Source organism: Schistocerca americana, chromosome X (genome assembly GCF_021461395.2).
Source record: "Schistocerca americana isolate TAMUIC-IGC-003095 chromosome X, iqSchAmer2.1, whole genome shotgun sequence".
Classification (NCBI taxonomy): domain Eukaryota; kingdom Metazoa; phylum Arthropoda; class Insecta; order Orthoptera; family Acrididae; genus Schistocerca; species Schistocerca americana.
The window spans coordinates 432,752,827-433,041,184 of NC_060130.1; the positions used below are offsets into that span (position 1 = coordinate 432,752,827).

The 288,358-nt window shown below is 41.5% G+C and overlaps 2 protein-coding genes and 2 pseudogenes across 3 annotated transcripts; 2 read left to right on the top strand and 2 right to left on the bottom strand.

Annotated features, from left to right (window-relative positions):
* The first annotated feature begins 6,664 nt into the window (after nucleotides 1-6,664).
* Nucleotides 6,665-7,248, top strand: LOC124554732 (annotated as a pseudogene).
* A 42,737-nt stretch (nucleotides 7,249-49,985) lies between these two features.
* Nucleotides 49,986-129,781, top strand: LOC124556662. 2 transcript variants are annotated; one of them, XM_047130632.1, is made up of 8 exons: nucleotides 49,986-50,193; nucleotides 69,565-69,666; nucleotides 74,448-74,555; nucleotides 99,378-99,535; nucleotides 104,576-104,737; nucleotides 104,886-105,104; nucleotides 115,389-115,516; nucleotides 129,263-129,781. In XM_047130632.1, exons 1-8 carry the CDS (start codon nucleotides 50,038-50,040, stop codon nucleotides 129,481-129,483), a joined length of 1,254 nt encoding a protein of 417 aa, XP_046986588.1. In that variant the 5' UTR covers nucleotides 49,986-50,037; the 3' UTR covers nucleotides 129,484-129,781. The 2 variants fall into 2 exon arrangements, with proteins under 2 accessions (XP_046986588.1, XP_046986589.1); XM_047130633.1 differs by lacking the exon at nucleotides 115,389-115,516 and having other exon boundaries at nucleotides 104,886-105,001.
* A 7,125-nt stretch (nucleotides 129,782-136,906) lies between these two features.
* On the bottom strand, nucleotides 136,907-235,793 carry LOC124555486 (inositol-pentakisphosphate 2-kinase-like). Its single transcript, XM_047129409.1, has 9 exons — nucleotides 235,745-235,793; nucleotides 186,209-186,308; nucleotides 163,476-163,662; nucleotides 158,963-159,162; nucleotides 153,679-153,737; nucleotides 148,062-148,134; nucleotides 141,087-141,184; nucleotides 140,467-140,886; nucleotides 136,907-137,337 (listed from the first exon to the last, which is right to left on the bottom strand). The coding sequence occupies exons 2-9, from the start codon at nucleotides 186,287-186,289 to the stop codon at nucleotides 137,178-137,180; spliced, it is 1,278 nt and encodes a 425-aa protein (XP_046985365.1). The 5' UTR covers nucleotides 186,290-186,308; nucleotides 235,745-235,793; the 3' UTR covers nucleotides 136,907-137,177.
* LOC124557059 lies at nucleotides 165,646-165,763 on the bottom strand (annotated as a pseudogene).
* Nucleotides 235,794-288,358: the final 52,565 nt, after the last annotated feature.

The window sequence follows — 288,358 nt, forward strand, 5'->3', positions numbered from 1 at the left end:
ATGCTTTTGTGACTCTCTTGACACTAGTCACTGCTTACCTGACACTGCTAGCTAGGATCGAGATGGTCCCTCTCGATAACGGATGTCCCTTTTGTAAGCGCGTCTTCAGCGTTTAAGACTTTGAAAAAGTGAACTATGTCGTCCTCGTCGTAATTTACCGATACAGCCAGGAAAAAACCCACATGTCCAACGTCTAAGTATCAACACTCAACTGTTAAACATAGTACAAGCCTCAGAGGCTACTGATAAGCACAAATGAAGAGAACTATTTAAAGCACGAACAATCTCTCCTTTTTTCCACCAACCACGTGATGTGTCCAGTCGCACATTACGCCATTCCCTACTTGTTCTGCAGGTGCTGTTGGCTGAGCGAGGTGGCGCAGTAGTGAAGACACTATGTTTGCATTCTCTAAAAGTAACCTTTAAATCCACCCCCGGGTCCTTTTTAATTTATCTGTAGTTTTCCTAAACCGGTTAAGGCGAATGTAGAGATGATTCCTTTGAAAAGGGCTCTGCCGATTTCTTTCCCAGCCGTGTACAACCTGCCACATTGAGTTCGACTCCAATGAAGACTTTGAATTACGTTTTACTGTACCTAAAGGACACAAGCAGTAAAGTAAATTTAAAACTCGCACCCTTGCCATTGGCATTGGTGGAATTCAGACTTGAGATTTCCAATTTATAAGACAGGTATACACTGAGGAGCCAAAAGAAACTAGTACACGTGCCTAATATCGTGTAGGGCCCCCGCGGGCACGCATAAGTGTCGCAACACGATGTGGCATCAGGGGTCCCACGTCACTCCAACTGCACTCTCCCCCCACCATTAGAGAGCCTCCACCAGCTTGAACAGTCCCCTGCTGTCATGCAGGGTCCATGGATCAATGTTGTCTCCATACCTGTACACGTCCACCCGCTCGATCCAATATGAAACGAGACTCGTCCGACCAGGCGACATGTTTCCAGCCATGAATAGTCCAATGTCGGTGTTGACGAGCCCAGACGAGGCGTAAAGCTTTGTGTCGTGCAGTTACCAAGGGTACAGGAGTGGGCCTTCAGCTGAGAAAGCCCATATCGTTGATGTTTCGTTGAATGGTTCGCACGCTGACTCTTGTTCTCGGCCCAGCAATGAAATCTGCAGCAATTTTCGGAAAGGTTGCACTTCTGTCACTTTGAACGATCCTCTTCCGTCGTAGTTGGTCCCGTTCTTGCAGGATCTTTTTCCGGCCGCAGAGTTATTGGAGATTTGATGTCTTACCCTATCTCTGATATTCACGGTACACTCGTGAAATGGTCGTACGGGAAAATCACCACTTCACGGTTACCTCGCAGATGCTGTGTCCCATCACTCGTACGCTGACTGTAAGACCACGCTCAAACTCACTTAAATCTTGATAACCTGCGTTGCCAACCGCAGCGCCTTACACCGCCCGTTTACATATCTCTGTATTTGAATACGCATGCCTGTACCAGTTCCTGTGGCGCTTCCGTTTAGGTCCTTGAGGTTTTATTGAATTTCAGAAATTCCTTTTCTCTTGTGGAAACTTTTATTTAAATTCATTCTTTTCACCAACACACCGTGTATAATGGTGTTACAAGTAAACTGAGCTCACTATAAATTATTAATATGTGATCTGGTGTCTGTTCGTTCTTTAGAGTGTAACTGGAAAAGTAATACTAGTCTCTGCTTCAGCACATCCACTCATGAACAGTTGTTTTAGATGTCTATGCGTTAGTACGTATCCCTGTACCACCTCTTTATCCTTGACCACTACTACGAGTATGGAAGCATGGACTCCACGGGACACAGAAAGTGTTCCCGTTCTATGGCCGCACAATTACTGCCCACATCTCGCGGGGATTGGTCAAAGTTGTGTCAAACCCGTGCACGTCTCTTTGAATGGCGTCCCACACAAGCTCAAAAGGGTTCAGCTCAGATGAGTAAAGCGGCAATTTGGAGCAACTGTATGGCGTACTGTCTTTCTGCAAGTTGTGTCAGTAGTAGAGGTGACCAGTTCACACAGTCAGACAGCTAAAAATAGGTAACACATTAATAATTACATTTACACTACGTGCAATTATAATTTAGTTATACAGAGCTCTGAGTGCTGTAGGTTCTTCAGTTGTGCTGAGTTGTATACAGAGAGAATAAAGTTATTCATTGTAACAAGTAGTCTTGAATGCTGATAAACTAAAATGAGTCACTAAATATTAATAATGTTCAGTAGCATCATTATACGTTGATGTAATGTCGTTACTGCAGTCATCCATACTAATTCTGATAGGCCCATAGATGCACAGGATCTGGGGCATAGCTCTGAGTGCGGCTCCTTAAAAGGATGAGCCGGCCAGTCAGAGTCGCAGCAGTGAGGTCATGTCAACTTAGCGCTCTCTGGTAGCGTGTATGTGACTCCTCCCATCGGAGACCAAGAGCGATGGAAGAGTGCACTCTCCCAGTGGTATGTAGGCGTGAGGTTCAAAACTGCCATCTCCCATGTAACGTGAGCGGTACGTGACATCCCGGGTGCGGTCCACATAGATGCCGTCAATTCCGCATTCCTCCGTACCCCCACTCCCCCCCCCCCCCTGCAAATACTGCGAACCTTCAGCTCATAGTGAGGGTGTGAGAGATGAGGAGGGGGAGGAGTGTGCTATGGTGCTGCTCGTGGGGTCGGCTGTGGCTTGATGGCAGATGGCTCTAAGCAGCCCACGTCCCGACATAGTCTTGCGAACCACTAGGAACATCTGCCAAGAGACCAGATGCAGGACGTCCATTTAGTGGCACAAGTGGGTGCAGTAATGGAGCTGTTGAGGACGCTGAAGGCTGTACAGGTGCAACAGGTTCGATGTCCGCGACTGCTGTTGCTGTGAACGGCGATGGGCGCATTGATTGTGGAGACGGCAGTGGCTGCGAAAGCAACAGTGGCTGCGGAGGAGGGCAGGGGTCGATCTCCATGACAGAGTCATGGGAAGACCCATGCGCCATCAAAAGCTGCTAAGGGCAGCAAGCTCGGTTGCAAGCAGCATGTCCCAGAACCAAGAACCAAGAAAGGATCACTATAATCGTGGAAGTTACTAATGGTGCCCCCGGTGGGTGCCTCATGTGGTCTAATAAGATTTGGCCAACGCCTGAATGACGATGCCAAAATACCAGTTGTGAGGCTTGTTATAGATACGATAGAAAACTTTGACCTTCGTGCGGAACTAGGCTACGAAGTGTCGAGGGTGAAAGAGTTGAAGCAGAGAGCAGTGGCGAAGACTGTGTAAAAGTTCTGCTCACGAAGCGTCGTGAGCAAGCATAGAGCGATAGATCCTTAGAAACAGCAAGAAAGCGTTTTCCCTCGAATACGAAACAAGAAGTCTGAACATCTGAGCCCTGAAAGTGCCAAAAAATGTTTGGCTTCACTGTTCTGCTTGATGAGAGAACAGTACCATTTGGGTATGTTGAAGTCCCCTCTGTCTGCAAAATTGTTGAAGTTCCGACACGAAAATTGCGGACGATTATCGAAAGTAATTGTGTATCGCAAACCTTTTAACTAGAAGACAGAAGAGAGTGCTTTGATAATGCTAGCGCTAGTAGTTGAGAGCACTAGAACGACAAAAGTATATTTGCTGTATCCATCGATAATAATGAGTCATCTTGTATTCCAGAAAGGAGCAGCAAAATCAGTAAGGATGTGTTGCCAAGGATCGTCATGTTGAGGCCAATCGAAAAATTCTTGGCGCTGCACTGCCTGGTTATCTTCGCATGCGCAGCCGTGGGCAGTCATATCTTCTACCTGTTTACGTAGCCTGAGCCCTGTACAGTCTTCGACATAAAACCTGGTCACCGGCCGGCCGCCTCAGCGACTAGGTCCGAGATATTCACTTACGGCCACCAGGTCACCAATAAAACCGACCGTCCCTCAGAATTCATGCGGAAGTGCATGAAGGAAGTGTTGACTCCTTCTCGAGCTGTTAAGTGCTGTACAAGGTCGTGATCTAGTAGCCGTGCCCCCTCAGCAGAGGTATCCTCCACCGTCAGTGCCACATTTGAGGCGGTGTGCAGGTCCCAGCTTTCCTCTTCAGCCACGTCCGTTTAATCCACCAACTACTATGGGTTCTTCTGCTGGGCCAGACATAATGCCAAAACCTCACCAGCCATCTTATTCACCAATGCGAGAGAAACCTATGACACAGCAATCAACATCCAATCGATCATATGAAAACAGACCATCTGCACCGCAACCTAAAACAAACAGACTTTCCCCACACAATAGGCAAGAAAAAGAAGAAACTTGCTGATTAGATTCTTCCGCAGAAAGTTAGAAATGGTGTCCGTGGATCTCAAGCCTATATGGATCTGTTGGCTTTTGAACGTAAACTGGATTGGGCAATAATAAGAAAGAAATTAGACGTCGAGGAAGCGTTGAAGAAACCTATGAAGCAGAAACGAAAACTTAGGATCTTCATATGGAATACCTTCTGCTCGCCAAGAATCTATCCGACCTAACTAACCTAAGGACATCACACACATCCATGCCCGAGGCAGGATTCGAACCTGCGACCGTAGCAGCAGCGCGGTTCCGAACTGAAGCGCCTAGAACCGCTCGGCCACAGCAACCGGCAACCCCTTGCGATCTGACTATGTAAGCGTCGACTAGATGTGCTTTGAATTCGAAGAAAATGTATCGTTGGCATAAATTAATAAGCGATGGTACTGATCCCCCCCCCCCCCCCACTTGTACACTAAACAGCTTAGAACACTCTTGCAGGCCGGCCGAGGTGGCCGAGCGGTTCTAGGCGCTACAGTCTGGAACTGCGCGACCGCTGCAGTCGCAGGTTCGAATCGTGCCTCGGGCATGGGTGTGTGTGATGTCCTTAGGTTAGTTAGGTTTAAATAGTTCTAAGTTGTAGGGGACTGATGACCTCAGATGTTAAGTCCCATAGTACTCAGAGCCATTTAAACCACTTTTGCAGAAGCAACGAAAAAAGCATGCCAAATAGGAAGCAAAATCCAAAAGACTGGCGCAGTTTTACAGATACTCGAAATTTAGCGCTAACTTCAATGCGAGCTGCTTTTAATAATTTCCACAACGAAACTGTGTCTCGAAATCTGGCAGAACACCCAAGGAGATTCTGGTCGTATGTAAAGTTGACCAGGGGCAAGACGCAATCAATACCTTCAGTGCGCGATGGCAATGGTTATGTCACTGATGACAGTGGCACTAAAGCAGCGCTACTAAACACGGTTTTCCGAAACTCGTTCACAAGGACGAAGTAAATATTACAGAATTTTAATCTAGAACTACTGATAACATGAGTAACTTGGAAGTAGATACTCTGGGTGTAGTGAAGCAGCTTACATCACTTAAGATTACTTCCAGATTGCTTACCAGTCAGGTTCCTTTCCGAGTATTCTGATACAATAGCTCCATACCTAACAATGATATACGACCCCTCACTCATCGAAAGACCTGTACTTAAAGACAGGAAGACTCGAAGAAAACGATTTATTGACAAACAGTCAGCCCGGATTCAGAAAAAATCGTTCTTGTGAAACACAACTAGCTCTCTATTCTCGCGAAGTAGTGAGATGTCAAATTGATTCCGTATTTTTAGATTTCCAGAAGGCTTTCGACACCGTTCTTCACAAGCTGCTTCTAATCAAACTGCGTGCTTGTGGCGTATCGTCTGAATTGTGCGACTGGATTCGTGAGTTCCTGTCACGTAGGTCACAGTTCGTAGTAATAAACGGAGAGTCATCGAGTAAAACAGAAGTAATATATAGTTTTCACCAAGAAAGTGTTATAGGCCCTCTGCTGTTCCTGATTCACATAAATGACATTGGAGACAATCTGAGTAACCCTCTTACATTGTTCGCAGATGATGCTTTCATTTACCATCTTGTAAGGTCATCAGATGATCAAAACCAGTTGTAAAATGATTTGGATAAGATATCACTATGGTGAAAAAAGTGGCAAATGACTCTAAATAATGAAACGTGTGAAGTTATCTACATGAGTACTAAAAGAAATCCGCTAAATTTCAGTTACACGAGAAATCACACAAATCTAAATTCCGTAAATTCAACAAAATGCTTAGGGATTACAATTACGAATAACAGAAATTGGAACGATTACACAGATAATGTTGTTGGTAAAGCAAACCAAAGACAGCGATTCATTGGTAGAACACTTAGAAAATGCAACAGGTCTACTAAAGAGACTGCTTACACCACGCTTGTCCGCCCTCTTCTGGAGTATTGCTGTGCGGTGTGGGATTCGCATCAGATGGGACTGACGAAGGACATCGAAAAAGTTCAAAGGAGGACAGCTCGTTTTGTATTATCACGAAATGGGGGAGAGAGTGCAAGGTCATGATGCGTGAATTAGGGTGGCAATCATTAAAACAAAGGCGTTTCGTTGCGGCAGTATCTTCTCGTGAAATTTCAATCAACAACTTTCTTCCCCGAATGCGAAAATATTCTGTTGGCTCGCACCTGTTTAGCGAGAAATGATCACGATCAGAACTCGCACAGAGAAATTTAAGTGCTCGTTTTTCCCGCACACTGTAAAGAGTGGAACCTTAAAGAAATAGCTTTAAGATGGTTCGATAAACCCTCTACCACTCACTTAATTGTGAATTGCAGAGTAATCACGTAAATGTAGATGTGGATATAGATTACCATCCACTGCAGTTGAAATTCAATCCTAGACTTGCGAGACTTCTTGGTGTGTACACGCAGACCCGAGGGAGGACTCGAACCTCCGGCGGGAGGGGCCGCGCAATCCGTGACATGGAGCCTTTAACCGCGCGGCCACTCAGCGTGGTGACCTTTAATGATCAGTGTTCTCTGGCGGTACATAAAAACACGCAAACTACAAGATGCACATGGAAGGGAATACATTAACTGTGACAAGTAGTTGTCACAAATATTTGAGTGTCATAAAATGAAATTTGTAGAAATTCCTGAGCGTCTGAATCCTTTACTCCACTCTCCTGACCCAGTTGTAATCAATCACTCTATCACTGTGGAAGGCGCAGTACAGAAACCGGCCGCCTCAGCAATTCATCAGCAAGTGGATACTTTCACAGATAAGAGATATAAAGACAATGAGCGATGTCGTGGGTAATCCATAAGAAGAAAGGAGAGCAAAATATTTCTACCAGCATTGGACACAAGAAGCAGTCTGTCGTTATTTCTATACACAAGTACAGCAGAAACGAGGAGGGCTTGAACAAGCATTGCATATTCGTTATGATTAGTCAGAATTGTCATGCTCACAAAGGAATAGTACGTATAAATTTGACACGGTTTGTGATTCTGAATGCTTCGCTGTTTTGCTCATTTTCTTTCAGTGTGTTCTAAACAGTGCATTTGGGAAGCTGCTTGTTTGTAATTCTGATAAAGACTTATTACAGAAACTTTGTTGTGGTGCCTTGGTAAACCATCAACAAAGTTATACTGCACCTGACTGGTTTTAATAAGTAATATACATTTTAGAATGTTATACAATACTGAGCAGATTTGGTTGTTTACAATTTTGCTGTATTTATCTCTCCTGCTGTAAACAGTAATTGATTATTGGAATATATTGCATTCCACTCCTCTGAAATCTTCAGTCCAATAAGATTGAACAATTGTTCTTGTAAAATAGTTTCCTCAGCGTATAGTGTATGTGGTTTTACAGTAATTGAAGACTTAATTACAATATATCCCTTAAAAGGTTTATTCACTGTACTTGCTCGAAGTGCAATATTGCTGTAATTCAATTCAAGTATATCTTATGTGTCTACTATCAGTAAATAAAATGAGTCATGGAGATAAATAAACTCAGTGGGTATAGTTATAAATTTATCTTTTGAAGATTGAGAAATTACTCTAGTCAAAGGCAACAGAGACATTTATTTGCAGTTCTTCTGTCACAGCAGATGCTACACTGATATCTGGTATCAGACTCTCCTTATATACTGATGAGCCAAAACATTATGACCACCTACTTAATAGCTTGCTTGTCCGCCTTTTGAATGAAATACATCACTGATTTTGCATATCAGGTATTCAACAGTTTGTTGGTTGGTTTGTGGAGGTATGTGACATTAGATGTCTACTCACTGGACATGCAATTCGCATAAATAACGGGCCGCTGATGTGCGTACGAGGTAACGGCTTTGCCGCAGTGGATACACCGGTTCCCGTCAGATCACCGAAAATAAGCGCTGTCGGGCGTGGCCGGCACTTGGATGGGTCACCATCCGGGCCTCCATGCGCTGTTGATATTTTTCGGGGTGCACTCAGCTTCGTGATTCGAATTGAGGAGCTACTCGACCGAATAGTAGCGGCTCCAGTCAAAGAAAACCATCATAACGACCGGGAGAGTGGTGTGCTGACCACACGCCTCTCCTATCCGCATCCTCAGCTGAGGATGACATGACGGGCTGATGTTATCGACGGGCCACTTGTGGCCTGAAGACGGAGTGCTTTTGATGCGCGTACGCGGCGATGGCACCCAATGACGACCCAGTTGGGTCCCATAAGATTTACATCAGATGAATTTGGTCACCGAGACATCAGCGTGAGTTCACTATAATGCTCATCAAACCACTGTAGCACGGTTCTGGCCCTGAAACATTACATTGCTGAAAGATGACATCGCCGTCAGGGAAGATATCAAGCATGAAGGGATGCAGGTGGTTTGCAGCAGTCAGCATGTCTTCGATTACTACCACAAGTCCCATGCAAGTGCAGGAGAATGTCTCGCATAGCAAAATACTGCTCCCACCAGCCTGCGTCCGTGGCGTGCTGCACGTATCGAGCCGCCGTTCACCTTGATCATGTCGATTGTGGAGACGACCGTCGACCTGCTGTAGAAAAAATGTGATTCCCCAGCAGAACCGACATGTATCCATTGATCGACGGTCGAATCCCGGTGGTTCCATGCCCGCTGCAATCATATTTGACGATGTCGTTGGGTCAACATGTGAACACGTAAGGGGTGGCCTGCTGCGGAGCTCGAATTTCGACGATGTATGTCTAATGGTGTGCTCCGAAGCATTTGTGCATGCACCAGTATTGTGCTCTTTCGACAGAGATACCACAGATCACCATCTATCCTACTTTACAGAGCATACAAGCCTTCGAACCGCAAGCTCTGCGAGGAGTCATGGACGTCCAACCATTTAGCGCCTAGAGGTCGTTTCACGACAGTAGCACGCGAACATTCGACCAGGTTTCCCATTTTCGAGATACTCGTTCACAGGTTCCACGTAATAATAATTTGCGCTTTGTCAAAGTCGCTTATCTCAATTGATTTCCCCATTTGCAGCCCATGTCTTCGCTAAGGTGGTCTCCCGTTCGTGTCTGCTCCGCTTACACAATCACGTTACGCGTCACGTGCCCGGAACGCCACCAGGCGGCAAACAACGTCGCGGTGGGCAGTCGTCGTAAGGTTTTGGCTGATCAGTGTATGAGATAATAATGTATGGAAAATGTTCTGCATTACCCCAAGAACAAATAGTAGTAGTGGAACGTCCTCTGCCAAGAAACAGATGAGTAGTATATCTTCCTAGAGCTGCTTTTCTAATCCTCTATAAATATAAAGATATAATTCAGTAGACTGATACGAACTAAGATAAGTAGCATATAAAATAATAGTATTTTTGCTGCTGAGGTACCGTATAAAAATGGTAAACGCCGCGAAATGTAGACACAAAGTCGTGTGTTCGAGTTCCCACATTCACCTATTTTTAAACCGTATTTCGGCTGTCTGCTAAAATTATCATTTGCAGTTTCTAACCCACCAGCAGTAACAAAAACTTCCAGCAACAGTTGCACAAAGCAGCTCGTGGCTGCGTACAGATAAGAACAGTTCACGTTCGGGAGTTTCTTCGCGCTAAAGCGGCCACCGGCTACCGGCTACGGGCCAAAAGCCCCCCGCCCCTTCACATCAAGCGCCGCCGATTAGGTGACCGCATCACGGCGCTATGAGTGTATTTGTTAACTGCCATTTTTTGTTTGAAGTTCTAGTAGTTATGTTTCAGTACGTATATCAGTGACAAAGAAACATCAGCTGTGTGACGATGTCGAGGTGACAATAGAAGTAATGTCTGCCTTAGGAAAATTTTACATAACTAATCCATATTTTCAATACAGTCACGAACTACAACCACATATAAAAAATTTAAAAACAGCAGAAATACTGGGTCGACATGACAGACATGTTTCCGCCATGGATGCATTGTGGCATAGTAGGGTAATTGAGAGGATTCTTTTTTTTTCACGTAACTGTCAACAACATCGCTATACTTGGAGAAATACATGATACACACTGTGCTATCTTACAATACATTTATTCACTACTGGTTTCGATCATGGACCATCTTCACAGTGGAAAAATATCTATGTTGTTGTCCCTGAGAAATTGTGCTGAGCACTTATTGCTCTTACATGATTTAAACATTGTTTTCTGCTTGGTTAAGCCTGTGTTTCGGCGTTTAAGTATCAATTTTCTTTTGTTTTCAAGCCAACGATGGCGTATACCTTCCTGGTTAAACAGCATTTATGCCATGTGAAGTTGTTACAATAGATATTTGTTCACTGTGAAGGTGGTCCATGATCTAAGCTGGTAGAGATTAGATGTGTTCTTGGAGAGCACAATGTGTATCATGTATTTCTCCAGGTGGTGAAAGAGGACTATTCCTTAAGGACGCTATATAAGAAATTGGCCTTCATGTCATGAATAGGCCTCTCAATCCTCCTAATTTCTAAAATCGCGCATGTGCGGCAACAAATATAAAGGTCACTCTCGCAAATTCGGAAGTCAGATACCACATTGCAAACTGGAAGGTGTGTGATGGAATTACAACAAGTGAGCATAACCACATTTCCAGAATGCGATTTTCACCGTGCAGCGGAGTGTGCGCTGATATGAAACTTTCCTGGCAGATTAAAACTGTGTGCCGGACCGAGACTTGGAAGGTAGGAGACGAGGTACTGGCGGAAGTAAAGCTGTGAGGACGGGGCGTGAGTCGTGCTTGGGTAGCTCAGTTGGTAGAGCACTTGCCCGCGAAAGGTAAAGGTCCCGAGAGTCTCGATCCGGCACACAGTTTTAATCTGCCAGGAAAGTTTCATAATCACATTTACTTCAAAGTTATAGATTCAGATAATGACTTAGAAGCTAACGTCCTATACGAGCGACTATACAATCTACGCAAAGCGAATTGGGAAATTTTAAAGCCAGAATTAAAGATACAACTACTGCAAGGAAGCGGGTTTGATGTTGACCCCAAAGTCAACCAATTGGTGCAAGAGTAGCAGATGGCGCAAGAGAAGGCGAGTCCAATATTTGTTAGGAAGCCAGAAGACTTTAAAATCACTTGGAGCCTCACCCTATAACCTTTAAAGCGCTAACAAGATAGGCGAGAAGAGACTACCAGAGACCCTTAGGGAAAACAGAACGGCAAAGAAGGTTGACCTTCACTGGAACAGTCAAACAACATTATAGAAAACTACTACACCTAACAAGAGTAGAAAAATGGGAGGCGTACGTTAAGGACGAAATGGTAACAATGTTTGGGGATTTACATACAAACTTACAACGAACAGGTTTCGATCACCTACTGTATTATCAACCCTGAGACTATCCGATGGCGGTATGACAACAGATTGGGAGACATCAGTGTAGTACCAGCTCAGAACTGTGATACTGGACGATACGACGATGGAAGACACACAGTACGATCAGTAACTCCCTTCTGAATTACTAGAACAGCATGTGAATAATAGTGTTGTGATTCCATCTGCCCAAGAGGAACTGAGGCTGGCATTACCGAAGTTAAACGAGAAGAAAGAACCAAGGCCTGACAGAGTTATAGCAGAAGTGTTGCATCAGTTAGAGGACTGAATTATACCATACATAAGTGTTACTAAAGAAATGGCTTTTGCAGGAACGGTTGTCCAGAATATGAAAAATCTCTAAATCATTATAACAAAAACAGGGAAAGACAAAGTCTCGAGAGATCCGAAACCTTACAGGCAGACTTGTTTGTTAAATGCTGTAGACAAAGTGCAGGAGAAGCTTCTGAGGGACCACAGACAGGTAGTAGGCATGAGCCCCCTGCAGCCCATGCAGTATGGTTTCAGAAAAGGGAAATCCACTGCGGATGTGACGAATTAAGCAGTGGACTTTGTGAACACCTTAGACGACATGCACGATGAATGAATGATATAGCTGGGGCGTTTGATAATTTATGATGGCCTGCACTGTTTAAAAGACCGAAACAGATGGACTGTCGCAGATGTCTCCAGCTCTGTTTGTGGTCTAGAGTTCTGGGATGTTGACACAGAGCCATTACTGAACCAACTTCAGAGTAATACAAAGCACTAGAAGCTGCATCACCTACGCAGACGATCCGCTAATTATAATATCTGCCAACTCAAAGGACTAAATTAGAAAAAAAAGTAGGGTGGTTCTTGAAAGATCTAGCGCGTAGAAAACTAACGACAGCAACACAAAAAACAGTTTGTGTTATTAAAAGGGACATTATCAACAACGAGAAACCCCACAATTAGAATAAACGATCAGCCAGTGAAAAATGTGAATAGAAAGGAAGTATATAGGTACCTTAGTATAAACTTCTTGGGTAAAATATTCCGAAATTAAAATAGTCTCCCATTCGGATCTCCCGACGGGGACTACTCAGGAGGATGTCGTCATCAGGAAAAACAACACTGGCATTCTACGGATTGGAGCGTTAATTTTAGATCCCTTAACCGGGCAGGTAGGTTATAATTATATATATATATATATATATATATATATATATATATATATATATATAATAGTATACGAAATGGATCGGTTGAAGTTGGATATAGTGGGAACTACTGAAATTCGGTGGAAGAAGGAACATGACTTCTGGTCAGGTGAATACAGGGTTATAAATACAAAATCGAATAGGGGTAACACGGGATTAAGATTAACAATGTATAAGAAAACAGGAATGCGGGTAAGCGTCTATGAACAGGATAATGACTGCATTATTCTAGCCAAGATAGACACAAAGTCCACACCCACCACAGTGGTACAAGCTTATAAGCCAACTAGGTCAGCAGATGATGAAGAAACTGTATGATGTATGATGAGATAAAAGAAATTATTCAGATAGTTGAGGGAGATGAAAATTTAATAGTGATGGGGGGACTGGAATTCAATAGTAGGAAAAGGAAGAGAAGGGAAAATAGTAAGTGAATATGGACTGGGGTAAAAGAATAAAAGAGGAAGCCGCCTGGTAGAGTTTTGCACAGAGTATAATTTAATCATAGCTAACACTTGGTTTAAGAATCATACAAAAAAGATTGTATACGTGGAAGAGACCTGGAGACACTGGAAGGTTTCAGAATGATTATGTAATGGTAAGACAGATTTAGAAACGAGATTTTAAACTGTGAGACATTTCCAGGGTCAAATGTGGACTCTGACCACAAGTTATTTTTATGAACTGTAGATTGAAACTGAAGAAACTGGAAAAAAAGTAGGAAATTAAGAAGATGGAACCTGGGTAAGTTGAAAGACCCCAGAGGTTGCTGAGAATTTCAGAGAGAGCATTAGGCAACGGTTTAATGGAACAGGGGAAAGGAATAAATTAGAACGCGAATGGGTAGTTTTAAGAGATGAAATAGTGAAGACAGCAGAGCAGCAAACAGGTAAAAAGACAAGGCCTAGTAAAAATCCTTGGGTAACACAAGAGATATTGAATTTAACTGATGAAAGGAGAAAATATAAAAATGCAGAAAGTGAAGCAGGAGAAAGGGAATACAAACGTTTGATAAATGAGATTGATAGGAGGTGTAAAACGGCTAAGCAGGAATAGTTGGAGGACAAATGACAGGATTTAGAAGCATATTTCACTACGGGAAAGGTAGATATCACAGAAAAGAAAATTCAAGAGACCCTTGGAGAAAAGAGAAACAGCTGTATGAATATCAAGAGCTCAGATGGAAAATCAATCCTAAACAAAGAAGGGAAAGCTGAAAGGTGGAAAAAGTAGATAGATGGTATTTACAAGGGAGACGTTCTTGAAGGCAATATTATAGAAAGGGAGGTGGACGTAGATGAAGATGAGATGGGAGATATACTATGAGAAAAATTTGACAGAGGTGTGAAACATGTGATTCGAAACAAGACCCCGCGAGTAGACGATATACCGTCAGAACTACCGATAGCCTTAGGAGAGCCAGCCATGACAAATGATGTGCAAGATATATGAGGTGGGCTAAATACCCTCAGATTTCAAGACGAATGTAATAATTCCAATTCCAAAGAAAGCAGTTGCTGACAGGTGTGAAAATTACCGAATTATCAGTGTAATAAGTCATGGTTGCAAAATAATGACACGAATTCTTTACAGAGGAATGACAAATCTGGTAGAAGCCGACCTCGGCGAAGATCCGGAGAAATGTAGGAACACGCGAGGCAATATTGACCCTACGACTCGTCTTGGAAGTTAGATTAAGGGAAGGCAAACCTACTTTTATGGGGAATTAGATTAGAAAACGAGACCCTTAAAGTAGTAGATAAGTTTTGCTATTCGGGCAGCGAGATAACAGTGATGGTCGAAGTAGAGAGGATATAAAACGTAGACTGGCAATGGCAAGAAAAGCACTGCTGAAGAAGAAAAATTTATTAACATCGAATACAGATTTAGTTGTTAGGAAGTCTTTTTCTGAAAGTATTTGTCTGGATTGTAGCCACATATGGAAGTGAAACATGGATGATAAACAGTTTAGACAAGAAGAGTGTAGAAGCTTTTGAAATGTGATGCTTCAGAAGAATGTTGAAGATTGGATGGATAGGTGACGTAACTAATGGGGAGATACTGAATAGCATTGGGGAGACAAGAAATTTGTGGCACAATAGGTGATCGGTTGATAGGACACTTTTGAGACATCAAATAATCACCAATTTAGTATTGGAGGGAAATGTGGGGGGGGGGGGGGGGGGGGAGGGGGGAGGTAAAAATCATAGAGGGAGAGCAAGAGGTGAATACAGTACGCAGATTCAGAAGGATGTAGATTGTAGTAGTTATTCGGAGATGAAGAGGCTCGCACAGGATGGAATAGCATGGACAGCTACATCAAAGCAGTCTTCTGACTTAAGACTACAACAACAACAACAACAGCAGCATAAACATCGACGAAAGCAAAACTTTCATGCACATGTAGAAATCGTCTGCATTAGGCACTAAAATCCTGAACAAAATAGCAACAATTGGCTGAAGAAGTTTTCAGCTGCCAACAATTGCGATAAGAACGCACCACAACGCAATCGGAGCCGTAAGAATGAGTGATGTTCAATATTGGTTCAAAAGGGGCGAGTATGGCATGGTAAACGAGACACTGGACACAAGAGCCACATCGAATAAGGAAATAAAGGTATGCATTGATAGAGAATGGCAAGAACTCTGGGACAGTTCAGAAACAGGGAGGACAACTTACCGGATCCCCCCGAACATAAAAGGAAGCTCAAGAATGTTATTCTCTCTCTTATGGAGCTATACACTGCCTGTAAAGGAAAGATCAAGGATGTCATACTCCCTTCCATGCAAGGGAGTTATTCAATACCTGTCGGGACATGGTACATAGCCTATCTGCTTACTGAAAATACGACAACGCACCACAGACATTTGCTAACTTTTAGCAATTGGCACCACAGAGCACATCGTCTGGGAATGTGCCATTAGACAAGATGTTACAGACCAGAACAGGAACGTCCCTGGTAATACAACAGATTATAATACAATAAGGAACCAGGAACTGCAGCATAAGCTGAACTCGCTGACAGTTAAAAGCTCAGTTGATGAACTGCAAGCCTAAAAGGCTGAGGGACAACCAAGAAGAGGCAGTACATCATGACAACGAGACACACTACAGCAGAACATCGACTTACAACAACCTTTCGCAAGCGGTGAGAAGATGAGCCTCGGGGAGGACCAAGAAGAATTTCCTGAGACCCTGACAGCTCTCTCTCAAACTGTACACGTTGTGTGGCACAGTAGCTCAGATACTGTGAATCCTGAGTTGTACCTCAGCGGTCCTACGGCTCACTATGCAGACAAATGAGGAAACTAGCTTGGTTCTGATACCTAGTACCGTAATGTAGTGTAGTGCTGTGTGATGTAGTGTTGTATAGTAATATAGTCCATAATTATAATCCAGCAGTCCAGCATAGTGTGGCAGACCAGTAGCATGTGCCTTTTGGATTTCGCATGAACATATCTGAGCGCCAGATGGCCAAATGGATTATTAGACTTTTTTGTTCGTTTTTTGTTTAAAAAAATAGTTTTTTTTTCTTTTTGTGTAACTATTACATGTAGATTTATTTTACTTGAATACAGGGTGCTACAAAAAGGTACGGCCAAACTTTCAGGAAACATTCCTCACACACAAAGAAAGAAAATATGTTACGTGTCCGGAAACGCTTACTTTCCATGTTAGAGCTCATTTTATTACTTCTCTTCAAATCACATTAATCATGGAATGGAAACACATAGCAACAGAACGTACCAGCGTGACTTCAAACACTTTGTTACAGGAAATGTTCAAAATGTCCTCCGTTAGCGAGAATACATGCATCCACCCTCCGTCGCATGGAATCCCTGATGCGGTGATGCAGCCCTGGAGAATGGCGTATTGTATCACAGCCGTCCACAATACGAGCACGAAGAGTCTCTACATTTGGTACCGGGGTTGCGTAGACAAGAGCTTTCAAATGCCCCCATAAATGAAAGTCAAGAGGGTTGAGGTCAGGAGAGCGTGGAGGTCATGGAATTGGTCCGCCTCTACCAATCCATCGTCGCCGAATCTGTTGTTGAGAAGCGTACGAACACGTCGACTGAAATGTGCAGTAGCTCCATCGTGCATGAACCACATTTTGTGTCGTACTTGTAAAGGCACATATTCTAGCAGCACAGGTAGAGTATCCCGTATGAAATCGTGATAACGTGCTCCATTGAACGTAGGTGGAAGAAGATGGGGCCCCATCAAGACATCACCAACAATGCCTGCCCAAACGTTCACAGAAAATCTGTGTTGATGACGTGATTGCACAATTGCGTGCCGATTCTTGTTAGCCCACACATGTTGATTGTGAAAATTTACAATTTGATCACGTTGGAATGAAGCCTCATCCGTAAAGAGAACATTTGCACTGAAATGAGGATTGACACATTGTTGGATGAACCATTCGCAGAAGTGTACCCGTGGAGGCCAATCAGCTGCTGATAGTGCCTGCACACGCTGTACGTGGTACGGGAACTGGTTCTCCCGTAGCACTCTCCATACAGTGACGTGGTCAACGTTACCTTGTACAGCAGCAACTTCTCTGACGCTGACATTAGGGTTATCGTCAACTGCACGAAGAATTGCCTCGTCCATTGCAGGTGTCCTCGTCGTTCTAGGTCTTCCCCAGTTGCGAGCCATAGGCTGGAATGTTCCGTGCTCCCTAAGACGCCGATCAATTGCTTCGAACGTCTTCCTGTCGGGACACCTTCGTTCTCGAAATCTGTCTCGATACAAACGTACCGCGCCACGGCTATTGCCCCGTGCTAATCCATGCATCAAATGGGCGTCTGCCAACTCCGCGTTTGTAAACATTGCACTGACTGCAAAACCACGTTCGTGATGAACACTAACCTGTTGATGCTACGCACTGATGTGCTTGATGCTAGTACTGTAGAGCAATGAGTCGCATGTCAACACAGGCACCGAAGTCAACATTACCTTCCTTCAATTGGGCCAACTGGCGGTGAATCGAGGAAGTACAGTACATACTGACGAAACTAAAATGAGCTCTAACATGGAAATTAAGCGTTTCCGGACACATGTCTACATAACATCTTTTCTTTATTTGTGTGTGAGGAATGTTTCCTGAAAGTTTAGCCGTACCTTTTTGTAACACCCTGTATAATAATGCTTAATTGTATTAACACATTTGAAGTTATATTAAAATATTATGTGCTATATTCATGCCAGTCCATGTGCAAAATTTGGTCTGTTATTGTATCTAGGTAACAATATAAAAGAAAATGGCAAATAAATACATAATGCCCTTGAAACTGGCGAACGTCGCCTAGGTGTAAAACAGAATGGAAAGCGAAAAAATGTCTTCTGTGTGGGGTGTATGTTTTCGGGCAAAACACGCCAGAAAAGGAGTTTTTTGCTTCGAGAAAGGTCGTGTTGGGATAAATGATTTTGAACTTATAGGAAATCTCGATAACCGGCAGATGTAATGAACTGCGACTATATAATCGTCGCGTAACATTTTCATTTCTTAGGCAAGGTTCAAAAGTCTGGTTTTGCGATACTGCATGCTCTAATTCAAAACAACCAAAACTAATGGGGTAAATATTAGTGCATATTTGTTTGAACGTCATCAGTTCGTTCATTGAGCATTCCACGCAGTTGTGTCGTTAGACTTTGCGTAAAACATATTAAGCCACCGGGTAAAGACACTTTAGCGATGGGAAAACGATTATATGTTTCCGTTGCCGTCCTTACGCGGGGTGTATGTTCGTGGCAGTAAATCGTTCTTCTGCCTGTTGCAAATGTGGATTCTGTAAACCTTCGCAATAACGTTTCGCGTAAAGAACGTCCACACGCCTCTAAATTGCTTCGAGGTCTTCCTTTCGTCCGCTTGTCTGGTCAGAAAGTCCATCGCGTTATGTTTACAAGGTAATGGACATCACAACTTACCAAAGACAGATATGCCGATGGTATTGTTCTGGATGAATGTGGGTGGCGACAGAACCACAGCACATGGGCTGCAGTAAATGAGTGTGGCTCGTAACTGTAGCATTGTACGACGCCACACAGTTCTAAAATTAGAGCATAGCTGCGTCAGAAATTGTGTAGCTGGCTGTGGTGGGGGATCACTACCTGTAATATACAACGGATGTCTACCTGCATTCCAAAGTGCAGGTATAGATCCGTGTGTGCAGGTAGGTTCTGACCTGACGGCTGAATATAGACACCCGTGACGCCATACACAGCACAGCGGTGGTCCCGAACAACATTGGCTCAGATTTGAACGTGGGCTGTCAGCCTGAGTGGACGCACATTGGGGCGGCGGCAATGGCAGCTGGAGGCCGTCAGTTGGGTGCAGTGGCTTTCTCTAGCACGACTTGCTGTGCCGAGGGGGTCACTATGCTTTAAATAATGACGCAAGTGCGTACCTTTCCTATTCCTATCCTACTACATAGGACAATGACAAGTGTTTGACAACGATACATGCTGAACTATTGAGCTATACAGTTTTGTAAAGTTAGAACAAGTGCTCTATTTCTGACATTCAGGGGACTTCGCACCATTTAAGCTTAAACTCACTGTACAAAAAATGGTTCAAATGGCTCTGAGCAGTATGGGACTAAACATGTGAGGTCATCAGTCCCCTAGAACTTAGAACTACTTAAACCTAACTAACCTAAGGACATCACACACATCCATGCCGGAGGTAGGATTCGAACCTGCAACCGTAGCGGTTGCGCGGTTCCAGACTGAAGCGCCTAGAACAGCTCAGCCACAACGGCCGGCTCACTGGACAAGAAATTAGTCATCCCATTGTGCATGCACAGATGATTAGTTAAGGCGTAACGCCTTTACAGATGCTGCAGCAATAGCTGACTGGCAGAATGTAATGTCGTCTGATGAGTAACATTTTTGGCCTGTATTCAAATGATGCATGTCATCAAATGTGCCAAAGGTGAAATGAAGGATTTCACCCTGAATGTGTACAAGGTCAGGTTCAAGCTGGAGGTGAGTCTGTGATGTTTTGGGGGTGTGTTTCTTATCATGAATTGGGCCCTCTCACTGAGGCGACCACTAACATGAGCCAGCATGTTTATTCAAACATTCTGAATGATCAAGTGTTGTCTTTCAGTCAACATCTGTATGATGAGTATGCTATTCGTACACCTATTTCTCAAAGCGATAACAGCGGAGTTCATTGGGCTGGAAGAATATGTACCGGTTTTCTGAACACTCCCCCATCGTCTTACATCTCTATTGGCTTGCAAAATAACCTGATTTGAGCCCCGCAGAAAATCTTTGGGGCATTGGAACAACAAGTAAAACACAACCACAGGTGTTTCGTTTTATTGACGTAAAATAGCGTCAATGGTGACATTTTTATTTGATTTACGCTTACATCGGAAAGTATCGTACATTTTTCAGGAACTACTGTGGATGATATTGGCCAAATAACACATCAGTTTTGGTGTGGCTTGGCAAGACAGCCAAGCCACTATGAGGAAGCCGAAAGGTGCGCGTTTAAGCTCACGCAGGCTGGCGTGAGGTCTGGAACAGGACACGGAAATGAGAATAGCCAAAAACGTACGTAGCTGCTGGAATACTTAACTTTAATCCATAATTGGTGAACATCGCTCTTGACGGTACATGTTTTACAGCCTTGCTAGGTTGTAGCAAATGACGTAGCTGAAGGCTATGGTAACTATCGTCTCGACAAATGAGACCGTAATTTGTGAGTGAACCATCTCTAGCAAAGTCGGCTGTACAACTGGGGCGAGTGCTAGGAAGTCTCTCTAGACCTGCCGTGTGGCGGCGCTCGGTCTGCAATCACTGATAGTGGCGACACGCGGGTCCGACGTATACTAACGGACCGCGGCCGATTTAAAGGCTACCACCTAGCAAGTGTGGTGTCTGGCGGTGACTCCACAAGTTTACAGCAGTATTTATTTCTTGACGTGAAGTACGACAAAGTATAGCATCTCTAGTGTTTGTTTGCGTTCTCCTGATTAAATGTGTGTCTGTGTGTGTGACGTGATTGCTTGTTCGTCAAGATTCCCTAGTGTTCTTCATCCTTAAGAGACATATAATGCTAGTACTCCACTTCCCTGTTAACCATTTGTGCACGGATAGATTGCTATGTTTTTTAACTTTTTGTTGTCATGAGAACTAACAACCATCCTCTTGCAACTGAGATGGTGCAGAGAATTAGGACGTGGGATTAAAATTTGGAAAGGATGTGATGTAAATTCCATCCAGCATCAAAAAATGGTTCAAATGGCTTTGAGCACTATGGGACTCAACTGCTGAGATCATTAGCCCCCTAGAACTTAGAACTAGTTAAACCTAACTAACCTAAGGACATCACACACATCCATGCCCGAGGCAGGATTCGAACCTGCGACGGAGCGGTCTCGCGGTTCGAGACTGCAGCGCCAGAACTGCGCGGCCACTTCGGCCGGCCATCCAGCATCCTCTTCTTGCTTTCCCGTTCCTCATAATCATTTGAATTTATCCTGTGATATGTCATACGAACTAGGTGCCGGAAGGAGTTTAAACTATGGCCAGTCTTCTGTGTGCTCTTATCATCTTGAAAATTCGGATGAGATGACTGAGGCCTTATCTGAAGAGTCACGAATATCGAACACCTGGCAGTGATTCACCCACACGTGTCTCAAATCTATTCGTTTAAAACACACGTGTTTCGTCTATGCAACGTGCGTAATATAGAGCCCATTAAGAGATGATTTTATGTCGTATTCATCATAGGAATTATCCGTTTTTTACTATTATAGTTTCAGGCTTTTATAAGAGAACTCAGGCAGTACTGAACAAAACAAAAAAAAAAAAAAATGGTATTCCACCTACAGTCCAATGGAAAGACGTTGGTGTCCAAATCTATTAGCTCATTTCTAAAATTGTGTGCCCATCACACAATACATTATGTGTTGGAAGTTGGCAACACCATAAAATTTACTATGGAATTCCCTAATGTTGTCCGAGCTAGTCGTAATAAACCGATCAGTTAGAACAGAGGCCTGATTTATTTTTATAAGTCTCCTATTACATCGTTCATTCCTTCTGCAGTGTATTTACGTTTCTTGCAGAACTTTTGATGCGGGCCGTCTAAAGTGAAGGTAGCTTTCTTGTTGATGGTTCAAAGTGGTTCAAATGACTCTGAGCACTAAGGGAGTTAATATCTGAGGTCATCAGTCCCCTAGACTTGGAACTACTTACACCTAATTTACCTAAGAACATCACATACATCCATGCCCGGGGCAGGATTCAAACGGTTCTTGTTGATGGACTACTGTTGTATAATATGTTGTAATTTAGCGGTACCCTCGTTCCTTCTATGTCATTGTTTCTTTGCCAGTCGCGCTTAAAAGTATGCAATACTACAGTTTAACATAAGTAGAAGATATTAAGAGAGTGAAATATAATTTTATCTAGTCATTGCGAAATTTGCCGACAGGAAAACGAGAAGCACTGAAGAATAATGCAAGCTTATTTGTTTTGTTTATATACACCACCAAGTTAAAGAACCACAACCAAGTAGGTTTTATGTGCAACGCGTATAACCATGTAAGTATCAATTATCGTTGTTTGATCTGACAGTAAAATATTATCGTTATAATTCAGGTACTTCGGAATATAGTAAAGATTTATTTGCCGCTGAGACACCAGGGGAGGGATTGACTTTTTGGTGTAGGATTGGGTGCCAGGCATAACACAGTTGCTCCATCAATCTTGGTGGACCCTTGATTATAGACAGTGGGCGAAATGCGTCTGTAGCAGAATGGCAAAGGCTCTAGTCTTGTAAGCTAAACGTCGTGTGTTGAGTACTGACAAAAGGGTATTATTTTAATATTGTCAAAATGATTGTTGTCTTTATTTTTATTCGTTTTATTTGTTATTAAATTTAATTCTTTTCGCAAAATTTAATTTCTGACCCACGAACGCCTCATTACAGTCAGCGTTGTTTGTTGTGTTCTTCAGTCCTGAGACTGGTTTGATACAGCTCTCCATGCTACTCTATCCTGTGCAAGCTTCTTCATCTCCCAGTACCTACTGCAACCTACATCCTTCTGAATCTGCTAAGCGTATTCATCTCTTGGTCTCCCTCTATGATTTTTACCCTCCACCCTGCCCTCCAGTACTAAATTGGTGATCCTTTGATGCCTCCGAACATGTCCTACCAACCGATCCCTTCTTCTAGTCAAGTTGTGCCACAAACTCCTCTTTTCCCCAATTCTATTCAATACCTCCTCATTAGTTATGTGATCTACCCATCTAATCTTCAGGATTCTTTTGTAGCACCACATTTCAAAAGCTTCTATTCTCTTCTTGTCTAAACTATTTATCGTCCATGTTTCACTTCCATACATGGCTACACTCCATACAAATACTTTCAGAAACGACTTCCTGACACTTAAATCAATACTCGATATTAACAAATTTCTCTTCTTCAGAAACACTTTCCTTTCCATTGCCAGTCTGAATTTTATATCCTCTCTACTTCGACCATCATCAGTAATTTTGCTCCCCAAATAGTAAAACTCCTTTACTACTTTAAGTGTCTCATTTCCTAATCTAATTCCCTCAGCATCACCTGATTTAATTTGACTACATTCCATTATCCTCGTTTTGCTTTCGTTGATGTTCATCTTATATCCTCCTTTCAAGACACTGTCCATTCTGTTCAACTGCTCTTCCAAGTCCTTTGCTGTCTCTGACAGAATTATAATGTCATCGGCGAACCTCAAAGTTTTTATTTCTTTTCCTTGGATTTTAATACCTACTCCGAACTTTTCTTTTGTTTCCTTTACTGCTTGCTCAATATACGGATTGAATAGCATCGGGGAGAGGCTACAACCCTGTCTCACTCCCTTCCCAACCACTGCTTCCCTTTCATGTCCCTCAACTCGTGTAACTGCCATCTGATTTCTGTACAAATTGTAAATAGCATTTTGCTCCCTGTATTTTACCCCTGTCACCTTCAGAATTTGAAAGAGAGTATTCCAGTCAACATTGTCAAAAGCTTTCTCTAAGTCTACAAATGCTAGAAACATAGATTTGCCTTTCCTTAATCTTTCTTCTAAGATAAGTTGTAGGGTCAGTATTGCCTCACGTGTTCCAACATTTCTACAGAATCCAAACTGATCTTCCCCGAGGTTGGCTTCTACTAGTTTTTCCATTCGTCTGTAAAGAATTCGTGTTACTATTTTGCAGCTGTGACTTATTAAACTGATAGTTCGCTAATTTTCACATCTGTCAACACCTGCTTTCTTTGGGATTGGAATCATTATATTCTTCTTGAAGTCTGAGGGAATTTCGCTTGTCTCATACATCTTGCTCACCAGATGGTAGAGTTTTGTCAGGACTGGCTCTCCCAAGGCTGTCAGTAGTTCTAATGGAATGTTGTCTACTCCCGGGGCCTTGTTTCGACTTAAGTCTTTCAGTGCTCTGTCAAACTCTTCACGCGGTATCATATCTCCTATTTCATCTTCATCTACATCCTCTTCCATTTCCAAAATATTGTCCTCAAGAACATCGTCCCTGTATAGACCTTCTATATACTCCTTCCACCTTTCTGCTTTCCCTTCTTTGTTTAGAACTTATTAACATTATTTTGCACAAATTTTAATGAAGTGAAATTGTATTAAAAATGTGACTGAAATAAAGTAATGTTTATCTTTTTTCATGGTGCGAAAATAATTTGTATGTTAAATGTTTCTATAATGATAGCCATTCAATAAAATGTACATATCGTTTTGGGGGCAATGCATAGCAAATATACAGTATGTAAAACTTTAACTGAGTCTGTTCACCTTAAGTCCTTTTGCTAGATGTCGGAAATTTTCAATTTAATTTCAGAACCAGCATCAGAATTTTTATAGTTCCATAACATACAGAGTTAAATCACAAGTTTTAATATACAGGGGATTCGTCAATACCGCAAATAGAATTTATGTGTACTACAAAAACAATAATTACAACTTTATAATTTGCAGAGACTGTGTCTAGCCTAACAACAGTATTACTGTTAAAAGGGAGAATAATTATTACAGTCATTTATTAGACATAAAACTTCTAAGCTTAATAAACAAAACATTTCAGCCACTTGCTTTCTGGCTCAAACTGTCATACTATCATTATGAAATTCTTCTACGGAGTAATAACATTTCTGTACTAAAAATTGTCATAGTTTTTGCTTTAGTTGCCCAATCTCCATGCTGAGGATTTGTTTCATTTTTAGAATGTTGTAAATTTTCATGCCCCTGTATTTTGGGATTTGTGCAAAGAGCTTTAATCTATGAGTGGGAAACATGAAATTGTCCTTGGTCGTAATACTGTATTGATGTTTGAAGTTATTGTCTATGAATAGCTTGGGATTACCGTATACAAAAAAAAAATCAGTTCATAAATGTACAAAAATTGAGCACTTAATATTTTTAAATTTCTTAACAATGGGCGAAAGGATACTTTCTGTTTTGCATTAGACATATTTCTAATAAGTGATTTTTGTAATTTTAAGATTCTATTCATTTTGCTTGTGCCTCCCCAAAAAATAATGCCATTCCTTATAACTGATTCAAAGTAGCTGTGGTAAACTACTCTTCTTGTCTCCATGCTAGTCGAATATGACAGAATCTTCATTGAAAATGTCAGGCTATTTAATTTACTTGTTAAATACTTTATGAGTGAAGACCAGGATAGATTTTGGTCCAAATGCATGCCTAAAAATTTAACACAGTCCGCTTCTTTCAGTTCTTAGGTTCTATAACTAATGTGGAATTCTTTTACCTTAGAGTTTTTAGTTTTAAACTGCAGCAAAAGTGTTTCCAAAATATTCAATTTTAGCCCATTTAGTTGAAACCATTTTTCCAAACTGTGTAAAAGTTCAAACTTCCTGGTAGATTAAAACTGTGCACTGGACCGATGCTCAAACTCGGGACCTTTGCCTTTCGCAGGCAAGTGCTCTACCATCTGACCTACCCAAGCACAACTCATGCCCCCTCCTCACGGCTTTAATTCTGCCAGTACCTCGTCTCCTACCTTCCAAACTTCACAGAAGCTCTCCTGCGAACCTTGCAGAAGTAGCACTCCTGTAAGAAAGGATATTGTGGAGACATGGCTTAGCCACAACCTGGGGGATGATTCTAGAATGAAATTTTAACTCTACAGCGGAGTGTGCGCTGATAAGAAACTTCCTGGCAGATTAAAACTGTGTACCGGACTGAGACCCGAACTCGGGACCTTTGCCTTTCGCGGGCAAGTACAGAGACTGGAATCTCATCTTGGACTTGCCACTCCACCTCTTCTAATTTAGAGCAGAATAGTCTTAAGTTTTCAACGGTAAAATGTCTTTTGCTGTAAGTTTTGCTAGTTCTTTGTTAATTTCAATTAGTCATTTCTAAACAAAGCGGAATGGTCTGAAAGTCCTAAATCTACACATAGCTTCCTTGCATCATTGAATTTATGATTTGTTAGAATATTATCGATACAGGTTTCTGTATGGTCACTTTTTCTTGTGAATTCCATGAAGTTTGCCTGGAACCAAAATTTTTGGATTAGGTCCATAAACTGAATTGAGTCACTGGTTTCATTTCAGAGATTTATATTGAGATCAGTGGCTATTAAAACTCTTTTTTTGTCATTTATGACTTTCTGTAAAAGACCCATTAACTTTGGTAAAAATAATTTTGTTACTGTTACACCTTTATTTGTTCTACAGAAACTTGAGGCTACACTGAAATTGTTTAGCTTATTTAAAAATGTGACACAATCTTTTGTAAGCCAATGTTGATTTAAACAAATAATTTTAATACTTTTGCAGCCTGAGAGTAAAATCTGGAGCTCATTTGTTTTATTCACTCTACCATAAGACAGGTTGTACCTAGTCCATTTATGTACAAGTGCATTAAGAAAGTGCTGGTATTTCTGTCTAAAGTCTCAAAATTAGCAGTCTTTGTAAGATTTCTACACCGACTCTTTTCTTATTTATCCTATAGTGTATATGTACAGTTAAACATATAGTTGTACTTAACATCGTGGTTTCCTCCTCCTCATGCCTGATATCAAAAAATGTTTCAGGTGGGACGGAGGCACTATTTTTCGCCTGCCTGTTTCACTACACTTTTCACTTGCAGCTGTTTCCTCTTTTTCTGTTGGTGGGGATGTTTATCTGCTGGTTCTGGTCCAGATGGCACTGTTGATACTGTTGATGTTCCTATGGTTTGGGACACTTCACTGCACTTTGTATGCTTATGATTTGTACTATGTGAAACTATTTGGATTGACTGGGGTAAAGAAATGACCACTGAGCTATATGTGCCGTGAGCATTCATCAAGATTTCTACAATTTGTTTTACAAACAAAACATTTTTCCCTTCCCATTAACGTGCAAACCATGTCTGGTATAGAATTCTTGGTCCATATTCCTAGTGTCAAGAACGAATGTGTTTTGGAAGGCTTGGCAGATTTTATAATACTGCCTGGTGGCTTTCTCAATCTCTTTGTTCACACAGCAGAAACTTGGGAGGTTGAAACTGTGTGGTATCCTTATTAATATAAATTAGTGCCACATATAAACATGAACATCTCTATAAGTAGCTTCCATGTGACATTTCTACCACAGAAGATGATAGTATACGTACTCCTTTTCCTCTCTCCACATACCCCCCCGGGCAAGGCCTACGAAAACTTTTACAGACAGTAAATAGAATGTTTCATGTGCTATATTTCATCTACAGACTGGTAACTTGTAAAAATTTTAGTAATACTACAGATCAATAAAAGTACTGTAAATATGATGACACAAGCAAAGACTTCAAACAAAAAATAATAATAAAAGGAATAAAAAGTTAGAGAAAAAAATAATAAATTCCATATGAGGAAGGATTTGAAATGAAATAAATATTAATTATATGTAAACCAAATAATACAGATAAAATTGAAGACCATAGTCATTTTGATTACGATAATTAAAAAAAATAGCACGCCACTGGAATTGAAACCAGAACTTACTGTTTAACTATCCTAGAGTTTTGGTCCTTTTAGAAGTGAAACTTCTTTGGGAATGTCTAAAATTTCAAGAACGTAGCATTCCGCGTTTGGCGACATCGAGATGAATGCACATTGGAAGCGTGTATTCGTCATCGCCATACTGGCATACCACCCGGTGTGATGGTATGGGGTGCCATTGTTTACACGTCTTGGTCACCTCTTGTTCGCATTGATGGCACTTTGAACAGTGGATGTTACATTTCAGACGTGTTACGACCCGTGGGTCTACCCTTCATTCGATCCATGCGAAACCCTACATTTCACCAGGATAATGCACGACCGCATGTTGCAGGTCCTGTATGGGCCTTGCTCGATACAGAAAATGTTCGACTGCTGGCCTGGCCAGCACATTCTCCAGATCTCTCACCAACTGAAAACGTCTGGTCAACTACTCTCGATGAACTGTGGTTCCAAGCTCTGTTTGACTCAATGCCCAGGCATATCAAGGCTCTTATTATGGCCAGAGGTGGTTGTTCTGGGTACTGATTTCTCAGGATCTATGCACCCAAATTGCGTGGAAGTGTAATCACATGTCAGTTCTAGTATAATATATTTGCCCAATGAATACCCGTCTATCATCTGCATTTCTTCTTGGTATAGCAATTTTAATGGCCAGTAGTGCATTAATGCAAGATATCTCTCTCATTGCTCGTTATTATTATATGTGTTGTCATTTATTATGATTTGTCCCACAGTGCAGTGGACCCCTGATGATGCAATGGAACATCAGCAGCACACAGTTGACCTACCTGATATATGGGATTAGGAGACACAGCCATTTGAGTTTAAGGTGTCTCCACCACAGTAGCAGCAGCAGTGCCCTGACAATATATTGCAGCAGAACATACAAGAACCCAGTAATGTACAATCTAAATGTGAGTGTGAATAAAGGTGTGGTTGTGGGCATGTCCTTAAGTAATGAATGCAACATAGTGGTAGTATTTGCTAATCCCTAGTTCTGTGTCACAAAAGTGGTGCTTTTGTATAGGTAAAAAATGATGGTTGCTATGCCTTCAGCAGTCTAGATTCAGCTAGTTTTCATGGTCCATCAACCACACCCTTTTTAGCAATGATTAAAAAAAAAAGTAACAACCTTGTGCTCCCACCAGACAAACTTATCAGCGCTAATGATGCCTATATTTTTATGTTTAAACATCTGCCACCATAGCTGAGATATGATAAGTGTAATTGCAACATCTGTATCCAAGCAAACACCATACCATGTACTGCTCCATGTGTATTGGAGAGTACTGTGCCACCTCATGCTACACACCAGTGCTGCCATGTTGCAGTCCTTACTGCATCCACTACACACCTAATGGTGACAGATGAGCCGGCCGAGCCAAGGTGGCCAGACTATTGCTGTGGTACTGAGGTTGTCAGTACCACAGTGCTTGGCCAGGTGACTTTGTAAACATTCACCTTGGATGCCTGGAACAAAGGGCCTCCGTTCTAGTCCCTCACACAAGTAACTCGAGAGACGAGTCTTAAAACACACACTCTAAGAATTTGATGTAACTTGTCTCATAGTCGTTGGGGGTATTTCCAGGAATGAGATGTTATTAACATTCCATTACCCTGACTATTTTTCCCTTGCAAGACCTGCACAGGTGGATTAAATACTAAAACCTGTCGTTCTCTGGTATTAGACTGATCACTGGTGGACTGGTGGTCATGTGTCACAGTGTGTATACTGTCTCATATTTGCATGTATGGAAAGACTATGTCTACACTTTGTTTAAAGAATGTGCAGTGTACAGTACTTGATGCACAAGGTTAGATATTACAACAGGTGCTACCCCCTTGTGCCTTTTCCTCAGCTGTAATAGGATTTCACATCTCCTCAAAATGCTTCCCTGTACTCATGTTGTTGCCACATGGTACTTCTCATATAGGACAAATGGTATTTTTACAATGACATTGTATTTTGTAGTGACAAACCTGGACATCAAACCCACTTGCCCAGGTCCCAATACTTTGCAACATCACCATCAGAAAGACACATGTAGATCATTGTAAATATGAGCACTTTTATGGTTTTTGAAGGATAGCTAATAATAAAACAAATACGCAGCTACAAAAACTTTATGAATTTTTGCACATACATTTACATACAGAAAACAACTCTTATTTTATGTATTTAATGACATCCAGATTAATTTTTAACTTATAATTTTCATCTACATCCAAATTATATAATTCTTTCTCCAGCTAGTAATTTGACAAATACCAAGAGAGAGTGTGTGTGTGTGTGTGTGTGTGTGTGTGTGTGTGTGTGTGTGTGTGTGTGTGTATATATATATATATATTTTCTTTTTTCAGGACCTTCTTGCAATTCTTCTGGGTAAGAGCATTCACGAATTTTAATTTCTCCTCTTATTTCCTGCAATACTCTACTATTAAAACATTCCACATCTTCCTGGATGTATGTTGGCAGCTCATCTGCCTCAAATTCTTATGGAAGATCTGCATAAAATTTTAAGTTTACAACTTTTGCAAAGGAATGTAATTATTCCATTGGTATTTAACTCTGGAAAATGGCTCTAGTGTTGCAAGATGCATACCATCCTGTCTCCCAAATTTCAATACACTGTAACCATCCTTTTTAAGCTGGTTCAAATGGGAGTTGATGTTTATAAAAAAATTGTGTATCCTTTGGTATTGTAAACATCCATTTGTCGATTGATTTCTTGAGCAGTCTAACATATGAACACTTTCCATCAGCATCACAGTAAATGCTAATATTTTGCATACCCCACTCATTCCCAAATTTTTCCATACAGTATGTTTGCAGTAATATATGAGCCTTGCCTGCACAGCTCCAGCAGCATTTTTTTTTTCTTCGATAACAGTTTTTTTTTAATTCAAGCTTTCCCAATTCTAGTTTTCTTTCTCTTATACACAGCACATCATTTATACTTAGGCATGGCTTAAGTCAGTTTGATACATTTTTCTTTTTCTTAAGGCTTGTGGAGTAACATTCTTTATGGGAATCAATCCTAATACACCAACATCTATTTTTGACAGTATTGTGAAGAACAATATCCTAGATTGAGAAAAATGTTTCTCCAGGATTAATATAACACTTATGTATAGGGCTTATATGGACTCTATACTAACAACATCCAGAGAGTTTACAGGCAGATAATTAACCGTGCAGTATTCACGTGGACTGACAGTCCACACAGATGAACTATTTTCTTTTCTTTTAATCTCATTGGACCTAAGAATCAAATGCCACATGTACTTTTCTACAGTCAGCAGTACTACATTACTCCTTCATTTCATTTGGACTGGAGCAGTGGTGGTTGAAAGATCAACAATTGTGAACTCACGGTCCCATGCAAGCAACAGTTTTCTGTATAATTTGCGATGCTGGCTTTAGGGGTAAAAGGGAAACCATTACTGATACATTACTGTTAATTCTCAAACGGTTTCTTATTATTATAGTGTTACCTTCCATTAATTATATTGGAATGTTAGGATCATGTTAGTTAACTATTTTATTTATATATTTTTTGCAGAAAGAAAGAATTAGAAAGTTGCTTGCAGAGGTGTTGGCAGAGAGTGATAATGAATGTGACTATGATGATGAATGTGAAGAAACTATAGATGAGGTAGAAGAGTGACCTGAAAATTCTGATACAGAACAAGAGATATCTAATGTTGAAGATGCTATTGACAATATCACAGGTTATGAAATGAAACAAACATGTTGCAACTTTTCTTGGGCTCTTTCACTACCTATTTTTCACGTGGCACATCTGCAAAGGGGGTTGGTAGTGAACAGTTGCATCTGCACCCCTAATACTGGGTCATATTGGCTAGCCTTTGAACAGCAGTGAATTGAATACACAATTGTCTATACCACAGGCTTGCGCAAAATGAGGTACACTATACAAGTTCAGATTGAAACATTTATTTAAAAAAAAAAAAAACACTTCTAACTTTGTGGCCATGCATATTAAAGTACACAAATAAATCCGATCTGGATAAGTAATAATCGGTGCAATTCGTACACATGGTTTATTGTCTCGCACCTACACACTTTCACGTTGTTCCTTCACAGTTTATTCATGTACACTGGTAGCCATGCTTATACTCACGATACTTTGCTGCTCTGAACTTACCACCACAATGAACAATGGACCAATGACATTTCTTTTTTCCTTGGCTCATATCCCCAGTCCTGAGTAGGGTCACGTGACACTACATTAATCAAAATAATTCCTAAACATGGCCACAATTCGTTTACAATTTTTATAAGATTAAATACTTAAACCTAAATACATTGTATAATTTTACACACATTTATCACCACATAATTTTTTAATTCGTGGCAATGAAAAAAAAAAAAAACCATGCAATGGAACTACATCGCTCATCAAAACACAAAACAAGTATTTTCGTGTCCATTTTGCATTACACTACTTTCACTTTGTATTTAATACATAATTTTATTCTTAAGCACGGAAATTGAAATCAGAACTAATTTATGACATGCTATCAGATTACATAATTAGAAATAACTCCATGTTTTGGCACAGTTTCACCCCCCTCCCTTCATTTAATGACATCTTTGCATGAAATATGAGACATACATATACTTGTCTGGCACTACAAAGATCGAAACTGAATGGTGTCTTCATAATAAAATAATGACATACTTTGCAGTTGTTCTAAACATTTTTATAACTTAATTGTATTATGAAACGTTTTGATTGAACTACACCAGCCCAACATATTATTTCTACTGCTGTGCTTTAAATTTAAATTACGAACTACTTGGAAGAACTCCATATTATCCCCCGTTACCTTACATACCCCTATTTCATGGAGACTTTACCTTAGTAATGGCAACATGAAGTAGCACCAAACACAGCCAACCCATATTACTTTATATGTATCAAAACATTTTAATCATAACTATAATAGCACCAAAACATGTAGAACAGTGTTATAGTGGTGAATTAATCAGTGTGAATACTGTCATCAGAAAACATACGAACATTATCCGACAATGTATCCAACTTAAATATACTATTAGATAGTCTCAAATTGAGTCTGATTGGGATGGCAAAATGCAGAGAAATTTATATTATATAAATGCCCATGTTAGTCTATATATTGGTTGCATACTTAACTGCACATTAACACTTTAACTTTTTACACAGTTGTTTCTGTAATTGCATGGGGTGGTTGCAACCAAATCCTTGTGTTCACAGCTTTATGCATTAGAATGCAGGCTTTCCAGACTTGTCAGCCAGCAGTACTGTGCTTCCTCTCGTCAGCCAAGCCATCCTATCAAAATTTAATCAAATCCTCATAAATCTTGCCTAGACATGCACACCCACATTTCCCAGGAGTCAGTCTCTCCAAACCCTCCCAGAAACATCCTGTGTTCACTGATCAGCTCTTATTGAGGTTTATACAAATGACGAACATGCACACAAATCGAACACAAACATGGCATAATTAAATATATTCTATTTCAACCCTCAAATGTTCCCAAATCAGGAGCTCTGACATATTTGTACCCACCACACCAAGAGAATTTATTCCCAGATGCATATTCTTATATTTTTAAGCACCCATACAGCTATATCACTGTACATAAATGAACTCCAAATTTTTTCATGAATTTGTATATCATTTTTCACATAATATTTGGCAATATCTTGAAATCCATTCTTTTCTGCCATTTCGATGGACAATTAGATTCAATCATAAATGGCAAATAAACTTACCAAGGTCATAAAACTTTTACGTGCATCCACTTAGCCATGAGTGTTATTTCCATTACTTCCCTCATTAACATCTTATAATAAGCAAGTTAATTATTTCCCATATGCCTCTACAGTTTGCATATTTAGTAAGTGCCCTACATGACTATCCCAGCAACAATCCAACCCCCGTGCACCAGTATCAACTCCAGGTGCCACAGATACATTAGAAATTTTTTATAAAATCTCAACTATTTTCAAACAAACTATTTGCAGATTCCTCCCTGCTTTTATATTCTCCACACTTATTTCCAACAATGCTTCTATAATCCCACACCAGTTGTGCAAATTCATTGGACAACAGATTCATTTAATGCAAATACATACAGTATAATGAAGTTTGTTGACCTCCAAACAATAGCATTGCAACACAAACAGAAACACAAATAATCCTCCAATTATACATACACAAATACATAGCCCCCAATAATTTTTATAGCTGCCTATAATAGCCATTACATCCTAAAATTTCTTAACTAGACACAATAGTGTACATGGAAATCTCTCACATCCTTACCCTCAGTTACATTTCTCAGTCCAAATGGCTTTTTGGACACTGGATGTAACAAGCTATGAGCATTAGGGTGTGGACAACCAGTTATCTTGAAGGGCCCATAGTATAATTCAAATAACTTTTTGATTTCGCCATCAATGTCACTCGATTTTTTTTCTTGTTCCTCACCAGCACCTTATCTCCCTCCTTGAACTTGGTTGTCTTATACCTTTCTCCATGCCTCCTCTGTCTCTCATGTCCTTTCTTTAACATTTGCTGTCTGGCCAGCTGCATCTTCTCTTGACTTGTCAAGCCTTGAGATGGAGGAAAATATGTGTTCTGCTATTAGATTGTCTGGCTTGATATCTTTCATGAGCTCATAGGGTGAGAATCTTGTCGCACAACTCTTCACTGTGTTGATATGACCCTCGAACACAGTTATATATTCTGCCCACATGGTATGCTTTTTACTACAGTATGTCCTACATAGCCTACCCAGCTCCCTCATATACCTTGCAGCCGGATTTTCCGCAGGGTGATACACTGAAATCCTTATATGCTTTATCCCAGATCTTTGCATCAACTTCCCCCACCTCATCAGTTAAGAAAACGAAGGTTTCAATTTTATCTTCAGGGCAACCTACAGCAACATTCTCCATATTACATATTTCCATAACTGCATTGAACTCATTATCACTACCACAGTCATCACCTGCACACATAAGCACAGTAACACTATCAGTAGGTAATTTACCAGCATTTTCCACATTGTCAAATACACCACTCATATTAACCTTTACATCACACTGTATAATCCTCTCTCACCTTTACCATAATTCTCCATACTATTTCTGATAGACATCTCTACCCATTCATCACATCCATTACTACTGTGAACATTGCCCCTTAATTCCATATCCACTTCTGTTTCCCCTTTTGATGAAACTACTTCCGTCTCTGAATTTTGCTGCACACAAGGCAATATTGTCCTCTTCTGCTTGTAATATCTCTTCCCTCTTAATCATGTCATCAATGTTAAACTCACACTGTTCATTGCTGATATTAGCCTTGTTCCATTTTTTCCTGTCGTACCTTTTATCTCTTTTTCTGTAATTGTTAAAACCTCCCCACAGATTTTCATTTCCTAAGACAGCATCCATATGACATATTCAAATTTCCCTATTTTCCTTGCTGACTTTATTATTCATCCCATCATCTCCTTGTCTGGCCTTGTTCACAAAATTACCAGCCCCCCTGCGGACCTTATGTGAGGCATCAATTAGTTTTTTGATTGCCTACCCTGTCCTTTTGTATCAGGCATTCCCCCTATTCTCAAACCTTCTCTATCACTCCTCCTCTGCTCAAAGTTCTCTCTCCCCCCTCCCCCCCCCCCCCCCCCAAATTTCTGTTATATCTATGTGACCTGCTTCTCCAATCTCTATCCTGATTATTATGATCACTTCTATCCTCTCTCCATCTGTTCTGATTATTACTGTACTCATAATTAATACCGTTTCTCCTTTCATGATACCTTCCACTCTCCCTGTTCCATGTATTTAGGTCTGTAACATAATGCCTTATCCATATTATCCACAAAATTAAGAAATTCTTCCACTGAATCTGTTGCACAGTGAATCAAATCCCATTGCAAATGCTCTGGTAATCTTCTCTTTAGTGTTGATATTTCTGTTAATACACCCAGTGGCCCATCCAGATGATTTAATTTATTCAGTTCTCTATCGCAGAACTCTCTTATACTTTCCTTTCCACTCTTGTAACTAGGTCCATTCAAAAACTCGTTTTGCAATCTTAATTGTTTTGCCTGCCCCCAGTATTTGTTCAAGAACAGGTTTTCAAAGGTTTTAAAATCACAAAATTTATTATCATTTTGGTTTGCCAATGTTTGAGCTCCCCCTTCCAACTGCCTCTTAACATATTTAATTTTTGCCTGCTCACTCATCCTTGTCACAAAGTTATCCTTACACGCAGCTAAAAAGTCAACTGTATGGTATTTATTCTCTCCACTAAAAGGTTTTGATTGAAATCCATGCCCCATAGGATATCCCAACAACAGATTTCCATTCCCTGCTGCTACAGTATTAACTGTTTCCCTCAAGACATTTATTTCCCCTTCCATTTCCTTATTGTCATTAATCCCCTTGTGGCAGTCCAGCACTCCTATCTTAATAGATTCAATGTCTGCCTCTGTTTGTTTCTGAAATAATGTGCATTTCTCTTCCTGTGCCTGAATCTACCCCACAAGATTACTTTGCACAGTGTCCACCTTGGCTACTAGTCCTTTTTCAACCTCATCAACTCTCTCAATAATTTCCTCAACAATTTTAACTGTTTTTTGACTTTATCTGTAATTTGAGTGAATTTGAGATCTAGCTGATCAAATTTTTCACTCACTGTCTTTATTTTACCACTAAGCCTCAATTCCACATCCCCTATTTTTGAATCCATTTCTCCAACTATTTCAGATGTTTTATTCCCTATTTTTGAATCTATTTCTCCTAATTTACTAGTAAGTTTTACAAAAAATGCACTCAGGTCACTTCCTGGTATCCAGCCTATTTATTTTGGCATGCTAGGGCTACTATAGTTACTCCTAACATCCACAGATTCGCCTTCACTTTGAGATTCATGCACCTCATTGGCCATGGCTAATGAAAGAGCACAGTTTTGCAATATAGCTGCTGGCTGTACTCATCTTTTATATCCTCATGTGACGCTAAGTCTGCAGTCAGCGGCGGCAGCACAGGTACACAATGAATTGCAGTCGGCGCCATGGATGTACAGCAAACTCGATCAGGAGTGAGAAAATGTGGCGTGGCCCCTGGCAGCATGTAGATGTGTTGGTTGGTGGCATGGATGATGGCATTGATCCTTGGCAGCACGTGAATACAGCTTTGTTGACTGCTTTACCCACAGCAATGCATGGACACGGCACGGACGATGGTTTTACCCGCGGCAACACGTGGACGCGGCACGGAAGATTGCGTGTGATTGGTGCCTGTGGTAGTGCATGGTCAACAGGCTGTGTAAATGACTGCATCACAATCATGGTGGCCTTATATTGGCATAACCAAGGGGCAGCACGTAATTTGTCCAGCACAAACACGCCGCTACTGCTTATGCACTGATTTAGCTCAGAGCCCCCACACTGACTGTTCAAAAACGTAAACATCAGACGGACACACGATTCCCAAATACACTCCTGGAAATGGAAAAAAGAACACATTGACACCGGTGTGTCAGACCCACCATACTTGCTCCGGACACTGCGAGAGGGCTGTACAAGCAATGATCACACGCACGGCACAGCGGACACACCAGGAACCGCGGTGTTGGCCGTCGAATGGCGCTAGCTGCGCAGCATTAGTGCACCGCTGACGTCAGTGTCAGCCAGTTTGCCGTGGCATACGGAGCTCCATCGCAATCTTTAACACTCGTAGCATGCCGCGACAGCGTGGACGTGAACCGTATGTGCAGTTGACGGACTTTGAGCGAGGGCGTATAGTGGGCATGCGGGAGGCCGGGTGGACGTACCGCCGAATTGCTCAACACGTGGGGCGTGAGGTCTCCACAGTACATCGATGTTGTCGCCAGTGGTCGGCGGAAGGTGCACGTGCCCGTCGACCTGGGACCGGACCGCAGCGACGCACTGATGCACGCCAAGACCGTAGGATCCTACGCAGTGCCGTAGGGGACCGCACCGCCACTTCCCAGCAAATTAGGGACACTGTTGCTCCTGGGGTATCGGCGAGGACCATTCGCAACCGTCTCCATGAAGCTGGGCTACGGTCCCGCACACCGTTAGGCCGTGTTCTGCTCACGCCCCAACATCGTGCAGCCCGCCTCCAGTGGTGTCGCGACAGGCGTGAATGGAGGGACAAATGGAGACGTGTCGTCTTCAGCGATGAGAGTCGCTTCTGCCTTGGTGCCAAGGATGGTCGTATGCGTGTTTGGCGCCGTGCAGGTGAGCACCACAATCAGGACTGCATACGACCGAGACACACAGGGCCAACACCCGGCATCATGGTGTGGGGAGCGATCTCCTACACTGGCCGTACACCACTGGTGATCGTCAAGGGGGCACTGAATAGTGCACGGTACATCCAAACCGTCATCGAACTCATCGTTCTACCATTCCTAGACCGGCAAGGGAACTTGTTGTTCCAACAGGACAATGCACGTCCGCATGTATCCCGTGCCACCCAACGTGCTCTAGAAGGTGTAAGTCAACTACCCTGGCCAGCAAGATCTCCGGATCTGTCCCCCATTGAGCATGTTTGGGACTGGATGAAGCGTCGTCTCATGCGGTCTGCACGTCCAGCACGAACGCTGGTCCAACTGAGGCGCCAGGTGGAAATGGCATGGCAAGCCATTCCACAGGACTACATCCAGCATCTCTACGATCGTCCCCATGGGAGAATAGCAGCCTGCATTGCTGCGAAAGGTGAATATACACTGTATTAGTGCCGACATTGTGCATGCTCTGTTGCCTGTGTCTATGTGCCTGTGGTTCTGTCAGTGTGATCATGTGATGTATCTGACCCCAGGAATGTGTCAATAAAGTTTCCCCTTCCTGGGACAATGAATTCACGGTGTTCTTATTTCAATTTCCAGGAGTGTATTATGGAATAGAGAAGAAAGTCCTATCCCAGATGAGCCCTCAATTGCAACTGTACTTGGGCTCGTTCACTACCTATTTTTCACGTGGCTCATCTGCAAAGGGAGTTGGTAGTGAATGGATACATTTGTGCCCCTAATACTGAGTCATATTGGCTAGCCTTTGAACAGCAGTGAATTGAATACACAATTGTCTGTATCACAACCTTGCACAAAATGATTTAAACAATACAAGTACAGATTGAAACATTTATTTAAAAAAAAAAAAAAAACCCACTTCTAACTTTGTGGCCATGCATTTTAAAGTTCACAAATAAATCCGATCTGCATAAATAATAATCGGTGCAATTTGTACACATGGTTTATTGTCTTGCACCTACACACTTTCATGTTGTTCCTTCAGCTTATTCACGCACACTGGCATCCATGCTTATACTCGCGGTACTTTGCTGCTCCGAACTTACCACCACAACAGATAACGAACCAAAGACCTGTTTTTTTTCCCCGCTCATATCCCCAGTCCTGAGCAGGGTCACGTGAAACTACATTAATCAAAATAATTCCTAAACATGGCCACAATTTGTTTACAATTTTTATAAGATTTAAATACTAAACCTAAATACATTATATAATTTTACACACATTTATCACCACATAATTTTTTAATTCCTTGCAATAAAAAAAACTATGCAATGAAACTACAACACTCATCAAAACACAATACAAGTATTTTCATGCCATTTTGCATTACACTGCTTTCACTCTGCATTTAATACATAATTTTATTCTTTAGCATGGAAAATTAAAATCAGAAGTAATTTATGACGTGCTATCAGATTACATAATTGGAAATCACTCCATGTTTTGGCACAGTTTCATGCCTCTCCCTTCATTTAATGACATCTTTCCATGAAATATGAGACATACAAATACTTGTCTGCCACTACAAAGATCAAAACTGAACGGTATCTTCTTAATAAAATAAGAACTTACTTTGCAGTTGTTCTAAATATCTTTATAACTTAATTCTACTATGAAACCTTTTGATTGAAGTACACCAGCCCAACATATTATTTCTACTGCTGTAATTTAAATTTAAATTGTGAACTACTTGGAAGAGCTTCATATTATCCTTCGTTACCTTGCAATGTACATTCAAGAAATGCTAGAACCAGCTCCAAAAATACAATAATCCATCTTCTATCCCAAAATGCAAAGCCTACCGCAAAAGGTCTGCAAACACCAACTGAAATTTGGAGGCTCTTTTTTACTGTTAATATTATCAGCGCAATAGAAGAAAACATGAACCTGTTTATTGAGTCCCAGAGAAGTAAATTTTCCAGACACTGTGACTGTAACACTATGACTCCAAGTGAAATTCAAGCTCTAATAGGTTTACTGTATTTGGCTGGAATGTTGAATGCTAACCATCTAAAGGCAGGCAATCTATGAAAGACTGATGGTACAGTGGTAGAAATTTTTAGGCCCACAGTGTCCCTGTGTAGATTTCACTTCCTTCTAAGATATCTGTGATTTGATGACAAGTTCACAAGGGAAGAAAGACTGAAATATGACAAGTTAGCTCCAACAAGAAACTTTTTGACATGTTTTTCCAGAATTGCAAAACAGCATACTCCGTTTGAATACCTCACAAATGATGGAAGTTTGTGGCATTTGGAGGCAATTGTAATTTTAGACAGGATATACCCAGCAAGACAGACAAGTATAGATTAAAAAATATTTGTTCTTTCTAATACCAGGATGTATTATACTATTGATTTGGAAGTGTATGACTGAACACAACCAGAGGGGCCATATTATGTAAATAACATATTATGTAAATAACACTCCAGCTACCGTAGGTCAGAGACTGTGTAGCTCCATCAAAAGAACTGGCAGGAACATCACAGTGGATAATTGGTTTACCAGTCTTCAGTTGGCTGAAGCAATAAAAATGGCTTTCAGCTAACTTTGTTAGGAAACATGCGATAAAACAAAAAGGAATTGCCACTTGAATTCACAAAGCCAAGTAAATGTCACATGGGTGCAAATATGTTTGCCTTTAGAGGATCTAACAATCTTGTATCATATGTTCCTAAGAAAGACAAAAATGTTGTACTGGTATCCAGTCTACACCATGATGAGTTTATGAAGAGACAGGCAAAGCAGAAATGATAGTCATGTATAACAAGACAAAAGGAGCTGTAGACATGTGTGACAAGATGTGTGCTGCCTACAGTTGTACAAGACGTACTCACTGATGGTCTATGGTCATATTTTATTCATTAATGAATGTTGGAGGTATCAATTCCTTAGTGATTCATGCTGTTAAAAACCCAGAGATCTGCTCTCCATGAAGAGATTTTCTGTACCAGTTGTCTTATGAGCTTGTTGCAGAACATGTGTGAGTCTGAGCTGCCATGAGTAGCATACTGCCTAATATTCCTTCAAGGATTTGTGAAATTTTCAAAGGCCCTGTCAACATCCTAACAAATAGAGAGGACATTGTTCATACTGTGACAGGAGAAATAACAAAAATGGTTCAAATGGCTCTGAGCACTATGGTACTTAACAGCTGTGGTCATCAGTCCCCTAGAACTTAGAACTACTTAAACCTAACTAACCTAAGGACATCACACACACCCATGCCCGCGGCAGGATTCGAACCTGCGACCGTAGCAGTCACACGGTTCCGGACTGCGCGCCTAGAACCGCGAGACCACCGCGGCCGGCCGAGAAATAACACCCCTACCACGTACAGCTGCTGTGACTGTAGTAAATATCTCTATTTGGAACATGTGAATATTATTTGTTCAGAATGTTTAAAAAAAAGAAGACTGTGACTGAACTGTATAATAATAAATGATAACACATATAACAATAATGAGCAGAGAGAGAGAGAGAGAGAGAGAGAGAGAGAGAGAGAGAGAGAGAGAGAGAGAGAGAGAGAGTGTGTGTGTGTGTGTGTGTTAGGCTAAAGGCATTTTCTCATAAATCGGACATGCATAAACATAACTAAGAGGATACGTATCCAGTCCGTTTACATTAAGGATTTAAATTACACTGGTTTATTTACATAATGATGCTAGGTCAACTGGGCAGTTTGTTTGCATAAAGAGAACAATGGGACCATTGACCCTAAATGCACTCAGCCCTTCTGCTGCTGTTTCTCTCATGTCCATTGTCTGGGCATTGTTACAAGGAGATACCCCTTTTATATATTGGTGTGAGTGGTTTGATGTTTACACAGGAGTATGATGCACATAACCAGGTTGACACAAATGAATGCAATACATTTTTTATTTTCAGTGAGCAAGGTGTTGCAGCAGTTAAGACCCCAGCCTCGAACTGGGGAGGACGTTGGTTCAAAACCTGATCTTGCCACCCAGATTTAGACTTTTCTCACTTTCCCTGAATTGCTATAGGACATGGTCAACTTCCATTCTCATCCTTCCTCAGTGCAAGCAGGAACACAGTTTCTAATGACTTTGTTGTCAATCGGTCAAAAGATAATGCTCATCACATACACATCATTTTATGACACACCTTTCTTATCTCTTGTACTAAATGGAAAACATTAGAGGAAACTCAACTGGTTTTGCTGGGCATATGTTTAGTGAACCCTGGGTTCTTGACTAGTATCTGGTAAGCACAGTGAGTTCTCTGTACCCATAATCTTTGCACAAGCATAATAACATGGAGGTGGACTGTTGTATGCTGCAGGGAGTGGTGATTTTGGCTTATTGCCTGGATTGTGAGGATGTTAGAAACATTTCTAGGATAGTGCCTCAACCTCAAGATGTGCTGTGTGCATTGGATGGCTGGTGAGGTGAAACAGTTATTAGTGGGCAATCTCTGGGGTACCAGCTGCACTTCACTTGTATAAGGCTTGCTCTGGAGTCTGGGGCTCTGGTTAGTCAATTAGTAATTTAATGAAACAGCACTCCCAGAGTCTCCCCACCTACATGGACCTTGCTGAAGTGAGGTGGCTGACATGCCTCAGCAGTACAGATAGCCCTACGCTAGGTGCAACCTTAATGGAAGGGTATCAATGGAGAGCCCAGACTAACTCGTGATTGTAGCATTAGCCAGCATGGCCTTGCTGTGTAGGTACTGTGAACTGTGGAAAGCAGGGGGAACTACAGCTGTTACTTTCCCAAGGGCATACATATCTGCTGTATGATTTAATAATGATTGGGTGAAGATTCCAGAGGTGAAACACTCCCCCATTTGGATCTCCAGGTGGGGACTGGAGGATGTTGTGTCATATTCACAACAAAATTGGCATATTACAGATCAGTGGATTGGAATGTTAGAGTCATTAATTGGGTAGGTAGATTAGGAAATTTTAAAAAGGCTAGTGAGTAGGTAGAAGTTAGAAATAGTGGAAAATAGTGATGTGCAGTTGAAGGAAGAAAAGGATTTCTGGTCAGGTGAGTACAGGGTTATCAGTACAAAATGTAAGGTAATGCAGGAGTAGGCCTGATAATGAATAAGAAAATAGGATTGTGGGTAGACTACTATGAGCAGCATAGTGAATGAATTATCAGAACCGAGATAGACATAAAGACAACATTCACCACAATAGTAAAGTTTTATAAGCCAACTAGCTCTACAGATGGGGTAGAGACTGAAAGAATTTACGATGAGATAAAAAAAAAATTGTTCAGATAGTTAAGGGAGACAAAAATTTAATTGTGCTGGGTGACTGGAACTTGGTAGTAGGAAAAGAAAAAGAAGGAAAAATAGCAGAAGGACATGGACTGGATGTATGAAATGAAAGAGAGAGCCAGGTGGTAGTATTTTGCATAGAGCATAAATTATTCATTGCCAGCAGTTGGTTTAAAAATCATGAAAGAAGTTTGTATATATTGAAGAGATCTGCAGACACCAGAAAGTTTCATGTAGACTATATAATGGTAAGACAGTGATTTTGAAACCACATTTTTAAGTACAAAATATTTTCAGTGGCAAATGTGGACTATGACCGTAATTAATTTCTTACAAACTGCTGATTAAAACCAAAAAAATTTCATAAAGATAGGAAATTAAGGAGATGGGACCTGGATAAGTTGAAAGCACTAGAGACTGTTAAGAGTTTCAAGAGGAATGTTAGACAAATGACTGAATTGGAAGACAAAAATACAATAAGAAGATGCTCAAAGTAATGGACAGAAGTAGAAAATATAAAAATATAGGAAATCAAATAGTAAAAAGTACATACAGATGTCTAAAAAATCTGATTGACAGCAACTGCAAAATGACAAAGCAGGTGTGGTTGGAGGACAAACACGAGGCCGAACAGTCATGTATGACCATGGGAAATGTGGGCCACTAGAAATATGGGCCCCACAATGAACTTGTACCGTCACACTAGTCAGCCTGTCTACCATACTTTGCAAATGCTCAGCTCCATGCAGGGTCCATAGTAAATCAATATGTAACTGAAAAAGTATCCATTAAAGGTCTTAATTTTGTTATGTGCTATTGAGAGCTTGCATGCATTTAAACGTGCAGTCAAGAATTATTAAACTCATCTGAAACACTTACTTTCTCCCTATTGCAGACAGCTACTGGCACTTTTAAGACATACAGTGCCACGTGCTGTGAAGTATGTACCACAGCCTATCGTCCTCATGGGCCATGATGGAAAAGCTAGATGCTACCTACAGGAAAATTAAAGAAACGTTTGTAGAAAGAGAAGCAGCTGTATGAACATAAAGAACTTGGATGACAAGCCAGTACTAAGCAAAGAAGGGAAGTCAGAAGATGGAAGAAATATATAGATGGGTTATACAAGAGAAATGAATATTAAGATGATATTTTAGAAACAGAAAAGATAGCAGAGGAAGATGAGAGGTATACTTTGAGAGGAATCTAACAGAACAGTAAAAGAACAAAACTGAAACAAGGTGTAGGTGAGGTTCCCTCAGAATTATTGGGATCCTTCAGAAGTCAGACATGATAAAACTATGCCATCTTGTGTAAAAGATATATGTGACAGGCAAAACACTTGCAGACTTCAAGAAAAATGTAATAATACCTATTCCAAAGAAGGCAGGTGATGATGGGTGTGAATACTACCAAACCACCTGTTTCATAAGTCATGGTAGCAAAATACGACATGAATTATTTTTGGGAGAATGGAAAAACTGATAGAAGCCAACCTCAGTAAAGATCAGTTAAGCTTCCAGAGAAATGAAGGAACATGCAAGACAATATTCAACCTACAACTTATTTCAGAAGGTAGCCAGAGAAAAGGCAAGACTTCATTTATAGCATTTGTACATGTAGATAAGATTTTTGAGAATGCTGAATGAAGTACACTCTTTGACATGCTGAAGGTAGCAAAGAAAAATTTGGAGACAGTATTAAAATTCAGGGAGAAGAGTAAACTTTGAGGTTAAGATATGATGTAGTAATCCTGGCAAAGATGGCAAAGGGCTTGAAAGAGCATATGAGTGGAATGGATAGGGCCTTCAGAAGTGGTTATTAGATGATCATCAATAAAAGGCTGTCCACAATGAAGTCATTTGCTCATCTTATCAAAGGTAATTTCTTGCTCTGGGGATAACCTGGTCTGGAGCAGAGAATGCACTAAAAGTTTCCAAGAATGGAAGATGGAGGAACTCGAGACAACAAAGCAGATTACATACAGTGAAACAAAATAGATCTACAAAGCTATATAAATTCCAACATTCATTGCTTCATACCTTATCTGCTTTGGCTCTTAAAACACCAATCCAAAAAGCAGATGCCTCAGCACAAACTCAGCTAAATAGTGCCAGCATGAACACCTGTATTTCTAAGTATAGTTGCCAAAGGGCATTTACTCCAAAATCAGCAACTACTCCCAGATGTCACCCCAGTGGAAAGAAGGGGGAAAGAGAAGAAGGGTCCCATAGTGCAGAGGATTCTGGAGGTACTAAAACTTCTAACACAGGGAGTACCATTGTGCTTGTTTCTACAAGAGATACATTTTAAGGATTCTGATGTCTGTTCTAAATGGACATAGCCTCCACGGAAAGGACAATACCTTACTGGGGAGAGTGGAATAGCCACTCACTTCCAACTTACAGGTAGGCTGCCATTGTGTATGGGAACTATAGGGTGACAATATGTTTTTTCAATATGCCCCACTCATCACACAGTAGATCAGGAGGCTTTCAGCAATTTTACCACACAGCTCCCGTGACCATTCTTCATATGTGGAGGTTTTAATGCACAGAATGTGATATGGAGCAGCTCTACTATTTGTTCCTGGGTAAATCCGTAGAGAACTAAATACTGACAGAAGACCTAAGTATTCTGAACATAGGGCAGTACTCACCCTTCAGTTCTATTATGGAGTCATTCCCCATGATCAATATTGCTACCCTCACACACTTGGCTCAGTGAGAAGTGATTAACATTCTGCACTCCAGTGACTACTTCCCATTCTCCATACATAAGGGAGACAGAGAAGTACTTGGAAGGAAGCTGCCTAAAGATGTGGTCACCAACGTGAACTTGATGCCTGCTGTATCTGTACACCAAGCCAGCATCTAGAAATCACTAGATCATAATACACACATGTTCCAGCATACCACTGAGGCATCCATCCCACAGTCTTTAGGTCAATATGATGCTAGCCTGTCCTCTAGTGGATGACTTATCCATTGGCTGGGTGCAAGCACTACCTTGGTGTCCCCAACTGATGTTGAAGTTATATTGACTGTCTGTACCATCCAGGGCCATACTTAGAATCTAGAGCCCCCTATAGCAGAGTCAATGAAAGAAGATCCCTGGCAGCTGGCAGCACTGTTTCCAGCTTTCAACTATGAAATGCAAATGGCTGTAGGTGAAAACAATAAATAGTCTTCTACAGATTTGAGACAACAATGAGACAATGCCATAGAGACATAAAAAACTGCATTATGAGATTGGTTCAGGTAGACATGCAAAGCAGATATGCCAAACCCACTATGACTGTAAGGGATCTTCTCTTGCTGACTCTAGTAAAAGACTGAAACCATGGTGCAGACTCTACCAGATGAAATTTTGTGATTACTAACTCACAAAAATTAAAGTGATATTTTTACTTTCCTGTAACATTTTTGTGATTCATCTATAATGACAGGTACAGCCACCACAGCAGTTCTGTATATAGCAGTCCAGTGACAGGTACAGTCATCAAAACGGAGTAATGGGGATGTTGAAAAATTTTTGAAATTCTTTGCAATTGATAGCAGTATAATTATCATGCAAAATGTATTGTTTTATGCATAACACACTTGTTCATCTGACTTTTGAATTTCCCTCTGAAACACTCACTGTGATTGCATTACATTGCTATGACATAATGAGTCGATAAGATTAGCTTTCCAACTGGTGTGGCAAATATTCAAATTTTCTGTGCAGAGCAGAGTAGAAACCTTCCTTGTCTTCTTAAGAGGCCCAGAATTCTTGTATTATTTCCTACATTCAAAAAAGAATGCACTGTAACTGTAATTTTTAACTTTCATTTTTTTTTTTGTAAAATTTTAGAAAATAAACGTGGTTTTAGTGTAACATATATAGCCAACTAACCAGTTGTGCATACTGTCCCTGATGGTTTATTCAACACCAACTGGCTGCTCTATTGCATTATCCTCTGAGAATGGCATTTTTTAGATAGAGTAGAGGAGCACAGGATCAGCAAACTGCTCTCCCAGCCATTGTCGGCTTCCTAGACCTTGGATTGCTACTTGTCACTTGCGCAGCTCCTCAATTGGCATCTAAAGGCTGAGGTCACTCCGTTCCAGTCCTCTCACTGACGAAAAATCCCTGACGATACTAAATATTGAATCTGAGTCATCCACATAACAGACAAGCAGACCAGTTAGCTGTGGAGACAGACTTGTAGTATGGATGGTTAAGGGAAGGGGATTCCTTTGGTTGTTGAATGATCTTACCTGACGTCCCAAGAAATTTGCAGTATTCACTGCTGGCATGTGTGTGATTCTGAAGAATTGGAGCAGATGTGGCATAATTAAGAAAGGAAATTTTCCATCTACGCTGATTCCCTCAGTGTTCTAAAAGTGCTATACTGAATATACCCAACAGAAAGAAAGATCAAAAGCATATATGATGCCCCACTTTTACTGCAACAAAAGGATTAATACGTATCTGACCTATTACCTCTCAGATGTTAGGTCCCATAGTGCTCAGAGCTATTTTGAACCTATTACCTAAGAGACGAAATTACCTCGTCAGTGTGCACTAATGCTTCATATTGGAGGACACAATCCTCTCCTCTCCCCACCTATCACTTCTTTGTGCCTAACATCTCCCCCCCAACATTGTGGTGCTTGTGGCATATGGCTTACATGTTGGGGGTTTTAGCATGTAGTAAAGTAGCTGATTCATCCTTTGAAAGCCCAGCGACCTGTTAACCACATGCATCTGCCTTAGTTTCTCAATACATTTCCCATTGAACTCTGTATTCAGTTTTTAGCAATTTGTTATGAGGTAATATAATGCATATTTTAAATGTGTGTGTGTGTGTGTGTGTGTGTGTGTGTGTGTGTGTGTGTGTGTGTGTGTGTGTGTGTGTGTGTGTCCACATGTAAGAAGCTGCAGATATATATTTTTTCTAATACAGATGTTATAACTGTTAAATAATTTTAACACATCCATTGGATTTTATTAGGGCACTCAAGACCTCAAGTTCATGCTGCCAGACCATCCTATCATCATCATCATTATCATCTTTATTAGCAGAAATGAGCTGTAAGCAGGGTGCAGATACTTCAGTTGGTAAAAGCAGTGTCTGCAAAAGTTGTAAGGTAGCGCTTTCTAATCAGTAAATAACATAGATAAACAAAATGTTTAGAAGATTCACCAAACATTCTCTCTACTGAAATGTAAGATAAGTGTTGTTGTACTGGTACCTTCAAAATCCATCCCAGTGCTTCCCCACTTATTCATGTTGAAGCAGAAGCTCAATGATTATAATTTGAAGTAGTGTAGGTTCATCTCTTTGTGGATCTCTGCACAGACAGCACGTTTCTGCATGAAGAAAATAAAAGAAAGAGATATATAGGTGGCCCCAACTGAGACTGTAAACACTACCAGTCATTTGCAGAAAACTGATGAAATTATCTGCTGGAGCTCATCATTATTCTAGATCCACAGTATGTTCCAAGAAGAATATAAAATATTTTAAATGAAATCTTGCTGTATGCTAAATGTAAGAGGTGTTACAGGGAAAAACAGTAAGCAAAAGGTTCTAGTATAGAATACTTCTAGTAAGAACCAGATAAAAAAATTATGGAAGACTCCATGCAAATATAGTTACAGTAGATTTAAAGTTGCTGGAACATTAAACCTTCAAAAGTGATACATCTGATTATTCAGAAACAATTCATAATTTTCAAACTCTCCAAACTGACTTCAATAATTATCAATTTTCTTCACAGTAGTACATGTAGAACTTCTGAATTCATTTTAAAATTTTGTTGTTATATCAGCAATTTCCTTAAATTAAGCAGTCAATTTGTCTGTCATGTTTGGATTAAAAAATATGAACACATATTGTGGCACATTGATTGCCATTGAGCATAATTACCATGAACCGTAAGTGTTTCTGTAACATATGAATTAATCAGTGTATTAATCTCGCTGCAGAGCTAAGCTGAGACTCCAGCACACTGCAAGCTTATGATGCTTGTAAGACATTCAGTAAGACAACAGAACCAACTTATTTGTTGTTGATAACTTTGCACTACAGATGTATAGACAAATAGCTTTGGTTGCATCTAGCAAGAAAGGCATTTTCTTTTAGTTACAAAACCAGTGTGTGTTATGTGTAGTGTTGAAATTGCTAGAGTGAAAGTGCCTTCAGCACTAAAATTATTCAAGACAATTATTAGTTATCAGAAAATTTCTAACCATCAACCTTATTCATGTACATGGATATTCTATAGGTTATTGTCAATGTGGAAGATAAGAGCTATTCTAGTCTGATAGTGACAATGTTTATACATGTATTTTCTGTCAGTATAACAAGGAAGGTGCATGAGTGCTATTCACAGATTAATATATTAGTAGAGTCCTAATGTTGTTCCATCTTTATCTCCAGGGACATAATTTCTGTACAGTATCAGTTGCTCTTTCCCTTAATTTCAACAGCACCTGTATGTTTATCTAATCTCCTGTTGAAGATAATAGAGATTTATGTCTCCTGTTTCTTGCAGTAGTTAATCTTCAGTTACACAGACTGTCTGTAAGACAGAGTTTACTGCATTTACCCAAATATGTACACATTTCTTATACTTTCACTGGTTATAACCCTTGTTTTAAAGTGTTTTAGTTCAGAACCACACTCTCCAGTTTTTGGAATTTATCAACATCCAGGGACATTGTATCACTTTAAAGTCATTGTTTTCTACATATTGCTCTCTTTCAGGAAAGTAAGTATTAAGTTTTCCATAATATTCATCTTATAATATTTGTCCATAAAAAATCTAAACATCCTGCTATACTATTTTGCTGTTTATTATTTGTCCTGTGAACCAAGAAACTTAAAATGCAGAAAATAATTCAGTATTATGCTATTCAATAATTAGTACATCATGTTTGAAATAATTTATATATTGCTAAGCTAATTAACAATTATGGTTTCATATTCACCTTAAGCTACAAATTATCCTTGTCAAGAATATATGTGGCCTATGGACAACCTATATATGTGGCCTATGTGCTTCTGCTGCGTGTACATTCTGTTACATTACATTGCTAATTGTAGAAAAAATTGATATATTATTAGGAGCAGTTTATAGCTAGTAAAGTTCAGCAACATTCTCAGTGAAGTTCAGCTTAAAATGCAGAAAATAATTCAGTATTATGCTATTCAATAATTAGTACATCATGTTTGAAATAATTTATATATTGCTAAGCTAATTAACAATTATGGTTTCATATTCACCTTAAGCTACAAATTATCCTTGTCAAGAATATATGTGGCCTATGGACAACCAGGGAGTGAAGTAATGTCAGTTAACTTGTTTTATTGTGCTTCTGCTGCGTGTACATTCTGTTACATTACATTGCTAATTGTAGAAAAAATTGATATATTATTAGGAGCAGTTTATAGCTAGTAAAGTTCAGCAACATTCTCAGTGAAGTTCAGCAACATTCTACTTACTAAGTTCTCCTCTGGGTGACTAGTTTCAGGTGCGTTTAAAACTGTTGTTGCAGTATTTCTTACACAAAAATTGTGTTTTGATTTATTTTTCAACTTATGTTACAATGTTGCTATCATATATCTCCCAAATGTGACTCAAAAAGTTATAGATTTCGTATCAATTCTTCTTTAATAATGGCTCTATGACAAATTCTACTATACCTTTTCAAAGGAGATGATTTCTGAATCATATTAATGAATGAAGTATCTAATTTTCTTAATTTTTCCTAATAAATAGATGTGCAGAGTTCCTTGGAAATTATTGTTGAAAGAGAATAAATCTGTTGAGTATTAAAACAGTGATTTCTTGTACTACATTTGTTGTGTGTCTTATTATTAATTTCTTTTATTACAACGAATTATGTTTCATAGTGCTTCACAAACATTTATAGGTAGTGCATTGTTTTCCTCAGTTATACTTTTGTTGCATGTTACGATGTCCTAGAACATTAACATTTTATTGGGACATTAAAATTGTTTCCCACTATAATGTTCAAGAAGAGAAAAATATTGTAACATTGTCTGATGTGGTAAAAAAATTACACTTAATTACAGAAGAAGTTAGAGTAGCAAATGTGATATTTGTTCCTTGATTTAACGTTTCGAATTCTGTATGCAGGTGTCCATTTTGGGCTAAGTTAGTCATCAGGAATTCACTGCTGTCATTGTCTCCTAATATTAACTGTGTTCTAATATTCATTTTTTCTGTTAGTGCTATGCTGTTGTTATGCTAGTTATATGATGGCCCCCAGTAACCAAATCTTGAACAGATATAGAAAATGTATCAGACATGTTACAGGTTGATTATTTATCCATTAGAGCTGCTCAAGCGAATTTAGAAGCTATCAAACTTTCTCAAATTCCAACTTTTTGAATACTACTAGTCTTTTGACAGATTCATGACTAAATGTCATCACTGCCTTCTTTCTATTCCCACGAGTAATGTCACATTTATGAAATGCACGGGCCTCAGCTATGCCATTTCATTGCCCACATCTCAGCATGAATCTACAACACACCAAAGTTTTATTTCTCAAGAATTAGTGTGATCTGTTTATGCTCTTCAATGGCTTAGATAACTCACTTGTATTATCCAAGTTATTCATGTGCAGTAGTCCATAATTTCATTCCTACATTAATTTTTCATCACTGTTTCACTTAGTTTCTGTATATTACATAGTGTGAGTTGTGTTTTGATTAGTGTGGCTAAATCCTATGTTAAATGGAGAAAATGTATATAAAATATTAAGTGACAGATGCTTACATTTATTAAAATTGCAAAGCCCAGGAGGAATATTGTCAATGATTTCAAACTCTGGCTGTGTATAAAAAAATCTATCAGAACCATGTGATTAGGATTGTGGAGAAATTATGTACACTAGGCCAAGTGAAAATGTGAAAGCAAATGCCATTATGCATTGTCAAAATCAAAGGATGTACTAAAAGCATGTCAATGAGGTATAATGGAGCAGAATGTACAGACTATAGAAAATGGTGTATCTTAATAATTATGGAACAGTGTTGTAAATTAGAACATACCTTTGCTGTGCAGTGGAAGTTCAATATATTTTCTAATTTGATTTAAAATTATTGCATTCACTTTTAATGGACTACAGTATTTTCCTGAAATGACAACAATTTCTACTGAAAAGTAAGGTTTTTCCAAATGTGAAAAAATGGTCCAAGGTACAACATAGCTATGAACCTAGGAATAACTAATGATATTTAAAAGTATTCCAGTCAGGAAAATCTTCTCAGTACTGTATTTAATGGTGTATGTGTTTCATCATTATTCCACTGCATACTAAAATCAGTCAGTGAAATCCAATTGAGTAGAAGTATTATTAAAAACCAGTTACAAGTTAAATATATTTTGAAATAGAAGCTCTTGAAAACCAACAAAAATAGCCATTTTCAAGAGAGGTAAAATTGTTAAGACATTAAAGAAACTCATTTCATTTGCATATATCACAAGTTCCATGGTAGTAGACCTTCCTTTTCAATATACAAGATGATGCCTGGGTGATGAAGTATGGTTTAACCACCCACATGTTATATAAGTAGTTTCAAAAATATGTGGAATTTTAGTCACCAAAAATTTATGTAACCAAAGAGTTAATAAGTACTTCCAAATAACTTTAAAATATTATAAAGCACTTAAATATGTAACACTCAAAATGTTTACAAACACAACCTCATGTATCACAACAAAACAAGCAGAAAATAAAAAAATCCCAGATAGTTCTAGTGTGCATTCCTTTATGTAATTCTAAAATTGGTTACTGTATTGAAACACCAACCAAGAAACTTCATGTGTTCCTAGGAATACTATCCTCAAGGTACAACACCCTCCCTTACACCAATAGTTTTATAATTGGTTGGGCATTACAGCAAGGAAAAGAAAAAGTATCAAACACATTATTCAATAATTTTATTAATGTCCACAAAAATACAATAGTTCCGCTATTGACATCACAGTTCATAAACTCCTTCAGGTTACTGAATAGATGGGCAACTAAACTGTCATAAATATTTGTTTCAATATATTTTCAGGAAGTTCTTGTACCACCAAGTGGGAGCATATTGAACAGTGTATGGCCAATTAGTTCATAGTGGTTAACTGAGTATGATAGTCTGTGACATGATACATAAATATGTCTCTTGTGGCAGTCCTTTATTCTAAATGCATCTTTTTTCTATGTTTTACTTAAGATGGTTGAACAATGGACTTATCATAATATTATAGCATACTGCAGTCTTTCAGTCATTATTATAGTGAAGTAAAATCGTGTCATCTCAATGTAATACTCCCTGGGTCCTTATTTATTTATTTTATTTATCCATCCATTGACAATAAATATTGTATGGATGTTGTCAAGGGTACATGTAAGCCATTTCAAAGAAATGGGACACAAACAATATATACGTAAAAAAGTACGAAACAAAATAATACAATGAAGTTAATAACAATACAATGAAATTAATATAGCCTATATACAGCCCTGCTTGTTATTTTAAATGCATAGTCTGTTTTTCATAAGGCTTTAGTTTTGTCCTCCCTAAATGGCAAGTCCTTATATACACAACACTGCTTAAGTATATATTTACATCACACAACAGCTGTCCTTTAAGTATGTTAATGTAATGAATGATTAGATAATGAATGATTAGGTACAGATAGAGTATTTTTTTATTTTGCCTTTATAAATATCACCAGAAAAAATTTATTGACCTACATAGTCATTTACAGAATAAAAACATTGTTCTACTAGAAATTTTTTAAATTCTGTTTTAAATTTGTTATCATCTTCTAACTGCCTGATGTTGACTGGGAGTGCATTGTACAGTTTTGCACCGATATGGCTCACATGCCTTTGTGTATTCATTCTTTTTGTTCGCTGAGTATGGAGTGCTGCTCTGTTACGGGTATTGTAGTTATGAAAGTCGGCATTTGTCTGAAAATATGCAATGTTGGTCGTGACATACAATGGTATAGTAAGTATTCTAAGCTTTTTGAATATGGGTTTGCAGTGTGTCTGTGGATGGCTGTGAGTTATTATTCGGATGGCCCTTTTCTGCAACAAAAAAATTTGTTTTAGGCGCCCTGTTGTGGAACCCCAAAATATTATTCCGTATGTGGCAAGAGACTGAAAATAGCCAAAGTATGCCATTCTGGCACCCTCTGAGGTACAAACATTTGCAATAATTCAGGGGGCAAAACAGGCTGAATTAAGTTTCTGTGCAAGTTTTATTACGTGGTCATTAAAATTTAAGTTTTCATCCACATGAATCCCCAGCAATTTTGTGAATGTCACTCTGTCTAAGGCTTTGTCATCCCACACCAGATCGAGATTTACATTTTGACATCTTATGTGCGAGAACAGGTCTTTAATCATTAAGAGAGGCAAAAATACCCCAACCCTGATCCCAATTTGTTCTAACATAGATCTTTCTTTAATAACATAGAAAATTTATCAGTATTTACAGTCCTCTACAGTAGCTTTCAATACTTTTATGCCATTGTCTCTTGCCTTATGAAATTTATGTTTATCCAGAAGTGGCATATGTTCTACATTGTCAAAAACCTTGCTTAGGACACAAGAAACGACCTGAGAAAAGGCCTTGTCTTGAAAAATCTTAGTGATATATGTAACTACAGAGTCTAAGGCATCTATAATTGACAAGAATTTCAGTATAATGTAAGAGTCAGGGATGGATGGCCACTACAATGGGTGGTGGAAGTGTGTTGTTATTGTCAGGAGTCAGTAGTTCAGGACCCAGGGCAAGGTAGCTATGGTGGGTGATGGAAGCATGTTGTTAGTATCAGGAGCCAAAAGTTCACTACCCATGGCAGGGTAGTGTTGAAGTAATTGTTGGAAGCTTGGTAGCTGTCAGCCATATCAATATGAAAACAATATTGATTAAAATAAATTTTATTAGTGAACACACTAAAACAATGTTCTGCAGTGGCAATGCCCTCTAGAGCACCTGACAAAGGCAGCAGGTGTGGAGATGAAGTACGTAGGCTGCCTACCATCTCCAGCACTTGATATGAGTTATATGTTGTGGCCTGGGCTGCAGGTGTGCTGACTGGACACAACTTCACAGCTCAGCGAGGATGAACTGGTCGGCATGGAGTCCCACTACAGACATTGCAGAAGAAGACAGCTCACAGCAGTATTGCCCACCCTTGAAAGTGGAGGTGGACAGTGACAGTATGTCCACAATGGGTGATTGGGCAATTGTACCACCCTGGTCTCAAGCAGTGACCCTCCAGGGTAGCTGGCAGTGACTGGAAGTAGACCCAGAGGTTGCCCAATGGCAGGAAGACACTAAGTCCACAATATTTGTCTCAGAGGCAGTCTACAGTTAGTGGAGACCAAGTCTCATGGTGGCACCTTGTAGATTCATGTAGACCCATAGACCAGCACTGACCTTTCCTCAAAGCTTAAAGCTGCCAGACTGCATGCATATATCTAAATGTGAGGGTATTTATATGGGCTTTGTGTATATTTCTTTTCCCTAGGCACAGATTCTCATCACATAGTCCCAATAACTTGGCCATGAAGCAATGAGGTCATCATGCTGCAGTGACTCTGTCTTCCTGCTGTGCCATTGTCATTATGATGCTGGTCCCTTACTTGGCCCATGATGTGGTATTTACCTGTGCTGTAGCAGAAGTTTTTGCTGTATCAGCAGACACTACCTGAGTAAGCAGTGTTTGATTGGCTCTGGTCTGGCCCACTTGCATGGTCTGTTGTATTAGCTGTGGCATCATCATTATTTTATTCAGCAGCACCAAAAAATAGTAGTGGCACTACTCACCTCCCCTCTTTGGTAGATCCAGCCTCTGGATCTTAGCTAATGGTAATTCTACAAGGACTCAACATACATCCTACAAATTGATATTTGGGCAGTACCTTCAGCTTTTCCCTTATAGTAGTCAGCTTAAACCATAAGGTTCAATGGCTACATACTTAACCTAAATGACACTAGCCCACTGGTTTTTCTCCTTTTTTACAGGTGCCATTAAGTCCATTGAATGACCATTTACAAACTAGCAAAGTAATCTTACAAGATTGTTTACTCTGGGCTCACCCCTTAATAACCTGTGTAAGAATAAAGAGATTCACTCAGTAAATTCCTTATGCCTATTAAATAGTGTATACACCTTATTGGCTGCAGGTAATCCAGTCCCTTTCGTAGAACTATAAGTTCACTGAACTTCCCACTGTTTCCCACCCATGAACATTACTCAGTTGACCTATCTTGCAACAAATTTAAAATAAATAACATAAACTGTGGATACTTTGGGAAAGGTTTTAGTATTTTCCTGGATTTCTGAAAAGCTTTAGCATGTTAAATGACTAAATGAAAGTTAGTTTGATGGATGTAACCTTCTGATTTTTGAATATGAAACACATTCTGCTCTGTAACCATTCCTTGCCAAGCGAGCCCCCTTAGATTTTGTCCCAATTTTACTCAATGGGTTGGGGTAATGTTTGGGCAAGTAATTTTTCAGGCCAAAACCAGTTAATAAAAAGAACTGTTCTAATATTAGACAGCCAACTCTTTATTTTGACCAGAATTGGCTACACCACAATGTCATAAAAGTAATAGAAAAGTAAAACTTCTGAAAAAAATTATAGATTAAACATATTAAAGAATTTGATAAATTAACAAGTAACTGCAAACAGATACAAAGTCATGAAAAATTGCAAATGGCCAGAAACCAGAAAAAAGGCATCTGATAAAATTCAGTCCAGCACATATAGTCCCAACTCCTTAACATAAAAAATATCTCGATGACCAACTTGCTCCGATGGGCTGATGTTTTCTGAAGCATATTCTACAAGAGCCTCTTGCTCGGGCCACTTCCACTTGTTCCCACATTTTTCCATGTCAGAAACCACATGACACTTTGGTGCTCTTTTTGTGACTTGTCATGGATACAGTTCACCTTCATATATGACAAGTAAATGCATTCCCTCACACACATTCTCCATTTAGTTCCCATGAGACATAACCAAGTGGGTTGGTGGAGACTAGTCAGTGTCTTCAGATCCATCTTCTTCATCCTAAACATCCATGGTTCACTGTCATCTGATTTTGCATAAGGTACAGAAGACAAGCTTGCATCATTGTTGCTGTCTGTGTCCTCTTTGTTTACTGTTGTCTTTGCCAGATGACAAGATCTCTGTGCAGTTTCAGGTCTTTCTTTTGAAGTGGATGGTTCATTCATCGTGGCAACAAGAATGTCCTCTGCAGAAATGCTCTTTCCTGTGGGAATATGTAAATTTTTATGTCTCACTGTTTGATGCTTCTGAGTTGCTTCATTTCTCTTCTGTACAAGTTGATCTATGAAGGTGTCACTGATGGCTGTGGTGAGGTTTGTTTCCTGGGCCATTATGAATGATGGAAGCCTTTCCAGCAAAATTTGGTGATTCATGGTGTAGATGCCAGTCTTGTGGAAGCCTGCTGCAAGTTATCTCCTCTTGAGGTCATGCATTCCCACAACTTCTTGAGCAAGATGGGGAATTGGTTCTTTGGTGTAGAGCTGCACCATTTGCCCACTGCCATCTATTTCCAGTTTTCTGCTACTGTACTTTCAAAGGTCGAAAGTATGCAACATCAAGCAACTGCAGAAGGTGGGTTACATTCAGCGGCAATGTAATTATTTTTATGTTGTACTCTTCACACAGCTGGAGCACTTCAAGATTGGTATGCGATCTCAGGTTTTTACCTATAATAAGCTTAACACCATCTCGTCATCTCAAGATACACTACTGACTATTAAAATTGCTACACCAAGAAGAAATGCAGATGATAAACAGGTATTCATTGGACAAATATATTATGCTAGAACTGACATGTGATTACATTTTCATGGAATTTGGGTGCATAGATCCTGAGAAATCAGTACCCAGAACAACCACCTCTGGCCATAATAACGGCCTTGATATGCCTGGGCATTGAGTCAAACAGAGCTTGGATGGCGTGTACAGATACAGCTGCCCATGCAGCTTCAACACGATGCTACAGTTCATCAAGAGTGAGACTGGCATATTGTAATGAGCCTGTTGCTCAGCCACCATTGACCAGACATTTTCAATTGGTGAGAGATCTGGAGAATGTGCTGCCAGGGCAGCAGTCGAACATTTTCTGTATCCAGAAAGGCCTGTACAGGACCTGCAACTTGCGGTCGTGCATTATCCTGCTGCAATGTAGGGTTTCACAGGGAGTGAATGTAGGGTAGAGCCATTGGTCATAACACATCTGAAATGTAATGTCCACTGTTCAAAGTGCCGTCAATTCGAACAAGAGGTGACCGAGACGTGTAACCAATGGCACCCCATACCATCATGCCAGGTGATATGCCAGAATGGCAATGACGAATACACGCTTCCAATGTGTGTTCACCCCGATGCTGCTGCAAACATCATCAAACTGTTCGTGCAGATGGTTGTTGTCTTGCAAACGTCCCCATCTGTTGACTCAGGGATCGAGACATGGCTGCACGATCTGTTACAGCCATGCCGATAAGATGCCTGTCATCTCGACTGCTAGTGATACGAGGCCATTGGGATCCAGCATGGCATTCCGTATTACCCTCCTGAACCCACCGATTCCATATTCCGCTAACAGTCATTGGCTCTCAACCAACGCGAGCAGCAATGTCGTGATACAATAAACTGCAATCGCGATAGGCTACAATCCAACCTTTATCAAAGTCAGAAATGTAATGGTACGCATTTCTCCTCCTTACACGAGGCATCACAACAATGTTTCACCAGGCAACGCCAGTCAACTGCTGTTTGTGTATGAGAAATCGGTTGGAAACTTTCCTCATGTCAGCACGTTGTAGGTGTCACCACCAGCGCCAACCTTGTGTGAATGCTGTGAAAAGCTAATCATTTGCATATCACAGCATCTTCTTCCTGTTGGTTAAATTTCACATCTGTAGCACATCATCTTCGTGCTGTAGCAATTTTAATGGTCAGTAGTGTAGGTAGGACCATATGGATTTGCTTTGAGGACTGGTTTATACCAATCCTCAAAGCACTCTCTGTGAAACCACCCACTCCTGGTTCTATTATACCTAGCTCCTGGTGCCCAGTTTTTCATCCATGTGTCCCAATGGTTTGTTAGCTTTGTAATTTATGTAAAGGGGGATGAGTGTTGCCACTGCATCACCACACACCCAAGGTACAGGCTTTTAACAAGTTCTGTATTTGTTCAGGATAGTTTGTTGCTTTTTAATAATTATTTTTCAACACTTCAGACCATCAACTAAATTGGTTATGTCATAATTCCACACATTCTCAGGTGGAACACCTTCCATTTCCATCTCCAAATTGTTGAAGAATGCATTCATGATTTCTTCATTGCTGCTCTTGTATATGTGATATTTATCACTGCCTTGTGTGTCGCAACAGCATTGTGCCTTTGCATTAATTGTCTTGCACAGTCTATTCCAGGGAAGTTGTTTTTAAATATTGCTTTCTTCCTGCCAAATCTCTCAAGGTATGCCTTTACTGTACATTGGAGGTTGAATGTCCGCATGTGGGATCCAAAAATTTGTAAAGGTTTTTAAATATGCAATGCCTGCCCACTGTTCCCCCGTGCCTTTCTTTAACCTTTAGTAGAAGTGTATTTTTTGGGATTCCATACTTTTGAGATGCCTTCTTGTACATCAGGGTTTTCATTTTAATTGCATTAACAGCCTTTTTGAGCCTCTCCTCAGTATAATTTCTATATCTCCTTGACTTCAGAGCCCATTTATATTTCTGTACCATAGTTTGACAGTTCCTAAAACAAAAGAGATAGTAAAAATTAGTTACAATATCTGTGGGGTGACTTTGGGAGAGTCCCAAAGCTGTCCTATAAAAATCTTATTATTGACAAAAGCAGCCAAGCCAGTTATTAATTATAGGTCCTTTTATTCGACATTCACAGAAATGTTAGCTAAAACATTTATGATTTGTTACATTTTCCTGTCTGTCATGGTCCAAATGTAGTTCTCCTTTCATATGTGAAAGTGTTTATCACACTTATCACTCTTTAACACTGGCACGAATATAAAAATGGCTGCTGCCTAGCACAGGTGGTATGTCGAAATTGTCTCTTAACAGAGTTTCTTAACACATCATCTTTTCACATTAAATGGTCCTGTTCAGTTGATCCCTTATGTTTGGCACTTCTTTTCATCTATCTGGCAGTTTCTTTGCTTGCTGCTTAGGTATATCCCTTGGTGCTTTGCTATGCAATGAATGTTTCCCTTATGTTTTTCACAAAATACATAAACCACATATGGTACTACCACATGTTATACTTTGACTGGTAGTTTGACTTATTTCCCTCCCTGTAATGCTAATCACAGACTGAGTCCTTCTTGCAGTGTTATGTTTCCTTGCAGTTTGTGGTACTATTTCACATGAATTTAACCTTAGAGGCTTTGTCTGCAGTGTAATTGGTTTGTCCTTCATAATAAGTGAATCTTGTTGATAGTTATCCCTTGTGAGAGTTTGTTCCTAGCTGGAACAATGTTCCTCCCCAGTTCCTCTGCTGAAGATCAGTTTTAGCATGATGACAAATCAGAAAATCAAACCCCAAAATTGTTTAGCAGCCTTCACCCATATGAAGCACAACTTCTACATTCATCTGGAACCATTCCACCCCAACCTGAAATTGCAGTCATGCTGACCCAAGCAAATCTACATCATTACTATATCATGTAATCTATAATGTTGAGGATTCAACTGCCTCTCACCCTACAGATCTAGACTTGGCACTGACATGGGTGTCCCTGCTTCCAATAAATATCTTTGCTTACCTCCAGTTACAATGTCCACAAAGCAACTGTCTGCATCTCCATATTTTCCCACAAAATTGAAATTTATTGAGAATGAGTTTTTCTGTTGTTGCCATATGAGTCTCCCCTAGCTCTGTAGCTACCCTAATGATGGCATCCAGATCCTATGGGGTTCTTGCCCATACTTGGCTATGCATAACAGGTGGTGGCCCCCTTAGGAAGGTATTCAGTGTCCTACACTCCACACCTCAGAGAATAATTTTGTGCAATTCATCATTCTTTGTTAGGTCATGTGATTCACCATTCTCTGTTAGCTCATAAGTATTCATTTTAATTTTTATGCTTCTATCGACAAAGCTCTCTGCCATCTCATTCTGCTTCTATGACTCCCCACTCAGTTGATCCCAAAAGAATCTTGTGATATTCTGTTTCTTGCAGCACTGTTTGAGACCTACCCTTAGCTATTCAAATGTAAACATGTCTCTCAGCCCTTCATGATACCTAATAAATGCTTGGCTTCCCCTGTCTGGCACAACTTAGTTATTGTAATAATTGCTCATCCATAAAGAACCCCAGCCTTGGAGCTGCCACTAAGTCATCTATAAATGACAACCGATACTCCATTAGTTTACCTGAAAAGGGTGTAACCAAACGTTTGCTGGTTGAATGTAATGAAGGAAGGGTCAAACTAGATGAAGCCGTATCATCACGCATAGCAATTAGCTTAAACTCCATTAGTTTACCTGAAGGGGTGTAACCAAACTTGTGCTGTTTGAATCTAATGAAGGAAGGGTCAAATTAGATGAAGCCCTATTTTCCCTCATAGCAACTAGCTTCCTATACATTTCTAAATTGTTTGTTTTAAAATGCACTACATGATTTATTAATTATTTAATCATCTCCCATTTAGAAACATCCTGCATGTCAGATTCTGACATTGTGGAACCCCTGTCCATCAAATCACACCAAATAAAAATCAAACACAATAACCTGACACAACTGAAACAATGAAACACACAGAATTAACAATACAAGATGGCCAAGTGATACAGTTATTCTGAACTCTACTCCTAATCATGGGCTACCTTGATGCCATACACCGCTTAACAAAATGACCATAACAACGGAACATGTGGCATTTAACCAGTGCTGACTCAGTACATGGTATGCTATGGCATAATAGATTGCACTGTGTGTATCTCACTAGCTGCAAACAATGTTCTCTAGTGTTCCCCTACAATTGGGACAAGTCAGTCAGTTTCTCCAGCTTTACAAACTCTTCTTTTAAGTTCCAACAACACCCTTGCTTCATATCTATCTCCCTTGCACATGACCCAGCAGAAGAAATCAATTAATCCACTCAACCCACTGTGCTTCTCATTGTATTTAACTGTGACTGGTGACATGGGCCCAGACCCAGCTCCAAGCATCTGTATTGGCAGTGGTTGTTGCTTCTGTGTCCACTTCTGTCACAATTTATAATGGCTGGGTTTGATGGCCAATATGATGGGTGGTGGTACTGTGTTGTTAGTGTTAGGAGCCAATAGTTCTCCACCCTGGATGGGGTAGAAGTGTAGCATTGGAAGGAAGCTTGATAGCTGTCATTTGCATCAACCTGAAAATGTCACTGATTTAACATACATTTTATCCTCTGTGGTAGCAACACCCTTGAGGATGTCTTCTGAAGATAGCAGGTGTGGAGGCACTGAGATAAGCAGACTGCCTCCAGTCTCCAGCACCCAGCAGCGTCACTTGCCCAGTGGAACATTGATGACAGTGATTCAGTGGGAATCCTGACACAAGGTGCATGTGGTAGAATTGGCCGTGGGTGCATGGACTGAATGTAGCTTCACAACTGAGGACAGGATGCACTGGTAGGCATGGAATACCACCATGAACCCCACAGCAGAAGACAGCTCTCAGCAGCAATGTCTGCCCTTGCAAATGGAGGCAGACAGCAACAGTATGCTTGCACAGGTGATAGTGGTTGGCTAGCTGCACCAGCCTGGCCTTGCACGGCAGCCCTCCAATGCAGCAGGCCTGGAGGTGGCCCACCAGCTGGAAGGCACTTAATCCACAACATTGGACACAAAGCCAGCAGTAAACTTAAAATTAATGGAGGACAGGTATTTTGGTGCCAGCTTGTTGAGTCATATCAACTTGTAGATTGGTGTATACCTGTCCTTGGTAATTGCAGATCACAGACAGCATGCATCTTCTTAAAGTGAGAGGTTTTATACAGGTTTGATGCCTACTTATTTTGCCAAAGCATCAATTCCTGTGGAGTAGTCCCAACAGAGCCTGTGACTTGGGCATGGAGTAATCAAGTCACCAAACCACAGTGGCTCTGTCTTTCTGCTGTGTCGTTGTTACTATGTTGCTAGTCCCTCACCTGGTGTGTGGTGTCATTGCCCATCACCATAGCATCAAGTCTTGTTGTATCAGCAGACAGTTGCTGATGTACATGTATTTGATCAGTTCTGGTCTGGTCCACTCCCATGGTCTGTTACATAAGCCATGGCAGCATTTTTTATTTTATCCAGCAGCAACAACAAATTGTAGTGGTGTTATAATCATTAGGTAATTTATGTGTATGTGTTTTCTGTTCTTTTGGACATGTTCAAAAGAACAGACACCATCTTTGATTCTGCAGCCTTTTTATGACAGTTAATCAAATGAATGATGACATTAGCTGCTAGTGGGCACTGAATTAAATCAACGGGGAAAGTAGAAAATTTGTGCTGAACTTGAACTCGACCTGATTTTTCTGTTTCTCATGAATGGCCGTCTTGACCACCTCAGCTGTCCGGGGTCCCCGACTGATCCAAATTCCCAACTTATCGACACACTTCTAATGTAGTACCTCAACCAATTACCTTCATTACTCGCAGTGATCGCTGATTCTTGTAGAAATTTGGGCTTTTTTGTGCAGCGGCATTGAAAGGATTATCGGCTATCTCACCCTTGTTATATGTTCTGTTCTTTCGGACATGTCCAAAGGGACAGACACTACACATATATAAATGTATACATGACTTGATGCCTATTAGATCTCTTCAGTGTGAATGTGCTCTTTCTGCTGAATTCTTGTGAGAATTCAGCAAATGCCAGCAAGCAATAAGTATGAAGGACAGGGGACACTACATCAGTAATAAGCGATAAGATGAGAATTTGTGTCAGACAGGAGACATGTCCATATAGGTGACGGAGTCAAAGCAACCATTCACAAGAAGTGGAAAATCCAGATTCAAGAACTGCTCTGGTACCAAATTTCACTTTCAACCAGTAAAATTATTTCAGTACCTAATTGCAGATGAGTCAGAAATTATTTCATTTCCTTCATTTCATCATGTATATGTACGGCTTCAGGATGATGAATGGTGTCCAAAAGTCAGATACCACATGTATATACTTTATTTTATGATTTTGTGCTAATAGATAATTTTGCTCACTTGAGCATTTTCAAGCTAACTCTGCCACAGTGAAAAACTGTAGTGTCAGTGGCAAAGAATTGCATAAGGGTTACATTTTATCATTTTACATACAAAGTTCATATCTGTGAAAGCTGTGGTGCCCATTATCACCATGTTCATAAGTAAACTTTATTAGGGTACAATTAGATGAAGTTTTCTCTGTACTAATGTGTGGAAGATATGATGGGAAAGTCAGGAAAAAATATGCATTTAGCATTTAACCACTCACATCTAGTAGATGAGAAGGTTAAAACGAACTTTTCATGTAACAAATTATTGCTGGTTTATTTGGGAACAACCTTAAATGTCAACATATGGAAGACATAGCTCGTTTGAACTTTTAACCACATTGTCCAGTAAGAGTAAGTGACATGTAGTTAAAGAGTATGCACTAACATAAATCACAAGAAAATTCATCATGCCATTCATAGCCCGTGCACTCTTCATGCCATCTTTGGGAGCAATTATCACACCTAATACAGTCTTCCATGATAGGCTCCTTCTAGACTTCACCACACCCTGGGCAATTCAAAATTTAAAAATTCCCTCCTTGGGTTTGGATCTGATTGTTCCTGAAAATGATGGAGCAGTTAAGTCCACATTAGCTCAAGACATTCTACATGGTAGGTACCTGTATTTTGTCTCAGCTTGGTCTTGCCTGGTTTAGCTTGTTTATTTAACAATGCATTTTTATACAGAGATCCAGACAAAATCTTGGATTTTTTTGGGGGGGTTGATCATATTTTAGTAGTGGATAAGTACTGGATAAGCCTACACCTGCTGGTACATCAGCTCTCTGAATTTCATTTCTGTCACAATCTTGGTTTTTTTCTGGTGACTGCTCAGACAAATTATTTGTCACTGAGGAGCAGCATTTATCCCTAGGCTTCTGATGAACTGCCTTTGTCTCCTTCAGTTGTTGGAAATTTGGCTGTCTAAGTGATTTCTGATAGAGCAAAGTCTTCTGCTGCAAAGACATCTGGATTGAATGGGAATACTCCCATTGTCTCGAAGGGTTTTGCAGCTTCTTGAATTGTGGCTACTCTAGAATGTGCAGCTTGAAACAGAACACTCACATCTGTCTACCTAATGGGTCATCCTGGATTAGTAAACATTAGAAATGAAGATGGGGGGGGGGGGCGGTTTAAGTGTATGTGTGTGGTTTTTCCTGCTACCTTACAAAGTACTCTTGACCAAAGTGCTTTACAGTTCAAAAAACTATATCAAATAGTAGTCATTGCTTAGTTCTGCTGTTTGTCATACCATGGTTTGATCCTCACAGAATGGTGATTCCTTTGGCAAGTAATTGTATTTTCTAGAGCATACATAGATAGTGCTTATTGCTTATGATATACAACTTAAAGATTACATTATTTAGAACAAAAACTTATATTTACCTGCTACAAATGATAAATCTGATGACGCTCTTCAAGATTAAATGTGATGGCATTGCTATGGAACCAATAACTGAATGTAGTTTTTTGTTGTTGGTGGTCAGTGTTGCCAATGTAGAGAACATGTTGCTGCGTACTCTTACCAGACACATATTCTTACCTGAACTTACCCTATGTGAGTCCAGTTTTTCACTGAGGTGGAGGTTCTGCAGAAACCACTTATGATGCATTGTTGATCTGAATACGAACACCTAGGAAAACTCCCCAGTAACACATTCTGGCCTAATATGATATCATACCATGATATTTTAATGTTCTGCTTACCTCCTCTTCCCATCTCCATCATTAACAACAAAAATACATAGATTCCACAAGGTTTAATTGTGTGAAACCCAGCTTGCTATATTCATTATTGAGACCAGGAAGATTGAAGATAGCTTATTTTTGGTTGATACCACATTTATTTATTTCCAGAAATTTTAGGATTCAGTTCCACACTGCTTTGATCAAACGAAATATATGTTTATGTAATATTAAAACAGGTGAAATTGGACCAAAGAGTTCCTAGCATGCATTCACGCATTATAAAAGGTCAAAATAGCATCCTGTGAACTTCAAGGAAATGTGGTGGTCTTGTTTATGATCTTGAATGATTTAAATGCCAATGTAAAGATATTATGGAGTGCTTGAAAACATGACTATAATCAGACTTTGGTGCAAAGGCTAAACAATCAGTCAGTGCAGTCAGTCATAAATTTCAAGTATTTGGGAGTACCTCTCTAGTGCACATTAAGATGGAATGGTCACATGAATCTAGCTTCGAGAGGGAAGATGTCAGATTGAAATTTATCAGAAAGGTTGTAAGGATGTGTAATTTATTTGCAAGGAATTTATATGAAAAACCATTGTTTGATCTAGTTTATGGTGTTATTTATCAGTCTGAGACCATTGCCAAGCTCAATAAATAGGGGAGATTTAGAAAATTCAAAGACAAATTGATCAATACATCATCAGTTTGTTTTATCAATGTGAAAGTGCTACAGAAACAATTAGCAAGCTCTGTTACAGGGCACTTTAAGAAGTGTGCTGTGTTTCACAAAAATACTTGCTCTAAGAATTCTAAGTATGATTGGACATATAGCTCCTTTAAACATATGTCACACATAATTAACAAAAGGGCAAAATAAGATAAATTCAGTTTTATGCAGAGGGCCATTGACAATCATTCTTCTGGTCTACTTATTATAAGTGAAACAGAAGTGGGAAAATTTATTCTGTTATGTAATGTACTCTCCAACACACACCTTATGGTGGCTTGTGGACAACAAATGCAAGTATAGAAGTAGAATGTGCATTGTCATTAATTTCTTCTAATTCTTGTGCATATTAGCAAACCTTGTCTTTTCTCTAGTTGCGAGACATTTTGAATTAATTGTAATTTAAATAAACTTTTTATGAAATACAGGGTGGTCCATTGATGGTGGCTGGACCAAATATCTCTTGAAATAAGCATCAAACAAAAAAACTACAAAGAACGAAACTTGACTAGCTTGAAGGGGGAAACCAGAGGGCACTATGGTTGGCCCGCTAGATGGCACTGCCGTAGGTCAAACAGATACCAACCACGTTTTTTTTTAAATAGGAAACCCCATTTTTTATTACATATTGATGTAGTACGTAAAGAAATATGAATTTTTTAGTTAGACCACTTTTTTCGCTTTGTTATAGATGGCGCTATAATAGTCACAAACATATGGTTCACAATTTTAGATGAACAGTTTGTAACAGGTAGGTTTTTTTAAATTAAAATACAGAATTTAGGTATGTTTGAACATTTTATTTTGGTTGTTCCCATGTGATACATGTACCTTTGTGAACTTATCATTTCTGAGAATGCATGCTGTTACAGCGTGAATACCTGTAAATATCACATTAATACAATAAATGCTCAAAATGATGTCCGTCAATCTCAGTGCATTTGGCAATACATGTAACGACATTCCTCTCAACAGCAAGTAGTTTGCCTTCCGTAATGTTCGCACATGCATTGACAATGTGCTGACGCATGTTGTCAGCCGTTGTCAGTGGATCATGATAGCAAATATCCTTCAACTTTCCCCACAGAAAGAAATACGGGGATGTCAGATCCAGTGAACGTTTGGGCCATCCACCTGTCCACCTGTCATGAAATATGCTATTCAATACTGCTTCAACTGCAAATGAGCTATGTGCAGGACATCCATCATGTTGGAAGTACATCGCCATTCTGTCATGCTGTGAAACATCTTGTAGTAACATTGGTAGAACATTACGTAGGCAATCAGCATACATTGCACCATTTAGATTGCCATTGATAAAATGAGGGCCAATTATCCATCCTCCCATAATGCCACACCATACATTAACCCACCAAGATCGCTGATGTTCCACATGTCACAGCTATCATGGATTTTCCGTTGCCCAATAGCGCATATTATGCCGGTTTACATTACCGCTGTTGGTGAATGATGCTTCGTAGCTAAATAGAACAAGTGCAAAAAATCTGTCATCGTCCCATAATTTCTCTTGTGCCCAGTGGCAGAACTGTACATGATGTTCAAAGTCATCACCATGCAATTACTGGTGGATAGAAATATGGTACGGGTGCAATCGATGTTGATGTAGCATTCTCAACACCGACGATTTTGAGATTCCCAATTCTCACGCAGTTTGTCTGCTACTGAAGTGCGGATTAGCTGTGACAGCAGCTAAAGCACCTACTTGGGCATCATCATTTGTCGCAGGTCGTGGTTGATGTTTCACATGTGGCTGAACACTTCCTGTTTCCTTAAATAATGTAACTATCCGGTGAACGGTCCGGACACTTGGATGATGTCGTCCAGGATACCGAGGAGCTTATATAGCACATGCCCGTTGGGCATTTTGATCACAGTAGCCATACATCAACACGATATCAACCTTTTCCGCAATTGTTAAATGGTCCATTTTAACATGGGTAATGTATCATGAAGCAAATACTGTCCACACTGGTGGAATGATATGTGATACCACATACTTATACGTTTGTGATTATTACAGCGCCATCTATCACAAAGCGAAAAAGGTGGTCCAAGAAAAAAATTCATATTTCTTTACATACTACATGAATGTGTAATAAAAAATGGAGGCTCCTACTTAAAAAAACACAGTTGGTATCCGTTCGACCTATGGCAGCGCCATCTAGCGGGCCAACCATAGTGCCCTCTGGTTTCCTCCTTCTAGCTAGACGAGTTTCGTTCTTGGTAGTTTTTTTGTTTGATGCTTATTTCGTGAGATATTTGGCCCAGTCACTATCAATGGACCACCCTGTATATTTGATATTCAGTTGTTCAATTTTATTTTTATAGTGCTGCTTCTCAAATAATTTGTTACTTCCTCAGTTCTTACACATCCTGTGGAAATCAGATGCTGGATATGGTGTTAAATCCAGGGTATCAGCAGAAAGCATGGATTGTATGCAGACATTATCACAACATCCTAAGGTATACATCTGTTTTGCAAAATACCTTTATTGTAACATGTTGATTAGATTGATCGAGAAAAACTGCACCTTATTAACAAAATGTATAAAATCAGTGGTACTATCAATAGACAGGTGAGTTGTGTTACTGTCAACAACTACATGCTCCTATTCCTGAGCTTTCAGAACTAGTGTTCCAATTTTTGAAACCTTAACAAAGAAAAAGAGGGGGATGAACATTTAAAAATTTGGTGGGTATAGCATTTAATTATGGTTAAGAAACACACAAGTCATAGAATGGAGTGTTGAACAAATGAAACAATAAATGAACAGGGAGAAGAACCCATGGTTTGTGAATCTAAAGAAGTGTGCAGAAAGTTATTAATCTTCGCAGCAAATCTAAATAGAATAAGTCTAAAAATAATTCCAATTTATCATCTGTGTCGTAAATCCTAACCATAACCTGAGTGTCCTACCCCATGAACCATGGACCTTGCCATTGGTGGGGAGGCTTGCGTGCCTCAGCGATACAGATAGCCGTACCGTAGGTGCAACCACAACATAGGGGTATCTGTTGAGAGACCAGACAAACGTGTGGTTCCTGAAGAGGGGCAGCAGCCTTTTCAGTAGTTGCAGGGGCAACAGTCTGGATGATTGACTGATCTGGCCTTGCAACACTAACCAAAACAGCCTTGCTGTGCTGGTACTGCGAACGGCTGAAAGCAAGGGGAAACTACAGCCGTAATTTTTCCCAAGGGCATGCAGCTTTCCTGTATGGTTAAATGATGATGGCGTCCTCTTGGGTAAAATATTCCGGAGGTAAAATAGTCCCCCATTCGGATCTCCGGGTGGGGACTACTCAAGAAGACGTCGTTATCAGGAGAAAGAAAACTGGCGTTCTACAGATCGGAGCGTGGAATGTCATATCCCTTAATCGGGCAGGTAGGTTAGAAAATTTAAAAAGGGAAATGGATAAGTTGAAGTTAGATATAGTGGGAATTAGTGAAGTTCGGTGGCAGGAGGAACAAGACTTTTGGTCAGGTGAATACAGGGTTATAAATACAAAATCAAATAGGGGTAATGCAAGAGTAGGTTTAATAATGAATAAAAAAAAATAGGAGTGCAGGTAAGCTACTACAAACAGCGTAGTGAACGCGTTATTGTGGCCAAGATAGACACGAAGCCCATGCCTACTACAGTAGTACAAGTTTATATGCCAACTAGCTCTGCAGATGATGAAGAAATTGATGAAATGTAGGATGAGATAAAAGAAATTATTCAGGTAGTGAAGGGAGACGAAAATTTAATAGTCATGGGTGACTGGAATTTAAGAGTAGGAAAAGGGAGAGAAGGAAACATAGTGGGTGAATATGGATTGGGGGAGAGAAATGAAAGAGGAAGCCATCTGGTAGAATTTTGCACAGAGCATAACTTAATCATAGCTAACACTTGGTTCAAGAATCATAAAAGAAGGTTGTATACATGGAAGAATCCTGGAGATACTAGAAGGTATCAGATAGATTATATAATGGTAAGACAGAGATTTAGGAACCAGGTTTTAAATTGTAAGACATTTCCAGGGGTAGATGTGGACTCTGACCACAATCTATTGGTTATGAACTGTAGATTAAAACTGAAGAAACTGCAAAAAGGTGAGAATTTAAGGAGATGGGACCTGGATAAACTCACTAAACCAGAGGTTGTACAGAGTTTCAGGGAGAGCATAAGGGAACAATTGACAGGAATGGGGGAAAGAAATACAGTAGAAGAATGAGTAGCTCTAAGGGATGAAGTAGTGAAGGCAGCAGAGGATCAAGTAGGTAGAAAGACGAGGGCTAGTAGAAATCCTTGGGTAACAGAAGAAATATTGAATTTAATTGATGAAAGGAGAAGATATAAAAACACAGTAAATGAAGCAGGCAAAAGGGAATACAAACGTCTCAAAAATGAGATTGACAGGAAGTCCAAAATGGCTAATCAGGGATGGCTAGAGGACAAATGTAAGGATGTAGAGGCTTATCTCACTAGGGATAAGATAGATACTGCCTACAGGAAAATTAAAGAGACCTTTGGAGAAAATAGAGCTACTTGTATGAATATCAAAATCTCAGATGGAAACCCAGTTCTTAGCAAAGAAGGGAAAGCAGAAAGGTGGAAGGAGTATATAGAGGGTCTATACAAGGGCGATGTACAATATTATAGAAATGGAAGAGGATGTAGATGAAGATGAAATGGGCAATACAATACTGCGTGAAGAGTTTGACAGAGCACTGAAAGACCTGAGTTGAAACAAGGCCCCGGGAGTAGACAACATTCCATTGGAACTACTGACGGCCTTGGGAGAGCCAGTCGTGACAAAACTCTACCATCTGGTGAGCAAGATGTATGAGACAGGCAAAATACCCTCAGACTTCAAGAAGAATATAATAATTCCAATCCCAAAGAAAGCAAGTGTTGACAGATGTGAAAATCAGCAAACTATCAGTTTAATAAGTCACAGCTGCAAAATACTAACGCGAATTCTTTACAGATGAATGGAAAAACTGGTAGAAGCCGACCTCGGCAAAGATTAGTTTGGATTCCACAGAAATGTTGGAACACGTGAGGCAATACTGACCCTACGACTTATCTTAGAAGAAAGATCAAGAAAAGGCAAACCTACGTTTCTAGCATTTGTAGACTTAGAGAAAGCTTTTGACAATGTTGATTGGAATACTCTCTTTCACATTCTAAAGGTGGCAGGGGTAAAATACAGGGAGCGAAAGGCTATTTACAATTCATACAGAAACCAGATGGCAGTTGTGAGAATCGAGGGGCATGAAGGGGAAGCAGCGGTTGGGAAGGGAGTGAGACAGGATTGTAGCCTGTCCCCAATGTTATTCAATCTATATATTGAGCAAGCAGTAAAGGAAACATAAGAAAAATTCAGAGTAGGTATTAAAGTCTGTGGAGAAGAAATAAAAACGTTGAGGTTTGCCGATGACACTGTAATTCTGTCAGAGACAGCAAAGGACTTGGAAGAGCAGTTGCATGGAATGGACAGTGTCTTGAAAGGAGGATATAAGATGAACATCAACAAAAGCAAAACGAGGATAATGGAATGTAGTCGAATTAAGTTGGGTGATGCTGAGGGAATTAGATTAGGAAATGAGACACTTAAAGTAGTAAAGGAGTTTTGCTATTTGGGGAGCAAAATAACTGATGATGGTCGAAGTAGAGAGGATATAAAATGTAGACTGGCAATGGTAAGGAAAGCGTTTCTGAAGAAGAGAAATTTGTTAACATCGAGTATAGATTTAAGTGTCAGGAAGTTGTTTCTGAAACTATTTGTATGGAGTGTATGGAAGTGAAACATGGTCGATAAATAGTTTGGACAGGAAGAGAATAGAAGCTTTTGAAATGTGGTGCTACAGAAGAATGCTGAAGATTAGATGGGTAGATCACATGACTAATGAGGAGGTATTGAATAGAATCAGGGAGAAGAGGAGATTGTGGCACAACTTGACGAGAAAGAGGGACTGGTTGGTAGGACATGTTCTGAGGCATCAAGGGATCACAAATTTAGCATTGGAGGGCACCGTGGAGGGTAAAAATTGTAGAGGGAGACCAAGATATGAATACACTAAGCAGATTCAGAAGGATGTAGGTTGCAGTAAGTACTGGGAGATGAAGAAGCTTGCACAGGGTAGAGTAGCATGGAGAGCTGCATCAAACCAGTCTCAGGACTGAAGACAACAACAACAACAACAACCTGAGTGTTCCTCATGCTTACAGTCTCTCACTTAAACTTATTACATTAAGACCCCAAACTATTTATTTCTTGAGTGATGTATTCATTAGATATAAAAAGTTTAAATTAGTTGATAATTACCACAAACTTATTAGTATTTGTGTTCTAATTACAGTGAAATTTCATTTAGACAGTCTCCCAGATATCTATTATTAGCTGTGCATTGTTTTCTCACCTACTCACATTCATTATTATTATTTGCATTGTTGCAAGATATGATAATCATGTGAACATGAACATTTATGTTGAAATGATTAGAGTATGGAAGGGAAAAATTACTGAGCCTTGTGAGCCAGAGATTAGGTTATAATCTCAATGGCTAAAACTTCAGTAACTGTTTCCTGGTGACAATCTGTGGGCTTCATTAAGCTAGGTTTTTCTGATAGTGAAGTCTATATTGCCATAACATCATATCTCACTAAGGAGATTTTTATGATCAACCACATAAAAAGCTTTCAGCAAATCAATTACTGTTATTAGTCATTTAGTGCCCACTAGATTTGAATTATTCTTAAACTTCCAGGCACTGGTATCTATTTTGAATTATTATTTCAAAATCAGTTTTGTGACTAAGATTATATCTGGTTCATATTAATAGATACCAGCTCTTTGTTGAAACTGAAGATTAATTGGACAAATCTGTAGTAGGTTTGTAGCTATTCATACCATTTGTCACACTTTCTTTGTTCACTGTAATTACTTTCAAGCCTCTTAGGGCAAGAAAGAAGTGTCTGTCTGTAAGTCTGTAATATTTGTGGAAATGTTCTCATGATTGCAAGGAAATTTGTGTACTGAAATTTGTGATTTGTGTATTAGTAAATTATACATCACTTGAATCCTTAAAGTTCAGAACATTACCTTTTTTGGGGAAGCTGATATGAATGGTTATTGCTTTTCAATAAATAATTAGTAGCGTTAGCAACATTAATAGTATCAACAACATTAATTATACATAGTTTATTTGTCCAATGATCATTTTATAATAATTTCAGTAACCAAATCTGTTTTTGTAGGCAATTGATGCTGTGTATTTTAATTTGGCAAATGAAGAAGGGTGGCACCTGATTACTGGAACTGCCCATCGACCGCATGGTGTAGTTAATGGCTTCCTTTATGTGAAGGTATGTCTTACGGATTTAATGTGAAATATGACACAACTGTCATTTCAGAGGATGTTCTGATTTTAAAAATGAATATTTTTTTCTTACTCAGTTAACTGGACAACACTCACTTGTAAATCAATTGCCAGATTCAGTTGAGAACTTTCATGTGTATTTATGATAGAAGGCTTCTTGTGCTGCACAACTAATCTGAAGATGGCTGTAGATAGCAACTGAAACCAGTGACAGAAAAATAAAAACAAGTGATCGCCATCTAGTTAAACAAATAAGAAAAAATAATTCTGAACCTCTCTTTTACATTTTTATGGGACTTCAAAAGAATGAGTAAATGAGTAAATTGAAGAAAAATATATAAACACATGGTCCAGTCACATTAATGAGACCACTACTTATGTTCAACATCAATGTGAAATAACCATTCACAGATGACAGGTGGTGGCACAAGCAGTGGAGGGTATGTAAAGTGTGTCAGGTAGACATGGAAAACAGTGCAGGCATTTTAATGAAGCGGAGAAATTTATCTGATATCCAAAAGGGCATGATCATTGGCTTTCAGGCCAAGGATGGAAGCATTTCTGAAGCAGCTACATTTGTAAACCTTTTGCATGCCACTGTGGTTAAAGTATCCTATGTGTGGCAAAATGACACTATCCAAGATTGGCAGCAAGGCAACTATGTTACACCCCAGGCCATAGATGACAGGGGTGAACAACAGCTGCGTAGATGTGTACAGGTGAATAGACATGCAGCTGTTGAGCAACAGATTACATAGATGAACCAAGGTGCTACCAACAGCATCTCCTCAAAGACTGATCAGTGAACCTTGCTGTATATGAGCCTCTGCGGCAGGTGTGTGGTTGATGCACCCTTGCCAAATGCTGTTCATTGGACAAGAAGACTGGAATTTGCTTGCCAATACTGCAACTGGATGTTCACTGAGTGATGACAGGTGACCTTTACAGATGAACCACTTTTTATGCTCCATCAGACAGATGGCCATTGGCATGTACAGCATGAAACAATTGAAAGCAGATGGTTCCATGCTGGAGGAGCAGTGTTATGGTCTGGGTAATGTTTTTGTGACATTCCCTGGGTGATCTCATTCTGCTAGAAGACATAATGGATCAACACAAGTATGCATCTATTCCTGAGGACCATGTCTACCCCTACATGCAGTTTGTTTTTCCTTGGCACGATGGCATTACCATCAGGGCAGTTCAATGTGTCATAAAGATAGCAGTGTATGAGCATGGTTTGTGAAGCCCCAGGATGAGTTTACTGTCCTCCTCTGGCCACCAAACTCCAGAGAGTTAAACCCAGTTGAAAGTCTCAACCAGTCTGTTCTCACAATGAATTCTCAACTGAAAAATGTAGTGCAGCTGGCCATGGCACCTGAGTCAGCATGGCTCAGGAGGAGCAGAAAAGTCCATAACTTGCAAACTAATAGATGGAGTTGTCTCATTTTTGGTGAAAGTGTAGCTTAAAATCCAACTTAAAGATATCACTGTAGGTGTTCGAAATGGTCACCATTAACATCCACACACAAACGACGTCGCCAAACTGCAGCACGAACTACTGACTGCAACGTGTTCAGTTGTATATTTGCACATGAATGTACAATGGATTCTCGAAGTTCATCCAATGTGCATGGCTTTTGTCGATAAACGACATCCTTTAGTGTTCCTCACAGGTAAAAGTCCAGAGGAGTTAGGTCTGGGGAACGTGGTGGATACTCCACAGCACCTCTATGGCCTATCCTTCTTCCTGGTAGATTTTCGTCGAGATACGCCATAACGTGATTTTGATAGTGGGCTGGGGCACCATCTTGTTGAAAGTAAACTCTTCCATCTCCATACAAGTCTCGGATGGCTGGTAAAATGGAAGTCTGAAGCTTCTGAAGGTACACCTCATCGGTAGCTGTGCCGTCAAAGAAGAATGGCCCAATCAAGCCCCGGTGAGACAACACACATCACACGTTTACTCCTGGAAAATTCATGGCTTTGTCTACGTGGACGTTCGGATCTTTGGTGGTCCATTAGATGCAATTTTGGCGATTTAATGTACCACTGAGTTTGAACTGTACCTCCTCAGACCACACAATCATCTCTGCAAACTCTTCATCGTTGTGCACCATGTTAGTAAACCACTCGCAGTACTCCATTCTATGATCTGGGTCATCCTCGTTCATTGCATGTAGCAATCATGGGATGTAGCGCTTCCACTTTGCTGTCTTCAAAATTCGCCGAGCACTTGATCAACTCACTCCAGTTTCACTGGCACACTGTCTCACAGACTTCTGTGGTGAGCGAGTGAACTGTTGTAACACACGATGGGAGTTAGCTGGACTTGTTACTGTTACAGGTCGTCCAGATCATTGTTTGTGTACATCTTTAACACAGCCTTTGACTTCAAATTTCTCTCGAATGCGGTGCATGTCGGTGGCTTTGTTTGATACTCATTTCACCATTGCCATTGAACCTCATTAATGTTTTTGTACTTAAAATACCACTTCAAAACTGACTTCCTTTCATCAAATGTAAGCCTTGCGCCAACCATGTTTACTCAAGTAACTAAGTGCAACTAAGAACAAAACACTATCTGGCGACTGTCATCTGACAAAACAAAACAACACAACACAATGCTTGTGTGGCGATTGCCAAAACTACAAACTATTACACTACCAAAGATGAAACAACTTCGTCAATTAGTTTGCCAGTTATGGACTTTTAAACAGTGTGTGTGTGTGTGTGTGTGTGTGTGTGTGTGTGTGTGTGTGTGTGTGTGTGTGTGTGTGTGTGTGTGGGTGGGTGGGTGGGTGGGTGGGTTTGTGCATGAGTGTGTATGTCTGCACATGTGTGGTGAATGCCTGCATGTGTGCAGTTCAAACAGTTTTGATGAAAATGATGGGTTGAGGATTGTCTGAATCTACATGCAAATGGACCAGCAGTTTATTAAGTACTAGCATACCCGCAACTTAGCATGGGCATTTTAATTCAATGATTTTTTTATATGGAGTGCAATGTGTTAAGCTCAGATTTTAAGAATAGGATAGTGTAGATTTCATAATCTGTCCATTTATCATTTTTTCTAATGTAGGCATAACAGTGCTGCCCCTTGGCTAGATCCCCAATTTTTCTTTTCCATGTTAAATGTAGGCATTTATGTATTAAAAATGCACAAAAATACAGGAAATATACACTAAAACAAGGGAAATATGAGCACAACAAGTAATACAGTAAATAAAGTTACAATGAGTACACTTAAGAAAAATTGCATAATTTATTCAAGAGAATAAACTGTACAAACTGGGCATCTCAATAACATTTTGGCCAGTCTCTGGACCTTATGCAGGCAGTTATTCAATTTGGCCCTGATTGATGGTTGTTGGATGTCGTCCTAAGGGATATAATGCCATATTCTGTCCAGCTGGCATGTTGGATTCTCAAAATCCTGAGATGGTTGGAGGGCCCTGCCCATAATGCTTCAAGCATTTTCAATTGGGCAGAGATCTGGTAACCTTGCTTACCAAAGTAGGGTTTGGCAAGCATGAATACAAGCAGTGGAAACTCTCACTGCATGCCGGTAGGCATTATCTTGCTGAAATATAAGCCCAGAATGGCTTCTCATGAAGGGAATTCAAATGGGGCATAAAATATTCTCAATTTACTACTGTGCTATTAGGGTGCTGTGAATTACAACCAAAGGGATCCTGATATGAAAGAAATGGCACCTCAGACCACCATTCCTGGTTGTCGGCTGTATGGTGGGCGACAGTCAGGTTGGTATCCCACCACTGTCCAGGGATTCTCCAGATACATCTCTGCTGGTCATCTGGGCTCATTTCGAAGTGACACTCATCACTGAAGACAATTCTACTCCAGTCTGTGAGATTCCAGGCTAAAGACATGCCTGATGATGCCCCAAAGAGCGGTGGGCTACCAACCTGACTGTTGCCTGCCACACAGCCTGATAGCCAGGAGTGATAATCTGAGATGCCATTTCTTTCCATAGAAGGCAGTATATGAATGATATTCTATGTCCCATTTTGTTGCTCTTCATGGCAAGTCATCCTCATTTCACATTTAAGGAAGATAATACTGCCTGCATGTAGTGAGAGTTTCTACCACTTGTCTTCGTTCTTACCAAACACTATCTTGTTCAGCGAGGTTGCTGGATCTCTCTCCAGTTGAGAACATTTGAAGCATTATGGTCAGAGCCCTCCAATCATCTCAGGATTTTGATAATCCAATGCACCAGTTGGACAGAATTTGGGATGATATGCCTAAGGAGGACATCCAATAACTCTGTCAATCAATGCCAAGCTGAATAACTGCTTGCATAAAAGCCAGATGTTGACCAACTTGTTACTGACTTGCTCAATTTGTAAAGCTCATTAAGTTTCTCTGAAACTGTAATCATTTGTTTGTCTGTACATGTACATCACATCCACTGATTTCCATCCCATTGTCCCATTCAGGTAATTCCTTCATGGTGCATCCTTTTTTCTTCTTCTCCTTAGAGTTTATAATGAGCACTTGGATTTTCTTCAATGATACAAGCTTGAGGACCACTCTTTTTGCCCTTGCTTCCACTGTTATAAGATTGTTTCTGACAATCTGCAAGCAGAATGCCAAGCTATGTAGTATCTGAAGCAACAATTCTGTGAGACCTTTTCCAGTAGTTTCATTTATTTTGTAGAAGCCAAAAAATATTCTTCAATTGCAGCTGGTTTGGAAAACACATCTACCACTCTTAAAACTATGCTTAATTCCTCCTTGTCATTCAAATCTGCTGTACGGTCCAATATTATTGAATATTATTTATTTTTGAGTATGATGTTCATCATGATAGCTACAATCTCATCAGAAGTTATGGTAATTATTTCATTTTGTATGCCCCTACTTAAAGCAACCAGTCTTCAAGGCTTAGCCCCCTAAGAAGATTCAATTACCTGGGTTTCTAAACATTTTATGATTGCCTCCTAATGGAAGATTTCTTTCAGGGAGGGAACATGCTGTGGAAAATAATCTTCACAAAACAAATCTCCACCTCCTTTCTTCCTGATCAATTTGATCTTGAGTTGGCTGATCCATTAATTTTGATTTTTTAATTCTCTTCAGAAGCTATTTCCACTTTCACATTTTGGTAATATGGCTGTGGGACAGTTCATGTTTAGAGATAATTTTTGCAAGCTTTGTCAGCTTCTTAACCTATTTCTTGTGAGAGAGCCAGCACTCAAATTGAATAACTTGCAACAAAAGCAAAATACGGGATCTTTTATTTGAGAATGTACAAGCTATGTTCAATTAACTTTTCTGTTATTTGGAAGACGATGGAAGCAATGAAAAAACAGTAAACCATCTTCTTGTCTCACTATCCACACGAAATTTTTCATTTTTCACTGTCTTGCAGATCTTCCTTAATTGATCTCATCCTAAACTTGTTGTTTATAATATCTGGCCAGATTCCTGGATCACTAATGTCATCAACAACTTGAAGGCAGTTACCTTCTGTAGATGATTTTCTTTCTTTGTGGTGTTTTTGGCTTGCTCTACTTTCTTCTGCAGTAACACTATCATAACCTATTTCCACTAGTGTAACAACTTCATGAACCACTAGTTCTTGTTTGCATGAAACTTATGATTCTTCAGCATTATCAGCTGATGAAGCTGTAGAAAGATTACTTTTTTTTTACACCACACTGTGCATTCCCAGAAACACTGTTACTTCAGTTAAAAAAATTATTTAATGCACCCTTTTGCTGCATCTGCTCTTTTGGATTCCACAGATATGTTTCATCTACATCTACATCTACATTTATACTCCGCAAGCCACCCAACGGTGTGTGGTGCAGGGCACTTTACGTGCCACTGTCATTACCTCCCTTTCCTGTTCCAGTCGCGTATGGTTCGCGGGAAGAACGACTGTCTGAAAGCCTCCGTGCATGCTCTAATCTCTCTAATTTTACATTCGTGATCTCCTTGGGAGGTATAAGTAGGGGGAAGCAATATATTCGATACCTCATCCAGAAACACACCCTCTCGAAACCTGGCGAGCAAGCTACACCGCAATGCAGAGCGCCTCTCTTGCAGAGTCTGCCACTTGAGTTTGTTAAACGTCTCCGTAACGCTATCACGGTTACCAAATAACCCTGTGACAAAACGCACCACTCTTCTTTGGATCTTCTCTATCTCCTCCGTCAACCCGATCTGGTATGGATACCACACTGATGAGCAATACTCAAGTATAGGTCGAACGAGTGTTTTGTAAGCCACCTCCTTTGTTGATGGACTACATTTTCTAAGGACTCTCCCAATGAATCTCAACCTGGTACCTGCCTTACCAACAATTAATTTTATATGATCATTCCACTTCAAATCGTTCCGCATGCATACTCCCAGATATTTTACAGAAGTAACTGCTACCAGTGTTTGTTCTGCTATCATATAATCATACCATAAAGGATCCTTCTTTCTATGTATTCGCAATACATTACATTTGTCTATGTTAAGGGTAAGTTGCCACTCCCTGCACCAAGTGCCTATCTGCTGCAGATCTTCCTGCATTTCGCTACAATTTTCTAATGCTGCAACTTCTCTGTATACTACAGCATCATCCGCGAAAAGCCACATGGAACTTCCGACACTATCTACTAGGTCATTTATATGTATTGTGAAAAGCAATGGTCCCATAACACTCCCCTGTGGCACACCAGAGGTTACTTTAACGTCTGTAGACGTCTCTCCATTGGTAACAACATGCTGTGTTCTGTTTGCTAAAAACTCTTCAATCCAGCCACACAGCTGGTCTGATATTCCGTAGGCTCTTACTTTGTTTATCAGGCGACAGTGCAGAACTGTATCGAACGCCTTCCGGAAGTCAAGAAAAATAGCATCTACCTGGGAGCCTGTATCTAATATTTTCTGGGTCTCATGAACAAATAAAGCGAGTTGGGTCTCACACGATCGCTGTTTCCGGAATCCATGTTGATTCCTACATAGTAGATGCTGGGTTTCCAAAAACGACGTGATACTCAAGCAAAAAACATGTACTTATGATCCATTCTGCACTCTTGCATAAGAAAACTGTATGTCCTGATAGCACCAGAAATAGACACACAGACTGTATTCATACTTCATGCCAGACTGAGGTGCTGAATCAAGTTACCGAAAATACTAGGGCCCTTTGTTCAAATGCCACTGGCTCACAGATTCAGGCTGGTGGCCAACTGTCAGAGAAATGAAAATCTGTAGTGTCGTCAGTTGATGTGTAGAGCAACTGCCATGGTATTCAACAAATCTGCCCAGTTTAAGAAAAAGTAGAATCAACAGTGAAGGTGATCCCAACAGTAGAAGTAGTGTGAATCGTGCCTACTAACACTGTAAATTTGAAGAATTCTTTTTCTCTTTCAGCAGGAAACAAGATTGCTCATTAAGTAAGGAAAAAGTTTGACAGGGATCATGGTGGGCCCCCCTCAAACTCAAGCGCTCCCATGACTGTGGTTCTCGCTATAGCCTTAAACGAACACTTTAAGTTTTGCATTTCATGAAACATTGGTAGTTCATACTTCTGATGAAAAATTCAATTTCTTCTGGTGAATTTCCTTCTATCTGGTTTTCTAGTCCATAAATGCATTCAAAAGTTTTGATATCTATATAAAAAAATTAGCAGAAGTTTGAAAGTGATTGTAAGATGTGGAAATATGTTACGTACATGTATATAATATTAAACAGTAGACAAGTAGAATATTTAATTTAAAAAAAAATAAGACTTGCTACATCATTTGCTAAAAATGATTTTTTAAAGAAAATATGTAAAATACAGGATAGCAGATGGCAACTGCTGGTGGTGAATGATTACATAAGATGGTGGATACAATGACAGAATTATGTTCCATAAATGTTACCATAGAGTTAAATGTACTCACCACAATGAGGATATGTTGAATCGCAGACAGGTACAATGAAAACTGCTGCCAAAATATTAAGCTTTCAGACAAATTCCCTCTTCTGAAATAGAAAACACATTTATTCACACAAACACAGCTTGTTCACTGGCACTGTAGCCTAAATCATAGGCTAGACCATGTTCTGGGTTTGTGATGGAAGGGTGGGAGGGAGACAGTGTTAGCAAGCTTTTGAATCCTCACAACTCATGTTTGTTGTGTCAGTGCACTGTTGCTGCCAGTTGAATCCAATGTTGACAGATAGAGATAAGTTTCCCATGGCATCAAATATATGGTCATTTTTAAGAGTGGCAAAAATTTTAAATCAAGAACTGGACATTTTCATATTAATTTTTTAGTATAAGTCATACCTGAATTTTGGAGGCAATTTTTTGAAGAAAAGTGAATCTTATCATCCATAAAATACAGTATACACAAATACTGAAAGTTGTCCACCATACTTGTCTCATTACCTCCAGTTCTTAGATGGACTGTTGGAGAGTTTCTACTCAGTATCTGCATATTGGTTTTGCTGGTTTTAAGACACATTTTTGTGAATTCTTCAAGGCCAAGTTCTGATTTAGTTTGTACTTACCTTTAGATCTCAGTCCAAATCATCACAGTGTAGTTGTTGAGTCCTTCCTTTTGACTACTTTCAAACTTTGCCCATTATGACAATGAAAAGGAGTAACAGAAGACAAACACCGTTGTTGGAGTCCACTTTCTGTTCTGAACCAACCTGATCTTCCATTTTGGACTTGTGTAATGCTCTTGATTTCATCATATAATCATCTTACTAACTTTCTCTATTCCAGATAAACAGTTATACGTCTCATTTTTCACCCAGTACTTCTCATAGCACATTGTGGCAGAATAAAGGTCAGTTGTTGATCCTTGAGGTATGAAACTGTGTTGTTGTGCCTCTAGTGTAGATTAATCAACTTTTCTTATTTTGTATCAAAGGTAGAACACACTGACATTTAGTCCAAGAAATATCACCTCTGTAGTTGTTGCACATCTTCCTATCTCTCTTTTTAATTATGACTCCCTGCTTCCAGTCATTAGCTATTAAATTTTCTTTCCAAGTTATATTTAGATCACTGTACAGTCACTGGTGCCCAAGGTGTCAAAGTGCTTCAACCATTGCCACATTGAACTCAACTGATTCTGCAGACATGTTGTTTTTCATTTCAGACACCAATTACTCCACTTTCAACTAGATCAAGCTATCAGGATCAGGATCAAGTAGTTCAACGTCTACTGCAGTATTATCTCCATTACATTTTAAGAAAGTATTGCCCCCATTATAATTCAGTAACAAATTTCTCTAATATTTGTGTCTTCTGATTCAGCATGTAAACACTGGGAAGTTTGACCAATTAAATAAATTCACTTTTGGTTCTTCTGTTGTTTATCATGTTTCACAGCCTTTTGTATCTCAGTCATGAGTTACTTTGGTAACCATTTCTTCTTTACATTTCTTTTTTCATCTTCAGCTAACTGTCTGACTGTAAATTTTTTGCTGCTTCTACTCCACTTAGGTTTACCTTTTTAGGTTTTTTTTATCTGACTCTGTCATCCATATACTACATGAACTGTACCTACCACAAACTGCTTATGGCCTAAGGTGTCAACTCAGATCTTCAGCCTGAATGACTTTGACATCATTAACTGCAGTCCTTACATTTGGATCAGTTTGTATGTAATCTATTATTGTACCAGTTTTATCATCCCAGCCATACTTCAAGCCCCTGAAGACAGGAGCATCTGTTACATATATATAAAACATCCTCAAGGGCAATGACCTCTCGGAATACCTTACTACCTATTGTGAATTGTGATTTATTAATCTCATAACATACACTTACAAATCGTGTGATTATGGTACAGCAGACACATAAAAAATTACAAACTAAAATCTAATATTAATTTTTAAAACTATATTTAGTCTATGTTGAACCATCCCTGTTTCTTCTTCTCTTACTATCAAATCTATTCATCAAGAATCACCAACATTAATGGGCATGGGTCCCTTTGAAGTAAAATATTCCGGAGGTAAACTAGGTTCCCATTCAGATCTCTGGGTGGAACCTGCTTCGAAGAGCGAAAGAAACTTTCAGGTTTGGAACATGGAATGTTAAAAGTTTGAACAAGCAAGGAATGTTCCAGACACTATTAGACAAATTAGATAGATATGATGTAGACATTACAGCTATTCAAGAAACTCAGTGGCAGGGGGAGGATAGCATAAAGAGGGGTAACTATACATTTTTCTATGGAGGTGCAGAAGCTCACAGTTTCGGAACAGGTTTAGCAGTACAGAGAAAAGTGCTTCACACAATCAGAGATATAAGGTTCATTAGTGACCGACTATCAGTTATAGTGTTGTCCGACAGGTGGAATAGACTAGTAGTAATTAATGTACACACACCAACTGAGGGCACTGAAGAGGTTGTTAAAGATGGCTTTTATGAAGAACTAGATCAACTGTGGGATAGGTGATTTTAATGCAAAGATAGGGAAGCAGGAAGCATTCCGGCCTACAATTGGGAAAGAAAGTTTGCATAACATTTCAAATGATAATGGCAGAAGGGTGGTTAATTTTGATGTTTCAAAAGATATGACTATTGAGAGCACATATTTCAAAAGGAAGGACATTCATAAAGCAACTTGGGTCTCTCCGGATGGACACACCCGAAACCAAATTGATCATGTTCTTGTAGATCGGAGGTGACACACTAGTATAGAAAATGTTAGGACTTTCAGGGGAGCAGACTGCGATTCTGATCATTTTCTTGTAGTTGCCAAAGTTCACCAATGGCTATACACAGAAACATCAAGGTGTCACAATGCAGAACTTGTTAGGTTCGACACTGACAAGCTAAATGATGAAAACTTTAGAAGAAGGTACATGATAGAAATTTCAAATAGGTTTGATGCTCTCAGGACACACAAAGATCAAGATGAGGATGTAAATAAACAGTGGATCACTGTGAGGAATAATATCAAAGAGGTAGAGAAGGTCACAATAGGTACAATTAAGAAGAACAGGAGGAAACTGTTGTTTGATGAGGAATGCAAGAAATTGTTAGAGGAAAGGAGAAAAGCATGATTAGACTGGGATAGAATGGGAGACAGAAAACGAGAGGAGTTCTTGAACATGAGAAGGGAAGTTGGTCGTAGGCTACGGGCAAAGAAGAGGGATTATTTGAACAATCAAATCAAAAAAATGGAAACAAACAGTAAAATTAAAAAAAAAAACATTAGGGAACTTTACCTAGACATAAATGGGTATAGGAAGGGGTTCAAGCCTAGGACAAATGCACTTTGAGGGGATGCGGGGGTACTACTGACAGACCCCAGTGCTATATTAAGTAATGGAGGGCGTATTTTGAGCATCTATTAAATGTACACCAGGTAGCAGGAAATGAGCAAGCGTACAAAATACATACAGCAGAACCCCAGATACCTGAGCCAGTGTTAAAGGAAGTAAGAGATGCAATCAACAAATTGAAAAACCATAAAGTACCTGGATCAGATTGCATAACTGCAGAATTAGTTAAAAATGGGGGACAGAAATTGATGGAAGTAGTTCACAAAGTGATAACTAAAGTATGGAGTTCAGAGATGATACCTGAAGAGTGGCAGGAGTCGATTCTGATCCCAATTTTTAAGAAGGGCGACAAATTCGATTGTAGTAATTATAGAGGGATATTGCTATTACCGGTATTTTCCAAAATTTTCTCGAATATTCTGCTAAGCAGCCTTACACCATATGTAGATGAAATTGTTGGGGACTACCAAGCTGGCTTTCGGAGGAACAGATCAACTATAGACCAAGTATTCACCCTGTGTCAAATTTTGGAAAAGAAATGGGAATACAATAAACCAGTTCATAATCTTTTCATAGATTTTACAAAAGCATATGATTCAGTATTGCAATCAGAACTGTACAGAATTCTTTTGGAACTTGGAATACCAAAGAAGTATGTTAGACTTATAGAAGTGAGTTTGAAAAACACAAAAGGTAGAGAACGCGTGGGGAAATTGGAGTCAGAAGAACTTGTAATAAAGAACGGATTTAAGCAGGGAGATGCCCTGTCTCCACTACTTTTTAATTTAGTCCTAGAATATATTGTACGAATGGCACCAGATAATTCAGAGGGTGTGGAGTTAAATAGAAATATTAAGATGTTAGGGTATGCAGATGATCTAAACATCATTAGTGATAGAAAATAATCTGTAACAGCAAATGCGAATGCGTTAATCAAGACAAGTGAAGGTGTAGGATTAAGGATAAGTGAAGACAAAACTAAATACCTGGTTACTACTAGAATGCCAACAGCAGTAGATCAGGAAATGTTAAGAGTTGGAGACATGCAGTTTGAAAAAGTGAACACATTTAAATATCTAGGCGTGGACATCACTTGGAGAAATGAGATTGAATCCAAACTGAAGAAGAGACTACGGGCAGGAAATGCGTGCTACTTCTCACTGAATAGATTACTTTCATCATGGAAATTGTCTAGGAATTTAAAGATTAGAATATACAAAACTATTATTCTACCAGTTATGCTGTATGGGTGTGAGACTTGGTCTCTCACTGTGCAAAATGAAAAGCCATTTTGAGTATTTGAAAACAAAATTTTGAGGAAAATTTTTGGAGCAAAAAGGGATTACATTAGTGGAGAGTGGCGAAAACTGCATAACAAAGAGGTTCACGAACTCTATTCAAGCCCTGACATAATCAGTATTATTAAATCACGTAGGCTGCGATGGGTGGGTCACGTAGCTCGAATGGATGAGGGCAGGGCAGCACGCAGAGTACTGGTAGGGCAGTTAGAGGGAAAATGTACTGTGGGGAGACCGAGGCATAGATGGGAGGACAATGTGAAGGCTGATTTGAGGAGCCTAGGTATTGAAGGAGAATGGAAGGAAATAGCCCAAGACAGGGACAGATGGCAAAAATACGTTGCTGCGGTAATGGACTCTCGAGTCCGGTATCACCAGTGAGTGTGATATTTAGTCTATGTGGCAGTATCTATATTTTCTTCTATTTCCAGCATAGGTAAAATATCTTTCTTGATAATGGACAATTCCCCCCCCCCCCAGTATAAAGCTAATTTGCAGTTGGATTCTGCTCAGATTATCAGTTCATCTTCCATGAATTCTTCTAATGAGTAATAACACTTGTATATAAGAATGTCATGTAACTTGTTTTTTAGTGTCCCTAGCTCCATGTTTAGAATGTTTTTGCCTTCAATTTTGTTGTAGAGTTTCATGCCCATATATTGTGGGGTCTGAGCATATAATTTCAATCTACGGGCAGGAAGCATAAAATTATCTTTATTCCTTGTACAATATGGATGATCAGATTGGTTTTTAATTAACGATTCTGGTTTGTTGTGTAAAAATATCATTACCTCGCATATGTATAGGGAGGGGACAATCAAAATTTTTAGTTTCTGTAATAATGGACGACATGATTCTCCTTGCTGTGTAGTGCACATATTTCTGATAATTTCCTTCTGGAGCTTCAGTACTCGAGATGTATTATTGGAGCTCCCCCAGAAAATAATGCCATATCTTATCACTGATTCAAAGTAACTTAGATATGCTACTTTGCAAGTGGACATGTTAGTAGCACTTGATAATATATGCATGTCATATGCAAAGCTACCCAGTTTGCTGCACAGATACTCAATATGTGTGTTCCAGTTTAAATTCTTATTGAGGTGTAGACCTAGAAATTTGGCAGAATGTACTTCTGTTAATTCTTCACTTTTATGATTATACTAATTTCCTGGTCTTTTCACTGTTTGGTTCTGAATTGAATTAAGTTTGTTTTTGATATGTTAAGCTTCAGACCATTTAACATGATCCATGACTCTAGCTTGTCTAATGTACCAGTGACTCTATAAGGAATCGTTTCTGTTTCTTTGCTTTCTGTCAAGGCAGACATGTCATTAGCAAACAGAACGGATGGTGAATTTATATTTTATGGTAAGTCATTGACATACAATAGAAAGAGAATTGGACTGAGGATCAAACCTTGTGGGACACCCTGTGTTATTGTTTTCCAGTCTGAGTGGTAGTTTGCACCATTTGAAGAGATGATTGTTCTTTGTTTTCTATTAGATAAGTAAGAAATAAGCCATTGAAGTACTGCACTCTTAATCCCATATTTTTCTAGTTTGTGGATGAGCAAGGAATGATTTACGGAATTGAAAGCCTTTGTCAGGTTGCAGAAAATTCCGGCTACTTTACTGTTTTTGTCTAGAGCTTTGCTAATTTTTTCTATGAAATTATTTATGGCATCTGTTGTATTTTTCCCTTGCTGGAAGCCAAACTGATTGCACAAAATAATCCCCTGTGATACAATAAAGTTTTGGATTTGGATAGCAACTACTTTCTCGAAAATTTTTGACAGCACTGGAAGGAGGGAGATAGGACGATAGTTCCCCATATCATCTCTTGACACTTTCTTAAAAAGTGGTTTTATTTCTGTGTTTTTAATGATTCTGGAAAACAACCTTCTTCTATGATTTGTTGATTAATTCAGGTAGTGGAGGACTTACTATTTTGTACACTGATTTGATTACTTTTGCAGGTATCCCATCCCAACCCGCCAAAATTATTTTTAGTGATAATATAATGTCTTCTATTTCTTTCACTGTAATATTACTAAGTTTCATGGGAGATATATTTTTTCGATCAAGCCCATATGGACATACATTTTTATTGTAATTTGTAACATTGATGTTTGATTTTGTCACATTGATAAAGACTTCATCGAAGTGTTCCGATATTTGAGCAGGATTTACAGTGGTGGTGTTTTCATGCTTTATTTTACAAATTTCATGGCTGTTGACTTTAACGCCCAATTCTGATTTAACAACAGACCACACTGCTTTTGATTTATTCTTATGATTTGAGATTAATTCGCTGTTAAACATTTGTTTTGCTGCCTTTACAACATTTTTGAAAACATTTTTATAATGCTTCACATATTCAATAAAAGCTAGATCTTTGTTATATTTCAGCTCTTTGTGCAGCTGCCATTTCCTAGCACTAGAAATTTTTATTCCTTCTGTTATCCAAGTTAGTTTACATGTCACTTTGGTGTTGGCACACTTAGGTGGAAAGGTTTCATTGAATACAAGAAGAAAGCTGTTTAGGAATTTTTGAAAGTTTTCATTAGTTGACTTGTTATTGTTACATTGCCAGTCTGTTTCTTTTAATCTGTCCTGGAATACAGTTAAATTTTCTGAGTTGAAATTTCTTTTAAAGTACTTAGGCTTATTTTTAGGTGAGGTTTCTGTGTTTGTTTTGCCAATTCAATAACCAGTGCTTTATGATCAGACATTCCTATATCTAAGCAAAATTTATGAACATATTCAAACACATAATTTGTCAGAATGTTATCAATACTGATTGCTGACTGGGCATTTTCTCTGGTGTATTCTAAGACGTTTAATTTGAAGCTGGATTTTTTTATTAGATCAGTGAATTTGTCAGCTTCATGGCATTGACTTAAGACATTGATGTTGAAGTCAGCTGCTATTACTACTTTTTTCCGACAGTATCACAGAAGATATAAATATCACCCATGTAAGTCATTAGGAATGTAAATTCCAAGACATGACTACATGACAAACTATTGTAAAACCAACTTTTAAACTTTCATAGATTGTTACTCTTGTTAGTTAGATAATAATAATGATGGTGAGGATACATTCTCTTCTGTGCTCATGGAGGTGAACAGCTTTCAGCTCTGTTACCACAATTATGGCCACCTATGAGTTATCTTGTGCCTAATGTCCTGGCCATTGGTGTTCATTATGAGTTAACTCATAGGAAAGGAGTTTCTGTATAAAGTCAGATATCGGTACAAAAACATTTATAGCAAATGCATGTGATTTACAGGTCTTGGGCTTCAGGGACAGGTACAGTAAATTGTCTGGGTATGGTGGAACAGAATTTTTATTTTCACACTTGGGATAAACTAACAGAAAAGTGCATACAAAGTTCATACAAGTATTTTAGCTTTAGATGAAAAATATATACTTTGTATCACTAATAGTAATGAAACATAAAGTTTTTTTTATTGATTATTCATCTTGAAGTATTCTTCCATGAAAAGAGGTGGCTTTTCTCCGCAAGTGGGACAAAAGTACCATGATTCACAGCATTTATTTTATTGTGTGTATACATTGCATGGCTTTATGAGCTACACTTATTTCTTGGGGATGGGTGTTGCCCCTAAATAATGGAAGATGCCTCTGCCCTGATTTTGTTCTGAGTGTCTGCCATCTTATCCCCAATCAATACCTGAATAAATTTGTCTCTGAAGGCTAGAGACTTGATACACATTCCTGCTGTCTGATTATAAAACCAATGGATATTGTGTATATGAATTTCCATTACATGTATAGCAAACATTTTTGGCCATCTAATAATTTTTCACAGTGCTGAATAATATGACAACATTTGATCTGACTGATCAACACCAGCCATGCCATTTTTGTAGTCTCTGACTGTTTGGTTTCAAGACAACTTTGCTGTTTCAATTACAAACTTCCACCATTTCGGCACGATGCATATCAGAAATGGTTAGGAATTCCCTTTTGTTCTTAATTTTCAAACCATAACAATTTCATTTCTTTTCCACACCATCTGACCGTTCTTCAGTTTCATAACAACTAATGATCTTGAGTTTTCCTTTCTGTTGTTATGTAATGTTCCACACACAGGTTTTGTAAGTTGAAAACAGTTTTGTAACTGATAAAGAATTATAAAAATTATTCATATGAAGCATGTAGCCTTTCTTCAAGCTTCCATAGTATATAATATAACTAGATGCGTGAACAAACCCGGCCTTCTCCTGTGACTTGCCTCAATAGATTTTTACTTTGAGAACCACACCATTAGATTCAGAGAGTTCATAATGCTACACACCATACTTGTGTTTCTTGTTCTTAATTTTCTGCGTGAAAAACAGAAAGCTGTGCCACAAAACTATTGATTTGTCAATGCAGAGATTCTTGTCTGGAATGTAATTAGGGCTCATGATGCTACTTAAATAGACTAAAACTGGTGTAATTCTGTAGAGTCAACCATTAGATTGCAGTGAATTGTCTGAAAAGTGTAGATATCTCAATAACAGCTGAAATATGTTTCTGTTCATAACAGAACAGCCCCAGACGTACTTTCATTTCTACAACATCTGTCTCATTCAATTTGAAATCAGCACTTTATTAAGAGCTGAAGATACGGCACACCTGATACAGCAGCCATCTTACCTCACCTGCACTTGAATTCCTCCTTGCCAGCCATTCCACTCTTGAAAATGTCCTCTGTCATGATCATATAAATTTTTTATGTGTAAGGCAATTTTTGGTCCTGCCATCCAAACTTTCTGGAATAATCTGCATGACACCAGTTCTCAGCAGTTTAATAAATAGACCATCCACTGTTTTGAAAGTGTATTATTTTCCACAAAAACTCATATATTTTTCCTGCTACTCAATTACTTTCCACCAAGAAACATTTTTTGTCGAACTTTTTGTCTCAGAAGCTCAATCTTAGAATAGTGTGCCAAAGGGTTGGTTTGCTCATAACAATAAAATCTTCCACTTCTTTTCATCTTTTCTAATACAGCTGCTACTGTTAGAAACTGTTTTTTCCAATAGAAGTGGATTTTTTGTCTTATGGCTCACTGTGTAAACTCATCTAATGTAAACTTTGTCACTTAACAGAACTATTTTTTTGGTGATACAAGACATGAAGTTTCTTTGTATATCTCAAGATTGGTTTCACTGAAGTTTCACTAATGCTGAGACATTCAAAAACTGTGTTTACTGCCAGTAGTAGGGAACTGTTTGAGCCCTGTTCGTTTTTGATCTCAAAGTAAGTATGTGCACTGATCACCATTTCATAACTCTGTAAATGATGCATGGTTTCACATAAGTACAAGCCAACTAATTATATTATTAGTACTGTCTCTTATGGGTATACAACAACAAATAACAGTACTATGGTTTCATATCCGACAAGAACCCCTGATGTAAACAGTGCGAGAATGAGTAATGAAGTGAAATTACTATTCAGAAGTCCGCTCCCGGTAGCTGAGTGGTCAGCGTGACGGACTGTGAATCCTAAGGGCCCGGGATCGATTACCGGCTGGGCCGGAGATTTTCTCCGCTCAGGGACTGGGTGTTGTCTTGTCCTAATCATCATCATTTCACCCCCATCGACGCGCAAGTCGCCAAAGTGGCATCAGATCGAAAGACTTGCACCAGGCGAATGGTCTACTCGACAGGAGGCCCTCGTCATTATTACTATTCAGAGGTCTGGAAACATAGCATCGACAACAAAGTAGTGCACAAAGATGCAAAATCAAATAAATTAAACATGTGATATTGGCACTTTATGTACATTTATTTGTATAAAAACACACCAGCTGTGAAAGACAACAGTGCTTGCATTTACACTTTTGTCTTGTTTGCACATATCACCATAAGGCAATTTATGGCAATCTGCATCCACCATTATTACAACAAAATAAGTAATCAGAAAGCAATTAAGATCTGCCTGTAAGTAGTGAATGGTTGTATCTTTGTGCAAAGGAAATTTATGTAATTATTATCTGGCTTCCATGACTCTTCAAAGTTGACACTTGCCAAAATGTGAATTAAAAAAACACTCTTTCTCTCAAGTATTACAGTATATGTTATCCCATTTTCAACTAAAGTAAAATTTTCATATGTCAAGTAAAAGTAGACATTTCCACAATCCCCATGAGTTACAACACATTAATCTTTATCATATGATGTTGCCAGAACAGAAGTTTCAGAGTGAAAGTGTCAATCATTATAAAATGCATAATAAGTCCTTAGGAGAAATATGTTTTCTTGAAACTATTAATAAAAGATGGACTTCTTGGATTAAATGGTGGGAAGCAATTGTAGTTTCCACAGTTCTTCCCAGAAACTCAGAAATTAGGAAAGATCATAAAATTCAAAGTTTATTGGTACCATAATCTTGCCCATACAAACTGTGTGGGTGTGGGGGGGCATGGAGGGGGGGGGGGGCACGTGGGGGGAGCATTGAAATTGTGATCAGCCTGCACCTCCTGGCTTCTTTAATCTTGGATTCCTCCATTATAGTACGTATTATGTGGAAAAGGTATGTGTCACAATCAGTAGATATGAGGGAATAGTATATAGTTGTGGGTAAACAACTAGAATTCTTTCAGATACAGATTTGTTAGCACTTCGCTTATACACAGATACAAGTCTGGAGGCTAACTGCTGTTAGTGGCCAACATCCTCCCAAACCCCCCTCATCAAAGATAGCACACTTATACACTGAACAAATATCGATATTTATGGCGCTCTATAGCCCCTAGCCCCCCCCCTTTCCCTCCCCCCCTCTGCACAGTATGGAGTACGTCCCTGTGAAAGGGGGGGGGGGGGTGAGAAGCTAGGAAGGTAATGTACAGTTCTTCCATGTCAGGCGGAAGTGGTTGACTGGTAGGAGACCAAACCCGGTACTTCGACGGCGAAGTCAGCAAGCGATGCCGGCGGCTGAAGACGACGTTCCGTCCTGGAGTGGAGGTGTAGCACTTCATCAGCAGGCAGGCGGAGAATCACCTTGCCAGAAGGCCTAACAAAGGCATGTAAATTGCCACACGTAGTACTTGTGCTCAATTTAAAGCGGCGCACCACACGAGTTTCTGCACTTCCTCCCTCAACATTGTCACACGTGAGTACCACACACACCGTATCACCATTTACGACAACAGATAATTTATGTATGTCATCAGGGTGTACTTGTGTTGTGAATTCTTGGGTGGCACTTGTACGAGCAATGGTAGGGAGGCAGGGAGGTGTGGGAAAGCCATGGCAGGGGGAAGCATCTGCGAAGAGGGGAGTGGCAAGTGCACTGGACTGCGCAGGCAACAACCTCAGGCGATCAGCTGACGGATGAGGGAGCGTGACAGAAGGCCATGAGGAGCGTGGATTGAACGGCATGATGAAGAGCTGTCACTCGAAGATGGTAACACAATGGTAGAATCTGAGTGGTTGGCAGTTCGACTGCGAGGACTGTGAGGAGTGAAACCTTGAAAAGATTGGCCACTCGAATTAGATGAACGCGGAGAAGAAGCAGTGCTCGGCAGAGAAGCACGCTGTGGAGAATCAATACCCGAATGTATGGTATGAGAAGATGGATGGGTGCTCGAAGCAGGAGTGGGAGAAATAGGGGTAAAATCAGGGAGGTTCCCCTGAGGCTCAATGAAAGTTGGTTTCACTGGGTTGAGTGAAACTGTGGTTACAGAGTCTTTTATGAGGAGATCCATGTTATTTTTGGAGCGTTTGATGACCTTGTAGGGACCTGTGTAGGGCGACTGAAGTGGGGCTTTGATTGAGTCATCTCTGATAAACACGTACTCACAAGACTCTAGCGTGCGCGGTACATACACGCTCGGAGGTGTATGAGTAGCCGGAGGTGGCGGCTGAATTTTGCTGCAGTGCAAGCACACTCGCTTGAGAAGTGAAGGGAGTTCAGAGGGCCATGGAAGTGGGGTGGGAGTGACTAATTCTCCAGGCAAAACCAGAGGTTTGCCATACACAAACTCGGCTACAGAACCCTTGAAGTCTTCCTTGAAAGTCGCACGAAGTCCAAGAAGCATGAAGGGCATTGCTTCTGTCTACAGTTAGTCATAGCAATGCAAGGCAGACTTTAAGGTGTGATGCCATCACTCGACAAGCCCATTGCTTTGGGGGTGATATGCAGAAGTATGAATTTTGACAATACCACACATAAGTCGGAGAAAACTGAAGACTCAAATTGTCGTCCCTGGTCAGTGGTGAGGTAAACAGGTGAGCCAAATCTAGAGATCCACGAAGCTAAGAATGCTCGACTTCCTGTCTCAGAGGTAATGTTCAGAATAGGCACAGCCTCAGCCCACCGAGTCATCCTGTCAATAGCTGTAAACAAGTAATGGAAACCCTCGGAGGGGGGCAAAGGGTCTACGAGGTCCACATGAACATGCTGAAACCAGGCTGGCAGTTGGGCAAAACAGCCAAGGGGTGGGGAAGTGTGCCTGTAAATTTTGTTCTGTTGACACAACACGCATGCCCTGCCCAAAACTGACAGTCGCGGCGCATGTCTCTCCAGCTACCAGATGAGTGGAAGCTTTGACACCGAGGTGTGCTGATGTGTGTAATTTGTCAAAGATCTGGCGTTGAAGGAGCATAGCAATGAATGGCCGCAACATACCAGTCAATTCAGCACACCACACTAAGTCAGATATGCCAGGGAAAGTAGAGCATACCGGTTGGAGAGAGGAGCTGTGGTCCGAAATTAACTGCATGGTATCGGGGTCTGCCGATTGCAACCAAGGTAGGTCCATTAAGTCAATTAAGGTTGTGACAGCACCAATGCATGAGAGAAAATCAGCAACCACGTTGTCCGCTCCTCGGATGTAGCAAATGTCATTTGTAAATTGCAAGATGTAATCGATGTGACGAAAGCGTCGTGGGGACGGATCAGCCACAGGATTTATTATGGCAGGAACCTGCGGCTTGTGATCAGTGAGCACATAGAAATCTCGTGCCTCAACATCAGTTCTGAAGTGTCTTATGGCCTCGTAAACTGCAAGTAATTCTCTGTCAAATGCTGAGTATTTCTTCTGCGCGTTGTTTAGCTTTTCTGAGAAAAACTGTAGGGGCATCATAACATCATTGTATGTCTGACTCAGTACTGCGCCGACAGCATTGTCCCTAGCGTCAGTTGTGATAAACATTGTGGCATCCACACATGGGTGAGCAATAGTAGCAGCAGAGGCCAACAGCTGTTTGAGTTCGTTAAATGCCTTGTCAAAGCCTGGTGTCCATGGGACCTGGTGGGTGCCAGAAGTTTGTGGGCCAGCAAGAGGATCTGTGAGAGGAGCCTGCACTGCAGAAGTGGCTGGCAAATGTTTACGGTAATAATTAACTGTTCTGATGAACCTGCATATTTCCCTATAGGTCTGGGGGCGTGGCATCTCGAGAAGCGATGGACGCTCGAACATTGTGAGGATTGTAGTCAAAATGTGCATTCTTATTGACATGGTAGCTCGGAGAGAAGCCACAAGTACTTAAGTACGCCGGTGAATGTCCGTTATGCACACTGTATTCACTCGACCATGAGCGGTGGGGCTGGTTGTAGATGTCCGGGTAATTACTGTCCAGCACAGAATTGTTGACTTGATTAGAAGCAACACAAGGATCTCGCACATGTCCACTAGGATGCACACTCGGTGTGATATTTGCTGTTTGGCGAGCACTGAGCACCTGTTGACTAGCCGGCACGGAAGGATACACACATGGCGGTAACTGACTCGAGTTTGAATTTACTACTGGATTTTCCAAAGTAGCAAAACTTCGCACAACGCCATGAACTGTATTGAATTGTGTGTGCGACACAGGAGTAGGAATGTTCTGAACAACACTCTGTGGAGAACACGTGGAAAGGTCTAAGCTAACAAAGCCAGAGACCACGACCGTTGGCGGTTGGAAGAAACTGGTGGCACTCGATGAATTCCACTGCATGTTCGGGCTGAAGGATTCTGAAGAGTCTTGCGGCATGTCCACTATGACGGCAGGAGTGCTGGAGAGATGTTGCTGACATCTGGGTGGTGGTGAGTGCTGAAAGGCCATTGTCTGAAGCTGAACAATGGTCCTCACGATCGCGAAGAAATTCGACGCGGTAGGCACGTAAATAACCTTCGGGCGGTAATTCGGACACATATTACACAAAAAACGGGGTCACCTGTGAGGGAATAGCATATAGTTGTAGGTAAGCAACTAGAATTCTCTCAGATACAGATTTATTAGCACTTCGCTTCTACACAGATACAAGTCCGGAGGCTAACTGCCGTTGGCGGCCCACATCCTCCCAAAGCCCCCTCCTGAAAGATAGCGCACTTATACACTGAACAAATATCGATATTTATGGCATTCTACACCACAGATATTATATCTTACACTAACTCTGCAAATAATGCCTTTGTAAATGAGTACCCATTTGCTTGAAACCCTTTCTTGCAGATCACGTCTCCAAGTGCAGACTATGAGATACATTTTCTGCCTGTTTCCTTAGAGACAATTGAGTCCTTTTTATGGTTATTTTAAACAGCAGAGCATTTGTAGCTGCTAGTAACACTACAATGTCTACAGGAAGACACCCTAACAAAAGCTTGTTATATGAGACTGATTTTACTATATACTGTTTTTCATGCAAGTGTAAAACAATTGCTTATCAGCTACAAATGATAATCAAGATGATGGAAGAAAACATGATGATAATGATAAAGATGATATTCAGTTCATGGGGTGCTCAACAGCACAGTTATCAGTGCCCATACAAATTCCCAATCTTTTCACAGTCCAGTCACACCACTCTTCCTGAATGATGATGATGTGATGAGGTCAACACAATCACCCAGCCCTCAGGCAGAAAAAAATCTCTGCCCTGGCCAGAAATTGAACCCAGAACCCTGTGTACCAGAGGTGGTAACACTAATCACTAAACCACAAGCTGCAGAGAGAGGAAAACGTATCTTCAAAATGTTGTGGAGTGATTTTCCAGTATTACTTAATACTTGAAAGATAAGACTTGCTTGTTGGTTGACCATGGTTGAAATTCCCATGTGAATATCTTATTTAGGGTTTTCATAGTTTAAGTAAATCACTTCAGGAAAATGTTGAGGTAGAGTCTTTGAAAAGTGTATGATCAATTTCTTTCCTCATTCTTCCCCAATTTGAGCTTGCCCTCCAGCTCTAATGACCTTGTCACTGACAGGACATTGAATCCTAATTTTTCCAGCATTACTCTCTCAAGTGGAGAGCCATTAGGTATGCCCTCAGGTCACATTTTGTGACTCCACAATATATTTTTTATCATCATCTAGCATCATGTTTACCTTTCCTAACACTGTAAAATGGAGCCTTCTTTCAAGAAGGCAACACTTGCCCACTCATATCAAATATCTATTGACTGTCCATATCGTGTACAGAGTCGCCTGTGGCTGTCAATGTATGCTAATCTGTCCCCAAAAGAACATATAAAAAAATCACACAAACAGCCTTAGGGATCCTGAGTACCAATAACAACAGCTACAGATCTGCTTTCATCAGAGAAGGATTAAGGTTCTGCCAAATGGTACTAATATGTCTATCCCTTTGCTATGGGGTAGTGAACCATATTGAAATGAGAATAGCAGTGTGGAAGCTCTTCTTCAGACAAACCATCCAAAGCTTTAGTTATACATACATTACAGCTGCAATTTCTTTTTTGTGAAAAATTTTTCTTTATTACTTACAGATTTTTATCCTACATTTGTTTGCCATTGCCATTTTAAAATTTCTTAGTACTTTCTATTTTTTGCTATCTAGAATAACCAGACTGATGTAAAGATGGTCCATTTAAAATACTTTCTGCTTGACTTAATGTGTTATTGGCTATATAACAGTCCAACAGTCCATTACCACTACATAGGTACATCATGAGATCATGAGACATGGTTCTACCAAAGGGGTTTTCATATGGTTCATTGTGTTACCTCTCTCTCTCTCTCTCTCTCTCTCTCTCTCTCTCTTTTACAGAACCACTACAAACAAATGTTGAAATGCTTCTATGCTGTCAGGATATGAATATTTGCACCAGTCCTTATAAAAGTATGAAGATTGACTACTTGACCATTCATGCAACACCAAATATGGAAATAACTGACATCATCACTGTTTTATGTGATAGGGACAATGCTGATAAACACCGAATGATTTCCTAGAGCTATCAAGTTTCGATCTTATGATAATTGTTTTGAACAGGTTCCTAATGTAGGGCTCCTAAAGTCTCCAAAACTGCCAGACACCATGATGTTCAGAAATGAACTGGAGAGGAAAGACAAATATGGAGCAGAGGGACTAGTCATTGCACCATTTCAGCCAATGAGAACATGGGAATTGCAGTACAAAGGAAAAATGAAGTGAGTTGTCCTGTGGAAAATATTTTACCTGTAATTTAAAATTAAAAATTTCTAGCTGCTCAAGGTAATGTGTCAGACAGGAAAGAGTCATGCCATGTATAACTTTAGGGATTAAGTGGAGTTTTTATCATTCAAAAATAATTATCTCAGATAGTCTCATCTTTTTGTAGTGGAAATTTAGTGAAAGATAAACTGACACTCACACAGAATCAGAGTACATAAGATATTTAAAACTGAAGGGTGACTGACTTTAGAATTGATTTATTCTTTTCTAGAAGTATAGGGCCTAACTAATAAGATTTCCAAATTTTTCTATATACCATTGAGTAGCTGGTAATGTATAATTCAACAAGGGAAACTCCAGATTGGAATATCAACAATATTAGAAATGATAGATCGCTACTCGCCATAAAGATGACATGCTGAGTTGCAGACAAGCACTACAAAAAGACCATTACATGCTTAGGGTTCACCAAAGCCCTCTTCAGAAATGAAAAGAAAACACACACACATTCAAACAAGAACATGCATATGTGACTGCTCTCTCCGGCTACTGCAACCAGAGAGAGACGTCATGTATGCATAAGATGTGCCTGTTTGTGTGTATGCATCTGTCTTTTCTTTCCTGAAGGAGGCTTTGGCCAAAACCCAAATGTGTAAAAGTCTTTTTGTGCCTGTCTGCAACTCAGTGTGTCATTTATTGCTGGTGTATAATGTTATGTGATACTCCAAAGGCAAAAGAAAAAATTGTAGTGACAGATGGAAAAGGTTAATGAAGTGATTGGGGAGGTGGAGAGTTAGAGAAGCAAGTGGGCAGAAAAATTAAAGTGCAAGAGCAGATTGAAATGCAACAAAAGAAGTTTAAAGTGAAGACAGTAAAAATGAGAATAGCCAGAAGGGATACCAAGGACATTAAACCAAAAGAAGTGTCTGAATTGTGAAACACCTAAAAACACCAAGACAAGAGGAAAAGGAAGAGTTCTCTGGAACCTTCTATGTTCTTCCTTTTGCCTAATTTGTTTGGGTGACTAAGTTTGACAAAACGCATCACTGGCCACATACAACTAGGTTCACTTACCAAATAAACTTCTGACAACTCATTTCTGATCAGCTACTATTTTCTAGTGGTAGCTCTGGAACAAAACTATGATTTTTTTTATTAATTTATATGTCTTCCATGGATAGGATATATATGGTGATGAACTCACCTGGCTGTGGCACATGCCAAAATTATGGTTCAAATGGCTCTGAGCACTATGAGACTTAACTTCTGTGGTCATCAGTCCCATAGAACTTAGAACTACTTAAACCTAACTAACCTAAGGACATCACACACATCCATGCTCGAGGCAGGATTCGAACCTGCGACCGTAGCAGTCCCGCGGTTCCGGACTGCGCGCCAAAATTATGATTACATATATTTACGTGTACCTTTAATTACAATTTACTGTTCAACAAATTTACAAACAGCTACTACTTTTCTACTGCAAGAACGCTGAAATTTATTGCTCAAAGAGTACACTCACATGGAAGACAAGGTACAATACAATTTGCACTACACAAATGGCTGGTGGAGCCTTGCACTCTGGCCTATATAGACATAAGTTCCAACAGAGGGTGCAGCCAGCAGGCTGTGCACACAACTGCTGCTGTATTAGCAGGTCAGGTGACCTCTAGTGGCCAAATCAAGCACAAACATCATGCACAAACTATGAAGCAGTGCACACACAAAATTGGTGGTTACAGCAACTACAACATTAGAAGTAAGATAATACATGATTATTATCTTTGCACTTCAGTAGTGACATGTTCAGAACTGCTTGACAGGTGCAGGCACAGGACAATCAGTTGACCCATACACATACAATAAATATACGTATTCATACTATACAGTGAGTGAATGAAAATAACACAATCTACACATAATACTTGTATTCACATTTGATGATCATGAAACTATTTAGTTATATCTTTTCTTTCGAAAGCTATTATTTACCAATTACCCAAAGAGTAGAATGAGTGATTCAAGAGAAACAGCTGTATTTTAGTTTTGAAAAAGGATTCTCTATTCCTTAAGTTTTTAAGCTCAGAGTGAAGAAAGTTGAAAATGTTTGCACCAGCATTCTTAGCACATCTCTGCACTATGGACAGATATTCCGATTGGTCATTTCCAGTTATTATTCCTAATGTCATTCGTGTGGTCTGCTGAGTTGCTTTCAGAATGGGGCTCTTTATAACAAAGCATGTGAAAGAAGAAAATGTATTGAGAAGCAGTGGAAAATATTGTCAGCTGAATAATCAGTATTTAACAACAGATTCCTGCAATTATTCTTAAAATGAGTGTAATCACTGTCTTCTGAACAATGAAGATATTTTGAGCAAAATAAGAGCTCTCCCAGAAGAAAATTCCACATGATGCGATGGAATGACCATAACCAGAATAAACTGCCTTTGTCACTATTTGGTTCCAATATAAGAGAGCACTCTTAATGCAAAAGCAGACTACTGTTCAATATATTCACTTTGGAAATATGTGATTTTCCCAGCTTAATCTGCAGTCTAAGTGAAGACCCAGCAACATGATGCTGTCAACCCTCTGTAATTGCTAGATTCTGAATATCACTATGTATTCCTCTGGGCTTTTGTGACTTGGTAGAATTTTCATAAAATTTCCTTCCGTAGGTCGACAGACAGGAAGTTAATAGTAAATGTATAGAGACTTTTCACAAAATGTTGGTGACTGCAGCTAAAAGATTTTCTGTTACAATATTTGTGTCATTTGCAAACATTGTAAATTTTTACTCATGTTCATCCCCGGCTGCAGACTTATAATCAGCATAAATCAACAACAATAAAGGATCCAGGACAGAAACCTGCAGGACCCTGTGATGAAATACACTGAAGAGCCAAAGAAACTGGTACACCTGCGTAACATTGTGTAGGCCCCCACAAACATGCAGAAGTGCCGCAATATGAAGTGGCATGGACTTGACTAATGTCTGAAGTAGTGTTGGAGGGAATTGATGCCACAAATCCTGCAGGGCTGTCCATAAATCCGTAAGAATATGAGTGTAGGAGATGTCTTCTGAACAGGAATCCCAGATATGCTCAATAATGTTCATGTTTGGTGAGTTTGGTGGCCAGAAGAATGTCCTTGGAGCCACTCTGTAGCAATTCTGGATGTGTGGGGTGTCAGATTGTCCTGCTAGAATTGCCCAACTCTATTGGAATGCACAAGGGGCATGAATGGCTGCAGGTGATCAGACAGGATGCTTACGTTCATGTTACCTGTCAGAGTCATATCTAGACATATCGGGGGTCCCGCATCACTCCAACTGCACACACCAACACCATTACAGAGCCTCCACCAGCTTAAGCAGTTCCCTGCTGACATGTAGGGTCCATGGATTCATAAGGTTGTCTCTGTAGCTATACACATCCATCCACTGGATACAATTTGAAATGAAACTCATTTGACCAGGCAACGTGTTTCTAGCCATCAACAGTCCAATGTCAGTGTTTATGGACCCAGGTGAGGCATAAAGCTTTGTGTTGTTCAGTCATCAAGGGTACATGAGTGGGTCTTCGGCTCTGAAAGCCCATGTCGATGATGTTTCATTGAATGTTTTGCACACTGACACTTGTTGATGGCCCAGTGTTGAAATCTGCGTCAATTTGTGGAAGGGTTGCACTTTTGTCACTTTGAACAATTCTCTTCAGTCATCATTGGTTCTGTTCTTGCAGGATCTTTTTCTGGCCACAGCAATGTCAGAGATTTGATGTTTTAGCGGATTCCTGATATTCAAGGTACACTCATGAAATGTTCATTCAGGAAAATACCCACTTCATCGCTACCTCGGAAATACTGTGTCCCATCGCTCATGTGCCGACTATAACAAAATGTTCAAACTCACTTAAATCTTGATAACCTGCCATTGTAGCAGCAGTAACTGATCTAACAACTGTGGCAGACACGTGTTGTTTTATATAGGCATTCCCTGCCACATTGTCATATTCTGCCTGTTTACATATGACTGTATATGAATGCACATGCCTATACCAGTTGCTTTGGTACCTCAGTGTATATCCCAGTCTAATGTGACAGCCCTATTTGAAATCTGCAGATTCCAAAATTACTTTCTGCTTCCTCTTGGAGAATACTGTATTATTACACAAAGTTCAGCACATTTTCCCTTTACCTCAGTGTTTGTCAAACTACTAATTGCAGGTAATCAGGAGAAAAAATACAGAATATTCAGAACTTGTTTCTCTGCTTATGCGTGAGTAGGAAAGATGTTCTGCTCTGTTAGGTAATGTGCCAAAGGGGAACCCAGAGAAATGAGTCAGTGGATGCAATGGCAGATAAGTCAGCATCATGATATCCATTACCTCAGTTCTGAAGAAGGCTTTCATATGAGTGTCAGAAGAATGGCTAGAGATAACATTGATGAACTTACAGTTACTAAAAGAAAATGGCTAATGTAGACATATATCCTACTGGACATTCAGGAAGAATGAACAACTCAATCCTTCCTCCACAGAGAACACTGCTGTTTAATTCATAGTTTTCCAATATACTGAGAAAACTCACATATGTGTAATGACCTTTTTTAACAACTACTTTCATTTTCTGAGGTGATTTGGTCTGTTTTATATCTTAGCTTGCAGTGAAACAAATTTAATACACGTTTTACATTTTTGAGTGACATCAGACTACCTAAATACTGATAGGGAAGTTGTGGGATAAGCTTTGATGATTTACAAAGCATATGGATGTTCTCTGGCTATACAATTAAGATCCTAAGTAAGCTACTTTAATTTAGTACTTTTTTTACTTTATTAAGCACAATTATAGAGAGTTTTATGTTATATGAAACTCTATGTTTACTACTACAAATTAGAAAAAAATGACTTCCTCATATAATTCTTGGTTCCACAGCAAGCATTTGCAGCACTGAAAACTGTTTTATACTTCAGCTGCAGAAACATGATTATACTTGATTACCATAAAATTTGTTTTCACTTTTGGCTCTCTTTCAGGTCAAGTACTGATGAAAACAAATTATTTGATGTTGAAATCAACGCAGTTTGGAATTCTGAATACCGGTATTTTGATTATGATACTGACATGGATCCTTTGTGTATCTCACGTGCTATGGCTTTAGAGACGTGGAGTAGAGAATATTTCCAAAATGTGCGAAGGTAATTTCAAGATACACTGAGGTATTTAAATTTTGTACTACAAAAGAAGTTTTGTTTCATCATATGTTATAGTGCACAGATAAGAAATCTGCTAAAATGAAGATGAATAGTGTTTTATGAGTATCAGATCAACTTTCAAATTTTACAGTTCCCACCAGACTCACTATGAACAATTTGGGAAGTTACATGGTAAAGTGACAGTGAATGGAAAACAGTACACAGTAAAGATGGATGGTGTAAGAGATCACAGTTATGGGGAAAAACGTGAGTGGAAGAATTTTCATCGTTATGTGCTGCACTACATTACTCTTGAAAATGGAATGAAAATATCAGCTGGTATCATATGTGCACCACTAGCTTTCTCACGGTACAGTGATTTATTAGATATAAGTAATTTATCTTCTGTATAGTTATTTCTTCTACAAACATTAGTTGCATACAGACTCATGAATAGTGCCAATGCCTTTCATTATATATTTTGTTTAAATATAGTAGATTACAACTGAAGTTTCAAGGAATGATGATACTGATAGTGTTATGGGACTGATATACAGCAGTGGCTGTGAGAATTTAGTTAAAAGAGGAAATATTGTTCCTTACCTTGATGGTAATGCCAAGATGTTGGCAATCTGTAATATGTGTATGGAAAGGAACAACAGTTACTTTAATATGATAATGGGAAATCCTGGATGGAATGAAAATAGTAGTGTAATCTGTAAATTACTGTAATTCACATTATAATGCCACCCCATGCAGACTGCATACAAGTTATTAACTATGAAGTTACTTAAAGTAGCCATAGCTGTGGGTTTGAAGAGACAACATTCCTTCAGATGAATGAATGGTCTAGATCAGTTATCTATTTTACTGAGCATGTTGACTGTCTTTTTTTCAATCATTGTTACTGTGTTGCAATAGCATGAGGTGGTACAAAAAAATAATTATTTTTTAAAAGCTATATATTTTCAAATTGTTTATGAAATAATCTTATACCCTTCAAAATACTCTCCATTACAACTAACACATTTGTCCCACAGGTGATTACACTGTTCAGAACATTTTTTGTAGTCATCTTTGGAAATGGCTGACTGCTCCTCCCTAATTTTTTTCTTTATTTCTTCAATGTTGTCAAATTGGTGTCCTTCCATGCCCCTTTTCATAAGTGGAAATAGGAAAATATCACACAGAGCCAGGTCAGGTGAGTGAGGTGTGTGGGGCAGCAGAACCATGCCATTTTTAGCCAAAAATTGTCTAACAGTGATTTCTGTGTGTGCATCTATGTTGTCATTGTGGAAGAACCAGTCTCCAGTCTGCAACAAATCAGGTCTTTTTTGACAAACACTGTTGTGCAATCTTCTTAAAACTTCCAAATAAAAGGTTTGACTAATGGTCTGAATGGGGGGAACAGTTTCTGAATGAACTATCCCCTTGGCATAAAAAAGCAAATCTGCATCACTTTGATGTTTGATTTGACTTGATGATTTTTTTTTGGATGGGGTGATGATGATGTCTTCCATTGGCCTGACTGTTGCTTTGTTTCTGGGTAATAACCATAGCACTATCACTCATCACCAGTAATGACCTTTGACAGACGATCTAGATCACTTTCGAGCTGTTGTTTCAAAGCATGACATGTTTCAACTCGATGTGCTTTTTGATTTTCACTCAGAACTCGAGGAACAAACTTGGCAGCAACCCTTTTCATTCCTAAATCTTCAATTAAAATTTGCAGAACTGAGCTTCAAGATAATCCACTAATCTCTGACAGTTTATCAGTTGTCTGTTAATGGTCTGTGAGCACAAGCTCTGGAATTTTTTTCAATATTTTTGTCAAAAAGTGTAGTTGATGAATGTCTAGAACAACCTCAGTCATTAATCAGCATGTTGCCATTTTTAAATTGAAAAAACTGCTCATAAACTTGATGTTTTTCCCATAGCATCATCTTGGTAAATCATTTTCAACATTACAACAGTTTCAGTAGGATTTTTACCAAGTAGAAAACAAAATTTCACAGCTGCTCGTTGCTCACTTAAACTTGCAACCATAAAAAATGATACAAGAACAAAACAGCACTAGCAAAAACAGTCACTGCAGAGGAACAGAACAAGCCAGGTCAACAATGTACGTGGCACTGAACTGGCATTGAGTTGCAGTATACATGCCTAGCAGCAGATGTTACCTTCCCCAAAGAAGTATAGTGTGTTGCTAACAAGTTTAATGTCTTTCTATCATAAGTAGCATTCCAAGCTATGTGTTCTAAGTACTTTTTGTAGAACATTTTCACGGAACAGCTTCACAGGTCTTCCTTACATAGCAATTCTGAAATTTTAATTTTCTGAATGTGTTGTTGAGTGTTATAGTATCAGTTACCACTGCATGATGGTGGAACTATAGCTTTTCAACAGTGCTTCAAACTCTTTTACCTTTTTATGCTTGTTTCTGCAGCCAATCATAAATAAATCAATATTGTCACATATTATAAACACTTATTGAGATCTATTGTGAGAGTTTTGAGTTCTCTGCTGAAATGTTTATCTGAACTACACAAAGATTCATCTAAATTTAAGTATATATTTTGTAAACCACTTGAAGTGTATGGCAGAGGGTATTTAGCATGATATCACATGTTAAGCATCTTTCCTGTTCTAGTTGTGCATAGAGCGAGGAATGTATGACTGCTTAAATACCTCTATATATGTTGTTCATAGTCCAACCTATGGGAACAATATTTAAGGGGATGAAGAATGTCTTTAGATACTTCATTTAATGTAGTAAATGTAGGACATCACTTTTCTGCATTTTGTAAAGTGCCTTTCTGACCATTTGAAAGAAGTTACCAATCTCTGCAGCATTTTAAATGTATAGATTTTGCAGACGATATGCCCACTTCATTGTAGATATATGAATCATCTGCATAGTTTCACATTATCTAATAAATCCTCATAAGCACACTATACCCATTCAACTAAACTAGTATCCAGTTGAAATCAAACAGAGAAAACTTCACATTCGAATATCAACAATATTAGGAAAAGGATAGACTGCTACTCCCTGTAAAGATGACACATTGAGTTGCAGATAGGCACAATGAAAAAGACTGTTACATATTAGTCTTTTGACCAAAGCTTTCTTCAAAAAAGGAAACACATCCACGCATTCATACAACCAAGCACACCTCATGTACATGTGACTTACCAAACGAAAGCACTGGCAGGTTGATAGACACACAAAATTCAAGCTTTCGCAACCAACGGTTGCTTCATCAGGAAAGAGGGAAGGAGAGGGAAAGATGAAAGGATGTGGGTTTTAAGGGAGAGGGTAAGGAGTCATTCCAAATCCCGGGAGCGGAAAGACTTACCTTAGGGGGAAAAAAGTACAGGTATACACTCGCGCACACACATGCACAGACATAAGCAGACATTTGTAAAGGCAAAGAGTTTGGGCAGAGATGTCAGCCGAGGCGGAAGTACAAAGGCAAATGACAGGTTGTTGAATGACAGGTGAGGTATGAGTGGCGGCAACTTGAAATTAGCGGAGGTTGAGGCCTGGCGGGTAATGAGAAGAGAGGATATACTGAAGGGCAAGTTCGCATCTCCGGAGTTCTGACAGATTGGTGTTAGTGGGAAGTATCCAGATAACCCGGACAGTGTAAAACTGTGCCAAGATGTGCTGGCCGTGCACCAAGGTATGTTTAGCCACAGGGTGATCCTCATTACCAACAAACACTGTCTGCCTGTGCCCATTCATGCGAATGGACAGTTTGTTGCTGGTCATTCCCACATAGAAAGCTTCACAGTGTAGGCAGGTCAGTTGGTAAATCACGTGGGTGCTTTCACACATGGCTCTGCCTTTGATCGTGTACACCTTCTGGGTTATAGGACTGGAGTAGGTGGTGGTGGGAGGGTGCATGGGACAGGTTTTACACTGGGGGCGGTTACAAGGGTAGGAGCCAGAGGGTAGGGAAGGTGGTTTGGGGATTTCATAGGGATGAACTAAGAGGTTACGAAGGTTAGGTGGGTGGTGGAAAGACACTCTTGGTGGAGTGGGGAGGATTTCATGAAGGATGGATCTCATTTCAGGGCAGGATTTGAGGAAGTTGTATCCCTGCTGGAGAGCCACATTCAGAGTCTGATCCAGTCCCAGAAAGTATCCTGTCACAAGTGGGGCACTTTTGTGGTTCTTCTGCGGGAGGTTCTGGGTTTGAGGGGATGAGGAAGTGGCTCTGGTTATTTGCTTCTGTACCAGGTCGGGAGGGTAGTTACGGGATGCGAAAGCTGTTTTCAGGTTGTTGGTGTAATGGTTCAGGGATTCCAGACTGGAGCAGATTTGTTTGCGACGAAGACCTAGGCTGTAGGGAAGGGACTGTTTGATGTGGAATGGGTGGCAGCTGTCATAATGGAGGTACTGTTGTTTGTGGGTGGGTTTGATGTGGATGGACGTGTGAAGCTGGCCATTGGACAGATGGAGGTCAATGTCAAGGAAAGTGGCATGGGATTTGGAGTAGGACCAGGTGAATCTGATGGAACCAAAGGAGTTGAGGTTGGAGAGGAAATTCTGGAGTTCTTCTTCACTGTGAGTCCAGATCATGAAGATGTCATCAATAAATCTGTACCAAACTTTGGGTTGGCAGGCCTGGGTAACCAAGAAGGCTTCCTCTAAGCGGCCCATAAATAGGTTGCCGTACGAGGGGGCCATCCTGGTACCCATGGCTGTTCCCTTTAATTGTTGGTATGTCTGGCCTTCGAAAGTGCAGAAGTTGTGGGTCAAGATGAAGCTGGCTAAGGTAATGAGGAAAGAGGTTTTAGATAGGGTGGCAGGTGATCGGCGTGAAAGGAAGTGCTCCATCGCAGCGAGGCCCTGGACGTGCGGAATACTTGTGTAAAAGAAAGTGGCATCAATGGTTACAAGGATGGTTTCTGGGGGTAACCCCTGGGTAAGGATTCCAGGTGTTCGAGGAAGTGGTTGGTGTCTTTGATTAAGGATGGGAGACTGCATTTAATGGGTTGAAGGTGTTGATCTACATAGGCAGAGATACGTTCTGTGGGGGCTTGGTAACCAGCTACAATGGGGCGGCCGGGATGATTGGGTTTGTGAATTTTAGGAAGGAGGTAGAAGGTAGGGGTGCGGGGTGTCGGTGAGGTCAGAACGTTGATGGAGTCAGGTGTGTGTGTGTGTGTGTGTGTGTGTGTGTGTGTGTGTAACAGTCTTTTTGTTGTACCTGTCTGCAACTCAATGTGTCATCTTTAGAGCGAGTTGCAATCTATCCTTTTTGTACTATTGCTAGTATCCAGTTGATGTGTAATGCATTCCTGAGTCATTTAAGGGACCCCTACACCTTTCACAATGGCAAACCATCTCTGCTATGATCTTGCCTAGTCAGCGGTGCGGGTCTCCCGCATCATTCCCTACACCCTTGGAGTATGGGACCTCATCATCATCACACCTTTCAGGCCTGTGCTGAAAGTCTAAGCAGTCGCAAACCAGTTTGTTACAGAATCAAATGAGCCTTCCATTTGCCTCAAAACCAGAGTTCCATGATTATATTGAGGAACAATTCCACAGCCACTGAACTACATTTTAACAGCATGAGCACGTAAAGTTGTTATAGCCTTATTTACCAATCATTGAAAGGTACTGAGTAAGACCTGGGAATCCAAGTTAACGGCATGATTTGTTTCAATATGGGTCATCACTGGTCATACCCTTTGCTCTTAGTTTGCTGCTGGGATGATCATTTAAACAGGCAGAATGAATGCTCTGTGAATACACTTTGTGGCTCTCCTTCTGATATTTTGCCAGTATTTGCTTCCAGAGTGCTATTATTCACTGTATGTTTGATTAACTGACCACACTCTTCCTGGATCTGCTTTAACCCTTTCATGGGCTGTGGGGGTATACTTCCCACTAAACGCATTTCTTTACAGTGTTTAAAGGAATATGTGTTACCATTTCTGTATGCTTCTGGTGTCTAGTGGTAGTCTGTTGCACCAGCTATAATTTCTGTTTGTTGTGAAATATTGCTTTCAACTTTGGGAAGTATATATCCCACCAAACAATGTTGTTTTAATAGTTATTGGGAAGTATGGTTACCACCAACATAGTTTCTGAAAGAGTCTTGGAAAGTATACTTACCACAAAATTAATCTGTCATTTGTGGAGATTGGGAAGCATACCTACCACCAACTTAGGGGTATCCCAATGCTTTTGGTAATACGTTTTACCATCTCTGTCTATGCCTGACATCTGGTGGTGGAAAACTGCACCAGATGCATGAAAACTGCTGCAACAGTCAGTTGCTGTTTGTCATGGGGTCACTACTGTTGTCAGAACATGTTGCTCCGCTTCTGCAATATACATTAGTGTGACTTGTATCGGTTCATACCTGTATTGCGTGATAAAGTTTTAAGGATTGTTTTCATGTTGTGGTAAGTAAACTATAATTTTGGTAACGAATATTTCTTAAATAAATAAAAGAAAACATGAAATAAAAACAGAAAACACTGTTCATTATATTTTTATGTGTAATGGCAAGTCATAACAGCACACAAAACAGAAGTGGGAAGACCATTTACCACCAGCTTTAGTACCTCTCAAAGGTGTCACAATGATGTGTGCCACCATAGTTTTTTGTCCTAAAACACAAGAATAAAATTATCAAAAAATAAATATAGTCAGTTGATCACATTTCAAATAGGATAGCAAAAAGTTATCATCACTGAGTATCCACAAAAAATTCAGGGTTAGCTTCACATGGGGTCAAGATTTTCCAGTAGGAGAAGTGTATCACATTGACTCAACATCACTCTCAATTACAAACAGCTCCTTAAACTTGTATTCAAGGGAAATGTACGTGGTATCCCACTGTTTCATCTATACATGGCATCAGGTTCTATCACTTAAATGCCACTCACATTCAAGTGGGTGGATAGTTTGCATACCAGTCTTTTCTGGAAGAAAGCAAGATCTGAGGGACAATATTTCATATGTTTCAGGTAATTCTGGTACATTTCTGAGTGGTGGTGGTGGTTAGTGTTTAACGTCCCGTCGACAACGAGGTCATTAGAGACGGAGCGCAAGCTCGGGTTAGGGAAGGATTGGGAAGGAAATCGGCCGTGCCCTTTCAAAGGAACCATCCCGGCATTTGCCTGAAACGATTTAGGGAAATCACGGAAAACCTAAATCAGGATGGCTAGAGACGGGATTGAACCGTCGTCCTCCCGAATGCGAGTCCAGTGTGCTAACCACTGCGCCACCTCGCTCGGTTACATTTCTGAGTGTTTTTCATCTAGTGCATCAACATACAACAGTTCAACAACAGAAAAATCAGTTTTCAAATCTTCACAAATTATGGTCCAGGCAGTCAGAAACTGTATCTGTGAATGGAAACAGCGTTTTTAATCAAATACCTTCCTGATTAAAGTCAATGAACTATTATCTCAAAATGAAATAATGTAAAGTGGTTTGTATAAAAGTACTGACAGATAAGATTGGAAGTTCAAAACAATAATACATAAAATATCACTCCAAATAAAGTAAAATCCACTGGATAACCACAGAACATATCTCGTACATAGACCAATTTGAGGAAAAATTTAGATTTTCTATAATGAAACAGAAAAAGAAGGGAAAAGAAAAGCAAAGAAAAGAAAAGACAACAGAGTCACCTTCAATGAAACTGAGTAAAATAATGTATGAGAAATGGAACAACTGTAATGAAATACCAAACTGCATATGAAACCTAAAACTTATGTTGTCAAAGAAGAGATAAGAAGTTAAGTAATTTACATTAATTTCTGTCTCACTTGCAGTACAGTTGTGTAAAGTCTACACACAGTTAGAGAGTGCACAAAATATCTTAGTCTGAACCTGTGCAAATGGCACAGTAGGGTAAGTGACAATGGTAGTGGTGGGGCCTCAATCTCGAACGACCTCCGTACATTAGGGTAGGAGCACATTGACTCTAGACGCCTGTGCCCATCCAAATATCTCACAAACCTTGTACACTATGGCTAGTGAGTGTGCAGATGATTGTATTAGCATGTTATGTCAGTGTGGCTGATAATTTGACAAATATAAATGTTCAAGAACAGTCCACGGGTATACTGCCGGTTCATAGTGTCCAACGGGCACAATATTTCGGCATTCAGACATGTCGCCATCGTCAGGTGTGCTGACAAACTGAGCTCCTGAGGGTGGGCAGCTGATTTAAATCCCCTCCCCCCGCGGGCCGCTCTCTCCACCGTCCGCGCCCGCACGCCGGCGGTCGCAAAGACGCGGGCGTCGGAATCTGGCATAGCATCGATGTGATTGCTACGTCCACCCTGGTTGCCAGTTTGTACTTCTTGCTGAGAGTCTTCTTAATTTTATTCAATGCCGGGTCCCAGGGCTTGCTGAGATTGTAGCCACAATCTTGGTTGATAAGATCTTCCCTGGTGCGAATTTCGATAGCCTCCCTTATAACGCTGTCCCAATATTTAGAGGTCTGAGCTAGGATCTTGGTACGCTCATAATCCATCTCATGTTTCTCGGACAAACAGTGCTCTACTACTGCTGACTTATTTCGATATTTCAGTCGAGTGTGCCTTTGATGTTCTTGGCAGCAATCTTCGATGGTGCGCACTGTCTGTCCGATATAAGTCTTCCCACACTCACAGGGAATTTGGTATATGCCAGCCTTCCTCAAATGGGATCATCTTTCACACTTCCCAGTAATGCCTGTGTTTTATTGGGTGGGGAAAAGATGGTTTTAACTCGGTGTTTCTTTAATATACGGCCAATTTTTTCCCAATAGTGCGCAATTGTACGGAATAAAGGCAGTGGCTACCTCTTCTGCCGTGACTGCCGTCTCCAGAGGTTGTGCTGTGGTGGTAGGACAGAGCGCACATCTAATCTGCCATTCCGAGTACCCGTTTTTTCGGAACACGGTTTTGAGGTGTTCCAATTCCTAGGGCAGATTCTCTGCGTCTGAGATGCTGCACGCCCTGTGTACTAGTGTTTTTAGTACTCCATTCCTCTGAGAAGTGTGGTGGCAGCTGTCTGCATGCAGGTACATGTCACTGTGCATTTTCTTCCTGTACACACCATGGCTCAGGGTACCATCAGCTCTTCTCTTGACCATGATGTCCAGGAATGGTAATCTTCCTTCCACTTCGGTCTCCATAGTAAATTTGATATTTGGATGTATGGAGTTCAGGTGTGTAAGGAAATCCAGGAGCTTGTCCCTACCATTGGGCCAGATGACAAACGTGTCGTAGATATAATGGAAGAAACAAGTAGGTTTCCAGTTGGATGACGCCAAGGCTTCCTCCTCGAAGTACTCCATGTACAAATTTGCGACCATTGGCGAGAGTGGGCTGCCCATTGCGACTCACTCCATTTGTTTTTAGTATTCCCCATTAAACAGAAAATACAAAATGGATTATGAGCGTACCAAGATCCTAGCTCAGACCTCTAAATATTGGGACAGCGATATAAGGGAGGCTATCGAAATATGCACCAGGGAAGATATTATCAACCGAGATTGTAGCTACAATCTCAGCAAGGCTTGGGACCCGGCATTGAATAAAATTAAGAAGACTCTCAGCAAGAAGTACGAACTGGCAACCAGGGACGTAGCAAGCACATCGACACTACGACAGATTCCGACATCCGCACCTTCGCGACCGCCAGCTCGCTGGGGCGGACGGCGGAGAGAGCGGCCTGCAGGGGGAGGGCATTTAAATCGGCCGCCCACCCTCAGGATCTCAGTTAATCAGTGCACCTGACGATGGTGACATATCTGATCGCGGAAATATTGTGCCCGTTGGACACTATGAACCGGCAGTATACCCGTGGACTGTTCGAGCAACAAATACGCCGGGAGAAACTGAAGAATCACATAAATGTTCAAAATTAATAACTTCTCACTAAAGTACTAAAAAGAGATAGTTTCATAAAAAAAGTCTCAACCAAATCAAAACCAGTTGAACTATGTGCTAGCAACAGTAAATCTTGTAAAACAAAAGAAAAAGGTTTAAAAATTTTTGTGTGGCAGACAACATTTCTTACTACTATACTGACAATGTAAACCAGATAACATATGTCACATGGAAATTATGTGTTGGTCCCATGAGAACCTGTTCATCAATATTACCTCTACATAAACTTTTCTGCTCATTTTTCCACATCTTTCCTAAAGTAGTGAAGACATGAGATGTTGCTGTGTCTTCCCTCTCTTTCTTTATTGTCTGGAATAAATAGCTAGTGGTTCCTGAAGCACTCTCAAGGAAACTTTTTAATGAGAATTTTGCTTCCTTGCTTGCCTCTTCCAACATAAATTTAATGACATGTACCTCATTGTGCAGAACTTTTCCTCCACCTATAGTGCACAAAGACTGCAGTGCCATCATATGTAGTAAAGAGATAGCTGAGAGAATGCTTGAAGTGCACAGATCAGCAGCTGATAATCAACTGAGACAGCGAAGGGGTGGATTTGCCCAGCTCTCAGCATAAGAATGCATTTCTTCACAGAGGCAATGTTATTTTGCATGAACAATACATGTGCTGGAGACAATGAGAGCTTCATAGTCATAAGTAAATATAGGTTACAATATTATATAGCATTCATAAAGTCAAATTTGTTTTTAGAAACAAATGTTTGTGGTATTTCAGATTGGAAATTGGTTATGTATATCAAGAAAGTGGAGAACCAATACCATTAAATGGCTGTAACCTTAAACTGTACCAACATGGGGAAGGTGGTACACCTCCAACCCATTATGGTTTTTCTTTTGAAGCAGGTAGGAATTTATAGTTCTCTATTTTACAGAGTGCTCTGTGAGGAAAACAGTAGTAAAATTTGAAATTTCCTGGCTGATTAAAACTAAGTCTGGCACACACTTTCAGTCTCCCAGGAAGTTTCATATCAGCACAGTCCGCCCCGGTAGCTGAGTGGTCAGCGTGACAGACTGTCAATCTTAAGGGCCCGGGTTCGATTCCCGGCTGGGTCGGAGATTTTCTCCGCTCAGGGACTGGGTGTTGTGTTGTCCTAATCATCATCATTTCATCCCCAACGACGCGCAGGTCGCCGAAGTGGCGTCAAATCGAAAGACCTGCACCAGGCGAACGGTCTACCCGACGGGAGGCCCTAGCCACACGACATTTCCATATCAGCACACATTCCACTGCAGAGTGAAAATCTCATTCCAGAATTAAAATTAATTTGGATGTACTCACTATTGCTTACTTAAATACTGAAAGAAACACTAGACATTTACAAAATAACAAAACTGTATTGTTCACATTTGAAACTTTTCTCATCTTATCAGATATGAGCAAGAAGCTTGTATCAAATTTTCTATTGCTTACAACAAGTTTTGGTGAACTTGTTTCTGTTAACACTCAATGGTCTTAATAGGACTGAAATGAAAGTGTATCCATTTTATAATAAATTGGAATTCTTCAATTTATGTAGTGCTGACTTTATTATTGCCGAAATAATTTTTTTAGCTAGGAATTACAGTTCATTTAGAGTGCTATTTATTATGCAGAACATTAATCACAAACATACAGAAAAGGACAACCAATATGGTCTTAATGAGTACATTGTCATTTCTGTGAATGGAGGTACAACAAATAACGGAAGATGTAAGTAAGCAACACAGTTTATTCCTCCATAAGAAAAGACAGAAACATAAATATATATAACTTCAATAAATGGGCTAATTCTGCCAATTAGAGAAGTCCATGGATGAATCCAGTGGTCAGACTGCTGAATAGTAGAAAGCCAAATTCCAAGCAGCAAAAGAACAAGAACAAGAACAATATGAGGCTGATCTGAGTGGTGTGGCATTGAGGTAACAGCAATAGTGTAGTCCAGGATGAGACTGGAGGAGTGTGGTGCCTTGCATGCATATAAAGTTCTGATGGAATACGTGTATGCCCACCATTGGTGAGTCTGCAGTGGTGTGGTACAGCATAATTGGAGTGGTATCAGTGTGTAGCTATACATAAGGGCACAGCAGCCAGTGTTGCTAAGATACCATGGAGGCAGCTCTGTGCAGGGGCCATGCCTACACTATCCAGGTGGGTGATGTTGCGCATTGATGATAACACTCTCCCCCCTCCGCCCTGGATGATGGGAGCAGTGGGGAGGTCCAGGCAAGAGGTGACCCAGTGACCCAGGCTGCAATGGCTGTGATCACTACAATGGCAGTCATGATGCAGGAACCCTGATGGCAGTGCGGAACCAGCCATGGATAACTGCTGGGGAAGAAACCATCTGCACGAACATGCTCTGGAACAGAAAGATCTAGAGCAGGACCAGGAACAGTGTGAGAACTCAGCTAATTCTCGTGTCTGTGACAATAGTGGTCTGACCTGTCCCAGATAACTTAGGTTGCTCTGCCCATAGGTTTTACCATAATCCCAGGTACCCATGAATGACCATCATTAAAGACTCTGAAATACACCTTAACATTGGCTGGGAATTTTGTGGGAGATGGAGGATTGCAACATGGAGGATGGGAGAGATGCAGTGTAGTCTTGTGAGACCTGTCATGCAGAAGTTTAGCAGGCAATTTATTTCCCTATTTATTATACAGTGTATGAGGGTTGATTCAGAAGTAAGGTTCCCAATGATCTCCAGCCACATGGGAAGGTGCAAGGTGAAATCCATCAATACCACTGTGTGCAGCTGTTCTCCCACACTCGATTCTGCCTGGCCGCACTTTGCTGCACTGCACAGTATTGGCTCAACAGCAATTCACAATGGAGGTGACTGTTGTTGATACTGCCAAGTGTGAGATTCATTCTGTAATTCGGTTTCCACATGTGAAAGGGTCTCCACTCATGGATATTCATAGTCAGTTGATACAAGTGTATGGCAATAAGTGGATGTCTGTTCAAAATGGTGCAGGGAGTTTAGTACTGGTCAGAAGGAGGTCAGTGATGAAGAATGGAGTGGAAGACCTTCTGTTTCATTTGCGGTTATTGAGATAGTCCAATGTGAAGTGCTTCAAAACAGAAGGAACACTGTTGGAGAACTTGTTGCTCAGATTACTGGGAGTTCTTACAGCACAATTGAAAGAGCTTTGACAGAAAAATTGGTGTATGACAAGTGTTGTGTCTGATGAGTAGCACATTGCTTACAGCAGAACACAAGGAGAAATGCCTTCCTATGATAGCCCTTTCTTCAGAAGTGTCAAGAATATAAGGAAGGATTGTTGGACTCCATTCCTAAGGGAGACAAAGCATGGATGTTTCATTTCACCCCTGAAACAAAAGAAAAATCAAAACAATGGCATTGCCAATTGCAGAGAAGTTCAAACAAATTCCTTCTGCTGGCAAAGTCATGGCCACTGTGTTTTGGGATCATAAGGGCATACTGCTGCTCAAGTTAATGGAACCTGGGACAGTAATAATATCAGGCAGTTATTTTGAAACATTACAAAAATTCTGGTGAGCTACCCAGAACTGCCAGAGAGGACAACTGACAGCAGGTGTAACTTTGCTTCATGATAATGCCCAACCTTATGTATGCTGCCAAAGCCAGGAACTTTTGACAAACTTTGGTTGGATTGTCATGCTCCACACACCTTACAGTCTGGACCTCATGTGTAGTGATTATCACTTGTTCCCAAGTTAAAGGAACATTTGGGTGGCAAATGCTTCTGGGGTAATGATGAAGTCAAAGAAGAGGTGAAATACTTCCTCAGCAGATTGGCAGTGGAGTTCTCTAATATGGGGATACAGAAACTGGAGCACCATCTATAAAAATGCACAGAAAAAGATAGTGATTATGTAGAAAAATAGAGCTAAGTTTCTTCTTTCCAACAATATAAATTTCTGTGAGAATAAACAATGTTGTCTCTTTGTAAAAATGAAGGAAACCTTACTTCTGGATCAACTCTTGTATCAACAAGAACAGCAGCAGATCATTTTCTTTGGAGTGGAACTGCCTTAATTTTAACATCTGTGCCTTGAAGGTATGCATGAATCATTCCACTTAGAGTGGGGTGAGAAGGGAGCTGGTCTAATGTGGGTGATGCGTTGGCGTTACAGAAAGATGTGAATTCTGCTGAAGCTAGGTGTGGGCCATATCTGATACAATAGTGGTTGATAATCCTTCTTGGCAGAATCATGCTGGATGACATTGTGGAATTCATAGAGACCACAAAAGGAAATTTGGAAAAAGTGTCCACTGCAATAAGCCATTATAAACCCCCAAGTGGCCCTGCAAAACTGATGTGACATCACTGCTAGGGGGTGTCCACTTAAGGCCAGTCAAACAACTATTCATTTGGATCAGGCAGATTCTCTGTACATTCCTTGCAATGTGTGATCATGTGTCAATGTTCTTATCCATCCCAAGGCACAAGGAGTGCTGCTTGGCCAACTGCTCCATATGGGCAATGTCTCAATATCCTTTATGAAGTAATTCTAACACCTGCTGCTGCAGTTATGCAGGAATCATACACACCAAGTGAACAGGGTCGGGTGCTAACACACAACTAAATTCTGGACTGAAAAGGCATACTGCTGGGAAAACCAATGCTGGAGAGTCTCACTGGGCAGCAGCATCCTATCCATGGGCCAGCCTGACCAAATAAACTGGTGAAGAAGCAGGAGGGCATCATCTTACCCTGTGGCCATGGCAATTTGATCGTAGTCAGTCAGAAAAGTAGCCACTGTGTTTCATCGATCTGGTTAATATCAAAGCAAGCTTCCTTGGAATAGTCGAATTCCCCATTTAATATGACAGAAAGATATGGTAGAGGACCTGCACTAGTGTGGTGTGTCATGGGGCAATATAGAAATTCGCAGTTTTCATTGGCCAGGGTAAGTGATCAGTATTGGAGTTTTTGTGTTGTCTGAGTGGGTAGAGGTTTGGCTGGGTGGAATAAACTGATGAGAGGATTGTGATCCTTTATCAGGGTGACTTTCTCTCTGTAAAGATACTGTTGAAACTTGGAAATGTCATAGACAATTGCTGTTGTCTGCTTCTCTAGTTGACTGTAATCACTCAAGCTTTGTTAAGCAATTTCAATGTGAAAGCAATTGGGCAAAAAGCGATTTCCTGCTGAAATGACCAGATGAAGGGATCATTTTTCTGTCTGAGAGCATGTAAGGGTGCAGTGATCTGAGCAACATTAGGTACAAAACTGAAGATAATACAAGATTTTCCCAAGGGCAGCTTGGAACTTGGTGAGATTCTTTGGGGAAGGGAACTACCAAATAGCCTGCAAGTGTTTGGCAGTAGAGCAAACTCCATGGGAGTCAATGGCATGATCAAGGTATTCTATTTGAGCACAAATAGAAATGCATTTCTCCTGATTGTACTGTAGTCCCACTTTGATGAGAGGTTGGAAGAGGCATTCCAGTTTGTGGAGGTGCGCACCTGGAGTACTGCTAGAGATGACAGTGTCATCCTGTTGGTTGGAGCAGGAGGAGACCTTTGACATCAGTTGCTCTAAAAACCATTGGAAGCTGGCTTGAGCAGAAACTGATTCTGATATTGAAGGCAGTGGATATGAATCACACAACAGACAGCATTGACAGTGGACTTAAAATCTGCAGAATTGAGGATTGAGTTTTCTGACAATGACAAGGGGCGATGACCAGTGGCTGGCAGAGATGGGCATGAAAACCCTCAGGCTGTGCATCCATCCCAACTCTGCTGTATCCTTCTCCAAATTTGCTTGAGGACCACCTGTGTGGTATCTTTCAAGGTAATGTGGGAGGAAAATTCTTTCACTTTGCCCTGAGAGTCCTCAAAAGCTGATGGCATTTGTCACAGAGCTTTGTTATGCTGCCATGAGGGACATGGGAATTGATCATTGCCATATCACCTGAGATCTGGAGGCCAAAGGGGTCAAAGCCATTGGAGCCAAAAATGTCAGAACTGTCGTAAGAGTGAAGTGCCATCACTGGAATTGCTTTGATGGTAGATCTGTACTCCATCTAAAGAAGACATGTGCTGAGGACTGCAATGTGTGATCCCCATTGTACATGTAAGAACCTGAGGAAGAACTTCAAGTAGTGGGAAACCGAGCTTTTTGAACATGGAACTATTGGTTATTGTAGCGGAAGCCCCAGTACCCAGCTGGAATTGGACTTCCCAGTTCTCAACATGAAGGTGCATGAAAGCTTTCTTTGGTTCATGTACAAGAACAGAAGGATGCTAGTACAATCCACAGCCTGGAATGATTCACAACTAGTAGAAATGCTGTAGCAGGTTTGAACTGTTAAAGACTCATCAGAAACCAAATGGTCCAGAAACATGGCATCATCAACTTTGACCTGGTAGACATCCACTGCATCAGAATAATGGGTGGCCATGTTAACACATCGGTCCCATAATTTCTTTCAGCAAATGTCTTGAATGTGACCAATCTTTTTGCAAAACATACATTTAGTTCAGCAGAAATGGCATGTGTCCCTATTATGAGAGATTTGGCACTGAGGGCAGGATTGCAATTTGCTGCCATTATGCAGCTGCTGCAGGCATGCTGCAGTCTCTTTATGGTGGCTGGTAGGACTATAGCTACTTGTGGAGAAAACTGACATATATCAACAGCAGCCACTACAGGTGGCAACATTTCTAGCTCTGTGGTGTCAAACAATTCCCACACTTCGATGACATCCTCAAGCATAGGGTCTGATAATTTGAAGGCTTCCACCCAAAGTCTGGAATCAATAACATTTTGAACTATAGCATCCTTCAAAATGGTGCCCTGTACAACTTACCACAATGACATATGATAGCCACTGGCTATAGGACTGGGTAGCTTGGCACTCCATTCGGAACAACTTAGGTCGGGCAGTGGTAGCCAATTTGACAAGGGCCACAATGACTTCCAGGAAATGAACTGATTCATGCTAAATAAGGGGAAAAAGCTTGGTGCAAATGTGTAAGATATCTACACCAGCCCAAGAAAGAAAGTATGATCACTGAACACACCAAAAATGTTGTAAGTGGCGAAGTGTTGAAATAGCTGCAATTTGCTCATCTGCAGCAGCATCAAACATGCAGGGCGCTGGAGCCAACTGGTATCTGCTGCCATTGTCGTCAGTTTGGGTGATGCGTTGAAGCTGAGCTTGCTACAGAAGCTGTTGGTCCTCAGACGCCAATGTCACCTTGTCCAGCAGCTGCGTGAACTGCATTGACTGAACCCTAGGAATTTTGTGGAACGATACAGTTTCCTCTTGTTGGACAGTCACCATGGCAAAAAGAAAAAAAAAAAGAATAAGCAACAAGCTATGATATATTGTGATTATGATCTCTCAGTTGCTTAACTTACTGCCTCAAGGTAAGAAAGGCTTAAACAAGTCATCCAAATGCAATACAACAACAATAACTGCTGTCATTTTTGTGATCAATGTATGTAACTATATATAAAGGTGTATAATTCTATATTTATGGATTTTAATTACAAGGACAATATCACTTGCAAGTGCTTAGAAGGGGGATGTGTGTCCACTGGATGAACGGCAACCTTTTCACCTCGACGAAGTGCCCAACTATACAACACTAGTAGGAAGAGCCTCTGGTTCACAATGGCAAAGCCAGCCCATACTCTCTGAAATATGGAGGTATCACTGACTTCTTTTTGTTTCTCCATCTCAAATTCAGCATGAAGGCACACAATTTTACAGTTATTTAAAATGCGCAGATTTGCATGAGAAAGACTTTGAAATCAATCCTATTTCAATACCTTCAGGTGAATGTAACATGTGACATAACCACTGGCCATGATTTAATAACCATCAATGATGATTAAAGAATATTGAGTGTCTTTAAATACTCTGTCTTGAATTAAAAATATTTATTAGAACCAGTCTCACTAATTTTGAGAGATACCTTTTAAACAGCTAAAGAGAATAACCAAAAATGGTAAAACCTAAAATAAATATGTGGTATCATCAATGGGAACACCATGATGGCACCTGCCACCATGCAGCCACAGGTCACATGGCTTGCAGTCTACAGCCAGCAGTTTCCAGCTCATGCATTGCACTGCCAAGCTGGATACTGCAGGCATGGCCTGTGCACGTAGCTGTCTCCAGGGTATCTTAGCAACACCAAATGGCCTACCCTCACAGAATAGCTAAACGCTGATGCCACTCCGATCACTTTGTGCCATGCCACTACAGACTCACTGACAGCAGGAATATTCGTTTGTCACTAGGGCTTTATAAGTGCACACAGCACCACACTCCACCAGTCTCATCCTGGACTATGCTATTGATGTTACCTCAATATCACACCACTGGGATTACCCTCATCTGGACTTTGACTCTGCTTGGGACTGGACCTTCTTGGGATTTCTACTATTCAACAATCCAATGGCCAGATTCATCCATGGACTTTGTTTATTGCTGTCCCAATGGCAGTGCTAGTCCAGTTACTTAAGTTATGTGTATTTCTGTTTCTGTCTTCTCTTGTGGAGGAAAAAACTCATTTTCAACATAGTCAATAAGCTTTCTGGAAATGATACAGATTTTTTCTGTTCATTATGTGAGACTTTGGAAATTAGTTTAACACAATTTTCACTATCTACACATAAAAAAATAAAAAAAATTATTGAAGAATCAATTACAGAATTCCCATTTATCTTTTACCAATGTAACTCTGAGATTTTTTTAAGAGTTCATTTCTAAAAATGAGAGGTTTATGGGTGCCCTACAGATTTCTCATCTTGTATCTTCACCACTCTTTCTCCTAATACTATGTGTCTGATATAAATATTTGTTCTTTTGTAAGGAATTTCTATCATAATCTTTCTGTGTCACTCCAAGCAGATTAGCTGCTGGATGTCAGTATATTTATAAAATTAATTCATATGCAAGGTGTGATTCAGAAGTTTCAAGACCGATTCATTTCTGAGTAGGGGAGTGTGCATGGGCCAGTTCCGCCGGGTGGGATAACTAGTGGGGGGTTTCAGGGAACAAACTGATGCTGCAGCAGTTGCATCCAGAACCCTGGAAAGTGCACATCACTTGCAGCGTGAGTGTGTGTCACCGACCTTGGTCAAAAAGTGGGAGATGCGAATGTGGAGTGGCACTTGGAGCAGTATTATGCGATTAAGTTTTGCGTGCGACTGAACAAAACTGCCACGGAGACTCTCGGTATGATTCAGGAGGCCTTTAAGGAAGAAGCAATGTCCTGTGTAATGGTTTTCATGTGTGACAAACATTTCAAAGATGACCATCGGAATGTTGAAGATGACGACCGCTCTGGGAAGCCATCATCAAGCCAAACGGATCAAAATGTGGAGAGAGTGTGGGAACTTTTAAACAATGACCATCATTTTGGTACTAGATTAATTGCCAATGAACTGGGACTCAGTCAGAGTATGGTGTGGAGGATTGTGATGGAGAATTTGATGATGTGAAAAATGTGTGCCAAACTGGTGCCAAATGTTTTGTCAGTGGATCAGAAGAAACAGCACCAGGAAATGCTCCAACTGTTGAATGTTGATCCGAACCTTCTGGAGAAAGTGGTTACTGATGATGAGACCTGGGTCTACAAGTATGATCCTGAGTCAAAGTGTCAAAGCTCATAATGACACACTGCTTCCTGATTGAAGCCCAAGAAAGCTCACATGAGCAAGTCATGTGTGGAGTGCATGCTGATTTTTTTTTTTTTTTTTTTTTTTTTTTTTTTTTTTTTTTTTTTTTTTTTTTTTAAAGGAGTGATTCACAAGGAGTTTGTTGATCATGGACAGAATGTCACAGGTGACTTTTACGCTGAAGTGCTCCGCCACTTGAGGGATCAAGTTCGCCGCGTCTGCCTGGTGATCAAGGGCGATTGGATTCTCCCCCGCGACAATGCGCCCGCCCACACGTCATGTGCCGCTGCCAAAATTTTGGTCAAAATGTGACAACACTGCCACAGCCACCCTACAGCCCTGGCTTGACTCCAAGTGACTTTTTTCTCTTCCCCTGAATCAAGACAGGCCTAAAAGGGAAGTGATTCGACTCGATCGACACCATCCAGCAGGCTTCGATGAGAGCCTTTGACAGCATGAAGCCCAAGGCCTTCCAGAAGGGCTATGAACAGTGGAAGATGCGCTGGGAGCACTGTGTTGATTCTGAAGTATTTTAGTCCTCTGTACTTAAATGTCCAATAAATTTTTAGTTCTTAGTTAAGTCTTGAAACTTTTGAATCACACACTGTATTTACTGAGCATCTCTTTCTAATGCCACACGGAATTGTGACTCATGATGTGATTCTCAAGGAACTGTGCAGAACTATAAAATAGAAGAAACTAATTTTGGCTTAACCATTTACCAGATATCCCTTAACAACTATTAACCCCAGATCCTAATGCTTGGCTGAAATAAAATCAGCTGAAGGCACACATGTTTTTTCAATAACCATATATATTCTACGAAATAGTTCATGCGTGAAAAGCCAGATGTCAGTGTCCAATGGGTAAATCACGGTGTTGCCATCATCTGGTGCACTGATGAATGGAATGCCTCAGAGCTGGTTCAGGGTTTATATCCCCAACCCTCACCCCTTTCACTGTCCCTTACTCCAGGAGAAGTTAGAGTCACATCATATCTATTCCACTGTAAATAGTTAATGAAAATAACTGAGAAGCATTCAATGTGAGATGATAAGACAGTCACTGACAGTAACAAAATTGTGTAATAGATTAAAAGTAAATAACACTAATGAGCTACTAGCATTCAAATGAAATTGCTGATGCACAGTATTGAAAGTAGCAATTGAATCACTTATTTCTAATAGGATATTTTTCATATTTTCTTGGCATAAGTGTTTTATTGTGGTTAGTGTTTCTTCAGTGGTGGAGTCATCATACAATGCTAAAGGGACACCTTTCTCACAGTTGGTGATGTCTCAGGAAGCCAACAAAATTTTCTTTCATTTCTGCAAGGTTCCTTCCTGAGAGGAGTAGTTTAGTAGAGAACTGTGATTACAGACCCCATAGTAATTGTGGAACAGGTTTTAGATTTTAACAGGTGGCGACCAAATTTCTGCAACACAGGGAAGCTCTTCATATAACCTTGAGGAAGAGAAATGGAATGTCAGTCAAAACCAGGGTTTAGTCCTGCTAGCTATTTTAAATTGAGATATAACTCAAATGATTCACATATGGTGATGACCTTTAATTTCATCAGAGCACACTTTGCCAATAACAATTTGCCAATAACAAATCATTTGACTCTTCCTCAATGTCTGATGTTCAACAAAATGTTTGAATCAAATAAAAGAAAACAATAGTCTTCAGAAAGGTTACATGACCCTTCCTCAGTATTCAGTGTACTACAGAAGTGGTCCAATTAAACATAAGAAAATAGCAGTCTTCAAGACAGTCATTAAATGCATCCCATACAAGTATGTACAGTATTATAAAGATATACTGACAGTTCCTGTACAAAAGGGCTAGCCAAAGACTAAAATACCACTAGATGTTTATACCTCCCAGCTAAAGTAGCAAAGTACGTGTTAGTTGTATATACACATACATTACATTACATTTATCATTTTCCATGGATCCCTTGGAGAGGAGTCTCTGGGATGTGGAAAGAGTCAAATGGATATTGTACAATTCTAATGCAGACAGAGTTATGAGCTATAATCCTTGTGAAGATATTCATCGATGAAGTAGAAGGAGTAGGCCAACAGGAAGTTCTTTCATTCACTCTGAAATTGATCTTTATCACTTACAAGACCTTTGATATGCTCTGGTAAGTTATTGAGTATATGAATATCCATGTATTTGACTCCTTTTTGTACCAGTGTTAAGCTTTTATAGTCCTTATACAGATTGTTTTTGTTTTTGGTATTATAATCATGTTTTGCACTATTTTGTGTAAAAAGAGACATGTTGGAAATGACAAAGGACATCAATGAGTATATGTATATAAAAATAATGTTCCTCCAACACTCTAGTGTCTCTATCTGTTTCTAAAAAGATAAAACCTTAAATATTCTGGACAAAATAGCAGATTTCTGAAGCCATTGCTAAAATGTCCATAGAGATGGGATTTTTAGTGTTGTAACATTAATAATGTTTCAGTTGTTTCAGGTTTTTGAGAGTAACTGTATATTTTTTTTGACTCAATTATGCATGAAACTCAAAATCTGTGTAACAACTTTACTCTTTGTTTGTTAAAAAATTAACTTGGCTGCTTTAAAGTCCTACTCTAGTTCTCTTGATAAAGATGTCCATACATCTGATAACACTCCCTAAATATTGGTTTGCATTAAGTACACCATCCAATTATTTTACATCACTACCATAACTGACATCTGTTCCTGCAGTAATAACCTTTCCAGCAATTGATGATATTCTGACATAGAAAACATCATGGATATGCCACTGAATTCATTAAAGTTTTTACCACTTTCCATTGGTCAATCAAACCTTTGTGCATAAAAGTAATATAGCTTCATTCATCTCAATGTTACCATTCCTAAAAGTGAAAGGGAGCATTTCTCTTGAGACATGAGACTAAGGAGTCTCATTAATGACTGATATTCATGTTACTTATGTTTATAACATCGTCTTTCTAATTGATGTACCTCATTCACCCAGTCTCAGTGAGATATCTGTCAGTTCCCAGTATCCTATAGACTACACATAAACTCACTTTCATATGCTATAACTTGTCTTAATTTCTGTCTGTTACTACATGATTGGCTGCAGCTTGCTGTTAACACTTAATAACTTCAATATTGGCCATTGCAGTCTGTTCTTACTTTCAGCATCTACAGGATTCATCTCTTGAGCCAGAATTACAGAAGACTTCCTCCTATTTGTGTTATTTTTAGTTATTTTCTAGCTTTTTCATCTGTACTGCCCCTCCTCACCTACTTTCCTTGAGGTACTATCAAAGTAATGACTGGGCCAAAGACCTTAACATTTCATATCTTCTGTCACAAGACATTTTTGTTAGTCCTTTATTTTTGACAAATAATACGAGGGCCGTTCAGAAAGTAACCTCCGGTTGATTTAAAAAAATACACCAAGTTAAATAAAAATATTTTAATATATACATCTTACAACTATATCTTTGCACTATTTTTCTACATAGTCTCCATAGCGATTGAGGCACTTATCGTATCTCTTCACAAGCTTTGAAATTCCTTCTGCATAAAAATCACCCGCTTGTGCCTGGAGCCAACCTGTGACCGCATCTTTGAGCTCTTCGTCGTCATCAAACCGCTGTGACCCGAGCCATTTCTTCAAATGCATGAAGAGGTGATAATCACTTGGCGCCAGGTCTGGGTTGTAAGGTGGATGGTTGATAACGTCCCACTTGAAGGACTTAAGAAGGGGCCGTTGTTCTGCGAGCAGAGTGAGGACGGGCGTTATCATGCAAAAAAACGATACCGGAAGTCAGCATACCACGGCGTTTGTTCTGTATAGCCCGTCGTAACTTTTTTATTGTTTCACAGTACACGTCTTGATTAATGGTCGTACCACGTTCCATGAATTCAACCAACAACACCCCTTTGGCATCCCAAAACACCGTTGCCATCAGTTTTCTGGCAGAAAAATCTTGCGAGGCTTTTCTTGGTTTGGTAGGCGAATTTGAATGTGCCCACATCTTTGATTGTTCTTTTGTCTCAGGGTTCACATACTTAATCCAGGTTTCATCACCGGTCACGATTCTGTTTAACAATGGTTCTCCTTCGTCCTCATAACGTGACAGAAAGTCTAATGCAGAGGCCATTCTTTGAGTTTTGTGGTGGTCGGTAAGAATTTTGGGCACCCATCATGCACAGAACTTACGGTAACCCAGTCTTGCTGTCACTATCTCGTACAAGAGAGTCTTAGAAATCTGTGGAAAACCAGTAGACAACTCCGACATTGAGAAACGTCGATTTTCACGAACTTTTGCATCAACTGTCTGAACGAGTTCGTCAGTCACCAATGATGGTCTACCACTCCTCTCTTCATCATGAACGTTTTCTCGTCCACTTTTAAATAAACGTACCCATTCACGGACAACTCCTTCACTCATAACTCTTGGTCCGTACACGGCACAAAGCTCACGATGAATAGCTGCTGCAGAATATCCTTTGGCTGTAAAAAACCTTATGACAGCACGCACTTCACATTTGGCGGGGTTTTCTATTGCAGTACACATTTCAAACTGCCACAAAAACTAAACTAGCGCAGGTACGACGTTCACTCAACCACGGCTTGATGCCGACTGACCTGTTGAGTGCGTGAACGCACAGATGGCGTCGCTACTCCCCCCACAACCCGCACTGTGATCAATCGGAGGTTACTTTCTGAACCGCCCTCGTATATTCTTATTTTATTTCAATGTCATAACAGTTTTTAATATTTATTTTAAAATTCTGTTTGAAATCTGTTCTTGTCACATTATAACGTGATACTCCAAGACAGGGTTCATTTGTAAGTACAAAATTTTCAAGCACAGGGTAACATGAAAGATATTATGATGATAAATAATATGAAGGATTAGTAAATAATGGTAGAAGATATCAGTAAGATTTTAAAGTGACTTACATATTTTTGTTTTGTTTAATGTTTCAGGAGGAATGTGGTACCATGTTCAAGTAGAAATCTTTGAGAGATCTGAATTTTATATTGGTTGGGAGTGGGAAACACGTGTGGTGGAATGCCTAGGAAATTTTAAAGTGAATGGAGTTAAAGGCTGGGGTGCAGCTGAATGGCAGTACCGTCACATGGGGGGTCGTCCAGATGAGGTAGCTTCCAGTGATCCAGAATGGGCAAAATCCATTGAGAAGGCATAAATACTATTATAAAAAGTGTATATTCATGTGCCTGGTGTCACATCATAGAATCCTTTATGTTTCAAAAGATTCATTTGTTATCTTGATGTGAGTGAACTGATTTGTATATTATGTTATGAAAAAGTAATTTTTGATCCATAAACAATGTAATTTCCATTTACAATTATTGAGTAATCATTGCAGCATTTTCATTGGATATCAGAATATCTCACATTTGCAACTGAAGTTTCATGAAGTGAATTGCTTTAGTTAATGTATTACCCTCTTTAGTCAGTAGGAAATGGAACACGTATTTGGAGTGAGCAAATGACAAGATGAATAAAATGAAATTCCATCAGAAATGATGTGCTGACATTTTTTAACTTGATTACATCCACAGAATGGACAAATTGACACACTGCATTGTTTAAGTTACTGCAATATTGTAACAGGCAATTAAGTCAGTGGTGTAATTTACTCTTTTCAGCTGTTGTTTGCCCACAACACTAGTATACAAATGTTTGATGCACAGGTTGATGAACACAAAAAATCAGTCAGCTGTGATAGAAGTAGATGAAAAAAGTGGGACACAAAGAACAGAAATATTAAGAAATAAAAATATTAAGAAACTAATAGAAAATTATAACAAATGAACATTCAGAAGCATTATCAATATCAAAGTCCCCTCAGTGTTGTAGGAAAGTTCTTGTAGAATGTAAATTCTTCTGAATTAAAGAAGACTATTCACCAAAGGCAGAAGTGCTGTGGATAAGCACACAGAAATGACAGAAACTTCAGACACACACGAAAACACAAATACACATGCCTATGCCCATACATGGTACTATATTTTGGCACATGGACTGGTTGTGGTAGGAATAGTGTCAAGTGACGTGAGTAGATGGAGAGGGAGTGGGGATGAGTGGCTGGGAGCTTGGAGGGAGGCAGCTGGTTTGCTGGCTAGGAATGTGGGAGGGAGGGTTGTCAGGTATACGGGCTTGTCATTTAATACACAATTGCATAAGCCAGTGGGGAGTGGTTCACAGTGAAGGCAGATTGGGGGCATGACTTTGGAGTGAGTGACAGGATGGAGGAAGGTAAACTGTTGGTTGGAGTGTTTGGAGACAGTGCATTACCAGAGACTGAGGTCAGGACAATTACAAGACTGGATAATGTGTTGTAAGGATAACTCCCATTTCTGTAGCTCAGAGAACCTGGTGGTGGATAGAAGGATCCAGATGGTCCAGGGTGTGAAGCATTCATTAAAACTGAGCATATTGTGCTCAGGTGCATATTGAGCTACCGAAGCACGACTCACACCCGGTACTCGCAGCTTTACTTCTGCCAGTATCTCATCTCCTACCTTCCAAACCTTGGTAGAGCACTTGCCCGTGAAAGGCAAAGGTCCCGAGTTCGAGTCTGGGTCGGGCACACAGTTTTAATCTGCCAGGAAGTTTCAGGATTGTTGTGTTTGTGGATTTTGAGCTACATGAAAAGATTGGTGTGTGGGATGCTGTTGAGGTGAAAAGGGTGATGGACTCTGGGGAGGTATTCTGGGAAGGGCCAATGGATTTAAGTAGGGACTGGAAGTTATGTTGTCAAACTTCTCTGAGCCACTAGCAACTCATTCCCAGGCACTCTCCCTGCCTCCCACCTCCCACTCCATCTACACACGTCACTTTGTGTGTGTCCCTATTGAAAATTCAATTTTTTAATTTCATTTTTTTTTTTTTTTTTTGCTGTGAGTGGTCTCCTTTAATCCAAATCAGTGGTAACCAGGTAACTTAACCATATGACAACCTGTGGTGTGGTTATTATGAAGTCATTCCAGTCATCTTGTATTCTTCTTATTGCACATTCACTAATAGTTTGTTCTGCTGTTTGCTTCATTGCAGTACAACTATACTATGAGTTGTATTAATATCCTGTCTATAAAGGGATGCTATGCCACTTTCATGCCTGGTTGTGATGCTGTTAATGCAGCTCCAGCTGCATGTCTGTAGGAAGTATAGTTTGATAAAACTGATTCTCTAGGTACTGTGCAGCAGACAGTGTCAAATTAGCTCTCCAGTGCTCTTCTAAATTGCAAAAGGTTGTTTGATGGAGACTGTTGAGATATCATACAAGTTTCCTTGATTTAAGCTTGGTACTCGCATGGTGAGAAAGGATTTCGTTAATTGGAGAGTTTCTAGGGACTGACCTGTTGCATATCTTCAATTCCTGTTCCACTACCTGTTGCAGCACAACACCTGATGGTGTTACATTAGTTAGGAGTGGTGAGCATTATGCTTAGATATTTAGGATTCATGGTGTGGTTTAATTAGTTATGTAATGGTTTAAGTAATAAGACACCACCACCTGTTATAAATACTGTAGGTCTGAGAGTAAGCTGGTGATGACTAGAAAAGCAGTTAAGTTATTAATGATGTGGGTGGGAAGATATAAAGAAATAAACAACCTAGACACAATATGAAAAAAAATCAGGTAAGCATATGGAAAAAAATAATTGGGAAAAATGAAGAAAAAACATATATCATACCCAAGTAGTAACTTTGGGGCAGGAAGGAATGAAGAGGATTATTATGACTGTGTATATGGCTAAGAGAAACAGAAATATGTGGACAGGACAGGACAGGAGGAACTAGAGGAATAGGTATTAGTATTAGTTTCTGATCTTATCATAGACAGGTAGCCTACTTATTCTAAAGCAGTTTATTCTTTTCCTTGTCATGGCTGCGTTTCAGTAATTTTTGCTCCCTTTGTTCTTTTTTTTTTATACCAATTTATTTTGCCTCTATTCTACTATAAGTCTGCAGCTTGTGGTCTTGTGGTAGTGTTCTCGCTTCCCGCACACAGGGTTTTGGGTTCGATTCCCGTTGGGGTCAGGGATTTTCCCTGCCTCAAGATGGCTGGGTGTTGTTGTGTTGTCATCATCATCATTCATCCCCATTATGGTTGGAGGAAGGCAATGGCAAACCACCTCCACTAGGACCTTGTCTAGTCGGGGGTGCGGGTCTCCCGCATCATTCCCTATGTTCCTCGGAGTATGAGACCTCTTCATCATCATTCTACTATAGCTCTCTGTTTGCCTCCATACTTGTGTGTATGAGTGATCAAAACCTTTTATGAGTCAATAAAAGAATTGAAGTATCTGTTCACTAGATTTCTGTTGAGCTTGGTGATCTAATGGTAATGATAAAGGTTTATGAGTCAATAATAGTATTAAGGCATTTGTTCATTACACTTCTGTTAAACCTAGTGCTCTAATGGTAAAGCATGTGCTTGGAAACTTGTTCGAATACCAGTGGACCATGGAATACATCAGTCTGCCTTTACCCTAGCCTTCATTTCTCAATGATGTGACAATTTGCAAAAAACAACATGTTGCTTGGATTGTACATTAAACAGTATGTTCCTTTTCCCCAGCAGGATTATTGAGCTAGGTCAGGGATACACAAGTCACCGAAGTGGGGTCCACTCGGAAGACTTGCACCAGGCTGTTGAGCTGCACCGAATTATTACCACATCTCTTTGTATATTGATTTGTAATGGAATTATTCTTGCCTTGTTAATTAGTTCAGTGGTATGATCTTTCATTGAGAAATGAACAATGAAGGAAATGACTCATGAGAAATGTTTTCATTTATGAAAAAAATTAAGTTAAGATTTTGGCATCACAATACAATTAATTTTGAACTGTTCATTGAGAGAAACCAATATTCTTGTATTGATTTTGAGTAGTGTAAACCATGAATGGCCCATAACTTATGGTGAGCTGTGCATTTCATATGATAATATTTAATAATGATAGTAATAATAATAATAATAATAATCATTATTATTATTATTATTATTATTATTATTATATATTTATAGTAACCTTTGATAATTTTGTACCATTACATTAACAATTCTCTTCTAAAGAGGTATACAGTACTCTGAATGTAGGTGGCTAGGTTCAAATAGAATGATTTACAGACACCTTGGGGAAATATTCCATACTTTATTGCTGTGAACATAAACCATACATATACAAGGAACACTTGCGTGATATGCACAGTTCAAGAGACATGCAGGAACTGGCAACCAAAGATCATGAACATAAGCAACAGATAAACCATGCCTGTGGTTGCTGCGGTTGACAAGTTGGCCAGTGTCAATACTGGCAGTTGAAGTTACCGCGCATGGAAACAAATTTCATGAAAATCATGTACACAAAGAATGAAAATTTTTTGTTCTAATTTTTCCACATATCTAATCACTTCTAGGTAGAATCTCTCTCTCTCTCTCTCTCTCTCTCTCTCTCTCTCTCTCTCTCTCTCTCTCTCACACACACACACACACACACACACACACACACAAAACTCACTCACACACACATTCAAGCAAACACAACTCACTCACACAACTGTAGTCTCAGGCAACTGAAACCACACTTTTTGTTGTGCCTATCTGCGAATCAGCATCTCCACTATATGGTGAGTAGCAACTTTCCTTCTCATAATATTGTTACATTCCATCCTGGATTTTCCATTGTTTGATTTTTGACAAATGGAAGATTGCTAGGGCCCAACGCCTGGGAATGGTGAAACTGGTCGGCTGTTCACATGCTGCTGTTGTGAGCATGTATGGAAAATTGTTGAAGGACAGTGGAACTATGAGTAAGTGACAAGGTGTTGGACATCCACATCTCATCACAGAAATTGGAAAGAAAGAATCAAGACAATGTAGTCATTAGAGACATAGCACAAGCTCAGACTATGAAACAATGGAGCAGGAAATTGGCTATGGTCTTTTCAAACTAACTGACCTGGCATTTTCATGGAGTGGTTTAGAGAAATCACAGTGAACCTAAATCTGTGTGACCAGATGGGAATTTGAACCATCATTCTCCTGAATGTGAGTCTAATGCACTAACTAGTATGTTACCTCACTCAGAAAGTGTAGGCCAGAGGCTTGCCTGCTCTATAAAACAGGATAGTCATCTATTTGTGGTAGGTCTGACAACTGTGGGCAATGCTGGTGCAGGCACAATGTTTCAGAATACACCATTCAGTGCATATAGCTGAACATGAGGCACCACACTGAACCACCCTACATATTCCCATGTGACTCAAAAATACCATCAATTTAGACTGAATAGGCGCAAAATATTGAGATTAGACCATATACCAATGGAAATGTGTCACCTGGTTGGATGAATCATGTATCTTGTTACACCAGGTCAATAGACATATCCAGATATGCCATCATCCAGGCAAACAGCACTTGGGCCATATAGTGTGCAACATATGCAGGCAGATGGAGGCAGTATTATTCTATGGTGGACATTCACCTGAGCTTGTATGGAACTTGTGGCAGTAACTAAGACACCATGTCAGCTGTGGACTATGTGAAAATTATTGTAGACCACCTGCATCCTGTCATGCTAGATGTCTTCCCCAACGGCAATGCTGTCTTCCAGCAGGGTAACTATGTATGTTGTAATGTCAGAATCATGCTACAGTGGTTAGAGGAGCAAGACATTGCAATCATGTTCACTTTTTGTACATAAAATTTGTCTAATTGAAACCTGATGGAACACATCTGGGATACTAACCAGTACCAGCTCTGCTCCCACAATCCACTGGCGCATAATTCATGGAAATTGCTTGACCTGTGCATTGACATCTGGTGATACCTCTGGAACCTTACCAAGGACTTGTTGAATAAATGACTTGCATAATTGCTGCTGTCTCCTGCACCAAATGTGGACCAACACACTATTAAGCATGTGGTCACAAGGTTTTGGCTAATCATAGCAGATCTTTACTATTAATTTATCTTTGAAAATTATTCCTACTTTTAGAATCACACTTGTTAACTTGGCTGTTTGATGCTGAAAACTCGCTATGTGATTTAAGGTAACACACATTTAAATGATTCTTTTGCAAAACTTGCCTTACTTTAGAATGTGAAGTCATATCATAATAAGCTATACATATTTATTTTGTTATTTAATTTAATTTATTTTGACTTCTATGGATCCTTGACGCAAGTCTATCACTGGAATGGAGAATTTATCAGATTATTGCAGCAATAACCATATGTAAATGATCATAAGGCTACAATCTAAATAATATGTAAACAGATAGATGAAAAGTGAGGTACAAGCACTCAGATCATTGTAGTCATATTAGTCACAAAAGTTATAAGGCTTACGCACTACTTCATAGATAAACCATTTTGTTAAGAAGTGAGCCGCGCGGAGTGGCCGCGCAGTTAGAAGCGCCATGTCACTAATCGTGCGGACTCTCCCGGCGGAGGTTCGAGTCCTCCCTCGGGCATGGATGTGAGTGTTGTCCTTAGTGTTAAGTTAGTTTAAGTAGTGTGTAAGTCTAGGGACCGATGACCTCAGCAGTTTGGTGCCTTAGGAATTCACACATGTTTGAACATTTTTTTGTTAAGAAGTGAGGTACCAGTGCAACATTGTAAGTTCATATAGTAATATGTAAAAGTAAACTCGTTTAACAAAGTATTACACATTGTCAAAAATTTCTCTAAAGAATAGAAAGAGGGATCCAAAAGATACATTCAGATTCCCAGTGACTGACTGCATATGGACTTGAAATTTATTGTATATCTTTGTGCTTTAATAATATGCTCCCTTCCATACCATACTGAGATTTTTTATATCTTTGTGGAGATTATGTTTACTTCTTGCATCATGATCATGATATGCACTGTTTATTTTGTGAATTTTATGGTTCTTGTTGACAATGAATATAAGTGAAAAAATGATCCTAATGTCAGGAAAAGAGGCATTTGGTCACTGAGTGCCCTGGATACAATGTGTGCAGTTACTTATGATGAGATGTGAAGAAATGGTGTAATATTAGTTTGGGAATTAGCTGAATTTCAAAGTAATTGTATTTGTGCATGTTTATTATCTTTTAGCATAGTTTTATTACTTTATGAAACAGATATGTTGAATATCATTGTTAAGTGATCTTTGAATGAATAACCAACTAACTAAAACAAAAATTGCTCATCCTGCATATGGCTCATCATTTATCTTTTGTACCACTTTTACGACATCTGCATCAAAAAACTACACTGATACATGCAGTCAAGGAATAACTGAATTTCATTCTATGGATTACCTGAGTTCTTGACTTGTCTTAACTGCAGTCCAAGAAAACTTGCATTAACTGGAAACTATGCAACACAAACATGATCCCTAGGAATTGTGGCTTATAAAGAGTTAACAACTAATGAAGGTGAAACTAATCACTGATTTTCAGTGTTCACATGAAAACTAGCAAAAAAATTACAGGAAAAATACAGGATGCAAGGGATGATGTAAATAATAAACAATTTTAGTTTAAAGGAATGTCAATTTTATATAAAACATTTTCAGCTGTGTACATTTATAAATAGAAATAAATAAATACTTTTGTGAACATCTAGTGTCAGGAGAGCTATTTCTAACACAAAATTATTTAAAAATAAATTATAACATCTCACAATAAACATTTTGTGAGAGTAATATATAAAAAAATTTTCAAGTCTTGTACCATAAAATAATACATGTTGCTGTTTTTGTAAACAGTAACAATAAGGTAACGAGATTCCTTTATAAACTCAGTCTTGTTTGTGAAGGGTGGATGTCCTTTCCAATAATTATCTTTGGTAAATACACTTTTAGTCAGGTACAAACATAAGTACATAATTATTTAAGTTTTACAAGCTTGTAATATCCTGAGATCTCTCTTCCGATGTTTCTCAATACATGACCAAGGTTTTGGATCAAGATCAGTAACATGGACATCAAAGGTATATAGCATACCTTCATCATCAGTTACAATTTGCTCCAGGTGCATGCCACATGGTGACCTGTGAACAGGAAAGTTATTGTATTTGCCTGATTGATATACTAAGATATTTAGGAGACTCATATGTTCAAATCCCTGTCTAGAAATTTCTCTTTAAGGGTCTTTGGGGACCTCTGTAACAGACTTTTGGAGAATTCCAGAATCATCAGTACTGTGGATGAATCCTTTGTTAACACTTATCCTTTAAAATAATGACTAATTTCTCATGATATCAGTGTCAATAAAACAATAAATTTAAAATATTATTTTGCTAAGAAGAAGAAATGAAAATGACAGAAAATTTTGATTTCTGTCCTATGGCACTGCCAACATGTTGATTGGAGCTGTTTAGCACAAATGCAAAACTTTTTAACTTTTATTCATTATTCTCAGTTTCATAATGAAATAAAATTGTGATACATCGTTCTGGCAATTGTGTGCTATTGCTTCATCTGCTGCAGTGAAGATAAATTAGTATTTTTACAAAATATATTTTGCTTATCATTACCGATATATCTCTTTTCCCAAACATAGTGCAAAGCATGAATATAAAGCTAGGACCAAATACAAACTCTATAAAGACAACATGGGTTTAAAGCATGCACAGAAAGAAGACATAAATGTGTGTACATATGTATTAAGCAGATCATCTTAAATGTTTTGTTGATAATATAGTAGAACATCAGACTAAATTAAAGAATTTTCTGTTGGGCAACTCTTACTCTATTTAAGAATATCTTCACAGGAACTCTTAAAACTAATATGCTGGGTTACATTATGATTAATCTAGCACTGCAAAACTATTATCAATTGTATAGTTAAGTCATTTTCTTGTATTATACTCAAATAAAATGTCCAGGTTTGAATTCTTTTCATATCCCAGAGAGCATCCTCTGTGAGATCAACAAAATATGACTTGTGTAAATGTACTCTGATGTTACTTTCTTGTCCTTTGTACAGACAGTTTTATTGTTTTACTGTGTTCTTAATAATAGTAAAATTACTTCAGAGATTTATTTCTCAGCAGAATTCTTGTATAGACTCAAAACCAAATTTCCCACATGTTAAAAAATGCCTTGATTTCTTAGCTCCTCTTATACCAACACACAGATCTGATGCTTTGAAAATCTTTTACATTACATTACATAGAGAGTGGTCTCTGAAACGTGGAAAGAAATCAAAGATGTACATTTACTTTAATGTATCTGTCTCTAATAAAATGACTTAACATTATGAAGGACTGTTATATTATGGTGCTTTATGATAATTATAAAATAATTTGCAACATCTGTTTAAAAGCTTGTGTGAAGATACTCTTCAGCGGAGAAGAAGGAGTTGCCCAACGCAGCATTCTTTAATTTATGTGCATCCACCTTCCAACAAGTATAATGACAGCAGCTGCTATGTTTATATGCAATAATGATAATACCTTCAGCTGTGTGTACCAGTTTTGATTTATTTGCACCTGGTTTTGTAGGTACAATTCACCATTTTTATATCCCTAGATACAGCAAATATATCCTTCTTAACAGTATAAAAATGAATTCATCATACTACATAAATGAATTATATGTTTGCTGTATCTAGGGACTTGAAGACTGTGAACTGTACCACCAAAAATGGTCATAAATAAATAAAAACTAATACATACAGCTGAAGGCATTGTCATTATAGCACATTCTTCAACTGTCTTAAATTTGACTCTTTGTCAACATGACATTTAATGTGCACTCACAGGCTGTACTAATGTTAACTCCTTAAAGTCTTTGTAGAGGTTGTTTATGGTCTGGGTGCTAGAAAAGAGAAATATTGGTAATGATAAAGGAAATTACTGAAAATACACACACACACACACACACACACACACACACACACACACACACACACACACACACACACACAAAAACTTAAAATACACAATAAAAACTCCTTAAAATAGTGCTGCACCACCTGCATATCTGCTAATGTGCATGAACTGGGATTCAAGTGGAACAAGGACTGAAGGAATAAGTTTTATGAAACTAAAAACATAGCTTTGCTGTGAAATAAAAGTGAAGAAATTAACAAAACAAAGGCAGGTTGTTGAAAAGTTTTTCTATGGATTCAAAACATGTTAGGTAACTTCCGAAAGTGTGGTGCTCCATCCTGTGCATTGTAACATGCTCTGGTCTCCTTCGGCATACTGCCTGCAAGGTGATCGGGACTTTGCTGCTTGAACCCATCCCACTCTTCAGCGGTGGCACTCCTAAGATGATCCTGTGTGTTAGGAAGGTTCCTGCAGTGACACAAAACAAGTTTCGCCTGGCCCAAAACATTATCCATTGGGTTCAAGTCAGCAGATACTGCAAGCCTTTACATTTGGCTGGATCCTGCTGGTTTTCACAAGGTAAGTGTGGTGTTTTTGCACATTATCATCTCAAAAGATGAATCTGTCAACAAAATGTTGACTTTTGGATTGTACAATAGGTTGAATGCTATACAGCCCTCAAATTACCCTTTATTATTATGAGAAGCATGGACATCAACATCATATCAGCCCAAAATTTGACTCCCTCCTTGCTGAATGCATGGTGCTACGTGTCTGAGATGTGTTTTGGTAGCTGGCCATCTCCACAGTCTTCTAAAACAGTCATCAGACATCAGAGAAACTCTACATCTGTCAATGGAGAGAACCCAATATCATTGATCTGGACTACATTCCATGTGTTTCCTTACCCATTTTCTTCATGCACCATGGGTCAAGGATTTTGTAATTTGAATGAAGATGCTATAGTGTACTCTAATGTAGTAGACAGCATCCCACGCTGACAACTTTTCTTGGCATTAAGTAAGATGGTGTACATGGTTCAGGCTTCAAATGACCCTTTGAGACATGACGACAAGTAGAACAGTATACACAAGCTGCTTTGTCCCATTCCAGATTGGAGATGCATAACATTTTGCTGAACTGCACTTTAAATGCTAGTTTATTTTTACCTAGATTACACAGGTGGCAATACACAATATTTCCTGTGGCCAAAAGAGTATCAAAAAAGAAGTTACCTATTAAAAAATGCAAACTATGCAAGTCATGGAGGTGGTGCACATTTCTTTTAACAGTTCATATAAGACCTAAAATTGAAAATTATTGTATTGTTATAAGCATACTTACTCAGTTGCTTGCTGAAAAGTAAGCATTACAGAGCAGTCTTTGAATGTTGCTGCTAGTAAATAACGATGAATTTCCAATAAATCTGAATTCACTGATTTTTTTAACACCATTGGAATGTATTCATAATCCTTAAAACTTTCATATTTCTTGTAGGTATGATAGATCCAGCTGGCCCCACGTGTCTGTTGTTGCTGTCCTCGAATAATAAGATCAAGTACACAATGTTTTGGTAGCTGTCCTTCAGCGAATGTACATTTATTTTCACTGAAATTTTTGGCAGCTGTCTCAACAAGACTTTTTGGCAGATGTAATGGATACTGACTGTCCAGAAGTATAGTTGCATCTTTGATTTCAGGTGCAGAATTCTTTTTTACATGAGTGAGTGCTCTGATTATGATATCACAGAATTTATGGACAAGCCTGCAACAAAGCATTGCATCACTATAATAGTCATATAATTGAAAACATGTTATATTCTGATTTGTTTTTCCTTAAGTTTGAAGTGTCAAGTTTACTACAACACAAATAAAGGCCATATTGCAATCTTAACTACAATAGTAGTAGTTTTATAGCATTGGTAGAAATGGATCAGTTAATAAAATAATATAAGAGGGCTTTACCTGTTAGTGCTCTTGTCCAATGAGGCAGAGAACCACTGAAGAAGTACAGAAGACAAATCATTTGAGCTTCTTCCATCACCATATACAATTACTCCATTCTGTGGCAAGAAAGGAAATGATTTAATAACACATAAGTCACTTGTGTATTTGTCTCATTAAATTAAAACAGTCCATATTTTAGAGTCCAGGCCAGTGTTTCCTAACTGTGCTACAGGGGCATAGTAACAATTTTTTAGCATTAGATGCCTTCTATGACAGTAATGAACCCACTGCATCATTTACTGAGAAGCACTCGTATCGATATATTTTAGTACATAAAATTGCTTTAAATTATCCATCCCTTTCCATACCAGTCTTTTTATTTGTATGTATTTTATTTGCTTCCTTCATGTGGTTTAAATTTTCACATTTGGTTTATTTTTTAGAATTTTCCCCAGCTTTATTGGCATTAATTCGCAGCCAAAACCACCGTTTACTCTCAGTGACATCTGCAAGATAGCTCCTGTGATCTAATCTTGCAGATCCTGATATAAGAGCACTGCTCATCTTGATTTTGACACATTGTAGAAAAGCCTTTTCAAGCAAATGTGGTATTGCAATCAAAGCATGAGGTCAAAATGTCTTGATTTTGATAACTAGTTTTACTTAACAGTTGATGTTGTAATTACTATTAATTAATTCAAACTTGGATGAAGATATACTGATAACTCCCATAATACTTTGCCTAGACAAAATCCATATACAGTTTCATATCACTATGATCAAACAGAGTTGTTTGATATAGCCTATGCACAGTAACATTTCATTTTTGTATGTTTTTAGCCCTTCCAGCCCCCATTCAACCCAGTTCAACCAATATACTGTAAACATTATTTGCATGTGAACAGAACCACAAATTTGTGAGGAATTCCAAATTCCATGTAGATGCACTGAATTATCCATGCAATTGGCCATCAGCATAACTTAAAATGATATGAAGCTTAGTTTGATCAATTAGACTCATCATAATTCTGATGTAGAGTCACTCTGAAGTCATGGGAACAGTGTCACAAGCCACCAGACTACAAGAACCAGCCTTAGCTGAAAGTGGGGTGTTGCTTAGGGTCATGACACAATACTGATTAGTGTAGCAAGCAGACACTTTGACAACTACAGATGCAAAAGTTTTCAGTATGGTGCTGTATTGCTTTTGTCTAGTATGAAGGTTGTATCACTGATGCAGTAGGGTATATCAGTGCACCGTACTTGTCTCACTGTTTATGCCTGGAAGATAAATAAACATTCTACAAGGTTTTTGTTTATTACATCAAACCAAAGGCATCCACATGATAGTTTGTAGGGTAGGCCCTAGACCTAGAGGTATGGAGCATTTTCAATACTTTGGAAGACGAATGGTGGCTTGTAAGTATCCATTTGAAAATTCCAGCTCTGACCATGTTAAAAAAATACATAATACCGACTTGTAAATTATTTTCTTGAAAGAAGAACACCTGACTATGCCAATTTTTTTTCCTTTCCCTAGGAGCTAGGGGGGGGGGGGGGGGGGGGGGACTGTGGATTTGGAGTTCTAATAAACACATGCAGATCTCAATGGTGAATATAGTAACAATATAATTACTTAGCCAGTTAACACAGTTTTTTCTTGAATTCAGTGAGATTAAGTGACACAAATATATGCTTTTTTTTATTACCACTAACAGCTCTCTTGTCATAATGTATAGTCTGTCAAAAGAAGTGAAGTACCCAGAAGACATGGTCAGATGTCAATGTAACTTTGTAGGCAGGCACATAATGGTTAGAGCTGAAATTATCTGTAACAGGCAGAACAGCCACCATTAGTGTTGTTCATGTTTAGTCCTGTTACCAGGCCTGGTAGAGCACACAAGGATCATGAACAGCATTAGGCCCCCCTAGCAGACACTAACTTGTTGAAGGCATGTTATGTGCAAAGTGGAGAGGCTTGTGAGCTCTGAAAAAGCTGGGATCTGTGCTGGGTATAGCATAGCTACTGGCAGGGTCACCCAAGCCAGATTGGCCCCAGCAAAGGAGCCATGGAGCATGCCCTATACCATAGGGTAAGGGTTCTCTATAGACTGCTCAATGATCAACCCCTCTAGGGGAGATAACCTCAAAATGAAAGCCTGGTCCTCTGGGTTGGGGGATGAGTGCAGAGTTGATTACCCAGCCTTGTAAAAGCCTGTCATCATGAAAAACTTAGCAAGAAATGCTGGATTGGCCTTATGTAGACAAACTGCACCAAGAAACAGGAATATGGATATACTGGTGCTTAAATTTGGAGCATGGGATGTGCATACACTGCTGCAGGTAGGAGATATGAATATTACTGTGGAAGAGATGCTAAGTTATGCAACAGGTGTTGTTGCACTTCAGGAAATCAGGTTGAAGGGAAGGGGTGAGATTCATAAGCATAAATTCTCCCTATATTATTCAGGAAAAAGATACCAGGGGAGCATGGAGTTGGATTTATAGTTCAAAGGATAAGCATAGATCTGTTATTGCTTTCACTGCACATAATGAAATAATATGTACCTTACATATCAAAGGCAAATGTCACAGTGTGACCTTCATGAATGTATATGCTCCAACATAGGAATCAGATGAGAAAATGGTGGATTGTTTCTATGATTAGCTAGAGGAGGTTTTGTGATAGCTTACTTAAATATGACTCCAAAATAGTCCTTGGTAACTATTACGCAAAACTGGTCAAGGAAGAGGCTTCCAGAAGTGTGTTTGGTAAGGAAAGTCTGCACGATGAAGCTAGTAATAGTGGCAGGAGGGTTCCCTAACTCATTTCTGCAGACGAGTTGAAGGCAGTAAGGTACTATTTCCCAAGGAAAAATACCTACGAAGGGACCTGAAAAATACCAGGAAGAAACAAAGAAAATCAAATAGACCATATATTGGTATCAAATACATGGGTATCTGATATGAAACATGGACGCACTTTTGAAGGAGCTAATACTGATTCTGACCATTACCTAGTAGAAGCCAAAATGAGGTAGAAACTTGCTCTGGCCACCAAATGAAATAGTACCAGAGTAAATAAATGGAATATAGAACAACTGAAAGATAGGTTTACTTCTCGAGAGTATCAGGAGAGATTGAGATAGAAGTTACAAACGTAGTGGAGACCACACAGAAAAAGTTTGGAACTCTGTTAAAAATGCAATTTACACAAAAGCATATGAAGAACTGGGAGGAAAAAGAAGACTCAGAAATAAAGACTGATATGATGGAGAATGTAGAGAGGCAGTGGAGCGGGAAAAGAAAGCAGAACATAAGTGATTACAATGAAATACAAGATCAAATCAACCGTTATATGAGGGACATTCAATAAGTAATGCAACACATTTTTTTATGAAAGCAGGTTGGTTTTATTCAGGATCCAAATAAACTATATTGTTCCCAACTCTTATGGTTACAAAATTCTACGTTTCAAAATAGTCTCCATTCAATCTGATGGCCTTACACCACCTTACTGAGAGGCCCTGTATGCCTGCATGTTATCACTCTACTGGTTGATGTCAAAGCCAACATCTTGCTGCATCAATAACCTCTCCATGATCCATGTACTGCTTCCCATGGAATGTATCCTTCACTCGGCCAAACAGAGAGAAATCAGAAGGTGCAAGATCTGGACTGGAGGGTGGATGAGGAAGAAGAGTCTAAAGTTTTGTGAGCTCCTCTTGGGTGAGCAGACCTGATTTGAGCCCTTGCATTGTCATGGAGAAGGAGAAGTTCATTTGCATTTTTGTGGTAAGAAACACACTGTAGTCAATTCTTCAGTTTCTTGAGGGTAGCTCAGTACACTTCAGAGTTGATTGTTGCACCTTGAGAGAGGACATCAAACCGGATAACTGCTTCAGAGTCCCAGAAGACTGTCACCATGGCTTTACTGGCTGAGGATGTGGCTTTGAACTTCTCTTTTGGAGGAGAGGTTGTGTGGTGCCACTCCATGGATTGCCATTTTGTTTTCAGTTTGAAGTGACAAATCCATATATTATCACTTCGGACAATGTTCAACAAAAATTTGGCATGATCAGCATTATAAGATGCAAGCAATTCCACAGAGATGGTCCTTTGTTGCTCAGGCAGTGAGGATCCCAGTGGGCACACTGGTCTGGGTACCTCAAATGGTGGATGAGTGTGCCAGCACTACCAGCAGAGATGTCCCATTGAGCAGTGAGGTGTTTGATTGTGATCGATTAGTCACCTAGAATGAGAGTATCTGCATTTTCCAGCTTTGCATGTGTTACAGCTGTGTCTGGCCAGCTGGTACACAGGAGATTGCACAGGTTGCACGACCTTGTTGCAAAGATAAGAGACACCTTGCCCGACAACTCATCATCATACTTTTGTTCACTGCCAGGTCTCTGTAGACATTCTGCAAGCATCTATGAATCTCTGTGATGCTCTGATTTTCCAAAAAAAAGAAACTCCATGACATCTCTTTGCTTGGAATGCACCTCCATTACAGACACCATTTTGAAAGCTACGTATAGTGTCGCCACCTATCAAAACTTCATTAAATTGGGGCTGAAGCAGGAATATTCCATGATGCCCCACAACAAATTCCACTTTTTTCAACTGAGAAAAAAAAGTGTTGCATTACTCATTAAATGCCCCTCATATAACAAAAAGAGTACAGAGGCAGTAAGCTTATGTAAAAGGAAAAAAAGGGAAGCCATAAGGAGGAGTAAGAGGAGATGGAAGAACACAACCAATGGAATGGGAGTGGAAAATTTTATAAGAAAAATTTAAGAAGGTATTCAAAAATGTAGACAGATAATAACAGCATATAAAGACAAGGAGGGAAATGTGCTGACAGATAAACAAGATGTTCTGGATAGAGAGAATACTTCAATTGAATTCTGTATCCAATACTACCATGTGTGAGCAGCCACTCTATTACAGAGATAGAAGAACCCACATTAGAGGAAGCACTGTCTGAAACTATCAGGCACCAGTAACTGGTAGAATAACTGCAGAACTGTTGAAAAATGGAGGATTTGGTTTCCATTAGCGATTCCATAAACTTATCAAATTGATATAGAATCATAAAAGAATTCCACAAGGTGTAACCCAACCAATACATAAGAAAGGAGGCAATACTTGTTGTTTGAATTATCAAGGAATTGTCCTGCTGAATGCAATGAATTGTATATTTTGGGTGTCATGGACCAAATAAGTTTGTGACTCACTGGTCTGGACAATTTATGCCAACATTTGACCATACTATAACTCAGGGTGTGGTGATACAATTTTACAATTAAGTATGAAATATTTAGATGACAAAGAGAAACCATGTAAGATTTTGAAAGACTTATTTTCTAAATAAACTTTCTTTAAATGCTAATAGTCTACTTGTTGTACAGTCCCTCTTCTTTCATTCAATCCCCAAGATATTCTTCTTGAATAGTACTGAAGAAATATCACTTAGTATGCTGACAAGTGAGAAATGATTACAGTCAGTTGTGTTTTTAGCTTGGCTGGTGTAGAAAACATAAATGAAGGATAATGGTCACATAAATAATTTAGAAGTTAATGTAACAACTCATCAAACAGTGGAGACATTGAGTCATTCACAGGCCTATAAACAAGATAGAAATCATTTTAAAATAATCAGATGTTCTAATGCAACACATGTATGCTCCATGTTGAATGACTATTTAACAAGGAAGGGGTTGATGATCCAAATGTATGCAACATATAAAAAATTCAAAGAGAACACACTTTAAATGCAAAGACAGGGACACAATCAGCATAGTGCCACGATGATGAACAGTCAATCAGTTTCGTGATATCTGATACATTGTGAAATTGAGGGGAAATGTACAAAATACACCAACAACCTCAATCTGTTGGAGCAAAGTGATGAAATAAACACAGGTTCTCAGCCATCCCTATACAAAATAATACACCATACTGAAGTTAGATTATGTAATAAGATATACAACAGCACATAGTACACAGCTATCAGTTTCATCTTCTACCATACAGATCAATCAGTTCCCTCTTCTATCACATCAATAATGTAATACTGAAACATTTAGATAACATGTGCCTAAATGACTGAAGAAGCCCATATTTGCTGCATACTGTTAAATCATCCACAGAGAAGTGGAGTGATCAGTAAATTCAACATATTAATAGAAGGATGTGCAGTTCACCAAAACAAAGACATAACCTACTGATATGCACATCCCAAAGTCCAGACTGCTTAGATACTCAACACTGCTCTTCAGCATCTCACTAGTCAGTGTTATGCACAGGTATTCATGTACAGTACAGTGCTATTTTCTTGCTCCACTTAATGATGTTTACCATATGATATGGGACTAATCAGTTTAGTGATATAGTTGGTGGTTTGAAGTGAGGTAATGACCATATTCTGTCAGTAAATTTTAAAATGTATGCTCCATTGTTCAAAATCACAAGCTAATTTGAATGTTAAGTGCTGAATGAGCAGAAGAAATTCTGCTGGAGATACTACAATAGACTGGAGATTTTCATCAGTGAACTAAAAATATTTGTGTATGAACATCAATACACTAAATATTATATATCCAATTGAGCAATTAAGTGAACAGGCCTGCAGACTTGTATTAATCATTATACACAGTATTTTGATATGTATATCCAGTGCTCTTCATGGCCACTGTGGTATCTGTCAGTAGCTTTAGAGGAAAAAGTAACCTAAACAGCACATTCTTTTATCAGAAATTTTTTAAGCTATTATTTCCTTACATTATTATACCCATGCTTTGAAGGATTTTTATCTTTTGTTTTACACTTATTTTATCTATCACTATTGTATTAGTTAGCTCATAATTTCCTCTCCACCTTTGTGAATTCATTCAGCTTATTATTTGCTCCAGATTTTACATACTTAAATTTTCTGTTTTCAGTGTATTATTTTTAAGAATTCAACTATGGTTAACATCTAATTATTACCTTAAATATCCTTAAATTGTTTTGAGGAGTTGACAGTAAATTGTGAATTGCTTTCTTCATTCGTGTGTAATTCCTGAGGGGGGAAAAAGCAACAGTGTTAAGTAATTTTTCTTTATTCTAAGGAAATTTGTATTACATGCTGCACATAAATTGAGCTTCTGATGCATTACTTATCAGCTGAATTAATTTCAGAAGAAAGCAAGAAACGATGAGAATATCGACAAATAAGAATTTTGTATTGGCCATGGTTATTGAAAATTCACTTAACATTATACAAGTAGAATTTCTGTATGATAACTTTTCATCATAAAACAATAAGGTGTTTACAAGATAACATAGAACATATGTGAAACCCTTGCAAATGGATTGTACTAAAGTCATTTATTACATTCTTTTGGAAGGGGAGCACATGATTTTAAGTATTTTAAAGTCATCCATGGCTGAATGATGGTGGTCTGACTGGAAGGATGAAAGAAATTAATTTTACACTGCTTTATTGTAACAGGTAAATGTTTTGGTGGATTTGAATGATTATTCAGCATTCATTTATCTTCGAATATTGGCTTCATTTCTATTCAAAGATCGAAAGAACATTTGAATGTTTCCTGCTGATTGTTTACAAACAACTGAGTAATTTATGCTGATGCACCAGCTCAGCAAGTAAGAGTGGGGTAGAGAACCAGTGACAACTTTATCAAAGGCACCACCCCACCACTTGTCAGAGTAATTGAGAGAATTCAAAGAAAAGAATGGGCAGTTGAATAAGAAATTGAGTGCAGTCCTTGTGATGTTGTCATTGTGTCACAGAAAATCACATTTCACTATGGTCCTAGAAGCAGCTCAGACACTGAAATATTTTAGAGACATTCAACATGCAATTGTCATCATGTCATGGAGGGTAGGTCATCAAATATTTTGTAGCTCATATTTTTATTTGTTAATAAAACATACAAGATTATCACTACATTATAGCAGAATGTGTCAGTGGGGAGAACTTTCAATATTAATTGGTAAGAAGTGTTGCACTCTGACTAAATTACCAAGAGAGGATATTGATAGCATTCAACTAAAGTTAATATCCCTTCCTCCCAAGCACTCTTCCTTAAATCAGGGCATGACTAGTCATGTCAAAAAGATGAATGTACAATGAATAGTAATTATTCTCCTAAAAACTTGATTAGTTTCAATGTCTGTTTACTTTGATGAAGTCCTGTTTACTCTACAGTTTTGGGAAAAGAAAAGATGTCCCATTTATTCAGGGTTAGTTTGTTAATAATCTGCATAAAATTTAGAAAAAACAGAAACCTCACCTCTTTATTTGCCTTGAGAATCACATAGATGTTTAATTGGAATGCAGTAAATTCATTTGAGGGGCCAAAATGCTAATCAATATTTCCTTCAACAAAAGGAAAGTACTCCACTAAAATGGCAAAGGACTGGAATACAAAGCATGCCATAGTAGACAAACTCTTCTGCAATGTAATATGACAAAATTGACTAAATCATGTTTCTTTAAAAGATTGTGTGTTACATCAGAATAGAAACTTTTTGACAAATTTCACTTTTAAAATCTTCTTGAACTATCAGCTAAATAATAGTGTGGCCTTGAAGCAACCTTCTAATAAGTTTCCAAGCCATCATCTTCAGGTGAGGCGCTCTATTTCTGTAACATGTGATCTTCTTTGGATTATGGACCACTCCCCTCATCTCTGACAAGGTTAGCTATACATTCAGAAGAGTGTCCAGTTAGTGGTGAAGACTGATGGTGGTGGATATAGGTGTTGAGGCATGATGTTATATGTCCATTCAACCTGATGCTGCATCACACTCAGTCAATAACAGTCTACATGAATTTTTAGTACTGCAGGATCCCATGCTAAACTTATTTCGAAACTGTTGTCCAGTTTGAGAAGGTCAAGATTTATACATTTTTCTGGTAACTGTTGTAACAATTTTCTACCAGTTGTCATCTGACTGTCAATACAACTGCACTGCCTTTCCTGGAGCTGTGACAGCTATGTGTAGGACTGTTCTGTGTGGAAGTTTTAGTCTCCAACATTTTGGCTTTTTTGATGTCTCTGCAGATCTTCATTATTACCTGTTTGACAGCTTTTGAGGGGACCTACTGAGACTTGCTTCCAACAGCTGATGATTTCCATTTTGGCAGTGTTCTTGGAATTGGGAAAAATTTTTAATCTTTGGAATATGCAAATGTTATCACTGCATTCAGCTCCATCTCCACTAAGTTGATGATGGTCTACATGTTGTGAATATTGACATTCTAGAAGCAAGTCTCTTTTAGTCAAATGAACTTGTTGGACTGCTATGCAGTAGCTTTCTACTAGCACAGTTTTCTTGTGCAAAGGTGTTTCCATCCATCCCCTCTCATGGGAAGGTTCATGAGAGGGAGAAGGTGAAAAGAGTTCGTGCATTATTCTCAATATCTGTCTTGGCAAAAGGATGTGTTTCTTCACAAAGGTCAAACAACTGGAGTACTAAAGAATATGTTTTGTCATTATTTTGTCAACAGGAGAGATGCACTAAATAAAGATGCATGCTCTCTAGAAGAATGTCACTGAGGAAATCCACAGCAGTCAGCCACGTAACAATTTTCTAGAAGAATCATTTTGACAGCTTCCTTACTTGTCATCATCTGGTGAAATGACATGTTCCTGTAGGAAGTAATCTCTAATAGACAGTGAATGATGCAGCTTCTGGTCAGCTTTGATGTCACAGCTTTAATCATGCAGATTCTATTAGAATACTCCTCAATCTGCTTCAATGTCACTGCAGCAAGCACACAGTTAAACGGTACTGACACTCTATCCCTGTCTTTTACTTCCATTTTGATGCTAAGTTCATTGAATAAATTGATGGAGTGAGTATGGCATCTCCTCCAGCTCCAGAAGCTACAAATTTACATATGGACCACTCTGAAGAAATAGCTCTGGAAACTATATGCCTATGAGTATGTGGATGATACTTTTGCTGTTAAGCCATATGGTGAAAAATGCCAGATGCAATTGTTGTACATCTCATCTGCTTACATATGAACATCACATTTAGCATGTGGATGAAAAACAGTTGAACTACCATTCCCAGACATTCTTATGAAGATGAATTCAGATACTACCCTCGAGATTCCATATACTAAAAGAAAACACACCTGATCTGTATCTCTTTCTAGTAGTAGCCTCCATACAGTGCATATATTAATGTACTCATCACCATAGGACATAGAGTCCAAGCCATATGTAAGAGCTACAGCACTCACAGGGAATGTACAGGAACAGCTGTTCCAATGTGCTTGTACAATTTATTCTTCAGATGAACAGATAGAAGAAGAAACTGGTGGAAGAAGACATCAGATATCTGACCTTTCTATTATATGTATGGTATGCATTGCCAAGAGTGTCATGATGTTGGAGAAATAATACATAAATAATTATATTTCACACAATACACAAAATTAAGAATAAGTAGTGTCCATCAAGAGACCTGGTGTTACAGATGCATGGAATTTATGACTGGGGCTGATAATAAATATTCCACATGCAATGCTATGTCTGTGTGGAGCACCAGCATGTCTTATCCTAAGTCATATCCTAAGTCAGACAAACAAGTTTACAGAACTTTCAGTGAAAGCCGTATGTTTGAACAGAAAAGGTACTGTGTTACACTAACAGGTTATGTGATTGACAGTAGTTATTTCAACAGCCACTGATATGGAAAATACATAATCAATCTGTGTAACTGCTATGACATCTGGTGGGTCCATGGCACTATGATGTATGAGCAGGCCACCTGGGTCAGTAAAAGATTAGCTACAGTCTACTTTACACTACTTCAGTGTCTGCCTACACCAACATTATATATTGATCTCCAACTACCTTATGCGATCACAATGATTTTCACTCTGTGGTGGAGTGCCCACTATATGAAACTGTCCAGCAGATCACAACTGTGTGTCAGACTGAGACTTGAATTCAGGACCTTTGCCTTTTGTGAGCAAGTGTTCAACCAACTGAGCTTCCAAAGCACAACTCAGGGCCCTCCCTCACAGCTTTGCTTCCACTAGTTCCAAATCTCCTACCTTCCAAACTTCACAGAGGTTCTCCTGTGAAACTTACAGGACTAACACTTTTGGAATAAAGGATAATGTGGAGACATGGCTTAGACACAGCCTGAGGGCAGTTTTCGGAATGAAATTTTGTTCTGCAGTGAAGTGTGTGCTGATATGAAACTTCCATGCAGATTAAAACTGTGTGCTGAGCCAAGACTCAATCTTGGGACCTTTGCCTTTCATAGGCAAGTGCTCGACCAACTGAGCTACCCAAGCATGACTCACGACCTGCTCTCACAGCTTCACCACTACTAGTTCTTCATCTCCTTTCTTACAGAAGTTCTAGTCCCATAAGTTTCATGGGAGAACTTCTGTGAAGTTTGGAAGTTAGGAGATGAGGATCTGGCAGAAGTAATTACTCAGAGTTATTTAGCTTAATGCAACACATGCCATAATAGTTTGCTTTCTGTTAGGTTATGCTGCAGTATACTGGTGGATAACACTTATCATCTTCAAATAGTGTATGACAGCTGTGTTTTTATAGTGTAAGAAGGCCATATGAACTCATCCACAGTGGGTTTGAATGTGTTTCTTTTAGGATAAATGTACTACCTCTTTTACCATTATGGAACTCCACATGAAGTGGAAGAAATAATATCTTCATTTGTTTGCTTGTAGTAGACATTCCTCTGCTGAAGTATGTAACTAGAGTCATATGGCAGGTACTGATATATGTTTGGTATTGTTCTGTTTATATCAAACTGACTGCTCTCACTTCACTTACAAAAGATTGACTGGAATCCAATACATGTGGAAAATGTATCCTGTTTCCTAATGAGATTTTGTCATTAATTGAGGCTGTATCCCCCCCCCCCTTTCTTGTAGCTGGGTATGACTTGTGGTTTCTTCCAACTACTGAGCACAGGGTTTTGAGCAGGGGATCTATAGTACCTTCTGGATAAAATGAGGGCTAACTCTGTGATAAATCTTCTATAGAATCTGACAGATATTCCATTGGACCCTGGAGCTGGTTTAATTTGAACAATTTAAGCCATTTCTCAGTGCCACTGACACTAATATCTATTTCATTCATGCAGTGGTGCAAGAATTACATAAGGCAATATTTCTCAATTTTTCCTTTGTAAAGGAATGTTCAAATATAAAGTTAAGCATCTCTGTTTTGCTTTGCTGCCCTCAATTTTGAATTCGTAACAAAATAAGTAAGTGACATTGCATAAATATGTCAAAATAAAATATTGTTATCATCATTATCACTTATGCACAACTGAAGATTTCATCAAAAATATGTGTCCATAGTCCACACAATCAAGTACACATTATCATTATAAATTATGGATAATAGCCAAGAGAAAAACTATAATTTCTGTTAATGTTTTATAATTCCCTGTAGAAAATGTACGCCTCAGATAATTTTACTTCTTTGAGTAATGAAGGAAAAAACTGTATTTTTCATTCTTAAGAAGACAAGGATGAAAGTATAGAACTCTACAAAGTAATAACATAATAAACTGCTCTTTTAAGAAAACCACTTACCCTGAGAACAGATCATAAGGGCAGTATCTGCTTTGACATCTGACACTGTTTTCCATTACCTGGAATTACAAAGAAAAATGTTATATGTAAATCAATTGAACAAATAAACCGATCACCAACAGCACATAAGCTTAGAATTAAAAAATCATACCTAAAAAACAAAAAACAAAAAATCCACAATGATTTATATTGCGTTATTAGGTACAAAGCCTTGTATGTCAGCTATTAGTAATCCAACGACAGGTATGCTGCATTATAGTAAGAAAAAAAAAGAAAACAAGTATATTGCTAGGCAACCATGTTACATGAGAAAAACAATACGTAACTTTTCTGAAATATGAGGTTTTCATTATAAGCTGACAATAAATAGAAAAAGTTAATTCTTATGTACTGAAACGTTTCAGTAGGGTTAGAATTGTATATAGTTTACACACAAAACTCATCATTAGGTTAGGAACAAGCAATCTATGAGTAATCATACAAAAAAATCAAAGCATTTATGACTGTCGTAAGAGCAACGGGTTTTCCAAATCTTTTCATAAATTAATTATCTGAAGCCTAAAGGCAAAGCAACAAGATTCTTTATATTAATAAAGAACTATTTGTCATAACGTGATAGTTTTATGATCTGAAACATTGTCTTTACACCAAGAAAAAGTTTGAATTTGCTTGATCAACTGACTGATAGTGAAAGAGCAGCTTGCTATAGGTTTTTTCTTGTGCTCAACCAAATATGAAACCGCTGAGTTTCTGTAAAACCTCACAGAAATGATGTACTCAATTATTTTGAGTAGCACAAGAAGTGAATAGAGATGTATGTGGATAAGTGGCTCCTACATTGCACATGACAGCTAATAAATGAGCATATTTAATGAGTACATAAATTTTAGAGCAATCTGTTGACAGTTCAAACATCATTACTATTTACACTGAAGCAACAAAAGTCATAGGATATCGATATGCACATATAGGTTGGGGCCAGAAACACAGGGCATTCCATTTTAGAAATCTTTAGGAAATTCAATATTCCAAGATCCACAGAGTCAAGTGTGTGTAAGGATATCAAATTTCAGGCATTACCTCTCACCATGAATAATGCAGTAATTGAAAGCCTTTACTTAATGGCAGCGAAAACTGACATTTGTGCAGTGTTGTCTGTGTTAACATACATGCAATACTGCATGAAATAACCACAGAAATCAATGTGGGGTGTATGATGAACGTATCCGTTAGGACAGAATGGTGAAATTTGGCATTAGTGGGCTATGGCAGCAGACAATCAACATGGGTTTTTCTGCTACCAACTTGACATCACCTGAAGCATCTCTCCCGGGCTCGTGACTACACTGGTTGGACCTGAGATGACTGGAAAACCATGGTCTGGTCAGAGGAGTCACAATTTCAGTTGGTAAGAGCTCATGGTTGGGATCAAGTGTGGTGCAGGCCCCACAAAACCATGGACCCAAGTTGTCAACAAAGCATTGTGTGAACTAGTGGTGGCTCCATAATGTTGTGGGCTGTATTTACATGATCCAAATGAACTGCTCATTGACTGGAAATGTTTGGCTACCTAGAAACCATTTGCACCCATTCATGAAATTCAAATTCCCAAACAAGGACAGAATTTTTTATGGTTGACAATTCCCCATGTCACCAGATCACAATCTTTTACAATTGGTTTAAAGAACATTCTGGAATTTGAGCAAATGTTATGATCATCCAGACTGCCCGACATGATTCCCATTGAACATTTATGTGACATAATTGAGACATCAATTTACGCACAAAATCCTGCACTGGCAACAATTTTGCAATTATAAAGATCTGTAGAGGCAGCATGGCTCAGCATTCCTGCAGGAAACTTCCAACAACTTTTTGAGTCAAGGTCACATTAAGTTGCTGCGCTATGCCAGGTGAAAGGAGGTCCAACATGATATTAGGAAGTATCCCATGCCTTTTGCCACACCAATGTATGTTGTTAGAAATATGACAAAATGAGTGAAATATAAAGTCTACTAATTTCATGCTCAGCAATCAGACCTGTTATTACAATTAACACAAATATTACATATAAAGATTTACCGGAATATAAAATGCCTACTGGAAAGGTAAAATTGTGGAACCTACATGAAGCTATTTTTAACAGTTGTAACAAGAGTCTGTGTAATACAGTTGTGTTTAAAAATCACTTCAACAGTCTGTGGTGACTTTAAATTATAAGACTGAAAACAGGGTGCCTTGGCTGCAGTTGAAGTCCAAGATGTCAGAAATCTCTTTCTGACTTAAACAAAAGACAAATAACAATTAACAACAACACTAATGAATTGAGTTCACAAAGAAGTGGAAGCAAAACACTGGAAAAACTGTGTGTAGGTGATGTAGATATTTTGTGGGGATTACACTGCAGCATATCACCCATGTTAACTGTTTAAGTCAAAAAGTTAAGTGCAACTGGTAAAGAGGAAAGTTAAAAAGAGAACAGATAAACAATCACTGTAAATGACATTTTTTCATTAAATGTTTCTTAATCAGCAAAATAGCATATTGTGCAATAAAATGAAATGAGTTAGCACTTTTGAGATTATATTTAGCTAACAGAAAACAATTGGTGATTGTAAATCCAAGCAAAAAACCTCAATTTCTGAATGTAAGTTATGACGTTACACAAGTTTCTGTGCTGGGACCTTTTCCGTTTGTTATATGTTAAATGACTTGGCAAATCTTCTACCATGTAAAGCAGTAATGAATGCAGATGACGCCACTTTCATCACATCTCCTACAGAAGAAAAGACCATGATACAGATGCATGTGTTCTTGATGAAAGAGCCAACTCAATAGTTCACGTAAGATTTAAGCTAAATGAGAATAAAACAGAACACATACTTTTCTCCCTCAGGACTCCTGATACTGACCTGCACAATCTCAAGGAAAAGACACTTAAAGTGCTAGGCATCCATCTTGACAGTAAGTTAAACTGGAATATCCAGATGGAAAAAGTTTGCAATAAGTTATCTGGTGTAGTGTATCTGATAAGAAAATTAAAAAGCTGTGTCAATCAAAATCACCTTCTGATGGCCTATTATTCATTTTTCCATACACACTTGAGCTATGGGCTAACAAAGAAAACTTCTTGTAAAAAAATAATTCACCAGTTACAAAATGCTTATTGTTCCCAGTTTGTACATACTTGTTTATGCCAAAGAGAATGCACATACACACTACAACACAAAAAAAGATGCATCACAAATGTGTTTTCTGAATGGGATGAAAATCAGTAGATGTGAAGTATATATACTGACAAACAAATGATTACAATTTCAGAAAAAGTAGGATGGTTTATTCAAGAGAAAGAGCTTCACAAACTGAGCAAGTCAATAATGCGTTGGCCCACCTCTGGCTCTTATGCATGCAGTTATTTGGTTTGGTACTAATTGACACAGTTGTTGGCTGTCCTTGTGAGAGATAGTGTGCCAAATTCTGTCCAGTTGTTGCATTACATGATCAAAATCCCAAGCTGGTTGGAGACTCTGCCCATAATGCCTCAAATGTTCTGAATTTGGAAGAGATCTGGCGATCTTGTTGGCTAGGGTAGGATTTGGAAAGCACGAAGATAAACAGTAGAAACTCTTGCCATGTGGGTGTGGGCATTATCTTGCTAAAATGTATGCCCAGATTGGCTTGCCATGAAGGGCAACAAAATGGGGCATTGAATATTGTAGACATACCGCTGTGCTGTAAGATAACATAGAGATCCTGCTATGAAAAGAAATGACACTGCGGGCTATTTCTCCTGGTTGTTGGGCCATTTTGTAGGTGACAGTCGGGTTGGTATTCTACTGCTGTCCACTTTGGTCCAGACAAGTCTTTGACCTGGAATCTCATTGGTTGGAGTAGAATTGTCTTCAGTGATGAGGCTCACATTGAACTTAGACCCAATGACCAGCAAAGACGTGTCTGGAGACATTCTGGATGGTGGTGGGAAACCAATCTGATAGTTGCCCACCATATGGCCTGACAACCAATAGTGATGGTATGGGGTGTCATTTCATCTCATAGCAGGACCCCTTTTGTTGTCATCCATGGTACCTTTATAGTACAGCAGTACAATGACAATATTCTATGCCCCTTTTTGTTACCCTTAATGGGCTTACATTTCATCAAAATAATGCCTGTCCACACATGGCATGAGTTTCTTCTTGTTTTCAGAGCATTATGGGCAGGGCCCTCCAACCAGCTCAGAATTTTGACAATCTACTGCACCAGTTGGAGAATTTCGTACAGTACCCCTCAGGCAAACATCCAACAGCTCCTTGAATGCCAAGCTGAATAACTGCTTGCATATGAGCCAGAGATGGACCAATGCATTATTGATTTGCTTAGTTTGTGAAGTTCTTTCTCTTGAATATACCATCCAATTTTTCTGTAATTTTGTCACTTGTTTGTCTAACATTGATCACTTGTTTGTTTGTACATATGCATTACATCTACCAATTTCCATCCTATTTGGATAATTCTTTTGTCATGCATAATTTTTTTGCATGATAGTGTATATAGAACTAGGCCTTACTTACAGAACCATGGACAGAAACCTAATAAATGTCCTCTGAAATAGGCTATCCAAGACTAATAGTAATAAAATAATTTTGCACACATTGGTATGCTGTTTCTGAAGTGTAAAGGAACTGCTGCACAATAATTTTAAAATGGTTATCAAATCATGGCTAAAAAGAAAGACTTTCTATAATGGTGAGGAATTTATAGATAACAGTATAAATGATTTAATAATTTAATTAGAATATGAAGTAATTGTTGTACATTATAATCTGTGTAATATGAAAGTGTAAATTGATGTTTACATAAATTTAATATGTAAATTTCTGTATTATGTTTTAAAATTATATTCTGTAAAGAAATAACCTCTACCAGACAATGTATCATGTAGTGGCAATGTTGTCTTCAGACAAATAAAATGTTTTGATTTGATAATGTTTGTTCTATTTTTGTACTAACTTCTTCAAAGGTTAGGTTTGTAAAAATAATTTTGTCTGGAGTATTTGATTTAACTTATTCCTTTTGATGTATTTATTGTGAATTTTTGTGTTCATTCAATTATATGTGAACCATTTGCTGTTAAGTTCTGGTTTTATTGTATTATGTGATGTCCATTTCTTTCTTAATTTATGATGGATCGACTATTTTTGTTAATAATATTATAAGACAAAGTGTTTTGTGCAATATATCATTATAATATAAGATGAAATACAGTAACTATAAAGTAACATACCTTGAGATACTGATTGGCACAGTATTTACACTTAGGCAAGTATCTGTCATCTGGATGCAGCCAACCCTGTTTTGGTTTCAGCTCAACACAGAAGACTGGCAGTGGATTCTGTTTCTTGTAAACAATTTCAGGTGGTAGTTTTGTGTAGTCATTAAACATCATTACAAAATTGGAACTAATACTTTTGTTTTGACGATGCACTGGAACAAGAAAATCTACATTCACAAAATTGCTATTCTTCGCTGTCAAACATTATCACTTAGGTTCTAATATATCTTAACTTAGCTATCAAATAAGACAATATGCAGATGATTCAATGGGTCTACATCAGACTTTCAGTTTTTAACAGTGTCTTTCCACTCTGCCCTATACATCATGGCCTTGTTTAACTCTAGTTAATGGACAGTAAAATGTAACAACTCTATTATTACTCTACACTAATGTTTCCCTGAAATAGTTTTATAGACTTTCCTGTTTTGTTTATTTCATTATAGTGATACTATGATTTATAAAAGACAAAACATAATCCAGTTGCTTGAATAGTAGAGAAGGAAGACTGCAGACAGTAAAGTGTGAATCTAGATTAATGTTGAGTGTTGTGGATAAAAGAAACTGGTAGGTGAGGAGGGGAGGAGGGAGTTGTAGGAATGTGTGGCTGACAGATGGGATACAGAGGCAGAAAGGGAACAGGGCATGAAAATGGCCCCAGTGAGATCACCCTGGGGCAGACAGAGGATGGTGCCTATAACACATGATGAAGCAGAGGAGTGTATTTGGAGGGGTGGGGGGGGGGGGGGGAGGAATAGCACAGAGGATATTTCAGAGAGTAAACTTTGAGTGCAGGTTAATGGTATATAGACATGTGATAGTTTATGTAATCATGTAGATCAATGGGATGAAGTGCAAGGAATGGACAATGGTGGAGGTGAATATTTAATTGGAGCTAGTAGAGACTGAGGCTAGTAGGACTGCAGTATTGAAGGATTCATTGCAGGGACAGCTCCAATTTTTGTAATTCAGAGACGCTGTTAAGAGGGTGAAGGGATCCAAATGATCTAATCAAAGGGCAAAGACAGTGAATCAACCACTGAAGTTGTGAATGTTGTGCTCAGGAGCAACTGGATGGTTAACTTTGCTTTTGGACATAGTTTGGCAGTGTCTATTCATATGGAAAGAAAGCTGGTTGGCACTCATTGCTACACAAAAGGCTGTGAACAAGTTGTAGCAGAGTCACCACATGACTGCTTTCATGGGTGGCATTGCCTCTGATAAAGTACAATATCCCTGTGAATAGGACAGAAATAGAATGTTTTGGATGGGTGTATAATAGATCTTGTATCTTGGCCTCTCACAATGACATGATTCATGTACAAGAGGTTTGGTGTAGGTGTAGCATAATAATGGACAAGGATATTTCTCAGATTGGGTTGGTGACGGAATATTTTAGGCAAAGAGAAAAGGAATATGTGAAGGATTTTTCTTTTTTCCAGGTGTGATGATGATAAGCAGTACAAGCCCTGGTGAAGGCCTTGATTCAGTTGATCCAGGTGGGTGGCACTGGGAGATGCGGATGCTGCTGCTTTGTAACAAATTCATGGAAGTAGTAGTTGATGGATTAGGGGCACATTGGGTTATGATGTCTGAACAATGTAGAAGCTCATGACCATGTATCATGTATTTGTATATGTGTTTTGTCTTGGACATTTCTGAAGAAGGGCATTGTCTGAAAGCTCAGGAATATCTTCAGTCTTGTTAATGTGCCTCTTAATTGCAAAACTATACAATGAGTGGTTACTTTTACTCATTACACTGTTTATGACAAAAGAAAATACTTTCTTGTAGATACACATACTAGATTCCATTTTAATATTATTGCTCATGCCATGCACATGTTGCTAGACAGCTTTTAATCTGCACTTGAGCAGCCACATTTTTCACACTAAAATGTGAAACATATTGAGTGATTATTTACGAATTCTTTTGGTTTCCTTTCTCATTAATAGATAAAGGACAACTAGATCCCCTCATAAATGACTGAAGAAATCTTGTGATTTAGATGCTACTGCACAAGCACATTACATGGTATATTTCAGGATGAACTGAAGCTCGAGACCAGCATAATAACTTGACATACACATTACACTGTTAATTTTACTGAGAATACCAGTGATCTAATGAATGGAAGACATGAAAGGAATCTCACAGTGGGGTGTGGGGAAGCTACCCATAGTTATGAAACATGATTGATTTTAATTGAACAGCTTCAAGATTCAGTAATGAAAAAAAAGAAGAAACACCATGAAAAATTTATCTGAATGGTACGGAAAATGATAGATGTGATGTACATATACAGACAAAGGAGTGCTTACAATTTCAGAACAACTGGATGATTTATTCCAGAGAAAGAGCTCTATAAATTCAGCAAGTCAATAGCGCTTTAGTTCACCTTTGACCTTATGCAAGCAATTATTCATTTGCCATTGATCGAAAGAGTTGTTGGCTGTCTCCTGAGGGAAGTCATGCCAAATTTCTGTCCAATTGGCGCATTAAATCACTAAAATCCCTAGCTGTTTGGAGGGTCTTGCCCATAACCCCCCAAATATTCTCAATAGGTGAGAGATCTGGCGAGCTTTCTGGCCAAGACAGGGTTTGGAAAGCACGGAGACAAGCAGTAGAAACTCGCAATGTGCTGGTGGGCGTTATCTTGCTGAAATGTAGGCTCAGGTTGGCTTGCATTAAGGGCAACAAAATGGGGCATAGAATATCGGTGACGTAATGCTGTGCTGTAAGGACACTGTGAATGACTGCCAAAGGGGTCCTGCTATGAAAAGAAATGGCACCACAGACCATCACTCCTGGTTGTTGAGCCATATGGCAGGCGACAGTCCGGTCGACACCCACCGTTGTCTGAGAGTCTCCAGACACATCTTTGTTGGTCATCGAAGGTCAGTTCACAGTGGGACTCATTGCTGAAGACAATTCTACTCTAGCCAATGAGATTCCAGACTGAAGACATGTCTGGAGATGCTCCAGACAGTGGTGGGATACCTAACTGACTGTATCCTGCCATACAGCCCAACAACCAGGAGTGGTGGTCTTCTGGGGTGCAACTCCCCTTCGATTGTCATTCATAGCACTCTTGAAGCACTGTGCTACGTCAACGATATTCTAACTGCTTGCATAAGGGCCAGAGGTGGTCCAACATGTTATCGACTTGCTCAGTTTGTGAAGCCCTTTCTCTGGAATAAATCAACCAATTTTTCTGAAATTGTTAGTACTTGTTTGTCTGTACATGTACATTGAATCTACCGATTTGCATCCCACTTGGATAATTCCTTTGTGGAGCACAGTTTCCCCCCCCCCCCCTTAGAGTATGTATTGCAGACATTCACAATGTTATTGTTGGACAAAAACTCATACTCAGCAGGAATTTGTGGCAGTCTTATAGTAATTTTAAGTAAGCCTAGCATTGCATAAGAGATAGGGAATCACTTAGACAAGATATGTACATATATGGTGTGAAAAGTGACAACTGACACTAAATAATTAAAAGTGTAGGCTATTCACATGAGTACTAAAAGGAATCTGTTAGAGTTACATGATAAAACGCAAAAATCTAAAGGCTGTCAGTTCAACCAAATACCTAGCAATTACAGTTACGAACATCTTAAAGTGGAACCATCTCATGGACAATGCTGTGGTAAGGCAAATCGAAGACTGCGTTTTATTGGCAGAACACTTAGAAGATGCAACAAACTCACTAAAGTTGCTACCTACACTATGCTTGCCTGTACTCTGCTAGAGTACTGCTGTGCCATATGAGATTTGCCAGATAGGACTGATGGAGGATATCGAAGAAGTTCACAGAAGGGTAGCTTATTTTGTACTGTCATGAAACAGTAAATATTTTGTTCAAGCCCATTTATAAAGGGAGAAATGGTCATTGTAATAAATAAGAGGAATCAGAGCTCACACCCAAAGATTTAAGTCTCCGTTTTTCCCACGCGCCGTTCAAGAGTGGAATGTTAGAGAAATAGTCCGAAAGTCATTCCTGTTCGACGCATCCTCTGCCAGGCATTAAGTGCATTAAGTGTGAATTGCAGAGTAGTGATGTGCATGTAGATATAGATTCGTGAATTTAGAGTGAACATTAGTAAATGGCATCAGAACCTGCTCCCATAAACACAATTTCAAAAGTCTTAATGTGCAAGAACTCAACTGTTCAAAAAACTGGAAGGTAAAGAAAGTGTCACACCCAGTACTGCTGATTCGTAAATAGGTTTTGGGACAAATAATCTAGACATTCAGCCCCTTTAAATCCACAAACATTGTCATCGTCATGATTTTAAAGCTATGTTAATGTACTTTATATTGTAGAGCTAACTCCGTTAATCAAACATGGATTAGGTGATGACCAGCTGTTATCAGAACAAGAATATCATCTGCACCCATATGTCATGCACAATGGGAAGAAAAGAAATTTTATAACAAGGAATTATGTTTAGTTACAGACCTGGTCTACACTTTTTCATGGCCTCCTGCAACTTGATAATATGTTCACCCTTCATGTAGATGACAACAGGAACTTGGACAAAGCCACGAAGCATAGGTTCTATAATGTGCTTGGTGTACAAATATTCTAGCAGCAGCTGCTGGTCCGTCAAATTGCTGCTCTTACGAAAACGAAGAACTTTAAAATCCTGAAACGAAAATGTGCATCAAACAGCGTTATCTCTTTTGAAAGTGCAGTTATTGATTATATGTAGTATTTTTACATTCTCCTTAAAAATGTCAGCATGTAGCCACATTACAAATTAATTTGCGATGTAAATGTAAAATGGCTCGTTCCACATCATTTCGATTTATCTTGCAAATTGATCCGTGAAACATGAAACTAACAAATAAACTAACTAGTTTAAGTTGAACAGTTCAACATAAATATGATGATGAGAAAGTACAGGGTAACCCAAAAGTCTATTAACATTTGAAAATTCAAAGCTTCACGGAAAACTGTAGGTAGAGAAGTAAAAACTGACATAGCCTACATGCTCGAAATGACATGGGGTTTTATTGAAACCAAAAAAGTGCACAACAGATGGTGCTTCATATTATAGAAAAGCAATGATTAGCATAACAATTGGTTTTTAGCAAAGGCGATGTTCTTTATAACAAACGTTCAACATATCGGCCGCCATTAATCAACAATATCTGCAGTCGAGGAACAATTTGTGTACAGCACTGCACAGCGCATCTGTAGGTATAGTGAGAAACTGAAGTCATATGTTGTCTTTTAGCATCCCTAATGAAGCCGGACGACTGCAGTAGACTCGCGACTTCAGGCAATGCCACAAACAATAACAACACAGATTGAGGTCTGGGGACCTGGGAGTCCAGGCATGACGGAAGGGGCTGCTCAGCACATGATCACACCAAACGATGTGTGCAGAGATCTTCCTGGCGTGTAGCAATATGGGGCGGAGCGCCATCCTGCATAAATGTCGTACCCTCCAGCAGGTGTTATCAGCCAAGCTAGGGATGATGCGATTCTGTAACATGTTGGCGTACCTCGCACCCTGTCACACTGAACATTTTGAAAACCAGCATCCAGCAGAAAAAGTATCCGATCACGAATGATGAGGTAAATGGAGTTTCCATGAGAGTTCTGGGATTTTTGGTAGCCCAGATTCCCCAAATGGGGGTGTTGACAGACCCGCGGAGTATGAAATGTGTTCCGTTGGTCCACAACATGTTAGACAACCAATCGTCATGTTCCTCCATTTTTTGAAGCGTCGACAACGCAAATGCTCTCCGCGTCACACAATCGGTGGCTAACAGTTCATGATGACGCTAGATTTTTGTACGGATAGCACTGGAGGGTACGCCTTAAAGCTCTCCAAACAGTAGCGAGCAGAATGCAGGTGCGACATGCGACTTCACGAGCGCTGATTTCACCATGCGGAGATGAACCCACTAAACTTTTAGTTTCCTCCTGAACGGTCATAGCAGCGGTAGAACATGTGTCTGGTCGCCCAGTATGGGGCCGATCATCTAAACAACCCGTGGATTCGAACTTCGTGATCATTTTCTTCACAGTGATACTTGTCATAAAATGTTTACCCGCGAATACCCTTCTTATAACGATAGCGTCGTAAAGCTGCAATAGCGGATTCTCCATTCTGATAGTAAAGCTTCACTATCAGCGTCTCTTCCGGTAAAGTCAATAATCCGCAGTTGTCGGGGCATGTGACTCTCTTTCTCACTACACTTCATTTTACAGGCGATTCTCATGCGGCATCACTGACGTGTTGCTGTCCACCACCATCTGTTGGCGAGTTTTTGCACTCTTTTTTGGCTTCAACAAAACCCTATGCCATTTCAGGCGTGTATGTCACTTTTTACCTCTCTACGTACATTATTTCGTGAATTAATGCTTTTTCAAATGTTAACGTACTTTATTGTCACCCTTTACTAGTGAAATGTAAAAGCACTCCGTCTTCAGGCCACAAGTGGCCCATCGGGACCATCCGACCGCCTTGTCATCCTCAGCTGAGGATGCTGTTAGATGGGGCGTGTGGTCAGCACACCGTTCTCCCGGTCGTAATGATGGTTTACTGTGACCGGAGCCGCTACTATTCAGTCGAGTAGCTCCTCAATTAGCACGAGGCTGAGTGAACCCCGAAAAACGGCAACAGCGCATGGCGACCCGGATGGGCACCCATCCAAGTGCCAGCCACGCCCGACAGCGCTTAACTTCGGTGATCTCACGGGAACCGGTGTATCCACTGCGGCAAGGCCGTTGCCATTAGTGAAATTTACGGTAATATTATTTTTCCTGCATTGTTGTCCAAGAAGGTTACTCAATAAAGCTGTGTAAAGTAATATTTTCCGTTTATAATATATTAGAGCGTTTTTCATTGACAATTAAAATCAATAATTCTTTAAATCTTAAGCCTCCAATTCTGACAATAAGAGCAGAGACTGACAACAGCGTGACAAGATTATCCCTACACATACTAATTCTAAAGCATTCCCGTTAAAAAGCGTTAATCGTCACTCCAGCTGTGGTGACATGTGGCCTACTCATGTGAAGCACGTTTTATGTGTGTACGGCGCGAAATGTCTGAATGCAGATCGTCAGAGGGGTCCAGGCTGGAGGAGGGTGCGTTATAGTTTCGAGAATGTTTTCGTGGCATTCCCTGAGTGATCTTGTAATTCTGCAACGCAGACTGGACCAGCACAAGTATGCATCTATCCTCGGGGACCATGTCCAATCTTGGCACGGTGGCATTTACCGGTATGACAATGCAACGTGTCATACAGCTCGCAGTGTAGGTGCATATTTCGAAGGCCACTAGGATGTGTTTTCCGTGCTCCCTTGGCCACCAGAGTCCCAGGATTAAAACCCAGTAAAGAATCTTTGGGTCCACCTCAATCGGGCTACTCCCGCCATGGATTCTCAACCGAGAAACCTAGAACAGCTGGTCACGGCAATGCAGTCAGCATGGTTCCACATCCCTGTCGGTACCTTCTACAACTTCACTATCTCTCTTCCTGCAAGTCTCTCGGCGGTCCGTGTTACAAAAGGTGGTTATTAGGGCTTTTGACAGGCGGTCACATTACAATGAGATGACAAAAGTCGTGGGATGTCTCCTAATATCGCGTCTGACCTCCTTTTGTCCGGCTTAGTCCAGTAACTCGAAGTGGCATGGACTCAACACGTCGTGGGAAGTGCAGAATATTCTTCAAACCAGTCGTGAACAGTTGTGGTCCAGTGATATGCCAAACTGTCATCAATAAAATCTTCATCGTTGTGCGGGAACATGAAGTCCATGAATGGCTGGAAATGGCCTCCAATTAGCCGCACATACCCATTTAAAGTGAATGATCGATTCAGTTGGATCAGAGGACCCAGTTCATTCCAAATAAACACAGCCCACACCATTATGGAGCCTACCAGCTTGCACAGTGCCTTGTCGACAACCTGGGTCCGTGGTTTCGTGGGGTCTGCACCACACTCTAACCCCACCGCCAGCTCTTACCAACTGAAATCGGGACTCATCTGACCAGGCCACGGTTTTCCTGTCGTCTAGGATGCAACCGATATGGTTACGAGTCCAGAAGTGGCACCGCAAGCCATGTCGTGCTGTTAGCAAAGGCACTTGCGTCGGTCGTGTGCTGCCACAGTCCATTAACGTCAGATTTCACCGTACTGACCTAACGGGACCTTCGTCGTACATCCTACATTGATTTCTGCAGTGTTGCTTGTCTGTTAGCACTGACAACTCTACACAAACGCCTCTCCCCTCAGTAGTCAAGTGAAGGCCATCGGCCACTACGTTGCCCGTGGTGAGTGGTACTGCCTGAAATTTGGTATTCTCGGCACACTCTTGTCACTGTGGATCTCGGAATATTGACTTCTCTAACGATTTCCGGAATGGAATCACGTCGGAAACCTTTACGCACGAATCACCTGAGTACAAATGACACCTCCGGCAATGCACTGCCCTTTTATACTTTGTGTACACGATACTACCGCCATCTATATAAGATCATATCGCTATCCCATGATTTTTGTCGCCTCCCTGTAATGTGACTGGACAGTGTATCTGTGCGTGTTAAGGCCAGTGGCCGTGTCCCATCTGCGAGTTCTCCATGACATGTTAAAATAAATAAATAAAACGCGAGAGTTATGGTGCCCATGCCCTCTCAACCTACTTCGATATTTGACTGTTGGCCTGACCAGTACATTCTCCAGATTTCTAACCCACTGAAAACATTTGGTTGCGGGTTACCGTGAGACTAGAAGACCATCACGCGCTCTCCTCTATGACTGAAGAACACAAGCACAGAGCTGAAGCAATATAAAATGATGTACATGTATCTGCCATCCGAGATCATTTTGACTGAATGCCCAGCTAGATTTACTGTAAATTTCGCATCCCATACATTCCCACATCACCTACAAATTTAAAAACATATTCTTCCTGCTGTACCGTAGCGTAGTCACACAAGAAGTATAACTCTGCCATTTGCTATCCTTCCTGGCGTTGCAGTTATAATGGCCAATAGTGTACTTTCTATTATTATTGTTAAATAATAGGTCAAAAATAGATTTATTCTTACAGAACTGTGCAGTAACATATTAAATAAATTTGATAGTCAAAATGCGTCGTCCACATCCCTTTCGCGTATATCATATTTAAAAATATTAATAATACTATTTTTACTTTCTAAGGTAGCCCATGTTCCTCCACAGGGTTCAAGCTATCTCCGTACTAAACTCCATCAAAATCGGTTCTACTGTTTCGTCGTGAAAACGTAGCATATAGAATTACTTCCGAATTTATAATATTAGCATTGTTTTGGCCTTGGGGATGTAAATTTCGCTTGGCACTGAAACTGATATTATACAAATTTTTCTCTTTTACGACAAACAGCTGGCAGTGTTCTGTGAAATCAGTGAAGTTACGTCAGTGCTTATTATCAAGTAATAGATTAAAACAGCAACTCAGTTGTGTAAGAGGAAGAGGAATCGCAATTTTCCTTGTATCTGAATTTCTGTTAACACGTAATGTAACGCCTGCCTCTGTAGCCGAGAGGTCAGCGTGTGACTGCCACATGGATTTCCGGATTACACTCCTGGTATTGTCAGGGACTTTTCCTTGGTGGGACGACTGGACTGGGTGCACTCAGCCTCGTGAGGCCATATGAGGAGCAACCTGAATGAGAAGCAGCGGCTGCAAGGTCTGGAAAGCGGCGTGCTGACCACATGTCCCTCCATACCACATCCTAGTCACGCCATATGACACAGGATGACACGGCTGCCTGTCGGAATCGCGGAGTCCTCTGAGCCTGTTCGCCGAGTTCCTTTATGTATCTAAAGTAATGTCGAAGTAATTCCCATAATTATCAATGCGACTACATTAGCACTCGTCGTAACTGAGTGTTATTATACTTTACATAACTAGCCAGCTAATGTACATACAACTGCCTATTAATGTATCAAGTCCCGGGAGATTACCGTGTGATGAGATTTATGGAGTACGATGTGTGAATGAATCGTGTCTCGGCGCCGAATTCGATGTCTTTTGCTGCACGTGTGGCAAAATACAGAGTGAAAATCCAATGAAGGATGCACTTGTTGCGTAGTTGTGGGATGACCTTGGAAACGTGCCACTTTGCGGGCTCTGCAGCATGAAGAAACGCTGTTTGTGACCAGACTCATCTACATCTACATGCACACTCCGCAAGCCACGGTATGCGTGGTGGAGAAAACCTAGTACCACTTCTAGTCATTACCTTTCCTGTTCCACTAGCAAATGCAACGAGGGAAAACGACTGTATATATGCCACCGTACGAACCCTAATTATCCTGTTCTCGCGCCTCTTGCGCGAAATGCACGTTAGCGGTAGTAGAAGAGTTCTGCGGTCAGCTCCAAATGCCGGTTCTCTAAATTTGCTCAATCTATTTCGCGAAAAAACGTCGTCTTCGTTCCAGAGATTCCCATTTGAGTTCAAAAAAGCATCTCCGTAAGACTCACGTGGTGATCGCCCCTCCCTGTAACAAATCTAGCAGGACGTCTCCGAATTGATTCGATGTTTTCCTTTAATGCGAGCTGGTGGTGATACGAAATCAGAAGGGGTCGCACTAGCGCTCTGTGGGCGATCTCCTTTATAGATGAGCTCACATTTAGCTAAAACTCTCCCAACCAAGTCGACAATTCTTCTTCCCCACTACCGTCCTATCATGCTGCTTTGCAACGTTACGCCTATTTATTTAATCAACTTGACTCTGCCATGCAGTGCACCACTAATACTGTATTCGAACATTACAGGAGTGTTTTTTCTACTCATCAGCATTAACCCTTTGGCTCCCAATAATATATAAAAAATTTAATTTTAAAATTTTTCAAAAATTAACCTTTGTTATCGTAGTAAGTAACGAATACAAGAAGAAACTGGCAAAAAATAAACAATCAGATTCTTTTAACGAGGTGGTTTCACTTTTAAACCAAAATTTCTAACCACCCATAATTTCGTGAGATATATTTGAAAGGTTACGCTCTTTTGCTAGACACAATCCCACATCTCGAAACTTCCATGAAATCATAGTGTCTAAAACACGCAAAAACAGGCCTAAAATTTTATATCGGAAGTACATATTGCTCAAGTGGTTTCATTTTGAAACAAGTCATAAAAGTATAAACTCAAATTTAGGTTACAATAACTTAAGATTTCCTTACGTTCACTGTCAATGATCTTCTCAATATGATCAATCACTATAAAAAGAACCACATGTGGCAATCTCCTACAACTACGTAGCACAATCTCTGCGCGAACTGTTGATTCGAACGCTGTAAGTGACTGCTACAATGCACTACATTCGTAGAGGAACATCAGTGTACCAATAGCTGTCTCTGCCTTGCAATAGCATCCGCGGTTTCAGGCGAAACGCACAGCGACTTAGAAAAAGTTAATGAAGTGGTGGTTTCAGGCAGAAATCACTGGTACTCAAAGGGTTAACTTACATTTTTCTACATGTACAGCAAGCTGTCATTTATCACACTCTGCCTAAGTCATCCTGTATCCTCCTACAGTCACTCAACGACGATACTTTCCCATATACTACAGCGTCATCAACCAACAGTCGCAGATTCCTACTCACTCTGTCCATTAGCACATTGATGTATACCGAGAACAGGAGCGCTCCTATCACACTTCCCTGGCCTCTGACGATGAACACTCACCTTCGAGGACAACGTACTGGGTTCTATTACTTAAAAAGTCTTCCAGCAACTCTGGAAACGTATTCTGTATACTCGGACTTTCGTTGGTCTGTTGTGGGACAGCTTGGCAATAACTTTTCGGAAATCTAAGAATGTGGAATCTACCTGTTCCCTTCCTTCATGGACCTCAGGATATCACATGAGGAAATGGCAAGCTAAGTTTTGCGTGAGCGATCCTTTCTAAATCCATGCTGATTTGCAACAAGAAGCTTTTCTGTCACAAGGAAATATATTATATTCGAACTTAGAATTTGCTCAAGAATTGGATACAGTCTGGATACAGATCGCGTAATTATCACTCGGAAACCTGAAACGAAAATACGCTCACGTGGATGTGATCTACTCCGTTCGCGGATGCTGAGTGGGAATATCGACTGTCTAAACATTACCGTAAGTACCTAATTTTCTCATATTTCATCATTTTGCACTTTGAGCTATGTGTACTTAGAGAGTTGAAGAGGGTGAAGTATGTTCTTGGGCTCTCTGTGAATATTGTTATCACAAATTTAAAAGAAATTAGCGTCGTGATGTACAGGGATTTTCTTAGAAAGTCTCTGACTGCAGTTACGTGAGTATTTCTGTAGCAGAATCAGACCAACCATACGAACTTGTTACAAATAGTCAAATTTTCTCCTGAACTTTTCCATTAATTGCAACTTGATAACGATACCAAACATTTGAGCGACAATCGGAGAGGCATTGTGAGAGATACAATTCACGCGGACGGTCGATCGTACTCGCGCCGATATTTGTGGACTCGCGCCGATTTCATTCTCGAAACATAAAATGCATTTCCGTATACGTACTAGTGTTGCGTTGCATATCTTATACTTACTTCAGTTATACTAAATATTATTTTCCTACAAACATCCCAGAGTTTCACAGTCGTTGATTTGAATACCGCCTATATGACATACAAGGAGGCTACAGCTCAACTTTCGCTACTTGAGAGAGCCCCCATGAAAAACGAGTCATCGTAGGGGCAATTAAACTTTGGGGAAACCTTTGTAAGGACATGCGGAAGAGAAATAACGAATAAGCCATTGAAATAAACACATTTTAATTTCCACATGAGAGGGTAACATTTGTTTATTCGTACCATGTTTCCAGGTTACAAACGTTGCTCGATGTGACGATCACATTCACGCTAGCCTGAAACCGCACGTTAGATATCATTTCACAATTGTTCGCAGCATTTTTCGAACGGTAAACCATGACAGTTCAGCTGTAGTGACACAGCTCGTGCACTGCTTGAAGATCGCACATTGCGTCCAGCATTCTCAATCGTGGCAGCAGTATCTTCTTCGACAATTTGTGGCACAATTAGCCGTCGGCCTCTCCCAGGAGCAATTCCGAAATTGCCAGTTAATTCGAACTTCCAAGTCGTATTCTTCGACTCCGGTGCGGAAAGAGGACCTTTACATATTACCTTAACGAGTCGATATTAGCGAAGAGCAGCACCGTGTTGGTTTGATAAAATAGTTTTATGAGCACAGCCCTGCTCACCTTGCAGCTCTAATGCACACTGATGCTTGTGTTTTAACCACACGTCGTCTTACAGTACCGACGCGAAACAGCAACACATCACACGAACACTACTAACAACGCAAATCCTGCAGCGCACAGTCGAAACATAGGTTCTACAAAGCTGGCTACCCACACTGTAAGTAGTTTTTCGTCTACACAGCCCTAAGTTTAATTTCAACCAGCTTGCAGTTCATGAACAGTTTTAGAGACTTGCTGCAATTGTGTACTGAGTCGTTTCCACACATTGATTTCCTACATGAAGGAAATATCAGAAACATAGAAATTGTATGGAAAATAACCAACAAGTCACCAAAACTGAGAATGGTTTTACCACTCTACTGCAGTGTCAACGTACAGCGTGGAACCAAGTATTGCCGTGAGCAACTTGCATCATCTGCCCAAAACAGACCTCTGCATATTTGATAGCATGACCAGAAATGGCACAGCAGACTTGTTCGAATGGCATTGAGACATATGGAGAGGGCATTTGGCGCACTAGAAGTTGATCGGAGAACACAGAGGTGGCTAGATGGTTAAATGTGCAACCTAAAGTAAATTTGTCTCCAATTATTGGCTAGTACATTACAAGCGAGGATTCAGCTGCCTAATTAGAAACTTTTTTTCTTCGTGCACTTGAGAATATATCTTTCGTGAAATGTTAAATATTGTGACTTAAGTATGCTCATTGCAGGAGAATAATGACTGTGCGCAGAGTAGGTCGTGTCTGTGTTGTTGATGATGATGAAAGAGAGAAGGGAGTGGATGAAACCTTTCGCCCGTACATAACCTACTGCTCACGGATAGCTGGGCTTAATGTTTTCATTTCACAGACCAATATTAACAGTGTCACATCCTCTCACACCATGAGATATTGCCGAGACGTATGGAAAACAACTAACGACATTGGCGCAAAGTTTCGTAATCAAGAGAATCATATCAGCACCCCTCTTTCCAGTGAAGGCCGTATGGTGCTGCTCAAAATTTCGTTCATCATCAGGGATCGAAGTGGCTATCTCAAAGAAGAGCGTCACTACACTAGCGAGCGTTAGCGATCTCCACTACGGAGGCGACTGTTGTAAGACCTTATAGACTATCGGGTGATATCAAACCATAGGTTCGGCATCTAGAAGGCTTGGCCAAGAGATATGCACTCGCCAAGAACATTTATTGGTTTGGCAGCTACGAAATACGACCCACGACTCCATCCCATGAAGGTCTGTCTTTGCTGCAGGTACTGCAGGGATAGAAGCATCTAGTAGGGTGATGTACTCAGAAGAATTTCTGAACGCAGTATGTATGAGGGTTCTAAATGTATACGGGTACTCATCTCTTGTCACAGGAGGAAACGTTTGCAGTGGACACATCCACCAATATACCGGAAGACATTTATCTTGATAGTTGAGTCTCAGTGTTACACAATAGCAGCAGCAGTGTTTTGACCTTGCTAGAAGCCGGGACTTGTAAGAATGTCCGTGGACTTGGCAGTATGTGAAGTGATGAGTCTGTAGCTTGATAAGCAGACCTCCATTCCTGTCTGAAGTCTTCAGACTGCTAATGTTGTGTCTCTATCTACTGACAATCATAGAGATCAATCACTACCAATCACTACTCTGTTTATTAGAACAGTAATACGGAAGTAATTGTTGAATTCTGTGGTTTGTTGCACTGTGGTATGTTGGGCTGTGTGCGCCCTAGCATACAGTGATGAACCAATATTTGTCCATCGTGGGCTCGACGCACAACTTCCCAGAAAAGAAAGCTCATAAACCACAATGACGCTAGACGCTGAGTTCGAGGCACAAATCATTGCCTCCCCGCTGCTCCCGTCCGTGCGGAGACCAAGCACTGGGCGCAGGTTGCTCCTTCCTCTCCCTGTGCAAACCGTTCTTCGTTATACTGGTACAACAGATGACGATTTTACCCTAAAAGGCTCGACCACACAGAGCTCATTTCGTGGACGCATGTTTTCAACACTAAAAGGTTCTGCCCATGGTGTAGCCATGTCAGTCTTTCTGCCCATGGTGTAGCCATGTCAGTCTCTTGATCGAAATCCTATGGATCGTATTTTGGATCAGCCACAGAAGGTCGCTGCGCTTCGAGCAGCTTAGTACTAATTGGTATCCTATAGAGTTTATAGATACTAAAACAACATTACTGTATGTCTACTGTTGTTCGTATAGTCATATTTTGGGTTGGTGCTTATGTTACATCGGTCTGATATATCACTTCCGTAAATTTCAAACATGTGCTCAATTCGTCCATACATTCTCGCCTGTAACGGAATTTTCAAGTTTTATTTATGCTGTGTCGCGTACTTTTGCTAATTTCATTGTACAAATTTCTGAGGCATCATTAAGTTTTATATTTTTCCCCTTATACAATGCCTTCGGAAAGTCGCTGTGCACTGGAGTACGGACTATGGATGTGGATCACGTTATAAGTTCGAAACAAAGTTGGCAGGACACAAGTTGGCAGAACTGTTTTTCATACATAAACGATCGCTTTTTTAATTCTTTCTGTAACAGTTTGGTTTAGTTGATGAAAGCTTTAGAATGCGATGTGTGGTGTTTATATGTTAAACCTGTTTTAGAACCACGGTGATTTCAATTGAGGACTATATTTTTCTTGTTAAAATGTGTTTCGACAAGGCGATAAATAGGTTACACAGATTTAGTGCAGGTGGCATTTGCTGAAAAATTCTCAGGAACTGCTGTGCCTGAGAGCAATGCGGTGTGTCGACTTACCGAGTAATTTCCAGAGACAGGGTCAGTGTTATATGCCGAATGAACTGGTAAGACCATGAGAAGTTGTTATTTATTTCTGATCCTATGCAGCCGGCCGGGGTGGCCGAGCGGTTCTAGGCGCTACAGTCTGGAACCGCGCGACCGCTGCGGTCGCAGGTTCGAATCCTGCCTCGGGCATGGATGTGTGTGATGTCCTTAGGTTAGTTAGGTTTAGGTAGTTCTAAGTTCTAGGGGACTGATGACCTCAGCAGTTAAGTCCCATAGTGCTCAGAGCCATTTGAACCATTTGATCCTATGCAGCAGAGCCCAATAAAATCACTGGGCAAGATGACACGGAGGAAAGATTTTGCGGTTTCAACCGCGCATAAAGCGGTTAGGCAAACACTGAAACTGTTCCCATATAAAGTGACAGCAACTCGAGAATTGTAAGATGCGCATCATGAAAAGCGAATCCGTTACTGCAAATTGTTTTGATCTTTTGTTGAGAGGTATACCACTGATATTCTTGATGTCACCTTCTATATACGCAAGGCCTGTTCCACCTCTCTAGTCATATTAACACAACACGATTATCGTCAACGGAGAATCCTCGTGCTGTGCTTGAAACGCCATGAAAATTGGAGTGTGGGTAACAATATCCAGACTGGGCATTATCGGAACTATATATTTTTTTTTAAGAAACCGTGAACGCCGGCCGCTGTGGCAGAGCGGTTCTAAGCGCTTCACTCTGGAATCCTGCCTCGGGCATGGATGTGTATGATGCCCTTAGGTTAGTTAGGTTTAAGTAGTTCTAAGTTCTATCGATTAATGACCTCAGATGTTAAGTCCCATAGTGCTCAGAGCCAAACCGTGAACAGTGAACTTTATTTTTTAATGACGCACGTTTTAACTGGCCAGCTAAGGGAAGATGAAATCAGTTACTCATGATTTCTACAAGATTGCGCTACTGCGCACACAGCTGCCACTATGCGTTTTCTGGAAGAGATTTTTGGGGAACGTATCATCTCGAAAAACATATGGCGCCATCGCTCGCCAGATCATACTCCACCAGACAGTTTTCTTTGGGGAGCTGCAAAAGCTGTAGCGTATTGCAGTGGCCAACACACGTACTGTGCCTTAAAAGAGCATATCATAATCTGATCTAAAGTGTTTTCCAGTCAAATTAAGCGAGTTCAGACTTACATAACAACCCTTGAGCGTCATTTCCATCACATGTTATTACTACACAGCATCTTTCCAAACACCCTGTCATTGGAAATCAGTGTAACATTTCAGTAGCAATTTCATTCTCTGCAGCAATTCAAATTATCTGTTTGTTCCCGATGTTCCGTCTACAGCGACGTACTGGGTGCTAGCCGATAAGAAATTCACAGTACAGTCGCTTTTCAGGTCAGATATTTGATGTACACGAACCGTAGATTTGAGGAATAGAACCGAAATGTAACAAAAGCCTACTACGAATAAAGAAAACGGCAGTCTTACGTATAGGTCTCTGGATTTCGGGAATAAGGTAAACACCATGTCGGGGGGAGGGCACTTAGCCTGCAGGAGAGTCACCATATTTGCTCACAAATTTATTCCGTAATTCTGTAGCAAATATATTTGGAAACTATAGTTTTGTAGTTGAGCCATTCTTATAATCTTTGTGAAAACAGGAGTGAAAACTTTCCAGTCGTTGGAAATACGTCGCCGCCCCAGTGACACTGAGTAAACAGTAGGTGCGAGGGCGCAGAATTCTACGCTTCGTACACAATATAGAATGAACGAAAAATTCACAGGCGGTGAGGTTAGGGTTTAAAATGTCTTTAAGCTGATGTTCTCAGAGACGGAGCTATTGCTCACTTGGAGAAGATCTCAAGAGGGAAGGGACTGTGGTATCATTGCTGGCACTCAGCTCAAGTGATTTTGGTTGAAGTTAGTTCGTTCAGAAAATGAAAACGCAGTTTCGACGACTACCAGTGCACAGTTACTCTATTTTCACCCAGAGATTTCAGACGTATTTCAACATTCAACATCGCATTGGCCAGTGATGCTGGCGCGTTAGCTCATCGCCTCCGGTCAAGGGGCTGACCACCCTTTGCAAAACAAGAAAAAATAAAAAAGAACTGAGTAGATTATTCATCCATAAACTCTGAGAGACGTCATGCGACGTCCGCTCAGAATAAAAATCAACGGGGAAGAAAGACGTCGAAGAAACAGATAGAAGGAAAAAGCAGGTATTGAGATAACCGGTCGAGGAATCGAAAAGCAACTACGCTCGCTCAGTAGTGGAAAGGCATCAGAACCAGATGAGATACCTATCAAGGCTCTGCAAAGATTATGCGAAAGAACACTCTTCCCTTCTAACGGCAGTTTATTGTAGATCCCTGGAGCAACGAAGGGTACCTAGCGACTAGAAAGAAGCGCAGGTCATTCCAGTTTTCAAGAAGGGACGTAGGACAGATGTGCATTATCGTATCTGTTATAAAATTATGTAACATGTTTTGTGTTCGCATATTATGACATTTTTGAAGAACGAAAATCTCCTCTATAAAAATCAACATGTATTCCGCAAACAGGGATCTTGAGAAACTCGGGTCGTTCTGATCCTCCATGACATACGCAACGGTGTAGACAGCGGAGCTCGGGTTGGTGCCGTGTTCCTTGACTAAGACATTTGACACCGTCCCACACTGCCATATAGTGAAAAAATAGGAGCTTTCACAGTGTCGAACCAGATCTGCGACTGGAAGAAAGTCTTCCTTGCAGACAGAACTCGGCACATCGCTCTTAACGGAACAAAATCGACAGACGTAAATGTGATTTCCTGAGTACTCCAAGGAAGTTACTGTTTACAATGAGTATAAATGATCAAGTAGAAGGCGTCGGAAGCTCTTTAAGACTGTTGGCAGACTGTGTGGTTGTGTATAAAGAAGAATCAACGTCAGAAGACAGTATCGATTTGCAGAATGACCTGCAGATGATTGATGAACGGTGCAAGCTCTGGTAGTACCTGAATGTAAAAAGATGCAACATATTGCACATACACAGGAAAAGAAATTCACTACTGTATAACTACATTATTGATGCAAATTGCTGGAAACAATATCTACCGTAAAATATCTAGGAGTGACTACCCAGAGAGACGATAAATGGAATGACCAAATAAAATAAATAGTAGGAAAAGCAGATACCATATTGAGAGTTACAGAAAGAATCTTAAGGAAATGTAATTCATCCGCGAAAGAATTGGCTTACAAGACGCTTGTTACACCAGTTCGTGAGTATTGTTCATCAATCTGGGGTCTCTACCTGATAGAACTGATAGAAGAGATAGAGGATATCCAAAGAAGAACGGCGCGTGTCATCATAAGATCGTTTAACACACGACAGCACTACAGACGTGCTCAACCAATTCCAGGGGCAGACGCTACAAGAGAGATGTTGTGCATCACATAGAGGTTTACTACTAAAATTTCGGGAGAGCACTTTCGGGAAGAGTCGGACAACATATTATTTCCTCCCACATACATCTCACAAAATGATCACGTCGAGAAATTAAAGGTAATGCAGAGGCTTATCGACAACCATACTTCCCACGCGCCATTCGCTAGTCGAGCAGGGATGGGGGGAATCAGTTAGTGGCACCAGAAGTACCCTCTTGCCGTTAGGTGGTTTGCGGCTTATGGTGTAAATGTAGAAGAAACTAGTGCTTTCGGTCAACTAGTTAAATTATTCATTGGGAGACATTGAGAAACGTCATGCGACGTCCGCACAGAAACAGTCTCCCCGCGGAAGAAGAGACGATGAAGAAAATAAAAAGTGGTTAAATGGCGGACCACAAGTCCAAAGGTCATCGTTGCGATTCCCGTTCGCTCCGTGGATTTTAATCTGTTTTCAAGTGACACCATGGTTTGGAGTCCGCTTAAACGGTAGCTCCGTCAATAACAGGCTGGGGAAGTCAGTTCAAAGATGAGAGGAAGACAACGGTAGATCACTTCCAACACGACCACGCCTAGTAAAAGCAGGATGGTGTTCAAACCAACCTTCGGGTTATTGACAGCTTTACTTTACTACTTATACTTTCTCAAACATGTTAGTGGTATTCTGTGGAAAGATTGCGTGGAAAATAATTTAGTGCAGCGAAAGTCTTAGCACAATAATTTAGTTTCAAGTGCAAATGAGAGACAGATTTTGGTTTTCCTTAATTCCCCTCCGCTCCTCCTCTGCCCCTTCCACCGTACCTACAATGTCACGATCAAGAAGGAAGGCAGGAAGTAAAGTTAGCGTGGCAATGCGTCATCTCATCGAGGGTAATTTAGACGGATCACAAGTACATGGCGGCGCCCACGAGAAACACGGGCCCTGCAACGAAATTGTGAAGTCACACTTGTCCACCACACTTCTCGAATTTTCGGCTCGGTGCAGGGCCCGCTAGAAATTAATATGCAATTGAAAAGGTACACCCTGAAGGTCTTAACTTTGCTGTGTGCTACCCAAAGCTAGCATGCACTTAAATGAGCATTAAAGAATTATTAAACTCGTCTGAAATAGTTCCTCTCTCCCCGCTGGAGACGGCTGCAGTGTCACGTGCTGTCACATACGCGCCACGGCCTGTCTTTCTCGTGAGCCTCAGCACAGCGGGACAACAGATGGGGAAATCACCCATGGCGTTGTTGATGGAAAAATCTCGATATTTGTCCGTCAGTGATAAAGTTTATTAGAGACGGAGCACTAGGTCGGTATGACGGCCATATGAATGGACCTATCTTTTCCTTTTCAATGGAACTATCCCGAACTTCGCTTTAATCGAACTAGGAAAATCACGCGAAACGTATATCTGGATGGTCAGATAGGCATTTCAATCCCACTGATGTCTGGTGTTCTCCTAGTATTTGTTTTCTGTCCTTAAATTATGTGTCTCTATGACCGACTTCAAGTTGGATTGTGGTTCCAAGTCCACGATAAATTATAGGTTCAGTTCATGCACGCATGTCCGAAGGAACATCGTATCGTTTTCTTAACAACACAGGCGCTGCAATGTTGTATCCATCCGCCAATACCAGGTAGCGACTTTCAATTAAAACGTCCTCCCCTGTACGAGAATTACATAATGTGTGTACGAGTACAGTTGTGACACAGGATCGTCGACGTATGGAAGTTTGTGTGGGGCCGTGATTCGTGCACGGTTTGCCAAAGCGGGTAAGGTGATCGCTTGCGTAAAGCGGGAAATCCAGGTTCGAGTCCTGGTGCGGCACATATTTTCATTGTCGCCATTCCCTCATACAGCTGATGGTAGTTCATATTCGCAAGTGCGGATATATTTCACGCAATTATAGGGCCCCCTATAACTGGATGGGTATGTCATTTGAAGTGTTGGATGGGCATAAGGTCATGCCAATCAGAACTGAACTAGAACAGTCAATGATGTTCCATCTGCATTCAAAGAAAGAGTACTGTAACAGATGACAGTCACGCTGATGCATTGTTTACTGAAAGCATCAAGTAGTGTAGATATCTGAGAGTTGTTTCCAGTTGTCTTTTCTTGGACATTCTACGCATTTGTTGAGTAGTATTCAACCACAGGGTGATAGCACGAATTTTTAAATGGTGCATTTAACTTTTTTGTAGTTTAGCCATTCCGACTGCGTGACAGGCTCTTATTTTGATATATTATTGATGGAACGAAATAATATACGAATATTATCATCTACGTTTCTTGTGACGATCTGGGGCAGTGACAGTGAAGAAGTTTCTTTTCCAGTGACTGCTAGAAAGGCGACTTACGCTTTGCAGGATGAACCAGTCACTGCATGCTCTAATATCTGTCCTTCCGTCTGCCATCTCCGTTAAGTGACCGCTTAATGAAGGCCACGGTCGATTCCTTAATTGCAGGAACAGTACTGTACGGCCTCCTCAGCCTTCGTAGTCGACGAGGTCACACACCGGACCCAGCAACGCTGCTTACTGGATTGCCATATATAGCTGACGCCGGCTTCTACTGTATCAGACACATACAGGCGCGTCTGACACGGCAGATTTTGCAAGCTGCGAAATATTCCAATTTTATCTAGTAAATGGTTGATGAAAGTAATAATCATCTGAAAACACTAACAAAATTTATTTTTTGATCGAAAAAAGTGTACCTTTTATGACATTTCGCAAATTCACTTTCTATGACATTTCTCAAAACACTGGAGAGGACAATCTGGGCCAAATCTGTACACTCTTCTTGTTATCTTCCAGGCGACACCTCTTGCCTCTGTTTTATTGACGCATAGCAGGCAGTGCACATTCGAGGGCGTGCTGAAAAGTAATGCCTCCGAATGTTTACGTAAAATCTCTTAAATATTTCTTTTTAAAAACAAACGTTTACAGTCACATTTTTATTATTCATGTCTACATAATTATTTATCAATATAGTCACCTTGGTGACGAACATATTTCTCCCAACGAGAGACTAGTTTGCTGATACCGTCACTGTAGAATGTTTTACTTTGTTGACGGAGCCACAACCTCACCTCTGCTTACACAGCTTCATCACTGTCAAAGTGTAGTCCTTGAAGATGCTCTTTGAGTTTGGAAACATATGACAATCGGATACGGCCAAGTTGGGAACACAAGGTATCGGATTGTTGCAGATGACGCAGTGCTCGTGTGTGGTCTGGCATTGTCGTGCTGGACGAGAGAGTGCTCCACGGACGGACGATCTCTTCGAGTTCTAAACTCGATTACAGCAAGCGGTTTCTCACGTACCGGCATAGTTGTCTTACACATGGTCATGTGAAGCCCTCCAGTTCGGACTCCTCTAGCGGCAGAGTTCTGCATATACAGGGTGTTACAAAAAGGTACGGCCAAACTTTCAGGAAACATTCCTCACACACAAAGAAAGAAAATATGTTACGTGTCCGGAAACGCTTACTTTCCATGTTAGAGCTCATTTTACTACTTCTCTTCAAATCACATTAATCATGGAATCGAAACACACAGTAACAGAACGTACCAGCGTGACTTCAAACACTTTGTTACGGGAAATGTTCAAAATGTCCTCCGTTAGCGAGGATACATGCATCCACCCTCCGTCGCATGGAATCCCTGATGCTCTGATGCAGCCCTGGAGAATGGCGTATTGTATCACAGCCGTCCACAATACGAGCACGAAGAGTCTCTACATTTGGTACCGGAGTTGCGTAGACAAGAGCTTTCAAACGCCCCCATAAATGAAAGTCAAGAAGGTTGAGGTCAGGAGAGCGTGGAGGCCATGGAATTGGTCCGCCTCTACCAATCCATCGGTCACCGAATCTGTTGTTGGGAAGCGTACGAACACTTCGACTGAAATGTGCAGTAGCTCCATCGTGCATGAACCACATTTTGTGTCGTACTTGTAAAGGCACATGTTCTAGCAGCACAGGTAGAGTATCCCGTATGAAATCATGATAACGTGCTCCATTGAGCGTAGGTGGAAGAACATGGGGCCCAATCAAGACATCACCAACAATGCCTGCCCAAACGTTCACCGAAAATCTGTATTGATGACGTGATTGCACAATTACGTGCGGATTCTCGTCAGCCCACACATGTTGATTGTGAAAATTTACAATTTGATCACGTTGGAATGAAGCCTCATCCGTAAAGAGAACATTTGCACTGAAATGAGGATTGACACGTTGTTGGATGAACCATTCGCAGAAGTGTACCCGTGGAGGCCAATCAGCTGCTGACAGTGCCTGCACACACTGTACATGGTACGGAAACAACTGGTTCTCCCGTAGCACTCTCCATACAGTGACGTGGTCAACTTTACCTTGTACAGCAGCAACTTCTCTGACGCTGACATTAGGGTTATCGTCAACTGAACGAAGAATTGCCTCGTCTATTGCAGGTGTCCTCGTCTTTCTAGTCGCATGTCAACACAAGCACCGAAGTCAACATTACCTTCCTTCAATTGGGCCAACTGGCGGTGAATCGAGGAAGTACAGTACATACTGACGAAACTAAAATGAGCTCTAACATGGAAATTAAACGTTTCCGGACCCATGTCCACATAACATCTTTTCTTTATTTGTGTGTGAGGAATGTTTCCTTAAAGTTTGGCCGTACCTTTTTGTAACACCCTGTATGTAGACATGTAGAATAAAAATGTAGAATATTAGTAACGTTTGTTTTACTCGGAAAGCTTTAAGAGTTTTCACATTAAAAATTCGGGGGCGTTACTTTTCAGCACGCCCTCGTACTTTGAATTTTCTCATTTCCGATTCTCTTTGTGGAAACACCACGTGTGTTGACACGTTTTTCACTCAATCGGAAGGAATGCAAAGCAACGATTTAGCAGTTTTCTCTCTGAAAGTTCTAATTTTGAGTTCTTGTTTGTTTTTTGTGCAATAGTTATGTGTTTACAACAGGTACACCAGTAAGGTAATCCGTGGACAGTTTTCTGTACCGTTTTAACCATTTGCGAAGTTCCTTTGCATAAGAAGATATCTGCTTACAGGGGTCGAGTCCAGTCTTTTATTTGTAACAAACGAAGAAAATCTCTGGTTTCCATTACCTATTAAGACCATATCTCCCTCGGATACAACGGCGCCAGGAGCAATTTCACTCTCCCATATCATTTTTAATAGTCGCTCCACCCCCCCCCCCCCCCCCCCCCCATATCCTATTGGACCAATGAGGCCTCCTCTTGTTATCTCTCATTTGATTGTTGCGTATCGTCGCAATACACTATCGCGACAATAATTTCTGAAGGAGATGTGCAAACATTTGCGTAGCTTTAGCTGTTTAAACCCCGCGAACCATGAAGGCCCCAAAGATTGTCAAACGTTCCAGCTTGGCGGAACTACACTACTGGCCATTAAAATTGCTACACCAAGAAGAAATGCAGATGATAACGGGTATTCTTTGGACAAATATGTTATACTACAACTGACATGTGATTACATTTTCACGCTATTTGGGTGCATAGATCCTGAGAAATCAGTACCCAAGAACAACCACATCTGGCTGTAATAACGGCCTCGATACGGCTGGGCATTGAGTCAAACAGAGCTCGGATGGCGTGTACAGGTACAGCTGCCCACGCAGCTTCAACACGATACAACAGTTCATCAAGAGTAGTGACTGGCGTATTGTGACGAGCCAGTTGCCCGGCCACCATTGACCAGACGTTTTCAGTTGGTGAGAGATCTGGAGAATGTGCTGGCCAGGGCAGCAGTCGAACATTTTCTGTATCCAGAAAGGCCCGTACAGGACCTGCAAGATGCGGTCGTGCATTATCCTGCTGAAATGTCTATCACGGGAACAATAACCAGTGCTGAAGTACAAACGAAAGTTAGTATAGTCACTTGTCATATTGTGCACCCTGTTTTCCTCCACTGATGGCTCATATCTTGTTCTATTAATACATTGCGTTAGCATTGGACATTGTTACTGCATTAGTGAGATGCTTAAAATTAACTAACTATCGGACTCATATCTGATTACTGTCACTTTATAGCCGGAAGACACGGAAGAGTGGAATAATTTTTTTTATACGTTCGTTCGTAAAGCACAGAAGCGGTATACTTCTGGACGTGAATTTTCAAAGTGATAAATATTCTCACTGCAAGGCCTCACTGCGTGCAGTTGAAGGTAGAATCCGTCTTCCGGGCTTCCAGTCATGGTCGACGTCGATGGCAGCACCTGTGTTCGACGTCAACGTCCAACAACCACTTACAGACGGTAGGTGGTAGCACTAGCAGTGGAGGATATATAATATGTGTCGGGAGGGGGGTAAAACTGTGCTGTCGTCGTATTGCGGAAACGGAGCGATTTATTTGACGTCCAAAAGGGCATGATCATTGACTTTCGGACCAAGGGTGGAAGTATTTCCGAAACGGCTAAATTTGCAAATTGATCGCGTGCTGTCGTGGTTGTCGCCGAGGCAAGTGAGGTTCACCACGGGTCACAAATGGAAAGGGTAAACGCCGGATCAAAATGGTTCAAATGGCTCAGAGCACTATGGGACTTAACTGCTGTGATCATCAGTCCCCTAGAACTTAGAACTACTTAAACCTAACTAACCTAAGGACATCACACACATCCATGCCTGAGGCAGGATTCGAACCTGCGACCGTAGCGGTCGCGCGGATCCAGACTGTAGCGCCTAAAACCGCTCGGCCACCCCGGCCGGCTGCAAACGCCGGCTGCGGAGGTTTGTGCAGATGAACAGACGTACAACTGCTGAGCAACTGACTGCCCTCATGAACAAACGGGCTACCGAGGTCACCGAAAGTGTCTCCTCAACAACCATTCAGAGAACGTTGCTGCGGATGGGCCTCCGCAACAGGCCCCTGGTTAATGCAGCCGTGCTGATTGCTTTGGACGAATGCTGGAATCTCCACGATAGTTCTGCGACAGGATGTCTACTGAGTGGAGACAGATGATGTTCGAGATCAATCACGTTTTATGCTCCATCGTACAGATGGTCATTGGTGGGTACTGCGAGAAACATCTCAAAGGGAATAAGGAGGGAGCTTTATGGTGTGGGGAATGTTGCACCAGGATGAGTTTCACACAGCATTTGGAGAATTCTTTCGTGACGTTCCCTGGGTGATATCGTCATTCTGGAAAGCACAATGGATCAACACAGGTATGCATCTATTCTTGACAAAAGATTAAAAGACGTTATAGGAATATGTAACGGCTTGGGAGATTGAAGAAGATGGCTAAAATCTCTGGATTTATTATAAAAAACTGAGTGAGAAATTAAAATCATAAAATAAGACAAGACGTTTAATCATTTGTTGCGGCAATATTGTATAGGAAAAAAAGGTAAAAATAAAAGCAAAAAAATTTAAAGGAGAAAATAAACAAAGCACTTCAACACGGTTATATACTATTGTGTTCATAGCCAGCCTTAAAACTGGATAAAATGTGAAGAGACGTTCGTATTAAAAAGCGGTCGGCAGAGCCTCCCGCACTGTTGCGGCTTCCTTCAACGGTCGGAAACCTCACGACTAAAATATTTGTCGAAAACATAACGCTGACGTGATGGATCCCAAAGCTCACTGTCGGGCAACCCACGACATCTTCTTCCAGGTGGGACTCATTGTCCTTCCTCCGGATCCCGAAAATAGGCCGTGGCATACTCAATAACCAAAGGACAGACACACAGTCACTTCCAGGAAATGATATGTTACAAACAGATTAGCGAACTGAATCCATTAACTTACCTCAGGAATGGCGATAACAATGTTGGCGTTGCCTTCCCCCAGGTAATGCCAACTCTTTTTTTCCAAGTCCTCCATTTCCATCACGGCAGGTGGACGGTATCTGTAAATTAAGACCGAAAACAAAATTTTAATTCTACTTCAAGCGAATAGATAAACTAACTACCTGGGCGTATCAATATGCATTCTTTCTTTAGAGGCAGCATTGAGTGTCTGTGCAGACACTGTGTGGAGAGCACCTATGTGCCCTGTTCCCACGCTATGCACGCATCAGCTGGTGTAATGCGTGTATCTAGACTCTAAATCAGTCAATAATCTGTGATTTTTCTTATAGGCCTACTTAATCGCGATTTAACAAAACTTTACACAACCGTGTTCTAGTTTACCATTTTACTTTCAAATCAATATTCAATTTCTGAGACGCAGAAAATTTTGAGTTGAAACTCAAAATTTTCTGTAGAAAATAACAACACACTGTTTACATGTTGTCAGAAAGTGAATTGGGAAATGAGAAATGTACATGAGGAACGAATCTTGAATTTTTGAGTGATTAAGGCTGTCTGAGCGTGTTCAGAATGTTGTGCGATAAAAGAGTAGGTCACACATAATGAGTTGAACGTAGCGTACAAGCGGCCGGTACTTTTGTTGGAAAAGTAATAAATATCCCTACGCCCAATCTTAAGACACGTAACGATATGGTTAATTAATGTTAACTTGGCGTTTTTGAGAAAATATATGAGAAATGGGCGTAAATTTTATTTAAGGCTTGTGGTTGGCTAGAAGGGTTTTTACCTGGTTATAAGAGAACAAACAGAGCTTTCATTGGCTACTGCTGGCATCGTATCCCTCCAATTAAAGTTTAATTATTCCATTTGGAGATGATAGCATTCACTTTAAGTGTGTTGCAGTCTTTTTTTTTAATTATGAAATTTACTCCCGGAAAGTTAAATTTTTCCAAATGTGAGAAACTGTTCCAAGGCACGTGGTCATCTGCCTTGTAAAATTTTTGGAACATTAAAGAAACTCAATTCATTTGCAAGTATCAAGGGATCTGTGATAACAAGACATTCAATTTCAAGGTACAAAATGGACTGACGAAGTATGGCTTAAACCCCACACGTTATGCAAGAGTTTTGAACACGTACGGAATTTTACTCATGATAACAGGCTGTAAGTGAAGAATTAACAATATCCTCCAAATAACTTTAATATACGAGGGTTGTCCAGAAAGTAAGTTCCGATCGGTCGCGAAATGAAAATCTCAGTGAAAACCAGAAACTTTTTTTTGCAACAGTTTGGTACACCTTCCACCTACTTCTCTACATAGTCGCCGCTCCAACTTCGAGTGTTGTCGTAGTGTTGTATCAACTTTCCAATATCCTCGTCATAGAAAGCAGCCGTCTGTGCTTTCGGCCAGTTATCTGCACTGGTCTGCAGCTCGTTGTCTGTGGAAAAATTTTGTCTTCATATCCAGTGGATCTTGTGAGCAGAGATGAGACTCAGGGGGAGGCAATTACGGACTGTATTGTGGGTGATCAAACACTTCTCATCGGAAACGCTGCAGGAGCATCTTCATTGCCCCTGCAGTGTGCGGCCGAGAATTGGCATGAAGAAGGAACAGCTCGAAGGTTGTGTTATTTGGGCTGCATGACACAGGCAAAATCTCTAACCAGGCCCTCATACTTAGCGGGAGACACTATTCCCTACGCATTTTTAGGTGCTCACTGTTCATTCACTAGAGACACTGTCCAAAACATCTGTGCAAAGCTTTACCGGATTTTCCCAGTGGTTTCCATTCCGCGTCCGATCGGAACTTACTTTCTGGACAACCCTCGTATTATACAGCGCTTAAACATGTAGAGCTCTCAATATGTACAAACGCTCCACAAAACACGACCTCATGTCTCACAGCTAAAACAAAAAACAATAGAAAATGCCAGAAACTGCTTATAGTGGTCTCTAGTGTGCAGTACTTTATGTGATTCTAAAATCGTTCACAAAAAGAGACACCGACCAGGAAGCATCATGAGTTTATGAGTACACAATCCTCTAGATAGAGCACTCTCGACTTCTGCACAGACTAAAGTTTCGGGAATAGCTACTCGCCAGAGAGCAAGAATGTCTCTGCAGTGGTCCTGACAGTTATTGTAATATATTGTGAAAAACGCTTTTTGGTGAAAAACAACGTTTTCTCAGATTGTATAAAGTAGAGATGTGCAACGATATACGATTCTGATGACATTTCTGAGAACTTATTTTGGTGATTTGAAATTTGACATGCCATTCTTACTACACGCCGTAACTAAACGTCACACATTCCGTAGACTTCACTCATATACATCATATAATGATCAAATAATGAACTGTACAGTATTTTTGCGAGCATAACAAACTACTGAATACCGTGTGCAGTACAAATTGTTACTAAACGGACTCTGTCGTGATTCCTTATCAAATGATCACGGGTCCTACACACAGGGTGTTCAGAAACAGTCTGAAAAGCTTGTAAGGGTGTTGCAGGGTAGGTTATGTTAAGAAATACGGGTAAAGAAAAGAAATCGATACATTGCGCCGTTTCCTACTTAATTAGCATGGAAGTTACGCAATCAGGCTGTTGCGGGCGAAAATCAAGCGGCCCACCAGAGACAGTGGCGCCAAACGCGTACTTCGTTTGGTTTCCTATAACCGAACAAGAGAGCGAGACAAAAATTGGACATGGGACGATAGCAAGATCGAAACCGAGCGAAAGGCTGAGCAATTTTGTGCGCTGTTATCTACGCTGTGAGAAGAACTGACACTACTTGTATCAGCCGGGCCTCTTAAATTTGTGCGCGCAGCGGCCTGATTGGCTAATTATCTCAGAAAATTCTTAACATTTTCGTAACAATTTCTCATTACAATCTACCCTGCAACGCCATTACAAGCTTTTCAGACTGTTTCTAACCATACTGTAGGTAGTGGCTGTTGGAATAAGTATCGTATGAATGATTTGAAGAGCGCAGCAACAGTTGAATTTTAAATTGTATTCCATGAGCAGTGCGTCAGAAACTTGTAGCTGCAGTTATAATACGGACTTGGTAGAAGTTTTTGTGACATTATTATTTGAAAATGTAAATCAGTTTCGTTCAAACATGTTGTTACATAAATTATAAATTATTAGAGATCCTAATCCCGAGGTATAGTAGAATGAACTTTGAGCAAATTAATAGTAAACATGATGCAACCTAGGGACACATGTAGTGCCGTCATTTTTTCGTAGCTTTTCTTGGCTGAGTTACTTCGTGTGTCGCCCTACATCGGGCAGCGGAATGTGCGGAGCTTACTGCGGTAAGTGAATCTTGCGGGAACATTTTACGAAAGCAACAACAATCCCTGCCGCCACACATAGTAGATTGGCGGAAAACTACATATTCTGAACCCGGAAATGAACACAGAAACTGCTTGGGACAGAATAATCGTAGTAAGAAAGACTGAAAACATAGAGAAGACGTTCAGGATAACATATGAAAATGATTCATCAAGAAAGACAAGAGAAGACAGCTGTAATGAAATACTTATTCACTAAGAGACTGCACAGCGGGAGATGACTGGTGCGTTCCTAGTTGGTAGGGGACCTTTTTGTGTGAGCAGGAGACCGTATTTTGAGTTGCTGAGCACGCCGTATGGTTCCGCTAAGCCATCGGGTCGCGCCAGAGGCAGATAACAGGAGATAAGTGTATATTATTTTGTCTTGGGCTTGCTGGAATAAGAAGAACTGTCAGCAAGGAAGGGAATAATAATTCGTCAGTAGTGAAAGAAGTGGTTCGGTAAGTTTTAATGTGTCTGTGGGGTGCGAGAATTGGCGGGCGGGGCGGGGGGGGGGGGGGGGGGGGCGGGGGGGTTGGCTGACACTAGGGAATGAGGAAGCAATTTTGTACCCGCGTAGCAAACGACGAAAAGTAATTTTCAGAGTAGGAGTAGGATAAATTCTGCCTGTAAATGAAAACATAGGTGGCAGTTTATATGCTAACGTGAGTGAATCGAACGGTTTTAGTAATTTGTATTTAGTGTCCACTGCAAACTGTCAATAAATGAAAAGGAAACCAGGAAAGATGATATTAAATTTGCAGCGTTTCCTTTAAAGCAAGTAAAATTGGAAGAGGTATATGAGGAGAGTATTAAATTTGCAGCGTTTCCTTTAAAGCAAGTAAAATTGGAAGAGGTATATGAGGAGAGTAAACAGGAAAGTATTCAGGAAACGTTTGCAACATTAGTGTTACTGATGAACAAAATTTTGGATGAAGTGAACAGAAATGTTGATGACGCGAATCCACATTAAACAAAAACTTAACCATGAGATTAAGGATGTTTCTTGTGAACTTAATAATGTAATTTATCGACACTTTGGTAAATTAGCTAATGAATTAAATAATTTCAGATCTGAAATTAAGGAAATAATTGAATTCCAGGCTTCTGATTTAAAGCAACCATAGAAACAATATTTGCATCAATTTAGTAATTATATTCAAGAACAAACTTTTCATGTCAAGGAAGAATATAACATGTTGTCAGTCAACCACATGGTTTGAAGTTTGGGCGTGGCCGACAGACGTGTTCGGATAGCCTAATGGTAAGGCGACCGCACTTGGGATAAACGAGAACTCCTGGCTCGGCACCAAGTTTTATTGTCGTCATTCTATTACACGGAGAGGTGACGAAAGTCATGGCATAACGATATGCACATATACAGATGGTGGTAGTGTCGCGTACACAAGGTATAAAAGGGCAGTGCTCAGGTGATTCATGTGAAAAAGGTTCCAACTTGATGATGAGCGCACGGCGGAATGGTATTTGGAGCTAGACGCATGGGACATTCCATTTCGGAAATTGCTAGAGAATTCGATGTCCGTGATCCACAGTGTCAAGGGTGTGTCGAGAATACCAAGTTTTAGGCATTACCTCTCACCACGGACAACGCAGTGGCAGACAGCCCTCACTTAACGACTGAGAGCAGCTGCGTTTGTGCAGAGTTGTCAGTGCTAGCAGCCAAGCAACACTGCGTGAAATAATCGCACAATACAGTGTAGGACGTACGACGAACGTATCCGTTAGAGCAGTGGGTCGTAATTTGCCGTTAATGGACTATGGCAGCAGGTGACCGACACGAGGGGGGGCCCCAAGAGAAATACGGGCCGTGCAACGAACTTGTGACGTCACACCAGTCAGCTTGTCCGCCAATCTTCGCGAACGCTCGGCTCCTTGCAGGGCTCTCGGGAAATCAATATATAATTGAAAAGGAACCCACTAACGGTCTTAACTTAGGTTAGCCGCGCGGTCTAACGCACTGCTTTCCGAGCGGGAAGGCGTGCCAGTCCCCGGCACGAATTCTCCCGGCAGATTAGTGTCGAGGTCCGGTGTGCCGGCCAGTCTGTGGATGGTTTTTTAAGGCGGTTTTCCATTCGCCTCAGTTACACTATATCGGCGATTGCTGCGCAAACACTTTCTCCACGTACGCGTACGACATAATTACAACGCAAACATTGGAGTTACTCTCGTCTGGTGTGAGACGTACCCGGAGGAGTCCACGGGGGCCGAACCGCACAATAGCCCTGGGTTCGGTGTGGGGTGGCAGTGGGATGAATGGACTGCTGTAGTCTGTTGTGGGGTTGTGTCCCACTGCAGGCTACGGCGGGGACGAAGCCTCTCCATCGTATCTAGGTCTCCAGTTTCATACAATACAAGACAATACAAGGTCTCAACTTCGTCTTGTGCTGTCGAGAGCTTATATGCACTTAAACGTGCAGGCAAGAGTTATTTTACTCGTTTGAAATTCGTAGATCTGCCGAGTCACGTGCTGTAACGTACGGGCCACAGCTTGACTTTCTCGTGAACCTCGGATGCGAGTGCCTTTGCTAACAGCATGACATCGCCCACAGCGCCTCTCCTGGGCTCGTGACCATATCGGTTGGACCCTAAACGACAGGAAGACCGTGGCCTGGTCAGACGAGTCCCGATCTCAGTTGTTAAGATCTGATGGTGGGGTTGGAGTGTGGCGCAGACCCCCAAAGCCATGGACCCAAGTCGTCAACAAGGCACTATACAAGTTGGTAGTGGCTCTATAATGGCGTGGGCTGTATTTACATGGTCCAACCTAACCGATCATTGACTGGAAATGATAATGGTTGGCTACTTACGAGACCATCTGCAACAATACATGGGTTTCATGTTCCCAAACAACAATGGAATTTTTATGGATGACAATGTGCCATGTCACCAGGCCAAAATTGCTCACGATTGGTTTGAAGAACACTCTGGAAAATTCGAGCAAATGATTTGTCCACCCAGATCGCCCGACATAAATCCCGTCGAAAATTTATGGCACTTAATCGAGAGGCCATTTCGTGCTCAAAATCCTGCACCGGTAGCTCTTTCGCAACTATGGACGGCTATAGAGGCAGAATGGCTCAATATTTCTGCAGGGTACTTTCTACGACCTGTTGAATCCGTGCCAAGTCGAGTTGCTGCACTACGTCGGGCAAAGGAGGTCCGACACGATATTAGGAGGAATCCCATGACTTTTGTCACCTCAGTGCACAGCTGATGGTTGTCCATATTCGCAGCTGCGCGCACCTTTCATGTATTTTATAATGGCTGTAGTCACCGCAGTGCCGGTTTCTTCGAACATGATATCGTATTCCGAGCGGATAGCCAAAGTTTAAATCCGTTAGTCAAACTATTTGTGAGAAAAATGAAGTGGCTATATAATTCATGAATAGAAAAAGGGTGATACGGTTGACGAGGAAGAAGTTCTTGGAGTTCGAATTTATCTGTTTGTGGTGTCAAAGTTTTGTGACAAACAGGATTTGAAAAAACAAAAACAACGTGAACGCGGAGGAAAAGCGGGTAAGATGATTTGCTGAACGAGCAAAACACAGTGCACAATAAAATTAAAAAGGAATTTTGTCAAGAATCTGGAGTGACACCCGTCTACAAGAAGGTCAGCAGAAGTGGTCTACAAAACTACTGTCCAATATCTTTCACATCCATTTATTGTAGCATCTTAGAACACATTCTGAGCGCAAACGTGATGACGTATCTCGAACAGAATCACTTCCTCCTCGCCGACCAACATGGAATCCAACATCAATCGTGTGAAACTCACTTGCACGTTTCTCACATGCACCCTGAAAGTCGTGGGTCAAGGCAGTTCGGTAGATGCAGTATTTCTTCACTTCCGGAAAGGATTTGACTCAGTACCTCATATAAGCGTATTATCGAAAGTATGATCGTATGGAGTATAAAGCAATATTTGTGACAGGACTGAGGATTTCTTGGTAGAGAGGACGCAGTGTATCGTCTTGGATGGAAAGTCATCAACAGATATCGAAGTAACTTTTGGTTGGCCGCATGGATATGTGTTGGGGCCTTTGTTGTTCCTGTTGTATATTAATAGCCTGGAGACAATGTTAATAGTAAACTCAGACATTTCGCAGATGATAACAAAGTACTAGTTAAAAAAAAATAAAGCTGCAGACCTTGATAAGATTTCAAAGTCATGCAGCGATTGGCATGTTGCTTTAAATGTTCAGAAATGCAAAATTCTGCCCTTCACACAACGAAGAAACGTAGTATCACAATTGTAATTGGTGAATTCATACAAATTCCTGCGGAACAGTTTGTATGGATATGGAATGGAATGATCACATAGAGTCAGTCGAAGTCAAGGCAAGCGGCAAACTTCGGTTCATAGGTAGCATACTAGGGAAATTAAATCAGTCTACGAAGGAGACATCTTATAAAATACTCGTGTTACAATTCCTAGAATATCGCATGTGTGTGTGGTACCCGTATCAAGCAGCGCTAACGTGGGGTGTTGAACGTATATGAAGATGAGCAGCAACAATGGCCACAGGTTTGTTAGACCCATGGGAGAGTGTCAAAGAGATGGTGAACTGGCAGACACTTGGAGACAGACGCAAACTATCCCGTGAAACCCTACTTACAAAGTAGCCCTCTGCGTATCTCTTCTGTAGGGATCGCGAGGCAAAGATTAAACCAACTGCACCGTGCAGAAAGGAGTTTAAATAATCATTCTTGCCGCTCTCCATACACGAATGGAATGGGAAGAAGCCCTAATACCGGGTTCAGTGGGAATTACTCTCTGCCCTGCTCTTCACAGTGGCTTGCATACTAGATGTAGAAAGAAAGAGTAATAATGATTTGCAGCAATTGGAGGAAGGAAGCCCAGAAGAATTTTCCAAAGAGGTTGGAGATAGTTTATTTGTTATGAAAAAGAATTAGTAAAAGAAGAAGCTGGGGCACTTATTAAGTGTCCATTATCCAGATAAATGGTGACTTAGGAGTCAATGTAGAGTAAGATAATGGAGCTGTTGAAATGGGAATGGAGAAGTGGAATTTAGTGAAAAGTCTTGAGTCGTCCTAAGTAGACAGATTAACTCATTTTGGGACTTAAAAAAGTGGAAGCAATCCCTCTAATGTTCGTGCACTCTCCAGTGATGGAGAGAGTTTTGAATGACATGAATCTGTGAATGACTTATTAGAAGAAGTTGAATTTAAATCTAAAAGTGAAAAAGGAAGACAACCAGCAACAAGTATGTTAGTGCAAACGGAGTAAATGAAGTATTTATAGGACGCGGGGGCTATTGAGTGCGGTGTCACAAAAACAAGTAAATACTCTCCGTGAAAAGGAATCTATGGTCACCATGCCGAATTCTGGAATCTATGAGGTGCATTCAAGTTCTAAGGCCTCCGATTTTGTTTCTCCGGACTGGAAAGAGATAGAAACATGCGCATTGTTTTAAAATGAGGTCGCGTTCATTGTCAATACGTCCCAGAGATGGCAGCACCGTACAGCAGATGGAATTTTACCGCCAGCGGCGAGAATGAGAACTGTTTTAAATACTTAAAATGGCGACGTTTTCCTTACTTGAACAGCGTGCAATCATTCGTTTTCTGAATTTGCGTGGTGTGAAACCAATTGAAATTCATCAACAGTTGAAGGAGAGATGTGGTGATGGAGTTATGGATGTGTCGAAAGTGTGTTCGTGGGTGCGACGGTTTAATGAAGGCAGAACATCGTGTGACAACAAACCGAAACAACCTCGGGCTCGCACAAGCCGGTCTGACGACATGATCGAGAAAGTGGAGAGAATTGTTTTGGGGGATCGCTGAATGACTGTTGAACAGATCGCCTCCAGAGTTGGCATTTTTGTGGGTTCTGTGCACACAATCCTGCATGACGACCTAAAAATGCGAAAAGTGTCATCCAGGTGGGTGCCACGAATGCTGACGGACGACCACATGGCTGCCCGTGTGGCATGTTGCCAAGCAATGTTGACGCGCAACGACAGCATGAATGGGACTTTCTTTTCGTCGGTTGTGACAATAGATGAGACGTGGATGCCATTTTTCAATCCAGAAACAAAGCGCCAGTCAGCTCAATGGAAGCACACAGATTCACCGCCAACAAAAAATTTTCGGGTAACCGCCAGTGCTGAAAAAATGATGGTGTCCATGTTCTGGGACAGCGAGGGCGTAGTCCTTACCCATTGCGTTCCAAAGGGCACTACGGTAACAGGTGCATGCTACGAAAATGTTTTGAAGAACAAATTCCTTCCTGCACTGCAACAAAAACGTCCGGGAAGGGCTGCGCCTGTGCTGTTTCACCAAGACAACGCACCCGCACATCGAGCTAAGGTTACGCAACAGTTTCTCCGTGATAACAACTTTGCCTCAGCGATTTTCCAGTGGTCAAAACAGACTCCTAAAGAAGCCTTCGGCGCTGCCATGGAATCATGGCGTCAGCGTTGTGAAATATGTGTACGTCTTCAGGGCGATTACGTCGAGAAGTAACGCCAGTTTCATCGATTTCGGGTGAGTAGTTAATTAGAAAAAAAAATCGGAGGCCTTAGAACTTGAATGCACCTCGTACAAGTAATGGAAACACAAAAAGTGAAGACAGCTATAAAACTAGGAGTACAGCTGTATCACAATTCCCTGGTTATACAACGTCTGAATGTGGACATGTTGATGGGAGTGGACTTTTACAATAAACGAAAAGAGAAAATTTTTTGATATAGACTCAGTAACATTAAATGTAGTTGGAAAGAAAACGGTAGTCCCATTTTTAGGAAGAAATGAATTGACTATGGAAGAAAAGGAAGGAACGCCAGTACTTTACTGCAGAATCAAGTTTGTATTGAGGGGTATAAAGAATACGGAGAGGAAATGGGACTAGATCTTGAGGGGTTGCAGCATGTCCAACAGAGTACACTGGGGAAGGTAGAAGAAACTCATGAATTACGTGAAAAACAAGAACGAGTATAAAAAAAAGTGTGCTGTTGGGGCACAGAAGGTTTTTCTCTACGAGAAAGGTTTAGTGAAAAACTGTGCTATTTGACAGTCATATTTGAGATGTCTATCGCATCATATATGATAATCTTAAGGGACTATGGATGGTTGGGCTGACTGTATCTGTAATTGTGCTACTCAATGACCAAATAATTAGTGCCTTTGCATATGTGTTTAAGGAGATAAAAGAGAGCATAGATTTCACACCCAACTTCCAATAGAAACTAACAGTTCTGATAAAGTTACATAGAACCCAAAGAGAAATGTGGAGGTATGAGTGAATAAACATTACTTCTTTCCGGTTTTAGACCACAACGTAGAGTCATCACATGAAGTGGAGTCACGTCATCCAGTGTCTTGTTAGTCATCTGTCTGCTAACAGTATAAACTCCTTTTTCCTCTTTGTTGTCTGAAAAAGATATGTGTGTCTCTGAAACATGGAAGGAGTATCAGTCTAGCGTTTGTATGAATATATGTGGGGCGATCACCTAACAGCATCATCCAAGCTGGCTGATGAGCCAGACGAACGTGCAACACACATTATAGAGAACGAAGTAACTAAGTGTGACCGATCTATAATATGGAGAACACAATGACTTCTCCATTCTACAAAAGAGGTGAACGCTCCTCGTAATTTTCAACGGTTGAGGCTGTACAGCGCATCTTTCACAGTCACCTAGCACAAATGACACCCCCATCTTTCACCCTATTACCTGCACATGAGATAAAGGCATTTATATTGCGTTAGTGTCTGTGTCAGAGGACACGCGACTGTGAATCGCTTCATATCACCGCGGCCTGAGGCTATTATTACAGCCTTACTCTCAGAGATGGTGTTTAGTCGTGTGAGAGAAGACTCTTCAGCAAGCATTCTTCTACTTTGTCACTTCGGAGATTGCATTGTGGAGAGGACTGGAGTGGCGCTGATTACAACCCTATCGTAAATAACGTGCACAAACAATGTGGTGAAATAGTTTGAACAGAATCCAGTTCTGACAATGGTTTGTCCAGTGCCGTATTGCAGCACCGAAATTTCTGCACCTGTTATTCTCCACGGATAAGGTCTCTTTGGATGCTGATGGGTTTTTCAGCAATTACAAAAGCGAAATCAGAAGTAGTGAAAATCCGGACGCCGCACTCGACTCACATTAACAGCAACGATTCTCTGTTAACTTATGGCCTGATACGAACTTGTCTGTTACCACTGTTTGAATGGAACACATTACATGATATTAATTCGAAATGTGCTGTGACTGTTGTTCGAGGTCGTATTTCTTGTTGTCCGCCTGTGTGTAATTTCAATTCGAAGGTGCACTACTGTACTTCAATATTAACATCCGGGAGCAATTGAACAAGACGCATCCGCCTAGTTGCGTTGCGAGAGAGGCCCCCGCCGAATAGCTACGGTTTGCACTTGAGTTTCATTCATTATTACCAGTTTCTTGCGAGTTCAGTTCCGAAATTCAGCCTCATCTTTGCAAACAAATATACTACCTAGAGAATCGATTGTTGCACACGTCGCAATGGGGGTTTAGGCCGTAGTTTTATTGTATACAATCGCGGGGATCGTTCGTATAGCAACCTATTACCAAACTGAACTCTTACACGTTAAAAATACTGCGTTATGTATGGTGCTTCACATGGTTGACCGAATACTTGTTCGCGTAGATTAGTTCCATCTGGTTTGGAACTGAATTCCTTGTGAGAGCTCGGTAAATACACACTGTTTGGCAATTCAAGCCTGCATCTTTTATATAACTGATTTCTGAAAGAATAAACTCTGATTCGTTCAAGGTTCTGGTTGAGTCATGCAATAGTGAGTGATGGGTTATCACACTGGGGCTTGAGTGTTTAATACAAACTTTTAAAGAGGGAGCCTTAGTTACCGGCAATGATTTTACGTTTGCTTTTTGCATGCACAGCTCGGCCGACAACACAGTATGCAATGGCACTATTTGTAAAGGATTCTTTGAATAAGCTGTGCCTCCAAAACTAAATTCCCGTTGCTAAGATAGCTTATGTGATCCTGTAAACATAGTAATCTCATTTATGAGTCTAGTTGTTATCTAATTTATACCTTAGGAATACAAGAACAGTTTATAATTGAGTATCTGGATGTAAAGGAAGGATTGCTGATTTGGGAAAACTATGTTGAACTACAGTGCCTCGTGACTTCAATCTCTTCATTGTCGTTTAGGATCAAGTTGACATTAGTATAACATTGGCACATAGTCTTAGGATTAAATACCGAACGCCTGTTAATTTTACTTGAAGCTTTCTAAATAGTGACTCTGTAGCCACAGCATACAGGTTTCTGGAAAGCGGGCAACACTGGCTTATGGATCACTTAATGGGGAGTGGTACTGTTAGCTGTACTTAACTCAGTATTCCCGTAATGTAATTTCTTATCGCATGTAGGAATGGCAGTCAGAAACCCATTTGGCTCATTACCTCTAACAAGAATTGGTGATCAGTATTGCCATAGGCGTTATCAAAATGAAGAAATGACATTGCTTTTTAATGTTATACATTGAAATTAGGTATACTACATCTTTATATTAAGTGAAGAAATTTTTCAACAAGCGACCGACAATGGCGCTGGCTTCATAGGATACCAAAATTTGGGATAAATTGAGTCTTAGCCAATATTTAATTATTACTGTAGGACCTTAAAGTTTGACTTTAATAAAATTATCGGTTTCACATCTCGTGTAGACTTGATTTTTTTCTATTTCGGGGTAAGCACAATAGTGCGTGATTGATAACTAACTGACAAAATTCGACAGTAAGTCCGTCCAGTTCAATCGACTTACTGTTTGGTGGCGCTAGTATTATTTCTTTAAAGTCTTCGAGAGTGATACCAGGATGAAGTTTATACTTCCTTCAACGGCGACTTTACATAGAAGTGAGTCTGCATTCGACCAACCAGATGTCAGATGAAAACGTCTTCGATGTTAATTTTGTCTGATTAGGGGCCTAACAAAGACACGGCTTTGTGAGATGGTCTCCCTTGTCCATGGGAATACTTCAGAAGGGAAATGTTTTGCAATTGAGCGCAGCAGCTGATGACAACTTGACGACCTAATGTTATTTCCTCTGAACCCGTGGTGGATGGAACTCAGTTTTTTTAAGTAATGTTTTTTTCAGTTGGCAACTTAAAATAGGACCAATTTCTTTTATTTCTTGTTTTCGTGTTGGACCTGAGGTTATTTAAAGAAAGCAGCAACAGCACGCATTCTCACTCGTGTCATTTCACTTGAATGCGATGAACAACAGTTCGCGTCTATTCCAGTCAGAGACCTTCACAAAGGACGTTCAGGCAGACGTCGCCATGGCTAGGGTTATGTTCTGAGAGCTCACCTCAATGGGAATCAGTTTTCGAGTCGCATTTAGATTTTTTGTTATTTATGTGTATGGGAAGATCCACCGCCGGAAAACAGACTGTGAATAGTGGATTTCCACGTCGAGCCAGAACTGGGGGCCAGTTTCGCGGATATCTCTAACGGATCTGACCCGCTGATATGAGGCCCATCGTTTCCCACTAAAGAGCAGTCCCTGCCCGTCGGATCTAGCTCCCCGATCTGCCTGCAGGGCGGGTTCGTTCGTGTGCGGAGGAAAATCGGCGGGTCTTCGTGATTTATCCTTGGACTCAGGACGCTGTGCATGCTCGACAGGCCAGAGGCCACGGGCGGCCTATTTCAGGGGTTGATACTGTCTCTCGCCGCACGTACGTTGTACAGTGCGGCGTTTTAAAGGCATTTTAGTACTTTTGCACTTTTAAGTACTTTATATGCTCGAGAGAAAGTATAGACGATGCTAGGAAGGAAATTGTGGCAGTCACAGGCTGTTTAGGCCTTTGCAAAGTGCAGTATTTGTGCTACCTGTAAAATAATGGACATAACACAGTTACGGGTAATAGTCTACAATAATGGACATAGTACAAGCAACATTTTATTGGCAATCACTATGTTTGGTTTATACAATTCATCCCTTACATTTCCTTCTTTACGATTCAGCCAAGAGACCTACACCTTTCTGAGATTATTTCTGAAATTATTGAAGGTATTTTAAATCCGTCTTTGGATCTCAAGAAAATGCGTACTTTTGTCACCAAATACGTTTCATTTTATTAAAACAATGCATCATCAGAGGTCTATAATGAAACACATTTACGCTGTGGCTTGCTTTCCATATCTGAAAACAGTTCTTAACATAAGATGTTTATATTACTTACGATATGTTTTGTCCAGTTTTCGCTCACATCAGGAAACGCTGTCTGCTAGAATGTTTTGAGAAATTGTTTCGTTTGGCGCTGTTGCTAGTTTTTATAACGATTTGGTCCACAGTTGGTATACTGTCTAGAAATGTTTCGACCATCTCATTGTACGCCCAATGTTTTGAAAATTCTTGTTTGTGTAATGTTCATGAGTCAATTTTCACAACTAACGTATTTCACGCTGTACTTATATAAGTTTTTCGATGTGGTCACCGGTCCACCCCCTCTACTATACTTGTAACAACGGAAACTCGTTGTGAAGGGAAAACCACTCATTCATCAGCGGGGTATTTCGAATATCACCTAGTACATGTCTCTGGTTACTATGTTAAAAATTTTTTCTTTTGACAAAACAAAGTGGGGTTTACATTATGTCACACCGCTAACATCCTAATCCGGTAGCAATTGCGATAGAATACTGAAACAGTGATTTTTTAAACGAGACCCTATGGACAAATCATATCAAAAGCTTATGAAAAAGCACATTGTCGGTATAAATATAAATTTGTAATTTCTTCACTTATCTTGTTGCAAAATCACATCAATTCACTTTTCCCCAGCTATCGATGATTCTTAAAAAATTATGTAATTCCATTGCAAAAGTGTGCAGTTACTCTTATATCGTCGTAGAAAAGAAGGTTCTGCTTCTTACCCTCATCGCAAAATTCTCTCATCTTTGCGCGCTATTATTTGCCACAAACTCGTTTCGATATCTCAAACCATTTGTGAGATATGTGGGGTGCTAGGGATATTTCATTTTAGCTTTATCGCTGGAGCGCGGGATGGCGAATCAGTGTACTTGTAACATTAATTTTCTCGAGACTGGTGATAAATAGCGAGCACCTGCTAAGTCAAAAGAAACTTTCAGTATGTTACCGAAATTTCATACTCAGCAATATATGTTCCAATGTGCGCCAAACACAAATTCGTAGCGACCCAAATTATTCACTGCAAACTTTTTGATCATTAGTTAGTTAGTTGATTAGGGGGGAGGGGACCAACCAGGGAGGTCATCAGTTCCATCGGATTAAGGAAAAATTGGGAAGGAAGTCGGCCTTGCCCTTTCAAAGGAATCATCCCGGCATATGCCTGAAGCGATTGAGGGAAATCGCGGAAAACCTGAATCAGGATGGCCGCACGCGGATTTGAACCGTCGTCCTCCCAAATGCGAGTCTAGTGTGATAACCACTGCGCCTCCTCGCTGGGCAAACTTTTCGAAGTTAAGGCAGTGTGTTACTTAAATGCGAAATATCACAATAACTATGACAATTAGCGTCATGATTGGCACCGCATCATGTAGCTAACATACACTCATGAGCCAAAACATTATGACCACTGCACACCGCGAGGTTTGATGCCTCCTGGTGGTGTTTTAGACATGTTACGCAGTAAGGAAAGAATGTAAGAGGAAGAGAGACGAATGGGCAGTCATTATGGCGAAGATACGGGCAGCAAATTCGGAGATCCACTGATATAAGCGGATTTGACAAATGGCACATTGTTATGGCGCTGTGGCTGGAAATGAGAATCTCTGAAAAGGCGAAGCTGATCGCCTGTTGTCTAATGTCGTGAGCACGTATGGAAAGTGGTTGAAGAATGGTGAAATAGCAAGTAGGCCGTATGGTACTGGACGGCCACGTATCATCACAAGATGTAGAGGTCGGAGGATTCCCCACTGTGTAATCCAGGATAGACAGCGACCTGTGGCAGATATGACGACAGAGTACAATGTCGGTGCAGGCACTCGTGTTTCGGAAGACACCGTTCAAAGCTCGTTGTTGAACATGGAGCTCCACATCACAAGGGCCCTACGTATTCCTGCTTTGACCCAGCGACATCGTCAGTTACGGTTGCAATGGGCGCAGCGTCACTGAGTCTTCACCGTGGATCAATAAAAACGTGTCGCCTGTCGAATGAATCGCATTTCTTGTTACACCAGGTCGGTGCTTGGGTCCTTACACGCCGTCATCCAGGCGAATGACTGCTTGAAGCGTGCACCGCGCCACAGATGCAGACCGGTGAGAGCGTAATAATGCTATGGGTACATTGAGTTGAGCTTCTATGGGACCTGTGGTAGTACTCAAAGACACCGTGACAGCAAAGAACTACATGAACATTATTGCGGGCCACCTGCAACCCTTTGTGATTGAAATCTTCTCTGACGGCGATGACATCTTCCAGCAGGACAACTCTCCGCGACACGAGGCCAGAATCGTGCTGCAGTGGTTTAAGGGGTATTATAGTTAACTCACACTGATGTCTTGGCCAGCAAATGCCCCTAATCTGTGCCCACTGGAATACATATTGGGCTCCAGCTGCGTGACCATAAACCACCGTCCCATAGTCTGGAGGAATTTAGTGACCTGTGAGACGACATCTGGTGCCACATACTTCTGGAAACCTTTCAAGAACTTGTAGAATCCGTGCCAGAGGCACTGCTGTACTGTGTTTGAAAAGTGGACCGATACACTATTGAACAGGTGATCATAATGTTTAGGCTCATCGCTGTATAAAGCTATAACTGAGGCGAAACCAGTTTTTTTAACAGAATAGTTTCTATAAAACTGTGTGAGAAAGACTGCAGGGTAGGCGACGTGAGCTCGCCGTTCTGCCGGAGTATCACGTCAGCCCCGACTCGCTGAAAACTCACAGACTTTGCCGAACGAGGACAGTGGCAGAAATCCGCCCGTGTGTATATCTTCTGAAAGGCCGGATCGGCAGTTCACAGAACTACGTGTAACGGCCTCAAAGTTTTGCCTCCGCTAACGCACAGGCAGGGGCTGCAGGTCTTCGAGAATCCGCCGGAAATGTCCGTGGCCCGTAGCTAAAATCCGCTCGTGTGGGCCAGTTAAACGAAGGCCTGCAGGTCAGGCAATCTGCCAGTTGTTTCACTGCCACTACTTCTCACTCAAATACTCTCTCGGTCAGTTCATAACCTCATTCCTTAATTTTTTTCCGAAGGATAAATACTTGCCTTCAGCCAGATTTGTGCCTTAAAGTCGTGGGTAACTTTGCGTGAGGTTAAAAGCAGTGCCTGTTTACTGACTCTAAACAATTAAACTATTTTTCTATGCACTGTTTGCCACTGTACTAAAGCTATTAATTATTTGATGCGTGTGCTGTACTTCCACTGCATCAGTTTGTTGCAAACTATAGAGTCGCGTGTTGAGTCGATAGTGAACTTCTACATTCCATTGCTTGTGAGCGCCGGCCCTTACTACTGATAAGCACTCTGATAATTGTTTCACTATTTATTAAGATACATCCCCTTAATCGAGCTTAGCAGTACGATCAGATTCTATGCCTATTGTGCTAAGTAAGGATCATACACTCCTGGAAATTGAAATAAGAACACCGTGAATTCATTGTCCCAGGAAGGGGAAACCTTATTGACACATTCCTGGGGTCAGATACATCACATGATCACACTGACAGAACCACAGGCACATAGACACAGGCAACAGAGCATGCACAATGTCGGCACTAGTACAGTGTATATCCACCTTTCGCAGCAATGCAGGCTGCTATTCTCCCATGGAGCCCGCATCTCGTGGTCGTGCGGTAGCGTTCTCGCTTCCCACGCCCGGGTTCCCGGGTTCGATTCCCGGCGGGGTCAGGGATTTTCTCTGCCTCGTGATGGCTGGGTGTTGTGTGCTGTCCTTAGGTTAGTTAGGTTTAAGTAGTTCTAAGTTCTAGGGGACTGATGACCGTAGCAGTTAAGTCCCATAGTGCTCAGAGCCATTTGAACCATTCTCCCATGGAGACGATCGTAGAGATGCTGGATGTAGTCCTGTGGAACGGCTTGCCATGCCATTTCCACCTGGCGATTCAGTTGGACCAGCGTTCGTGCTGGACGTGCAGACCGCGTGAGACGACGCTTCATCCAGTCCCAAACATGCTCAATGGGGGACAGATCCGGAGATCTTGCTGGCCAGGGTAGTTGACTTACACCTTCTAGAGCACGTTGGGTGACACGGGATACATGCGGACGTGCATTGTCCTGTTGGAACAGCAAGTTCCCTTGCCGGTCTAGGAATGGTAGAACGATGGTTTGGATGTACCGTGCACTATTCAGTGTCCCCTCGACGATCACCAGTGGTGTACGGCCAGTGTAGGAGATCGCTCCCCACACCATGACGCCGGGTGTTGGCCCTGTGTGCCTCGGTCGTATGCAGTCCTGATTGTGGCGCTCACCTGCACGGCGCCAAACACGCATACGACCATCATTGGCACCAAGGCAGAAGCGACTCTCATCGCTGAAGACGACACGTCTCCATTCGTCCCTCCATTCACGCCTGTCGCGACACCACTGGAGGTGGGCTGCACGATGTTGGGGCGTGAGCGGAAGACGGCCTAACGGTGTGCGGGACCGTAGCCCAGCTTCATGGAGACGGTTGCGAATGGTCCTCGCCGATACCCCAGGAGCAACAGTGTCCCTAATTTGCTGGGAAGTGGCGGTGCGGTCCCCTACGGCACTGCGTAGGATCCTACGGTCTTGGCGTGCATCCGTGCGTCGCTGCGGTCCGGTCCCAGGTCGACGGGCACGTGCACCTTCCGCCGACCACTGGTGACAACATCGATGTACTGTGGAGACCTCACGCCCCACGTGTTGAGCAATTCGGCGGTACGTCCACCCGGCCTCCCGCATGCCCACTATACGCCCTCGCTCAAAGTCCGTCAACTGCACATACGGTTCACGTCCACGCTGTCGCGGCATGCTACCAGTGTTAAAGACTGCGATGGAGCTCCGTATGCCACGGCAAACTGGCTGACACTGACGGCGGCGGTGCACAAATACTGCGCAGCTAGCGCCATTCGACGGCCAACACCGCGGTTCCTGGTGTGTCCGCTGTGCCGTGCGTGTGATCATTGCTTGTACAGCCCTCTCGCAGTGTCCGGAGCAAGTATGGTGGGTCTGACACACCGGTGTCAATGTGTTCCTTTTTCCATTTCCAGGAGTGTAGATGAAGAAACAGCGGCTTATGCTCTGGCAGCACCCGTATTTTTACCAGACTGCGTGCGCGATAAGGAATTAGGTAGTTTTGGAACGAGATATGCAGTAACCCACCTACTACATTTAAGCACGTATTTTATATAAAAACAACATCTCAGTATATAACTTCTCAGCAGGTTAAAGCAAATATCGTTAATACACGACTACGTATTAAAGCTGGGAGTAAACGAAACAGTCTGCCGTGGATAAATGGTAACAGTAGTGAAGTATTACGAATATAATATGATGATCCATTAGATTTCCAGCGCGTAGTCGACAAAACCTTATTTCTTCATCTCATACATTGGGCGTATGGGCAACGGCCTTGCCGCAGTGGATACACCGGTTCCCGTGAGATCACCGGAGTTAAGCGCTGTTGGGAGTGGTCGGCACTTGGATGGGTGACCATTCAGGCCGCCATGCGCTGTTGCCATTTTTCGGGGTGCACTCAGCCTCGTGATGCCAATTGGAGCTACTCGACCGAATAGTAGCGGCTTCGGTCAAGAATACCATCATAACGACCGGGAGAGCGGTGTGCTGACCCCACGCCCCTCCTATCCGCATCCTCCACTGAGGATGACACGGCGGTTGGTTGGTCCCGGTAGGCCTCTCATGGCCTGAAGACGGAGTGCATACTTTGAGCATATACGGGCTGTTCAGACCTCGAAATATCTCGAAAACTACACATCGGATCAAAAAAAGTTACAATTCCAACTTGTCTGTCTCAGACGGGAACATCCAGCTATGGCGCGCCACCCCATCCCGTGCGTGAGTGGCGGGGGAACTTTGAAATCTTCAATGGGAACTCCCGTTTTTTATTGCAGATTAGGATTCTTCGGCAAAATCTATATACTTGCTGTCTGAAGCATTTTCTTCGTTTCGCCACAGATGGCGCTTAATAGAAATGGGCACACATTCGTAATTTACGCCATGCTACTCAATGGCCGTTGAATATCCACCACCATGCTGCGATCTTAGGACAGGCCAGTATGTCATACCTTCTCATTGGAAATCCTATTCGTAACGTTGTATTCCTCCAACATATCGAACAGGGGACTTGGACGCGCCACTGCGGCCGTGGCTCGAAGCAGATGCTACTCTACTTTTCCAATCAGAGTAAGTGTTCAAACATAGTACCGCCAAATTCAATACACTTAGTGATCCGCTTTTCAAATGACCGAACACAGGACAGAAGCATATCTGCAGGAATGTCAGCGCAGGTGCTTTTGATGCGGTCGATCATGTCTTCACGGCCTCTTGGCACTTGCTGTTACAGCTTATCTTTTAAATATACCCACAGAAAGAAATCCGGCAACCTAGCGGGGCAATCAATAGGGCTACCTCTGCCAGTACACCGACCAGTGTAAACACTGTCTAATACCTCCCGTGCTTCAATTGCGTAATGCACTGGGCAATCGTCATGCTGAAACCTCATACGTTGTCGAATGTCCAAGGCAACGTACTGCAGTAGTACCGGTAGTTCCTGTTTTACGAACGTTCGATATTTGCGTCCATTCAACGTGCCGTCGATAACATACGGACCAATGAATTTTCTCCCCATGATATCACACCATACGTTAACTGGCCAAGGACGTAGACGGTCAAATTAACGTAAGCAACGGGGATTGTCTACACTCCAGTAATGCATGTTATGCCGGTTAGCCGGCCGCTGTGACCGAGCGGTTCTAGGCGCTTCAGTCCGGAACCGCGCTGCTGTTACGTTTGCAGGTTCGAATCCTGCCTCGGGCATGGATGTGTGTGATGTCCTTAGGTTAGTTAGGTTTAAGTAGTTCTAAGTCTAGGGGACTGATGACCTCAGATGTTAAGTCCCATAGTGGTTAGAGCCACTTGAACCATATGCAGGTTAACGCTACCATGGCTTGTGAATGTAGACTCATCGGAAAATAGTACCTCGGCAAAGAACGCGGGGGTCGTTTGCACTTGTTGATGTGCCCATTCACAAAACACTACGCGGTTATGGAAATCGGCGCCATGACATTCTTCATGCAGTGACACGTGGTATGTATGATACTTATGGCAATGCAGGATTGTGACAATACTACCTATGGACACACCGGAATCGCGATATAATTGCGGGGCGCTTATCCGTGGGCTGTGGTGCAATGCCGCTAACACAGCTATTTCATTAGCTTCTCCTGTACTATGTTTGCTTTGCTTCCTTTTGCCGGTCTGTTCGCTGATGTCAGACATAAAGGCGTTCACAAACTTGTAAAATAACGAGAGAGAGTTAGCTTTCTCTAGAAAACGCTCGACATACAAGTCAACAGGAGCCTCAACATTTCTCCTACATTTTCCGTAAATCAGGATCATTTCAATTTTTTCCTCTGCGGTTGCAATATTGATGGTTCACTTGGACGTCTGTTCTCCAAATGATAGGTAGGGTGTGAGGCATAAACACTGAGCAAGTGTTGCAATGTTTAGGGCTGCCGTCTGGTGAGCTCTGGCCGCAGTGTACTGCCTGTTATGATATGTTATAATTCGCTACACGACTACGGTGGCGCGTCGAGTAGTCCCATGTTCGACATGTCGGATGGATACAACGTTATGCATGGGGTTTCCAATTAGAAGTTATGAAATACTGGCCTGTCCTACCCTCGCAGTATGGAGGTGGGGTCCACATGCCACTGGATATTCAAGGGCCTCTGAATAGCATGTCGTAAATTACGATTGTGTGATCATTTCTATTCTTCCGATTACAGCGTCATCTGTGGCGAAACGAAGAAAATGCTACAGACAACAAGTATATAGATTTTGCCGTAGAATCGTCATCTGCAATAAAAAACGGGAGCTCCCACTGAAGTCTACAGCGACAGTATTAACAAACTGTTCTCTCGTTGGGATAAATGTGTTTGTCGCCAGGGTGACCATGTTGAGAAACAAATATGAGGACATGAAGATGTTCCTCGGTCTTCATTTTCCAATAACTGTTTGTTGACACGAGAATGCTAATAGCATGCAATAAAAGTTACCATGAAGCCCCCCGCCCTCTGTCTCTCTCTCTCTCTCTCTCTCTCTCTCTCTCTCTCTCTCTCTGTCTGTCTACATATACACCCATACTCCGCAAGCCACCTGACGGTATGTGGCGGAGGGTACCTTGAGTACCTCCCTTCTATTCCAGTCTCGTATTGTTCGTGGAAAGAAAGATTGTCGCTATGCCTCTGTGTGGGCTCTAATCTCTCTGATTTTATCCTCATGGTCTCTTCGCGAGATATACGTAGGAGGGATCAATACACTGCTTGACTCCTCGGTGAAGGTATGTTCTCGAAACTTCAACAAAAGCCCGTACCGAGCTACTGAGCGTCTCTCTTGCAGAGTCTTCCACTGGAGTTTATCTATCATCTCCGTAACGCTTTTGCGATTACTAAATGATCCTGTAACGAAGCGTGCTGCTCTCCGTTGGATCTTCTCTATCTCTTCTATCAACTATATCTGGTACGGATCCCACACCGGTGAGCAGTATTCAAGCAGTATGCGAACAAGTGTACTGTAACTTACTTCCTTTGTTTTCGTTTTCGGACTGCATTTCCTTAGGATTCTTCCAATGAATCTCAGTCTGGCATCTGCTTTACCGACGATTAATTTTATATGGTCATTCCATTTTAAATGCCGGCCAAGGTGGCCGAGCGGTTCTAGGCGCTATGGTCTGGAACCGCGCGACCCCTACGGTCGCAGGTTCGAGTCCTGCCTCGGGCATGGATGTGTGTGATGTCCTTAGGTTAGTTAGGTTTAAGTAGTTCTAAGTTATAGGGGACTGATGACCTCAGAAGTTAAGTCCCATAGTGCTCAGAGCCATTTGAACCATTTTTGTACCATTTTAAATCACTGCTAATGCCTGCTCCCAGATAATTTACGGAATTAACTGCTTCCAGTTGCTGACCTGCTATATTGTAGATAAATGATAAAGGATCTTTCTTTCTATGTATTCACAGAACTTTACACTTGTCTTCATTGAGATTCAATTGCCTGCAGCATGCGTCAATTCGTTGCAGATCCTCCTGCATTTCAGTACAATTTTCCATTGTTGCAACCTCTCGATATACTACAGCATCATCTGCAAAAAGCAGTGAACTTCCGATGTTATCCACAAGGTCATTTTGTATATTGTGAATAGTAACGGTCCTACTACACTCCCCTGCGGCACACCTGAAATCACTCTTACTTCGGAAGACTTCTCTCCATTGAGAATGACATGCTGCGTTCTGTTATCTAGGAATTCATCAATCCAATCACGCAATTGGTCTTACAGTCCATATGCTCTTACTTTGTTCATTAAACGACTGTGGATAACTGTATCAAACGGCTTGCCGAAGTCAAGAAACACGGCATCTATCTGGGAACCCGAGTCTATGGCCGTCTGAGTCTCGTGGTCGAATAGCGCGAACTGGGTTTCACACGATCGTCTTTTTCGAAACGTGCAGTGGCACAATCTGTGTGTGTGCGTGTGTGTGTGTGTGTGTGTGTGTGTGTGTGTGTGTGTGTGTGTGTGAATGTGTAGTAAGCATCATTTCCGATCTACAGTAAGCTATGTAAATTTTATATGTATTTCTACGTTATTTAGATGTATTGCAATGGTGAAAAATCATAGCAAGGTCATTTTACTGTCACAAAGTTAACAAATCGTCCACATATAAGAACTTAGTAATGTTAAAAGGACTTGTATGGCAATAAACTGTCCTGATACTTTTAATTATTAATGAGCCCCAAAGTTTTAATGTTTCATGCAGAAGATGAGACAGGATTTTCGCGATCTGCATACTATTAAGAGTACATATTGACGATTGTTTGGCTCGAAAAGTAAGGCATTTTGTTACTGTTGTGTTAGCAACCTACAAATCATCCACTACAACACATTCAGGTCCTTGAGCGTCAATAGATACTACGAAAAGTTACACTTTAAATATTGCAATATGTCATACCACAGAAGAAAATATTTGCTTCATACCGAAACAAATTATTTATGGATTCTTTGAAACGTGCGTCTTCGATTCTCAGATAAATGTTACTGTCCAGGTTTATATCTTTCTTCATTTCCTAGTAATACTAGCAATTTTTAGTTTTTGTAATAAAAAATAGCATTTCTCTTGATTGTGTTTCAAGATTATGTTAACTATATTAGATAAATTCCGTAAATCAGCTTGATTTAAAATTTAATCCACATATACTGTTCTGCAAATCTAATTCGAAATTTGTGAGCGCACACCCGATTTACAGCATGCTCATACCTCTAAGCGAACTGACAAGTTTCACTGAATTTCCACCTACAAATAAAATATCATGTAATCTGAAATACTATCACACTCACTGGGACAGTCAGTTAGAGACACATGCTGTGTTCGTGCTAGCCAGCCTAAGTGGCACCGTCCAGCGTGCTTGTGTTTTGCTTTCTTGGATCACTCGATTGTAAAAGAGCTCCATGAATCGGTCCGGGTTCAGGAGATCGTCTGACGTAAACGAATTCAGCAGTTCGAATTATCATATGTCGTTACAGAGGATATGAGATTTCCATAGATTCCATTGTCACAATAGGTAAGAACAGATACTATCTCATCCGTCAGAAATTACTGTTTACTAAAATAAATTAGTTACAAATAGTTGATACGTGAGCACGCTCATCCCTGTAACTTAGTGAACTGTATTGTCGGGATGATCTTTTAGTAACAGAACGCAGCTGTTGGTTGTATGTTTCCATCTTCGTCCCAGCAGTTAACCAGATTTCTTCGTTGTCGGTATAAGCCTTTCCCGTATGAGTCATGAAAGCTTACTGTCACCCAACGGGGAAAACTGTCGCCGCTGACTCATGTAACAATGTGACGATGAACAGCTACTACGCAGTTCCGAAAGTGTGAGATATCTGTTCTGCACTACGTGACCTATCGTTGAGGAAGCTCAGCGGGGCGAAGGTCGGAAGTGGGTGGATATTTCCGGTCGTTTCTCCACCGCTTCCTGGACAACTACGTCTTGCAAAGAGCGCGCTGATTCCAGCAGCCTCTCGTCATAAACACCGCAAGTCGTCGTTTTTCTTCTATGTGGACAGCGAGATTATTTTTAGAAAGAAGACACTGCATTGCGCGAGATGAGGAACGTTGCAGCCTGCTATGACCTTGATTGCATGTCCAAGATTTGCAAACGTGAATTACCGGCCATATTAGCTGATGTCTATACGACAGAATTGTAAAAATCGACTGTAAGACCCGCCACCACAATGGATCAATGATTACAGCGAAACAACAAAAGCAGTAAATTACCGCATGAAATTCTAGGTCCTGAGTAGTTTATCAGACCGCAAAATGTGCATACATTCGTGCAGTATCATATCAGAAGACGCGCAATGATGTGACAAAACAACAAAAATATGCCACTGCAACGTATATGCAACCCAGCCCGACTTCGATGCAGGTATATAAGCACCGACCGACTTGTAGGTGATAACATGGCCTTCCAACGGAAAGTTTTTGATCGTCCGTTATACAACAATCCACAACAGCCAATTCGTCAAACCTACAATCGTAGGTTTATTTAGACACATCATTTTTGAACGTAGACAATGACCTTTCTTCGTCACTAGAAGTAACAGGTTCATACTTCAGTGAAGAAATTTCGAACAAAGTCGGGTCAAGTTGAAAGCGTTTTACATTTTCGCCACAAAATATTTTTTTACCAACTTCATAAACTCAAAACCAGGATTTGATCCGATAAGTTTATTCACATTAACTTTTTCTGCAAGACCCACATCTCCATTTTTCAACCTCTTTAATAATTGTCATTTTTCAACGTCTTTAATAATTGTCATTTTTCAACCTCTTTAATAATTGTCATTTTTCAACCTCTTTAATAATTGTCAGATTATCTGTGTTATCTGTGGCTTCCAGCTTCGTTATTGCTTCAGGTAATTGCACAAACTTTGATTTGTTGTCAATTAGATCTTGCTTCAAATCCGTTTCCTTGAATGCCGCTTTAGAATCTTTAATGCAAGCTATATTAGTGGCTCTGAAAGTGTGTACGACCTAAAAACGAAAAAAAAAGATAAGGGGCAATAACTTAGAATTTTTCTTTACCATGAGGCAAACGGATGGTAACTTCAATAAACTGGCGTAATTCACGCCTCTTATCGACTTAACACCAATAAAATAATCACAGTAGAAGGTGGTAGCATTTATCCAGGTACGCCACATAGTTACAACAGGTTGTGGTGGCAATGCTAAAACTGGCAGTGTATCTCTAACTGCGACGACACGGACAGATGCTATCATAAATACCTACATCAGGAAAAAAGTCAGCATGCGACTTAATTAATGTTGTCAGAATTATTGAGCCCTTGCATTTTGTACGTCTATTTACTTCGTTTGTGGAGGATAACAGCATAATCACATTGTCATATTTTAGACATACTGTTTCAGCTACGCGATGTAGCGCATGAGCTAAACATTTAACGTGGTTTAGGTTAGGACAAAATGTTTTAATTGCTCTCTCCACCTTCAGCATAGGAACAACAATAGCATCCTTTTTTATTTAAATTTATTGGCAGGAAGTATATTGACTTCTATTGACATCTACGGAACCGAACTACGGCGTTTGAGCTCACTAAGAAGTTTAAAAATTGTGACAAATTCGAGAAATTTCTCGTGTTCTGCACTTATGGCTTAATTCATATGGAAAAATCAGTAATGGGCGCTATCATGCGAGTTATTGCAATATATGCACCGGGGCTAGCAAAATGATATAATCTGTGTCATAAATGTCTAAGTTCATGCAGTTATATCGATGAAGTCTTGAAAGCATACATTTACTCACCAAGTGGTCAAAACATGCAAACTTGCATGCAACACGCATTTGCATGGACATTTGGGATCTACTTATCAGGAAATAATTCTAACTGCTGCCTCTAAATGAAACGAAATGCTTTTGCGCAGTCACCTTTCGCTTTTTAATTGTACATTGTTCAGTGCGAACGAAACCCGCGAATATAAAGCCACTTTTTCTCTAGAACGGAGATCTGGAAGCGAAACTGGAGAAAAAACGTTGGGCTTGTTATAGGAAGAACCTGGGTTGAGATTCAAACCAGGCCATCCCAATTTAAATATCTCGTGACATTGGTGAACTATTCTGCGCGAATGCTGGGATGTGTGTTTCAGTGAACACCTTATTTCTCTACGCTTGTTAAAGTGGAGTAGTGCTCCTCCCAGAATTTGAATAAAAGATTTGGGAAACATAGCTTTAAAAACTGCAGGTACGGAAATAACGCACAAGGCTTCAAAATTTTATTTCCTAATGCCGTTGGCATAGCTACACTACGATTAAATATCCTATGTGGCTTTTATGCCGCTCAATTGAGGGTCCCTTCCGATCTGCGTGTAATTTCACACTCGTGTTCTAAGCCTATTGCGAATCTAGGAGCTTTCAAGATGCTGATATTCCAGCAGTAGACGTGATCTTGTTGTTACGCATGGTGCAGTGTGATCTTCAGTGTTTGTTGTGTGTTGTATCCACAGAAAACGAGATATATTTTGCTGCCAGTGTCAGTGTTTCAGGAAAGTCATGGAATTTTCCTGAGGAAATTTTCTCTTCTTCCTTTCAAGACTTTATGACTGAATATTCTATTAAGATGGCATGTTTCTACAAGCCCAATCAACGAAGACGAAAAGAGGGTCGAATAAGGGAAAATATTCCTGAACGTGCAAACTTTTGTACAACAGTAGGCGGGGTGCCATGAAAAACATGCTAAAAATCTTGACCGAGCGTGAGGGTGGGCGGGCGTTTAGAGGTCACTTTTTTATGTCTTTCTTGAATAATTCGAAATCAGCAGTTACTACCGAAAATGATTCGCAGTACAAAATTAAGCTACATTACCTTTCTTACAAAAAAGGTCCTATTCATTTTTTTCTGTAGGACGAATAGTTTCCGCGTTACCGGTGATGGAAAAACCGCAGAATATTGAAAATAGTGTTTTAATGGTATGAAATTATGTTTGTTTTAAATGTAGTAGTTTACGAACAAATATTAAAAGTGTGCATCACACTTGCGGGGGGGAGAGTCACATTAAGAGATGAAATGTTATGTGGGAGTGAAAGACAGAGGTCGGGGGAGGGGTGGAGACGAAGCGTGAAGGAATGCAGGTCGCCGGAACGCGCCGAATGACTCACTGGAGAGGCAGTGCGCAAACATACCCAGAACCGTTTACTTTCAACGAATTGCCTTAATGCTACATGGAACACAGATATGAGTTACTAATAATCCTAACACAAGAAACGCATATGGACTGATTCTACGTAAGTCTCTGCACACTGTTCTACGCTGTTAAAGGGGCAATTGGTTCGTAGTCATCGTGTACGGCAGTTGCAGCGTTCTTCCGGGAAAGGCGACTTCCCCCACAACTAGCGCTGCTCGCTTTGCAGTTCACAGACAGACCGTATCTGCCCAGCATTTCCTGTGTGTACCATGTTAAAACAATTTCTGGAGAATAAACTCTCAGAGCATGACTGCACACTACGTCGCCAGTGATAGCTATGACATTATCCGATGACCTCCCTTCCTTCACGCTTCTATCCTCCACTCCCTCCCCCTCCACCCCGTTACACCCCCACAATACAGTTTATCCCTTAACACGGTCTTACTGCACTTAAATGTGGCACATATATTTCATATTTGTTCTTAAACCACTACAGTTGACAATAAGCATTAATTATACACCATTAAAACTCTGTTTTCAATAACTCCAATTTTTCGATCCGCTGCAGTGCGAAAACTATTAGCCCTAGAGAAAAAAGACGAGGACCTCCTTTTTTGTAGGAAATGTAGCGTGGTTTAATTTTGTACCGGGAAACATTTTCGCTAGAAGGCGTAGTTTTCGAGTTGTTAAGAAAAATATAAAAAAGTGACCTTTCAACGACCGCGACTTCCGCTCTCATACAACACTGGTCAGAAGTTTTAGTATGTAGTTCATGGTACTCCCTGCTAGCACTGTACTAATTCGCGACCACACGAATTTTTGCACCTAATTTTCCTTTGTTGACTGGACTATACTCTTGAGTGGAGAATTTGTTCGTGATGGCTGGGTGTTGTGTGATGTCCTTAGGTTAGTTAGGTTTAAGTAGTTCTAAGTTCTAGGGGACTGATGACCATAGATGTTAAGTCCCATAGTGCTCAGAGCCATTTGAACCATTTTTGAGAATTTGTTATGTCTCTTATTTTTTTTCTGCAGCGCACCAGGAGAACTTGGAAAGTATTGAAAGAATGAATAACTTATACACTGGAGTGAGCAAAGTCGAGCTGTGGTTAATGCACTGCACTCGTATTCGGTAGCTACAAGGTTTGATTCATCATTCTGCCGTCCGGATGTAGCTTTATTTAAACATATAAATAAAAAAGCTGAATTTTTATTCACTCAGAACAACTGTAAAACAAAGTAAATTATCGACAGTATTTTTTTATGGATAGTATTTTTTATGGAACTAACTTTGGCAGTTCCAACGAAATCCAAATCGTGCTTCTGCAACTGTAAACCTTGCTTCCAGATCCATCGGCAAAATACAAGAAATTACCATTCGCTTAAGGTTCATACGATCCTTGATATATTAGGTAGGTGCATAACTCCGCAGCGTTTTTGTTTTGCATGTTGGTACTCCGGCTGCTATGGGTTTATTTATCAACTGTCACTTTTTATTTGTGGTTCACTGTTGCAACACTGACAGGAAACAATCGCAACACCAAGAAGGAACTGTGCGACAAAAGTGAAAATTGGTAGGCGTGTTTCTACCTCTGAAAGATTATGTCCATTCTGTACAGGATGGCAGTCAGTCAAGGAATATTTTAGGGAATTAGTTTAAAAAAATTATATCAAGGGCCCAGTGGAATCTTTACAAGTTTTCTCCCAGAGTAACTCACGCCGTGTCTACGTGTCAGAAGTCGCTTGCCTTTCAAAACTGAGGCAGTTCTGTCCAGTTAAATCTGCTGACAGGAGACGCCCTGAGACCTCTGCCACTAACGTAAGTTAACATGAATCGCTTCCCCTTCCGTTATCCATTTCAATTAATTGCTCGACCTCCTAGACTGGCCTAGACCTGCTAACTTCCGACCCTAGGCTCGCCTTTTGTACTCCGTATATCGAAATACATCCTCTTTATTGTACTTAATTCCCTGTTTTTTTTTTTTTTTTCATTTAACGGCAGCCCTGGGTGCCCACCATCAAATCCTGACCGCTCGACCACCTGCACACTGCCACCACGTGGCATATTTAACAACCTTCTTCCCCCTCCCCTGCTATTTTATACGTTAACATTGGAGTCAGAAGTTTCTCTCCCCATCCCCGAACTACGTAATCTTTTACATTTCGTGTCAGAAGTGGGATGTAACAATAATATACCCCCTTCCCGGCACGAACTCTTTCACAATTCAGTTTTCGTTCCAGTCGCATAAGAGAGGCGTTGGTAGCCCAACTACGAGGATGCAAATCAGGTTTGCTTTAAATACACGCTGTAGCGGTCGTGAGCGTTAGTTACCTTTGAGATTGGACGCGGTGAGTTAATGTTAGTCAAGAATGCCTTTAAGGTAACAAAGACGCCATTGCTAACATCTCACTGAGCTCGAACGAGGTCGCGTAATAGGGCTACCAAAGCTGTATATTCTTTCTGTGATACTTCAGAAGGACGTGGCAGCAATGTAGCCACTGTGCATGATAGCTAGCAGCGGTGGTCAGGAGAATGTACGGTCGAAAGAAGACCGGGCTCCGGACGGCCACGTGGCATTACCCAGAGGGAAGACCATTGGGTCCCTGATGCAATATACTGCACCTTCAACAGCAATTTCAAAAACAGTTAGCACCACAGTGATACAACGAAGTGTTACAAATCTGTTACTTCAAGGATAGCTCCTATCCAGACGCCCTGTAACATCCATTCCAGTGACCCCATACTACCACCATTTCCGACTTCAGCGGTGTCAAGCGAGAGCTCATTAGAGGGCAGGGTGGAGGTCTGTTGTGTTTTATGATGAAAAGTGATCCTGTCTCGGTGCCAATTATTGCCGTGTATTGACCGACCAAGTACTACAAGCATGGAACTCCATCCCACAAAGTGACATCGGTCACATGTACAAGACAATCCGTGCACGTTTGCATGATTGCATTCAACATTCTGATGGGTACACCGGTTGTTAATGTACCAGCATTTCACATTTGCAATGGTTTATCTTGCGCTTACACTAACCTGTGATCGTGCAATGTTGATCACTTTACCTAGACAAATGTATTCTCGATTTTTATTACTATACGTTAATTATTTTTTGGTGTCGCAATTTTTTCCCCATCACTTTATTTGAGTTTACATGTTGCTATTTTAACGTTTGGAGATAGTGATTGGAGCTGTGGACGTTAGAAAATCGAGTGCCAAGTGGAGAAATCGGAACGTTTCCGACATATTGTTCTGTTAGTTTTCAGTAGATGGGTGACAGAGACAGACAGACACATTTGCACCGTGTATGACGATAACGCCACTGGACGGGATCGTTTTGACATTAGTGACTCTCTACGTTCAGGAAGACCTTCGGGGTTTAATGAAGATCGGTTAACCACATTAAACCACAATGACCCACATCAGTGTACGCGGCAAATGGTGAAAAATGTCACCATCGTGCGACATATGCATGCAGTGGGGAAGGTTCAAAAATCGAATGTATGGGTATCGCTTGCTCTAAGTCAAAATCACAAAAATCAGCAGGTGGCCGTGAACAACACCGACTACTCCTATCCTGTATCGTTACTGGTGATGAGAAATGGTGTCTTTGTGCTAACATAAGGTAGGGAAAGGAACGATTGAGCCCAAGCAAAGCAGCAACTTCCGGAACCGCGGGACTACCACGGTCGCAGGTTCGAATCCTGCCTCTGGCATGGATGTGTGTGCTGTCCTTAGGTTAGTTAGGTTTAAGTAGTTCTAAGTTCTATGGGACTGATGACCTCAGAAGTTGAGTGCCATAGTGCTCAGAGCCATTTGAACCATTTGAACCTCGGCGCAGGCGTTACAGCAATGCCATTGCTTTCCGCCTTTAGATCGTGTTATACGAAACGAATATAGAGAGAACAGCGGACTCAGCCTACGAAATTTTTACATATATTCTGTGACTGTGGTAAGAAAACTGAGTAACTGTAATTGCTCTGTTTTTCAATCAACTATCATCGTCACGGTATTTCTACAGTTTTTTCCGATCTAAACTTTACGGGTGTTTATTCCTCGTCAACGCGTCTCTAAACTGATGTTACAAATTAACCGCTCAACAGCTCCAGAGATGGTTTTAACAACACTGTTGTTTGCCTTACCTCTTCCTACTGAAGGTGGTGTGCATTGGTCTTCCTCTGTTCTAAAAACTGAGTCATCTAGGCAGTCATAGCGGGCTATACTAATTAACGTGATATCAGACCATACTGAAGCTTTATATTATTAGAAACACTAGGCATTGTGAGGGACGAATGGAGAATTAAATAACAGAACAAATTTATAGGACCAACCGAGAACTAAAATCTTTGAAATTCTTGTCTGATGCCCTTGCAGTCAGCGTCCAGGCCATCGCGCCGTATCTTTAATTATTGGATTTGACAGTGTTAGTCGCAGAGGGTTGCCAGGTGCCCTTTCTGTCACCATTTTTTCGTCCTTCTGGAAACCGCTTTTTCCTACACTCCATTGTTTTTTCCACTTCTTCTCACTTTAGTAAAAACATCACAAGCAAAAAATTACTGCAGTATCAAGCATTCAGCACAGTGTTCGTTTTGTATGTATGTTGTGAGGGTTGTTAACATGTGTGTGTGTGTGTGTGTGTGTGTGTGTATGTGTGTGTGTGTGTGTGTGTGAGAGAGAGTGAGTGAGAGTGAAAGAGAGAGAGAGAGAACAGGTGGTGGTGGTGGTTAGTGTCCCGTCGACAACGAGGTCATTAGAGACGGAGCGCAAGCTCGGGTTAGGGAAGGATTGGGAAGGAAATCGGCCGTGCCCTTTCAAAGGAACCATCCCAACATTTGCCTGAAACGATTTAGGGAAATCACGGAAAACCTAAATCAGGATGGCCGGAGACGGGATTGAACCGTCGTCCTCCCGAATGCGAGTCCAGTGTGCTAACCACTGCGCCACCTCGCTCGGTCGAGAGAACAGGGTGAAAAGCGAGTGTTTATGTCTGTAAGAGCGTGTGTGTGTGTGTGTGTGTGTGTGTGTGTATGTGTGTGTGTGTCAATGAGTGTAAAATGGTGAAGATGCGTTAGATGCTCAGCGGCGATGTGAGTGGAAGGGGACGTGAGAGCAGTGCTTCGAATTTTTTTTTTAGTTTGCCAATGAGTGTGTGGCATATGTAGAGATGTTGTCATAGACGTATGTATTTAATATTGACTAACTGGACTGTGGTCTACTAATTTATAGAGTTTGTGGGTTGCCAGGGACCTCATTATTTATGAGTTGTTTCTTTTCTGTTATGACTTTGTGAATGTGGTAAGGTGAGAAGATATTTTTTGTTGTTTATCCTTGCGATTTCAATACCTGTGTACTGGTGATAATTTAATGTTTGTGTTGGTGATTTGTCCTGTACTTCTACACTCTTAATGCTCTTTGTATGTAGAGTCATGACCATTGAAACAAAAATATTATTTTGCTAATAAACTGCCACAATAATTCACAAAAGTAATCTGAAGTTAGCTGCTATGTGTAGATTCCAGTCACGATTCTCTGGAAGGACGTCCAGTCATCCGGTGTGTCGATGTTGCTCTACATGAAGTCATTCGTTTCTTACCTTAGAATAAGGCAACGCCATGCCACATTCCTCTAAAGTCGCCCACCTTGCCAATTTGTTTTTCAGTGTTTCATTGCCCCCGATTCGTTTAGAACACTACAGCTTCTCGTTTACAAGAAACAGTCATCTGACTCTTTCGGATTAAGAAGTGCTCCACACACCAGAATTTTTTATCACAAAGGGGCTGGTGGGCGTTATTGAACGGATGCGAGAACGCGCTACGTGACTTTAAAAGACGATCGCCTGTGAATAACAGGTCTTTGTTGCGCAAGATACGGCGCTAAGAGAACACTTTTGGCCCTCCTTGTGTATTTTGGAATCGGGCCATGATGTTACATACCAACCAACTTAGCGTCACGGTCTGGTTTAAATAGTACGTATGCCCCTGAAACGAGGTAAGCACATGCACTGTGATTCTGAAGTGCAACTAGGTTAAATGCAGCATCGAGCAAAGAAACTAGTAATTAATGAATATTGCACAACTTCCTTTTTGCTTCGACGGCTTTGTGAAACTTATGTCCAATAGTTTCTAACTTATAAATAACACCAAATTTTCATATACGTCGTTGGTTTCCTTGACTCCCAGTCTAGCACCATTTCTTTTTTTTGTGTGTGTGTTTTTGGTCAGATGTTTGAGTGGAGCGGAAACAAGGTCACCTATAACAATAGGTTTTTATGTGACGAAGAATGGTCAATGGACAAATGGGTATCACATTGACCAGCGTGATGTCTAGTTTTGCGCAAAAAAATTGTTTTAAAGTATCACGGTAATTAAGGAAACCTTAGCGATTTGACGGCAAAATGGAATATTTTACGATAAGCTACTGCTATTTATGTACATGAGGTGTGAAAAAGTTCATCTCTTCAAAGTGCACGTATTTTGCGTAAAAAAGCTGCAGTGGTGTGATATCTTAGTTTTAAAATAGCTTCCTTCGAATCACGTACTAAATTTAGCACATTTCGAGAACATCATTCACTAGGAAGCCAAAATGATGTGTCAAAAAGTTTTATCTTTTCAAGACCTAGCTACCTTGTGCGTAAAAAGTTAAATTGATGTGATAGTCAACTAACAAAACGGTCTCCTTCAACTCAAGTACTAAATTCAGTACATTGCTGATACAGAAGACGCTAGGAAAGCAAATGAATGTTAATAAGACCATGCTTTCAGAACAGAACTTGAAAAGAAAAGCAAGAGAAGAAATCGGACATACGTTTTGTGAAATAATTTGTCCAAAAGCAAGAAACAAAATAAATTAGAGAAACATTTGACACGCCTTTGAGTGATGCTCGATATCATTACAATAAATGAGACGAATCAAACGATTCTCTAATCTATTTAATTTCTTAATGTTAGACAAATCATTTCACAAAACATTTTACTGATTTTTTCAATTTTTTTTTATTAAGGAATGTTTCCTACACCTGGGGAGATCCCTTATATATTTCACTGGTAAACGCCGGCGTGGCACCGTTATCTTCAAGTTAGAATATTAAATTATTATTAAATTTATGACAAAGAATTAATAGTAACTCTTCAGGCTTTCCCGGCGATCTAACGACATCTTGGGTTGTCGGGTGTTCTGCCGGATATCAGCGTCGTACTTGCACGATATTTCGGTCACGTAGCTCGTGACCTTCATCAGGTGCGACCTGAGACTGCTCCTCGAGTGGACCTGGTCCAGTATTTATGCCTATGGCCTTCCCCCTCCACCAACGGCTGCAGGCGCTTCCTCTGTGGTCCGCGCCCATTCCCTGCGACCTGCTGGAGCGTTGCTGCTCCGTTTTCCGTCCGCTGCGGTTCTAGGTGTTCCCTCTGCGGTCCGCGCCCACCAAACCCGCTCCTGGGGGTTTCATCTACGGTCTGGGGTACCAAGCGTTCCCCCTGCGGTCCGCGCCCGCTCACCACGACCTGTTGGAGCGTTGCCGCTCCGTTTTCACTCGTGAGAGCGATGCAGTGCAAGCAGGACCATGCTACTCAAGCGAAGGGTGTGGCGGATCGCCACCAGGCGGGACGGGCTTGGGCGACCGAGTCCGCCCCGTCTGCGGCCCCATCCGGCCCCCCACGTACGACGACGCAGCAAACGACAATGGACCACGAGACGGCATATTCTAGGCAAACAGGCCCGCTTACAGCGGCGCAATTGTACGTCATCCTGCACCGAATGTCACAGGATACTGATTACCGGGAACGAGCAGCCGGCGAACGAGCTCTCCACTTGTTCCACCAGTACCTCAAGTCACTCGGTTGCGTGGTCAATGAAGAGGAACGAGTACCGTCGGGAGCCCTGACAGGCGTGTTGAATACAGACGACACTGTTCTGTCAGTGGCGGCCCTGATGAGTGTTGCGCCACCAGTCCCAGTTCCAGAAGAAACTGGTGCGCTGCTGGCTGCCTCTCCGGTCTCTTCCAGTGAAGAGGCCACAGATATACCGGAAACTCTACCGCCAGGCGTGACTAGAGAAGACATCACCGTCCTGCCATGTGACGACACAATCATGGAGGCCAACCTTGGCGACCTGCTCGAGGCGGAAGCCATGGCAACACCACAGCCCTCCAGGAAGAGGCTGGCAACAATAGAGGACGACGACTCCTCCACATTCTCTCAGTCTGTTTGCAGGAGGAGCCAGAAGCAGACGACCCTGCCCCCACTGAGGCAGACCAGACACCAGACGACGGGTTCACTGTCCCGAAGCGGCGGCACACTGCTCGGGCCAAACGGCTCCAAACAGTGCAGCCGCTCCCGACGACGAACTCATTCATCGACGTCGATGAGCCAGGGGCCATAGAGGCCACTGAGCCACCCAAGAGGTGGGCACCCGCCCCACCACCGATAACTGTCTCATGGACGGACAGTTACAAGTCCTTCCTTGATAAATTTGATTTGAGACAGTTGCGTCTTCTGCCAAGGTCAAATGTGTCGGGCAAGACCTATACTGGGTTTCGACCGCCACCATGGATGACTACCGAGCAGCCATGAAGATCATTGAGACCGACAAGCTACACTGCTTTACACATAATGCGGAGCCCGTGAAGCAGCTGAAGGTGGTTTTCCGCCGCCTCCCGCTAAAAATGGAGCCCTCGCACCTCAAAGAAGAACTGGCAGGGCTTGGCTGCATGGCCAGCTCCGTGACCATCATGAAATCGCCCAGGACGAGGCGAGACATCCTCTTTTCCTAGTTGTCCTCCCAGACAACTTCGAAAACCGAAAAATCTTCCAGCTGCAGATGGTGGCCCGGATTGGGGTGGAAGTGGAGCCGCTCAAGGCCAAGGGGAGACGCGCCCAGTGCTTCTCCTGCCAGGGCTTTGACCACGTGGCTCGCTACTGCTCCATGCCGGCCCGCTGTGTCAAGTGCGCCGACTCCCACCACCAGAGTCGGGACTGCACGAAGAAGAGAGAGGAGGCGCCAAAGTGCTGCAACTGTAGCGAGCCACATGTGGTGAGCTACAGAGGCTGCGCTGCATTGCGCCGCCGCCCACGTCAGAACGGACGATCAGCACCTGCCAGGAAGGTGCAACCTGGCACCAGCTACGCCTCCGCCACCAAGAAGGAGTCCGCTGACGCCACCACGAGACGACAAGTGGCCTTCCCGCCACTTCCGCAACGAGACCGCACCATCCACCGCGCCTGGCTCGTCAGCCCCACAGGTTGACTCCCAAGCCGACCACCACAAGGGCGGACGACGCACTGCCCGTCCACTCAACCCTCCCGCGCCGCAGGCTGCTGGGCGCGCGGTCCAGCGACTGGACGCGACGGCGACGCCGCGCCCGGCCGCCCCCGCGCCCGCCGCTGCGGCTGTACCCGCACCATCAACAGGACCAGGAGCCGCAGACCTGGGAGCCCTTCTGGGCTCTCTCTCTGCCCTGCTCCAACAACTGCCCGTGCTAGTCACGGCAGTCACGGAGGCCCTCCAGGCTGCTACCGTCACCATGAAGCCGCACCATGGATAATCCACTCATCCATGGACTGACTGTTTGCAGCTTCAATGCAAACAGCCTGTTCCCCCAACAAGGTGAGTTTCGCCAGTTCATGCAGGACGAGGCCATTGACCTCTGCCTGGTCGGCGAAACTCACCTTAAACCTGGGGTCCACGTGTGTGTAGCAAACTATGTTTGCTACCGCAATGACAGGCCAACAGCCAGCAGTGGCACCGCCATCTATGTACGTGCATCACTCAGGCACCACCAGGTGCAACTTCCGGTCCTGGCAACCCTGGAAGCCGCTGGGGTGACGGTCACCACGACAGCCGGGCAGATCACGTTCGTGGCAGTATACAGGCCACCACGCGGACACCTCCAGGAGGCGGACGTCGACGCGCTGCTGGCAGTTGGGGGGATGGTGTTCATTGCGGGTGACTTCAATGCGAAGCACCCGGAATGGAACTCCCGCCTCACGAATGTCAGTGGCCGCCGACTTTCCCGCGCAGCCGCGAGGAACGGCGCCCTGATCCTGGGCCCACAGGAGCCCACAATCTACCCAGCCAGGGGACGGCCAGACGTGCTCGATGTCGCAGTCATAAAAGGCATCGGGCACCACACGACCGCCTCCACAGGCAACCTGCCGGTGGTCTTCGACATAGATGTCGCCGGAGCCACGCTGCCACCACGGCGACAGACGTACCGGCGCATGGACTGCGAGCGCTTCCAGAAGATAGTCCTGGAATCGATCGCGGACACACCCGATCCAGACGCAGTGGGCGCGGACGCCGCTCTGCGTGTCCTCTCCCGCCAGCTACTGCACGCAGCCGAGGAATCCACCCCCCCCCCCCCAGCCACAGGGGCCCAGGGACTTCTCCCGCAACCTACCGCCTCCGATACGGGGAGCAATCAGGGAGAGGAACATGCTGTTCTGGGAGTGGCAGCTCACCCACCAATCCGCGACGAAGCGACGCCTCAACCGCATGCGGACAGACATCAAAGCAGCAGCTGAGGTGCACAGGAACAGCGTGTGGTCGGCCTTCGTCGCCTCCCTCAACCCAGAGGACAGCAACATCTGGCGCACGGTGAAGTCGTTCCTGCGCCGACGACAGCGCATACCACCAATACTGGTTGGGCAAGACGTCGTCTGCAGCCCAGACGGCAAAGCAGGTGTCCTGGCGGACCAATTCTAACCGTCATTCACCTCGGTGGACGACAATCTGGATGAAGACCACATCCAGCGTGTAGCCGAGCAACTCCCAGTGTTCCTGGAGGCAAGGGACGACAGGGACGTCATCGAAGCCATCTCCGAGGCGGAGGTGGCCGCACAGCTGAAGGCGCTCAATACTAGGAAGGTCGGAGGCGCTGGTGGGGTCACCAACCACCTGCTGAGGATCCTTCCAGCAGGGGCCCATCCGCTGCTGGTGGGTATCTTCAACCAGGTCCTTCGCTCGGGTGTCTACCCCTCTGTGTGGAAACATGCAGAGGTGGTGGCCATCCCCAAAGCGAACAAGGACCCGCGTGACACTGCCAATTACAGACCCATCAGTCTGCTACCAGCCCTCTCCAAAGTGTTCGAGCGCCTCTACGCCAGGCACCTGCTTCGCCACATGACAGCAGAAGGAGTGATACCGGATGAGCAGTTTGGCTTCTGGAGGGGTCACTCCATGGTCCATCAGCTGATGCGGCTGGTGGAAGAGGCCATGCGCGCCCTGGAGACGCGGGAATACCTTGGGGTGGTCTTCCTCGACGTCTCCAGGGCTTTCGACTCCATGTGGCACGATGGCCTCGTGTACAAACTTTTTGTGCACGGGGTCCCGACGTCGCACGGGGTCCTACTACAGTCGTATCTGGCCGACAGGACTTTCCACATCCACCTGGACGAGGGGGCGTCCACGCACCAACCCATCCGTGCTGGAGTGCCGCAGGGGTCCGTTCTCGGCCCGCTGCTCTACTCCTTATTCACGGTCGACGCTCCGCGCGTGGCGCCGGTGAAGTTGGCACTGTACGCCGACGACACGGCGATATTCGTGCGGAGTATGAAGGCAGTCAAGATGCGCCGCCTGCTCCAGCGTGGATGTGAAGCCCTTGGTGCGTGGTCGACCAAGTGGCGCCTGAAACAGAATGTGGCGAAGAGCCAGGCAGTGGTGTTCACACGAAGACCACTGCCACCAGATCTTCCACCAGTCACCCTCATGGGAAACCCTGTCCCATGGAGCAGGACTGGCCGCTACCTGGGAGTCATTCTCGACCAGAAGCTAACATGGAAAGCCCACATCGAGGACGTCAGGGTCAGAGCAATAGGACGCCTACGCGTTCTGTATCCTCTGCTCAACCCATCGTCTGCCTTGCCTCCCCACCACGGCATCACGCTGTACCTGGCACTGGTTCGTCCAGTGCTGGAATATGCGGCCGTGGTGTGGGGCAACGCAGCTGACACACATCAACAAGCTGCAGAGGGTGCAGAACAGGGCGCTCAAGCTCGCTCTGCGCCTACCGAGGCTCTATTCGACCGCTCGGCTACACCGCCAAACCGGCATCCACCACCTCCGCGACCGATTTAAACAATCGGCGTGGGTCTTCTATGAGTGGACTGTACAGTCCGACAATAGGCTCATTAGGGACTTGGGCCATCCTATTCACCACAGGCCAACCACGCGTTGGCCTGACCTGTTACGAGATTAATATCTCGTGGCAGTGAGAGGACAACTCCACCCCAGCAAACACCTCAGGCCAATCCGCACCGTGAGGAAGCCACTCCACAGATACAGGATTATGCAGGAACAGCAGTATATGCTTAGCCTGCTCCCAACACGGGTCAGGGCAGACCCGAATGGATAAGTGACAGTGACAGCCGCTCAGTTTTTCGTCCGCTGCAGCTCTGGATGTTCCCTCTGCGGTCCGCGCCCACTAGTCCCACTTCTGGGTGTTCCATCTTCGGTCTGGTGCACCTGGCAGTCCGTCAGGGGCTCGTTTTCCATCTCCATGTCTCTGGTTCTTCTGTTTGTGTAGTGTTCCAGCTGGCCCCGTTGCTCCTTTAACAATTCCAGAGCCGGATCCCAGGCTCTGCTTAGCTGGTACCCTGTGTCACGGTTCATAAGATCGTCAGCCATTTTAATTTCTATCGATTCTCTTATAACACTGTCCCAAAATCTGGGTGTTTCAGCTAGAATCTTGGTATCCTCATACTTCGTGGCATGATCTAGTTCTAGACAGTGTTCGGCAATGGCTGACTTAATCACCTGTCTTAATCTAGTGTGCCCCTGATGTTCTTTGCACCTGATCTCCACAGTTCTTGTCGTCTGACCTGATGAAGGTCACGAGCTACGTGACCGAAATATCGTGCAAGTACGACGCTGATATCCGGCAGAACACCCAATAACCCAAGATGTCAAGAATTAATAGGTTAAGTAAAGGAACGGTACACGGTTTCCGTTTCGTCGGAGATTTGGAGGAGGCTCTACCGGCAACTATTGATGGTTCAAATGGCTCTGAGCACTATGGGACTTAACATCTGTGGTCATCAGTCCCCTAGAACTTAGAACTACTTAAACCTAACTAACGTAAGGACATTACACACATCCATGCCCGAGGCAGGATTCGAACTTGCGACCGTAGCGGTCACGCGGTTCCAGACTGAAGCGCCTAGAACCGCACGGCCACAGCGGCCGGCGCATCTATTGAATCCACTGGCTATGGCCGACTACAAGTCGTGGGTCATGATGGCACCCGTTGTCTGGCTCCAATAGCCGTTTTCGTTTCGTCTCAGTAGTTTTCTGAAGTTGTGAAGTGTCGAAGGCAGTTAACGTCGTTAACACGCGAAACCACAAATCGCGATTTGTAGCATCGTCCCCAGGACGGTCTGTGGTGCTCTGATTTCAAGGAAGGCTCAGACCAGAAGTTCTGTTGATTCTGTAACGATCTCGGGTGCACATTTCTTGAGATGCGTTATCCGGTGGAAGGCTATGGGCGCCCTCTTAATAGGAAAAGTGTGCACAACACTACGGGTGAAGTCATTTGGATGGTGTAGTATAATCCTCTTCTGCCCGAGAGCTTGTTCAGTTTGGAGTACCCTTCTGTTCACCATATAAACAGTTACATGTCGATCATCATTGAACCAGAACTGAGTCATCTGTAATTGTTTTGGAGGGGAATACACAGAATTTAAGATAGGTTAAAGATATTACAAACATACAATTGTTTAACTACAGAAGTGTTAGGAGTGATATCCCGCAATTATTTTCAATCTTTAACAATAACAACACAGATAATAAACGAAACAAATGTGGCAAAATTCGGAAATAAATAACAATGAAATATTAAATGCTGAATGAGCAGTGGAATGTTAAATGCTGAATACAGTATATACTGCAATAGTGAGCTGATCACCGTCCCAGGCTGCATCGTTGCCCGATCACTCCCAAGCTCAAGGTCAACCTCCCCTTTCACTCTAAAATTGTTCAAATGGCTCTAAGCACTATGGGACTTAACATCTGAAGTCATCAGTCCCCTAGACTTAGAACTCCTTAAACCTAACTAACGTAAGGACATCACACACATCCATGCCCGAGGCAGGATTCGAACCTGCGACCGTAGCAGCAGCGCGGTTCCGGACTGAAGCGCCTAGAACTGCTCGGCCACAGCGGCCGGCTGAATCATCCAACAGGGCCAGAAGACGGAGCTTAGATTAACAACAGCAATCCTCCCCGGCTTCGCACGGGCGGCACTAAGTATCTACGGCGGACCACTAGTGTGGCGTGGCTGTAATACATTATATACAGAATTCTTTCTCATAAATGTCTATCTGTTATTGAAAACCGCATCAAAATTCCTAAAATAGCTCTTGAGATTATTGTATGGTGGTTTGCGGCATGTGTGGGTAGGGTGTTGTCTCGTATACACTGGCTCGACGATTGGAAGTGCCAGAATGTATTAGCAGACCATCTTTTTCCCTCCAAGCCTCAGGGCATCCAAATAATAAACAGAATAAAAACTTACAGCATTCCTCATTCGTTACTGCACCTCTTACGACATAATCTTAGAAAATTACGTTCTTACAAGAGAGAAAACTATTTTTAGAAAACCTCAGGGAATATTTGTCATATTATCTCAGACTTCAAATGCTTTTCTACTTATATATGACCATCATGAACGTTTCATACGTTTTAGGCAGGGTATTACATGAATTCCTTGTATGAAGAAAATAATAAAGCACTTCAAATGAAAAAATACAATGTTTTACAACTGCATATAACACTTTATGGCAAAAAGTGCTACGATGATTATACACTAAAAAACACAGAATCTGGCAAGAATTACTCTAAACTACAGAACCAAACAATCTCTTTTCCACATATTCCTGGCTTTTCCGATAGGCTCTATTATGCGTGTTTCCTGTATCACTATTTTTAATATTAGTTTCTACTGCTTCGTTCATTTATTTGAAGTGTTGTAAACGATGAGTTACATTAAATATTTTATAGCGCTCGCATAAAAAAAGAAAAATCTTTACTGCCACATTTCCCACTAAAATATAGTGTTCTTTGGACAGACCACACAGTGTTGCCTCCACATCTGAGCATCTGTGGGTAACAAATCTGTGGAGACGATACTCACGACTCCAGACAGTGCCGCACCACAGTCGATAAGCCGCACTTAGCTTAGCGGCTCCACTCGTAGCGCAGCAGTTGTATGGGTCGGCAGTACGAACTATATCGAGGTCCGCCAGGGGCATTACATGTGTGGGTAGCGATTGGTCGATGCCTCGTTAAATACCGGAGCATTGAGCCACGGCGGACAGTTCTGTTCAGTGCGCCGAGTCGTGTGCAGCGTCCAATTACCGCCCAGTCTACAAGCTGCAGTGTTGCTCCGTCGTGTGCGAGACTTCGGTTCCGTCGGCATCGAAGGCCAGCTGTGGACTCTACGAAGGCGTCACTCAGAGCCGCAGTGGCAGGATGTTTTAGAGGACTTGTAATAATTTCAAACATCTAATTGTAATGGACATTTCACAAGAAGAAGCATCATTTTAGTTGAGTATTTCTCCAATTTTAATAAATATCATTTTATTACTAATTGTTGGGAATCTTTCCGATTGAAGATAACCTACGCTGTTCTCCTGCATCCCCAATAAAATTCGAGCCTATAACAGTCTTCTCCAGATGGTGTGAATGGTGACAGACAAAGTTCCTACTAGGGATAAACATTTTGGACCTTGCTTAGCGACACCCCCATATTGTGAGGCATATCATGCGGTGGCATCCTGCACCTACCATTTTACCTTTATCGAGCAATACAAGATCTGGAATTAGATGGAGAAAAAGTTCGCATAATGACTAGACCAATGCGATAAATGATATCTTTAAATGAAGATCTGTTGCCAGATCTCTCTAGATTTTAGATCGTTAGGAATCTTATTGTTTCTTCTTCTTACTTTTCATTTTGTCTACTTTTTATTGTTTTAGTAATTTACATAATTCATTGTGTACAACGCTTTATTTTATTTTTGTATTCCTGGCAGTAAGTCACTCTTTATCAGGTTTCACATTCAGAAGATTGGCTATTCATCGTCATAGACAAAGTATCAGCCAGAGTTTCTTAACTCGCCTTCGAAACAACCAAGAAGTAAAAATATTTTAGTAGATCGCCTTGAAAAGCTAATTACTTCAGTAAAGTGCTATCGTCGTGGAACGCGATTTCGGCAAGAGTAAGGTGGTTCAGACGGATTTTTTTTTAAATTTGTTGGCTTTTCGGCTGTGCTTATTCATCTGTCAATTATGACGGTACGAAAGTAAGGACACCACAACACCCAGCTCCCGAGCGGAGAAAATCTCGACGCTGCCGGGAATCGAAACCGGGCCCCTTCGTTTAGCAATCCGCCGCGCTGGCTGCACAGTTACCTAGGCGAACTCGAAGGTGATGTCGGAGGCCCAAATTAAAATAAAAAAGCTTGGGAGACAGAGCGTCTCCCAAACAAGCGATGATCTATATCGAGGTTCCGGTCCTCCACTATTTTTTTAAAATCAGAAGTAATACTATAAAAAAGTTTCATTCTGTCACTCTAATTCTGCTGCGCTTATGTAAATGCTTAGTATTACTAATATTCCAGCTCATTAAAAACGTCTTGTATAATAGTATTACCTTCGTTGTTGTCTTTCCTACTGTCCAAGTCATAAGATGTGGGATGTTGGTTCGTCGTTTTAAGGCACTGCTGCACCATTTCACTGCGCCCATTTTCAGTTATTTTGGCCAGCCAGAGGGCATTCGCCTTTACTTTCCCAGTAGTTTCAAGCTTACAAAACTGTGTCAGTTTCAAATTAGCACTGGCGTCTTCCACATTCTTTCACAGCTTCCACACTCGTGACTTGTTTGCTAGGCATCTGGCACGGTGTCACTCTACCAGGGGTTCCCAAATTTTTCCTCAGACGGAACACTTTGAAAATCCTGGTACTTCGATGGAACACCTTATTTATTATGAAGGTTAGTAAAATTTTTAACAATGAGAAAAACTTGTTTTATTCAGTGATTACTTAAATTTTAAATCATAACTAATAACGCAGAAACCACAATAAAATGAAAAAAAGTATCGTCAAAAGAAGGGAAAAAGGCCAAGTTATTAATAAGTTTTCGAGGAATTCTTAATTGTTTCCTGCGGAACACAGTTTAGGGAACTCTGCTCTACACAGTCTCGCCAAACATAGACCAACGCATATCAGCATCTACTGTACATCGTATGTGATCCTGAGGTTTGATGTATAGTGTGAACAACGATCTGGAGGCGTACACACTGTTCTATGTATTTAATCCTTTCACCGTTAAATTTTATTTTACATTTGTATGACATATACAAGGTCAAAAACTGTCTTCCTTGTTGATAAATAATACTCTTTGACAACCAAAAAAATTTTTAAGTTGCCCGATTTTGATAATCGATAAGCGGGAAACATGTCTCCCGCAAACCTAACTAGATCCTCGTTTTCATGTGAACCTAGGATTTTCAGAGTTAAATTTTTAATATTAGAACGATTTTATCAGGATGGCAATTTGGAAAAACGTATAAAGAACAGTAACAAAACACAATTATTCTCCAGAAAATGAAAAACATGCAGAACCATTCCCTAAGCAGCAACGACCTCCTCGACAAATTTTCAACACAGCATTTGAATATGGCTTGGACGTGCCACACACCAATGTTTTCTATAAAGTTTTCTGGAACATATACGTCTCTCTACACACAAATTATGTACGAATCAGTAGAATTGCTGAGGTGCGTAGTAACTTTTCAAAACGATGTCTATGATATATAAGAAACTACAATTAATTACTTCAGTATTCTTGGATTGGAGAAGATGGTGATTTGATCTGATTTTCGTGAGACAGGCACACTATAAACACACGGCGTCCCATTTGATCGCTAACAGCCTTCTATACATCTTCCCCATGGTCCGTAGGATTTTTTCCCGAGTTCCGAAAGCATCTCGCTACATACTAGCGCTAGACAGCTATGAGATACGAACGCTCAGACCTGCGTACTTCTTTAGTGGGACATATGTACCCCATAACCACGAAAGGGTTAAATGTCCTGTCTTTTTTTACTTCTCTCTTACAAGGGGTTGCGTCAAGTAATTTCTACCGATTAAGTTGTGGAGAAGACGGAGTACCTCATCCGGAGGAAAAAGTAAGTTCATCAGTCTCAAGCCAGCCACACTTCAGTGGAATGCCACACGTACACAAACGAAATGTGGATACGACATTTTCGGTCGGGAGTCCCCTTCTGGGAAATTTCGGCCGCCTGGTCTAATTCTTTTTATGAGACGATAATTCGGCGACTTGCGCGTCGATGACGATGAAATTAGATGAGGACAACATACACACCCCGACCCTTCAGCGAATCGGACCCAGGACCCCGTGATCGACAGTTCGTAAGGCTAACCACAAGATCACGAACTACTGACACGCATATTCAGCCTTTACATTTTTATGTTGCACTCAACAGTAAGCGTATATTGTGCATTTTCTGTTTGGTGGTTTAAAATGACGTAATTTCTGTTTACTTCTGTCTAATTGTTATCCTAAAACTTATCAAGTGTAACCTGAAAAAGAAACAAAGCATAGAGACAAGATGTTTGGCCGGTTCTGACACTAAAATGTAACTAAATTTACCTTGCTTTCCTCATCATTCATCTCAGTTTATTCCTCATCTCAGTAAACAATAACATTAGGGATATCTTTCCTTCATAATTCTCAAATCCAAATGATTGTAATACAGGAATGACGTGATGCAATGTACTGGAGGAAGTAAATCGCTCAGCCGAACTTAGTTTCTCGGCAATTACAGCAGACCTCGCAGAGCTGAGCAGCCTGCCCGTGTCGCGTGCCACTGCACGTGAGATCGATTTTCTGACCACTCGACATCAGTCGATACTTGTGACGCTTTGCTGTACTAATTCACACCGATTACAATGAGTTAATTGTTATCACATTATTACTGGCACCCGAAAGAGGTGACTGGTGTATTGTTCATTACAGCCAGTCGAGGGGGTCGTTGCTGCTTAGGGAATGCTTCTTCCCGTGACGCTGTTGTAGCACTCATATTCTTGACATACAACTGTAAAACCAAACGGTGTGGTATATTCGTTTGTAATAAATATCTTCAGCTTGGATGCGGCACAATCAACAAATCTCTCAGACAGGTATACTTAATGAACACAACTCTCTGTTTGTACGTATCGCATAAGAGCTTGTTACTGTGAGGTGATGGACATGTAAGACGCTGCGATTTCTTGTGAATTATGTTACCAAACGTACGAAAAAATTAATCCACTTATTATTAAAAATATAACTGGATCCATTAGGCATATTCGCACAACTCTGGCGTCTGGTATACGAAAGTTCATGGATTAATTCGAATTGTGGACAATGGGAGTGGGTTTTGATATCTAAGTCCTGCTTCTCTATGATGTACTGTGTTGTTTGCAGGCCCTTTGTATGCCATATGTAGTCCTGACCACCATAATATCGGCTGCTGGTGTGATGTAAGGAAACGAACGCACGAACCCTCGTTATCGACAACATACAGAGGTGACAAAAAACGTTTCTTATATTATTGCCCTCCGAATGAACATTTTCAAACAACAGAGCAAAGACAAAAATTTGTGGCCGATCTAGACTTACATTTGTATGAATTTTTACGTTTCCCGGTCAAGACGGCCTCACAATTTATTTTATTTACCCCTGTGATGACATTCCCGCATTGCCGTTTGCAAAATATTTAATAGGGCGCAAATATGTAAGTCTTCTAGTAGTATTATACATTATTCTGAAAGAAACTGCCACATAGTATGTGTTTAAAAAGTAAGATTTATCATTATACTACTATAAATTAAGCAGTAGCACTTTTCAGTCAGTTATTACGTACTGCACCAATTAACTTCCGTGAAATAAGAGAACTCCCCAGAGACGGCAACTATTCTCGTTAAGCATACTGTAAAAAGAAACTGAATAAGTTTTAGATGAGTCTGATTTTATGGTAGCTACAGAGGCCAATTTTGATAAATGTCGATAACGAAATGAACTCATAGTTAACTGACAAATCCAACACATCAGAGAAGAAGGCAGCACTAGAGCACAGAGAGGGGGATATCAGGAATTCCTGATTACGACCACAAAGTCCATCAAATATAAGAGTATACAAGGCCTAGATGTTTGTTTATGAATGAGTATTCAGTGTTTAAAAATATTGTAATGTAATTGAACACTGAAATGTACTTAGACGCCGTACGGTAAATTAGTGAAATGGAAGTTCACTATCTTCAGCTGACTGTGGGAGTACCTTCATTGTGATGTGAATGAGAAGTATACTTGTATCTGTGAATGAATTCTACATCGTTGATTTGGCAGTAAAGATGTCCCAACAGTCAGCTGAAGCACTAAAGTTAAAGCTGTACCCCAACATGTACAGTGGCTATGCGCCTATTGTAGGACAATAGACGCCACTTTTCCTTTAACTAGACATACGTATCGATGTAAGACGTACCAGTTACAGATTACTAGCAGTCATATAACTCAGTAGTAACGAACGTGGTGGACACACACACACACACACACACACACACACACACACACACACACACACAGAGAGAGAGAGAGAGAGAGAGAGAGAGAGAGAGAGAGAGAATGAATTTAGTGGCGTAGAGTATGATAAGGAAGAGGCGAAGCCAGAGCAAAGTACCTGTTGTGGTTGTGCAGGCGGCAGGCAATCAGCTGGTTTGCTCGTGGCTGGCGGCTCACGACTGAACGCCAAACACGCCTCAGCCGGCGCCGGTGCCGCCGGAAAGATCTGTGGTGGGGCAGTAGGCGTGGGAGGGGGTGGGGGAGGGGTTGGAGGGGTGCCTCCTTCCGCGAAGTCCGTCTGCCTCGCGATCTCGCGCAGCCACTGCTGCTGCCGGATTTACGTCACTACACAGCTACCTTTCCCCGTCTCGTCTCACTGGCGCGCTACTGCTGCCCACCGTGACGTCACGAGCAACGGATTCGAGGCATACGAGAAAGACAGGCCGCGGCGCGTACGTCACGAAGGTAGTCCTGCGCTCGCTCGCTCGCTCAAATCAGCAGACAAACTACGTTTCTACACCTGTTAACTAGCAACTAGGCGTGTCCGTACAAACGAAAACTGAATATTCTACTGGAATTCGCTACTATGGAATGTTACTGTTATTAGTCCTATAATGGTGGGAAGTCCGTGGGCCTAATTATAATTTGTTACGGCTGTACTGGCGTACAATAAAATAAAATCATGGTAAAATGATTATCAGTTGCATAAAGCACCACTTCCAGCATGTAATGAGTACTGTTAAGCAGAAGAGACTAAATGCTATAAACAAGCCGTTATACCATTTATATCGAGTACTGATCTTAAATTAAATTTTGCTGTAGTACTGTTAATCAGTAAGACTTCATAATAGCAGGTTTCAGTGGAAGATGCATTTCTCGTTAGTACTTAAACGCCCAGCTCCGAGTTAACAGTTTTAGAAACGCATTTTGTCTGCTGAGCTGAGCGAGCGAGCGAGTTCAGGACTACCTTCGTGACGTACGCGCCTCAGCATGTCTTTCTCGTGGGCCTCGCAACGGATTAGGTTTACTTGGGTGCGAGGAGGGATGAGGAAGAGTCTCGGTGTGAGCCGGGAGTCCTTCCTGGGGTTAAATCGTCTGCATATCCACATAATCACCTGACGTATCTTCAAGTGATCGCCATTGTTACAGAGCGAACATTTCTGATCAATAGTTAGTTGGTTAATTGGTTGCATGTATCGTAGATCATTTGAACGATTCTGAGTACAGAATATGTATACATGGTTCCTCTTATCATTAATGAACACATTATTTCTTAGACATACTCGTGCAAATGCACTTAAAAGCAAAGTTTTTTCCGCGCTACCAGTTTTGAAACAGGAGTTCGTCCGTGGAATAATAGGAATTGTGCAGGAGAAATGATTTCAAGTTAGATGTAAAACTTCCTTTGCTACCTGTTAGCCATTTTATGTTATTGGGCAAATGGGTCAAAATTTTTGTTGCTGCATATTGGTCCCCTTTCTGCACTACTGACAGCTTTAATAACGGGTAATGAACGTCATTCTTTCCTGTAGTGTTGTAGCTATGGACATCACACATCTTCTCATATTGTGATGGATTATTTAGCATGAACTTCATAACTGAAAATATGTATTCTGACGGTGTACTTAAAATGCCAAACTCCTTGAAGACGTACCTGCATGACGACTACGAGTGAACACCATATATTATACTTACTGTTCGTTTTTCTGCAATCAGCACTTTCTTTCTAACTGGTGACTTACTCCAGAAAATTATTCGACAAGGCATTATTGAGTGTAAATATGCAAATTATGTCAGGAGGTTGATTCGTTTGTTTCCAAGACTAGCAATTCTACAAAGCGCAAGAGTAGCTGAGCTTAATTGTTTAAGAATCTCAGTAATATACTTCTTCCAGTTCAAGTTTTCATAAAAGTGCACACCCAAAATTTTGGATCATTCTGTCCTATTTGCTGGTTGCAACGTTGACCATTCCGGATGGCCGTAGTTTGCACAATCGGACAGTAAGCAAATCTAAACGATTACTGCAAGTCGGTACCAGACGGAATACCGTAAGAAGTGGAAGGAAGGATATAATTTGATGTAAAGTCGGCATAGTTGGTTAGGGACAGAACATCAGCTGAGGTGGAAAAGAATGGAGAAGGAATCCACATTGACGTGATGAAAGGATCCATAGAGCATCGAGTGCTAGTCTGGGGCTTTAGGCTGCGAAAAACATAAAAGAAGACGGCCGCCTCTCACAATCACGATAATGCAAAAATTGAGAGAGGTAGGGAGTTTGGATATATGGCTGTTAGCAACAGAAGAGGACGATTTTTTAAGAAAGGAATGTTAAGATCAAACGTCTTGTCTACTTTAAACCCCTTCTATACGAGCAACTTCCTTGTCTCACTCGGCTGCACGTGGCATTCCCTTCTCACAAGTGGTCGTTTTTGTTTATATGCCAGGACTAAAATTGTGGATACTCTGAGTGCTATCTGCTGTAAAAGTGACGCTATGAGGTACCAACAGCCTTACAGAAGTTGGAGTAAAGAATTATCAATGATAGCCGAGGTTACTAATAGTCAAAGCCAAGAATGTGAATGTGAATGCTGCTGACGAAGGTGCACGGTAAATCCTCCTCTCTTCTAGAAACTGAAAGAGTAGGAAAAGTGTAGGCCAAACATTACAAAATCACCTCATCAATTTGCTCGAGAAGATAAATACATATAAAAACATGAAACAATACTTATTCTACCTCTAGTGTCTTGTTTCTTTCTAAGCACCAAATACCATCTTAAAAAATTTTCTTCCATCAATAGAGATGAACTTTACCTGTAGAAACTATTTTCGCTAGACTTATATCTGTTTACGTTCTCATCTGTGCACAGCGTATGACTTTTCTTTGCGCCAGAGTTGTAAAACCTAATTTAATGGTTCAAATGGCTCTGAGCACTATGGGACTTAACATCAATGGTCATCAGTCCAGTAGAACTTAGAACTACTTAAACCTAACTGACCTAAGGACATCACACACATCCATGCCCGAGGCAGGATTCGAACCTGCGACCGTAGCAGTCGCGCGGCTCCGGACTGAGCGCCTAGAACCGCTAGACCACCGCGGCCGGCCCCTAATTTAATTATTTATTTGTGTTCAGGTATTAGACCTGTCTGGCGAGAGACATTACAGAGAGCAAGTGTCAGATCCTCAATCAGCCTTCCCAATGGGTCACGAAAACAAAGTAAACTGTAAAACACTTATTAAGAAGACAGATAATCTATTACTATAACACGAGTGGAAGCGGCGAGAGCTGGTAAACTGACTCAGCCGTCCCCCGTTTCTTCGTGTGTCCAGTTAACATACTCAGGATTTTAGATCTCTACTCTCAGCACTGTCCTTAGGTCACTGGCGTCAATGACCCACTCGTGAGGCGGTGATTTACACATGGGCACGTGACGCGCTCCCACCACGAGTAGACGCTACTGTAAAACGGGCTTTTGGGTCTTTCAGAGATGAAGCACTACAGAGCGCGTCATGTCGGAGGGCGGCCCAGTTTTGAACTGTTCAGTGCATCCCCCTCTACTAACCATTGTCTTCCCTGCACGCCTTGCTGTGAACAACCGTAGACGTCGATAAATGCTGTCCACCAGACTGGGATGTGACGCCGGCCGAAGTGGCCGTGCGGTTAAAGGCGCTGCAGTCTGGAACCGCAAGACCGCTACGGTCGCAGGTTCGAATCCTGCCTCGGGCATGGTTGTTTGTGATGTCCTTAGGTTAGTTAGGTTTAACTAGTTCTAAGTTCTAGGGGACTAATGACCTCAGCAGTTGAGTCCCATAGTGCTCAGAGCCATTTGAACCATTTGGGATGTGACCGTAATTCCGTGCAGGTGCTATTTTATTCGTTGCTGTCCGTAGCAGTACCTTGCGAGTACGACGTTCAGTTCAGTCACGTCACCGAACCGTTTGAGCACCCAGCGAACAGTCCAGTGCACGCTGTCGAGGTCTGGTCCCGGCAGCCAGAGACAGTTGTCACATGTGTCTGAGTTCCTTCACAAGCTGCGACATCGTCGCGAAAAAACAATGACTCGTATATGTAATAAGTTTCCTTTAATTTACGTCTTTTTGTTAACAAAAAGTTTGTGACCATAGACGTAAATTAAAGGAAACTTATGTCTGAATTCTGTTCGCGTGAATGTGAGTGTGTGTATGTTGTCTAATTCAGAAAACGCCATTTTGGCTGAAATCTTACTTTTTTAGCAGTCTTTTTGTTGTGCCTGTCTGCGATACAACATCTCTACTACATGGTGAGTAGCAATCTATCCTTTTCATAAAATTGTCATTATTCCATCTGGATTCTCCATTGTTATATTTATTTCGAAACGAAGTCACCCTGGCGACGAGCACATTCCTCCCAGAAAGAGACCGATTAGTTGATACCGTCACTGTACAATTTTTAGGTTTCTTGACAGAGCCGCAAAACCTCTGTTTACACCTCTTCTTCACTATCAAAGTGAAGTGCTCAGATGTGGTCTTTAAGTTTTGGAAACAGATGAAAATCGGATGGGGGCCAAGTTGGGAGAGTATGGAGGATGACTGATGACAGTGAACCCAAGGCGTCGGTTTGTTGCAGCTGCCGCACCAACGTGAGTGATATGGCATTGTCATGCTGAAGGTGAGGGTGCTCGATATGTGGACGTACTCTTCGAATTCGAAACTCGATTACAGCACTTCGTTTCTCAAGCATGTTACACGCTACAATTCTGATGCCTGTAGAGGCAGAGGCCTTCAAGTATGTAAGTGTGAAGAATAAAGATCTAGAATGTTGATAACGTTCGTTTTACTCTAGACTTTTCACACAAAAAATTGGGGGGCATTAATTTTCAGCACCCTCTCCTACATAGACTACGTTCATCTGTATGTTTATTACAGAATCTTGTAAAAAATTGATGTAAATTGGTGAAGAACTTTTCGTGATTTTTGCTAACAATTTCCCTATTATATAGTAAACACACATATGTATATTACATATATCAAGAAAGGTTTTCCATCACCCCGGTTCCCAGAACTCCTGAAGACAGACGTTGACTGTGGATATTGTATCACAGACACAGTCCCTTTGACTGTTCAGAGATATCACTAAATCCGCCCAAAGATGTAAACAACCATGCACGACCAATGCCTATGAGACGGAGGTGGTCCGACAGCCGATCAGTTCCAGTCATTCCACCAGGTAAGAGGTACACTGTTCGTGTTGTCTGTACTTCAACCATTCCTAGACGGTCAGTACCGCGGTTCGATCGCATCCGCATTGTTACTTTGTGCCAGGATGGGCTCTCAACAAGGGAAGTGTCCAGACGTCTCGGAGTGAACCAAAGCGATGTTGTTCGGACATTGGGGAGATACAGAGAGACAGGAATTGTGGATGATATGCCTCGCTCAGGCCGGCCAAGGGCTACTACTGCAGCGGATGACCGCTACCTACGGATTATGGCTCGGAGGAACCCTGACAGCAACGCCACCATGTTGAATAATGCTTTTCGTGCAGCCACAGGACGTCGTGTTACGACTCAAACTGTGCGCAGTAGGCTGCATGATGCGCGACTTCACTCCCGACGTCCATAGCGTGGTCCATTTTGCCACCACCACACCATGCAGCGCGATACAGACGGGCCCAACAACATGCCGAATGGACCGCTCAGGATTGGCATCACGTTCTCTTTACCGATGAGTGTCCCATTTGCTTTCAACAAGACAATCGTCGGAGACGTGTTTGGAGGCAACCCGGTCATGGTTGCATGCCATAGACACACTATCCAGCGAGTGCAGCAAGGTGGAGGTTCCCTGCTGTTTTGGGGTGGAATTGTGTGGGGCCGACGTACGCCGCTGGTGGTCATGGAAGGCACCGTAACGGCTGTACGATACGTGAATGCCATCCTCCGACTGATAGTGCAACTATATCGGCAGCATCCTGACTAGGCATTCGTCTTCATGGACGACAATTCGCGTCCCTATCGTGCACATCATGTGAATAACTTTCTTCAGGACAACGACATCGCTCGACTAGAGTGGCCAGCATGTTCTCCAGACATGAATCCTATCGAACATGCCTGGGATAGATTGCAAAGGGCTGTTTATGGACGACGTGACCCACCAACCACTCTGAGGGATCTACACCGAATCAGCGTTGAGGTGTGGGACAATCTGGACCAACAGTGCCTTGGTGAACTTGTGGATAGCATGCCACGACGAATATATGCATGCATCAATGTAAGAGGACGTGCTACTGGGTATGAGAGGTACCGGTGTGTACAGCAATCTGGACCACCACCTCTGAAGGTCTCGCTGTATGATGGTACAACATGCAATGTGTGGTTTTCATGAGTAATAAAAAGGGCGGAAATGATGTTTATGTTGATCTCTACTCAAATTTTCTGTACAGGTTCCGGAGTTCTCGGAGCCAAGGTGATGCAAACTTTTTTTGATGTGCGTGTGTTTAAAAAATTAGAAACTTGTGTCCTGATGTTTATTAGAATATCGTGTAAAAATTTCAAGTACATCGGTGAAGAACTTTTCGAGATTTTTGCTAACAACATTTCCCGTTTATGTAGTGGATGATTATTACTAAACTTCGGCTACTTGAGAGGGCTCCCATGAGAAACGAGTGATCGTAGGATCATGAAACTTTGTGATAGTAATTGAAAGGACATGTGGAAGAGAAATAACTAATAAACAGTTGAAAGAAACAAATTTTACTTTCCACATGCGCATGTAACACATGTTAATTGCATACCAGCCGGCTGCTGTGATCGATCGGTTCTAGGCGCTTCAGTCCGGAACAGCGCTGCTGCTACGGTCACAGATTCGAATCCTGCCTCGGCCATGGATGCGTGTGACGTCCTTAGGTTAGTTAGGTTTAAGTAGTTCTAAGTCTAGGGGACTGATGATCTCAGATGTTAAGTCCCATAGAGCTTAGAGCCATTTGAACAATTTGAATTGCATACCATGTTTACGTTCCAGATTACAAACGTTGCTCACTGCGTCGACCATCTGCATCCACGCCAGCCTGGAACTGCAGTAGAGAGTGCTCTTCTACTGTCAGAAAGAACGGTGAGCCACGGAATATTCAGACTGTGATTCCGTAGTATTATCAGAACCATAAACCGATAAGCCATGTACATAACTTCCCTCTTTTCTGTCAAAACCACTGAGAGGAAAAATTTTTAAAAAATGTGTGTGAAATCTTATGGGACTTAACTGCAAAGGTCATCAGTCCCTAAGCTTACACACTACTTAACCTAAATTATCCCAAGGACAAACACACACACCAATGCCCAAGGGAGGACTCGAACCTCCGCCGGGACCAGCCGCACAGTCCATGACTGAAGCGCCTTAGACCGCTCGGCTTATCTCGCGCGGCAGGAAAACTCAAAACAGCATATAGTTGTGTATACAATTTTAGGTGTGTATACAATTTTTGTTTAAAATTGTATATAAGGAAAAATAATGTATACGGTAGAAAAAATTTGTATGATGGGTTAAATGCCCTGCTATCGTAATTAAAACTATACGCGAGATGGAAAACTAAGCTACATATTTCCACAACAGAGTATAGCACAGCATTTTCTTTCTAGCAGTCCATTTTAGCAGAAAACCTGTACATTGTAGTTTCAAAAAATGATCCGGCCACCTGGTTGAAAATGACTTACAAGTTTGGGCGCCCTCCATCGGTAATGCTGGAATTCATTGTGGTGTTGGCCCACCCTTAGCCTTGATGACAGCTTTCACTCTAGCAGGCAGAGTTCAGTCAGGTGCTGGAAGGTTTCTTCGCGGAATGGTAGCCCATTCTTCACGGAGTGGTGCACTGAGGAGAGGTATCGATGTCGGTCGGTGAGGCCTGGTACGAAGTCGGCGTTCCAAAACATCCCAAAGGTGTCCTATAAGATTCAAGTCAGGACTCTGTGCAGGCCAGTGTATTACAGGGATGTTATTGCCGAGTAACTACTCCGCTACAGGCCGTGCATTATGAACACGTGCTCTATCGTGTTGAAAGATGCAATTCCCGAATTGTTCTTCAACAGTGGGAATCAAGAAGGTGCTTAAAACATCAATGTAGGTCTGTGCTGTGACAGTGCCACGCAAAACAACAAGGGGTGAAGGCCCCTCCATGAAAAACACGACCACACCAAATCGCCCTGCCTCCGAATTTTACTGTTGGCACTACACACACTGGAAGATGACGTTTACCGGGCATTCGCCTTACCCATACCCTGCCATCGGATCGCCATACTGAGTACCGTCATTCGTCACTCTACACAACGTTTTTCCACAATTCAATCGTCCAATGTTTACGCTTCTTACACCAAACGAGGCGTCGTTTGGCACTTACCGGCGTGATGTGTGGCTTGTGAGCAGCCGCTCGACCATGAAATCGAAGTTTTCTCACCTCCCGCCTAACTGTCATAGTACTTGCCGTGGATCCTCATGCAGTTTGGAATTCCTGTGTGATTGTCTGGATAGATGCCTGCCTATTACACATTACGGCCCTCTTCAGCAGTCGGCGGTCTCTGTCAGTCTACAGACGGGATCGGCCTGTACGCTTTTGTGCTGTACGTGTCCCTTCACGTTTCCACTTCACTATCACATCGGAAGCAGTGGATCTATGGATGTTTAGGAGTGTGGAAATCTCGTGTACAGACGTATGACACAAGTGACATCCAATCACCTGAGCACGTTCGACATCCGTGAGTTCCTTGGAGCGCCCCATTCTGCTCTCTCACGATGTCTAATGAGTAATGAGGTCGCTGATATGGAGTACCTGGCAATAGGTGACAGCACAATGGACCAAATATGAAAAAAGTATGTTTTTGGGGGGTACGGATACTTTTGATAACATAGATCCTACAGGGCTGTCCATGATTCCGTAAGCGTGCGAGCGGTTGGAGATCTCTTCTAAATAGCACGTTGCAAGGCATCCCACATATACTCAATAATGTTCATGTCTGGAGAGCTTGGTGGCCAGGGGAAGTGTTTAAAATTAGAAGTGTATTCTTGCAGCCACTCTGTAGCAATTCTGGATGTGTGGGGTGTCGCATTATCCTGCTGAAATTGCCCAAGTTCATCGGAAAGCACAATGGACATGAATGGATGCAAGTGATCTGACAGGATGCTTATGTGAGTGTCACCTGTCAGAGTCGTATCTAGAGGTCCCATATCACTCCAGCTGCACATGCCCCACACCATTACAGAGCCTCCACCAGCTTAAACAGTCCCCTGCTGACATGCAGGATCCATGGATTCATGAGTTGTCCATCTGCTCGATACAGTTTGAAACGAGACTCATCCGACCAGGCAGCATGTTTCCAGTCATCAACAGTCCAATGTTGGTGCTGACGGGCCAAGGCGAAGCGTAAAGCTTTGTGTCATGCAGTCATCAAGGGTACACGAGTGGGCCTTCGGCTCCGGAAAGCCCATATCGGTGATGTTCTGTTGAGTGGTTCGCACGCTGACACTTATTGTTGGTCCAGCACTGAAATCTGCAGCAATTTGCAGAAGGGTTGCACTTCTGTCACATTGAACGAATCTCTTCAGTCGTCGTTGGTCCCTTTCGGCCAGGATCTTTTTTCGACCGCATAGATGGAGATCTGATGTTTTCCCGGATTCCTGATATTTATGGTACACTCGTAAAATGGTCGTACGGGAAAGTCCCCACTTCATCGCTACCTCGGAGATGCTGTGTCCCATAGTTCGTGGGCCGACTATAACACCACATTCAAACTCACCCAAAACTTGATAGCAGCAGTAACCGATCTAACAACTGCGCCAGACACTTGTTGTCTTATATAGGCGTTGTCGACCGCAGCGCCGTATTCTGCCTGTTTCCATGTCCCTGTATTTGAAAATGCGTGCTTATACCAGGTTCTTCGGGGTTTCGGTGTATGTATATACAGAGTGATTTCTTCCACCGTATACAAACTCTAGGGATTGATCGAAGAGAGGATACGGAACAAGTAAAGTCTAATGAACTTGTGTCCGGAAATGCATGGTTTCCACGCTAGAGACCAGTTATTCAATCATACATTGTAACGGAGACTGCAGTCTAATAAACTCTCTACCACGCAGCCAAAGCTACAGTATGCGTTGAAAATGGTTTCCATGTGCCTCAACGTATGTGGGCACGCGCCGTAGCATGTTCTGTCTCACACGTTCACATCGGCCAGGCTGCATCAGAACAGTGTCAAAGGCATCATGAATATCCTGCTCCAGTGTCTCCACATCCGGAATAGGCTTTGCATGCACGATACTTTTGAGATGGCCACATAACCAGAAATCGCACTAATTGAGATCCGGTGAACGAGCAGCCCATACAACTGGGCCTCCTCGTCCGATCCATCGACCAGGAAAGACACGACTGACATGCGTCCGGACGTTAACGGCGAAGTGGGATGGAGCACCATCATGTAAAAGCCACAAAACCCTTCGAATCATCAATGGCACTTCCTACAACGGAGGGGGGAAGTGGACGGGGTGGGGGGGGGGGGGTCAAAGTCACGCGCAATAAACGCAGCCAGTTACGGGCTGTTAGGCGACGTGGAAGGAAGACTGGTCCCAAAATGCGGTCACCAACTATCGCGGCCCTCATATTCGGGCTGCACCGACGCTGACGATTCGCTGTCACCATACCATGGGGGTTCTGCATAGTATTCCACAGATGAATGTTACGAAAGCTGAAGATACCACTCCGCGTAAAGGTGGCCTCCTCTGTGAGGTGGCCTCATCTGTGAGTAGGATGGGTGACATAAATCCCGGAATCGTGGTTGCCTGGTGAAGAAACCAGTGACAAAACTGCTCCCGATGTGGAAAGTCTGTCGCTATTAAGCCCTGAATACGCTGTAAGTGATGAGGATATTAATTTTCATGGAGAACGTTTCACACAGTGTCTGGCATGCCCTGTACCGGCGGGCCGACTTCCCGGTACTGACACGGCGGTCGCCTTCGCAGTGTTAATCACATTTTCCCCGAAGTCTGGAGTCCTAACACTGCGGGACGTTCTTCATGATTTCCTGTTTCCTGAAACGACCCTGTCTCATACAAACGGCGAAACACTGCTACAAACATTGAATGCTCTGGTTCTTGCGGCGGGGATAGGCTCCTGATACAACTTTGCTGTCAGCCGTCCGTTGCCGTTTGCCTTTCCGTAAGTAAACACCAGTCGACACGCTCTCGATTCGAATACGAAACCATTGTGTACAACGCTGTATCACATCCGCTACAAGGTGTGTCAGCAAGAGAAGTGTATCGGACACAACAATACCAATTACTATGGCAGGAGGGGGCGTTAGGGCATGACATATGAAGAACAGTACCACCCTCTAGGAGGAACCATGCATACTGTAACTGAGGCTGCATGGTACAGTGCGTATTAGACAACAATCTCTGTAACAAAGTATGATTGAATAAATGGTCTCTAGCATGGAAATCATGCATTTGCGGACATAAGTTCATTAGACCTTTTTTGCTCCGTATCCTCTCATCGATTAATCCCTAGAGTACACGGTGGAATAAATCACCAAAGGAGTATCGTATAAGAATCTGATGTAAATCGGTCATGAACTTTTCGAGATTTTTGCTAACAACCATCTGTGTGTGTGTGTGTGTGTGTGTGTGTGTGTGTGTGTGTGTGTATGTATGTATACCTAACTCCCGTCCGAAGGTTTATTAGAACACCAAAAAATTCGGTCAAGGATTTTTCGAAATTTTTGGAAAATATGCATCCCTGTTTATAGCCTACGTCCGTCCGAACTTTTATTAGAGCAACGTGTAAAAATTTGAAAATAATCAGTCAAGGACTTCTTAAGATTTTTGCTAAAAATGTTTCCCCTATATGTTGTATATATATTTATATACCATCATGAAACTAAAACTAAACTCCGTCCTAACAAGCCTTGGAAGGCCCAAAGGTCCGACAGGCCGCCGTGTCATCCTCAGACCACAGGCATCACTGGATGCGGATATGGAGGGGCATGTGGTCAGCACACCGCTCTCCCGGCCGTATCTCAGTTTACGAGACCGGAACCGCTACTTCTCAATCAAGTAGCAGTTAAGAGCTTCCCGAGATTTTTGGTAACAACGTTATACAGTGTCTTGTTTTTATACAGTAGTATAGACTGTGTGCGTCGCACATCGTCAAACTACGCGACGACAGAGAACGTTCGTTTCGCGATTTCACGGAAGCAGAAGAGTGACGTAACAATACAGCCATTGTGCCAGGACTGCTAGTCTAAACTCTTGGGTACGACTGAGGTAAATTTGTATCGATTGAGTGTGTGTCATTCCATTTCCTTGGTTGGGGAGGGATTTGGAAATCGACTAGAGCACGCAGTATGCTGAGTTTATGGTTAACGTCTGTCTTTTTTCCTTCTCTTCACATTCATTATGTGTATTATTCATCTTGTACATTAATAGAAATTTCTGACTCAACAATACACAAAAAAGTATGCACAGCGATTCCGGAATCCGGTCGCATCTCGTAGAAATTGGCTTATCATCGAAATTATCTTTTTTTGTTTTCTACGGCAGCTGTGTATGAAGTCAGTATGAGCTTAGTCTGTCACAAACGATTCGCCCTACCTACAGATTTCACTGTTCTGGTCGTTAGACACTTAGAGTGGAGACTGATGACATTTCGTGCAGAATCGAGACACAGGAGACCCAAACTACAGATGGTCAATATAATTAGGTGACAACGGCTACGAACTAACACCATGAAGTGTCCTACATTCTTCGATATGTAGATATGTCTTCAGACAAGTCCCGGTCCTGCATACATCATCACGATGGACTTACCGTATCACAAAGCTGGAAAACACCAGGGCTGAATCCAGGCCTCACTAATGAACGCGAAAGGTAATTTACATCAGTAACTTTAAGACGTCTTCTCTTCTGAGATCGTAGCATGAAAACGGTCATAATATGACGTCTTCTCTATACTTTCGACAAAATTAGCTGCAAATTCTTCATTTATCGTTGATTACCTAGGTTCACGACAAGCTTGTTTCGGCATACGTGCCATTATCAAGTTTTCCAGTTGACATTACGTTTATACATCATTTTATTCTACGTCTACTTAATAATACTACGAGATCTTGTCTTATATTATACTTACTTTTAGATGGAGTGACGTCCATAAATCATCTTGGAATATAAGTTCTTTTATGTACTACACTGAAGAAAAAAATCGCAACACTAAAAAATAATTAATGTTGAGAAATGAAATTTCTGGAATACATTTGTCTAGGTAACATATGTAAGTGATTAACATTGCAAGATCTCAGGGCAATGTGAGCTGGCGATAAGCCATTGCAAATATGAAATGCAGGTACATTAATAACAACTGTAATCGTCAGATTGTTGAATGCAAGCATGCAGACGTGGATGCATTGTGTTGGACAGCTGCTGGATGTCTGTTTGTGGGGAGTTCCAGGCGTGTTGCACTTGGTCGGTCAATACAGGGACGGTTAATATTGGTTGTGAATGACGCTGGAGCTGTTGTCTGATGATGCCCATATGTGCTCGACTGGAGACAGATGTGGTGATCGAGAAGGCCAAGGTAACATGTTGGGTTCCAACAGGGGTACGTGGGCGAGCGTTATCCTGTTGGAAAACACCCCCTGGAATGTTGTTTATGAATGGCAGCACAGCAGGTCGAATCACCAGACTGGAGACAAATTTGCAGCCAGGGTGCGAGGGATAACCACGAGAGTGCTCTCGCTGTCATACGATTCTCACACCAAGACCCTAACTCCAGTTGTAGGTGCAGTGTGACGCAGACAGGTTGATTGCAGGCCCTCAACTGGCCTCCTTCTAACCAACACACGGCCATCACTGGCACCGAGGCAGGACCAGCTTCCATCAGGAAGCACAACAGACCTCCTACCTGCCCTAAAATGAGGTCTCACTGACACCACAGAATTTACAAACGGCAATGGTTTGGAGTTAGTGGAATGCACGCTACAGGGCGTCTGGTTCGGAGCTGTTTGTGAAGTTACCGATTTGTAACAGTTCTTTGTGTTACTGTGGTGCCAACTGCTGCTCAAATTGCTGCTGCAGATGCAGTACGATGTGCCAGAGCCATCACTGAACACCGTGGTCTTCCGTCTCGGCTGTGCCACGTGGCCGTCCGGAGCCCGGTCTTCTTGCGAGCGTACATTCTTGTGACCACCGCTGACAGCAGTCACGTACAGTGGCTACATTCCTGCCAACCCTTTGTGCAGTATCGCAGAAGGAACATCCAGCTTCTCGTAGCCCTATTACAAGACCTCGTTCGAACTTACTGATGTGTTGATAACGGCGTCTTTGTCGCCTTAAAGACATTGTTGGCTAACATCAACTCACCACAACCAACCCCAAAAGTAACTAAATACAGCGCTTATTTAAGGCAAACCTGATTTGCATTCTCATAGTGGCGCTAACAACGCCAATCTTATGCGATTGGCGCGAAATATCAATAAACGTTATCTGAGAGATGTAGAAACACGCTTACCAGCTTTTGCTTATTTCGCACAACTCCTTCTTGGTCTTACGATTTTTTCCCGTCAGTGTATGTTGTTAGCGTAAGTCACGTACTATTTTTTTGACTCTCGTAAAATGATAGTTGGTTCCATTCTCAAACTAATGGTACTATGAGACATTATATTATAGTTACATGTAGATGGAGTAACGTCCGTAGGTCATATTGAAAAGTAAGTTATTTTATGTACTGTGTTTTTATTGTAGTTCAGGTGCCACCTTTCTATGGAGAAATGATAGCGATTTTTTTTATGGTTTCAAAATGATAGTTCGTTCCAATGATGCTTGATGGTCATAGCATTCTATAGATAGTTCTTTGTATGTATGGGCTTGAAAAACAAACGTTCAGTGGAAGAAACAGGAACAGGAACAGTTACAAACAGGTAGCATTTTGTGCGCTAATCTGGAACGCTACAGCTACAGTTGAATTCTCTGTTACTAATAGTTTTTTTAACCAACTATCGAGATAATGAGGCTACTTCTTTTTTCAGAGCTTTGTTGGTGTGGGAATTTACTGGATAAATCCTCCTCATATGCATTTTTAAGTATTAGTACTGCACTGTGAATCTCTAGGTCAGAAGCAGAATATATAAATTTTGGGAACCATCAAATTTGCTGTTTTACTTGGCTACAATGATGTACAAACAGTCGTTAAAACGTCCCATTTCTTTGCCAAAGATGTAGCCGATGACATTGCTTCTTAAAAATTGTGTCGATGCTGCATGCGAACAAGAGGTAGTCTGTAACAATCGGCTTCCTTGTACCTCAGATTTTTCTTTATTATTGCTTAATATTGGCTAACAGATAATTTAAAACAATTGTGGCGTGTCACTGCTAAGGAAAGGAAAGCAAGACGAAAAGACGGGATTCAATTTATAGTATAGTACGACTATTATTCTGGAGAATGCCTTTGACTTGGCCACAGAAAGGCAAGGAATGAGGGAGTGTGTTGTTTGGTTGCCTTTAAGCAAAGATATCTAAAACAAACAGATTTTTTTAAAGGTCAGAAACTGTAGCTTCCAACTCAGTGTTTTAATAGTTCACTACTTTTTGATAAAGGCAGGTTAGAAATATTTATTTTATTTTGTTTTTATCAAGCTAAAAATTTAGTGGGTGCGGCGAACCTACAAAATTATGCATGGGCGCACCCTCTTACTCGCAGCGCATGTGAATATCGCTAGCCCATGACTTATGTCACCTCAGTGTGTGTGTCTGTTATCTCGCGAGTAATCGTATGGGGTCAGTGAGATCCTGCACGGTGTACGGCACTTATGATCTCATAGATTATCGCACGGCAGTCGTGAGACCCCGCCCAGCGCCTGCAGTAATATCGCCGAACGATAAACCACAGAATCGATACGTAACAATCCTGCCCTATTGAATCCGACACGTTATGTTAGATGTTTCTCCTTGTTATAAAAGACACCACAAAATCATTTCACATAAAATCAACATTCAAACGCGATTTCTCAATCAAAAACGTTTTATCGAGAATGCAGATGGTGTCATTCCTACCTACTTCGTGCGGTTGTCCTGACATGTTGATCATTTACTTGTCCATGCACGATGTACACTACTGGCCATTAAAATTGCTACACCACGAAGATGGTGTGCCACAGACGCGAAATTTAACCGACAGGAAGAAGATACTGTGATTTGCAAATGATTAGCTTTTCAGAGCATTCACACAAGGTTGGCGCCGGTGGCGACACCTACAACGTGTTGACATGAGGGAAGTTCCCAACCGATTTCTCATACACAAACAGCAGTTGATCGGCGTTGCCTGGTGAAACGTTGTTATGATGCCTCGTGTAAGGAGGAGAAATGCGTACCATCATGTTTCCGACTTTGATAAAGGTCGGATTGTAGCCTATCGCGATTGCGGTTTATCGTATCGCGACATTGCTGCTCGCGTTGGTCGAGATCCAATGAGTGTTAGCAGAATATGGAATCGGTGGGTTCAGGAGGGTAATACGGAACGCCGTGCTGGATCCCAACGGCCTCGTATCACTAGCAGTCGAGATGACAGGCATCTTATCCGCATGGCTATAACGGATCGTGCAGCCACGTATCGAGGCCTGAGTCAACAGATGGGGACGTTTGCAAGACAACAACCATCTGCACGAACAGTTCGACGACGTATGCAGCAGCATGGACTATCAGCTCGGAGACCATGGCTGCGGTGACCCTTGACGCTGCATCACAGACAGGAGCGCCCAGCGATTTGCAAGACAACAACCATATGCACGAACACTTCGACGATGTTTGCAGCAGCATGGACTATCAGCTCGAAGACCATGGCTGCGGTTACCCTTGACGCTGCATCACAAGCAGGAGCGCCTGCGATGGTGTACTCAACGACGAACCTGGGTGCACGAATGGCGAAAACGTAAATTTTTCGGATGAATCCAGGTTATATTTACAGCATCATGATGGTCGCATCCGTGTTTGGCGACATCACGGAGAACGCACAATGGAAGCGTGTATTCGTCATCGCCATACTGGCTTATCACCCGGCGTGATGGTATGGGGTGCCATCGGTTACACGTCTCGGTCACCTCTTGTTCGCATTGGCGGCACTCTGAACAGTGGACGTTACATTTCAGATGTGTTACGACCCGTGGCTCTATCCCTGCGAAACCCTACATTTCAGCAGGATAATGCACGACCGCATGTTGCAGGTCCTGTACGGGCCTTTCTGGATACAGAAAATGTTCGACTACTGCCCTGGCCAGCACATTCTCCAGATCTCTCACCAACTGAAAACGTCTGGTCAAGGGTGGCCGAGCAACTGGCTCGTCACGATACGCCAGTCACTACTGTTGATGAACTGTGGCATGGTGTTGAAGCTGCACTGGCAGCTGTACCTGTACACGCCACTGAGCACTGACTCAATGCCGAGGCGTATAAAGGCCGTTATTATGGCCAGAAGTGGTTGTTCTGGGTACTGATTTTTCAGGATCTATGCACCCAAATTGCGTGAAAATGTAATCACATGTCAATGAATACCCGTTTATCATCTGCATTTCTTCTTGGTGTAGCAATTTTAATGGCCAGTAGTGCACATTTCATGCCAGTTTAACGTTTTTGCGTGCCATCGTCATAGTGTTCCTGTTTCAATTGGCAACAGTATAGATGGATTCCGTATTATCAGATTTATTATTCTACATCTACATCAATACTCCGCAAGCCACCTGGTGGTGTGTGGCGGAGGGTACTTCTGGTACCAAGAACTGATCTCTCCTTCCGTGTTCCACTCGCGAATGGCGCTTGGGAAGAATGATTGTCGGTATTACACTGTATAAGTTCTAATTTGTTGTATTTTCGCGTCGAAGATCGTCTCGCGAGATGAATGTGGGAGGAAGTAATATGTTGTCCGACGCTCGCAGAAAGTATTCTCCTGATATTTCAATAATAAACCTCTCCGCGATGCACAACGCCTCTCTTGTAGCGTCAGCCAGTGGAGTTTGTTGGGCACGTAACGCTCTCGTGCCGACTTAATGGTCCTGCGACGAAACGCGCCCCACTTCGTTGGGTCTTCTCAATCTCTTCTAGCAATCCTACCTAGTAAGGGTCCCACATTGGGGAACAATTTTTCAAGGTTCAGTCGAACAAAGGCCTTGTAAGTCACTTCCTTCGTGGATGAGTTACATTTCCTTAAGATTCTTCCTATTAATCGCAGTCTCGTATCTGATTTTCCTACTATTTGTTTTATGTGCCCATTCCACTTAAGGTCACTCTGAATAGTTATTCCTAGATCTTTTATGGTAGATACTGTTTCCAGCAGTAGCGTAGTTGTACAGTACTGGATTTGGAACTTCCTGGCAGATCAAAACTGTGTGCGAGACCGAGACTCGAACTCAGCACCTTCGCCTTCCGCGGGCAAGTGCTCTACCATTTGAGCTACCCAAGCACGGCTCACAACCCGTCCTCACAGCTTTACTTCCGCCAGTACCTCGTCCTCTACCTCTGAAACTTCACAGAAGCTCTCCTGCGAAAGCCGACCGGAGTGGTCGAGCGGTTCTAGGCGATTCAGTCTGGAACCGCGCGACCGCTACGGTCGCAGGTTCGAATCCTGCCTCGGACATGGATGTGTGTAATGTCCTTTGGGTAGTTAGGTTTAAGCAGTTGTAAGTTCTAGGGAACTGATGACCTCAGATGTTAAGTCCCATAGTGCTCAGAGCCATTTGAACCATTTTCTCCTGCGAAACTTGCAGAACTAGCACTACTAGAAGAAAGGATATTGCTGAGACATGACTTTGCCACAGCCTGGGGGATGTTTCCAGAACGAAATTTTCACTCTGCAGCCGAGTGTGCGCTGATATGAAACTTCCTGGCAGATCAAAACTGTGTGCCGAACCGAGATTCGAACTCAGGAGCTTCGCCTTTCGAGGGCAAGCGTTCTACCAACCGAAGCACCCAAGCACGGCTGAGGACCCGTCGTCACAGCTTTCCTTTCGCCAATACCTCGTCTGCTACCTTTCAAACTTCATCCCCGAGGCGGTGCCAAAGCCATGTCTCTACACTATCCTTTCTTCCAGGAGTGCTAGTTCTGTAAGTTTCGCAGAAGAAAAAAAATGGCTCTGAGCACTATGGGACTCAACTGCTGTGGTCATAAGTCCCCTAGAACTTAGAACTACTTAAACCTAACTAACCTAAGGACATCACACACATCCATGCCCGAGGCAGGATTCGAACCTGCGACCGTAGCGGTCGTGCGGTTCCAGACTGTAGCGCCTTTAACCGCTCGGCCACTCCGGCCGGCTTCGCAGAAGAGCTTCTGTAAAGTTTGGAAGGTAGAAGACGAGGTACTGGCTGAAGTAAAGCTGTGAGGACGGGTCGTGAGTCGTGCTTGGGTATCTCAGATGGTAGAGCACTTGCCCGCGAAAGGCAAAGGCCCAGAGTTCGAATCTCGGTCCGGCACACAGTTTTCATCTGCCAGGAAGTTTCATATCAGCGCACATTCCGCTTCACAGGGAAAATTTCATTCTAATAGTGGGTTTATTTTCTAATGTATGCGCAGCTGTTACATTTATTTAAGTTCAGGGCCAACTGCCAAAGTCTGCAATGGCTGGTTCAAATGGCTCTGAGCACTATGGGACTTAACATCTGTGGTCATCAGTCCCCTAGAACTTAGAACTACTGAAACCTAACTAACCTAAGGACAGCACACAACACCCAGCCATCACGAGGCAGAGAAAATCCCTGACCCCGCCGGGAATCGAACCCGGGAACCCGGGCGTGGGAAGCGAGAACGCTACCGCACGACCTCGAGATGCGGGCTCCAAAGTCTGCACCACTCATTAATCCTCTGTAGGTCATTCTGCAAATCTATACTGTCTTCTGGCGTCGCTACATTCTTATAGGCAACCGCATCATCTGCGAACAGTCTTAAAGGTCTTCCGACGCTTTCTACTACATCATTTATATACACCGTAAACAGTAACGCTAGTATCGCTCTTTCTTAGGGTAGTCCGGAAGTTCCCTTTGCGTACGTCAATTTTATTCCGTTGAGTTCTATCAGCAAGAAGCCTCGAATCGAGTCGCAAATCTTGTCCGACATTCAGTAAAAGCGAACTTCTTTTCATTAAACGGCAGTGCGGGACGGTGCCAGACGCCTTCCTGAAGTTTAGGAACACGGCATCAACCTGAGGAACGTCGTCTACAGCGCTATTGACCTCATGGAAGAGTAGGGCGAGATGAATTTCACAACGTGGCTTTTTGCTGATTCCATGTTGATTTTTGTACAGGAGATTTTCGTTCTACAAAAATGCCATAATTCTTGAGCATAACACGTGTTCCATAGTTCTACAACTGATTGACGTCAATATTATAGATCGTTAATTTGTGCGCCATGTCTGATCTAAATATATGACACATACATTGGATAACTTTTGGAGAGCACATAAATCAGCTCTCGTAATGTCTAACATTGTTCTCAGAATTATAATTGCAATCCATTTTTGCCCAATGAAACATAAGCTAGCATTTTTCACGAACCCACCTCGCTTCCGATGTTGCACATTCTAATCACCTTTCCAGTATTGGACAATGTTTGAATTACAGATTTTCAGCTGTTTCACTCTGTAACACTTCCTCTACGATAATCATATCCATTTTTTGTACATATGGAATTTTTTGTTCCTTCTATTCAAACATATTGGAATTATTTTCACCACACCAAGTCTCCACAGTGTAACACAACGCAGTTGAATACAAATTATTTCCATATTCAAGGATGGCAGTTCGTTGCGTATTGTGTTCATGGGGTTGCAATTTTAATCATTAGCAGTATACATTTACCAGTTGAAGTTAATGTCTTACTGCACACGGTGACTCTTGCCAGTAGAGAACGGGCGCAATGCACGAGATGGGATCCACACACGTACCTCATCCATCTTCTGGCTCAAATTTGACCTCCGCAGTAGTACTACCAATATTATTATGAAGCAAAATCAGTTTTTCTTGGGTGTAATAGTTGTGATTTGGCGTTACACTGACCAGTAAGGCAAAAAAAGCAAAAAAGGGTGCAGCGCGCATATTTTATAACGTTTTTATCTGAATTTCTGCATACATCTTGGAGGATGCCAGGTCGGTTAGCTTCCAGTTTTGCGGTGGTTTACTTGACTCAGTGACACAAACAAGCCAATACATCTATGGGTTGTTAGTTACTAAGCCAATTATCTTATCATCGGTTCCAAGGTCAGTTAATCAATCACCGTTAACGTATAATCAGAAATGTACATTGTAATCCACCTATAAGCTATCGCTAAACAAAAGCACGATTAAATGCACGCAGTAGTAAATGAGGCCTACACAGCCAAATTAGTAGCTGTTGGAACTGCCTCATCTTGTAATAAGGACCACTACCCGTCACGGACCTGAACGAAACAGGTTCTGAGTGAGTCCCTGAGGAACTACGTGCTACACATTTTACATCCAGTCCAATTTTATCTGTGCTGGCCAAATGGTTCAAATGGCTCTGAACACTATGGGACTTAACATCTGAGGTCATCAGTCCCCTAGAACTTAGAACTACTTAAACCTAACTAACCTAAGGACATCAAACACATCCATGCCCGAGGCAGGATCGAACCTGCGGCCGTAGCGGTCGCGCGGTTCCAGACTGAAGCGCTGTACCGCTCGGTCACAGCAGCCGGCTGTGCTGGCCACCGAAAGAGCAACATAATAGAGTCGTCGATCGGCTAAATATCAGACGTGTTTTACGAGCGAATACTGCGTTGTTGTAATACATTCATAGCTTTGCGCTGTAATACAGCTTTGAATAATTTGTACTACTTCTAGTTCTATAATGTTTCTCGTATTCTGGTGGTTGTTGAAAGAACTCTCATTCGTGGGCATTGGGGCTCAGAAGTATCCATTAAATGGCGACTCAAGCCACAGTGTTACGGGCCCATCCTGTATGATGCTGATGATACACTCTGAGAGATAGCATCCTTCACAATAGTCACACACTGATGTAATCCAGAATGAAGCTAAACATACTGAAATTTACTTATTTTTTTATTCTGCGTACATTTGCAGAGATGAGTACTTCAGCTGGTGTTGGCACCTTTGGTTTGGACTGAGGGATACCCAACACGAAGCAAAACGTGTCTACAGCACAAGATTTACCGGGTGGTTACAACTAAAGTGCAGCTACTCACGGAGGTCCATTGTGGACTGTAAGTATCATACGGCAGTGAAACTTGGTGGATGTACTCATGCGTTAATGCGGAACCGATTCACGCTGGGAAAAAAAGTTACGAGTAGTTCCAGTTTTCACCACCAGGTGCACATCTGGCTCTGCACAGCATATCGCCGACGACTCCACTCTCCAGTGCTCACGTTGAACAAATTGTGTGAGAGCGACGGTTAATAATAAAATCAACATTATCCCCCTCACTTGTCTGATCTTTTCTGCCCACATCCCGTTCCTAATCCATTATACACTACTGGCCATTAAAATTGCTACACCAAGAAGAAATCCAGATGATAAACGGGTATTCATTGAACAAATATGTTATACTAGAACTGACATGTGATTACATTTTCACGCAATTTGGGTGCATAGATCCTGAGAAATCAGTACCCAGAACAACAACCTCTGGCCGTAATAACAGCCTTGATACGCCTGGGCATTGAGTCAAACAGAGCTTGCATGGCGTGTACAGGTACAGCTGCCCATGCAGCTTCAACACCATACCACAGTTCATCAAGAGTAGTGACTGGCGTATTGTGACGAGCCAGTTGCTCGGCCACCATTGACCAGACGTTTTCAGTTGGTGAGAGATCTGGAGAATGTGCTGGCCAGGGCAGCAGTCGAACATTTTCTGTATCCAGAAAGGCCAGTACAGGACGTGCAATATGCGGTCGTACATTATCCTGCTGAAATGTAGGGTTTCGCAGGGATCGAATGAAGGGTAAAGCCACGGGTCGTAACACATCTGAAATGTAACGTCCACTGTTCAAAGTGCCGTCAATGCGAACAAGAGGTGACCGAGACGTGTAACCAATGGCACCCCATACCATCACGCCGGGTGATAAGCCAGTATGACGATGACAAATGCTCGCTTCCAATGTGCGTTCTCCGCGATGTCGCCAAACACGATGCGACCATCATGATGCTGTAAACAGAGCGTGGATTCATCCGAAAAAATGACTCTTTGCCATTCGTGCACCCAGGTCCGTCGTTGAGTACACCATCGCAGGCGCTCCTGTCTGTGATGCAGCGCCAAGCGTAACCAAAGCCATGGTCTCCGAGCTCATAGTCCATGCTGCTGCAAACGTCGTCGAACTGTTCGTGCAGATTGTTGTTGCCTTGCAAACGTCCCCATCTGTTGACTCAGGGATCGAGACGTGGCTGCACGATCCGTTACAGCCATGCGGATAAGATGCCTGTCATCTCGACTGCTAGTGCTACGAGGCCGTTGGGATCCAGAACGGCGTTCCGTATTACCCTCCTGAACCCACCGATTCCATATTCTGCTAACACTCATTGGATCTCGACCAACGCGGGCAGCAATGTCGCGATACGATAAACCGCAATCGCGATAGGCTACAATCTGACCTTTATCAAAGTTGGAAACATGATGGTACGCATTTCTCCTCCTTACACGAGGCATCACAACAACGTTTCACCAGGCAACGCCTGTCAACTGCTGTTTGTGTATGAGAAATCGGTTGGAAACTTTCCTCATGTCAACACGTTGTGGGTGTCGCCACCGGCACCAACCTTGTGTGAATGCTCTGAAAAGCTAATCATTTGCATATCACAGCATCTTCTTACTGCCGGTTAAATTTCGCGATTGTAGCACGTCATCTTCGTGGCGTAGCAATTTCAATGGCCAGTAGTGTATGTGGAAACATTTCTGTACGTCTACCTTGCATTCGCAGTGCCATATTTGAACCTGGTGGCCAAATTTGGAAGTAATTTTTTGCTGCGTAAATCGGATCCGCATTAATGCAGTAGAATATCCACCAAGATTCGCTGCAATACGGTAACTACAGCCCACACTGGACCCCCTTGAGTAGCTGCACTTTAATTTTACCTACACGGTAGCAGATAGAAGAGGTATCTCAGGACAATGATACAACTGTAAAAATATCTTAACACTCGATATTGAAGTTCTTAGAACGTAATGGTTAAGGGACTGGACTTCCTTTCTGGAGTAAAATAGTTCAAGCCAACGTTCGGCCATCAAGATTTTGAGTGTCAGTAGTTCACCTAAATCACTCGGCGTAAATGCTGGAATGGTTCGTTTGGAAAGAATACGGACGATTTCCTTTCCCGTCTCGTCCTTAACCAATGTTTGTGCTTCGCCTCTGATGACATAGTCACCTACTGTACGTTAAACTCAAAAAAAAAGAAAGAAGATTGGTGTTTAACGCCCCGTCGGCAACGAGGTCATTAGAGACGGAGCACAAGCTTGGAGCCCGACATTTGAGGAAATCACGGAAAACCTAAATCAGGAAGGCCAGGCGGGGATTTGAACTGTGATTCTCCTGAATGTTAAACTCCAATCTTCATTCCTTCTGTTGAAACTCTGTAGGCCGCGCACTGTCGCGCAGATGATTTCTTCATCCAATTACACGCAAAATGTTTTGGTGTTCTGCCTGATTTAGGACAACTCCGATTCCCTCTGGCCCATGTCTTCAACACAAGTACAAATAGAGATGCATTGCGATTGCGATCCTTGGTGACTACTGTTGCAAGATACAAGTTGTATGATGCAGTAGTCGTAGTCGAAAAACTCGAATCAGTTTTTCTGAAAGATATTGATTACGTGCTGACAGAGGCAGATAACAATTCTCTCAGCGAAGAATTTACAGAAGGGGAAATATATGAAGCGTCACTGAAAAGACCGAAAGGAAAGTCGTCAGGAATAGATGGCATACCAGCTGAATTTTACCTCACTAATTGAAATATATTGAAAGAAGAGCTAATTGACGTATTCAGTGACGTATGGAATGTCCAGATGTTGCCTACAAGCTTCCACGATGATCTCATCGTATTGGTGTCCAAGAAACATCCGGCAACAAACATCGAATCACTTAGGCCGATAACCTTGATGAACTTCGGCTACAAAATACTGGCTCGAGAAGTAAACGCAAGATTAATGGACGTAATAAAAAACATGATACGAGATTACCAAACACGTGCAGTGTCTGGACGCAGTATAACCGGCATCCTGAATGACTAAGGTGACATAATAGCCATCACGGACATCTGTAAAACAAGGGGCTCTGTAATATCGACCGATTTTTCGAAACCTTTCGATCGGATCTCCCACAGTTTTCCACTAAAAGAAAAGTGTAATTTTGGTATCTACAACAAATTCTCCCACCTTATCAGAGTCATTTTAAAGGATCTGAGTCCAAACTCATGATCATTGGGCAACTAACTGGGTCATTCGATATAAAGCGGTCAGTCCCTCACGGTTTCCCACTATCGATGCCCTTTCAGGCTTAATCTTATTAGGAAAGAAAATCATACGACGAGTATTTGCAGATTATCTGAACATATTTGTGTCGGCACAAGACCATACACCGTACGCAAAAAATTTACTGAGCACTTATTATGCAGCACAGGAGCCACGATCAACAATATCATATCCAAAGCAATGAACTCATGGAAAGGTTTACTGCTGGAAGAACAAAAATAGTTACCGGCAGCAACGGAGATGCGATATTTAGGGCTAGATCTACAAAGGATGAAAACTACCAACTGGCGATCAGTAATGAACAAAGTTAGGGCCAGCATAAAGCTACATTCCAAACGAACTCTCGATATGATCCAGAAAGTAAAACTAGTGAACAAGTTCAGTTTATCCAAAGTGTATTACATTGTGTCTCTTTCGCCAGAACCAGCTCCATTAGGCAAAATTCTACCATCAGTGACTGGATATTTCGTATGTTGCGAAAATATTTTCAAGATAAGATACAGCAAACTAATATTATTCTTTTAAGTAGGTGGCATCGGATTAATAGACATTGACACAAAATACAAAGCATTACTAGTATATAATATTCGTAAAAGATCAAAATTGAGACCTGTCAGCCTAACAAGTATAGTCCTAAAAGCTGTTCAGCCAGAAACAAGAGTATCACCCGTTAATATTGACAAAATGCACTCAAAAGCAACGTTCAGCTCCAAAAAGAGTGGCTACTAAATACCCTCATATCTATTGGCCTGAGGATTGGAAGAACAGCTTACGTCAAATGTTAGGACAGAATGGTACAAAGTCGTCAATGAACTACAGTGCGCACAGAGTTATATTCTATCCATCTTGCGGATTCGCTGCATTGTGGTAGGTGTAATGAAGAGGAACATTTATATACAGGTTCACATGTCACACACAAGCGTAGCATGGGACTGAACTCACAGACTCTTGCATCACTACTGCGGACGGCCCCGCAATATGTCAAGATACGAGAAGTTGTGAGACAGACCAAACGCGATATCCCGGCCAGTAAAACAATATGGTAGTCTGGCTATCGGGTCAATTCGTACACTTCGTGATAACATCATACACACCGAGTTTAACGGAATTTAAGTTCAAATGACCAATATTACAATGTGAACTGTAGAACAAACGAAATTATAAGAACAATTTTGAAAATTACGCAAGTGTGGTTTCCCTGTATCTGATATATTAAGACCAGTGTATAGATTGCTGAATCTTCTCCTTTTACTCTACAACTAAGATTAATATTTTCTGCCGTTATGTTACTTTTATTTTAAACGTATCTTACGATCTCGAAGTCGGATATAGGTAGTAAAAAGAAAATATGCTATGCCAAAGCAGAAGAAATTTCTTTATTTTTTTATGTAATCTTCTGGAAAAGAAACAAGAAACTCAATTCCTATAGACAACAAGCGATTGGATTCAGACCAAATATCAGAATTCTTTCAATTTAGGAAGAAGCATACCCTCAGTTTTTAGAAGAGAGATGCATAAAGGATTTCAGAAAAAGAATAAATTACTTTACATTTTAAGGATGAAAGAATATACAACCATCAAAAGAGAACTAACTAAATACTATTTTTCTTTTTCAGTTTCACGAAATGAAAAATTTTCTTTATATTTTACTTCACATTAAGAAGAAATTTAATTTAAATAAATAACAAAAAAAGAAGAGTTGCCACGTCAAATGAAATAATTATGTGAGTTACGTTCTTCCATTTTCCAGGAGAATTATGTTTGAACAACCAGTATAAAAACCAGGCCGAGATGGCAACCAAATATGAGCGAGTGGAAAGGATAAAGCGCTTGGCTGGAAGCCGAAGGGTCGCGGGATTGAATCCCAGCTTGGTAACTTTTTTCACTATGCTTTTTAACCTAACAATCACTTCTGAGTAATGTGGAGATTAGTCAGAAACGAAATGTGGCTCGGATTCCACATTGCGCTGTAACTCACCATTCTCTGATTGGATGACTGGTCAGGTACAGCAAGTTGCCTAAGTGACATGCACTTCATTGAAACCGTTTCATAAAACAAAATTGTTAAGGCTTTCGTGGCCACTTGTTGACAAACTTCCTATTGGCTTCTGTCTCGGGTTCTTCGGCCGACGTTCGTCTAATGATTTGACTGACGTTTCGCCAGCACCAGTTGCTGGCTCAAAGAGCATAAGCGACATTGCAGGTTGGGGCAGGTGGAGAAATCGGCCGTGGCAGAGTACGCGCTGAGTGAGACCGACCACGTAATAAAATTCGCCGACACGGAAGTTCTGGCTGTAGAGAAGCTCTATCACACGCGCTTGTTCTGAGAAGCTGTAGAAATACAAAAACACGCGAACAGTTTCAACAAAAAAGAGTAAAGCCTTAAGGTAAACGGATCCTGGCTTCCCGTACTGCAGCGAACGACCGTCGCAGGTAGCAAGAGGAGAACCGCACCGGAAATGACCGCGGAGAAGCCCTCGGACGTTGGCGCGTCAGGTACATAATTATAGTCTGCGGCCGCGAGCTCGGCTCCAGTTCGCCACCGGCAATGGAGGGTGAAGCTTTGACGATGCCAGCCACTCGCGCTGGCGAAACGCCAGTAAAATCATTAGATGAACGTCGGCCGAAGAACCCGAGACAGAAGCCAATAGGCAGTTTGTCGTTTCATAAAACTTCATAGTTGAAAAAAACATGCGAGTTCAAAACCAATGGTTTTCAATTATTTATGCATAGAGTAAAACGCAGCATTAGATGCAGCTTTATGTCGTTTCTATAAAGAAAGTTTGTATGTGCTATGAATCAATTCCCTCCTAATACACAACACATAAAATACACAAAAATGAATAAAATCCCCTACAAAACTTCAGCTATACAACGATGGACATATGCCCATCTCACCTCACTGAAAGAAATACATCAATGGTTTTGCGTCACCAACCTAAAATTATTTACTAGTTTAGTAAATTAAATTACTTTTTATAGTTAACAAACACAAATTCTTCATTAAAATTTAAGTTTTGCAGAGCTAACTGAGGAGTCAGAGAGTAAAAGCCAACGTATCCTCTGCAAGATATGCCAAATGCTAGAGTGCAGTGTGAATATTATTATGTAGATAAGCAAATCCTAGACCCTCCAAAATAATGAATAGGGAATTCGTCAGCTACGAAATTAAACAAGAATTACTATTAATTCGGTTTATTACATTAAAGTGCGCTGTAATATATCTGACAAACTATTACCTTGGTACAACTGGATAAAGGGACAGGGGTCTTGTGTAATAATTACATCCCAGTAATGTTCACGAAGTCGCACCGTGATTGCGGAAATGTTAATATGAAAAGTTAGACAGCGCTGCAGAAGGCTTGAACATTTGCGTCTATGGCCGGAGTTGAAACCATATTGATCTTAAAAATCTGCAAGTAGGTCTTCAGAGTGAAGTTTGAAAATTACTGAAACTTAGTGACGTGATTTGACTGTCACTATGTTTCGCTTAACTATCGCGGCTAGATCTCACCATTTGAATCTGCCGAACCGCACAATAACCCTGGGTTCGGTGTGGGGCTGCGGAGGGGTGAAGTGGACTGCGGTAGTCGTCGTGGGGTTGCGGACCACTGTGGCTGCGGCGGGGACGGAGCCTCTCCGTCGTTTCTAGGTCCCCGGTTAACATACAATACAATATAATACAAGCCCTGTTTTCTACGTTATGCTCACAAAAGCATCCTCCCAGATCTAGTTAAAACAGAATTTGCCCTCTTTCCTCACTCAAGTTGTAAAACAGTCTCTGCTGGTGGCCTCACGGGAATTTATGTTATGACTTCGGTGACTGGCGCCCTGCAGCGTCTCCTCGAAGATAAGCTGGTCAGCTAAGAGGCGCTGACCAGTGCGGCTGCCCGGTCGTCCCTTCTAGGAAATCGTGCGGGGAGTGGGCTCCCCTGTCTGCCTGCGTAACCTGATCATACCTGCTCGCTCTCAGAACAACCAGATATGCTTCTAGAGTCGCAATCTGCTTAGATAAACCATGCAATATAGTATGAAAATGTCAATTACGTTTATTAGTTACTTGCAACCAGTGGTACAGATATACATCTAATTAGTCAGTGGGGATTAATTATTCTGATGTGATTGGAGTCTAACTCAGCATTTATATTAGTTATGGGGTAGTTTGGGAATAAACAATCACATATCGCAGTACAGAAAAAATGGAGAAGCTGTCTCTTAGCAAGGCGCCAAGCGAATTTTTATCTACTTTTTTTAAATAGATCTATTTTGTATGTATTGTTGATGGGTTTGGAGGTTGTGGTATTCAGTCTCGCTACAATGACCTTGTGGTCACTAATCCTCATATGCATCATAATGCTCCCTATTTGGTGAGAATTTTTTGTTGCTAAGATATCGAGTATGTTTTCGCACCCATTTACACTTCGAGTGGGCTCGTGAATAACTTGTTCAAAATAATTTTCGGAGAAAGCATTTAGTACAACTTTGGACGATGTTTTATGCCTGCCACCGAATTTAAACATGTATTTTCGATAACATATCGACTGTAGACTGAATTCACCACCAAGCATAACTCTATGAGCGGCGTACCTGCTTGAAATGAGACTCAAGTCTTCTTTGAGCTGTTTAGCACCTGTGTCACCTCAGTCAGGAGGTCAGTAAAAGGAACCAATTATTATTTTTTTCCGGTCGTCAAGCATAACCTGTACACATAATAACTCACAGGAACTATCTACTTCAATATTCCTGCAAGACAGACTGCTTCTAACGGCAACAAACACACCACCACCACCAACTGTATTCAGTCTATCCTTTCTGAAAACTTTTAGGTCCTTTGTAAGAATTTCGGAGAAACTTATCTCCACGCTTGGACAACTTTCAGTACATACAACGATTAGTGATTCAGTGCTTTCTGTAAGCGCATGCGGCTCTGGTTCTTTCCCAACACAGCTACGACAATTTACTATTATAATATCCATCATTTCTTCGTCAACCCTTGTGCTGTGTTTGAGAGGCTGTGCCTAAAAGGCTTCCTCTAAAACAGGTCAAGTGACTGCATCTGGCTCAGGATGTTTATGAACCACAGATAGAACCTTACATCTGTTTGGAGAACGAACTGGGAAGGCCTTTCGATAGGCCTCCCAGAAAGTCTTTTGCTACCTACTACACCTTGGGACGGGCTCGAGCGCAGGTGAGGGCTCAGCGCCATTGCAGTCAGTGCCCAGGGCAGCCACATAGAGAACTGAACGGGTGGCACGTGGGACGTGCTGGATGTCCCTCGGATCGCCACATTTGGGCCTACACAATGATGCCCAATGGCAACTATCTCAAGCTCCACGACCGAAGCCAGCACCACCTGAAGCTATGAGCGAATGGTCGACAACTCAGCTTGCATCTGAACACAGCAAACATAGTCCTGGCAACCCTAGTAACGACCCTGAGATGCTTGTAATTGATAATAGGCAAATTATTATTTCCTTTTCACGAGTAAAATAAATCTGTAAATTCTGTTTGTAGAGCTGTGGCCCAGAAGCACTTTTGCTTATAAAAATAAATGTTTCGTGACTTATCTTCTTTATGTTATTGTGGCCGACATTCTTAATCCTTTTACTTAATACACAAATGCTGCACTCAAGTGCCATTTGAGACACTCTGATTACTTGTATTTAATAATCAAATGCCGCACTCAAGAGAAATTTAATGTATTGTAAAATTTCGACCACTGCAAGCCGGTGGCATCATGAAACTTCTCTCGGATTGAATAATTCTACCCTTTTATGGCTGTAATTAGTTGGTGAAAGGTTTTTTTTCTATGTAGTTTTCTTGTATTTCAGCAAATTTGCTTAAGGCAAGTTAACTCTCTTTGAAACACAAAACTGTGCTTTTGGGATCATTAAGTTTTCTGAACCAACGTGTCTCCATCTCCATCTACATCTACATCTACATACATACTCCGCAATCCACCATACGGTGCGTGGCGGAGGGTACCTCGTACCACAACTAGCATCTTCTCTTCCTGTTCCACTCCCAAACAGAACGAGGGAAAAATGACTGCCTATATGCCTCTGTGCGAGCCCTAATCTCTCTTATCTTATCTTTGTGGTCTTTCCGCGAAATGTAAGTTTGCGGCAGTAAAATTGTACTGCAGTCAGCCTCAAATGCTGGTTCTCTAAATTTCCTCAGTAGCGATTCACGAAAGGAACGCCTCCTTTCCTCTAGAAACTCCCACCCGAGTTCCTGAAGCATTTCCGTAACACTCGCGTGATGATCAAACCTACCAGTAACAAATCTAGCAGCCCGCCTCTGAATTGCTTCTATGTCCTCCCTCAATTCGACCTGATAGGGATCCCAAACGCTCGAGCAGCACTCAAGAATAGGTCGTATTAGTGTTTTATAAGCGGTCTCATTTACAGATGAACCACATCCTCCCAAAATTCTACCAATGAACCGAAGACGACTATCCGCCTTCCCCACAACTGCCATTTCATGCTTGTCCCACTTCATATCGCTCTGCAATGTTACGCCCAAATATTTAATCGACGTGACTGTGCCAAGCGCTACACTACTAATGGAGTATTCAAATATTACAGGATTCTTTTTCCTATTCATCTGCATTAATTTACATTTATCTATTATTAGAGTTAGCTGTCATTCTTTACACAATCACAAATCCTGTCCAAATCATTTTGCATCCTCCTACAGTCACTCAACGACGACACCTTCCCGTACACCACAGCATCATCAGCAAACAGCCGCACATTGCTATCCACCCTATCCAAGAGACGATTTATGTAGATAGAAAACAACAGCGGACCTACCACACTTCCCTGGGGCACTCCAGATGATACCCTGACCTCCGATGAACACTCACCATCGCGGAGAACGTACTGGGTTCTATTACTTAAGAAGTCTATTGTGTGTTGCACAACGAGATTTATGAGGGCATGCTGAGAACTAATGCCTCTGAATTTTATGTGTGAAAACTCGTTAAAGATTTTTAAATAAACAATCGATGATAACATTCTACATCTTTATTCTTCATGTGTACATATTTATTTCTCAACATAGTTACCCTGGCGACTAACACGGTTCTCCCAATGAGAGACAAATTTGTTGATATAGCCACTGAGAATGGTTGATGTTGTTGACGGAGCCGCAACATCACCTCTGCTTGCACCACTTCATCTCCTTGAAAATGAAGTACTCGAAGATGTCCCTTAAGCTTTGCAAATATATGAAGATTGTATGGGGCCAAGTCGGGACTTTATGGAGGATGATCGATGACAGTGAACCCAAGTCGTCGGACTGTTGCACATGTCCTGGCGTTCGTGTCTGCTGTGGCATTGTTATGCTGAAGGAGAGGGTGATCCATGGGTGGGCGTACTCTTCGAATTCGAAACTGTATTACAGTACTCTTTTCCTCACGCACCGACATAGCTACCTTACACACTGTCTTGTTACACGCGAAGCCTTCTAGCGGCAGTGTTATTTAAACACCTTCAAGAGATTTTACGTAAAAAAATCGGCGGCATTACTTTTGAGCACTTACTCGTAAATAATGTGCAAAACGAAGGCCATATCCAAGGTTCATAAGCATGCCAGCTGGTTTCGTGTTTGAAGCATTGTTCTCATGGCGGTGATTTTGTACTGGATATTATATTTGGTGATGACAGTCTTTCTTTACCCGATTTGAAATATTTTTGCAGTGTGCCTTTTTTCAAATTAGAAGCGCACTGGACGGTAGGACTTCAATTGATTCTTCTCATTAAAAAAATGTGCCATGAGTGCTTAGAAACTGATATTGCTTACAGTTGTCCAACTGTCATTGCCTTTGCAACAATCAGATAATTTTTAATGTTATGAAATAACTGCTCATTAGATTATTTCATAACATTTTTCGAATTTAAAATACTGCGAGAAGAATTTGACACAACACTGAAAGACCTAAGTTGAAACACATCCCCTGCGGTAGACGGCATTTCCTCGGGAGAGCCGACCATAACAAAAGTATTCTAACTTGGATAGCAAAATAACTGATGATGGCCGAGGTAGAGAGGATTTAAAATGTAGGCAGGCAATAGCAAGAAAAGCGTTTCTGAAGAGAAATTTACTAACATTGAATAGAGATATAAGTGGTAGGAAATCTTTTCTGAAGGTATATTCTAACATTCAGACGACTTAAAGTGTGAGTGTGGATCTGGGTTATATCGGCTTATTCCCCCAAACCACCTTCCACTTCTTTACGAGATGACTTACTTGGAATTTGCAGCCACTCCTCTTTACTAAACAGCTGGCTGCTGGAAACCAGACTCATTCCAGTTATGAAATAAGTAGACATAGAAACTTTACTTTTCGTCAGTTAACGACGTATTTGCCCTCCATACACAATAAAATTCTCACTTTCCACATAAATATGTAACTTCCTGCAAGTCTCTCGTACAGCCGAAAGTCAGAAACAAATTGAGTTACAGTTAAAAGGAATTTGGCTTAGATACCATAACTTTTCTTAACATGGATCAGAACATAAGTGTTGCCTATAGCATGGTTACGTCAAGAGTTTTTAAGAGTTCTTATTCAACTGTTCTTGTTTTAATAACAATAGTCAATGACACAATAAGCACAGAGCTGCATATAAATTCCACGGCTCTTCCTTACACACTTTCTAAAACATCTATGGATTGCCCGACAGGTACTTGTCGGTGCCGTCCGACCGCCGCGTCTACTTTTTTCCTGCGACTGATTTTAAACCTGCACACACAAACATGTGACATGCTGTAGGTAGGATTCTACCATCCCACACTCATATCCTGAATATCGTGTGTTCGAGACGGTAGAAGGCTGAGTGGTTCTAGAATTTACACAGAAATTCTCGAATCACTACAATATGTAAAGAATGTAGCCTTGTATCGACGTGAAATGTGGTCGATAAACACTTCATACAAGAAGAGAATAAAAGGCTTTGAAATATGGGACACAAGAAATGCTAAAGATTGGATGGGTAGAACATGTAACTAATGACGAGGTACTGAGCAGAACTGGGGAGAAAAGAAATTTGTGGCATAACTTGACTAACAGAAGGGACTGGTTGATAGGACACATTCCCATACATCAAGGAATCACCAATTTAGTACTGGAGGGAAGTGTGGGGGTAAAAATTGTAGAGGGTAGAGAGAGACCAAAAGATGAATACAGCGAGCAGGTTCAAAAGGATGTAGGTTGCTGTAGCTATTAAGAGATGAAGAGGCTTGCACAGGATAGAGTAGTTTGGAGAGCTGCATCATATCAGTCTTTGGACTCAAGACCACAACAACAAGAACAATTTGGGCAAAGTACATTTTTGAATTTTTTTAAATGTTGTATATCTAGTACCACAGTTTTATTTAATGTGATTAGATTTCTAGCACTGAGAGACTTAATTATTGCTTGTTGCAAACGAAAATCTGTTGGGATGAATGCATCTCAAAATAAAATAAATCAGTATCTAGTCGGGAACCAAATGAGAGTGGCAGACTGGATACAGACTGAGACTCATTTTATCCAAAGTGGAAGCAGATATCGATGAGGGCGACTTGCAAGAAAGGATTTCTGACTCTCTGCAGGAGAAAGATGGGTCGATTGCGATCCCTAATGGGTTGCTGACCCACACCATTCCAGAGGTAGTGTTGGATGCTTGGACATTAGAGGACTCTCCAGACTTCATGATGAACCAGCAGGGGAGGAAGTTACATACTGGCGCTAACGGAATTTACATTTTTTTGTTCAGTTTGGTAAAATGATACGATATATCACTCAAAGCACTTCTAGATGAAGGTGATGAAGCCCTGTAGCACTTGAAAAAACGTTGTATGGAAAAATTAAAATGCTACTAAGAGGTATTTTTAAATAATAAAAATTAAATAGGAAGCAAATGTACACTCGATGTATTTTATAATCTATACATGCACAAATAAATATTTAAAATTTGGTAATATAGTATAATACGATTATTATTATATTGTTTAATATCTATAGCCAAATTACAATGCAGAGCATGAGTCGATAAGAAATCAGGTCAAACTACAAAGTGAATCACTGAATGTGCAAAGATCACTGTGAACCTAATCAGTGAGTGAGTCAAGAGTGCAAACAGTGGAGTGAGTCCTGAATCACCTTGTGATTCATTCCATGTGGCGATGTGTGGCAGGAGAGTGGTGAATGAAGAGTGATAGGCAAGCGTTAAGTGGTGAGTGGTGGGTGAGGGGTGAGTGGTACGTGAGTGGTGAGTTGTGAATTAGCTCACCAGCTCTTGTGAGTCAGTTACTTGTAGCTCACTTGCTCCAAAACGAGCTTCAAAACGTTCCCCCTTCGCTGATCTTTGTCTCTTGTGGTGCAGTGTCCAAAAGGTCAGCATGACAGCTTCTTCCAAGTTGCCTTTTCAAATCAAGAACAGAAATAAAATGCACGAAATTGGATTCTACATTCATGCAGCATTAGAACAACTGACCTTGCTGCATTTCCTGTTCAGTTCTTGGGTGATAAAAGCCTGGCTGACAACAGTAAGGTATTTAGATGTATAAATACGCATTGTCAATAGCATATTTTTCTGTGGCTATGGAGAAGTTTCTTACTATAATGGTCTATACCATAGGAACTAGTTCAGCACGTTGCATGGGATGCTGGTGCCCCAGACTATCCCAGAAACACCGTTTCATTCACTGATGTCACTGGAGAGACATTTTGCATCTGGATTTTTCTGAGTCACGCATCGCTCACTAAACAGACTAATCTACCTCTTTGAATTAGTTCAGGAGCCTATGGCCCATCTCCATGACCCACTCATCTGAAACAACCAACAGAACCACCACTTTCCTGGAGACTTATTTTTTCATCTCATACCTTGTTCTCAACTTCCAGTATACGAAAAGCAAGCATTGACAAATTTAAAAACACCAGTCGTGGCATATTACACACTACTGGCCATTAAAATTGCTACACCAAGAAGAAATGCAGATGAAAAACGGGTATTCATTGGACAAATATGTTATACTAGAGCTGACATGTGATTACATTTTCACGCAATTTGGGTGCATATAACAACCACCTCTGGCCGTAATAACGGCCTTTATACGCCTCGGCATTGAGTTAAACAGAGCTTGGATGGCGTGTACAGGTACAACTGCCCATGGAGCTTCAACACCATACCACAGTTCATCAAGAGTAGTGACTGGCGTATTGTGACGAGCCAGTTGCTCGGCCACCCTTGACCAGACGTTTCCAGTTGGTGAGAGATCTGAAGAATGTGCTGGCCAGGGCAGCAGTCGAACATTTTCTGTATCCAGAAAGTCCCGTACAGGACCTGCAACATGCGGTCGTACATTATCCTGCTGAAATGTAGGGTTTCGCAGGGATCGAATGAAGGGTAGAGCCACGGATCGTAACACATCTGAAATGTAACGTCCACTGTTCAAATTGCCGTCAATGCGAACAAGAGGTGACCGAGACGTGTAACCAATAGCACCCCATACCATCACACCGGGTGATACGCCAGTATGGCGATGACGAATACACGCTTCCAATGTGCGTTCACCGCGATGTCGCCAAACACGATGCGACCATCATGATGCTGTAAACAGAACGTGGATTCATCCGAAAAAATGACGTTTTGCCATTCGTGCACCCAGGTTTGTCGTTGAGTACACCATCGTAGGCGCTCCTGTCTGTGGTGCAGCGTCAAGGGTAACCGCAGCCATGGTCTCCGAGATGATAGTCCATGCTGCTGCAAACGTCGTCGAACTGTTCGTGCAGATGGTTGTTGTCTTGCAAACGTCCCCATCTGTTGACTCAGGGATCGAGACGTGGCTGCACGATTCGTTACAGCCATGCGGATAAGATGCCTGTCATCTCGACTGCTAGAGATACGAGGCCGTTGGGATCCAGCACGGCGTTCCGTATTACCCTCCTGAACCCACCGATACCATACTCTGCTAACAGTCATTGGATCTCGACCAATGCGAGCAGCAATATCGCGATACGATAAACCGCAATCGCTATAGGCTACAATCCGACCTTTATCAAAGTCGGAAACGTGATGGTACGCATTTCTCCTCCTTACACGAGGCATCAAAGCAACGTTTCACCAGGCAACGCCGGTCAACTGCTGTTTGTGTATGAGAAATCGGTTGGAAACTTTCCTCATGTCAACACGTTGTAGGTGTCGCCACCGGCGCCAACCTTGTGTGAATGCTCTGAAAAGCTAATCATTTGTATATCACAGCATCTTCTTCCTGTCGGTTAAATTTCGCGTCAGTAGCACGTCATCTTCGTGGTGTAGCAATTTTAATGGCCAGCAGTGTATACAGTCCACTATAAGCCCCTGGTTGACTCCGTTGGGGAATGTTCTTCTTCATTCATAGAGAGCCTGTAAAGCCTATATAATACCATCTTTTTTACCAATTTTTGTCCGTAGCAGCGGAAGCCTTTATAAAATCTTGTCTTCCTATATATCGACGTACATCCTAATGATATCTCTTTCCCGAGCCTGTCAGCCTTTTAGCCATATACATCCACAAGCACCTAAAACGAAGCCTCCCTATTTCCTACTCTTACGAAGACATACAATGAAGGCTTTCACGACCGGATGTTTCAGCTGCCGAGAATTCGTTGGGGGTTGTATGGTCGTGGTCCATGGAACTCTTCTATCCCTGACGTTTCGTCCAATGCTACGTTGGACATCTTCGGAGGAGCTCCTGGTTGTGCTGAGTCTTGCCGACTGACGAGTCGGACTTCGAAGAACGGCCTAAATACCGTGGAAAGTGGTCGTGGTCTGGATTTCACGTGATAGCAGAGACAAACCTTGTTAAGGATAAAATATAACTACTGATCATAGTACGTCAAAGATAAAAACTTCTCATCGATTCAGCAGCGCCACTGTCCATATATCGCTGAGTTTCATGGCTTCCTCTATTCTGTTAAAATTATCACCATGTTTGTATATTTCGATGGCATCTCTACATAGCTGTGGATAAATAGTTCGTCATAGTACATAAAACTTCCGTTTCCAAAAACTTCACTACGTGATCACCCGACTGAAGAGCATGTTCCACCACGGCTGACCTGTCTGTTTTCCCTAGTCGGCAAAGATTTTATGTTCCTTCAACCGTGTATTCACACTTCTCTTTGTAGTTCCAGAGTAGACCCTACCACATGTACACGGAATTTTATATACACCACTTGCAGACAGAGAGGGACGTTTATCCTTAACGGAACGAAGTGCTTGGCCTATTTTCTTAACTGGTCTGAAAATCGGTCGAACGTTATGTTTCCTTAAAATCTTGCCGATTTGATCCGTTACTTTTTTGATGAAGGGTAGAGAAACCGTGTTCTTCCATCGCTGTGTCCTATCGTTGTCCTTAGGCCTCCTGTTATTCGGTCGCAGAACTCTATTTATTTCCTTACTAGGATAGCCATTCTTCTCAAAAGCCTGCTTTAGATGTTTTAACTCAATGTCCAGGAATTCCGGCGCGCAAATACTTTTTAGCTCTGTCCACTAGACTTTTAATTACACCTCTTTTCTGTTGTGGATGATGACTGGAATCCTTATGCAAGTATCTATCGGTATGTGTAACGTTCCGAAAGACTTTATGTTTCAGGCTGCCATCAGTCTGTCTCATAGCGCAGATATCCAAGAAGGATATTTCATTGTCTTTCTCCATTGTCTTGAAACATAGTGCTTCACTCCTGGCACCACACATGATGACAGGTAAAGTTTTCCAGGCATTCGCCAAATTTAAACCCTTCTGTCTGTTTTCCACAGGGTATAACGTGATTCATCTCTCCAAATCACTCGTTTCCAATCATCCACTGTCCAATGGAGTCACTCTTTACACCACCTCAAGTGTCGCGTAGCACTGTGGATTATGAAGGACTGCTCGACCATTGTACCCCATTCTTTTTAACTAGCTGGACTACTGGTAACTCTTTGGGACGCACGAGTGATTCCCTCCGCTGATTTCGTGCGATTTCTCCCAACCATCCTCCACAGTCCCGGCAGTCCTGATTCGTCAGTACATGAGTTCTATCTGGCCTTCGTTCGGCTGTGGTTGTTCCTTAGAGTTTTCGCTTCACATGCAGTCAACTTGTGCAGCTTCAAAAGCGTGAAATGTCTCTGAGGATTTTGTTACTCAGATGACATTCAATGTTTAATCCACGTTCAAACTCACTGAACTCTCCTGACCGAACCATTGTGCTTTTACTGCTTCCTGTACTGACGACACAACACTCGCCGCCTATTTTTATACTAGCGAGTTCGCCTCTCGTGTCACCTAATGGTCAGTTCCGCATTACATGGGGGTGTTCGGATAAATTTGATCAGATAGTGTATATTGTGGACAGCAACGGCTCAAGTGCACTCCCTTTTCGTACGCCCGAAATTACTAGTACAGCACATCTGTCGATTTAGAACCGTTTGGATCGACGTGCTGAACGTAGTTTACTAGAATGTCCTGGATCCAGTCACAGGTACTTCTGATATCTGTTGATCTTGTACTGTGTTCACTAAAACACAGTACAGAACTGTATCGAATGACTTCCAGAAGTCAAGGAACACGACATGAACATAAGTACCGTTATCTATAGCATCCTGGAACTCATGGATGAAAAGAGTGAGCTGAGGTCCCCGACACGTTCGTTTGCGGAATCTATGCTGATTTTTATTGAAGGGTTTCTCGTTCTCCAAAAAAGGTCAAAATGCGTGTTTGTTGAAGGTGTTACGTGATTTTATAACAGATTGCCGTCAGCGATATAGTCCCATATTTATGAGTGTTTGTTAGACTACCCTTCCCGAAAACGGGAATGAACTGAGCTTTTTCCCATACCTTGGTACCCTTCATTGCTCCAGCGACATTCAACATCTGCTACTAGAAGGGGAGCAAGTTAAGTATCTAGGCCGACTCATTGACACCATCTGTGTCTGTGCCTGTAATCGCATGAGATTATTAAGTACAGAGTGTTTATATTCATCCACAAAATCAAAATGATTGGTCTGAACATTGTCTTATTGCAGTAATTTACATACATGTTTACAACATGCGTCACCACAGGAAGGATTGCGAAAACATTCTGTTGGCACCAACCTACATGGGGAGAAATGATCATCACGATAAAATAAGAGAAATCAGGGCTCGCACAGAAAAAATTAAGTGCTCGTTTTTCCCGCGTGCCGTTCTAGAGTGGAACGGTAGAGAGACAGCTTGAAGGTGGTTCATTGAACCCTCTGCCAGGCACTTTATTGTGAATAGCAGAGTAATGACGTAGATGTAGATAAAGACCACCGATAGGATCTGACCCAGAATGACAGAGTGGGATTACCGCATTCTACGTAGTACCCGCTAATTCACTACGAAACTACAATTTCTTATGACCTTGATGAGCACTGCATGCTGAATTTCAAGCAGATACTTGTAGTCACTGATGCTACCACACCCTCCTGGTTACTGATTCTCTCTATATTGATTCAAAAGGCCCAGGTCTGTTAGTTACAAGGAGGTCTAAAACACTCCCCTCAACAGTCACTCTGTAATTCATCGAAGAATTTTTCAGAAAAACCATTCAGAATAATCTTACGCAAATGTCTGTCTTTGACAACAGTTTTAGTGAGACTCTTCAATTCTACAGCTGGCAAGCTGAAGGCTCCTCCATTTACTACAACACGAACAGGAAATTTACTTGCGATAGTCCTGACAAAACTCTACCATCTGGTGAGCAAGATGTATGAGACAGTGGAAATACCCTCAGACTTCAATAAGAATATAGTAATTCCAATCCCAAAGAAAGCAGGTGTTGACAGATGTGAAAATTACCGAACTGTCAGTTTAATAAGCCACTGCTGCAAAATACTAACTCGAATTCTTTACAGACGAATGGAAAAACTAGTAGAAGCCGACCTTGGGGAAGATCAGTTTGGATTCCGTAGAAATGTTGGAACACGTGAGGCAATACTGACCCTACGACTTATCTTAGAGGCTAGATTAAGGAAAGGCAAACCTACATTCCTAGCATTTGTAGACTTAGAGAAAGCTTTTGACAATGTTGATTGGAATACTCTCTTTCACATTCTGAAGGTGGCAGGGGTAAAATACAGGGAGCGAATGGCTATTTACAATTTGTACAGAAAGCAGATGGCAGTTAGAAGAGTCGAGGGGCATGAAAGGGAAGCAGTGGTTGGAAAGGGAGTGAGACAGGGTTGTAGCCGCTCCCCGATGCTATTCAATCTGTATATTGAGCAAGCAGTAAAGGAAACAAAAGAAAAGTTCGGAGTAGGTATTAAAATCCATGGAGAAGAAATAAAAACTTTGAGGTTTGCCGATGACATTGTAATTCTGTCAGAGACAGCAAAGTACTTGGAAGAACAGTTGAACGGAATGGACAGTGTCTTGAAAGGAGGGTGTAAGATGAACATCAACAAAAGCAAAACAAGGATAATGGAATGTAGTCGAATTAAGTCGGGTGATGCTGAGGGAATTAGATTAGGAAATGAGACACTTAAAGTAGTAAAGGAATTCTGCTATTTGGGGAGCAAAATAACTGATGATGGCCGAAGTAGAGAGGATATAAAACGTAGACTGGCAATGGCAAGGAAAGCATTTCTGGAGAAGAAAAATTTGTTAACATCGAGTATAGGTTTAAGTGCCAGGAAGTCGTTTCTGAAAGTATTTGTAATGGAGTGTAGCCACGTATGGAAGTGAAACATGGACGATAAATAGTTTGGACAAGAAGAGAATAGAAGCTTTCGAAATGTGGTGCTACAGAATAATGCTGAAGATTAGGTGGGTAGATCACATAACTAATGAGGAAGTATTGAATAGGATTGGGGAGAAGAGAAGTTTGTGGCACAACTTGACTAGAAGAAGGGATCGGTTGGTAGGATATGTTCTGAGGCATCAAGGGATCACCAGTTTAGTACTGGAGGGCAGCGTTTGAAATGGCTCTGAGCACTATGGGACTTAACATCAATGGTCATCAGTCCCCTAGAACTTAGAACTACTTAAACCTAACTAACCTAAGGACAGCACACAACACCCAGCCATCACGAGGCAGAGAAAATCCCTGACCCCGCCGGGAATCGAACCCGGGAACCCGGGCGTGGGAAGCGAGAACGCTACCGCACGACCACGAGATGCGGGCTGGAGGGCAGCGTGGAGGGTAAAAATCGTAGAAGGAGACCAAGGGATGAATACACTAAGCAGATTCAGAAGGATGTAGGTTGTAGTAGGTACTGGGAAATGAAGAAGCTTGCACAGGATAGAGTAGCATGGAGAGTTGCATCAAACCAGTCTCAGGACTGAAGACCACAACAACAACATTCTTCAAGTTTTCTCAGAAAAGGAACTCTCTTCCATTCTAACTTTTGAGAGAGTCGTGTCTGTTAAAGCGTCCGATTATCACGTTTAAACCATCTCCATAATTTACCATCACCCTTCTCCTGAGAAGAGGTCTATAAAAGCATCCGATTACCATTTTTGACCCACGTCTGCTGCTTAACTTCATCCAAATTATTTTATAATGGGGAGATAATACAGGTCGTGAAAGTTTTTAGAAACATTGCGGCTTAAAGCCTAATACGATTTACATATATATTCATATTGCTCTAAGCACTGTGGGACTTAACATCTTAGGTCATCAGTCCCCTAGACTTAGAACTACTTAAACCTCACTAACCTAAGGACATCACACACATCCATGCCCGAGGCAGGATTCGAACCTGCGACCGTAGCAGTCGCGCGGTTCCAGACTGAAGCGCCTAGAACCGCTTGGCCACCGCGGCCGGCTACGATTTGCAATTAACCTGAATATATATGACTGGATGACGATTTGAAACGATATCACAATTAATGCGAGCCCAGCGCGTTAATCATTACGCCACCTCACTTGGTACCCGAGACGAAGAGGAACCTCTATCAGGATTGTGATGGCTCAGCTGATGAGTAATCTTGCGGCACGCGCTGAGCTGACCGAGCGAAGCGAAGCTATTTCTGCCTCCCACGTAAGTTCCGTCGCTCCGCCCACGCGGAAGGGACAGCGGTAGTTGACACAACACAAAAACAAGCACGCGCATCGCCTCCGACGTCAGCAACGGGCCACGTACTACTACGAAATCACGCGACTTCTCAGTCCCGAGGCCGCTAACTGCATGCGCGCTCTCGGAATCGTGCCGGTTCTACAGCTGATAACGGACAATCAGACTTATGCTGAGTACTTGGCTAGCGGCTTTTCATGAGGTGTTCCCTAGTTTCCAAGAATACCTATGTTCAAGTTTTGTATGTATTACCTTTATCCGTAACTTCAAATACGAGGAGCGTAATGCAGAGGCTAAGGTGCACGGCTACCAGGCTGGCGATGCGGGTTCAAACCCTCTCCGGGCACTTTTTTTTTTCAATGGCATCATACAGAATATCGTTCAATGGTATACGTCGAGCAACATTATTCAAAAATGGTCATTTTTGCCGTAGTAATTTCAGTAATAAATCAATCATTAGAGGAAACTTTCTTCAAATGTATATTCCGTTTATTACGGAATAAATAACAAATCGCCTTACTCGTTACCGCTTTCATTGATTACTATGCAAGACCAGAATTCTGGATGATATTTGTCGCAAAGCAACCTAAACACTAATTCGTAGGGCACCACTCACATGTGATGAAAACTACTGCCTTGAAAGCACACAGATCTTCCAGAGTATTTCATCATTCCTCTGAAAGCAGATGCATTACATTGATGGAAAATTAAAGAATGTATTTTTATGGAATCTTCCGTGGAAGCGATGGCTCTATTAATTTTTAGCAAGTTGGGGGAATTTTGAATTTTTTTGTGAAGATTTTAACCTGCCTGTAAAATTAAACGTCACAACGTTGACAAAATGGACTACATTCGAGGAGGAAAATTTTTACGGGGCATGTGCATGCTTGTCTTTCACCTGCAAAGATTTTATCGTAAAGTGTCCGAGAATTACTGATTTTAAAAACTCTTCGTGCAGCACGTTCGTGAACCTCCCTGATTTCCTGCAGGTGTCAATTAAATTTTTAATTTATGAGTCAAGTCGTCAGTTCTTTTTTGGGCAATCCGACCAAATTTTCCGGATGGTTCTCGCATACGTAAGAAAATGTAAAGGAATATCATTCCTGACGCAGTTATAGCACAGTGTGCTGTGAAGGAATGACTAATCGTGTTCAAATAGGTTTTCGCTCATACTTCCACAAGCTATGTATTGTACATTGATTGGTACTAGGGGTCGGTTTGACCGGTATTAATTAAATAATCGAGGACAAAATTAGGGGTGAGCACTTTCGTGTGTAATTTGAATTCTTCCACAGGTGCTAATGCTTCATCTATAGATGAGAACTCATTGGAGCTGCCTAAATACATGAAATTTTAACTACGAACCGCAAACGCAATACACATTTGAAGAAAGTTTGCTGTAATAATGGACTTATTAATGAAATTACTGCGGCGAAAATCATAATCTTTGGATAATTTTGCATGACTTATGCCATTTAATGATATTGTGTACTATGAAATTGAAAAGAAAAAAAGAAACAGGAAGGTGCACAGGAAGGGTTTGAAGTCGTACCGCCAAGCGCTATAGCCGTGAACGTAACCCTCTGCACTACGCTCGCGTCGGCGAAACATCTTTAATGTTACGGATAAAATAATTTTGAGTACTGGGCCACATCATCAAAATCTACTAAAACAACTAAACTGATGACGTTTCGACTGCCTTGCTGCGGTCCTCTTCAGGGCGGTTCACTAGATAAGAATGTAGTTGGTGGAATATATAATATTCGAACTTCAGATCCGTCCATACAGATCAATGTGCGAAGCATTTGCTTGTAAACGAGGGGTGATATAGATCCATTCCTGACGTCGGTCTGAAGATCGAAGGTCTTGTACACCGACCAATACGTGTGAGATATACTGATGTGACCAAATATTATGGTCACTGGCCGCCGCGAGGTCAGAGTACCGCCTGGTGACGTTGCGGCCACGTGACGCAATAAGGGAAGTGTGTAAGCGGAGCAGCGACGAATGGGAAGTAATTCTAGGCAGCAAATGGGGACGAAGAGCAGAAACAGGGAGTTTGGGAATTACCTGTAGGGTAAAACAGCGACTGTTGAAATTAAGTTTGTAGGACAACCGCAAGTTGCAACCAAATCTTTTTATACACTGATTTCGCTTAGTTTAACAGAGCACAGTCAGAGACTGTGGAATTTACAAAGTGTGAAAATATGGAATCATAAATAGACGTTAAATGACATATTCAGTTTACATCTGCATCTACATCTACATGATAATTCTGCAATTCACAGTTACAGGGTGATAACTACTGATCTATATGAGAAAAACGTAAATTAGTTACAAACTATGGCGTGCACACGCTTTATTCAACATGTAAAAGTCACTACACATGTTCGGGTTTAGGTTATGACATGTTCGATATGCCTGTCATCATTGGCGATGACGTGGCGCAGACGAATAGCGAAATTCTGCATTACCCGCCGAAGTGTCGGAACATCGATGCTGTCAATGATCTCCTGAATGGCTGTTTTCAGCTCAGCAATGCTTTTCAGGTTATTGCTGTGCGCTTTGTCTTCAATATGGCCCCACAAAAAGGAGTTGCACCTGTTCAGATCCGGAGAATATGGCGGCCAATCGAGGCCCATGCCAGTGGCCTCTGAGTACCCCAGAACCAGAATGTGGTCCCCAAAGTGCTCCTCTAGGATATCAACCACAATCCTACTTCGATGAGGTCGAGCTCCGCCTTGCATGAATTACATCTTGTCGAAATCAGGGTCACTTTGGATAACGGGGATGAAATCACCTTCCAAAACCTTCAAAAAAAAAAAAATGTTCAAATGTGTGTGAAATCTTATGGGACTGCTAAGGTCATCAGTCCCTAAGCTTACACACTACTTAACGTAAATTATCCTGAGGACAAAGACACACACCCGTGCCCGAGGGAGGACTCGAACCTCCGCCGGGACCTCCAAAACCTTCACTTACCGTTCAGTAGTCACCGTACCATCGCGGAATACCGCACCGATTATTCCTTAACTGGACATTGCACACCACACAGGCACCCGTTGAGGGTGAAGAGACTTCTCGATCGCGAAATACGGACTCTCAGTCCCCCTAATGCGAAAATTTTGCTTATTGACGAACCCATCCAAATGAAAGCGGGCTTCGTCGCTGAAACAAACCATGCATGCGCATACTAATGCCATCATGCCCCGCGGCCAGCTGTGCAGTTTGAACGACGTAACGCAAACCGTTCAGAAGTTATGACGATTTTATTTCATATAGTTCAGTAATTGTCACCCCGGCAGAGGGATCATCGAGCCCCCTCCAGGCTATTTCTCTACGTTCCACTCTCGAACAGCACCTGGGAAAGACAAGCACTTAAATACCGTGAGAGCTCTGCCTTATTGTGATGATCATTCCTCCCTATGTAGACGGGCGCCAACAAAATATTTTCACACTCTGGTGATTGAAATTTCGTGAGAAGAACATGCTGCAATGAGAAACACCTTTGTTTTACTGACTGTCACTCCAATTCGCGTATCATATCCATGGAACTCTCTCCCCTATTTCGCGATAGTAAACAACGAGCTTCCCTTCTTTGAATTTTTTCATTTTCCTGCGTCAGTCGTATCTGCTGCTGATCCCACACCGCACACCACTACTCCAGAAGAGTGCGGACAAGCGTAATTCAAGCAGTCTCTTTGCTATAACTGTTGCATTTTCTAAGTGTTCTGCCAATAAGTCACAGTATTAGGTTTGCTCCCCCCCTCCCCCCCCCCCCAACATTATCTATTTGATCGTTCAAATTTAAGTTACTCGTAATGGTATTTAGTTGAATTTACAGCCTTTAGATTTGTGTTATTTATCGTGTAACTGAAATTTAACGGATTCATTTTCGTACCTACTCATGTGGGTCACTTCACACTTTTCATTACTCAGAGACAACTGACACTTTTCGCACCATACAGATACCGTGCCTCAATCATTTTGAAATTGGTTTTGATCTTCTGATGACTTTACTAGACGCTAGATGACAGCATCATCTGCAAACAATCTTAGAGAGATGCTCAGATGTCTCCTAAAATCGTTTATATAGATCAGGAACAGCAGAGGGCCTATAACACTCCCTTGGGGAACGCCAGATATTACTTCTGTTTTACTCAATGGAGTTCCGTCAATTACTACAAACTGTATACTTTCTGACAGCAAATCACGAATCCAGTCGCACAACTAATACGATACTCTATGGGCACCCAATTAGATTAGAAGTCGCGTGTGAGGAGCGGTGTCGAAAGCCTTCTGGAAATCTAAAAATATGGAATCAATCTGACATCCCCTGCCGATGTAACTCATTACTTCGTGAGAATAAAGAGCTAGTTACTTTTGACAAGAACGATATTTTCTGAATCCATGTTATTTATTTATCGTGTCAGAAGCAAACTAAAAAAAAAATACAATATTAGATACATTACTACATACATACATACATTATGGTTTATAAATTAAACTAGTCAAGAATGAAATAAATGATTAGACACAGATTGTGTTGTCAAACATAAGGTGATTTTAATCTATACAGTGGATGCCCAAAAATTTGCAACGTCCAGTGCACTTTGTGTATCGTTTACGAGGTCCTCCATGGTGTACACAGTTGGAGGTAATGTGCATTGTAGTAGATGTGTTGATGTCTGCACGGCAGCTCCGCAGTCACACTGGAGAGAGTCCACCTGGAAGCCCCACCTCTCCAGATTACTCTTGGATCTTGTGACAGAAGAACGCAGGCGGTTGAGTGATTTCCATGTGGACCATTTCTCTGTGTGGCCTGGGGGAAGAATTTCTTGCGGGATCAGCCATTCCTCCAGATGCTGGCATCTGACCTGCCATCTCTTCTCCCGGTGTTGATGTGGAGTGTCAGCGAGTGGATCTGTACTGTGAAGGAAGCTCTTTCTAGACACAAGTCTTTGCTGTGCCGGTTGGTGGCCATGTAGTGGGTGGGCTTCGGATGTTAATGCCTTCTTCATTTCACTCCGTGCTGCTATATCTCTTCGGATGTTCGGGGGGGGGGGGGGGCTATGCCGGATAAGCAGTACAGTTTTTCCACAGATGTGGCTCTTAGACAACCCGTAGTGATACGACATGTCTCATTCAGAGCAACATCAACTTTCTTGTATGTGTAGATCTGCACCATACTGGGCAAGTGTACTCAGCTGCAGAGTAGCAGAGGGCTAATGCGGATGTGCGCACTGTGTCTGGCTGTGCTCCCAATGTTGTTCCAGTCAGCTTCCTAACCACATTGTTCCTGGCAGCCACTTTTTGCTTTGTTTTTAAGCAGTGTTCCTTATATGTAAGAGCACGGTCCAGAGTGACTCCGAGGTATTTTGGAGTCTTGCAGTGTTCTAAAGAGGTTCCTTCCCAATCTATCTACAAGGTTCTACTAGCCTGTCTGTTTCGGAGGTGGAAAGCAGAGGTCTGGGCCTTAGAAGGATTTGGTTTCAATTGATTGTCCCTGTAATACGCAGTTAATTCTTTCAGAGCATCAGTTAGCTTCCGCTCCAGCCTCTCAAAGCTGTGATCTTGTGCTGTGATTGCTCGGTCATCTGCATATATGAAGCTTTGTGTTCCTTCTGGTAACGGCTGGTCGTTAGTGTATATTTTGAAGAGGGTGGGTGCCAGTACACTGCCCTGTGGCAACCCATTTTTCTGCTGCCTCCATCTGCTTCTTTGTCCTTGATATTCCACAAAATATCTTCGGTTCTGCAGAAGATTTCTAATTAGACAGGTTAGTTTGTAGTCCTTGGTGAGGTTGTATAGCTTCAGCAACAAGAGTCTGTGGTTGACAGTGTCGTAGGCGGCTGAAAGATCTATAAACACCGCTCCTGTTATCTGCCGCCTTTGGAAGCCGTCCTCTATATGCTGTGTCAAATTCAACGCCTGTGCTGTGCAGCTCTTCCCTTGTCTGAATCCTGCATGTTGAGGGGTCAGTAATGGTTCTATCATATCTGTAATTCTTTGGAGGATCAACCTTTCCAATACCTTATACAGGTGGCATAGGAGGGAGATTGGCCTATAGCTTTTGGGGTCATCCCGGTCTTTCCCTGGTTTATGTATAGCTATAATTTTTGCTTTCCGCCAAGATTTTGGTATCTTGCCGCTCTTGACACACTTATTCATTAGCTCGAATAGCCAGCACTTTGCGCGTGGACCAAAGTTCTTGATCTGTTCACTTCTTATGTCATCTACCACTGCTGCTTTTCAGACTTTGTACTTATTTAGAGCTGAGTCGAGCTCATTCAAACTGAATGGTCGAGACAGAATGTTTTCCTCTTGTTTGGGCTCCCTTTCCAGGGTTCGTCTCCCGATTTTACTGGTATGGTCAGGTTTACCATTTTTCAAAACCTGGTGTGCGATCTGGTCTGCCTTCACATTTGTATGCGTATTGGGTTGGGAGGGATCATTGTTAAGGTGTAATAACAATCTTCAGGCCTTTTGACTACTTCTACTCATCTCACATTCTGTCATCAGTTTAATCCACTGTTCTCTCTTCGCCTCAGAGATTGAGGAGAGAGTATTTTGCGCAGCCAGATAAGTTTCCTCGCTATAAGGGTTTTCTTCATATAGTCGATAGTATCCGTCCAGCAAGAGCAACTGTTTCAGGTGTCACACCCTGCAGATACATTGTCCTACACCCTCTTGGAATTGATGCCCGGGAGCAATGTTTGACAGTTTGAACAAAGCTGTCATACTCTTCAGGAATAGGTCGCACAGACTTAATCTCCTTGTCCAGCATCTTAGCAAATTTTTTCCAATCAGCTTTGTTGAAATTGTATCTCCGTTTGAAATTCACCTCCTGTGGCGTTATTGCTGGAAGAACTTGACACAGTAGTGGCCTGTGTTGCGTCTTTGGTATTGGCGAGCAGACTGATTTGGAGCAAAGCTGTGTGATGTCTTCACTCACAAAGAGGAGGTCAGGGTTAAATCCACGTTGCCACCTGCCACTGTTGAAGGAAGGGGGTAGCTGGGGGACATGAGAGAAGCCTCCACGAAGGGTGTGTCCTGACAACTAAGCCTTACACATCCGGGCGTCCCCTGGGCGTCTAGGTATACCTAGACGGCTGATTCTCTCACACGAGAAGCAAACAAACATGCGAGTAAATAAACATGAATCCATGTTGACAGTATGTCGATAAATCGTTTTCTTCGAGGTAATTTATAATGTGCAACCTCAGTATATGTTCCATGTCCTACGGCAAATTGACTTTAGCAATATGGGTCTGTAAATCAGAGGATTACACCTATTTCCTTTCTTGGATATTGGTGTGTCTTGGACAGCTTTCCAGTCTTTAGGTATGATAACTTATGTTCAAAGTTGACGGATCATTTCATTGCCGACGTCAGAAATTAAGTTGGTTGTATGACAGTATTTGATTTTCTATGTTCATGTGCATCCAAAAATAACGTAGCGTGTTTTATTGAACGAGTCAAAGTCTTTTTTGACAAGTAAATTCAAATATACACTCCTGGAAATTGAAATAAGAACACCGTGAATTCATTGTCCCAGGAAGGGGAAACTTTATTGACACATTCCTGGGGTCAGATACATCACATGATCACACTGACAGAACCACAGGCACATAGACACAGGCAACAGAGCATGCACAATGTCGGCACTAGTACAGTGTATATCCACCTTTCGCAGCAATGCAGGCTGCTATTCTCCCATGGAGACGATCGTAGAGATGCTGGATGTAGTCCTGTGGAACGGCTTGCCATGCCATTTCCACCTGGCACCTCAGTTGGACCAGCGTTCGTGCTGGACGTGCAGACCGCGTGAGACGACGCTTCATCCAGTCCCAAACATGCTCAATGGGGGACAGATCCGGAGATCTTGCTGGCCAGGGTAGTTGACTTACACCTTCTAGAGCACGTTGGGTGGCACGGGATACATGCGGACGTGCATTGTCCTGTTGGAACAGCAAGTTCCCTTGCCGGTCTAGGAATGGTAGAACCATGGGTTCGATGACGGTTTGGATGTACCGTGCACTATTCAGTGTCCCCTCGACGATCACCAGTGGTGTACGCCCAGTGTAGGAGATCGCTCCCCACACCATGATGCCGGGTGTTGGCCCTGTGTGCCTCGGTCGTATGCAGTCCTCATTGTGGCGCTCACCTGCACGGCGCCAAACACGCATACGACCATCATTGGCACCAAGGCAGAAGCACTTTCATCGCTGAAGACGACACGCCTCCATTCGTCCCTCCATTCACGCCTGTCGCGACACCACTGGAGGCGGGCTGCACGATGTTGGGGCGTGAGCGGAAGACGGCCTAACGGTGTGCGGGACCGTAGCCCAGCTTCATGGAGACGAATCTTGGCGTGCATCCGTGCGTCGCTGCGGTCCGGTCCCAGGTCGACGGGCACGTGCACCTTCCGCCGACCACTGGTGACAACATCGATGTACTGTGGAGACCTCACGCCCCACGTGTTGAGCAATTCGGCGGTACGTCCACCCGGCCTCCCGCATGCCCACTATACGCCCTCGCTCAAAGTCCGTCAACTGCACATACGGTTCACGTCCACGCTGTCGCGGCATGCTACCAGTGTTAAAGACTGCGATGGAGCTCCGTATGCCACGGCAAACTGGCTGACACTGACGGCGGCGGTGCACAAATGCTGCGCAGCTAGCGCCATTCGACGGCCAACACCGCGGTTCCTGGTGTGTCCGCTGTGCCGTGCGTGTGATCATTGCTTGTACAGCCCTCTCGCAGTGTCCGGAGCAAGTATGGTGGGTCTGACACACCGGTGTCAATGTGTTCTTTTTTCCATTTCCAGGAGTGTATATACAGGGTCTCTCTCCTAATAGTCGTCAGGTGCATTTTCTCTGATGTTCAAAAATGATTCAAATGGCTCTGAGCACTATGGGTCTTAACATCTGAGGTCATCAGTCCCCTAGAACCAAGAACTACTTAATCCTAACTAACCTAAGGACATCACACACATCAATGCCCGATACAGGATTCGAACCTGCGACCGTAGCAGTCGCGCGGTTCCATACTGAGCGGCTAGAACCGCTCGGCCACCGCGGCCGGCTTCTCTGATGTTTCAGAAGATATTTGCAATTTCGCTTTTGCCCTGTGTAGCTGGAGTCAGCCCAAACAAATAGTGCTCGTCACGTCTTTCATGCAAACAACAGTGTAGAC

What these genes read in the sequence shown, in the direction of transcription:
- LOC124556662 (XM_047130632.1), top strand. Translation starts at nt 50,038, where the DNA reads ATGTACACATTTCTTATACTTTCACTGGTTATAACCCTTGTTTTAAAG. An exon ending in CAGTACAAAGGAAAAATGAA is followed by an intron (nt 99,536 to 104,575) that starts GTGAGTTGTCCT and finishes GCTCTCTTTCAG; the next exon opens with GTCAAGTACTGATGAAAACA. An exon ending in GCACCACTAGCTTTCTCACG is followed by an intron (nt 105,105 to 115,388) that starts GTACAGTGATTT and finishes GTGGTATTTCAG; the next exon opens with ATTGGAAATTGGTTATGTAT.
- LOC124555486 (XM_047129409.1), bottom strand. Translation starts at nt 186,289, where the DNA reads ATGGAAATGGAGGACTTGGAAAAAAAGAGTTGGCATTACCTGGGGGAA. An exon ending in TTGTTATCGCCATTCCTGAG is followed by an intron (nt 163,663 to 186,208) that starts GTAAGTTAATGG and finishes TTTTCGTTTCAG; the next exon opens with GATTTTAAAGTTCTTCGTTT. An exon ending in CATGAAAAAGTGTAGACCAG is followed by an intron (nt 159,163 to 163,475) that starts GTCTGTAACTAA and finishes TTCTTGTTCCAG; the next exon opens with TGCATCGTCAAAACAAAAGT.